At 28.9% G+C, this 230,344-nt stretch overlaps 55 protein-coding genes and 1 long non-coding RNA gene across 71 annotated transcripts; 28 read left to right on the top strand and 28 right to left on the bottom strand.

Annotated features, from left to right (window-relative positions):
• Positions 1–55,755: 55,755 nt before the first annotated feature.
• Positions 55,756–63,748, top strand: POLDIP2 (DNA polymerase delta interacting protein 2). Of its 2 annotated transcripts, XM_075821849.1 has the most exons (9): positions 55,765–56,100; positions 58,119–58,348; positions 59,740–59,859; positions 59,934–61,167; positions 62,173–62,327; positions 62,386–62,485; positions 62,564–62,905; positions 62,969–63,174; positions 63,246–63,748. In XM_075821849.1, exons 1-9 carry the CDS (start codon positions 55,897–55,899, stop codon positions 63,496–63,498), a joined length of 2,844 nt encoding a protein of 947 aa, XP_075677964.1. In that variant the 5' UTR covers positions 55,765–55,896; the 3' UTR covers positions 63,499–63,748. The 2 variants fall into 2 exon arrangements, with proteins under 2 accessions (XP_027196311.2, XP_075677964.1); XM_027340510.2 differs by lacking the exons at positions 62,173–62,327; positions 62,386–62,485; positions 62,564–62,905; positions 62,969–63,174; positions 63,246–63,748 and adding exons at positions 61,228–61,628; positions 61,695–61,824 and having other exon boundaries at positions 55,756–56,100; positions 59,934–61,173.
• Positions 63,749–64,003: 255 nt separating this feature from the next.
• Positions 64,004–66,722, top strand: LOC113790810 (carboxypeptidase E-like). The gene is made up of 3 exons (XM_027340515.2): positions 64,004–64,408; positions 64,474–65,376; positions 65,442–66,722. Exons 1-3 carry the CDS (start codon positions 64,171–64,173, stop codon positions 65,606–65,608), a joined length of 1,308 nt encoding a protein of 435 aa, XP_027196316.2. The 5' UTR covers positions 64,004–64,170; the 3' UTR covers positions 65,609–66,722.
• Cdk1 (Cyclin-dependent kinase 1) lies at positions 65,884–67,184 on the bottom strand. Its single transcript, XM_075821852.1, has 4 exons — positions 66,785–67,184; positions 66,598–66,721; positions 66,201–66,535; positions 65,884–66,140 (listed from the first exon to the last, which is right to left on the bottom strand). The coding sequence occupies exons 1-4, from the start codon at positions 66,976–66,978 to the stop codon at positions 65,921–65,923; spliced, it is 873 nt and encodes a 290-aa protein (XP_075677967.1). The 5' UTR covers positions 66,979–67,184; the 3' UTR covers positions 65,884–65,920.
• A 137-nt stretch (positions 67,185–67,321) lies between these two features.
• LOC113790809 (UDP-GalNAc:beta-1,3-N-acetylgalactosaminyltransferase 2-like) lies at positions 67,322–70,512 on the top strand. Its single transcript, XM_027340514.2, has 4 exons — positions 67,322–68,103; positions 68,167–68,555; positions 68,611–68,827; positions 68,919–70,512. The coding sequence occupies exons 1-4, from the start codon at positions 67,396–67,398 to the stop codon at positions 69,039–69,041; spliced, it is 1,437 nt and encodes a 478-aa protein (XP_027196315.2). The 5' UTR covers positions 67,322–67,395; the 3' UTR covers positions 69,042–70,512.
• On the bottom strand, positions 68,859–70,137 carry BckdhB (Branched chain keto acid dehydrogenase E1 subunit beta). The gene has a single exon (XM_027340517.2). It carries the CDS (start codon positions 70,135–70,137, stop codon positions 69,031–69,033), a length of 1,107 nt encoding a protein of 368 aa, XP_027196318.2. The 3' UTR covers positions 68,859–69,030.
• Positions 70,510–72,024, bottom strand: Hcs (holocarboxylase synthetase-like protein). Its single transcript, XM_027340513.2, has one exon. It carries the CDS (start codon positions 72,022–72,024, stop codon positions 70,510–70,512), a length of 1,515 nt encoding a protein of 504 aa, XP_027196314.2.
• Positions 72,025–72,169: 145 nt separating this feature from the next.
• LOC113790811 (mitochondrial ribonuclease P protein 1 homolog) lies at positions 72,170–73,592 on the bottom strand. Its single transcript, XM_075821851.1, has one exon. The coding sequence runs from the start codon at positions 73,517–73,519 to the stop codon at positions 72,392–72,394; it is 1,128 nt and encodes a 375-aa protein (XP_075677966.1). The 5' UTR covers positions 73,520–73,592; the 3' UTR covers positions 72,170–72,391.
• A 72-nt stretch (positions 73,593–73,664) lies between these two features.
• Positions 73,665–74,965, top strand: LOC113790815 (RCC1 and BTB domain-containing protein 2-like). Its single transcript, XM_027340519.2, has 2 exons — positions 73,665–74,041; positions 74,093–74,965. The coding sequence occupies exons 1-2, from the start codon at positions 73,804–73,806 to the stop codon at positions 74,854–74,856; spliced, it is 1,002 nt and encodes a 333-aa protein (XP_027196320.2). The 5' UTR covers positions 73,665–73,803; the 3' UTR covers positions 74,857–74,965.
• Positions 74,833–75,812, bottom strand: LOC113790817 (uncharacterized). Its single transcript, XM_027340522.2, has 2 exons — positions 75,687–75,812; positions 74,833–75,617 (listed from the first exon to the last, which is right to left on the bottom strand). Exons 1-2 carry the CDS (start codon positions 75,714–75,716, stop codon positions 74,952–74,954), a joined length of 696 nt encoding a protein of 231 aa, XP_027196323.2. The 5' UTR covers positions 75,717–75,812; the 3' UTR covers positions 74,833–74,951.
• Positions 75,793–78,777, top strand: oxt (Xylosyltransferase oxt). The gene is made up of 6 exons (XM_027340511.2): positions 75,793–76,523; positions 76,583–76,755; positions 76,825–77,027; positions 77,102–77,408; positions 77,471–78,103; positions 78,180–78,777. Exons 1-6 carry the CDS (start codon positions 75,905–75,907, stop codon positions 78,774–78,776), a joined length of 2,532 nt encoding a protein of 843 aa, XP_027196312.2. The 5' UTR covers positions 75,793–75,904; the 3' UTR covers position 78,777.
• A 1,367-nt stretch (positions 78,778–80,144) lies between these two features.
• FASN1 (Fatty acid synthase 1) lies at positions 80,145–88,991 on the top strand. The gene is made up of 4 exons (XM_027340507.2): positions 80,145–80,300; positions 81,129–81,316; positions 81,402–88,696; positions 88,774–88,991. Exons 2-4 carry the CDS (start codon positions 81,169–81,171, stop codon positions 88,879–88,881), a joined length of 7,551 nt encoding a protein of 2,516 aa, XP_027196308.2. The 5' UTR covers positions 80,145–80,300; positions 81,129–81,168; the 3' UTR covers positions 88,882–88,991.
• Positions 88,947–91,463, bottom strand: Hrs (Hepatocyte growth factor regulated tyrosine kinase substrate). Its single transcript, XM_027340512.2, has 3 exons — positions 91,273–91,463; positions 91,122–91,206; positions 88,947–91,056 (listed from the first exon to the last, which is right to left on the bottom strand). The coding sequence occupies exons 1-3, from the start codon at positions 91,310–91,312 to the stop codon at positions 89,052–89,054; spliced, it is 2,130 nt and encodes a 709-aa protein (XP_027196313.1). The 5' UTR covers positions 91,313–91,463; the 3' UTR covers positions 88,947–89,051.
• Positions 91,464–91,523: 60 nt separating this feature from the next.
• On the top strand, positions 91,524–93,521 carry LOC113790814 (rhomboid-related protein 2-like). The gene is made up of 3 exons (XM_027340518.2): positions 91,524–92,211; positions 92,290–92,478; positions 92,539–93,521. The coding sequence occupies exons 1-3, from the start codon at positions 92,158–92,160 to the stop codon at positions 93,400–93,402; spliced, it is 1,107 nt and encodes a 368-aa protein (XP_027196319.1). The 5' UTR covers positions 91,524–92,157; the 3' UTR covers positions 93,403–93,521.
• A 22-nt stretch (positions 93,522–93,543) lies between these two features.
• Positions 93,544–95,605, top strand: pkaap (A-kinase anchoring protein pkaap). The gene is made up of 2 exons (XM_027340523.2): positions 93,544–93,735; positions 93,799–95,605. Exons 1-2 carry the CDS (start codon positions 93,702–93,704, stop codon positions 95,412–95,414), a joined length of 1,650 nt encoding a protein of 549 aa, XP_027196324.2. The 5' UTR covers positions 93,544–93,701; the 3' UTR covers positions 95,415–95,605.
• Positions 95,606–96,181: 576 nt separating this feature from the next.
• On the top strand, positions 96,182–106,368 carry LOC113790820 (uncharacterized). Of its 3 annotated transcripts, XM_075821846.1 has the most exons (14): positions 96,182–96,327; positions 96,410–97,168; positions 98,253–98,909; positions 98,979–99,071; positions 99,145–99,267; positions 99,338–99,601; positions 99,669–99,850; positions 99,927–100,036; positions 100,136–100,260; positions 100,346–100,523; positions 101,901–102,194; positions 103,666–103,839; positions 103,909–104,451; positions 104,531–106,368. In XM_075821846.1, the coding sequence occupies exons 3-14, from the start codon at positions 98,337–98,339 to the stop codon at positions 104,776–104,778; spliced, it is 2,907 nt and encodes a 968-aa protein (XP_075677961.1). In that variant the 5' UTR covers positions 96,182–96,327; positions 96,410–97,168; positions 98,253–98,336; the 3' UTR covers positions 104,779–106,368. The 3 variants fall into 3 exon arrangements, with proteins under 3 accessions (XP_075677961.1, XP_075677963.1, XP_075677962.1); XM_075821847.1 differs by lacking the exons at positions 96,182–96,327; positions 96,410–97,168 and adding an exon at positions 97,922–98,139; XM_075821848.1 differs by lacking the exons at positions 96,182–96,327; positions 101,901–102,194 and having other exon boundaries at positions 96,909–97,168.
• LOC113790819 (dual 3',5'-cyclic-AMP and -GMP phosphodiesterase 11-like) lies at positions 105,122–115,416 on the bottom strand. Of its 4 annotated transcripts, none has more exons than XM_075821843.1 (11): positions 115,272–115,416; positions 109,847–110,253; positions 109,659–109,764; positions 108,583–109,097; positions 108,470–108,501; positions 106,788–108,018; positions 106,457–106,711; positions 106,171–106,368; positions 105,853–106,091; positions 105,690–105,780; positions 105,122–105,611 (listed from the first exon to the last, which is right to left on the bottom strand). In XM_075821843.1, exons 1-11 carry the CDS (start codon positions 115,276–115,278, stop codon positions 105,264–105,266), a joined length of 3,429 nt encoding a protein of 1,142 aa, XP_075677958.1. In that variant the 5' UTR covers positions 115,279–115,416; the 3' UTR covers positions 105,122–105,263. The 4 variants fall into 4 exon arrangements, with proteins under 4 accessions (XP_075677958.1, XP_075677959.1, XP_075677957.1 ...); XM_075821844.1 differs by lacking the exon at positions 115,272–115,416 and adding an exon at positions 112,961–113,203; XM_075821842.1 differs by lacking the exon at positions 115,272–115,416 and adding an exon at positions 112,608–112,638.
• A 41-nt stretch (positions 115,417–115,457) lies between these two features.
• On the top strand, positions 115,458–128,831 carry LOC113790715 (protein FAM13B-like). Of its 2 annotated transcripts, none has more exons than XM_075821845.1 (7): positions 115,458–115,583; positions 124,366–124,616; positions 124,720–125,671; positions 125,729–125,884; positions 125,950–127,795; positions 127,865–128,315; positions 128,373–128,831. In XM_075821845.1, exons 2-7 carry the CDS (start codon positions 124,437–124,439, stop codon positions 128,433–128,435), a joined length of 3,648 nt encoding a protein of 1,215 aa, XP_075677960.1. In that variant the 5' UTR covers positions 115,458–115,583; positions 124,366–124,436; the 3' UTR covers positions 128,436–128,831. The 2 variants fall into 2 exon arrangements, with proteins under 2 accessions (XP_075677960.1, XP_027196212.2); XM_027340411.2 differs by lacking the exon at positions 115,458–115,583 and adding an exon at positions 124,031–124,279 and having other exon boundaries at positions 124,353–124,616.
• On the bottom strand, positions 117,596–118,967 carry LOC113790686 (leucine-rich melanocyte differentiation-associated protein-like). Its single transcript, XM_027340379.2, has 4 exons — positions 118,560–118,967; positions 118,221–118,451; positions 117,778–118,165; positions 117,596–117,713 (listed from the first exon to the last, which is right to left on the bottom strand). Exons 1-4 carry the CDS (start codon positions 118,902–118,904, stop codon positions 117,634–117,636), a joined length of 1,044 nt encoding a protein of 347 aa, XP_027196180.2. The 5' UTR covers positions 118,905–118,967; the 3' UTR covers positions 117,596–117,633.
• On the bottom strand, positions 119,118–121,633 carry LOC113790793 (uncharacterized). The gene is made up of 5 exons (XM_027340495.2): positions 120,780–121,633; positions 120,400–120,714; positions 120,017–120,336; positions 119,724–119,951; positions 119,118–119,639 (listed from the first exon to the last, which is right to left on the bottom strand). The coding sequence occupies exons 1-5, from the start codon at positions 120,780–120,782 to the stop codon at positions 119,183–119,185; spliced, it is 1,323 nt and encodes a 440-aa protein (XP_027196296.1). The 5' UTR covers positions 120,783–121,633; the 3' UTR covers positions 119,118–119,182.
• LOC113790731 (uncharacterized) lies at positions 121,862–123,482 on the bottom strand. The gene is made up of 4 exons (XM_027340428.2): positions 122,941–123,482; positions 122,726–122,883; positions 122,311–122,660; positions 121,862–122,248 (listed from the first exon to the last, which is right to left on the bottom strand). Exons 1-4 carry the CDS (start codon positions 123,091–123,093, stop codon positions 121,959–121,961), a joined length of 951 nt encoding a protein of 316 aa, XP_027196229.1. The 5' UTR covers positions 123,094–123,482; the 3' UTR covers positions 121,862–121,958.
• Positions 128,832–128,910: 79 nt separating the features above from the next.
• On the bottom strand, positions 128,911–135,244 carry LOC113790717 (uncharacterized). The gene is made up of 6 exons (XM_027340412.2): positions 133,364–135,244; positions 133,108–133,253; positions 132,795–132,952; positions 132,399–132,715; positions 131,626–132,324; positions 128,911–129,695 (listed from the first exon to the last, which is right to left on the bottom strand). Exons 1-6 carry the CDS (start codon positions 133,773–133,775, stop codon positions 129,172–129,174), a joined length of 2,256 nt encoding a protein of 751 aa, XP_027196213.2. The 5' UTR covers positions 133,776–135,244; the 3' UTR covers positions 128,911–129,171.
• A 275-nt stretch (positions 135,245–135,519) lies between these two features.
• LOC113790823 (juvenile hormone esterase-like) lies at positions 135,520–138,541 on the top strand. Its single transcript, XM_027340528.2, has 5 exons — positions 135,520–136,136; positions 136,195–137,041; positions 137,107–137,372; positions 137,432–137,841; positions 137,950–138,541. The coding sequence occupies exons 1-5, from the start codon at positions 135,837–135,839 to the stop codon at positions 138,446–138,448; spliced, it is 2,322 nt and encodes a 773-aa protein (XP_027196329.2). The 5' UTR covers positions 135,520–135,836; the 3' UTR covers positions 138,449–138,541.
• A 35-nt stretch (positions 138,542–138,576) lies between these two features.
• On the top strand, positions 138,577–139,993 carry wus (TM2 and DnaJ domain-containing protein wurst). The gene has a single exon (XM_027340529.2). The coding sequence runs from the start codon at positions 138,819–138,821 to the stop codon at positions 139,884–139,886; it is 1,068 nt and encodes a 355-aa protein (XP_027196330.1). The 5' UTR covers positions 138,577–138,818; the 3' UTR covers positions 139,887–139,993.
• Positions 139,907–141,364, bottom strand: qm (geranylgeranyl pyrophosphate synthase quemao). The gene is made up of 6 exons (XM_027340531.2): positions 141,199–141,364; positions 141,035–141,100; positions 140,890–140,975; positions 140,401–140,818; positions 140,243–140,345; positions 139,907–140,179 (listed from the first exon to the last, which is right to left on the bottom strand). The coding sequence occupies exons 1-6, from the start codon at positions 141,235–141,237 to the stop codon at positions 139,989–139,991; spliced, it is 903 nt and encodes a 300-aa protein (XP_027196332.1). The 5' UTR covers positions 141,238–141,364; the 3' UTR covers positions 139,907–139,988.
• A 65-nt stretch (positions 141,365–141,429) lies between these two features.
• On the top strand, positions 141,430–145,568 carry p115 (General vesicular transport factor p115). Its single transcript, XM_027340527.2, has 6 exons — positions 141,430–141,747; positions 141,807–142,733; positions 142,793–143,036; positions 143,091–143,535; positions 143,598–144,768; positions 144,835–145,568. The coding sequence occupies exons 1-6, from the start codon at positions 141,661–141,663 to the stop codon at positions 145,393–145,395; spliced, it is 3,435 nt and encodes a 1,144-aa protein (XP_027196328.2). The 5' UTR covers positions 141,430–141,660; the 3' UTR covers positions 145,396–145,568.
• A 1,604-nt stretch (positions 145,569–147,172) lies between these two features.
• Positions 147,173–150,940, top strand: ChT (choline transporter). The gene is made up of 6 exons (XM_027340427.2): positions 147,173–147,740; positions 147,803–148,215; positions 148,289–148,568; positions 148,642–148,859; positions 148,929–149,046; positions 149,112–150,940. The coding sequence occupies exons 1-6, from the start codon at positions 147,560–147,562 to the stop codon at positions 149,852–149,854; spliced, it is 1,953 nt and encodes a 650-aa protein (XP_027196228.1). The 5' UTR covers positions 147,173–147,559; the 3' UTR covers positions 149,855–150,940.
• A 59-nt stretch (positions 150,941–150,999) lies between these two features.
• DIP2 (disco-interacting protein 2) lies at positions 151,000–158,825 on the bottom strand. The gene is made up of 11 exons (XM_027340377.2): positions 158,452–158,825; positions 157,248–157,367; positions 157,086–157,163; positions 155,922–156,977; positions 154,565–155,837; positions 154,355–154,494; positions 152,660–154,284; positions 152,227–152,592; positions 151,992–152,166; positions 151,813–151,936; positions 151,000–151,742 (listed from the first exon to the last, which is right to left on the bottom strand). Exons 1-11 carry the CDS (start codon positions 158,534–158,536, stop codon positions 151,490–151,492), a joined length of 5,295 nt encoding a protein of 1,764 aa, XP_027196178.2. The 5' UTR covers positions 158,537–158,825; the 3' UTR covers positions 151,000–151,489.
• Positions 158,826–160,630: 1,805 nt separating this feature from the next.
• LOC113790721 (uncharacterized) lies at positions 160,631–162,146 on the top strand. The gene is made up of 3 exons (XM_027340417.2): positions 160,631–160,866; positions 161,305–161,647; positions 161,703–162,146. The coding sequence occupies exons 1-3, from the start codon at positions 160,635–160,637 to the stop codon at positions 161,965–161,967; spliced, it is 840 nt and encodes a 279-aa protein (XP_027196218.2). The 5' UTR covers positions 160,631–160,634; the 3' UTR covers positions 161,968–162,146.
• A 709-nt stretch (positions 162,147–162,855) lies between these two features.
• On the top strand, positions 162,856–164,423 carry LOC113790740 (protein phosphatase Mn(2+)-dependent 1K-like). The gene is made up of 4 exons (XM_027340439.2): positions 162,856–163,317; positions 163,469–163,850; positions 163,928–164,077; positions 164,139–164,423. The coding sequence occupies exons 1-4, from the start codon at positions 162,995–162,997 to the stop codon at positions 164,412–164,414; spliced, it is 1,131 nt and encodes a 376-aa protein (XP_027196240.2). The 5' UTR covers positions 162,856–162,994; the 3' UTR covers positions 164,415–164,423.
• A 690-nt stretch (positions 164,424–165,113) lies between these two features.
• On the top strand, positions 165,114–174,381 carry LOC113790794 (uncharacterized). Of its 2 annotated transcripts, none has more exons than XM_075821796.1 (3): positions 165,114–167,320; positions 171,565–172,332; positions 172,435–174,381. In XM_075821796.1, the coding sequence occupies exons 1-3, from the start codon at positions 166,705–166,707 to the stop codon at positions 174,306–174,308; spliced, it is 3,258 nt and encodes a 1,085-aa protein (XP_075677911.1). In that variant the 5' UTR covers positions 165,114–166,704; the 3' UTR covers positions 174,309–174,381. The 2 variants fall into 2 exon arrangements, with proteins under 2 accessions (XP_075677911.1, XP_075677912.1); XM_075821797.1 differs by lacking the exon at positions 165,114–167,320 and adding an exon at positions 171,037–171,238 and having other exon boundaries at positions 172,435–174,380.
• Positions 167,651–170,999, bottom strand: LOC113790779 (uncharacterized). Of its 2 annotated transcripts, none has more exons than XR_012846626.1 (3): positions 168,628–170,999; positions 168,098–168,571; positions 167,651–168,022 (listed from the first exon to the last, which is right to left on the bottom strand). It is a non-coding gene; the product is annotated as an uncharacterized LOC113790779 (long non-coding RNA). The 2 variants fall into 2 exon arrangements; XR_012846627.1 differs by having other exon boundaries at positions 168,098–168,434.
• Positions 174,382–174,386: 5 nt separating the features above from the next.
• LOC113790768 (uncharacterized) lies at positions 174,387–175,495 on the bottom strand. Its single transcript, XM_027340471.2, has one exon. It carries the CDS (start codon positions 175,161–175,163, stop codon positions 174,507–174,509), a length of 657 nt encoding a protein of 218 aa, XP_027196272.2. The 5' UTR covers positions 175,164–175,495; the 3' UTR covers positions 174,387–174,506.
• A 99-nt stretch (positions 175,496–175,594) lies between these two features.
• On the top strand, positions 175,595–176,316 carry LOC113790776 (uncharacterized). Its single transcript, XM_027340478.2, has 2 exons — positions 175,595–175,877; positions 175,941–176,316. Exons 1-2 carry the CDS (start codon positions 175,726–175,728, stop codon positions 176,233–176,235), a joined length of 447 nt encoding a protein of 148 aa, XP_027196279.1. The 5' UTR covers positions 175,595–175,725; the 3' UTR covers positions 176,236–176,316.
• LOC113790761 (palmitoyltransferase ZDHHC6-like) lies at positions 176,260–177,773 on the bottom strand. The gene is made up of 3 exons (XM_027340464.2): positions 177,033–177,773; positions 176,766–176,963; positions 176,260–176,688 (listed from the first exon to the last, which is right to left on the bottom strand). Exons 1-3 carry the CDS (start codon positions 177,624–177,626, stop codon positions 176,308–176,310), a joined length of 1,173 nt encoding a protein of 390 aa, XP_027196265.2. The 5' UTR covers positions 177,627–177,773; the 3' UTR covers positions 176,260–176,307.
• A 498-nt stretch (positions 177,774–178,271) lies between these two features.
• On the top strand, positions 178,272–181,298 carry LOC142645497 (sentrin-specific protease 8-like). Its single transcript, XM_075821807.1, has 2 exons — positions 178,272–180,611; positions 180,689–181,298. Exon 1 carries the CDS (start codon positions 178,272–178,274, stop codon positions 178,956–178,958), a length of 687 nt encoding a protein of 228 aa, XP_075677922.1. The 3' UTR covers positions 178,959–180,611; positions 180,689–181,298.
• A 247-nt stretch (positions 181,299–181,545) lies between these two features.
• LOC113790759 (non-selective voltage-gated ion channel VDAC2-like) lies at positions 181,546–183,325 on the top strand. Its single transcript, XM_027340460.2, has 5 exons — positions 181,546–181,938; positions 182,017–182,389; positions 182,456–182,572; positions 182,647–182,797; positions 182,867–183,325. The coding sequence occupies exons 1-5, from the start codon at positions 181,875–181,877 to the stop codon at positions 183,014–183,016; spliced, it is 855 nt and encodes a 284-aa protein (XP_027196261.2). The 5' UTR covers positions 181,546–181,874; the 3' UTR covers positions 183,017–183,325.
• LOC113790755 (5-phosphohydroxy-L-lysine phospho-lyase) lies at positions 183,279–186,029 on the bottom strand. The gene is made up of 8 exons (XM_075821798.1): positions 185,592–186,029; positions 185,175–185,525; positions 184,835–185,113; positions 184,677–184,751; positions 184,518–184,611; positions 184,237–184,448; positions 183,964–184,180; positions 183,279–183,902 (listed from the first exon to the last, which is right to left on the bottom strand). The coding sequence occupies exons 2-8, from the start codon at positions 185,345–185,347 to the stop codon at positions 183,351–183,353; spliced, it is 1,602 nt and encodes a 533-aa protein (XP_075677913.1). The 5' UTR covers positions 185,348–185,525; positions 185,592–186,029; the 3' UTR covers positions 183,279–183,350.
• Positions 186,030–186,694: 665 nt separating this feature from the next.
• Positions 186,695–189,130, top strand: LOC113790795 (protein Wnt-8-like). Its single transcript, XM_075821805.1, has 6 exons — positions 186,695–186,986; positions 187,088–187,160; positions 187,307–187,524; positions 187,728–187,897; positions 187,975–188,300; positions 188,370–189,130. The coding sequence occupies exons 3-6, from the start codon at positions 187,349–187,351 to the stop codon at positions 188,901–188,903; spliced, it is 1,206 nt and encodes a 401-aa protein (XP_075677920.1). The 5' UTR covers positions 186,695–186,986; positions 187,088–187,160; positions 187,307–187,348; the 3' UTR covers positions 188,904–189,130.
• Positions 189,131–189,959: 829 nt separating this feature from the next.
• LOC113790763 (uncharacterized) lies at positions 189,960–191,513 on the top strand. Its single transcript, XM_027340466.2, has 2 exons — positions 189,960–190,838; positions 190,906–191,513. Exons 1-2 carry the CDS (start codon positions 190,155–190,157, stop codon positions 191,287–191,289), a joined length of 1,068 nt encoding a protein of 355 aa, XP_027196267.2. The 5' UTR covers positions 189,960–190,154; the 3' UTR covers positions 191,290–191,513.
• A 140-nt stretch (positions 191,514–191,653) lies between these two features.
• LOC113790772 (malignant T-cell-amplified sequence 1-B-like) lies at positions 191,654–192,973 on the bottom strand. The gene is made up of 5 exons (XM_027340475.2): positions 192,838–192,973; positions 192,621–192,770; positions 192,427–192,527; positions 192,153–192,357; positions 191,654–192,044 (listed from the first exon to the last, which is right to left on the bottom strand). The coding sequence occupies exons 1-5, from the start codon at positions 192,846–192,848 to the stop codon at positions 191,963–191,965; spliced, it is 549 nt and encodes a 182-aa protein (XP_027196276.1). The 5' UTR covers positions 192,849–192,973; the 3' UTR covers positions 191,654–191,962.
• Positions 192,974–193,091: 118 nt separating this feature from the next.
• On the top strand, positions 193,092–194,255 carry LOC113790771 (rab effector Noc2-like). 2 transcript variants are annotated; one of them, XM_075821808.1, is made up of 5 exons: positions 193,092–193,416; positions 193,486–193,633; positions 193,709–193,838; positions 193,896–193,982; positions 194,042–194,255. In XM_075821808.1, exons 1-5 carry the CDS (start codon positions 193,317–193,319, stop codon positions 194,114–194,116), a joined length of 540 nt encoding a protein of 179 aa, XP_075677923.1. In that variant the 5' UTR covers positions 193,092–193,316; the 3' UTR covers positions 194,117–194,255. The 2 variants fall into 2 exon arrangements, with proteins under 2 accessions (XP_075677923.1, XP_027196275.1); XM_027340474.2 differs by having other exon boundaries at positions 193,255–193,416; positions 193,481–193,633.
• LOC113790773 (ATP synthase peripheral stalk subunit d, mitochondrial-like) lies at positions 194,168–195,120 on the bottom strand. Its single transcript, XM_027340476.2, has 3 exons — positions 194,876–195,120; positions 194,575–194,806; positions 194,168–194,519 (listed from the first exon to the last, which is right to left on the bottom strand). The coding sequence occupies exons 1-3, from the start codon at positions 194,995–194,997 to the stop codon at positions 194,328–194,330; spliced, it is 546 nt and encodes a 181-aa protein (XP_027196277.1). The 5' UTR covers positions 194,998–195,120; the 3' UTR covers positions 194,168–194,327.
• An 80-nt stretch (positions 195,121–195,200) lies between these two features.
• Positions 195,201–195,891, top strand: Nxt1 (NTF2-related export protein 1). The gene has a single exon (XM_027340479.2). It carries the CDS (start codon positions 195,311–195,313, stop codon positions 195,704–195,706), a length of 396 nt encoding a protein of 131 aa, XP_027196280.1. The 5' UTR covers positions 195,201–195,310; the 3' UTR covers positions 195,707–195,891.
• Positions 195,768–198,212, bottom strand: LOC113790758 (guanine nucleotide exchange factor for Rab-3A-like). Of its 5 annotated transcripts, XM_075821802.1 has the most exons (3): positions 198,090–198,212; positions 197,836–198,005; positions 195,768–197,579 (listed from the first exon to the last, which is right to left on the bottom strand). In XM_075821802.1, exon 3 carries the CDS (start codon positions 197,521–197,523, stop codon positions 196,057–196,059), a length of 1,467 nt encoding a protein of 488 aa, XP_075677917.1. In that variant the 5' UTR covers positions 197,524–197,579; positions 197,836–198,005; positions 198,090–198,212; the 3' UTR covers positions 195,768–196,056. The 5 variants fall into 5 exon arrangements, with proteins under 5 accessions (XP_075677917.1, XP_075677915.1, XP_075677916.1 ...); XM_075821800.1 differs by having other exon boundaries at positions 197,836–198,212; XM_075821801.1 differs by lacking the exon at positions 197,836–198,005 and having other exon boundaries at positions 195,768–197,683.
• A 289-nt stretch (positions 198,213–198,501) lies between these two features.
• Positions 198,502–201,322, top strand: polo (Serine/threonine-protein kinase polo). Its single transcript, XM_027340456.2, has 5 exons — positions 198,502–198,642; positions 198,853–199,052; positions 199,185–199,292; positions 199,365–200,735; positions 200,799–201,322. Exons 2-5 carry the CDS (start codon positions 198,960–198,962, stop codon positions 200,997–200,999), a joined length of 1,773 nt encoding a protein of 590 aa, XP_027196257.2. The 5' UTR covers positions 198,502–198,642; positions 198,853–198,959; the 3' UTR covers positions 201,000–201,322.
• Positions 201,323–201,502: 180 nt separating this feature from the next.
• On the bottom strand, positions 201,503–202,925 carry KdelR (ER lumen protein-retaining receptor). Its single transcript, XM_027340473.2, has 5 exons — positions 202,581–202,925; positions 202,419–202,519; positions 202,186–202,344; positions 201,870–202,122; positions 201,503–201,803 (listed from the first exon to the last, which is right to left on the bottom strand). Exons 1-5 carry the CDS (start codon positions 202,669–202,671, stop codon positions 201,769–201,771), a joined length of 639 nt encoding a protein of 212 aa, XP_027196274.1. The 5' UTR covers positions 202,672–202,925; the 3' UTR covers positions 201,503–201,768.
• A 206-nt stretch (positions 202,926–203,131) lies between these two features.
• Positions 203,132–204,203, bottom strand: LOC113790764 (uncharacterized). The gene has a single exon (XM_027340467.2). It carries the CDS (start codon positions 204,187–204,189, stop codon positions 203,179–203,181), a length of 1,011 nt encoding a protein of 336 aa, XP_027196268.2. The 5' UTR covers positions 204,190–204,203; the 3' UTR covers positions 203,132–203,178.
• Positions 204,204–204,300: 97 nt separating this feature from the next.
• On the bottom strand, positions 204,301–205,961 carry LOC113790765 (uncharacterized). The gene is made up of 3 exons (XM_027340468.2): positions 205,194–205,961; positions 204,599–205,125; positions 204,301–204,535 (listed from the first exon to the last, which is right to left on the bottom strand). Exons 1-3 carry the CDS (start codon positions 205,308–205,310, stop codon positions 204,364–204,366), a joined length of 816 nt encoding a protein of 271 aa, XP_027196269.2. The 5' UTR covers positions 205,311–205,961; the 3' UTR covers positions 204,301–204,363.
• A 1,131-nt stretch (positions 205,962–207,092) lies between these two features.
• Mondo (MLX interacting protein mondo) lies at positions 207,093–212,221 on the top strand. Its single transcript, XM_027340455.2, is given in 9 exon segments — positions 207,093–208,619; positions 208,692–208,915; positions 208,976–209,276; positions 209,349–209,515; positions 209,572–211,247; positions 211,309–211,403; positions 211,406–211,434; positions 211,504–211,633; positions 211,694–212,221. Coding segments are annotated over 9 exon segments (3,438 nt in total). The 5' UTR covers positions 207,093–207,994; the 3' UTR covers positions 211,885–212,221.
• Positions 212,222–212,295: 74 nt separating this feature from the next.
• Positions 212,296–217,691, bottom strand: spoon (A-kinase anchor protein spoonbill). 2 transcript variants are annotated; one of them, XM_075821838.1, is made up of 8 exons: positions 216,089–216,192; positions 215,451–215,963; positions 214,077–215,386; positions 213,660–214,011; positions 213,471–213,598; positions 213,009–213,402; positions 212,809–212,948; positions 212,296–212,745 (listed from the first exon to the last, which is right to left on the bottom strand). In XM_075821838.1, exons 2-8 carry the CDS (start codon positions 215,896–215,898, stop codon positions 212,581–212,583), a joined length of 2,937 nt encoding a protein of 978 aa, XP_075677953.1. In that variant the 5' UTR covers positions 215,899–215,963; positions 216,089–216,192; the 3' UTR covers positions 212,296–212,580. The 2 variants fall into 2 exon arrangements, with proteins under 2 accessions (XP_075677953.1, XP_075677952.1); XM_075821837.1 differs by lacking the exon at positions 216,089–216,192 and adding an exon at positions 216,952–217,691 and having other exon boundaries at positions 212,297–212,745.
• A 498-nt stretch (positions 217,692–218,189) lies between these two features.
• On the bottom strand, positions 218,190–218,817 carry LOC113790778 (NADH dehydrogenase [ubiquinone] 1 alpha subcomplex subunit 7-like). The gene is made up of 3 exons (XM_027340481.2): positions 218,646–218,817; positions 218,536–218,582; positions 218,190–218,462 (listed from the first exon to the last, which is right to left on the bottom strand). Exons 1-3 carry the CDS (start codon positions 218,700–218,702, stop codon positions 218,279–218,281), a joined length of 288 nt encoding a protein of 95 aa, XP_027196282.2. The 5' UTR covers positions 218,703–218,817; the 3' UTR covers positions 218,190–218,278.
• A 181-nt stretch (positions 218,818–218,998) lies between these two features.
• LOC113790760 (UNC93-like protein MFSD11) lies at positions 218,999–221,191 on the bottom strand. The gene is made up of 6 exons (XM_075821839.1): positions 221,001–221,191; positions 220,515–220,691; positions 220,259–220,434; positions 219,806–220,194; positions 219,381–219,753; positions 218,999–219,316 (listed from the first exon to the last, which is right to left on the bottom strand). Exons 2-6 carry the CDS (start codon positions 220,599–220,601, stop codon positions 219,025–219,027), a joined length of 1,317 nt encoding a protein of 438 aa, XP_075677954.1. The 5' UTR covers positions 220,602–220,691; positions 221,001–221,191; the 3' UTR covers positions 218,999–219,024.
• A 137-nt stretch (positions 221,192–221,328) lies between these two features.
• Positions 221,329–222,543, bottom strand: LOC113790767 (macro domain-containing protein PG1779-like). The gene is made up of 4 exons (XM_027340470.2): positions 222,372–222,543; positions 221,987–222,250; positions 221,765–221,884; positions 221,329–221,659 (listed from the first exon to the last, which is right to left on the bottom strand). The coding sequence occupies exons 1-4, from the start codon at positions 222,487–222,489 to the stop codon at positions 221,352–221,354; spliced, it is 810 nt and encodes a 269-aa protein (XP_027196271.2). The 5' UTR covers positions 222,490–222,543; the 3' UTR covers positions 221,329–221,351.
• Positions 222,544–223,223: 680 nt separating this feature from the next.
• Nmdar2 (glutamate ionotropic receptor NMDA type subunit 2) lies at positions 223,224–227,178 on the top strand. The gene is made up of 13 exons (XM_027340454.2): positions 223,224–223,422; positions 223,506–223,841; positions 223,919–224,354; positions 224,451–224,637; positions 224,715–225,068; positions 225,130–225,247; positions 225,322–225,505; positions 225,581–225,706; positions 225,766–225,862; positions 225,927–226,211; positions 226,279–226,460; positions 226,522–226,757; positions 226,819–227,178. The coding sequence occupies exons 1-13, from the start codon at positions 223,243–223,245 to the stop codon at positions 227,089–227,091; spliced, it is 2,994 nt and encodes a 997-aa protein (XP_027196255.2). The 5' UTR covers positions 223,224–223,242; the 3' UTR covers positions 227,092–227,178.
• A 107-nt stretch (positions 227,179–227,285) lies between these two features.
• LOC113790775 (peptidyl-prolyl cis-trans isomerase FKBP2) lies at positions 227,286–228,103 on the top strand. The gene is made up of 2 exons (XM_027340477.2): positions 227,286–227,595; positions 227,663–228,103. The coding sequence occupies exons 1-2, from the start codon at positions 227,398–227,400 to the stop codon at positions 227,924–227,926; spliced, it is 462 nt and encodes a 153-aa protein (XP_027196278.1). The 5' UTR covers positions 227,286–227,397; the 3' UTR covers positions 227,927–228,103.
• Positions 228,104–228,482: 379 nt separating this feature from the next.
• On the bottom strand, positions 228,483–229,797 carry drk (growth factor receptor-bound protein 2 drk). Its single transcript, XM_027340472.2, has 4 exons — positions 229,285–229,797; positions 229,085–229,204; positions 228,863–229,025; positions 228,483–228,799 (listed from the first exon to the last, which is right to left on the bottom strand). The coding sequence occupies exons 1-4, from the start codon at positions 229,458–229,460 to the stop codon at positions 228,611–228,613; spliced, it is 648 nt and encodes a 215-aa protein (XP_027196273.1). The 5' UTR covers positions 229,461–229,797; the 3' UTR covers positions 228,483–228,610.
• Positions 229,798–230,344: the final 547 nt, after the last annotated feature.

The following is a 230,344-nucleotide window of genomic DNA, read 5'->3' as shown; positions in this document are numbered from 1 at the left end:
TAGGATGTTAGTGTATGGAGAGGGGATAAACATAAAACAACATCGATGATATGGTTCCCCCCACAAATTGATGATAATCGTGATTAACAACAGCTATAAAGTTATCGCTATTTTTTTTACTTTCTCCTGGATATAATATCACATAAATTAAGTAAAAAAATCCATTTTCAATGGAAAAGATTGAAACCTAAACCTGTGTGGTGTTTGGATTGTGATTGTAATGTGTACAACTTCTCTCTCTCTCTCTCTCCTCGTTATATAAATCAGTTAATCTTTTTTTTCTTCAATATCTTCGATCCGATTTGTGTGTTTATTTGATTAACACAAATAACATACAAGTGTGTGTGTGTTGCTTTAACCAAAAAAAAACCAAACGATTGAAAATCTTATCAAATATATTTCTTTCATCATTTCTGATGTCGGTAAATTATACCTGTGATAAACACATTGACACATTTTGTAATCGGGGTTCTCACATCAAACATATACCACCAGTAGTAACATCAAATGGTTATGACATTTCATTTCAAATCATCATTCTCATCAACATCATAAACATCAATGAAAAGTCGAATTTTCAATGACAAACGAAAAATTTTAATATAAATTAAAATTAAACTAACATTACCACGAAAAATTGGCCAAAAAAAAATCATTTTCAATGAATAAAATCTCAACTCTTTTCTAATGCAAATTAGATTGGAAAATTTAAAGAAACGAAAACCAGAAAAAAACAAAATGGTTTCGATCAAGGAACAATCAAAATTTCTTTACGAAAAAAAAGGACAATAGAAATATATGAGTGGTAATTACTAGAAATCATTCTTTTTTTTCCTGAAAACCAAACCGAAATATAAATTTCCGATTGATATAAATTTCAATGGATTTCTTTCCGAAAAATTCAAAATAAATATAGCTTTGTGAACAATGTGAACAATGTGTTTCATTTTTTTTCAAATTCACATACACACACAATATGCAAATGTAAACAGTTGTCAGTGATGTTTACATTTGAAAAGTTTAAAAATTTAATTTAATTGATATTCTGGTATACTAAACAAAACAAAACAAAAAGAGCTGTTTGGTTCATTCTAACTCTTTCGTCACCTTCATCTACCCTACCACCACCACCAATACCCTTAGATATCATCATGATTAGGTAAAAACAAAGAAGACAACAATTCTTGAATCGATTTGCCAAATATGGTTTCAAAATAGATAAACAATACATCCTATTTTAACGAGATTTGCCATTATATAATAAAGATTTGAATTCAAATGAATTAAGATAATTCGTTCCCACAGGTTTTTATCTCTTTTTTTTTCTTAAAATGACAGATCGAAAAAAATGAACAATAGTTTCGGATTTATGACCAGAAAAAAAATCAGTTTTTATGAATGAACAAACAAGGACGAAAAAAAATCTGACCAAACCAATTTCAAAATTTTACTGAAAATAAAAATGACTATCAAATGCTATATATTCGAAGTATATAAACAAAAATAAGCATCATCATAAGCATCACTAATTAAGTATAAATCCCGACTATGTTTGTCCAGGTTAAAATTGCTGTTGTTGTTGCTGTTAATAGCCAGATTGACTTTTATCTTTAGCTACTTATTTTTTTTTTCGGCCTGAATTTAGTCGAACAACAACTAAAACTTTAAAGTCTATTAATCTTTTTATAATTATAATTATTTTTGTGGATGCCAAATGGCTACTATTATTATTATTTACCTGAGAAATACTTAAATGCTTTTTTTTTTGTTTCACATTCAGAATTTACATTTTCTACTTATTATCATCATCATCATTGTTTTTTGATGACAATTTTCCATCATTCAAAAAAAAATAGTGTGGGAACTGTGTGTATGTTTTAGATTTGTTCATGATTTAAAGATCATCGTCATCATCATCATAACCAATTGAATTTTTTCAAAATAAAAGCAATGGGATTATGGGTGGGGGATGAGATGTGAAAATATTTTTCAAAAAATAAATGTTTATAATAGAAATTGATTGATGTACACTGGAATCTATGGCAAAGCAACAAAACAAAACAAGAAATTTAAATAGCTAACCAAACGAGAATATTGGAGAGAATATTGAAGAAACAAATGACATGACAAACGACAAATAAATGATTGAATTTTTTTTTTTGTGAAAAAAGGCGTATTTTTGTCCCCTTTGGATTTGTTCAATTCGTTCATTATTTTGTTGATAAGAACAAAAAAAAAACCTTTCAATATTAAAATGATCGACATGCCCACTAATGTTTTTGTTTTTTGTTTTTGGATTATTCTTATCGTTAATGCCCTGCCTTCATTTCTTTTTGGAGCCATCAGAAAAAACATTACTATCACCAATCAATAATCGAATAGGAAATATCCTGTTTTCTTCAATAATAATAATAAAACGATCGAATCATTTTGATTGGTTTAAAAGAAAAAAATATATAAGAAAATCAATCATAAAGAAATAGGGAGGACCTTATACAAATAATAACAACAACAACAAACAAACAAATATTAACAACAACAACAACAACAATTCAAAAAGTAGTGAATTTGGTTATATTGATATTGAATGCCAGAGAAGGAACAAGAAAAAAAAATCAAAGAAAAAACAAGTTTATTCTTGGCCAATGGGCGCCAACCAATCGATCTATTAAATGTATGCTACTCTCTTTTCCTCTAACATACAGCCAAAAAAAAAAGAGAGATGCATTGATCGTTTAATTTTTTTTTCTTTACTTCGATACGATCATCATTTTATATATAAACAAAAATATTGGGCGCTCAATACAAGTAGCCAAATTCAATAGTGAATGATAGTGTGATTTGTTGGCGTTGTTTGTGTTGATGTTGAATGGGGAGAAAAAAGGCTGTCGTTTGTGTTTTGTCGCCTGAATATTTATTCAATACTATTTTTTGTCTTGTTCGTTTTGTTTCTTTGGTGGAGCTTCTCATCAATTTTTTGTTGTTGTTGTTGTTCGGTTAGCATACAAAAAAAACATTGATTCAGGGGTGGCTCCTTTTTTTCTTTACTTTTGCTATTTCAATTCATTACTCTCTTTTGTTTTTTTTTACTGAATTTGATTCATTTTGAATGATGGTCATCACACACACTATTGATGCATGAATGGTTTTTTTCTTTGGTTATTGTCCAATCGAATACAGTCGCCATTGCCCACACATTTGTAATTTTTTTTTTGTCGTTGATTAATGAACCGAATGTTTTTTTTTTGTTTGTAAAATTAAAATCTATAAATATTATGATACATATAGTCATGGATGGTTAAATTGATTTGACCGGACAAAATAATATCGACCTCATATTCAACAACAATAATAATTTGTTCTCAATGTCCGATAATAATATCAACAGGAGTAGTGGAAAAATGATCATTGACAGGTTAATATAACCCAGAGTAATTAACATTTATAAATAAAATCAAAGAAATTTGCACTCAGCAAACTGACCAAAGCAAATTACATAATCCAAATTTATGAAAATTAATTTTTTGTTTTGCTTTTGCCTATAGGAGAAATGAAAAATTCAGGTCAATCAATATGGTGATCAATAATAGATTTTTGGATATCGATAACGATTAATGGAAATCATTTTTTTTTGTAATATTTATTCTGGAAAGATTCTTGGGAAAATTTCCCATATACTCTGCGAATAAATCTTTTAATGAACGATTTTTTTGATTTTTTTTCTTTGTCCATCGATGCAATGTAATTTACTGATGATGATGATGATCAAGATCAGTGAAGCAAATCAACGAAAGAAAAAAAAAATAATACTTGGACACACAAAAAGAACACATACCCGAACACATCTAAGATATGAGATTTGTTTTTCATTTCAAATAATACACACACACACACACACACACACACACACAAACAATCTGTATATTGCCTTTAATTATGGTCTATCAATTATTGAGAATGACAACCAATGACAACTTACGAACAAACGAACTAAATAGAAACGAAACAAAACAAAAGGACATTATTATTATTATTATTCACTTTTTCTCCTAACTATATATATAAGAAAATAATAATATAAATTATCATCATCGTCGTCAATGACCATAGGTCATTTGCTTGATAGTTTTCATCATCATTACGAAAACAAAAGCAAAGCGACAAAAAAAAAATGACATTTAACAACGAAAAAAAAACTACAGTTGAATGATTTGAAATTAAAATAATTATCTTTTTTGCTGCTGCTGGATTTGCTTTTCATTCTTAGATTCATACACACCAAACCGATTCATAAATATATCAAGTCTTTTAAGTTTTTTTTAAGTTTTTTGATTCATTGAAAATCAACGATGAGCAATCAACGATGAACGATGACTTTTAAACAAAACAAATCCTTGATGACAATCGAAATGGACATCATAATAATAATCATAATCATAATGATAATCATAATATCCTAACTTTATAACTGTCCTTTTTTGGGGATTCTTTGTTGTTGTTTAAGATTTTTTTTCAAAAAACAATCTATCTATCTAACTATCTATGAAATGTTTTATAATGATGATGATTATTCGAATTAATCTTTGCTGTTGTTGTTTAATCTGACTATTGTTTTTTCTCTCAATTTCTTTCATCACCCCCACTATCCCTCCTCAAATGTGGATTTTTTTTTAATATCATTGGTGTGTGGGGGGAGTACTGGGGCTGGAGAAATTATTGTCATGTATTATTTTTTTCGGAAGAAAATGATAATGATGATGATCGGTAGTAGAACTGGATATAAGATTTGGCTATATATCTTTTTCATTTATTATTATCTACGATGACTATATCTAATAAGGATAATTGACAGGAAAAAAATAAAACTATCATCTAATGATGTGAATATAGTCGAACGGAAAAAAACAAAAAACAAAGAAAATGAACATTTAAATGAATGAAATAGATTGAATTAATGAATAATGATTTTTTTCACTGATTGTCGTCGAGATATTGACCAGGTAACAAAAACAAAAACCAAAATTATCTTTTCAACAAAATTTAAGGATGAGTGGAAATAGTAGTAGTTGTAACCATTATCATCATCATGATCATCATTTTGGTTTGTTTTTTTTCAAAGAAATTACCTGAATTTGTCCAAACCCTGTTGTGTATTGAAAATCTAACAACAATCATTGTTATCATCATCATCATCATTATTTGTCACATGAAATAATGGAATTTTCATCATCATCAACCTGATGATGATTATGAGGATGACCAGAAAATTATATTTTTATGATAATCAATTTTAAAAAAACTTATGAAGAAACTATTTCGACTACTACTAGGATGATAAACGTTGGAAATCATCATCATCATCCTTATAATCATGGATGATTGTCCATTATTTTTCATGTGAAACTAATAATCATTTTGTGATATATTTTTTTTATCATTCATTGTATGCAATGGAAAAAAATATGTGAATGAAAAAATCTAAAAATATTATAATCTGATATACCATGATGATAGATGACAAATAATGTTGAAAGTTTGAACTTTAGTATCAAATGATGAATGTACTATGTTATTTTTGCTATAAATACTGAGGTTATTTATTTTAATAAAATTGATGTGAGTTATACTTATCAATTGGTAGCAGAGCGTGGTTGTCTTTTTCACCTCTCTGTCTATTTTAATTGTTTTGTGTTTTTCTCTTTTGCAAACATTTGCTTTGTTTTTGAAAAAATCATATTATGGCTTCGTCATCAACACCCGATAATCAATCAAGTACGGATGTTCTTCAACAATTTATGCAAGCTTTGATGAACAAATCAAGCTCCAATCATGTGATTGAAACATTTGCGTTCAATCAAGTCTCGAAATATGATGGTACGAATGTAAAGGATTGGCTTACATCAGTCAGATCTGCGTTTCAAATGTGCGGAAAGGAACATTTCATCCGATCTGAAATAAATATCGCTAGTCCAGATTATGCTGATTATCAACGTTTTCTTGGTCATTTGAAATTTACATTTATCCCGAAAATCCGTGATCATATACAACATCTCAAGACTGTTTATCAAGTTTGGGATTATATGGCACGTTTCGAAAAAGATAGTCCATCAACAGCTGTCCGAAAATTCATTAAGATTTTGTCGGCTAAGTACAACGGTGGTGAATTACGATTATGGTTTCAAGCTCTTACTGCTTGTTTTGAAGATGCAGAATCAGACTGGGTGAAGTTGTCCGAGAAAACCCGATGCATCATCGCAATTAGCATGTTGCCACGTCCACAGTTTGATCGTTTAGCAGATCGATTAACATCCCGAGAATCATTATCGATGAAGGATTTAATGAACGCTTTTATTGAGGAAGATGAAAAAATGAAAGCTGGTCAAACTAAACAATCGAATTTCAACAAAGATGCAATTAATTTTGTGTCCAAGAAGAAAGACAACAAAAAGCCGTTATCAAAACGCAATGATTCGACCTGTGAATATTGTAACAGTAAGGGTCATAATGCTGAAGATTGTCGAAAGAAGTTCTGGGATGACAACCATAAATCATCTGATTCATCAGTCACCAAATCAAAATCGTCTACTGGTACTGCATCATCATCATCATCTTCATCGAAACCAGCCACCGCATCATCATCAAACAGCAAACACTCAATCAGGACTGTTATGCTCAAAAACGTTTGTGATCGAAGTAGCGATCAATGGATCATTGATTCTGGCTCAACATCTCATGCGACCAACAATGAATCTATGCTTGTCGATGCTAAGCCAACACAACTTCAGTTTGAGGCCGCAGATGGGCATCCAATCATCACATCGAAAATCGGTAGTTCAACAATTCATCCTAATCCAAATCATCAAATTGTGCTGAAAAATGTTGTTTGTGGTGATTTCAAGTCAAATCTAATCTCGGTATCACAGCTTTTGCGTGATGGTTATTCATTATTTTTTGATGGCCAGTCACCTGATAAAACAATGTCAATTATCAACAATCACAACATTGAAATCATTGATCCCATTGCAGTTGCCAATGAATCATCTGGCGTTTGGACAATTCAAAATCAAAATCAACGTCATCAAATTTGTTTAAATTTATGGCATCAACGTCTTGGCCATTGTGGCAAGAATGTTTTACATCGAATTGCTGAACAGGTTTCGCATGTTAAAGTTGATAGTGGTACATGTGATTCATGTCTTGAAAATAAGTCGGTATCAACTCCGCATAAACATCAAATGGTATATGATGATATGGATACATTTGAATTTCTACACGTCGATCTTTGGGAAAGTCCCGTTGAATCATTTGGTGGTAATAAATATGCCATGATCATCGTGGATCATCGTTCCCGATTTTGTTTTGGTATTCCGCTCAGAGCTAAATCAGATGCTGCTGATGCTTTAATTGACTTCATCACCAGTCATGAAGTTAAATATAAAAAATATCAAAGGAAGGTAAGTAGAATCCGAACCGATTGCGGTAAGGAATTTGTCAATAATCAAATGAGTGATTTTTGTCATCAACATGGTATTGAGCATCAAACTACGGTTGGCTATTCGCCACAACAGAATGGAATAGTCGAACGCATGAATCGTACCGTATTTAGTACTGTGCGAACATTGCTAAACACCGCAAACATGGATCATCAATACTGGGTGGAAGCAATGTCCACTGCCATCTACCTTATCAATATCTGGGTCAGAGATTCTGGCGTATCCCCATTCGAATTATTCTTTGGTCATAAACCATCGTATGATCATTTGCATACATTTGGGTGCGTAGTTTACTGCCATTTACCGAATCAAAAACGAACGTCAAAATTAGATCCAACATCCAACAAGTTTGTATTTCTTGGGTATACAAATTCCAAAGTCAATTATAGACTTCTGGACCCAATTAATTTCAAAATCGTATTAAGCAATGATGTTAAATTTCGTGATGACATTATGTATTTCAATCAGCAATCATCATCATCATCACCATCATCATCGATTCCGGATTTTAGTCCAACATCATCATCTACGTCATCATCTTTCATTAATCCACGTTTTATTAATGATAATTCAACTGATGTGAACAGTGATGAAGAAGAAAGTGAAACAATTATTGATCATAATCAAAATTCATCCTCGTATTCACCATCATCTGAATCAATATCTGCTGATGATGATAATTCAACTAACAGTTCTGATGATGAGTTTTTATCAATTGTCGATCTTCCTAACAACAATGGTGGTCATGATACTTCAGAATCAACTATCGTCAACGAACCGGTGCAACCTCGTAGATCGAATAGAGAGAACAGGGGAGTACCTCCACCTCGATTCGGTTATACATGTACGAATTCTCAGGTTACGCCATTATCATACAAAGAAGCATTAAACATGCCTGATTCACGTGAATGGAAATCAGCCATTAATGCTGAAATCGATCAATTACAAAAATATGGTGTCTTCAAGAAGATCCCATTCGATCCATCAAAGAAAACTATCCCGACTAAGTGGATATTCACCAGGAAAAGATCAGGTGCATATAAAGCCCGACTGGTTGCTTGTGGGTATCGGCAGTCGTATGGTATTGATTATTATGATACTGCATCCCCAACACCAGATCGATCATTAACCAATATTGTGCTTGCTTGGGCAAAGACATTCAATCACAAAGTCAAACAATTGGATGTTCGAACAGCATTTTTAAATGCTAGTTTGTCTGAACCCGTTTATGTCCAACCACCACCTGGTTTCAGCAACGATGGATTATTAAAATCGGAGAAGGCCCTGTATGGTTTGAAGCAGAGTCCATTACAGTGGTACAAAACCATTTCATCTTATCTTATTTCTATTGGTTTTGTCAAATCTATTACTGATCGATGTTTATTCAAAAATGATGATATTGTCTTACTTTTATATGATGATGATATTATCCTCACTGGTCCTGATGATAAAAAGCTAAGTATTATATTAGATAAACTTGAGCAAAAATTCGAAATCACTGATCTAGGTAAGATTAATGATTATTTAGGCATTAATATTATCGAAAAACCAGATCATTACGAATTGTCACAATCATCATATGTTCGCAACGTTCTTAATGAATTCAATATGAGTGATTGTCAACCGGCTAAATTACCAATGTCTGAATTGTATCTGCCATCAGATGATGAAGATGAAGATCAATCATTACCCGTACAAAAATTAATTGGTTCTCTTTCGTACGTAGCAAATCGAACACGACCTGATAATCGTTTTTCTGTCAATTGGTTGTCGCATTACGTGTCACGGCCAACAACATCTTTATGGAAAGCATGCAAGCAGAGCATCAGATATCTGGCACATAGCTGATACATTGACAAAGATATTGTCAAAATTATTGTTTAACAATATTTTTATTTAATTTTTAATTATTCGCATTCATCATTTCAGGGGAGAATGTTGAAAGTTTGAACTTTAGTATCAAATGATGAATGTACTATGTTATTTTTGCTATAAATACTGAGGTTATTTATTTTAATAAAATTGATGTGAGTTATACTTATCAAATAATGATGATAATTTGAAATTAGAATGGAAAAAAAATATCCATATTTAGTAAAAAACCAATGTGACATTTATCTATTTGGTTAAAATCATTGATTTAGATCATTAAATGTGGATGTTATTTCTGATTTAAGATCCCAAAGGTTTTTCAATACTATTTCGACAGAGATTGAACTAAATTTTTCCAATATGGCTATAAATAATGATTGTCGTTGTTGTTTTGGGCGCGAGCTTTTCTTGAAAATCCCAGAAAAGAAAAAGAAAATCGACAAAGACAAACGAGCATCGCATTAAGTGAATTATGCACAGCACGAGAAACATAGAAATTTGTTTTTGAATATTTTTTTCAATTTAAATTTGTAAATGTCGAATGTTGTGATTGGGTGCCACATGATTCTCTCTCCCTCTCTCGATTTATCCATATTCATATCGAAACAAAAATCGGATGCAAAATAAAAACCTAAAAACAAACAAACAAACAAACAAAAACAGAAACGCCTAAATGGATAATTAATCATTGGTTAATAAGTAAATATTTTTAAATTTTTCACATTTCCACACACTAACACATACAGAATGAATCCAAAAATGATTGATACATTTTCCAATGAATTTTTGTTCTCTCTCACTGTCTCTTCATTTTAACCAAAATTGATGATTATAAAATCAACTTGGAAAAACAAATTTTTTTGCCTTCAATTTTTTTTTGCACATTTGAATTCAATAATTTAGAGAAAAAAAAATTTGCAATCCAACCCCACCACTAATGTTATTGAATGATTTCTAAATACAGAAACAGATACATATAGCCAGACAAACAAACAAACCAAAAAAAAAAAAAAGATTGACAGCTCTAATTGCCACCCAAAATGTTAAAACTTTTTTGTTTTTCGATTCTCTGTCTTTTTTGAATTTTGTGTTGGTGATGTTTTTTTTTACTTTCCTATTTGGAAACCATATCATTTTTCTATAACAGTGTTTGTGTGTGTGTGAAAAACAAATCAAAATCATCATCAAAAAAAACTTCTTATAATTGACTTACTTACTTACTTATTTGACTGACTGACTGACTTATTGAGTGACTGACTGACTGAAATAAACATTGATTATTGATTGCTTTTGGTAGGAAATTTTTTGCTTTTTTGCTGTATGTGTGTGGGTGGATGATTTGTTATCATTTTTTTTTTTGTTTTGATTCCTTGAGAGCTTTTTTTTATCGATTGATTGATTGTTCATTGATTCGTATGATTGAAATCAATAAATCAAAATTTTTGTTTAAGAAAAAAACTTTCACTTTAAGATGTTAGCAAGTTTAAGTATAACAACGAACGAACGAAAAAAATTCAAGAATCAAAAAAAAAAATCTTGAATAGGCAAATTAAGTGTTAAAACTTGAATGAAATGAAATGATTTTTTTCACCCAAAGCAAGAATATCTTTTAGCTGCTGTTTTAGTTTTTTCTTCTATCTTTGTTTAGTTACTGTGGGAACGGAAACTGGCGTTTAAAATCTAATTAAATCTTATTCGGATTCCTTTTCTCGCTCTATATTTTTTGTTTTCTCATTTTGAAAGAAAATAATAAAAAGAATACGATGATGAGGATGACAACAAAATCTGGATTGGATAAAGAAAAATCTAAGCTAAACTAGATGTGTTCAGATCATCATCAGTGTTTTAGTTCAGAGTAAAATATATTATGTGACAATGAATTTAACGAGCAATCAGTTTAAATAGATGAATAGAATTTTGTTGCAGCAGTTGTTGTTGTTGGTCATCATCATCATCATCATTCGAACTAATCAACAATCAGGGGTGAATGAATTGCTAAAGGCAATGATCTAATCACTTACAAACACACACATTTGGCGGCCAATGAATGACACCCGAAAATTCAGAAAATCATGGCTTGTTAATGGCCATAATCACCAATAGACAGCAGAAGAAAGAAGAAGAAAGACGAAAGAAAATGAATAGCCAAACATTATTCATAGAATTCAAGAAAAAATTGACCTTAACAATCGAACCGTTTTTTCCTGATTTTAATTCTTTATCATCATCGTCGTTTTTTTTTTTTGATGAGTGTGAGAACGAAAAATTATTGAACGAAATTGATCGATCATCACCATCATGATGATTATAATGATGATTGTCTGACATTTGACTAAATCGATTTGTTCGTGTTTTTTTTTCTTTTTTCTTGTGGCTCTCAATCGATCGATCGATCGATGTATCTTCATTATCAATGTTTTTCGTTTCTTTTTTTCTTCATTTGATCGGTTTAGTTCAATGGATAAAAAAACTTGTTAAGGATGAACTCAATTCGATCATTAGATTCGATCCAAATTTTCTTTCCTATTTTTTTCGTTATATTTTCCCAAAGATCAATTCAACAACTACCTACCAATATCAATATCAGCTGTATGCAAATTGTGTCGAGGACTAGCAAAAAAAAGACCAGAAATAAGTTTTTTAATAATCAGCTTCAAAACATGATCAATAGAGAATGTTGAAAAAATATTCAATCGAATTTGGAATCGATTTTTTTCTAGGTCATCATCATTAGCTGATGAGAAAGTTTTACAAAAAAAATGACTAGGTTCGTTGCTTGAAGCCATTTTTTTGAAAAAAATAATCATTATCTATCTTCAAGTATATAAATAATACGGATAAAACAACATATACATGGTATAGTGGTGTAACAAACAAAAAACAAGGTAACCAAAATTGTCATCCGTTTTTCATTATCATCATTTTTTTTCTGGTTATCGACAGGAAACGATGATGATAATGATGATGATAAATCGAATCGGAATTTAGATAGATAATCCATCATGTTTTTAGAGGAAAATTTTAAAATTCAATAAATTTGTCAGCTTGAGAATTTTTTTTCTTTTCTGAATTTGAAATTGAAAACCATCAACAAGGAAAAAAATCGATACAAATTCAATTTTGTATGACTAAACCATCAGAATAAAAAGAAGCAAAACAAAGCAAAAAATCACTTTTGACATTGATTCTTATTATTGGATCAAAGCGGTTTTTTTTGTGAAAAAAGCTTCCACTGACAACAAAAAATGATGGAAAAAATTAATAATCATCATTGACTCGGTTGGTGATAATCTATCTCTTTTCTTTTTTTCCTCTTAACACAACTGATTTTTCATCGACCAATCATCATGACAACATTATATAATAGCATTAAATAATAAAGAAAAAAAACAAACTTAAAGATTTTGAATAAGAAAAATGATTTGGGAAAAACTAAAGAGAGAAAGAAAAAAAATTGTAATCGATTTTGACACACACACACACACACACAAACACACAACTATAGTGAAAAGATTTAATTTAAAAACATTATCATCATCGAAGACTTTGTCTCAGTAAAAAAAATGATGTTTATGAATGACAAGTGAATCAAACAACAAAAAGAATCGAATATCAAGACAAAAAAAAAAAAGACAAGAAAATGTATTGTAACACAAAAAACCAAACATCTCTATTGTCGATCGACGGGTGTTCAAATTGTTTTTTTTCTTTCTACGAAGTAACGAATAAGTGTGTAGAGAGGAAAAAAAGGTTAAATATTACCAAAAAATGGATACATAATAATAACCCTTTTTCCTCTGGATCATCATCAAAACCATTATTATGGATCAGTCATCAATTTTAAACAATAGTAATCAGTATGATAATAATAAGCTTCTTATGAACGTTGATTTTTATTTATCGTTGATACTTTGATGATAATAATATTTCGAAGAGAATTAAAGATAATAAATAAATATAAGATCCCAAAGATGATTCTGATTCTTCTTTATTCTTTATTTTTTTCATATTTGAATTCATGAATATTGAGATTAACAAACACACACACAGTGGATTGAATCATTATAATCTTAATAGTAAATTTTCGGAATTTGACAAGTCAAATAAATAGCTTTAATTTTTTTTTGTTGCTTTTGCTTTTCCTGTTTTTTGTTGTTGTTGTTGTTGCCATTGATTCTTAATGATAATAGAATCTGTTGTGTGGTTACATTGTATTCGATTTGGTTTTCGTTCACTTACTCAAACAGGAAAACGATTTTCATATTTTTTTTCTCTCTTATAATTCAGTTTTTTGCCGCAATTTCGAAAGATTTTTGTTAATTTTTTTTTCTCTCTCTCTCTCTGAGTTTGGGTAACCAAACTAAAGAATTATAAATCGATTATTAAGTAGATTCAAACTGTATATGCTTTGCTTTATTTTTAATCTCAACCATGATGATGATGATTAGAATGAAAGAAAAGCCGGCCATAAATCAAATGTGTTTGAAGAAAAAAAAATATTTATGGAGAATGAGAAAAAAAGCTAACCTCGAACGTGATTTTTTGCATGCCGAATCTTGATATTTTTCATTTCTGAGTGTATGTGTAAGAATTAAAGAATTTTTTTTGAAATCCAAAGTGGAAAATGGATTTTTTTCGAAACGTTTTAATTTGCTTCATTTTTTCGGAAATTCATCAAATTCATTGATTTCAAATGATTGTAAATACTTATTTCAAGTCATATTCTATGGATTTTTTTCTTTTGTCAAGTATTTCTTTTCAAATTTGATCTTTGTTTTTTCATAATTTATCTATTTTTATCTCTCATCATCATTTTCCATTGTGAATGTGAATTTATTCACTATAAGCACTATTGATCTAATACCAAACACAAAACAAAAAACAAAAATATGGTTGTGTGATCAGCACAACTGAAATTAGAGCAAAAACAAAACAAAACAAAAATCATCAAATGTTGTTGAATAAACGAGAATGAATTCTGTTTCTTCTTATACAGCCATATATTTTATTTGCATCATTTAACATCGAAGAGAGAATCAAAACTTCTTCTTTTGATTCTTTGTCGTTGTTGTTGTTGTTGTTGTTATTTTTGTTTGTAAAACAACAACAACAACAACAACAACAAGAATTGTAATTCCAAAATGATGATCAAAAAAAGCTTGATCCGTAACCAATATATATAAATGAATGAATGAATGAATGAATGAATATAGAAAAACAATTCAACAGTGATAATCGTTGTTGTTGTTGTTGTTGTTGTTTAAGTCAAAGTCATCATCATTATCGCTTTGCTTGGTCAGCCGAAACATTCAAAAAAACAAAAACAAAAAAAAACGAAAAATGAATCAAGTGATATCACTAAACTATTTTCGCTGTTGTCGTTTTTTGAACAAAAGGACATTTTGAAATGCATTTTTTCGCTCTTCTTTTGCTTTCTGGTGAATATAGCCTCATTGATACTATCCTAATATAATGGTTGTTGTCATTTGGTTTGATGAGGGAATAGATTTAAGAGAATGTTGTTGTTGTTGTTGTTGTTAAGAGAATTTTGTTCCATAAATAAGTTTAATTTGAATTGAAAATGTATTTATTTGTTCAAATGAAAATCCATAGATTTAAAATGAACAAAAGAAATGACCGCAAGAATTTTATCTGGTCAAAAAGAATTTTCACCCCTCGGTTGCCGTTGTTTGTTTGTTTTTGCCAATGTGTTCAGAATGAAAACAAATCTGCAGAATCATTTTTAGTTGATCAATGTTTTTAGTGATTGGTGAAAGAAAATTCCATTCATTCAAAATTCAAACAATGGAAAAGCTCAATATGAATAATTATCTTTTCGAAAGTCAAAACAATTTGCTAGCAAACAAACAAAAACATTTCCATCCATTGAATATTCAATTTGATCCATAAATTCTAATAGATTTTTTTCTTCAGATAAATAAATCGACAAAAACGACATTCATGGATCGTTTGAACAACAACAAACTAAACATGATTACTTTTGGAAATATTAGGATAGTGAAGAGAAACAACAATCATTCATCATACAAGATTCTGAATCAATTTGAATGTTTGAATTCATTTGTTGTTGTTGTTGTTTTTTTCAATTTTCCATTCTGTTTATCATCATTGTGTGAATGAAATGAATAAAATAATTTTAAAATTTAAATATGGCCGGCACGTTTTCTTCTTTGTGTTGTTTATCATTTTTTTTTCTTCACTAAAAGAGTTAATCTCTTCGACAGAATCCATTTATTCATCCAGGCTATATCAGTGATATATGAAGAAATGATTGAAATATTCGTTATTATGTAACAAAACAAACAAGCTGAATTCCTGGTTATTAATATTATAGAAATAACCAGGAGAAAAAATCATTCAGTCAAAATTGAAAAAAATACACAATGAAATATGGGTTTATGTTTTTGCAGTTTCATTTCAAAGAATCACCTTAAAAAATGTTTAGGATTGAAAAAAAATGTGATGATGTTTGAATGTTAAAAAATTTAAATTTCCCAGCTGATTTATATTTATTTTATTTTATTTTTTCTGATTCCCCCCACACAATCCTTTTTTTTTTTCTTAGCTAAACTTTTCTTCGTTTCACTGGATTTTGTTTTGAAAAAAAAATATATAAATTTTTTTCACACTTTTTTTTCACATTGTGTGTGTGTGTGTGTGTGTATGTGTTAATGTGGATTGAAAATTGAAAGAATTAAAATTTGAAATTAAACTTTTCTGTTTTTTCTGTTGAATCCCGATGATGTGATGGTTGTTGGTGATGTTTTAAATGCAATACATTATAACAATCCCGTAAATTTGACTGGGTGATTTTTTTTTGTTTCGTTTCTGAAACAAAATGGATGCTGTGCTGTACACAAAAACCAATTCATAACGAGCCATCATCCAGGAGAGAGAAAGAGAAAAACGAAAGAGTTAAGCGAGTTGAATTTGGCAATTTTTCTTTTTTTGGTTCCCAAAAGTAATATATTTCTTTCACTCGATTTGTATATGGTTGAAACGAATGAAACGTGTTTTTTTTCTGTTGCACGTTCTAATTTTGTTTTTTCTCTGTTTATCCATCTTCATCATCCATGATGATTTTGAAATAATGCAAAGGGATTCTGGAATCACAAACACACACACACACAGTATGTGTTTGTGATGAAATGAAAAATATGTCTACCCTGTTTTTTCATATAATATTTAATTCTTTTGGATGAGGGTTTGAAATGAAATAAACAAAAAAAAAATTTCAAATGAATCATTTTGTTTTGTATATAAAAATTTTCGGGTGATTAATACAGATGAAATACTAGATGAAAGTAATGTTTGTTGTTTGTTTGTTTGATCTGTTGTTTACCTCGTCAGATATCCTATAGTAGAAATCTTCAATTTGGAAATTGTGAAATGAAAAACATATATAAACCCGCATCTTGATTTGGATCTTCAATGCAACAGCAACAGAAAAAACAATCATTTTAAGTGATAACATTATTTTTCTTTGATCTTTTCTGGCTTTTGTTGTTGTTATGATCAGTTCTGTTGCGAACCAGAAAAAAAAATCAAATTCAAAAATGAATCACTTTATCATCGAATCGCCATATGAATCATATTTTTTCTTTCGGAAATACAGTTTTAATATGTGTTTTATGGATAGAAATATGGTGACATAAATAAATGAGATTGAGTTTGAACAAACAGAAAACAAAAATGTTTCATCTGGTCATGGTTCCTTGGTTAATCTCAAAGTGATAATATCTCATTTTTTTTTTATTTTCACAAGTTCCAGAGACACTTTGAGAATAAACCGGTTGGATTTGGTTGAACACAGATAGGAAAAAATTCAAACAAATAAACGATCCATTCCATAAAAAAAATATATAGATGAACAAACTCATAATGGTTGGGCAACATATAATAATTATCAAACATACACACACAAGCACACATTTAGTTAGATATGATGGACTTTTAATGGACTCTATGTTTCGATGAACAATATCACATCTTCGATGATGATGATGATGATATGGGCAAATGGCCATCATATAATGGATTGAAAATATTTGTGAAAAAATATGGAATTTCGCTGGCCACCACCAACATCACAAAAAAAAGACTTTCTGAAGTAAACTTGTCAACTTGGTTTGGTTCAGGGTCAATCCGATGTTTCCAAAATTTCATAAATTTTGAAATTTAATTCCCTTTTTTTTCATCGAAAAATAAACTATATTTGCCGCTATATCGAATTGTTTGGTTAAAATAGTAGTAATGATGATGACAAAACCGCAATAATAATGAAAATTTTTGAAAGCGAGATAAATTGTTTCAAGTTTTTGTCTCTTTCTCTCTTTTTTTTCTGTGAAATGTTTTTTTTAAATCAATAATAATGATTTGATCTTCTTGATTTTTTTAATGTTGTCCGATTTATCATTATAAATTTCGATTATTACAACTAAATTTAATTAAAATCTAGCCAAATGTAAAATAATTTTCAAGCGACGACACCTAATTCACAATAGTCAATTCTTTTATTTCATTCATTTCATTTTTTTAAAAAATAAAGTTATCGTTGATCTTTTTTTCAAGTTTCAAATCCATTCTTTTCGAAACAAAATGAACGAAAAGAATGATGTGAGTATGAGAAGAAAAAAAAATGAATTCTTTAAATATGAAATTCATTATAAAAAAAATCATGAATATCAAGCCGAAAAAAACAAGATTAATTGTTTATGATATTGAAACTCTCAACTCTTTCTGCTAAATACACACATACACACATTAAAATCATTACAAATGCTGCTTGAAGATGAAGAGGACCGAGAATTCATTCGAAATGTGAATGAAATTGTGTTCATTATTTATCGAATCGATTTTTATTCGTAGATATTTTTTTTTCATACATTAAAAATGAGAATAGAACAAGAAAGAGAGAGAGGGAAAAAGCAAATGAATTAAAGTCAAGTCGTTGTTTGATTATTATCATCATCATGATTTGTTGGATGTTTTTGTATTTGCTCTCTCTATATGGATCAAACAAAACACTAACTATATCGACTACGTCGTTGTTCAACAAACTAATCGACTATAAATTGTCACCATTTAAACATTCATTTCATCATCATCATCATCATCATCAGTTTTTCCTATCAGTATCATCAGTGTTTGTTAATGGCCATTTCAAATTCGTTCATTTAATCATTATATTTTGGTTGCTATTCGTTTAGTTTGGTTCGGTTTTTAATCACTTTTTCTTCACCATTCATTTTTTGTTTCTATACACATTGATGTGAAAACATCATTTGTTATTCAACATCAATACCAAAATTGCTAAAATCATTTTTTTCCAAATAGAAAAAGAATTGTCTCCATCAACATCATTATTGTCGAATCAAAGAATTTGAGTTTTTTTTTCTGTCCTCGGTTGAAACAAAACAAAACTGAAAAAAATTGGAAATGTTTTCAGAAATTTTTCGAAAAGCCGAGAAAATTTCTTGCAAAACAAAAATGACCTATTTACAATTCCGAAAAAAATGGAAAATTATTTAAGACAAAAATCAAAGATTAATAAACGAATCATAACACAAGCAAAACATAAAAATCAATCGTTTTTTTTTGAAATTTCAAATAAACTTTTTTTAAAGAAAAATTCAATATTTTTTTCTTTTGAATCCAACAGAAAAAAAACTATTAAACTAGACAGGAAATGTTTACTATTTGACAAACATACAAACATAGAGAGAGTTAAAAGGGATGATGATGAGAGTTTTTTCTGTGTCTCTCTTTTCTTCTGAAAAGAAAAAAAATTTCATTAGAAAATCACATCATCATCATTATATGGTGTGTGTTTGGTGAATGGAATCGGAAATGGATCTATTTATAAATTTTACGATTTTCTTATTTTCCAAATTGTGCATATTCTCTTTGCTTTTTTTTACTTGTGTGTGTGTGAACAAGGCAATCAAACGAAATAAATAAATGAAAATTGTATTCGATTTTTTTTATTATTATTTTCGATTTTATTTTAGTTTTCTGTATGCCATTTTAAACAAATAAAATAATTTGATGACACTAGTCAGTCAGATTCATTCATTCATTGAATTGAATGTGTGAATGCAATGATGTATGATTGTATAATGATGATTGTGAAATCTAGAATAATCATAAAAACAAAATCATAATAATTTTCAAATTTGGGAAAAAAAATTCAAAGATAGATAGAGACAATGTGTGTGTGTGTTTTATAGATTAACTATCGGCCATTATCCTCCTCATCAATAAAGGACAAAAAGTAATTAAAACAGAAAAATCGTTTGTTGTTTGTGTTTCTAAATTTCTTAATTTCAATCAGTTCTTTTTGTCACTGGATTCGTTGAATCATCTTTTCTTCTTGCCTATTTTAATGGGGAAAAAATTGCTTGTCTCCGATTCTTCAAATTGATGATGAATGTGTTGTTGTTGTTGTTGTCGTCTTCGTTTGATGATGATATTGCAATTCAATAAGAAAAAAATATATGACTATTCTATTTTCCAATGAATGGATAGTTATTCTGTTTTGGCACATTATCATCATCATCATTTATATCGATTTTTTTAACACTTGTGAAACATCTCTCTTTAAGCTTTTGAACGTAAAATAAATTTTCAGCCGTTGTCAATCTCTATGATTTTGTTGTTGTTGTTGACTATCATCATCATAAATTGTTAGCCGACGATTGGCAAACGATAAACTCATCGGTTATTCGTGTGTGTGTGTGACTTTGGTTTTATTTTTCACAAAAATTCTAAAAATAAATATCGAAAATAATATTCTGGAAATTTTTCCATGCAATCAATGAATGAATGAATGATTTGTCATTCATTTTTGCTTTGACAATTTAAAATGAAAGCAATGAAAGCAAAAAAAAACTTTGAAAAAAATGGAATTTTCAGTTTTCTTTACTCAGCATTTATAATTAATAAAATGAAAAAAAAATTTTGGAAAAATGAATATCATTTTCAATCATTCTCTATATGTGTCATTTCATTTTAGATCAACCATAATGATGATGATAATAATAAAAACTTTTTTGCAGAAAAAAGACAAATGGATTTATTGAAGCCAGAAATAGAGAAAGAGAATATCTCTAAAAGCAACAAATGTCATTCCCCAATATATTGGTTGCTGTTGTGAATGTGAATGGGTGTTGGCGTTTTTGTTTTGAAATCATTATATGTATCGATTTCCTAAACATTTATTATCCATTTATCAAAGCCGTGTGTCATTCGCATGGCTTTTTTTTGTTGATTTTCTATATATTGGCTGTTTACTTTGCCATTCTATTCCTGTTTAATTGATTGATTGATTGATATGTTTTCATCATAACTATATATATAAAAAAAATCGATATTTCATTTGATCATTGAAATCATTTTATTTGTTGTTGTTTTATGCCAAAATCATTGAAATCATTCCCAGTTTTTTTTATTTGGATAAAATAATGAATTTGAAACTCGATACGCCATCTATTGACTATTTCGGGCAAATTTCCAAAAATTGATTTTGTTGAACAATTTTTTTGAAAAAAATCAATTAAATCAATTAATTAAATTTTCTTTTTTTCTGATCTTCGAACAAAAGAGAATCTATGGAAGAGGAAGAAAAAGACAAGTTCAGTTTTGTTGCTGTTGTTGTCCAACAACAATATTTCTCATTCATTCTCGCCATACTGACTTTTATGAAATGAAAAAGGTGCGTCCAATTAAACATTATCCATTCGATTAGTGTAATGATTTGGATTTCGAAAAAAACAATGAAAACTATCGAACTCAAATGTTCATCATCATCATCATCAATTAGATACAACAAAATCCATATAACAACAACAACAACAAAAATAAAAAATAATTAATCGACTGAACGAATGTGGATACCCAAGAAAAAACAAACGGATGGATATAATGGAAAAAATTCCGTTGAAACAAGAAAAAATCTATTGATTAAATTAAGCATTCGAAGGCCAACCTAATTTGTTGTTGTTGTTGTTTGGCTGATAATCCACATTTGTTGATCATTATCGAAAAATTAGTAAAGAAAGAAAAATCAAATCAAATCTCATATTGTCTTGATCAGTTGAAAAGTTCAGATTAATATTAGAAGTTGATTGCATTCATCATTCGATTTTGGATGGATTTTTTCTTTTCTTTTTTTTTTTTTTTATTATCATTATGTAATCTTATGGAAAACAACAACAACAACGAAAAAAATCTATGGTGTGGCCTATCCGGCCACATCTTTTTTTACACCACACAAAGATTTTTGATTATCATCATCATCAAAATAATGATAATCGTGCTTACACACACACACACACACACATTTATTTATAGTGAGATTTTAATTAATTGCTCAATTTAAACCTGTGTGTGTGTGTTCAATCAGGTAATTAACAATTACCGGTTTTATTAACAAAAATGATTTCAGGTTCAATCAGTTTGTTGTTGTTCATCAAAATCTTTCCTGAAAAAAAATCTTTTGCAATTTTCAAGAATTTTCAGGAAAAAAATTCGTTGAATTTTTAACTGTCAAAAAAATGACATACTAAATATTGACATTCGAGTAAGGGAAAAAAATTCCTGTATTTAGTATTTCAATTGTTTCAAACAATGTTGTCAAATTCAAAAAAAAAAAATTGATTAGATAATAATGATAGATAGATGTTTATAATGGATCTATATATTTATTTCAATTCAGTCTGTCAACAGCATTGTCATTGTCAATAGTAAAATGGTAATAAATTTTGAGAATTCCAGAATCACAACGAAAAAACGCAACTTAAAAATCAAAAATTTGTCACATTGAATAAACGAAATGATTTTTTTTTCTTTTCTCGGTCTCATTCTCATTCTCATTTCATCATTATAATCATCATCATTTCATTGAATTATTGAATGTGAAAAAAAAGGAATATGATTGTTGAGTTGAGTTTTTGGCCAATCGATAATGGCAGAAACAAACCCATAAATGAACTGAAATTGAACAACAACAGAAGAAAAAAAACTGGAACTGGAACTGGAAACTTGTAAATCATCATCATCATCATCATCAGACAAGCTATTGAATTTTGTTAAGTTTTTTTTTCACATCGAACGAATTTGAAGAAAGAAAAAGTTTTCTGTACGACTGTATAGTGATTCTAAGGCCATTCTTATTTGTCACGCTATTAGTTGTTGATATTTGATGTGATGTTTTCGGAATGACATTTTCATTCCTGAACATTTTTTTCCTGATGTGTGTTGGCAACAACAAATCAAAAATGAAATAATGTTTTTTTATTTTTTGGCTGGCAAATAATGGTCGATTCATATCAAGCAAGCAAGCAATGTTGATGACACAATATAATCGAATTGAACGAATTGAAAATACAAGTAGCCAACATCATCATCATCATCATCAATAAATTATATTTGAAATTGAAGAATTGAAAATGAAATTCTTTCTTCTTTTTCATTTTTTTTATTGCAGAATTTGTTACAGATAAACCATTATCATCATCATCATTGTGATGACGATGGAATGACAATGATAACATTTTGAAGATTGATTTTTTTTCATTCGAAAAAATAGATAGCCGAGAAAAGAAATCATTGAATAATGGAGAATTTCTTTGAAGAAATCATGATCATCATTATGTTCTATCGCTGGAGCACAATAAAATCGAAATCTATGATTTTTTTCAATGAAAATTCTCCATAGAATTTCAACGACAATAATGACAATAACAAATCATTTTGAAATTAACAACTACGACATTTGAAGAATGATAGTATTATCATTGTCGACAATATGAAAGAAGAAAGAAAAAAAATACCGATATTGCTTTCAATTTATATGATCACTCTCTGTGTTTGAGTGTTAAATAAATAATTTCCCACCACTTGACACCAACATCATCATCATTATCATTACTATCATGATGATCCATTGGACCATAAGTTCATTTTTAAAGCCTCTTTATTATGATTTGAAAGAATTTTTTTTCGTTTTGTTTTGTTTTGGTCAGCCTTCTATTTTTTTCTGTGGAACATGGTGTCGAATGCTGAAATTTTATCCAATTTTTTTTCTTCTATCACTTTCACTCTCTCTCGGTCTTATTCACTTTACATTGACCGTCCGGCTATCATCAACAACAAATCATTTTATTGAATTATATCTGTTGTCGGGCTGTTTTTTGTTTTCTCTTCCTATTCTTACAACGACAACAAGGGTGATGATGATGAAAACATTCAATTTTAATGATAAATTATGTAATTTTAAACTTTTGAATGGAAAGTGAGAGAGAGAAAAAAAAACAACGGGAAAACAAAAAACCGTTAAAAAAACTTTTTTTTTCTTTTTTTTTTTTAAAAAAAAAGTTAAACCGAATCGAATCAAAGTGCGAAGAAAGAAAGAAAAAGATGAAAAAATGAAAAATTCTAAACATGAAAAAAAATTGACCCATCTGGATAGGAATCATCATCATCATCATAAATAATAATATCGAATGTCATCATCAACAACAACATCGTTATGATGAAAATAAAAACATATTGTTTTGGTTATCATTGATCGGTGAGACGGTATCGTTTTGTTGTCCATTTTAAAATGATACTTCGATGATAATATAGCCGGGTATTTGACATTGATTCTTTATCATCATCATCATCATTGCTCATTATCGTTTTTATTTGTTTGAAAAAAATATCGATTGTTTTTTTTTGTTACGTTCATCACTTATCTATGACCATTATTATTCTGATGATGATCATCATCATTTTCATAGAATCAAATTCAGGATTCTTGAATAAAAAAAATTCAATAAAAATGATTTAAATGTCTGAATTTTCTTCTTTTTTGATATCTAGTCAGTTTTCGAATAAACATAATATTATCATCGTTTTTCTTTTCACCAACAACAACAACAACAAATCACTATCAAAGCCCATTATATTCAATCATCATCATAAGTTTTTCTCTATATGTGATCATTTGGTTTACTAAAAAAATGAATGAATGAATGAATGAATGAAAAGAATCATAACATCTTGACAATTTGAATATCTATCCAATTCTATGTTGTTGTTGTTGTTATGGCCATAATTCTTTTTGGTGATTTTAAATTCAGAAAAAAAGATTGGATCTCAGTTGAAAATATCGCCCTCATGATTATTGTTCAAAAGATAACAACAACGAAAACGAAAAAAAAATTCAAAGAGAAAATATTTCGGTTCACTAGCTGCTAGATGGTCCATTATTGATTATTATCCAATATACATATCTATCGACTGTATCAAACAAACAGACTTTACTTGAAATCTTTTTTCGAAAAGCAAATAGCCATTACTGAAAATATATTCAGAGAATCGGAAAAAACAAAAACAGTAGGAATTTTTTCCCGATTCTGAACCATATTGTTGTTGTTGTTGTTTATGTTCGATAATCATAATGTTTTGATCCCTGTTATTGTTGTTGTTGTTGTTATTAGTAATACACTTGTACACTCTTCCAAGTAATCTCCATATGTAAGTGGTGATAATGATGACAACAAACAACAAAAATAACAATCATTATTGGATCATCATCAGATTTTGTGTTTGATATACTTAACATTGTTGGTCGTTGGTTGTTAGTTGTTGTCGTTTGTTTTTGCATCATTTGACATAATTATGTTTGATCAATGTTTGGATTTTTGTTTGTTGTTGTTGTTTGATTCTTTGAAATAGATTATTTTTGCCTTCCCTCTCTATGTGTATCTTTGTAAATTTAATAACAATGATTGTAGTTTGCTTATCCATCACTGAATCAAAGATCAACAATTTTTTGGAATCAATGAAAAAAAATCCTTATGGATCATCATGAAAAAGCACATAGAATTCAATTATCTCGATATTTTTTTTTGTCGAATTTGAATCGAATGAATCAAGCGTAAATTACTTGAATGGAATAACGTATAGATTTGACTTCAACAACAACAACAACAGACACACATGGCTTTTTTTGCTGTTGGTGTGCTTGACTTGATCAAGATTTGATTTTCATTTTCATCAGCAAAAGATAGATCATCAGTTGACCAGTTTCAGAATCCGAATAACAGAATCAGAATAACAAAATTATTGTTCCAATCCAATGTTTTTTTCTGGTTGCTCTATTTATGATTATTCACATTCATTCTTGTCATCATCATTTTGGATTCTTATTTTGATTTCTGGGAAAAATTCTTTTATACATCGATTCTTTTTACCCACTTGAAAATTGAAAAGAATCTCATAATAGGATTATTTTCTGATTTTGAATCAAAGAGAGAAAACAAACAGACAGACAGAAAAATATTATCATCGATGTCAATTATTATTGTCATCATTAACATCATTAACATCATCATCATCATATGAATGACCATTGAATAAAGATCACAAAAAAATGAAATTAATTCCTTCAAATTTGTGTGGATGATGATGATGATTTTGTTAAATACACAATTTCGATATGATATTCAATTGAATCGGGTTAGTAATATTAGCCTAAATAAACATTCATTGAATTCATACTGATGATGTTTGATTGAATTTGAATTATCATTATTTCAACTGAATATTATTCACAATTGATATTGACAATGATTACAATCGAAATGATGATGATGCTGCTGACAGTCAACAACAATCATAACCAATAATTTTCATCAAATCAACAATCAAAATATGATGGAAGAAAAAAATGGATAGATTTCCTGAACTGAACACATAATCTGATCATTGAGCAAATTTGTTTGCCCATGCTAATCATATGATGATCATGATGATGACATACACGCATCGAATGATCGAATAATGTTACAATCAACCCGAAAATGTTGCATAATGTTTGCCAGAAAAAAAATACAATTTCAATAATAACAACAACAACAACAACAACAAAAATCAAGAAAAAAGAAAGCAAGATAAGCAAACAAGGCAAATATTTAGGAAAAAAAACGACAAGTGTGTGTATTGTCATACAAATCAAATCGAAATGAAATTAGACCAAAAAAAAATATTTGATGTTTTTTTTTGTTGAGTGTGTCTGTAAACGGGAAAGTAAAAGAGTTTGAAAATCCATTATTCAATGTGGATAAATAATAACATTATTCACATAAAAAGTTGTAGAAGAAAGGATTTTTCCACCAACCATCTTCCCCCCTCCTAACAAATGTTGTTGTTCACTTGTCATGTCATTGTGGTGGTTGTGGTGTATGTGATTGTGTGATCCATATACGAATCTTATTTGCTTATTTATCCAAACAACAAATAAATAAGATTTTTCTTTGATATCTTTGATGAATGATTTTTTTTTCCAAAATAAAAAATAAAAAATTTCATTCTTTCGGTTCGGTTATCATGATTAGTTTGTTTTTTTTTCTCTCTGCTTTTTTTTTGCGGTGGATTCAATTGGTTTCAATTTTCTGATCTGATTTTTGTTGTTGAGATTGTTTGTTTCTTTAACACTTGGAATCGATTCTTGTCATAACAACATTGTCATTTATGATTGACTTCAAAAAAATAGATTCTATTTTATTGTTGTTTTCCAAAAACACTAAACTGCAAAAAAGTTACAAAATCATATTATCATGTTATTGAAAATCATTAGAAAAATATTCTATTCGATTCGTATATTGTTTGCTTTGATGATTTTTATCTTTTATCGTTGTTGTTGTCACATTTTTTTGTTTGTTTGGTTGTTATGATGATTTGATCAATGATTCGATGAATATTAATATTGTTCAAACATGTCATTCTATGCATAATCAATTTTTTTTTCTCTTTTGATAAAAACAACTTACATGTGTCGTGTTGTGTTTTTTGCAAACAACATTATCAAATTTTGACAATGTTGTTTGCAAGATATTTTGGAATCATTTTTTTTTTTTGGTTATTGAATCAAAATGAAATCAATATTTACCTTCGTTATTCTGGATTTTCCCATTTTACCGTTATATTATTGTGTAATTTCAGATTTGAGCAAATTTGAAACCAAAAAATTTCCAATAATAACGATAAGAATTTTCAAGAATCCAAAAAAAAAAATCCTAAATAGAACAACGTATGCCACCTGGTGAAAAAGTTTTCTACTATGATGATTTTTTTTTGGAATAGATTTTTTTTTGCCGCCAATTGTTTGTGATTATTGATGATTACGAGGATTTTGTTTTCTATTCTTTTCTTCTGAAATACGCACACAAACACCGAATCAAACACATTTAAAAAATGGAAAACACCGTTTAATCGTTGTCAATGAAAAATAATAAGAATAATGTATCAAAATATACAACAACCCATCAAAGAATATTTACTGAACAAAACAAAACAGGAAAAAAAACAGCAAAAAATACACTATGTAAAACATTGAAAATAATGGTCATCAGGCCCAAACACTATACATATAGACAGTTTTGAATAATAAATCATCATTTTTTTCAGGGGAAGAGAGAGAGAACAAGGAACCAACATGAATTTCCTTTGCTGTTTATTTAATACAAACCAAATATATCTGTTACTGTATAGTGTTCGATATAATCACAATAATATTCACCGCACACAACAACAACCAAACACACACCAACCAAATGCACTGCTGTGAATGAAAAATGTATTACATTTTTTTTTGGTTCAATAAAATGATACAATCAATTTAAGCAATGAAGAAAAAAAGCAGGAGAGAGAGAGAATGAAACGCAGATTGATGATGACCATAGGACGGAATCCGATGACATTAATTTAGATGTCAAAACATGTTCAACATAAATATATCATTGATGATGATGATGATGACATTATTTATTGATATGAAGTATTCGGTAAAAAGAGAGAGATGAACGAGAAGAAGAAAGGTCGATTAAATTAATTATTTCATCATCATAATCATTCTGATGTTGGAAGTATATTTGTATGCTAGTATATCGTTTTGTTTTCAATTCTTTATTCTCCATAATGCAAGACAAACACACACACACAGCATTATTCAAACGAAAATCAATACAAATGCCGGTATTGAATATGTATTTTGAAAATGCGATTCAAAACAAAAAAACGTCCCCAAACAAAACACACACACACAAACACGCATATGGATAGAATCGAAAGAGAATAATTTTCGAAAACAAGATTTCTATTCACATCATTCTATGTCTGTGTGTTTGTGTTTGATTATATATTCTCCTCTTTATTCACTAATTTCTATTGCTTATTTGGTGTTTTTTTTGTTTGCACCAATCATCATCATCATCATCGTTGTCGTCCATTTCAAACAAAAAAAAAAAATTCATTTACAGTTCGATTTATTTCGTTTTTTTTATCATTCTTATTATTTCACTGTTTTTTCGTTTTGTTTTCATTTTGGTTGTCTGTTTGGAATTCGATTTCGCGCACTTTGAAATATAAACTGTCTGTGTGTATGTATATGATATGTACAGTTGATTTGAATATTTTGAATTTATTTTCATCATATATAGATAGATAGATAGATAGCGAGATAGATAAATAGATTCTATTTTTTTGAAAATTTTCATCTGATTTCGTTGATTTCGTTGTTAATGAATCAAACACATACGGTCATATATAATCAATAAGCGTTTCGTTTGGTAATCATCATCATCACTACATTATTTGTTTAGAATTTCAAAGAATTCCAGCATAAAAAACACACATTTAAATTTCACACAATAATAATTGATGATGATGATGATTTGGACTGAAAAACATTACAAATTTGGATGCAAAAATTCAATCGATATGTATGGTTTGGCTTGGATATCACACCAATATCGCTGGTTTTTCATTTCGTTTTTTAAAAGTATGAATGCGCGTTTTTGATAATTTTCTCACACGTTTTATAATTACTGGGCCCTAGAATAAAATTTTTTCTTTTCTTTTCATTTCATTTCATTTATATCTCGTTTTTTGTCTCCACTGTATCTGTATCTCTGTGTGTATTTTTCTGCATATATGTGTATCGCTATGTTTGTATATCTCTATAGAAAAAGAGATATGGAGAACATCAAATAGCAGTAGCATCATTTAAAACGAGTAAAATATTGTCAATTGCCTATATTATTTCATTTTCATCATTCGGTATCTTTTAATTTTTTTTTTCACTTCTTTGGGCCCAAATGAATTATTTTTTTTTCTTCTGTGGATTTCATTTGAATATAATAATATTAATTTGTTTCTTACACTTTATCTGTGCTGCTGCTTTGTTTCTTGTTCTCATCATCTTGTTCTTCTTCTTCATTTTTCTTGGATTCAAAAAAAAGCGCGTCCAAAGTTTTTTTCATTCATTCTAGTTTAAAACACCAATTTCAAAGATCATCTATTAACATTTGTAACTAACTAACTAACTAACCCAAAAATAACCAAATTTTTCATTGAAATGGACAATGAATCATTCAGTTTATGCATGTTGAACATCATAATGATTATCTTTGTTTGTTACAAATCCATTTCTCCATCATAATTCTGTTCACAGTTCTGTCAATATATCCATTTCATTTCATTCATTTGTGAACAACAGAATACATTCACACTTTGTGTGAATCCTTTTCACATTGATTTCAATATGGTTTTTTTTCTTCTTTTCATTACTCTATATATCTATCGCACACACACGCACTTTATTCATTCAAATTAATTTATTCAGAACAATAATGACCGAATCTTTTTCTTTTTTTGGTGATCGAATCGATGCTTGTTTGTTTCTACATCTGTATGTGTGTGTCATTCAATCGTTTATTGATATTCAGTTTTTCCCCTTTTTCGGAAATTCATTTTTGCTGCTACCACTATTCTGCCAGCATCCATTTACAAACATTGTTAGTAATTTTCTGGATCGATACGAATCAATTTTTTCTCCCCACAACTCTTTCTTTTTTTCTCCTACACTTATCGTTGATTTCGATTGGATTTTTTGTGTTTGATTTGATCACACTGAACACATCATGAAGGGAAACAAAAAAAGAAAAACTAAATTCATTGATTCAGTTACATTTTCAACCCTTTTTTTGTACTCTGTGTTTTTTTTCTAGTTCAAGTATATGTTATCTATCATCATACCCCATAAATGTATTAATTGTTAAAATAAAAGTAATGATTATTTTATCAATATGCTTCTTCTACTGATTGTATTGTATTGTATGGTTGTCGATGTCGATCCATTTTTAACCCTTTTTTTCGTTCGTTCGTTCGTTATTTTTTTCTGGTTACCTTTATCTAATACATTTGACAATCTCCACATCAACTACGATATATATAGAGAGAGAGTTCGATTAAAAATATTGGTATCTTTCAATTGATCTCAGTTATTATTGCTGTTGTCGTTTTTTTTTCATTTTCATTTTCACTTATTATCATTTGCATATCGATCCATTTTGATCGATTATTTTTTTCCAGTTTGATTTAACTTTTTTCGTTGTTGTTGTTGTTGTTGTAGTTTTTCTCTCTACGAACAACCTACCATAGTTTATGATGATGATTTGACAAGGACACTAAAAAGTTGAATTGATTTTTGGTGAAAAAAAAGGAATAAAGGGTGGAAATCGGGTGAGAGCGAGTGAAAGCAGATTTTAATTTTCATTCACATTGAATCCTTTACTTTTCTTTCCTTTTTTCGCTTTCAATTGTGTCAGTGTTAATGATTAAAACATCAATTCGATGACAATCATCATCATCATCATAACGGTGTGTTGTCGGTTTTGACAAACAAAAAAAGGGGGCTGACAATTTTTGATGATTAAAAAAAATTGGGGGAGATTTGTTTCATTTGTACCACTACCATAGTCAGTTTAGTTGATGGATGGATTTGGAACCTTGTTTCATTTGATAGCAAAGAGAGAGAGAGAGAGAGAGAATTTGAAAATATGAAAAAACTTTTACCAATCGAATTCAATACTTTTTTTTCTGTTTTCAATAATGAACAAAGCGGAGAAAAAATCAGATCCATCATCTATCGGTGAAAAAGAAAATTCAGCCCTTTCGTTTTGTTTTATTTTGTTTGACAGGATCTTTCCAATGCTGATGATGATGATGATGACGACGACGACCTCGTGTCAATGTCATCATCAGTGTTCATTTTTTTTTCGGTATATTTTGCATATTTTGGATCGGTTCATTTATCGAATTCATTTCGGTTTAACCCAGAGTGAAACGAAAGGATTATTATTAATGACTTTTCAATGCCGAAAGAAAAACTCTTTCTCCCTATTGATTCTCTATGATGCTAAAAATACTGAATACCAAGCCTAAAAATGTCGATTGAATGATGGAAAACTTTTTATTAATAATAATTTTCATTTTGTTCGTTCGATAACTATTCGTGCGCACGTACTTTTAACCCCTACGCGTATTACGCATACACGTGTTGTATTTTTTTCCAAAACAAAAAAAAACTTTTCAAAATCAATGTGGAAAAAAGAAAAGAAAATTCATTTTGGATCAAATCAAAATCATTATAAACACTTATAAGTGAAGATTTTTTTTTTCGTTCGTTTTCGATCAGTTTTTTTTCAGTGCCAACCAACCAACCATCGATTACAATTATTTTGTTCGCTAAGAGATCGATCGATTCGTTATCCATCTCATTCCCCTTCACCCACCACCAATTCTCCCCCACCACACACACACACACAAATAATTCAAACGAATGACGTATTAACCCTATGAACAGCAAAAAATCTATGTGGTTCGTTTTTTTTTGCCAATACACTGATGATGCTGAGTTATGGGTGAGAAAGAAAAATTGATTGTGGGGAAAACCGATTAAAATCATATCAATCTCGAACCAGAACCAGAAAAAAACCGAAAATAAAAAAAAATAAAAAAAACCACGCACCGATCAATTGTGACAATAGCTGTTTGTATTGTGTGTGTTTATCAAATTGATGAATTGGATGGCAGAAAAAATTATTATTTAGAACCAGAGAAATAGTTTCATCATTATAATCAATTTTGATAACAAGAGTTGATGATGATGATGACAACCGATTCGGGTTCGATTTTTTTTTCATAATTTCTCAAATTTCTTTTTAATTTTTGTTTGGCTTTTTCAAATTGTTTCAACCCTATGAATCTTTGAATATTTGAACGATATTTGAGATCATTCAATATGGGAACCAGCCGAAAAGACCAAAATAATGAAAATGAGAGCAAAAAAAGAATGCATTATTTTGGCAAACAGAAAAAAAACAAAACAAATTTTTTGTTTTCCTTTTGCAATATTCAATCGTTGATTATTTGAAATTATCAATTTCCAATGTCTATTGCAGGCGGACCATCATCATCATCATCATTTGGACTACCATATTTTTTTTGTTTCATTCAACCAAGCTTTGAAATTGCAGAATTTTAACGATGACGATGATGATGATGACAGGAAAATTATCGAAAGAATTGAATTGAAAAAGAGAGAGAGAGAAAAAAAGGGTTATTTCCAGTTATTATTGATGAAAGGCAATTTGCATTAATATTCGATTTCAATTTTCATCATCATCATCATATTATCAACAAAAACAAAAAAAAACAAAAATGATTTTTTTCTCTCCACTATTTTTACCCCTTTCAATTGTCTTCTTCTTCTTCTTCTTTTGCCACTATTTCTACATCCCTTTCGTATATTTCCAATGAAATTTTTCAAAATTGATCTTCTTTTTGGTGTTTGATTTTTTTCGGAAGCAAGAAAATTTTTTTATTTTTCGCACTCTGTTGGCAAAATAAAATCAGATTACTATTTATTTTGATCAAATTTAATTGAAATTGACAAACAACAACAACAACGACGACCCAACAAATTTCTGTCCAAAAATCATTTACCATTTTTGTGTGTTTCTAGGCTTCGATTATTGAAATTACATTTTCATTTATTGCATTGTTTTTTCTTCTTTTTTTTTGAAAAAAAATTCTCTTTACTGAAATGATTTTTGACAGTAGACTCCCTAATTTTTTTTCAAATTTTATTTTGCATTCTCTGTATCTCGGTTTCTTGAATTTATAAATCGATTCTATTTTTCTCTATTTCAATTTGTTTTTTTTTCAAGTTAAAATACAAAGTTTCAAAGAAACAAATCAAAAGTATGAACACCCGATATTTGGTTTCGTAGAAACTCATTGAAATTTATCATTTCATAATCAATTGATCAATGACATTCTGTTTAGTTTCTAGGAAGAAGAATTTTTCATTCAATATTATGCACGTGCATTATACAAATAATAAGTTATTCCACTTAGACACTATAGGAAAAATAATGTGCATCGATAATCAAGATTTTCTTCTTCTTCTTCTTCTTAATGTTGATTATTTGCATTTATGCATATACAAAAAGTGTATTAATTGCAAATTAGTGTTAATTATTTTTCCAATTTACCATCAACATAGACATAGACAGTTTTTATTTATGAGTTTTAAGGATAAAATGATGATGATGAAGATTCCTCATCACCATCTACATTGAATGAATGAATAAAAATGACTTTGGTAAACGAGATTGCGATGATGAAAATGATTTTGTTCGTTAAAGCACATCCATCATTGGTTGATTTGTAGTTTTTTTTCCTGGTCGGATAATAGGCATTTTTTTTGTAATAATTTTTTTTCCCGGTTAATGAAATCGAATAAATTTAAATCGAAAAGAATCATTCCAGATAATTCTTGAAACGATTATTATCATTATCATCATCGTTTATCGCCTGACGGGCTTGAAAAAAAGTCGAAGAAAAGGAAAATGAGAAATATGAAAATTCATTCAACTAACGAATAGTCAATCAATTTTTTCCTTCAAGTGATATTCATTCATTCATTATGTAACTTGCAAACTATGATTTTTTTTCAATCAAACAATGAATAATAATAATCATCAACAACAACAACGAAGAATGCGATGGCAAAAAAGAAAAATTAGACAATGAATTTTGGTTACCAAGAAATATTTTTTTCGTTCACTGTCAACAACATTTAAATAAGATGCAATAACGTGGGGGAGGGAAATTTGTAAAAACGAAAACGAAAAATGTAAATTGAAAATAAATTAAGATTAGTTTTTCATGGTTGATAATTGAACTGAACTGAATGACATCATCAAACCAATTTTATTTATCAACAGAAAAAAAAATTTGTTTTTTACTTTCGATTATTTTGCCAAATAATATTTAATTGGCAATAAGTGTTTCAGGATTCAGTTTCTTTTCCTTTTTTTTCGATAAAGGTGTTTGGTTATTGCCCTGAAGCAAATGTATGTCATGCGCATCCAATCAAAGATGACATAAACATTTTTTTTTGAAAAGAAGATTTTCTTTTTTCCACAAACAAACAACATTCAATAACTCTTTCGTTATTGTTGTTGTTGTTTAATATTCGTATTCAAACATTTTGATTAGTTCAAACTTTGGTTATTCTTTTTTTTCTTATTATTTTCGTTCTAAATATTAAACAAATTCTGGTGATTTTCTCATTCTATTTGTTGTTGTCAATGAGAAAAATAATAATAACGATGATGATTTACATTTGACAAATCGTATGATCTAAGCCAAACAAAACATTAAATCCACCATTATGGAATGAAATGTTTCAATGTTTTTGTCCCCCCCACACACACACACAAATAAAAACAATGTATTTATCTCTATTTCGTTTCATTTCATTCCTTTCTGTTTTTTCTTTATTACCTAATTAATTGATAACTTAATGGTCATTTTTTGCCAATATTTTTCTAGTCATAATTCTGATTATCGAATGTAGAATTCATAAAATTCAAACAAAGCAAAACAAAAACATTATCATTACGAATGGAAAAAAAATTTTCAATTTGAAAAAAATGATAACAGAATCGTAACAAAAAAAAACATTATATCTTTTTTGGGAATTTTTTTGCATATTTGTTTCCAAAAAAATGCATACAAAAAACACAAGAATAGCAGAAGCATAAAGAATAATTAGGTTTAAAAAAAAATTTATTAATTCAACTAAACAAGTTAGTTAGTTTGTTTCAATATCCAATTGATATAATAACAACAAAAAAAATTTACAAAATATTCAATGAGAAATAGCCATCATCAATAATTTGTGTGTTTGTCTGACCAATTTTTTTTTCCATTCGATTCTGTGTTTTGTCGTTTTTTCATTCGTTCATTACAATATGCTTCCAATCCATAATATATTTGAAACTGAAATAAATATAAAATGGATCTGCCAGTTTTGGGCAAACTATTTTATAAGTTTGTTTTTGTTTTTTTTTGTTGATTATTTACATTAATTCATTTAAATTTATTTCAATCAGGCTAGATAGATAGATAGATAGATAGATAACACCCGGCTATATAACTATCCCATATTCATATCTAACCCTTTCATTTCTCTTTTCCTCTCTCTTTCATATACTCGATCCATGATTCGATTTTATTCAGAAAAAAAATTTATTTCTTCCCCCCTTAAATGTTATTGATGTTGTTGTTGCATAAAAATATTATTATTATTCGCCCATCAAGATCGAAGGGTCCACCATTATTCAGATAATTTGGGTAAAAATTAGATTCTCAAAAAAAAATCCATCGTTGTTGTTGTTGTTGTTGTTTATTTCGGGTTATTGTCAATTTTGAATTCAAAAAAAATTTTTTTTTCCATCATACCACTGCCACTATTAGCCATAGAAATAAAAATTACCAAATGCATCATCAACATATGAATTAGCAATAATGATTGGTAAATTTTTCATTGAAACAATGAAAAAAAAACAACCAAACCAAACGAAATGAAACAATGAACAAATGGCATTTCACCACCACTATCTCGCTTCCTTCATCTCGATTCACAACATTACCAACCAACCAACCAACCAGCCAGCGATCTCATCGAAATATCCAAAATCAAATTTGTTAAAATAGAAAAAAAAATCTAAAATAAAAAATTTCATTTCCAAATTCATTTATATCTGGTATAGTCAATACTGTATGCATATAAGCGGGGGTGTATGTTTTCGAGATTCCCATTCCCATTCACCCACCATTCATTTCATTTCATTTGTCAGAAAATGAAAATTCGCATTAATTACTCTCCGTTGGCGTTAGCAAATGGTTATATTACACACACACATACACAGTGCATATATGGCAATTCCTTCATATAATTCATCGAACCAAAAAACAAAAACAAAAAAAAGGAAAAAAAAGAAATATCAAATCGAACACTCCGAATCATCGAATTTTTCATTTATTCAAATTATATTCTATAGAATGGAAAAATTTACATTCAACCAATAAGTTTTTTTGTTTTCGTTTTGACGTCGCCATTTTGAATTCGATTCATTTAATTTTCTACTATTTCTCTCTCTCTCTCTCTTCTGTTTCTCCAATGCCATTATTCCAATCAAATCGATCAATAAATTTAAAATGAATTAGTGCAAAAGAAAAATTTTCAATTCATTAAAAATGCTTCTACCACCAAAACATCGAACCAAAAAAAAAAACGAAATGAATGAATGAATGGATGTTCCACATTGCTTTTGTCTTTTGTTTTCGTTTGGATGTTTCTCTTTGCTAGAATCCAATAGAACCAAGAACCAATGTGTTTTCTTTTTGCAAGAAATTTTTTTCACAGTTTTTCTACCTTATTCATTTCAACAAAAAAAAAGAATTGAAAAATTTACAAAGTGACAAATAGAGATTATAAGTTTTTCGTAGAATTGACCAGTGAAGAAAAAAAAATTGTCCAAATATGTCCAATGGACAAAAAAAAACAAATAACTGATATGAAAAGGGAGAAATGAATCTAATAGTTGAAAATGGAAAATGGAAAATGAAAAAAAAAGAAAATTCCTAATCGAATTCGAAATAAACATGGACATTGTTGCAATACACATACAAATACAAATGATGAAAATGAAAAATTTTATTCTTGCATGAATGATTTGCTATAGAAATTCTTTTTATTTGGAATTTTTTTTTCACTGGTTAACCCTTTATCCCCAGTTCAATTCAGTTGTTTGTTGTCAATGTTATATTTTCATAGTATAGGAATCAGAGAAAGAATCTATACATAACATTGATTATTGTTTTTTGTTTTTTTTTTGGAAATTTGAAATTTGGAACAATCCTTGTTCATTATTCTTCTTCTTTGTTGTTGTTGTTGTTGTTTTCATGTTTTAAAAGTATAAATTACGAAAATAAACAATGTTTTTCAATTTCATTTCATTTGAATTTTTCGATTTTTCTCGCCAAATTTTCATTGAATTTGGAAAACAAAAAATGATCAGAATCGGAATCATGTTGGATGTCTGAATCATTCATCCGCATTGCCATTCATTTAGCCAATGAATATCTGTTTCATCAATGTTTTGATAATCGATTGGATCGATTTTCAACTGAAACAAAAAACAAAAACAAAAACAAATTACCAACACTGTAAACATAATCAGTAAAGTAATAAGTAAAATCAAAGTATGGTGACATTGGGAGATATTTTATTCTTTTTCTTTTTGCTTTAAAATTATTACTGTGGATGCTATATTCAATAATAATAATGATTATATCGAACTGATCGTATCTATACGTTCATTTCGTATAAGGGAAATGGCAAAATCGAAAAAAAAGGGAGAATTGCAAACATACACACACACAGACGGTGACTTGAATGCATTAATTCTTTTCATTTACCCCTTTTCCCCCTCTATCTTTCTCTCTTGGATAGTATTTTTAACCCTTTATTTTCCATTTTGAACAATTTTAATTGTTAATGCTAACTAAAATTCAAAAAAAAGAGGAAAAAACTATTGGAAAAATTCGGCCTGCACACCAACACACACACACACGTTTCATTCATTTGCTAAAATTCTAAAAAAAAATATTCTTCTTGTGTTTTACATTTGAATATCACAAGCTATATGTGTGTGTGTATTTTGAATTATTTTTCACTGAATCGGTTCGGTTTGGTTCGGTTCGAGAATCGGAATCGAATTCGAACTGAATAAATGAATTGAATGGATGGATGAATAAAAGAATCATACTTTATCAATACAATTTTTTTTTCAGTGAACAAATTAATGAATATGATGCTGATGATGTATTTGGAATTGAAAGGGGGGTGAGATTGGGGAAACGATTGCAAAAGAGCTGGATGGTTAATGGTAACACATCACATACTGAATGATGAAAAAATATTCTTAACTGATGCGGCAGCGGCTGTTGCTGCTGCTACAACAATTATATAATCAATGGAATGGGGGGTGAAAAAATAGTGCAAAAAAATGGTTCGATTTCGATCACTCATCATCATCATCATCAACATCGTCGATTGGATCATTCCAAAAATAATTTTTTTTTCTTCGTTATCGAAAAAATTAAAAAAATAAAAGGGTAATATTGATTCAATTTTTATTATCTGTGGAAGAGGTAGTTGTCGTCGAAGTAGCGGTAATTCGATGATCATGATGATTTCCCGATATATTTGCATTTTTTTTTCTTTTCATCATATTTTTTCGGGATGGGGGGGATGACGAATATTAATTTATCATTCATCACCAATATATTATCTCCCTCCCCCCCAATAGATTTGAAATACATTTTCAAATGAATTTTTTTTAAGTTAGTTTTCAAATATTTCAAATTCAAAATATTCTATGGTTTTTACATTTTGTTTCGGTAAAAAAAAATATGATGCGTGATGATTAACACTGTGTGTTGCTGTTGCTTTCCTCCCTTCCATTTTTTTCCCAATCATCATATTCATTATCCTTTTTCATTTTGAATGTCATTTTTTTTCTTCATTATCTATATCGGGGATGAAAAAAAGAAGGGATGAAAAAGTGAAAATGAAGCAAAAGGGGTTAAAATATGCAAAAACAATTGGAAAAATATCGAGTGAGAGGGAATGATGTGTGTGTGTGTGTTTCATTGATGAAAGGATGGTTCGATGATGATGATGATGATGAACAAACGAACTGAACTGGAATGAAATGAAATATGATTTGTGTAGATGAGGAGAAAGAGAAAATGTAATCATTGAAGTGGGTAGAGGGAAAAAAATTAGGATACTGTAACCAACGATATAACATTTCAGGGGACAACAGAAATGAATTTGATCAATTCAGTTCGGTAATTTTTTTTGTTTCGCAAACGTATCGAAATCATGCAAAACCAATATATATCGAATATTTGGAACATTTGGAATCATTATCACAATTTTATTTGCCGTTCACTTTTATTCGATTCAGTTTTTGTTTTCTTCATATTCAATTGATTTTCCAAAAATCAAATTTGAAATTCCAATCGAAATATATTTTTTTTTGTGTTTGGAATTCAAAATTAGTGGTTCATTATTAGATGATAGTAGTAGTAGTGGTAGCATGGTAGTGGTGATGAACGGGTTAAATAAGTGTGAGAATAAAAAAAAAGGAAGTGATAGGAGAAAGTGAAGGGGGTAATAACCGATACAATCGATTCGAATCGAATTGAATTGAATCGAATCGAATCGAATCGAAATAAAACCTGGGTTTTCAACAACAATAATTTTTTTTTCTTCTCTGTTCTTTGTTTCGGATAATTTTTCTCATCATCATCATCGAAATCAAATGCATCGACGTCAAGAACAAAAAAAAATTTACGCGCGTGATCATAATCAATATCATCAGTTTGATCAGACGACCGATTTTAACTATCATCATCATCATGGACCAAAATGCAAATATTCAAATGTGCGTGCACCGAGAATGAAAAAAGATTCGGGTGTGTGTGTGTGTGTGTTTGTGTTTGCACATCATTCATTCATTCATTCATTCAAAAAAATTATTATTATTTGAAACTTTTTATACATTTTTCCATTTTTTCTTCCCCCCCCCCGAAAAATCATATATTTCTTTCCAATTTTTTTTCCATTGAAACACACATACACACACACACTTGAAACAATTGAACTTTCCCAGCACATATCATCATCATCATTTGTATATAATCGCTATTTTCTCATCCTCCTCATTGTTTCAGATTTTGATCCAATTTTCTATCATTTCTTTTATTCCATTTCTATTACTGTCATTTGCCCCTTGATTATTCTAATGTCCATCAAATGATTTTGAGAGGGAAAATATTTTTCACAGAATCAGAAACAAAACAAACAAAAATATTAATTCCATATTTCCAAAGCGATAAACAAAGCGAAAAAACCCCTTCGACATGATGACGATAATGATGATTTTCTGAAATCGAAATCAATTTCTTTTCTTTTCGTTTCGTTTTGTTTAAAATCATTAAAAACAACAACAAATATTCTCTCCATAATTTCATCACAATTCGATTCGATCGAAAAAATGTTTTATTTTTTTTACTGTGCCAAATGATCAACCGATCATTAGCATAACTTCTTTAGTGAATTTCATTCATTCACTTTTTTTTCCGCTGAAAGAATAAATAATTTTCAAATAATGAACAAACAAACAAAAACATTTGAATAATAACCGAGATTTACACTTGACATTAATCACACACACACAAATACGCACACACATTCTTTTAAGTAAATCTAATTGAATAAAAATACCGAGAAAATTTCAAAGGGAAAAAAATTTCAAAGAATTTCTTTTTTTTTGTTGGTTTTTTCCATAAAGAATATGAAACAATTTTCTTTGAATTTCTCATTATTTTTAGGTGGTCGAATAAAGCGAGAAAATGAATTTTTTCGTTTGTTTTGTTTTGTTTTGTCAAAATTTCTAAATCGATCGATTTAGCTTGAATAAGAAAATGAAATGAAATTTTATTACAATTGTGTTTCAATTATGACAAATTTCTTTTTTTTCAAACATAAAAATATTCAAACAACAACAACAAAAAACCATCACAATCTCTAAATCTGAATTGAATGAATTGATCGATGATAAAATCAATGATTTTCATTCTTTCTTTCGCCAATATTCTCGCCAATATAGATGATGTAAAATGTGAATTTTTCTTCTTTTGAAAAAAATCTGTCAATTATCAATGTTTAATCGATTGTAAACAGGAAAATCCAAAAATGAACAACAACAACAACAACCAAAAAAGTGAAAAAGTTGAATGTTTATTCATTTGTAAATAAAAGTGGATACTTTGTATATTACCAGAGAATTATCGAAAGAGAGAGAGAGAGAGAATAGGCAACCTATTAATACTAATCAATCTTATTTCGTTGTTGTTGTTATTGTGGATTTTATTATTAGCAGGGAGGGTATTGTGTTAATGTAATTGATATCGATTTTATTCGGTCGGTCAAATGATTGAAACCAATATTTGAACAAATTTTATGGCAAAAAAACTTTTCATTCATTCATTTAGCTTTTTTCTAATTTCTCCCTGATCGATTTTCAATTCAATATTTGATGGAGAAAAATAATAAAAATATCAGGTGAGTGTGTGTTGGTGTTGGTGGTGGTTGACAAATTAATTGGTCAATTAATCGTGTTCACCAATTGATTGAGTTTTTTCGTTTTTTTTTTTGTTTTTGTCGATTTTTTTCAGATCAAAAATGTCAAACCAGAAGGAAAAAAATTTGGTGCAATTTTCCCATTTCTCCAATGGCCAATCATTGATCGCTGAAATAGTTTTCATTTTCAACAAAGTTTACTTATTGATCAAAATTTATTTCATTCGTCTAGTTTCGTTTTTTTTTGGATCAAAGTTTGACTTTTTCTTTCTCTCATTCACTCTTGGTTTTTTCTGTTTTGTTTGGTTGACTACGTTTGTATACGTGATTTGGCTTGCTGATCAATTTTTTTTTCGTTATTCTGGCTCAATTCTTTTTTCAACCAATGTTGAATTCATTCAAGCCCAAAGCTGTGTGTCCACACACACACCCCCTTGATCCACTGATGATGATGATTCGATGGAGAGGGGGTGTTCGAACTAATTAACCAATTTTCGATCCAGTAGTAGCGACTAACAATTTGATGGTCAAACAAAAACAAAAACAGAGAAAATTTCTGGTCAGTTGCGAAAAAACTGGGAGAGAAAAAAAAAATTCAATTGAACTTAATTGAATTCATTAATAGTTGGTCGACTGGTGGGTTGATGATGATGATTATTACCAACCAACCAACCAACCAAAAAAACACACACACAGAAAGTCAGAATTATGTCTTAATCTATCAAATTTCATTGATTAATTATCATTAATCGATTAATTGTAGTTGATTAAAACTGAAAAAAAACCTGAACAAAATTCATTGGTCATTATCATTATCTCTATCCATTTTCATTTTCGGTTTCGGTTTTTTTTAATTGATCACCATTTACAGGACAGGACAACCTTTAGAACTTGGCTGTCACAAAGGTATTATTATTATTATTAGGCAAATATCGATTTTGGTAGTTTGGCCACGTATATAATTTTCCAATGACTGACTGGCTGTTAATTTCTAATTATCTTTGTTTTTCAAATTGACAAATTTTTTTTTGTTTCTCTCAATTTCTCTCAAATTGCTTGCAAATAATGAATGAAATTTATCATTGAAAAGTTCTGGCTGATTGTCAATTGCAATTTCTGAACTCTGTTTATGAACACGAAAAAGAAAACAGATATATCGATCATCGAACGAAAAAAATTCCAATTCATTTACCATCCCCCTCAATGAATTCTCATCATGATTATGATGAATGTTTTGGAATAATTAAGAAAAATGAAAACAGTGAATGAGAAAAAAAATGGAAATTAAATTGCAAAAATTCCCGAAACAATCGATATTTCGATTCTATATATTTGTGAAACCATTGACCAATATCTTCGATAGAAAACTTTTTTCTATTTCGACTCAATGTGTGTGCTGTTTAATTTATTTGTGGAACACTAATTATATAATTTTTTTGATTTGAAAAAAATTTAAATTTATTTTTCGTTGTCATTTTCAATTTCAATTTTTTTGTTTTGTTTTGTTTTGATTTCATCAGCAACAACTGATGATAACAACAACTGATTCATATTTTTTTTTGACATTTCACATTTCATTTGACATTTCAAAATTCATTTCGATTTTCATTTCGATTCTAGAAACAAAAAAAATAAAATAAAACACACACACACAACGACAATGACAACAGTTTCGTTTGACAGTTATTCAATATTAATCATTATGACGTAAAGTAAAGAACAAAAAAAAAAATGAAAATGAAAAAATTCATATTGAAACACACGTTGATAATGGCTATAGGATGATGTTCGAATCAATTGAATGCCCATCATCATCATCATCATCAAGTTAGCAGTTACCGAAATTTTAAATGAAAAAAAGTGTTAAATTAAATTTTTTTTATTCGTTGATTTCAAATTCTGTTTTTTTTCTTCTTCAGGAGACAGCAAAAGCAACAACAAAAAAAAGAAAAAATTAATTTATGTCGCCTCGGTCTGTGTCGTTTGATTTTTATTCTGATTCTGATTCGGATGATTGGTGTAGAATTGGAAAAAAATTCTTTGCTTTTTTTTCCCATTACCAATTAATTCAATAATAATGTTATTTACGATGAAATTTTTCTTTTAACAAAAAAAAAAATTTAAAAATCGAAATTTTTTTTTCCTGTTTCTTCGGTATATTTATGTGCTGGATGGAACACTGGAAATGACTCGATCAAATACATTCGTTCGATTTTTCTGTTCATATAGTAGATGACATGATGCTCGAAGAATATTATTGAATTTTGGAACATCATCAGAAACAAATGTTTCCAAAACCGTTGACAATCGATAATAATTTTATGACAGAATCATTCAAAATGGCATTTTTGTTTTGTTTTGTTTAAAAACTCAATAAATAAATACAAATTAAAAATTCATAATTCAAAAACAAAACGAAAACAAAAAACAAAAAATATGAAATGAAATGAAACAGAGAAAAAGCTTAAGGTATTTAGTATTCAACAAGTGTGTGTTGCTGGCCTTTGGCCAGCAGCACGCACACTTGCTTCAGCCCGTAGATTCTGGCAGATGAGCGGCTACGCCGCCCATCTCCCAAATCTTTGGCTGAAGTTTTGTTCTTTTGCGATCGATCCAACTATTTATTTGTTTTCTATCCATTTGTTTCGGGTCTAACCGAAAATCGGTCCAAAAAATACCGCTAGTGGAGAAAATCGCCAAAAATAGCCACAAATATTGGCGCTTTAGTTAGTTCCTCCTGGAAAACCTAATTGCACAAACCTAACCTAACCTGCTTAAACCAAATTAAAATTATATTTGAATATTTCCATTTTTTGGCTATTTTTTCCTATAGAGATTTTTTGCAAACCACAATTTTTTCTAAGGCCGCGGTCCCATTACAATGAGACCGGGGCCTAAGCGTTAACAATTGTTTCTATCCCGAGGCAATTCATGTTGCGCACGATATTGCGCACATTGACTTTTTCTGCAGACCCTTTCTAACACATTTGTGTATTAAAAATTTCCTAACACATTTCTCTACAGACCATACTCTCGAGAAGCTTCGCTTCTCGTGTTTATTATATAGATTGGTTTGCTTGCTTGCTTGTGTGTGTGTGAATTCTTCATTTTGAATGTGTCATTTTTGACATTTGTTGTTTTTTTGTTTGTTGTTGTTCATTCATCGTTTTCAAAAAATATTATGACACCTTTTCACACCCCTACCATCATCATCAGCATTTCCTCATTCAAACACACACACACACACACGATAGCATCATTTTATCAGCCAATAATCATTATGAAATGAATGAAAAATTTCAAATTTTTAAAATGTATTTAAATTCTATTTCTACCCTCGTGTTTTGTTTTTGTTTTTTTTTTCTTTTCTGTTGTCATCATCATTGCCTGATTTCTAATTTGATTTTTACTGATGATTCTGGCCACCCCTCGTCATCATTTTTGTTTGCCATAAATCGAATGCCAAAAGTGAAAGGGGTAAAAAAAGAATGATGATTTTTCTCTCATTTCATCGGATTCATTTCATTTCATTTGATTTTGATGAAAAAAAATTGAAGATTTTTTTTTTTTTTGAAATGAAAATGAAAGGATGGGGGCAGACAAAAATCGAAAGTATTAACGTAAAAAAATGAATTGAATGAAATTTTTTAATTTAAATTTAAATTTTCTTTCTTTTACTTACATTTGATACATACATTTCCTGTCATACTAATCATCATGAACGACCAAAAAACAATCATTTTCTTTGTTTCTTTTTGATTTCTTACATGTTTCAGTTTCATTTATTTTGGAGAAAAAAAATTTCCAAAATCATAAATCGAAATCAAAACAAATTTGATTTTTTTTCTAATCAGATTTTTTTTTGGATGGAACAGTTTTTTTAACAGCAAAAAAGAAATTAAACCCTTCGGTATACCAAAGATTATTATCGATTTGAGAAGATTCCAGAGGGCATATTTTTCATCTTTCATTATAAAGGAATTGAACTAAATCAAATGAAATTCTGTTGATTTTTTTAAATAAATGATTCAAGGAATCGAAAGAATAATGTTTGAAAAAATCTTTAAAAGAATAAAGAATTTGACCAGAAAGAAAAGAATAACCAAGATGAATATTCACCAAAACAGACAGTCAAACAAACAAAACACCAAACATGAGGAATAAATAGGAAATGATAAACCATTACTTATATTTTGCCATCATGATCATCATCATCATCAATGATATCCGGAATCAGAATCGGTAACGTCATTTATTATTATTTCATTTCATATTTTCTCAAAAACATTTATAGAAATCATTTTTGTTGTTGTTGTTGATTTTCCATTATTCTCTTCATTCATTCATTCATTCCATAAATTTTCGATCCCGAATCCCATATATTTATCGGAATCATATTGGAATATCTGGAAAAAAATCTGTAAGAAATAGTGAAAAACGACGAAGCGGGAACGAATAAGAATGATGATGATCGGAAAAATTGATGATGATGATGATGATGAAATCTAGAAAATTATCATTTCCATTATTATGTGAAGCGCGCGAAACAAGCGAAAATATTTCCATCCGTTACAAAATATTCACAAAAAATTGTGTTCGATGTTTGTTTGTGTGTGGTGTGTGTTTGGTGTGTGATGTGTGATGATTGTATATTTGTCAAAATATTTAATTTTTAAATAATTTATTGCCATTTTCGCTCTCTCTTTTTTTTTCAAAATTATTATCATTATTGTTATGCATGATTTCTATTATCAACAACAACAACAACCGAACAACGAGAAAAGAAATCGGAAAAAATGTTTCTATTTTTTTTCTTCCCATTCCGATTCTTTAAATATTATTGCCTCGATACATTCGAACAAATAAACGAAAGAAAAATTTACATTTTACATAAAGCAAGCAAAACAACCAAACAAACAATAACGACATGGCCTATTACATCATCAAGATGAGATTGGAAAAATATGAAAAAAAAATTCTGGTTTTCTTATTTTTTTGGTGGGTTTTCGTTTCTGTAAATGCAAATATTTATGGATTGATTCCGGTTATTGGTTGATTGTGTCTGTCTTGATAAATTCTTTTCATATTTTTAATCCGTTAGTTTCTTTTTCGGTATAAATAACAGGAAATTATTTTATTATCCGGTTTTTTCTTCTTTTGTTCAATTCGATCTTTAATCAAAGAATTTGTATTTTGGCTGTGAAATTTTGTTTCGTTTTGGTTTTTTAGAAAAAAAACTTGGAGAAAAATGTTCATTTCATAATGAAAATTGAATATTTTTTTTCAATAATAAATAAAATTCAGAACTTTTAGAAATTGAAAACTATTCCAATTCTGTTGTGTGTTTCGAAGATAGATAGAAATATAGAATCGATAGAATTATTATCGAGAAAACAAAATGAAAAAAACAGAAACAAAAAACAGAAAAAATCGATATATTAATGTGTATCATGTGACAATATCAATTCTTGCTCGATTCTTGTTCAATGAAATTCAATGATGATTATTTTACCTGAACAAACAAGACCAAAAAAAAACAAACTTAAAAAATTGATTAAATTTCAAAAATTTTTGATCAAAAAGAAAGAAAAAAACATTCATGTTTGACAGATTGATCGGAATCGATCTTTTTCAATTTTTTTTAATGTTCTCATTTTTTTTGGGAAGGGGGAGTTTTTTAATGATTTTTCATCATAACATTCATCAATGATCGATTGTTTCCAAAAACTAAGAGGAAAAAATTCAAAGGGAGAAAAAATTTTTCATGAAAATTCAGCTCATTTACCTTCCACAACAACTATTTAAAAAAAATCGAATCGGATTGAATCAACTACTGACTACTACCTATAGGAAAAAGCATACTAATAATAATCACCTTTAATTATTGATGATAATTACCATCCGAAAAAAACAAAGGGAAAATGGAACAAAAAAAAACTTTAAAGTGATTCATAATTTGGTTATTAAAAAAAAATACATAAATGCGAGGGAGGCACAATTTTGACATTATCATTGTATCATCAACGACAACAGTAATCGAACACGTCAAACGTTTTCATTTTTCTTCATTGAGTTTAGTTTTTTTTGTTGTTGGTGACAATCAATGAATGAAATTATTAATTATTACCATAGGTTTCCCAAGCAATAAATTGACTTATGATGATGATGATGATCACTTGAATATGACATTTTCAACAATAAAAAAAAAAAGAAACAATAAGTCAGTTTGTTCATAAGAATCGATTTTTGACATTTTTTTTATCATTTTACTTTACGAAGAATTTTGAGGAAAAAAAATTTTTCCAAGTAGAATTGATCAATGAATTTCTTACCCAACCATCAAACACACACACACACATTTTAATTATCGAAATTCACTAAAATATTATTACATAATTTAGCTGAATGATATGAATTGGATAGATTTATGTGTGTGTGTGTGTTTGCGTATGGATACTTGGTTAATATGATAAATTGATTAAAACAATTTTTGTGAAACAAAACCACAAGTCATATTCTGTATCGATCAACAGAATGGATTTTCTTCATTTTTTTTTTTTGGTTATAGATTCGAAAATAGAAACAAAGAAATTAAAATCATCATCATCATAAATCGACCCAAAACCACAGAAGAATATTCTGTATTCGAGTAAAGTAAGAGAGAGACAGAAAAGTAATTTTAAATCAATTTTCATCATCATCATCATCATCAGCTAATAATCGTTGTGTTTGGACTATAATTTATGAGAAAGTTCTTAATTTTATTTAACTTTAAAAATGATAATAATAAAAACTTTTGTTTCGTTCGTTTGTTTGGTTCGTTCGTTGCGAGAATCGTTGCATGATCAATGATTTGTGTACCTGTCAAAAGTGAATATTATTATTATTATTGAACGAAATAATAATAATTTTTCAATTTTCACTCGAAAAGAAAAAACTTTTAAAAAATTCATTTTACAATTAAAATTGATTTTTGTTTTCACTTATTTCGTTCATCATCATCATCAACGATAACGTGAGAAAAATAAAGAAAATTGTCATCAGGTTGAATTGGTAATTATATGCTCAATAAATTATAACTTGGTTTGATTGATTTTTTTTCGGTTGTTGTTGCTGGTTTTCTATTTTCTTTTTCTTTTATTATTTAGAATTATACCGTTATATCATTATCATCATCATTCGAAAATCGATTTAATGGTCGCCGTCATATGAATCGTTACTTTTGCTTGATTTTATTTTTTCAAAGAAAAATTCATAAAAAGTTAATTCACTTTTTTTTGAAAATGATGATATTTTTTTCACTTACTTTTTCATATACATAATTATTAATTATTCACAATAAAAGATTTCAATTATTTCAATGAAAAATTTCAAACAATTAATTACCATAATCGTTATTTTCCAATGTTTTTTATTATCATTTTAAGAATCAGAAATCATCAAGAATCAGAAATTTTTTTCAAAACAACAATGATTTTTGATACAACAGTTGCCATCTATCGGTTGGAATTTTCTCTAATTCTTTCTTGTCAAACGGAAATTCCGATTCCATAGACATTTGCCGATGGCATAAATTCATCATTGAATTTTGATTGAGAATAACAACAACAACAACGAGAAAAATTGATTAAAATTCAATCAAAACATGTCCAGCTATGAATTTTAAATTCTGTGTTATTATTTATTTTCCAGGAATAGAATAAATTCAATATTCCATAAACGTTCACCTTTCATGTTTTTCATTATTTTGTTGTTGTTATTGATGTTTTCTCTCGCTTTCTATAGCAAATCTTGATCATTAGAATTCAATTATTGAATTTTTTTGTCAACATCAACATCATTATTTTGATTGAATCATTCTCAATTCTTGTTGTTGGTCACGAATTTCAAAAAATTAAATCGAAAATTAAAATTTTTCAAAATATTGAAAAAGAAAGATAGAAAATCAATTCAGTTTAGTAAATGATTTCTGGCTAAAGCATTCCGTGTCATATCGTTTCAGTGATGATGAATAAAAAACGAACAGAATTATCATCAAGAATCGATAGATTTTTCTTTTTTTTCCACGGAAAATAACATCCAGTCCTGAATGTTTTGATTTAGAATTTAAATCGACAACAACAACAACAATGTAATGTGATGAAAAAAAGAAAAATTGGTGATGGTGATGAAAAAGTTTGTTTGTTTGCTCTGATTTCAAACATCATCAAACAAGCAAGAGAGAGAGAGAGAGAGAGAGAGAGAAGAAAAATAACAATCATCATCATCATCATAATCATAATATTCGTGGTAAATGAAATGGATTTGAATAGAAAGTTTGTCGGGTTTTTTCGTTCTCCCTCAATGATATACAATATTCAATGTTTTTATTTCATCAATATTTTTTTTTCTTTGGTAGTTATTTTCTTTGGTTGTTGTTGTTGTCTGATTGAAATATTGAAAATATGGAATTTATTCCAGAAATAAAATACAATGTTGTTTACTGTGCGTTCAGAGATTGATTGCATCAAATTTAAACTTTTCTCTCTCTCTCTCTCCCCTCTCGTTCAATCTGAAAGTTTTCTGTTTTTCTTGATTCCTTTTTTTTTGTTGTTTTTTTCACATTATTAGATTTATATTCATTGAAATATTATGTATATTCGATGAGAAAACAAAAACAGAAAAAACAAATCATCAAACAACAACCAAAAAATATGAATAAATGAGAATAACATTTATGTGGAATATAAATAAATAAATATGAATGGACTATTATGATGATAATGGCCATATATGGGTGGTTATAGCCGCTATAGTGGTGAGTTCCTTTTTGATTTTTCTATTTTGTTTTGCTTCTTCCTGCTCTCTTTTGGATAAAGAAAAAAAAACAAAAACAAAAAATAAAAGTTGGCTGGGTTCAAACAAAAAAAAAAAAAAAAAAAGTTTCATTTTTTTTTGTCGATTATCGATTCGGTAAATCATTCGCAAAAATTTTTTTTTTCAAATGACATTCATTTTCTCATTATAATTCAACAGAAACAAAAAAAATCTGCATGAATTTGCTTTCAATTGTTTTTGTTTTTTTCATCTCTCTCTCGAATAATGATGGCCATCAAAATCATTCGAATCATTCAACCAAAATATATTCTGTAACAATGAAAAAAATACTGACTGATTCTGATCATCTCGGAATGATATTTGTTCCATTCTTTCTTGTGTGTTCGATCACCAACAAAAAAAAATCACCATAACTGATGACGATTAATCCAATTATCAATTAATCAAATGAAATTATCAATTAATCAAATGAAAACAAAAGAAGAAGAAACAAAAAAAAAATCATTATCAATTTAAAGTATCGTCTATTATCATCATCGAAATCGGATGTATCTAAAAAATGAATAATCAAGCAAAATTGATTAAAATTATCAGATAATTAGTCTCAATAATTATGGACAAAAAATAATGATGTTTAATGTTGCAGAATTTCCTCATTATCTTTGTTGTTTCTTCCCCACATTATTCTGGATTCGAAATTGAATAATTTCAATATTAAAAAAAAATACAAAATAATCAATGAGTCATTCACATATGATTTTTTTTTCAATTTAATTGTCAAAGAACAATTTTCATTCTCAAAAAAAAATTATTTTTTCTGGTCATCAAAGCTATATATCGATAATGATAATGATAATAGAACACATTATCATTATAATGATTTTCGACATAATAATCTTTGAAAACGATAATGTCTAAACTTTTTTTTTTGTTCAAAATATGAAAATGAGCAAAATGTTCAGGTCACTTTCGAACCGAAGAATGGAAGAGTGGGGGTAATTCAAATAATTTGTATTCGGTCAGGTATAATTAGTTAGTGTTTTGCATTTTTGCTTGCTTGCTTGTTTGTTGTGTTTTGCATTTGACTTTTATGGTTTATCGTTAATTGTGTATTCAATATGTTGATGATCATCATCATTTTGTAAACTAATTTCTTTTCTATTGACAAAATTGTTACATTATAATATTTTCATATTCTCATTATTATCATCGTTTCATCATTATTTTTTTTCTGTTATGAATTCATTACCGATTCTGATTCCGTATCACCAGACCAAATAGTTATGGAAATATGGTGAAGAGAAAAGTAAAGTGAAAAGACTTTTGATCCATTTTGAATATTACCAATGATTTTGTTTTGTTTTTTTTGTTTTTGATGACATTATTATGCATGATTGTCATGATTATCGACTAAAACAACAACAAAATATCCAAGTAAAAAAATAATTTTATTCATCAAAATTGAAAACAGGAAAAAACAATCGACCCTTTCATCAAAGATATTTCTTCTTTCATATTATATCTCCCGAACAAACGAACGAACTAATGGTCCGTCAATTTTAGCATTTTTCCTATTTCCACTTCTTTCATGATGATGATAATAATGATTTCTAGATATTCTTTCTGTTGTTGTTACAGGCTAGAAAATCAAATTGATGAACAATCATGATGATGATGATCATTATAATGATCAATGTAAATTGTTTGATAAAACAATCAACAAAAAAAAAAAAAATTTAGAAAATCGACTGATTTTGTTTATTGTTTTTAGCTGAAAATAATGATAATTTCTCAATCAACCAACCAAACAAAATTGAAAGAATCTTTAGAATTCTGAATTAAATGATCAAACTAAGAAAGTGAACAAACAAAAAAACACAACCAATAAACAAGAATGAATCAATTCCTGTTTCACATTTGTTGTTGTTGTTTAAAACAATTATCATTAACACTTACTTATTACAAACAACCGAAGAAAGAAAAAACAAACCAAACAAAACATGGACATTATGGATAATCAATGAGCGATGAAACAATTTTCTGTCTGAGAGAGAAAAAGAGAAACATGTAATGTACTTATACATCGATTATCGCTACAAATTCGCCCATCACTACCGAATGAGAAAGAATAAAAAAAATTCGTTCGATTCCATAAAACACTCAATGTTTTTTGTTTTTCGTAAAATAACAACATTCAATCAATTGAAACAAAACCAAAACAACAACAAAAAAAACTGATACATTTTGAATCAAAAATAAAGTATATTAGACTAGAAATAATAATGAACAATTGGTTTCGCGCAATCTAAATAATCGACAACGATATTTTTCATCAAAAAAAAGAAACGATATGGAACAACAAACAAATATGTTTCAGAATGTTGTTGTTTTTTTCGCCAATAATAACTGTAAATGTTTTTTTGAAGAAGTGAAAAATAAGTGTGATAAAATCAAAGAAATGATCTTTTCAATTATCATTGTTGTTGTTGTTGTTGTTGTTGTTGTTATTTTCCTGCTCACCACCACCCCCACCAATATGATCTTTTTTCTTCATTTCGTTCAATAGATTTATTTATCAATAACGTACATTGCGTGGAGATATTAAGCAGACATTACCATTATCATCATCATCATCATGATCCGGATGATGATTGTTTAGACAAAATTCACATTATCGATACAATTTACTTTTACTTTTTTTCTGTTTTTTGGTTATAATATCGAAGAAAATTTTCTTTTTTTCAATTTGTTTTTCAACATCATCATCGTTATTATTTTCTGTTTGTGTTTCGGTCGATCATCATCATCATCATCAAGTTGAAGTTCTTCTTCCCTTTTTCCTTGTTATTTGTTATTATCCAACAGAAAACAATCAAAAATCCTAATAATAATAATAATCGAATCAAACATTAGATTTCGAATTTAGCACTGTTTTTTTTATTATTATTTGGAAATCAATTTTTTCTGAACAAAAATAAAAATCTCCTGCTGCTGACGGTGATGATAATGATAATGATCATATCGATATTTTTGATATTTTCGCTGTGCAAGAAGAATCAAATAAATCAATATCAATATTGATTTGAACAATACCTATAATCATTTTGATGATTTTGTTGTTATTGTTGTTGTTGAATCGATCTGGTTCACAAATTTTTAATGATATTTTTTTCGGGATCAATAAAAAAATTTTGATTCGAAAAAACAACGAAAAACAAATTTCCTAATCAAATGTGTGCAGTTGTCGTTTTTTTTTCTGACACAGCCTGTGAGAAAGAAAATTATCGTGAAAACGAAAAACTAATTTTTTGCAATTTAAATCTGAATCTTACATCATCATCATTCGTTTTTCTTTTCTTCTTGTTAGATTTTCAGAATTTGATCCAAAAAAAAAGAAATATTAAAATATTGTCATTCGAAATGCCGACGATGACACCAACAACAACAACAGAATAAATTCTATTATCATTTGGTTCGGTTGAAATGATTTTTTTTTTTTTTTGTTCTTTTTTTTCCACCAATTCAAACAACTGAAATTCTTTTTCCCATTTTTCTATTTTGTTTATTATTCAATTTACACACACACACTGAAACTTATTAGATATATCAATTCAATTCAAGTGTAACACAAGATTTGTTGGACAAACATTATCTTTGAAATTTGGCCTTTTTTTTTCTCACTCTGTGTATATATACAAAACAAAACTGGTCACTTGTGATTATTTGTGATCAATTCTGGCTGCTTACGGGCTTGATATTAACATTTTGTTTTTTGTTTTTTTTTCTATTTTGATTTAGTCAACCATATTTTTTTTCTCACATAAGATTGATTTGAATTAAACTAAAAAATAATATTCAGTCAAACAAAATTGGAAATTTATTCTTCTTGGTGTGAATCACAATTTGACCGTTAAATATTCGCCGTTGTGTAGATGTAAATAATATTCGGAAAGCGACAAACGAAAAAATTGAATGTCAAAAACAATTGTTTTAATTCAATTTTCCAACAACAACAACAACAACAGAAGAATATTCTTTCATTCAATTTAATTTGAATTTAGACAAAACTGGAAAAATCTTTCACATTTAACAATCGATTTTTTTTTGAAAAAAAAATTTATCGACATGTTTGGTTTTTTTTCCCGACAAAATTATTTTTTCATTCGGATATTTATTCAGGGCGTTGGTTGATACCCGATTGAATGAATATCCGAATGATGAATGATGTGTGTGTGTGTGTGTGTGTGTGTGTGTGTGTGAATAACCGTCATTGACTTGTCATTTTTTCTTTCTGTTGGTTGTTGGTTAGTTGTCAGTAGCGGTTTTGTTCAATCTATATTCCAAAATATAATAATAATAATGATAATAAATGTTTTTGATACACAGTGTCAAAACACACACACACACACACAGACAGTTACAAAATGTCATATTTTGTTTTGTTTATTTGGATGGAATTTTTCAAAAATGGAAAATTCAAAGGGAAAAACCTTTCCTTCTCTTTCTTCAGATTCAATATTCTTGTTGAATATTTCATGATGATCATTTATGGCCGATTAAACAGATTTTTTTCCCACATTCACTGAACAAAATTTCGCTACCTTTTCACCAGAAAAAAACACTGAATCATCAGGAATGAACAGGAATTTCAATTTTTTTTCTCTCCGAACCAAAAAAATTTTACCAATTGAAAACAAAAAAATTGAAATTGAATTTTCGTTCGCTCTAATTTCAAAAATTCAAATTAATTAATCTATCCATTCAAGTAATAATATCGTATTGGGTAGAATTTTTTTTAAATTTCAACAAATTTAATCTATATGGATTTTTTTTCTGTTCGTTTGGTTGAAAATTGATAGATTCAGATGATAGCTTTTATCCTAATTGAATCCTGCACCAGCAGTATGAAGATCATCATATCAAATGACACAACAGAGTAGAATAGTTAAAAACAGAACGGGAAAAAAGATTAAACGAAAATTAATTTTTCATTATAATGATGATGATGATGATGTCATAAATTTGTAATTTGTATTTTCATTCAATTATTGATTTCTTTGATTTTTTTTTTTGGTTCGGCTGGAATTACAAAAAAAAATTACATTCGAAATGGACAGCTTACGCCATCTGTATGACGAATGATTGAAATAAACATGTGAGCTCACATGGTGTTGTTTATCGAAAGAATTTGCGGCTTTTTTTTTCGTTAATTTTTTTTTCTCTTTAAATTCGTTAATATTGTTCATCCTAAACAACGAACATCAACATCTAAGTTGATTTGAAGCAAAAATAATGGCATCATCAAATGATTCTAATAATAATCAATCAGAATTATTGAATAAACTTGTCGAATCGATTAAAAAATGTAAATTTGATCGTAATATTGTAACAAATTTATCTTGTTACTATATAGATCGTCTTTTAGTTTGGAATGATGATGATCAATGTATTTATGGTTGTTTATTTGATGATCGTTATAATATTACAGCTATACAGGTAAGTTTTTTTTGTTGTAACTTTTTTTTCTCTTTCATTTGATTTCGATGATCAATCTTAGATCGAATTTCGAATATTTATAATTTTTTTTTCTTCTAAACATTCGATTAATCATAATAATGAACCGATTAATAATTATAATCATTAATAATTTATAATTTTTCTCGATAATTATGAATAATAATAATGGTGATAATTATGAAAATCGAAAATGATGTAATTATCTTGAATACATTATTATCAATTTCTATACAAAATCGAATCTATTCTTTTTTCTGGCAAGCAATTTTATTAATCGATTTATATATTTTGAATGAAAAATAAACCAAGAAAAAAAAATATTCCACTTTCAATATTGATCAATCATTGCAAACAAGAATTGATGAACGTCATTGTCATTTTCAACGACAAAAAAATTGATTTTGAAAAAAAATCGAAACTGTATAAAGAAACCAAAAACAAACTAATCAAACACAGTGATATGGAAGAGAAAGATAGATGAAGGGGAAAACAATCGACATAGATTATTCTTTTCGAAACAAACAAAACAAAAAAAAAGTCGATATAATCGCCCAACTCGATACAACAGATATCGGGTGTATTATTATAGAGAATTTTTTTTCAGAATTTAATTTCAATTATCAAATATTGTTTGAGCAAAACCAAACAAACAAACGACTCGAGAAAAAAAAACAATGAACATGCAAATAATAATAAGCAGAGTAATAATTCTTGTTTTAAGAAAAGAAAAACTTAATTCATTTCCAGATCAGATCAACATTGATCTGCTTGTTTGAAATTTTTTTTTCTATCATTTCATTTCGTTTCATCAACATTTCCATTTTTTTTATTGGTTTCTAAAATCGAATATTGCGTGTACCGAGATTGTTGTTGTATGTTTGACCGATTTTTTTTCTGTTTGTTTGTCATTTTCTCCAATAAAAAAACCAAAACAAATTCTTATTTTTTTTCAATTGTTTTAGTTTTTTTTTCGAGGTTTCGAAAATCGATCGATTTATTTTTTTTTTTTTGTGTTCAATATTTGCATTCGTCTGATTTATTGGAAATGAAAAATTTCTGAAATTAAATTCGAAAAATAATGGTGGAAAACAACATTAGTTCGTTGATATTATCATTTATAGTTTTTTTTATTTGCATAGCAAACTCTGTTGTTGTTGTTTTTTTATTCGATTTCAAATCATAATCACTTCGGGCTGGGAAACTGATGTTTGATTCTGATGGTTGGTGGGGAAAAAAATCTTTGAATCGAACGAAAAAAGTTTCGATTTCGCCATTAAGCAGCCAAGTGAAATTAATGGGCAGCTTATTAATGATTTTAATTGCATTCAAATCATAAATCGATCCGCAAAAAGAAAACAGTGAAAATGAATGAATGAATGAATTTCCCAGAATAATATATGGCATTTCATCGACCATTTGAATTCTTTTTCTCATTCACTAACCATCATTGTGTTTTTTTCCCAGAATAAATGAATGAATGTGTCATATGTGTGTGTGTGTATTGATTCTGAAACAGGGAATGAAAAAAAAATACATTGTGAATTTTGACTTGACTTTTATTCGATATTTCTCACACACCAATCTTTTTTTTGCCCGATTCTCGATTGAATTGTTTTTTTATTCTATTTTGATAGTGCTAATGAGTGGTTAACTATTATCACCAAACAGCCATAATGTAATAGTCAAGTGATATCCCCTTATATATTTATAGTCAATTAATTTCGTTTGTTCGTTTGTTCGTTCGTTCGTTTTGATCTTAATCGATCCGAATTCATCTCTCTCTATATATTGTTCTATCACGAATCCGGAAAAAAAGTCGACGAAAAAAAGAAAAAGAAAAAGAATTATATAATCGATATCATCGTTTTCCTATTGTGTATTGCCACTGACTATTGCGTAATCTATAAACAAATATTTTGCATTCATTTTTTTTTTTTGAATAATTTTCTTTTCCATTTAAAACAAAAATTTTTGGTACTTTTCAATTTTCATATTAGATTATAACATTATCATCATTGCCAACATTTCAAATCAATGAAATATGTTTAAATCCACAAGAAAATTATCTAGCCATATATGGTAAAAATGGCTGTATGATTGTTGAATTACCAAGAAATTGGTCTTATTGTCGAACTGCCACCACCACCACCACAACCAGTGAAACATTGATTGATAAGGTCGATCCAAAACAGAAGCAGCAACAAACAACTTCCAAATTATTGATCAGGTAAGCCCGATTTATTATAAATGTTTTCAAATATTGAGTGTTCAATACAAACAAAACAAAAAAAGAAAATAATGCGAGAAAAAGTCACGTTTTTTTTCCTTTGGTCGATTATGATTCTGGAATTTTAATTTCAATATACGTTTCCTTCGGAAACATTTGGAAACAATTTGTTTGTTATGTTCGATTTATGATTATTTTTTGTAGTTGTTGTTGTTTGAATCAAATAAAATATTTAAAAAAAATGGATAGATAACATTTTCCAAAATATAGATTAGATGGATATTCCTCCCGGATACCGCCATATTAATCGAGGAATGAAAAAAGAGAAATGATGATGATGAAAATACATTCGATTTTAATAATTGATTATCATGGATCGTCATTTAGAAATTTCTATGGATCATCAATATATATCTCACGGTATTTTGTTTTTTTTTAGTTAAAACAATAGGAAAAAACACCGAGAAAAAAGCTATTGTTTTGATTAATTTTTTGTTCGCTTTTGTTGTTTTTTTTACAACAGGATAGTTATTCAGATATAAACACATGTGAATGGCCAATAGATAATATTTAGTGTAACTAGTGATTCAAAAAAAAAAAAAAACAAAACAAAACAAAAATCGGTATTCGATTCTTGGGTTTTTATTGTAATAATTCATATACCTGTGTTATTTTGTTTCGATTCGATTTCATTGTTTGTTTGTGTGTGTGTGTGTGTGTGTGTTTTTTGATGATGATATTTTTTTTTCTCCATAATTTATTAGATGGGCATAAATATGTCCGATATGGTCCATAGAATTTTTGTTGTTGTTGTTGTCTATCTATTTCATTGCAATTTAGTTGTTCGAAACCAATTTTTAAATGAAACTAATTTATCCCATTGGTTTTCATTATAAATGTGTGTGTGTGTATGTTTTTCTTGTGGTTTATCAATGGTGATTATGAATTGGTTGACTGGATTTTATTTTTCTTTTTCTTTCTCTATCTCACTCACTTTCAAACTATTTTTTCTGAATGGTCGTTAATAATAATGATATGAATAGAGATAGATAGATAGATAGAATCATTGAAATTCATTCATCCCCAATTCGATGATCGTGATCAACACAATGAAATCTATAGGCGAAATGAGAGAAAAATGGTTTGTTTGTTATTATGATGATGATGATGATGATGATGGAAACCAATTTACCGATTCGAGGTGGTCGATAATGTCCATATGCTTTTATCATAATTATAGCCATTAACAGTTGATCATTATGATGGTTTTTTTTTGTGAATCTTCAATTTCAATGATTATTATCACCCTGTTTTTTGTTTTGTTTTGTTTAGTATGTTTGTTTATGTTTTATGGCTAATTGATGCCATTGTATAATTTTTTTTTCTCATAGATCATTTTCATTGGCCGAACGAATGTTTCTAACAAATCGTAATCTAAAATTAGAATGTTTACGATGGCATCCAATATCCAAACGACATTTAATTATACTAACTAATGATAATCGTCTTAGGTAATTTTAAAAAATAATTTTAATATAATTCTTTTGAAAAAATAAATCATTTTTAATCTTTCTTTTCTACATAGATTATTTGATATTTTCAATGAATATGAACCGATTAAAACTGTTCATCTTGGTAATGATTATAATTCAGGTCTTTATTCTGGTGCATTAGGTGAAAATGCTGTTTCATTTGATTTTGGTCCATCACTTTCACAATATCATAATAATAACAATAATTTATCAATGACAATGAAAGAATTGATTGATATTTATTCGATATTTGTTCTGAAAGAAAATGGTGATGTTTTATTACTTTATTTAAATCTAAAAGATTTAACTACATTTTATTGTCAACATCAACCATTAAAAATGCTTCCAGCTGCTGAAGATAATTATGGTTCGGAAGCATGTTCTATTCTTTGTTTGGATTGTGTACCACCTATTATAATTATTGGTACTTGTTCTGGCCTATTATATCATTGTTTAGCAATTGAAAATGATCTAAACAATAATGATGATAACTGTGATAATTCTTCATATCAAATATCAACATCTAAATCGACGATCATCATACCGGAAACAGTATTGAATGTATTTGAAACAATTGAATTATCATTTCCATTGGCAACCTATCAAATAATGGACAATGGTCAATATAATGATGATATGGATACAATTAGTACGGCTTTGAATTTGATAGCCGATCCTAAAGATGGTCAACGTTATTATTGTCAACATTCATATGGTGTTCATTGTGTGATGGTACCATTTTTCAAACAAATAGTTAATCCAATTATAAACAATGAATTTTATGATGATAAAGCCATTGTTGAATATTTAATTTGCACCCGACCAACTATTGATAACGAACAACAACAACAATCACAATCAAATGATTGTCCAACTTTTCCGGTCGGCATTGGACTAACTATTAAATATGGATTCACATCCATCACCGTCATATTGAATACGGGTGAATTAATCAGTAAACGCTTATCAAATATTGTATTATCCGATGTTGACGATGATGAACAAAATGAAATTAGTCGTTTGATTAATTTGACAGAATCTCCATCATTTGGACTTCAGCAACAGGCCAAAAAGCCAAATTTTTCCGAACATATACAACGATTATTAACTAAAACAACAAGTTTACCATTGATAAAATCATCAAAAACAGATTCAAAATGTGGTATGGCCGAATTGGAAATGTTATTGAACTCAATTGATGTATTACGTAATGAATATCTGGATAAATATTTTCTGGCAGCAAAAGCTATTGATAAACGTAAAACAGTTCTGAATATTGAGATAGATGTACAGGTTGGTTGCTTTTCTAAGTATGAATTTTTTTTTATTGAAATTTTCTTTTTCCAGCTTAATCAATTGGATCAGCATTCAAAGGAAAAAGATGAGATGCTAAACAAATATGTAGAATTGATCGAAAAATATGAACAAATAAGAGAAACGACAAATTTTTTAACCGAACGATTGGAAAATATAATGACAACTATACAAAAACAGCGGCCAGAAATGTCAAATGCTGAATTACATTTACGTGAACAATTAATGAAAGAATTACAACGTTTGGATGAATATCGCGAACAGTTTGAACTTGTACAACAAAAACGTCGTTATCAGGATATGCAAATGCAAAAATATTCATTACAACAACAACAACAATCATCGTTGATCGCTAATGATGATGATTCATTAGATGAATCACATCTACAATCACCTACACAATTAAAGAATATCAAACAGATTCTAGCTAATCAGTAAGTTTATTTGTTTTATTTTCACTTATATAAGTCTAATCTAAATATTTTTTTTTCGAATTTCAGGAGTAAAGAGATAACCGGATTGATCGCTATAATCAATACATTAAAGAAAAAAACAATAAATATTTCTTAATTTAATTTTGTTTTTTTTTTTGAAATTTTCTCAATAAAAATCATATAATTTTTTTTATCATTTTGAAAAAATTTTATTTCGGGATTCACAATGTTCGGTAACATATTCTGCGAATGATCATTTCGAAAGTCACATGAAATTAATTTATGTTGCGAAAAAAATACATGTTTTGTTTTGGTTGATCAGAATTTTGTTATTGTTTTGTTTACGGTTTCTTTTTTCTTTCAAAACACTATCTATCGATCATGTCATTTTGTCGATGGTCACCATGGATTCTTCATTTAACTTGTCGTCCATTATTATCCGTTTCGATTCGAAATTGTCAAAACTATAGGTTTGTATTTGAATTTTGATTTTTCAATTTTTTTTCATATTCACCGGTAAACACAAAATTTTAGATTGACCGAGATAGGTCGAATCGTTTCGCCTAAAATTGCCAATGAAAAATATGATACTGGTCAATTCTTTTTACATCGTGTTTTTGGTTATCGTGGTGTTACATTGTTCCCATGGACAGCTAAAGTTTATGACCGTGATCAAAGAAAAAAACAACCTAGTCAAACGTAGGTTTGCATTATACATGTGAAAGGATTTTCAAGCATTTTTTTCTTTTTATTCAAGGATTCACGAAGAACGAAATGAATTTAAAATGAATGGTGTTACACCTAAACCACATACCTATTATCAGGTATTAATAGATCAACGTGATTGTCCCTATGTGGTAGGTTTTCGATATTACGATTTCTATTTTTAGATTTCAGTTGTATTTGATTTTTTTTATCGATTATTATCAATACAGAAAGCACAAACAGAAGCTGTTACATTTCTTGGTAATCATGATAATACACGAGCTTTGTATGCAATACCAGGACTAGATTATGTCGCCCACGAAGATGTTATTCCTTATATGAGTACAGAATCAACATTAATTCAGCATCAATTGTTTGAAAAATTTCTCACTTTTGAACCCGATAAAGATCCACCTTTTGTTCCGAAAGAAACTCTATTAGCATGGCAAGAGAAAAATCATCCATGGCTTGAATTATCCGATGTTTATCGTGAAACGACCGAAAATATTCGCATTACAGTCATACCATTCTTTATGGGTTGTCGATTATCACAGAATAATAATGTCTATTGGGTATAATCTGATTGTTTTATAGTTTTTTTTTCGTAACTAATGAATATTTGGCATTTATATTAGTGGCGTTATTGTGTTCGAATTGAAAATCTTGGTGATATAACCGTTCAATTGCGTGAAAGACATTGGCAAATCTATAGTATACCAGGAATATTGGAATCGATTCGTGGCCGTGGCGTTGTAGGTGAAGAACCGGTCCTATCTAAAAAATTTCCAGCATTTCAATATAGTAGCCATGTTAGCCTACAGGATCCAAGTGGCCATATGTGGTATGTTGAAAATTTAGATTTGAATTAAATTAAAAAATATTTGATGTTTTCATTTTCTATTTACGAAAAAGGGGAATCTTTAAAATGGAACGTGAAGATGGTACAATGTTTGATTGTAAAATACCAGCATTTGCATTGGAAAGTAAACATCATCATACGATACATCCAAATCAACATCAAGGAGGCCCCGTTAATTTAAATCAACAAAAAAAGAATCCATCAAATACTTCAGGCCATGATAATAACAATAATCTAACAAATAATGATCCTAAACATACGAATTTATCAACGAATCATCATCAAGATGATGATAAACAAAATTAATTTTTACAACGAAATAACAAATACACGCTCGGGCCTACACACGATGCGTATATGTTAATGGATAGAATATTTCGCAATCAATTTTCGCCAGAATTTTGTTTGTTTGTTCATTCTGATCTAAGCGATGATATTTTTTTTTCTTATGTACATATAGATTATGATGATTGTAATTTGTTTTGAGAAAGTTAAATTTCAGCAACAACAAAAAAAAAAAATCAAAGGTACGAATAAAATGATTGTTCCGTTCTTATTCTATATTTTTTTTTAATGGAGCCAAAAGAGGAAACAGCTATGACATACAACTACCACCATCGAATGACGTCATTCATAGATATAGATAGTTAGTTCGTTTTTATCTTCCAAACAGTCATTTTATTCATATCGTTTGTCTTTTTTGCTTCGATTCTCTTTTTTTTCGGACATCATCTATATAATAATAATAATAATGTTCCAACAAAGGCCAGATTCTTATATTGTAAATTGAGTTTGGATTATGTGGAATGTATTTTGATGGCATTTGTTTTTTTTTAATCAAAATCGAAAAACTTTGGCCTTCATTATCATTGTAGTTGACGTTTAGTTGAGTGTTTAGTTCTTTGTTCGATTTGGAAATTTGTCATTTTTTCAAAAAGCTAATTTTTGCCATTTGATTTTTTAAAAAAAGAATACAATATGTATTCAAAAACAAAATTTATACACATCTTTACATTAGTGTTTGCATTGACAATACAAACCATATGTTCATTTGAATATAAACATCATAATAATGAAGAATTGAATCAATTATTACAAGATATTCATCATAAATGTCCATCGATCACTCGATTATATGAATTGAGTGAAAAAAGTGTTAATGGTTGGCCATTAACTGTAATTGAAATATCAACCAATCCTGGTGAACATGAGTTATGTAAGTTGATTATTTGAAATTAATATGCTTCATTGTCTGTTTTTTTTCTGATCTTCATCGAACAGTAAAACCTGAATTCAAATATGTGGCCAATATGCATGGCAATGAAGTTTTAGGTCGTGAACTATTACTTCGTCTTGCTGATTATCTATGCGATAAATATCGAAATAATAATGTTTATGTACAGAATCTAGTCAACAATACACGAATCCATTTATTACCATCATTGAATCCGGATGGTTGGGAATTAGCTACAGCTAATCTTGATCAGAATCATGGAAGTGATTGGCTTTTAGGTCGTTCAAATCTAAATGGTATCGATATTAACCGGGATTTTCCCGATCTGGATATGGTTGCATTTCGTCATGGTACCAAAGATGATTTCTTAAATACATTGATTTATCATAAAATGCAACCAGAAACACGTGCTGCCGTTGTATGGCTATTATCTAATCCGTTTGTATTGTCGGCAAATCTTCATGGTGGCGCTCTTGTTGCTAATTATCCATTTGATGAAACACCGGATGGTAGTATGAATACATATACAGCATCGGCCGATGATACAACATTTCGACATTTAGCACGAACATATGCTACAAATCATAAACGAATGTCACAAATAGGTACAGCATGTGAACAGGATGAAGATTTTGGTAAACAAGGTGGTATTACAAATGGTGCTTCATGGTATTCAGTTGCTGGTGGTATGCAAGATTTTAATTATCTTGCTACAAATACATTCGAAATTACATTAGAACTTGGTTGCGATAAATATCCACCAGAATCAAAACTAGCAAAAGAATGGGAAGATAATAAACAAGCATTATTAGAATTTATTAATCAAGCACATATTGGTGCTAAAGGTTTAGTACGAGATGAGAATGGAATGCCAGTTGATAATGCAATTATTCGTGTGCAGAATATTACCGATGGTGTTAATCAGATTATTAATCATGATATTAGTACAAGTAAGTAATTATTATGATTTATTTGATTTTAATTTTATTTTTCCTCATTAAAAAAAAAAATTTAGCCAAAAATGGTGAATATTGGCGTCTTCTAACACCGGGACTATATAAAATAATGGCAGCAAAATTTGGTTATGTACCAGAAGTTAAAACGGTCATGATTGAACCGCGAAATACGACAGCAACACAGGCAACAAATGTTCATTTTGTACTCAGAACTCTTTTTGAATGATGATAGAATTTTATCATCAATTTAATTTTAATTTTGCTTAAGGCATCACTCATTACAAAAACAAAAAAACAAACTGCAAGATATTCACAAGCAGCTGACGATCAACACATCAACAACACCTACACACAATTAATTAAAGCCCAAACGAAACAAGTAATTTTTTTAAAAACAGAAAATTTTATTACAATTTTAAAAACATATTTTCCGTTATAATTAATTTTTCGTTATTGTTTTTGTTTTTGGAATGGATGGCACATCCAGTGAACACAAGGATATGAATGATAATAAATTATAAATGATTTTATTTGGTGTTTAATTTTTCAGAAAATATGGATGTTTTAAAGCAGCTTTAGCAGGCATTCGTTTCTGTGGATCATAGATTAACATTGCATTGAGTAAATCCAATGCATCTTCATCGATATCGGGCATAACTGTATGTAGAATATTATCTTTCCAGCTTGGAAAATTACACTTATATGCCGGTAATGAAGTGATACCTGGCCATGTTTCTTCCACCGGTGTTCCAAGTGTTCTAAATATGTAAAAACAAATGTTATCAAAATTGCTTGATTAAATGAAAAGAATTACTAACCGAAAAATCCTAAATAGTTGATCAATTTCTGAATCACCATGAAACAATGGTACTTTGGTAAGCATTTCGGCAAAAATACAAGCAACACTCCAAATGTCGACCGGTGTAGAATATTTTTGACTGCCAAGTAAAACTTCAGGAGCACGATACCATAAGGTGACCACTTCATGAGTATATTGTCTAACTGGAATACCAAATGCACGTGCAAGACCAAAATCGGCAATTTTTATACGACCATTATTGTCCAACAAGAGATTCTGTGGTTTAAGGTCGCGATGAATGATACGACGAGAATGGCAAAATATCAAACCTTCAATGATTTGTTCCAAATAGCTCTAAATTCGTACAAATCAAAATGATTTTTAATAAAAACCTGACCAGACTTAGTCAAACTTACTTTGACCAATTTTTTATCCATCATTTGTTTGGTAGGTAATGAATCTAAATATTTTTTCAAATCCATCGATAAGAATTCAAATACCAAATGTAGACGATTTTCTTGGAGTAGAACATTTTTTAAACTGCAAATTTAAAAAAAATTTAAATTACAATTTTCCGAAACAAATTGCAAATATAAAACTTACCAAACAATATTTGGATGATTGAGCTCTTTGAGTATGGTCACTTCACGTATGGCTGTTGATGGTACACCATCATCTTCATTTTCTAAACGAATTTTTTTTAATGCAACCAATTCTGATGTCAGCTTATGTTTGGCCTTATAAACAACACCATAGGTACCTTCACCAATTTTTTCAATTCTTTGATAATCTTCCATGGCAAAAATACAGAGATATAAATTTCGATGAAAATATTAATGATTTATTTAAAAAATAAAATTTATAAAAAAACAAACGATTTTTAAAAGAAAAAACTCAGAAATGTCTAATGAGACAATGTGCGAGAAACTACATCAACCGTATTTTTTTTATTGCCAACCCTCTGTGTGTGAGGTAAACGGATTCACAGTAACAATGAAAAAAAAACGAACGTTTTAAATCGAACTTTTCAATTCGATTTAAATACTGGTCATTTGATTGGTTAATTTTAGAACGCATGCGTCATTTTTGAAATACCCAATTCATATGTAGCAGGTTTTTTTCACAATAATTTTTGTTTATTTATTTTTGTGGATCCCGGGTTTATTTTTTGTTTGGATTCTTTTTCCAATAATATCTTTGATAAATTTTTGATAATGAAATTCTTATTCAAATTAAATCTTCTTATCATTGTAATTTTGGAAAAATTCTTTTTGTATTACTTCGCTATTCCAAATGATCTGCTGTCAATAAAAACTGAACGTTCAATACATTTGGAAATAGCCATTTTATCTGCGCGCGAAAATTTCAAAAAACGTAATGCTATTCGACAAACTTGGTTTCAGAATGTAAAATTTTTAAATCAACAATTTCAATCAAATCAAATTCCAATACGAATTGATACACATTTCATTCTTGGTTCACAATCATGTCAAATTCATCCATTAAATCGTAAAACATTGTATGAATGTTCCGAATTGACCGAATGTGATTCATTATCAAATAAATCTTGGTTATTTGAATTAACAACTCTAAAATCTCAAGATAATTATCGGCCATTTAAAGGTTTTAAAATCAAAATATATCGCCGAATATTGATACATAGAATTGTAATTCGATCATCATTGATTCGAATTTTGAAAACTGTCAATGTACAGATATTGAATGCATTGAACAAGAAAAAATTGTTTGAATTTGAAATCAAACAAAATGAAAATCTAGAAGATCAAAATTTTCATTATGTAAACGTTAACATTTCTTTCGAAGTAGGATCCATATTATTATTTATGATCGATCATAATGTTCCTGAAGCAATATTCGATTCATTATCCACCAACAACGAATGTGCAATGGAAATCTTAAGGGTTTGTAATCAAAATAGAAAAATTCTTTCACAAGTTATAATTCAACATTTTTATCCGATACAGTCATATGATAATCATATTAATGATTATGAATCCGAACCATTCAATCCAAATCAACATCGATTTTTATTAAATTTTGAATGGCAACTTGATTCGAACATTGAATCCAACAACAATAGCTATCATCATCTATGGCAACAAAAAATGAACCAACTTAACGTTCAATTATCGAATGAATTCAATACATTCGGTGATATTATATTTGTTGATTTAATCGATGTTTATCGAAATTTAGCACAAAAATTATTGAAATTTTTTCATCATCTATTTCAATTTCAAAAATCAAACATAACACATGTTCTCAAAACTGATGATGATTGTTATTTGAATTTGGTTCAAATTGTTCGATTGATTATGGAAAATTCTGATTGCACATTTACATGGTTTGGAAGGTAAATTTTCGAATTTGTACCAGTTGTAATAATAATAATCTAAAAAAAATTATAGTTTTCGAAAACAATGGCCAATTAATTATTATGGTAAATGGATGGAAAATGTTTGGACCTTACCTTGGTATCCATCGTTTGCATGTGGATCAGGTTATATCCTCACTAATGATTTAATAAAATGGTTAGCTATAAATCATGATAAACTTTATGCCTATCAAGGTGAAGATGTATCAATGGGTATATGGATGACAGCAATTAATCCGAAAAAAATAGAAGTAAATATCTTTTTATTCTGGAATGTCTGTATAAACAATAATTTTGATTTTAATTTTAATTTTTTTTTCTTAAAAATATATTTTTAAATAGGATAACAGATGGATATGTGGAACAGAAATTGAAACTAATGTCGATTTGAAACAAGCATTAACCGTACCGCAATTAGATCCTGAAATGATGTTTCAGATTCATCAAATGTTTATCAATAGTTGATACTTTTCTTAATGGCTTCAAAACATTTCCATTTATCGGGTAAATAAAATGGTTCAAATACATGTGGAAACGGTGTATCATAGCCAGCAACACGTAAAATTGGTGCTTCAAGATGAAGAAAACATTCTTTCTGTAATGTGGCAGCAATTTCGGCACCAAATCCGGCCGTCAATGGTGCTTCATGTGCTACAATAGCACGACCCGTTTTCTTTACCGAATTGATTACCGTTTCACGATCCCATGGCATTATTGTGGCTAAATCAATCAATTCACATGAAGTATTTAGTTGATCACGTGCCATTTCACAAACTTCATGCAACACATGAACTTGTGTTCCCCAACCAATCAATGTAACATCATCACCTTCAACAAGAACTTCAGCTTTAGATAATGGCAACATATAATCTTTGACAGGAACTTGTTCGACGGCTAATCGATAAAGAATTTTCGGTTCAAAAAATATACACGGATTTTGATCACGAATACAACTGAGTAATAAACCTTTTGCTTGTATCGGTCCACGAGGAATGACAATTTTTATACCGGGGCAATGTGCAAAATAAGATTCAACAGATTGAGAATGATACAATGCTCCGTGTCCAACAGCTCCACAAGGTGCACGAATTGTCAGACCACCACAATCAAATTGATTACCCGATCGATAACGAAATTTTGCTGCTTCATTTACGATTTGATCAAAGGCCGGAAATATATAATCAGCAAATTGAATTTCTGCGATAGCCGTAGCACCAGCTGCAGCCAAACCAATACCAAAACCAACGATACCTTGTTCACATAATGGCGTATTGAATATTCGATCTTTACCGAATTTATCTTGTAGATTCACTGTACAACGAAAAACACCACCAAACGATACATCTTCACCGAATATAACTGCTTTTGGATCGGAAACTAATGCAATTTCAAGAGCATTATTGATCGCCTGAAATAGATTCATACGTGTTGTATCGCCATCTGAAACGGCTGCTGTATCTGGTTTGAAAGCAAAATGTGATAATGTTCTTGATGTCTTTGTAATAGCTGTGGAATTATTGATAGATGTGATCAGAATTCGACCTAAAATTGATTTGATCATTTTTTCTTCGATGGATTCTAGAATAATTTTCTCATAAATTTGTCTATTTCTTCTTCTTTTTTTTAATCACCGATGATTGCGATGTGAAACATAAATAAAGAAAAATATCTTGATGACCTTCACACAAATACAAACACAGACGAAAAAACACCACACATCGAATGATAATATTGGATCATCGTCATACGATCAATGAAATCTGAACACTGAATAACTTGTTTTTCTGTCGTCGTCGTCTTTATTTCTATTTTATCAAATTTTTTCTTCATTTAGAAATTATTAGTTAATCAAATTGTTTGCTATCAGCATAGATATTATTATCAATATTGTATAGCTTAGCTCTAAAAATGATAAGACATTAAACTTTTATAATTATCTTTTCTGTTTTAAAAGACGATTCATTAGATCAAAACGATTACCATCCGGTTGTAAACAATGTATCATATCATTATTTAAATCTTGCGCCAACAAATAACCATTATCATCGATACCTATTATACGTGCTTTATATTGAGGCTGTTGTTGTTGTTGTTGACCATCATCATTATTATTATTATTATCATAAATATCAACAATATCATCCGAATGTATCCAATTCGAACAATAAAGTTGTTGAATTTCAGCAACTTGACCATTGGTTAACATATGATATAGCCGTTCAAAACAATTCAAAATACGGGCAATCATAGATTCTCGTGAGATTGGTTTCAATTTTTTATTCGAATCCATTTGTTGATCATTGTAATGTTCAATTACTTCATCCAAACATACACTAGGCAATCGGTTCGAAACATTCATACCGATTCCAATCTGTACATTAAGATGATATTCAAAGGAAAATGATCGAACCAAAATACCGCACAATTTTGATCCAGATGGCATGAATAATATATCGTTTGGCCATTTAATTTTTACGTTCAATTCATCACTTGGTAATGCCATAATAACCGATAATGATGCAATATGCTGAATCAACGTTATTTTTGACAGTAATCCACTTGTATATGGTACATGTAGATTTATTGTAAACATTGCACAACCAAATGGTGATAGCCATTGATTATCACTACGACCAAGACCAGTAGTTTGATAATTTGCAATTGCAACAATCCCATCAATTTTTGAAACATTATTTGCCATTTTCATTGTAGATTCGGTTACATTTTGAAACAATAATGATCGTCCAATAGATTCGGTGCGAAGATTATCAAAATAATTTTGAATATTGAAATTTACAATTTCAGTTGATTGTTGTCGACAAAGTTGATCTATTCGATTATTATCCAAATAATAGACTATATCATCATTTGTTGATGGTGAATCGGAACGAAATTGTTCACAACCGGGAAATTCTTTAAGCTTTAATGAACAAACACGTGGCCAAATATGAAAAATATTATTTCGTGAATCAAGCAAAAACATTTCATTGCTATTATCCATAATAATTGTAGGGGATTTTATTTCTGTTTCCGCAATCGGTGACGGTGGAATAAGGGTGAGTATTTTTTCAACAAAATAATCATGATTAAAATTTTTCATTGAATTCGATGATTGCAACAAATCTTCATAATTGAGTATTAATTTGTCTAAATTAATTGTCTTTATCCATGTTGATAAATCGCTTTCATTGCCCAAATTATTATTTGTTATGATCAATAAAGCTTTTGCCGAAAGTAAACGAGTATTCGTTCGAAGATCAGATTCATTTACACCATAAACAACAAAACGATTCAATCCATACAGATTATTAATAGATTTTTGAATAGAATCAATAATAAATGATATGTAATCGGATGTTTTTGAATTTGATTTTCGAAAATGTACTAGAATATTTATCAATGCTTTTTTCTTGATGAAAGACATATTTTTTTCGAATAAAATTATCATAAATAGTTGACGTTTGCTGTTGGGTTATGAGCCAAAAAAAATTTAGTTCATCAAATGAAATCGATGCTCATTCAATCATAACATCCGTGGATAGCGCGACAAATCATTTATATTAATTTAGAGGTGAAAAGAGTCAGTGAATATAAAAAAAAGTAAACAAATAACCTATTTGGTTGATTAGGATTTTTTTTCATTTCTTTTCCAATTCAAATAAATATTTTTTTTCCTCTTATCATTGATATTATCGATGTATAATTTTTTTAGAGTATAATGTTGCGAGAGAAAAATAAGAGTCCACGATTGTGACATGTGATGACACTTGATGCTAATCACTAATGCCATCTGTTGATTTGAACAGTTTGAATTTTCAAGATTTGTCCATTCTTTTTGTCTGTACATGTTCAACAATCGAACGTTTCCAATCGAAATTTTTCGAACGTATATCTTGAAGAATTCGAATCTTTTGCTTTAATGAAAGACGTTTTGATCCGTATTGCCAAATAACAAAACGATCGATTGGTACACCCATACGGCGAATTTTCATTTTTTTCAATGATGGTGTAAGAAAATCCTGATTCATTAAACGTTCTGGTATGGCAGGCAATACATATGACCAATTTGGATTATATTCTAATGCTGTTTTTGTTTCGAATGATGTAAAACAGACAATTTGTTGAGGATCAGAAACTAATGACATTAATTTTTGTTCAGTATGTTCAACTGATTCACTTATATCTGGAAATGATTGTTGTAATGATTTCCATAAATAATGATCATAATCGATACCACAGAGAATAATTTTAAATGGATCATTCATTTGTTTAAGATTAAAGTGAATTAAATGTGACAGATCATTAGCTACTTGTACACATAAGTGTCTTGATAAATAGGATGAATAACTAAAATCAATGAATAGATTTTGTCCAAACCAATGAGCATGGCGAAATTTTTCTAATGATAAACGTCGAAATTTAGGATTGATTCTTGTGAACAATGAATTATGCCATAGTCCATAGATTAAATTTCCATTTGAATCAAACAAACCAGATCGATCTAGAATTTTAACATCTTCAATGGATTGTTTTTGTTCGATTTCTGTAATCGATTGTTGTTTCAATTCTTTTTTCAATAGCCGTTGTAATTCTTTGCGATGTAATTTGCGTATCTGTCGACGAATATCACTTAATGCCGTTAATGGAAGTAGATTTTCAACATCGTCAACAGTCAATGTACTTGGTACTGGTTGTAGATCATATTTCATTTCATCATAAATGTTGATTATTTTTTCAATTTTCATTCGATTTATTTCATTATGATCATTTTGCTGAAATAATTGAACAAAATCTTCCAGACAAACATTAACGAATGGTTTTTCATTATCAATTTTTTCACTTAATTTTTGTAAAAATTTTGGATCATATTTATGTTTTTTAGTGGCGAAAAATCTTCGAACAACAACTGTTCCATGACGCCAAAACATTGTTCTTTGGAACATGTTTATTACGCTGTTTTATGAAACGGTGTACACAAAGAATTATTCTAAAAGTATCGATTTTATCGATACTCGCGTATCATTTTGATTCTTCAAATAATTCAAAGTTTTTTTTTGCTCATTTTCCATGGAGATTAATTTATTGATTATCTTTTTTCTGATAAGATTTTTTTCTTTTTCGTTAATAATTGTACAAAAATGAGGATTATAATATTGAAATTTCCAACCAAAATTTCATCAAATTTTGATTTCAATTTCAACAAAACATTGCAACATTAACCTTCAAGATGGAACAATATAATTCTTCCAGTTTACAACTTTGGAAAAAAGATCTTTATCGAATTAATGATTCGGATCTAGTAAAATCTATTGGTTATCTTACAAAAACTACAAATCATTATATAATGGTTACTCATGATCGTTGTACAACATATATGCTTTGTCATATCCGTTATCGTAGTCTAACACCAGACGGTAGGCCAAAATATGTTCAGGAACAACCGATAAAAGTCGATGAATTGAATGGTAAACATATACAACAAATCGATCATGGTTATGATTTTATCTTGATTTTAGTTGATGATGGTATCGTATATCAATTTGGTGATGAATATTCTGAATGGACACCTTTAAAACAATTCAAATGTATTTCGAATGTTGATCGATTTAAAACTATTAAATGTGGCCGTGATCATTGCCTATTTTTACGTAATGATGGTAAATTATTTGCAATGGGTACCAATCGTTCCGGACAAATTACAGGTAGTGAAGAATCATACAAACGTATGATTGATACAGGATTGGAGAATGTTTCCGATTGTTTTTGCGGTGGTAATCATTCATTCGCTGTTACCAAAGATGGCAACATATTTGCATGGGGCGATAACGAAAGTGGACAACTTGGCCTTGGTGATACAAGAAATAGACATCAGCCAACATTGGTAAAGTTTCCGGATTCAATTCAAAATGTTTGGCTAAAAGATATCGCTTGTGGTCAAGATCATACATTGTTTCTATTTGAAAATGGTCATCTATATGGTTGTGGTTCAAACAAAGACGGTGAACTTGGTCTAAAACGAATCAAACATGAATCTCAAATTCATACATTTCCAACATTGATTCCAATTCCAACTCACGTGTCCGCTATTGCTTGCCTTAATTCTGAACGATTTTCATTAGCAGTAAATAATGATAATCATTATTATGCATGGGGTGAATTGGATAGAGAACGAATATTTCGACCAAGAAAATTGAATAAATCTATACAATCATTTGCCGATGTAACTGCATTATACTTTAAAGATTATCCATTTACATTTGGCATGACAAAGATTCTATAATTTATTTTAGGATACAATATATTCTTGAATAACAAAACAATTTTTAGAAAAAAAAAGTTGTTCGAATGAATTGTTTTCAAATAAAGTATTTTGTCTTAAAAAATTTTTTGATCGATTGTTTCTCGTTCTTCCCACAATGTTTTTCCGCTACAAGCACAAACTTTTTTAGTATTATTCAATATTTTTGAAGCACGTGCAATAACACTTGCAGCAATAATATCACCATTATCATTTTTTCTTACAGCTAAACTTTGACCAATTTTTGATGATATATCTAAATTGTCTATTTTTTTCTTCACCGACAATTTACCATCGATCGATTGAACATTTGTAGCAATGTTGAAAATTTCGGAACCGATTGATTTTAGATCAGAATCACTTAAATCACCATATTCATGTATACCAACATTGTATGATGATGAATCAGTGAATCCATCGATAACCGCATCAAAAAGACATTGTTTTTGTTCATTTTGAATAAAACGAGCAACACCAAAAACACCGGGATAATGATCAGATCCTCGTAATTCACCAACTGCAGCTATAAAATTACCAGTACCACGAATAATTGTATTCAATTGTAATTTATTTTCCAATAGATTTTGTATTTCAAATGCACTTGGACTCGATTCATTCAAACGTAACACTAAACGTTGATTAGCTACATTAATTTCATCGATATGAACCGAAGGTAAATTCTTTAATTCTTCAATAATTTTAATTCGACATGCATCACATTTCATTAGAACAGCAAATTCAACCTTCATGAAATTGTAAAAATTTCAATTAATAAACAATAAAATTAATTGATCAACAATTATTCTAATTACTTGAAAACTAAAATCATTTGTAGCTGTCATTGTAAATTGTTTGTCAGAATTTTCTGAGAATAAAAATTTAAAAAAAAAAATTCGTGATAAATAAAAATGCGCATTCGAAAACAGCCGATTCTGCAGAATAAACCGTTCATCGGATACGTATCACAATGATATTATTCTTTTGATTTTGATTCGAAAAAATGTTGTTTCGAATGAAACATTGAAAAATTATGTTTCGTCGATTGACATTTCGTCTGATATTCATTATAATTATCTGTATAGTTTTTTTACAATCATTATTAATTTTATTATCCACATTTTTATTTAATTATAATCCATCTGTTTTGGATCATCATTCGATTATCAACAAGGATCATAATGAATGTGTAATTGATGATAAACAAGCAATTAGTGCATTAAATCGTATACAAACCTTAAATTGTCGCCGAAAATTAATCGATACTTTTTGTAATATAAAATTTCAATCATTATGGCCATCAAGATTACAAAATGAATGTCCGGAAAATTATGATGGAAACAAATTACTTACCTGTTTGGAATTTCGATCCGAATTTCTTGATCATTTTGTCGATAAAAAATCTAATAAAATTTTACGTATAGATCCTGAACAACAATTCAATCATAATGATTGTACGGATCTTTGTATGCAAATTGATTTTACATTTGCATTATTCATATCGAATCAATATTGTATTTGCACTCATAATTATGATTCAATTATTGATCGAACAAATTCTTTAACTAATCATACAGAATGTGATTTACAACGTGCCATACATTCCAAATATTCATCCAATTTTTTATTTATCATTTCAACTGGTGTAAAAAGTATGTTTTTTTCGGAAAAAAATCCATATTGTATTTCATAAAATTTTTTACAAAATTAGAAATCATTCGCAAATTACCACCCTTAATCACAACGGATAATTATGGACAAAATTTTACTCGACCAAAAATAGTCTTTCTTTTATTGCTTAGTGGTCGTTCAACACTTCAAGTAAATAGATTGATGTTAAACATTTTTAATTATCATCATTACTACCTCATTCATGTTGATGCTGTATGTCAATTTTGTTTTGTTTTTTTTTAAATTGATTCGATTGTTTATGATTTAATTTTTTTTTAATAGCATGATAACTACCTCTTTGCTGAACTTGAATATTTACAACGAAAATATCCTGCCAATATACGATTAACGCAACAAAGATTTAATACAATTTGGGGTGGTTCCAGTCTTTTGACAGCGATTTTATTCTGTATTCATGAAGCATTAAACAAATGGAATGATTGGAATTTCATATTGAATCTAAGTGAATCTAGTTTTCCAATCAAGTATGAATGCAAAACAAAAAGATGATTTCTTCATTATATTAACAATGATGTTTATAATATTTCTATTTCATTAGGAAAATCGAACAATTAGAGCATTATCTGGCCAAAAATAATGAACGAAATTTTATCAAATCACATGGAAAAAATACATTCGATTTCATTCAGACACAAGCATTAAACAAAGTATTTATACAATGTGAACGACGTATGTGGCGTCTAACCGATCGATCATTGATCAAAGGTATTGTTTGGGATGGTGGTAGTGATTGGATGATATTGAGCCGATCTTTCTCTAATTATGTAACCGAAAAATTAAATGATGAATCTAGTCTTGTATATGGTTTACGTAATTATTTTGAATATTCTCTACTACCAGCCGAGGTATGGAATTAGTTTGTTCTTTATAAAAATATGTCGATTTCAAATCTTTTTATTTTTTCAAGAGTTTTTTCCATATAGTTTTACGAAATACAGCCTATTGTACGACGATAATTGCCAATAATTTATTGGCAACTAATTGGAATCGTAAACGTGGTTGTAAATGTCAACAGAAAAAAATTGTCGATTGGTGTGGATGTTCACCAAATGTTTTTCGTCTTTATGGTTCAACAAATAGTCGTGGTGATATTTCACGATTAATGGCAACCGAAACACGACCATTATTTTTTGGTCGAAAATTTTCTCCATTAATCGATAAACAGATAATTGATTTTGTTGAGCTAAGATTTTTGGGTCAAAATAATAATTTGGGTAAAAATCATGGTTTTTATCTTGAAAATATTTATCATTCTAGATTTGATTCGTTGAATCAATTGCCTTTGTTTCGGCGAAATTTTTTCATATATTTTGCTCTTCAACTTCTAACATCTTTATGTTCGGATACTTACAGTAATCAAACTGAAATCGAAATAATCGAAACAGATCTTTTGTTTCATAATTCCAATGATTTCTATGGTACAGTCATTCGATTTCAAGAATCTATTCACCGATTCCAAATCGATATTTTATTGCGAACGTTTTCCAATCAAACCATTCTTTTTGATTCATCATCTGGACCGAAATTAAAATCCATAAAGGTATTTTGATTGAATTTTTTTTTCTCTAAGCCAATAATCATGAAAATTTCCTCATTTTTTTCTCTTTAAAATAAAGATTTGCAATTCATTCGATGAAAAAGATGAATATTTTCATAATTTTGATTGTCTACTGGATCAAACAAATCGATTAGAAATTTGGCATGAATGGCAAACATTTTTTGGTGTTTATCATATTTGTTTTGTTTTTATTGATCCATTCAATCGTATTGCAAATAAAAATCAAATCATATTGAACAATACAAAAATTATTGATAATGAACGAATCGGTTTATTATATAGACATGATTATCCTCTTATGAATGGATTATGGAAATTGATTATTTTGGATGAATCTACCGATGCGATCCTGGGTATTACACAATTTTTTATTCTTTCGGATGATGATCATCATATAAACGATATGATAATACAATCAAATTATTCATATGATCAATCGATTACATCCATAATGATTAAATATCCAGAATTTTTTCCCAACAATAGTTATCATCTATCAACAATCAACAAAATTTGGTACATTAATCAACATTGTTTTCATCTATCTAATAATGATAATCAACATTTATGTAAAAATTTTCAAATCTATCATCATAATTACTGTGATCAAATTGATTGGAATATTGACAAACTAAAAGCCCTTTATTCATTTTAAAGTTATGAAATATTTTTTTTCCTATTCAAAAAAAAATTATTGGGAAAATTTCGCATGCAATCAAAAATACGTAATGATCATTGAAATCGTAATCACAGAAAAAAATGCACCGACAAAAATTTAAAATTCAGTGAAATAATATTGTTTTTGATGTTTTATTCGAAAGAAATTGTAAAAGGTCAAACTATATAGCAAATTTTTTGTTTGATTTTATGGCAATAGATTCTTGTATTTCGGTATTTGAAATCCTGATTTTTTTCCCGTGCCCCCATACATTTCATTTCCGTGATGTGAAAATAAAACAAAAAAAAAATTGAAAAAAACCATCTGGGATTTAATTCAATTTGTTTTCCAATCATTTCTACTCTTTCGATGAATTAATTCGGGATTTGAATTTTATTGTCCAGATTTTTTTTTCTTTTCTTTTGTTTTCATTCCGAATAAATTTTTGCTTTTCAAAAAAAAAAATTTATTTCAATAGAAGCACCAGTATGATGACCATTGACCAAAAACAAATTTCCAATTTTTTTTTTTTTGATAAAATTTGCCGATCAGGTGATTTTATTCAAATTTGTCGTCTGCGTACGAAATTATTATTTTTTTCAAAAAAAAATCGACGTCAATTATCAATAAAATGTACGACAACAAAAAAAAATAAAACATTCGACAGTAGCCATCGTATGACAAAATAGAATCATTTTTTTTTTTGCCTGGCGCGCGAAAAAAATAACAGAAATATATACAAAAAAAAGTAAAATTTCCTAATTCACGTGCAATGTTGATCGATCATTCGATCTATATTTATAATTTTTTTATCTTTTAATATTAATCGAATCCAAAATCAATCATTTCAGATAATCAATCAAATCAAATCAATAAAATATTTGATGAAAACATCAAAGGGAAAAAAATTTCATTTTTCGAATGATTTATAAATCATCATACGAATCTCGGACTATAAGTCCACAGTAAAAAAGAAAAACATTCGAATTAGAAAGGATCATCGAATTGTCATGTCGATGATGATGTTTGATGATGATGATGACGATGATCAATAAATGTGAATTGAATGAGAATCGTATGATTTTTTTTCATCCTTTTCATTATTATTAACATGTCAGTTACGTTGAGGATAATGATGATGATGATGAAAATGATGCCAGGAAGCATCATGCGTCGATTAAATGTAATGAATACCGTTGTTTTATATATAATCAATTGATTTTGATCGTATTCTGATTCTAATCACACACATTATTTGTTATTTTTTTTCAAAACAAAATCTCTTTACATATATAAATCGATGATGTTCAAACAAATTAGATTATTTGAATTATGTCAGTTACCGTGATCAATTTAATTGTTTGAAATTTTTCGTTTTGTTTTGTTTTTCATTTCTATTAATTTTATTGATTTCATCAGTAAATTTTTTTCATCTGTCAATTTCAAAGTGATTCATCTCAATTCAATCAAATCAAATCAAATTCAATAAAATAATTCTTTCATTCTCATTTTGTTTTCCAGGTATTTAATCCGTTAATTGTTTTTTCTTGTTTTATTTTTTTCAAGTTGAAAATCAATAAATCATTTTTTTGTCAGGTCTAATGATTTTGAATGAAATATGATTTTTTTTCTTCTTCTAAAAGTATAATTTCAGTCACATTTTTTTCCTTTTGTTTTTTTTATCGTTGAAAAAAAAATTACGTAATACAAAAAGAAAAAATAATTAACTTCAAAGTAATCATAATATAATCAATAAAATGACACCCGATATACACCGATAGTGTTCAATAATAATAATAATCGGTAGCAGTAGAAAATTATTGTTGTTGTCGTAATAATTATCCGACCAAAAAGAAAAACGTTGACACAAATTCTTTCAAAATTTTTCATTTTTTTTTGCTTGCTGATATTTGATGTCAAGATGATTGAAATTGACAAAAAAAAAAAAAAAAAAAAATTCACGCATCAATGCGATATGATCTTAATTATGTTTTTACTTATAATCAATGATAATGATAAGGTGATAATAATAATGACACTGCATCAGTTTTGACAATAATTATAATCATTCGGGTAAATAGAAAAGAGCCATAAGCCATAAGATCCAATTCTCTTCTCTTTACACGATCCAATGATACTAGTTTTTTCTTGGCTTTCCTTGTTTCATTGACACTGTGTGTTTTTTTCAGAGATTCAGCAAAAACGAAAAAAAATCTTATTTTCATTCTCCCCATTTTTTTTCTTCTATTCGAACCGTTGTCGAAATCATATCGATTGTTTTGATAATAAAAAATTTTTTTTTCTGTCTAATCTTTCATTCATTTGTTTTTTTTTGCTGGTGGTTTTTAGATTTGATTGATTCACAATACACACACACACAAACTGACTTATGATGGGTAAAAATTATATTGATGATGATATTGTTATATCCGGTATATCCGGTCGTTTTCCTGAATCGGATAATATTGATGAACTTAAAGAAAATCTTTATAATCATGTCGATATGGTTACCGAAGATGATCGTCGTTGGCCTGTTGGTGAGTTATATTTTTAAAAAAATGAAATTAAATGAATTTTACCATTTATCAAATTAATTCATTCAATCTAATCTCAATTCGTTAGGATTTTATGGTCTACCTGGTCGAAATGGAAAACTTAAAGATTTAAGTAAATTAGATGCTCAATTTTTTGGTATTCATGGTAAACAGGCACGTAATATGGATCCACAAGCAAGAATATTATTGGAATTAACATATGAAGCAATTGTTGATGCTGGTGTTAATCCACAAACATTACGTGGAACACGTACAGGTGTTTTTATTGGTTCATCAACATCCGAAGTTGAAGAAGCACTTGTTGAAGATATTGAACGTGCAAACGGTTATGCACTTACCGGTTGTTCACGATCAATGTTTTCGAATCGTATTTCATTTACATTCGATTTTCAAGGACCTAGCTATACTATGGATACGGCTTGTTCATCCAGTTTTATGGCATTACAACAGGCTATATTGGCTTTAAAAACAAATGAATGTGATCAAGCAATTGTTGGTGGTACTAATCTTTGTATTCGACCAGTAACATCGGTACAATTTCATAAATTAAATATGCTTTCACCTGAAGGTAAATGTCAACATCTTGATAATTCGGCCAATGGTTATGTACGATCAGAAAGTTGTTCGGCAATATTTTTACAACGAAAAATGGTCGCAAAACGTGTTTATGCTACGGTTGTACATGTTCGAACAAATACCGATGGTAATAAACCTGAAGGTATTACTTATCCATCATGGCATTCACAAATGACATTGATGCGTGAAACAGTCGAAGAATCAGGCATTGATCCAGCTGAAGTTCGATATGTTGAAGCACATGGAACCGGTACACCTGTTGGTGATCCAGTCGAAACCAAAGCTATTGCTCAAGTATTCTGTCCTGAACATCGCAAAGAACCATTATTGATTGGATCAGTTAAAACAAATCTTGGACATGCTGAACCAGCATCAGGACTTAATTCGTTGGCTAAAGTTTTGCTTACATTTCAGAATAAAATGATACCAGCAAATTTACATTTCAAATCACCTAATACGAACATTCCCGAATTGATCGAAGGTCGAATTAAACCGGTTACAGAAAATACTCCATTCGAAGATGGTATTGTTGCAGTTAATTCATTTGGTTTTGGTGGTGTAAATATTCATGTTCTATTGAAACCAAATGTTAAAGAATTGGATCCGATAAATTCTTCTATTGTAACCGAAATTCCAAGATTAATTCTCGCATCAGGCCGTACTGAAGATAGTGTTAATCATATTTTTGATTTTATTGAAAAAAATCCGGACAAAGTAAATGCAGAATTTTTAGCCCTACTTAACGATGTAGCAATGACAGAAGAAAATTCTGGTATGAATTCTCGTGGTTTTATGATTGCCGATAAACATCCGGATGGTGAAACAACATTTCCAAAAGAAATTAACCGAGTTCCGGAAAAACGACCCATTTGGTTTGTATATTCCGGTATGGGTAGTCAATGGACATCGATGGCACAAGGTCTTATGGCAATCGATATTTTTCGACAATCAATTGAAAAATCGGCTAATATTTTGAAAAAATTCGATATTGATCTGATGAATATATTAATGAGCAAAGATGAAAAAGTTCTTGACACAATTGTAGCACCATTCATTTCAATTGCAGCCGTACAAATTGCATTGACCGATTTGCTTCGTGCATTGAAAATCGAACCAGACGGTATTGTTGGTCATTCAGTTGGTGAACTTGGATGTGGATATGCTGATGGAACTTTTACTCATGAACAGATGCTTCTATCTGCTTATTGGCGTGGCCGTTGTGTAGAGATGGTCAATTTACCAAAAGGTCTGATGGCAGCCGTTGGTCTTACCTGGAATGAGGCAAAAGCTCGATGTCCATCAGGAGTAGTGCCTGCATGTCACAATTCACAAGATTCAGTGACCATTTCCGGTGACTATGATACTACCAAAAAATTTGTTGAACAATTGAAAAGTGAAAATATTTTTGCCCGTGAAGTGAAAAGTTGTAATATTGCATTCCATTGTCATTTTATGGAAAAAATTGCACCATCATTATTGAAAAAACTTGAAGAAATTATACCGGATCCTAAACTTCGATCATCACGTTGGCTTAGTTCATCTTTTTCGGAAGATCTTTGGAATGAAGAAAAAGCCAAATATTCATCGGCATCATATTTTGTACATAATCTTCAATCACCGGTTTTGTTTCATGAAGTTGTGCAGAAAATACCAAACAATGCTATTGTTATTGAAATTGCTCCACATTCATTGTTGCAACCAATTATCAAACGAACATTAGGTCCTGAAATTGCTTATCTTGGACTAATGAAACGTAACAATAATGATCAACAACAATCACTATTTCTAAATGCATTGGGTAAACTATATAATCTAGGATTTAATCCAAATATTTCCGTATTGTATCCAAAAATTGAATATCCAGTATCAAGAAATATTCAATCAATAAGTTCTTTAATCAAATGGGATCATTCACAATCATGGCTTGTATTATTGTATCCGGATTATTTTAATCCAAGTAATAAATCTGATCATTCGGTTAAAATAGATTTGAAAGAAAATTCTGAAAAATTCTATGCTGATCATTGTATTGATGGACGAATATTGTTTCCAGCAACTGGTTATCTTTATATTGCCTGGCAAATGTTAGCCAAACTTAAGGGACAAGTTTGTGAACAAACACCAGTTGTATTCGAAAATGTATCATTACATCGTGCAACTATTTTGCATGAAGAAACACCAGTTAAATTTGAAATACATCTTATGGAAAGTAATGGTGAATTTACAATCTGTGAAAATAATATGATTGTTGTTTCGGGTAAAATTCAACTTCCCGAAGGAAGCCCTGTAAAATTACAGGAAATATTAGATGAAAAACCAAAAGTTCAAACAATTCGATTAACTGGCAAAGAAGTTTATAAAGAACTTCGATTACGAGGCTATGATTATGGACATAATTTTCAAGGAATTATTGATGCTGATTCGAATGAAGGTCGACTTAAATTTTCCAATTGGGTTGTATTGGCTGACAATATGTTACAGTTAGGAATATTGGGCAAAAATAATCGTGGCTTATATCTACCGGTACGATTTCAATCTGTACGTTGTGATCCAAAAATACTTTATGATGCCGTTGAAAAATCTGATGGTGTATTATCGGTAATTCATGATCATCGAATCAATTCGATCATTGCTCCTGGTCTTGAAATTCAAGGATTAAAAGTAAATTTAGCACCTCGACGAATAAACAGTCAGATTCCAACGTTGGAAAAATGTCATTTTACTGCCTACAATCAATCAGGTGTTCTTGATCAACAAATTCATACGAAATTGAATGAATACAATAATGTATTGGCTTATGTAACGAATCAATTAATTGATAAATTGAAAATATCATCGATTACAAAATCATCAGTAAAAATTGATGAATCATTGCTTAAAAATTATTTGGAAGCTTCGAATAAATATCCAATTTTATCCACACTTCAACAATTATCAATGGGTCAGAAACTTGAAGATATCATTGATCAGATTGATTTTACATCTGATCCATTATGGATGGCTCATGAATCCTATATCAATGTACCGATTCATGTGATTATTGAAAATCGTATGACAGCTCGATTAAATATAGCCGAAGTAAATCCAACAAAACGACCTTTAATTTCACTTGTTAAAAAATCGATCGAATCATCTGGTTATCCAATCAATGTTGATTATACTATTCTAACAACTGATCATCAAGATTTGGCTGAAGAAATCGAACAAGTTACATGGAATCCAAAAGAACGTTTATCAATCGCATCAGATTCGACTGATTTGATTATCTACAAAGATAGTCATTTACAATCATTATTCAATAATCAATCAATCGATTATTCAACAATGATCGAATCAATGTATCAATCAATCAAAGATGGTGGTTTTCTTATGGCCATTTTCCGTTCTAAACCAACACCGGCTGAAAATTTACTATTAACAATGAAAAAACTCAACACCTTAAATACCGATCATATTGATCAATTCAAATTGAAAGCCGAAAAATTTGGTTTTGAATTGATTTCTGAACGATCAGATGAAATGACAAGCAATGTATTGTTATGGCGAAAAATCGATCATCCAATTCCGGTAAATGGACAGGCTATAATCAATGTATCTGCATTTGATTATGACAAATGGGTTGAAGAATTGAAAACTAAAATGGTTGAATATCAAAAACGAAATATCGGTGAAAATATCTGGCTAATTGCTAATGATAATCCATCGAATGGTGTAGTCGGTCTTGTTAAATGTCTTCGACAAGAACCTGGCGGTGATCGTATTCGTTGCATTTTAGGTACTGATATTAAAGGCTCTGAACTTCCTTCATTTTCATCATTCGATCAAGCATTCTATTCGAAAATATTGAAAAAAGATTTAGTTATGAATGTATATCGTCAAAAACAATTTGGATCATTTCGACATTATGAATTGGATGATGTCACTACAAAAATGACTACCGAACATGCCTATCTAAATGTTGCTGTTCGCGGTGATCTATCCAGCCTTAATTGGTATGAATCTCAACATAAATTTTGGCGACAATTGCCCGAAACATTACAAAAATCAAAGGGCGATCTATACACCGTATATTATGCACCATTAAATTTCCGTGATGTAATGTTGGCAACAGGAAAACTACCACCAGATGCTTTACCTGGTGATCTTGCCCTACAAGATTGTATACTTGGTCTAGAATTTGCTGGTCGTGATCAACAAGGTAAACGTGTTATGGGTATGGTACCAGCAAAAGGTTTAGCTACATCAGTGTTAATACAAGATCAAGATTTTGTTTGGCCAATTCCGGATAATTGGACTATGGAACAAGCATCAACTGTACCGGTCGTTTATAGTACTGCTTTTTATGCATTGATTGTACGGGGTGAATTGGAACCTGGAGAAATTGTTCTGATTCATTCGGGTAGTGGTGGTGTTGGTCAAGCTGCAATAGCTATTTGTCTTAGTATGGGTTGTACAGTTTTTACAACTGTTGGTTCGAACGAAAAACGTGAATATTTGAAACAAAGATTTCCACAATTAACTGATCGAAATATAGCCAATTCGAGAGATACATCATTCGAACAGCACATTCTTCGTCAAACAAATGGTTACGGTGTAGATTTGGTTTTGAATTCATTGGCCGAAGAAAAACTTGAAGCAAGTGTTCGATGTGTTGCACAACATGGCCGTTTCTTGGAGATTGGTAAATATGATCTTTCACAAAATAATCCATTGGGTATGGCTGCATTTTTGAAAAATATTGCTTTTCATGGAATTCTATTGGATGCTTTAATGGATCGTGATAGTCCATCACCATTGGTTGAAGCACATAGAAAAATGGTATCGAAATTAGTTCATGATGGAATAGCTACCGGTGTTGTTCAACCACTGAAATCAAATTCATTTGAAATGGATAAAACAGAACAGGCATTCCGTTTTATGGCTACTGGTAAACATATTGGAAAAGTTGTCATCAAAATTCGACAGGAAGAAAATTCGAAAACAATTCGTCCGACTGTACAACCAGTAATGGCTATTGCTCGTACAGTACTTCATGAAACAAAAAGTTATATCATTACTGGTGGTCTTGGTGGTTTTGGTTTGGAATTAGCTCGTTGGCTAATTGAACGTGGTGCACGAAAGTTAGTACTTGTTTCAAGAAATGGTGTTCAACAACAATATCAACATTATTGTCTTGAACAATTTGAATTATCTGGCGTTCGTGTTCATATTTCACAAGCAAACATTCTAACCGTTGATGGTGTAAATCAATTGTTTAAGGAAGCATCATCAATGGCTCCTGTTGGTGGTGTTTTTCATTTGGCAATGGTTCTCAGTGATGGTTTCATCGAAAATCAAACTGCCGAATCATTTGAAAAAGTTTGTGCGGCTAAAGTTCGTGGTACACAAAATTTGGATGTTATCAGTCGAAAAGTATGTCCAGATTTGGATTATTTTGTTACCTTTTCATCGATCAGTTGTGGTCGTGGTAATGCTGGTCAATCTAATTATGGTTTTGCTAATTCATCAATGGAACGTGTTTGTGAACTTCGTCGTGCTGCTGGACTTCATGGTCTTGCTATTCAATGGGGTGCAATCGGTGATGTAGGTGTTGTTTCCGAACAAATGGGTGGTAATAATGTTGTAATTGGTGGTACGATGCCACAACGTATACCATCATGTTTGGCAGTTTTGGATCGTTTCTTACAAATGAACGATGCTGTCTATTGTTCACATGTTCGTGCAAAACGTAACAATGAAAAATCTGCTTCATCATCTGCTGGAAGTGGACAAGATTTGTTGAAAACGATTTCAAATATTCTTGGCATTAAACAGATGGATAATCTTGCACCGAATACATCGTTAGCCGAATTAGGTATGGATTCATTAATGGCTGTTGAAGTGAAACAATTTCTCGAAAGAAATTATGAAGTAATACTTTCGGTTCAAGAATTACGATCATTAACTGTAAAAAATCTAATGGAAATTGGTGGTCTAAATCAAGCAACCGATTCGCAAGCCAAAAATTCCAAAAATACAACATCCTCAACAGCTATGACATTATCGATACCTGTTTTGAAATTACCCACGGAAAAATATATAAAATTAAACAATAATGGTAAAGGTCTACCGATTTTCTTTTTACCACCTATTGAAGGAAATTTCGAATTGCTCAAACAATTGGCTCAAAAATGTTCGAATCCAGTATTTGGCCTAAATTGGACTGCTGAACTTCGTAATTTTCATTCAATTGAACAAGCAAGTAATTATTTTGTTCGATTGACAACGGAAATAGTTGATGATGGATCGACCATCAATATTGTTGGTTATTCATTCGGAACAATCATTGCATTCGATATGGCGCTCCAATTGCAATCAAATCAAACAAATGTATCGTTGATCTTGTTGGATGGATCACCAATTAATATGGGTTCATTTATACATTTATATCGTGAACGAATTTATAATGTTAATAATGATGAACATTCGAAAGAAACAGAATCATTGATTTTCTTTCTTAGTCAACTAACTCGTATTGATTTGGATCAACTACGACAACAGCTAATAGCTATGAAAGATAAACAACAACAATTACGTAAAGTTGCAGAAATTCTTGTTGAAAAAGGTTTGATTCAATCGGCGGATATATCCGATACAATGGTAGCAATTGAAACTTTTACCTTAAAATTAATGATGTTGGCAGAATATAAACCGGAACAAAAATTCGTTGGCAACATTACGTTGATACGCGCTGAAGAATCACTAGTTAAAAGTGGTGAACAAGATGAAGATTATGGTTGTTCAAAGGTAAATTTTTAATCAAATTTTATTAATTTTTTGTTTATTTTTAAAACGTTTTTTATTTTTATATAAATTTTATATAGATTGTAACGGGTAAATGTGAATGTCATAAATTACCTGGTAATCATCAGACATTCATCACCGATAATGTGGATCAAATTTCCGAATTAATTCAACAAAAATTAATTTAAATTTTTTTTTACTTGATTATGCATAAATTTTATTATTTCAAAATTCAATAATTATTAGACAAATATAAATCTACTTTTTTTTGTTATTAAAAAAATGTTATTATCGTTAATCAATCATCAATAATGAAAAACAAAATCGATTCAAATTGTAAATGAGTTTGCATGTCAATTTAATCAAAATTGATTAATAACTCTTCTTTTATTGGTTCTTTAACAGGCTCCGGTTGTTGTTGTTGTTGTTGCAACTGTTCGGGATGTTGTTGTGATTGATGTGGTGGTGCTTGCATTCCACCATACGTTGCTGGAGCATATCCATTGTTTGTTGTAACAGTTTGTGGTTGTTGTGAATGTGGTGCCATATATGCAACAGGTTGATGTTGATGCTGTGGCATATAATATGATTGTTGAGGTATCATAGAATTCGGACCACCAGCGACTGTATGATCAGGCATCGATGCAGGTGGATATTGTTGGGGTGGCTGAGCCATCATTTGTGATGGTGGTTGGGCAGCCATTCCATGTGGATTTGATGTAGGCTGATAATAAGTTCCTGGATGTGGATGATATGGACCCATTGCTGCTGATGAATTCCATGGCATTTGCGGCTGCGGTTGTTGTGGCTGAGGAATCGACGCCGGATTTGTACCAAATTTCAATAATTCTGTTCGCATCATTAATTCGCGTTCTTGTTCTTGCATTCGTTGAATGGCCAATTCACGTTGATATTGCAGATATTGTTGTTTTTGTTTACGCATTATATCTAATTTTTGAGCCATTTGTTGCTGCCGCAAACGTTCAGCTTCGGCTGCAGCACGTTTCAGTTGATCACGATGTTCATCTCGCAATGCATCCAATGCAGCACGTGCATCACGAATCTGTTGTATTTTGTCCTGCAATCGTTCACAATTAGAACGAGATTCACTTGTCTGTTGCATGTACATCATCAAATGAGAATGCATATTAGTTAGATTCATAAACAAAGCTTGAACACCGCTATCATTTGTAATTGGACGGCCACGAAGTTTATTTGATTGTAGCCGATTGACAAAAATCTCAATTGTTGATTGAAGATTTTTCATGAAATTTTCCAATTCAGCATCATTCTGTTGACCAAATTTATTTTGAGAAGTCATTTTTGATTCATTATCTACTTTAGCAACAGATGATGAATTACTGGTTGATATAGGTGTTGGTGCACTTGGCGACGGTGACGGTTCATAATCACCAAAACTTTGAGATCTTTGTTCCCAATATTCTCGATTCAAATAGCGAGCTAATTCTGGATCATCATTTTCAATATCCAGATCAGTTTTTGCCACCGCCGATGATGATGACGATTTTTTACCACTTTTCGATTTTGAGGACGATTTCGAACCCGAACTTTTCTTATGAGATTTATTTGATTGTCCAGTGCTGCCAGAAGATTTGCGAAATTGTCGCATTTTTTCATATTCCAGGTTTTCGGCTTCACTTTTTGATAATGCCAATGCGAGCTGTAATTCTTCTTCTTCCTGAATTTCTTGTTCAGTTTTAGTTTTAGTCGGTGTTGTTGGATTCGATGAATTTGCTGATCCCTTAGCCTTAGCAGAATTTTCGGCCAAATCATTCATTGGCATAGTTTTTATTTCGATTTTTTTGTTAATTTTATCATAACAAAGATCACAAACACGAACTTCTTTTTCAATGCCGAATTTCGGAATGGTCGAAGTTTTCGCCGAACATTTCGCACAGAACACTTGTCCGCAATGACGACAATGATGTTTACGATTCATAACCGTAAATGATGTACGACAACGATGACAACATTCACCATCCGACCATTCTGGTGCTAAATCAGCAGAAAACATAGCATCACTTTCTTTCAACGTTGGAAATTGGAAGCCTTCAGCCTTCATTAATCTCATTTGATCACTGACTGCTTTGAATGATGGTTCCTTACGGAATGCATGTGCCCATGCTTGTATAAGACGTAAAATTTCATTTTTAACTTTGATATCCGAACTGTTTCGCAACATAGTATGCATTTCTTCCATAAATTCTTTTGTGGCTAATTCGAAATGCAATATAGGTCCACAATTTTTCACACATGATTCCAATACTTTTAGGGCCATCAATTGAACATTTGGATTAGTTGCATTTAACTTTCTCTTGATTGCAGACAACGCATATCTGGGTCTAAAATAAAGAAAGAAAATATAATTTCGAAAAATTTCCAAAAACAAACAAGAATGAAAACATACTGGACATCATTTTGACGGATTGCATCACAAATTTGCATTATACTTCCCCAATCTGGTTCCAAATTCGTTAGACTAGTTGCTTTTTCTAAAGAAGAAAAATTGATTTTGAAAACTTTTCATTCTAAAATTTTATTATTATTATTATTATTACCAAGCAATTTATCAAACGGAGATGTTGAGCTTTTAAACATTTTCTTTGATCAATGAATCTTTCTTGAAAAGAATTTTAAACAAACAAATTTATTTAGGATTAAAATCTTTGATAAACAATACGATGACAATGATTAAAAACCAACAAAAAAAATTAATAAACTTCGCAGTTAGATTGGTTCAACAATAATAATAAGAACAATAAAGAATTGTTAATCAATGGATTTAATCATAAACAACGTTACCACTATAAATAGGATACCGCCTGATTTTTTTGTTTGTTTGTTTGTTTTACCTGATTTTTTTTTATTTTTGATCGGGTATGATTTACTATTCAAACACCAAAATCGAGGTCAAATCATGGTGGCATTTATTTATTTTATTTTGTAATATACCAACATTAACTTAATTCTATTGTAATCAAATTATTAGTTAATAATTTTGTTTAGAATCGAATCATCAAATACCATAAGGGTGTTGACAAGAATTTTTTTTTTAATAACCCAAAATAAAATTGAATTTCAATATCAAATTATCGTTCCTAAACTATTGATAATATTCTATCTATATAATTCAAAATCTGATCCATATAAATTTTGCTCAGGATTGTTATGACAATTTTATCTCTTCGATTTTATACTCATTGCAGTATACAGATGAAAACATGCGTGCCTTTGGAATTAAATTTTGATGTAAATAGCCAGCACCCATTTTTTTTAAAAAAAAACCTGTATAAATTCTACCTGTTCGACTCGCATGAACGATTGATTGAATGAGTCATTTGGGTTCAATTCTAAAGTAATCAAAAATCAGTGTCTTATCTATTGTTTTCTTTAAAAGTTCTATTGAAAAATCTTATATAAAATTTATCTTTTCGAAATCAACAATGAGCACATCGAAATCGAATTCTCATCAACAAATGGCCATCCAAATGGATCGGGTTCGTTTCATGATGAATTATTTTTTTGGCATTTTTAAATTTAATTGATTAAAATTTATTCTTTTAAACAATTGATAGGCATGGAAACCAGTATTCGATCGATTTGATCGTCATCGTACTGGCCAAATACGTTTAGGTGATTTCAAACGTATTCTACATGAAAGTAATAATCATTTTAGTGAAGATGTATCGATCGATGTTTTGGAATCATTATTACAGAATGAAAATGATGATCGATTGATTGATTATCAACAATTTCTCAATTTGGTTGGTATTCATTTGAAAATGGAAAAATTTTAATTTCTTTCGAATTCATTTATTTTACAGATTTACAATTCACGATTAGATACACAGATTCAATCACGGCTACATCGACTAGTTCGATATGCTGCTATGGCTGTTGTACCAAAATCACAACGTCAATCTGTCATACGTAAATATCTGGATGAATATAATTGTATGCCACCACCGATATTCATATTGACCATCAGTATCATTGAAATAGCCATTTTTATATATTATTGTGTCATCTTGGGTGAAGTTTCTACTTCTGGTCCTGTACCATGGAAAAGTATTTTAATCTATAATCCTTGTCGGCGTTATGAAGTTTGGCGTTTTTTCACCTATATGTTCATTCATGCTGGATTCTATCACTTATTCAGTAATTTGTTAATTCAATTGGTTTTGGGTATCCCGCTTGAAATGGTACATAAATGGTGGCGTATAGGTATCGTTTACATAACCGGTGTGATTGCCGGATCACTTGCCAGTTCTCTTTCGGATCCTCATACATTTTTAGCTGGCGCTAGTGGTGGTGTTTATGCTTTATTAGCTGCACACTTAGCCAATGTTGTAATGAATTGGGAAGAAATGGATTTCAATTGGGCTCGTTTATTGACAATTATTATTTTCGTTTCGACTGACATAAGTGTTGCTGTATATGATCGTTATAAAACAAGTCAACGTAATCGTGTTAGTTATTCTGCTCATCTAGCTGGTTCATTAGTCGGTTTATTTGTTGGATTTAACGTTCTACGGAATTTAAAAGCAAAACGTTGGGAATTAATTTTGGCTTGGTTTTCATTATTGGTTTATATCATATTCATGACTGTTGCAATTTTATTTAATATTTTCTATGATGATTATTACTACAATCCAAACGATCCAGAAGTTTGTAAACAGGCTTACTAAATTATACTGCCCTTTCAAATTGCCTTTAATCTTTTGACATTTCATTTATTCATTAATTTCATTCTGTTTTTTCGATCATCTTTTTGATAAAATAAAAATTCAAATTTAAATTTAAAAAATTGCGCTATTGTGTCCTTTCGTAGAGAACGTACCCTAACGAATAATCGATTGATCAATTCGAATGTTTATATTTATTTGCTCGAAATTTTTTACGAATTAGAAAAAAAAATTGATGCGGCTCGATTGTTTAGTGAATTTTAATTTATTTTATTGTAAAAATGAAATTTATTACTTAAAAAATGCCTCTACCAAATTCAATTAAAAATTTTATCGGTAAATATATTTTTTTGGTGATTGTTTTCAATTATTTTGATTGGACAATTTTTCTCATTTTAGCCAACAGTCGTGATAAGTTGAATCAATTAGATTCGAATGGTTCGAAAAAATCAAATAATTCACCATCTACATCATCTAAAGGTCGATATTCATCCAATCGAAATGATAATTTTATCGCCAGCAATAATAATGATCTTTCATCAAGCCATAAAACGAGTGCCAAACAGACATTATCACAGATTAGTGGCCTACATTCACATCGAAATCTTAAACCATCATATCAGATGTTATTAGCTGAATCCATGTATGATCCAAGCGTTTCCGTTCGGCTTGATTCTTGTTTAACATGTACATTTGATGAATGTTTTACTGTCGAACAAAATGCCGATGTTCTTCTGTGTTTCGTCCAATTTATGGAATCATTAGGATCACACGCTAATATAGTGATAAAATGTTTTCTTCAGACAAATTGTCTGATGTTTTTTATTCAAGAAAAATTTCCCGGTGATAACAAAGATCCATCACTTGAAGATCAAGAAGAACTTAAGAAAAATTATCAAAATTTTCTTAATGATTTTCGACGAATATTTAATCAATTAGTAAATGAAAATAACGATGCCACTAATATAACCGATGCTGGCCAATCAACCAAAAATTCCGTGATAATCGATTTAAACGTCCACTCAAAAGTGATTGAATTATTTGATCATGATGATGATGACCAAATCATTCCAAATTATCAACAACTCCAATTATCATTTAAAATATTCGAATCATTTCGACAATCTTTATCCCAAAAAATTGAATGTGAATATTACGAAAAATTTCTTCGTTCAAATTTTTTTCTTAAATATGAATCCGAAGTATTGAGAGAGAAAAAATTTCAACTTTCTGATATATTATTTTCCCATACATTAATCTCGTCAGCTTTTATGGATTTTATGGCCACTGAACGTATGAAATGTTTTGTCGATTTTTTAGTACAATATCGAAATTATCGAAAATTCTCTGGACAACATTCCGATGCCTGTGCTTTATATAATCGATTTTTTAATTGTCGTGCAGCTTCAATCGAAAGCTTTCTTCAGGTTTCCGAACCAATCATTGAACAATTACGATCATCAATTATAGATCTAAAAGATCCGATAACAGAATTCCAGCCCGATTGTTTTGATCGAATCGCAAATATTCTGTTGCAATATTTTTCCAAAACATATTTTCCACAATTTCTTGACAGTAGTCATTTTCGTGAATATATACAGAATTGTGATCAAAAATTACAAAATCAATCGAAAGCAAAACGATCATCAATGAAAATATCATCTGTGAATGATATTGAAAATCATAAATCAAATTCTCTAAATATTGATATGACCAATCAATCAGATCTTTTATGGAATCGTGATCTAAAAGATCGATTACAATTTACCTATATCGATAAATATGGTCGTATAAATAGTACATTAGAACCGGAGCCACCACGATCATCACCGGGTGTTGATCGTTCAAAATTGACACAATTTTTTCGTCGACTTTCATTTGGTAATTCTGCTAATCGAATCCAATCAGAAGATGATGCATGGCGTATAGCTGAAAGTATTATTAATGATGTTTGTTCTGTTACAAATCGACAACAACCAGAACATCCGATTGAATTTGATGATTCTAATCAATAAATGAATTATCTATATCAACTCTTTTATTTATATTTGTATGATTTGACAATCTAATTATTTCTGTTTGCTATTTGCAAATTTTTTTTTTTGCTTGTCTGTTTTATTTATTACAAATGAAAATTATAATTTTTTAAAACAAATGCTTTAATAAACGAACGATTACAATGAGGGGAAAACCCTGTTTCTAATAATTGGTGATTTTTTTTCGATGTTGCTTATTCTTTGAATTTTCTGTATTCGAAATTAAGGCCAATGACAGTCGAAAAGTTGTTTGTTTGTTTTTTTAAGGGAAAAAAATTCATCAATTTTCTGACAAAAAAAAAGAAGATTTAACGATATTAATCTATCGAATGATGGCTAACAACCAAACCTGTATATATTCAATAATAATGATGATCATCATCATCATCAAAATTATCATTCGGATACATCTGGAAATTTCATTTTCTGCAATAAAATAGTGATTGAGAGAGAGAAAGAGAGAGAGAAAACATGTAAATAATTTTTTTTTACTGATTGTCACTAATAGATAGATGATCGACAATCGACATTGAAAGATAAAAATATACAAAAAATAAATTGAAAATTATAAGCATGCAACCTATACACACAAAAATCAAAGGGGAAAAAAATAATAATATAGACATACACCAATACACCAATATCGATGTCAATATCATTACTAAATTGATGTTCAAAAAAAAAATCGATTGATTGATTGATTATTTTTGTTCTGTTTTGTTTGTTTGTAAAAATTCTTCAGACTTCACCGGTCGGTGAATACAGATACATTCATTTCGGTGTGTGTGTATTTGTGAGAGAGAGAGAGAGAGAGAGAGAGAGAGTGATGATCATCGATGAAGACATTCAGTGAAAAAGAGAGAGAGAGAAAAAAAAAGATTGGTAGCAACAAGTATGATGAATAATTTATCATTTTTCCTTTTGATTGAATTTTAATTTCTGCTAAACAATCTTTCCTTTCGATGATTGACTAGATCAATTTCTTTTTGGAATTTTTCTCCGATTTGTTTGCCATACCGGAACCGTGTTGTGAAACAAAATTACCTGAATTAATATTTTTCGGTGACATTTGCAATTATTATTGGTGTGTTTGTGTGTGTATATGAGTGACATCAGTACTCGCCATTGCCATCATTTACGTCATCATCATCATTGTTTTTCTTCAAAAAAAAACAAAATTTTGTTGTAATGGTTAAATGTCCACCAAACTTCCTCGTTTAATTGGTTTTTTTCGCTTGTTTGTTTGTTTGGTTTCTGTTTGTTTTAATAAAACGAAAAAAAATCGTTTCAATTTATTCATATCTAATGTTCCGGTTTCGGATTGATTCAGCAGAAAAAAAAGTTTCTGAATGTCCTTGATCCATGAAATTGATAATATTCATCTATGAGTGTGAATCAAGAATAAACGAAAACAACGATATTCATTATCAACAAACAAACAAACAAGACAACAAGAAAAAAAATGATAAATTTTTTCAAAAAAAAAAAATTTGAAAATAAATAAAAATCATTCATTCATTCAACTAATCAATTGATCTATTTCTTGTTTTTCTTTCGGTTTTCTTCCCACTTCCCACTCATACACAAAATTTTTCTCGTGTACATTCTCATCATTCACATGTGATTTGAATCTGTTCACGAATATTATATCAATAATGACAATCAAAACAACAAATTGAATAAAGAAATCATTATGTTTGATATATAACACATCTGATATATAAAATATAATTGTAAGTATGATGAATTTTTTCTTTTTTCTTTTTTCTTTTTTCTTTTTCTTATCAATCAATCAATCAATCAATCAGAAAAATAAATATAACCTTATCACTGAATTGAATGTCGTCAAGTAAATCTAATGAGGAGAGAGAGAAAGAAAAAATCTATGCTTTTTAATTTGATTAATCGAATGATTGATTTAAAATTCTGATTTTTAAAAGAAATCAAATTTTTCTTGGCAAGGGAAGGAAGATGCAAAGTTTGTTTTATTTATAAAGAAAAAAAAATCAAAATTCAAACTTCCTAACATGTATTGCCATCTATGAAAGATTTGGTTAATTTTTTTTTCAAAAAAAAAATTTTTAAACCAAAAAAAAAAAATTCCTAAATAATCAGAAATGATATCATTTGTTAATCAATTGATAGATGTTACCAATGGTGATGATGATGATGATCATAGAGTGGATTAACTATCGGAATGTATTGTATTTATCATTTGATTCTAGTCAAAAGTTGTTGATTAATAGAAAACAAAAAACAAAACTTTGTATATTTATGTCTGACATATAGACACAAGACACAACTTAGGTTTTTTTTCAAAAATTCTAACTAAATCAAATGCCAAAATGATTGTAAATGAAAGTATGAATGGTTGTTGATGGCGTTTATTTGTTTGTTTGTTTGTTGGCGCCCTAAATTTACTTATATGATAAAAATGTAAGAATAAAAACATTTTGTTTATAAAAAGTTGTTCTTTCTTTCGTTCTTTCTTTCTTAATTTTTCTTGTCTTTGAGTTGATTCTTTGGAGTTCAACAACAACAAAGTATTGGCAAGAATCATATCATCATCATCATTTATCCACACACACACTGTCATTGTTTCATTTGCGTTTGTGTTTTCTATTCATTTATGAAAAAAAAGATTTCTTAATTCTTGAGCAATCTAATTTTGTTTTTCTGAAAAAAGAAGATTTTTTTAGTAAAAGTAAGTTTTCATTTGTTTGTTAAAAAAATCATACCATGTAGATGAAAATATTGCATATATGCTAAATCTAAATACATACATGTCACTTTTATTTATTTATTTGAAAAAAATAGATAGGAATCCATTTTTTGCGAATTATTCCTCTTTACGATTCTTATTCTTATGCTGTTGATCTTTGTTGGATAACAAATTGAAATATGGATGATATAAGCAACAGCGGTGGTAGTGGCAGTGGTGGTGGTGGTGGTGGCCAACAATCTCAATCGACGACAACAACAATATCCGATTCATATATTCAATCTTTATTAGCTTTAATTATGGATTTTTGTTGCATAAATTCAAATGATCATCAATCAATATTATCATCATCATTATCACCATCGACAATGTTGTTTATATTCTGGACAATTGTTGCTTTAATTGTAGCCGTTGCTGCAAATATTTATTTGAAAATTAGAAAACAACAGAATGATTCGTTAAAATTGAATAAAAATGAAGAATCAATAACAATCGATGATGATGATGGAGAACAATCAGATTGGCTACAGAAATCAGTATCTGATCATGATAAATTCAAAGCAAATCATCACAGCAAACAATTTGATCAATCACCAAAATCAAATGAACCGTTTGTTAATCGTCAAGAATGGATGAATGAAATAATCAAATGGTTTTATCATCAATCACATCAGGATAATCAATTTATTTTGACAATAACAAATGAATGGCTTACATCATTGAACAATAAAAGTCAACAATTAATAATCGAGGTTTGTTGGGTTTTTTCAATAGTTTTTTTTTCGTTACAAATTTCATTGATAATTTTTTTCGTTGATCAGAATGGAATATTTGTCGAATTTGTACAAATCGAACAATTGACCGGTGCTCAACTAAATCAGGTTAAAATGGCCGAAGAACTTAATGAAAATTTGGTATTAAAAAAATTCGACTATATTAACCCAAGAAAAAATACCTTATTCATTTTTTCTTCCCCTCATTAATTAGATAACAACAATGAAAGCAACATGTGATCGTTTAATTATTCAGGTACGTGTTGCACCTGATTGTTATGGTGATCCAAATCGTTCAGCTATTTATCATGTAATTATGGAACGATTTAGTTCATTGGTAAGTTTTTTGTTGGTTTAGTTAACTTGATTGATTGATTGATTGATTTTATTTTGTTTTCAATCCAAAGTTAAAAGTAGTCAGCATAACTGATGAATTATTATTCGTTATAAGGCCATTAGAACGTCCCGAAACAAGAGCACAAATTGAAGGTCCATTACTTGGATCGAAAAATAAATTTCAATCAGATGTTATTATTAATGCTGTTTTGAATGTTTTTACATCGACAATATTTGATCTAAATTTTAGTGAATCAAATGATAAATATCCGGATTTTCCACGTTTAGCAACTAATGAATCGAAAAAAACAACAACATTATTGAACACTGATAAGGTTTGTATAGATTTGATCAATTAATTTTTTATGAATTTTTTTCTCTTTTGTATAAACAAACATGTAGCCAAATGTCGAACGAAAATTATTGGTAAAAATAGCCAAAGCAAATGATTTACAGTTGGAAAAACAGGATACCACCGGTGCCATTTATTGTACAATCGAATTGGATGAACCATTTCAATCGGAACGTACATCAATTATTCGTGAACAAATTGATTCACCGGAATGGGATCAACATTTTATTTTGTAAGTATTATTTCACTCATCATCATTTTCGAAAATTTCGATTAATTTTTGTTTCTTGAATCCAAAAAAAAATCAGTAATCTTAATGAAAAATCACGGGAATTATTATTCGAATTATATGAAGAACAACAACAACAGCAAAAATCATCAACAAATAAACAAACAATGAAAAATGAACCGATCGGTGGTATTATTTTATTTTTTCATTTCATAATTCTCATCATTAAAAATTTAATTGAAAAAAAAATTTCTTTTCCCAATTTCCCACTCTCTCTGACACACACAGATCATATACTGGGCAATGCTATTGTAAACATTAAAGAATTAATATCAAATCCATCACAATCACAAACATTACGATTACAATCTGGTATGAATAATAAACAAGATATGGGAAATTTGATTGTTGAGGTATTTATTTGATTTTTTTTTGTTTTCGGATTGATTATCTTTGAGAGATGTTTAAACTTTATTTTTTCTCACACAAACAATCTAGTTTTTACTCATGGAACATAGCCGAAATGGATCGATCAGACGGCATGATCCTCAACAACAACAACAGAATCAGGTTACAAGATCACAATCAATGACAAAGCCAAATAATATTGACAATCATCATGATGAATCAGTATCATCATCATCACATCATCATAATCGGTCATCATCAACATCAGGTAATATCATCATCATCATCATCATTTTTATGTAATATAAAAAAAATATAGGCTATACAATGACAACAACAACAAAAAAAAATTGTTTTCCTATTTCCCTTTATTTCTCCTTCCATATTTCCTAATTCGATTGCTTCGATTTTTTCCAAAAAAACGAAAAATTTCTTCTTTTCCTTCCCCCTTCCCCCAAAAATAATGATGAAATATTAATTATATAATGCTTATTGTCAAATTTTTTTTCTTTTTTTTCTTCTTTTTTTAAAAAATCTCTATATACTGCATGTGCATGTGTCTTCGACTACTGTTCTTGTAAACCAATTTTTTTTCATTGCCCATTGGATCAACAATATATCTATCTCGATCACCAAAAATGACCATTGCATGCATATTTCAAACAAAAATAATAATATTATCTTGTTGCTTTCATCTTGCTTATTCAATGCTTTGGTTTGTGCATGTGTGTTTATTGTTTGCTTTGAATTTTATATCGATTGGATTAATGAATCTCTACGGTAACGGATTATTGATAAAATTTTTTTTGAAAAAAAATCTGATTATCATCATCATAATCATTGATCAACAACAACAACAACAAAACATTCGAATGAAAATGTTAAATGTTGACGTTGGTTGTTGTAAAAAAAAATTTCTGTCGAATGGCGATAAACATTCGAATGAAAATGTTTTTTACCTGATTATTGTGGTTTTTTGTTCATACAATTCAATATGAATTGATTCGCAAACGGTGATTTCTTCTTTTTCTCTCAATGTTTCAATTTTTATCCATTCATTTGATTTGATTGACAAACCGAAACCGAAACGTGATTCATCTAATTTTTTCAACGAAAAAAAAATTTATTTCTCTTCAACAACGACAACAACAACGAAAATCTACTGATGCCATCATGATGGTATCATCATGATAAATAATCATTTTTAATGACCACAAACAACAACAACAATCATCATCATGGTGAACGGTTTTTTCCCGTTCATAATCCTGCCACATCTTCTGAATTCAAAAAACACTGATTTCAATCATCGTTTCAAACTATATTATCCATCTTTTTTAACCATCTTTTTGTGTGATATAATTGAATCGCGCGCGCGAAATTTCAACAACAAAATTTCCTTGAAAAAAATTATAACGGGATATCCTCTTTCATCTTATTATTATTATTATTGTCATTTGTGGATTTTCATCGATTTTTTCTTAAAAATCTCATCTTATCATTTTTTTTCTCTTTCTCTCGGTTATCTAATCGATTGATTTGATTGAAAAAAAATCTATAAATTTTTTCCTTATCGATTATATTGTTGGATGCATCTATCTCAAATTTCCAACAACAACAACAACAACAAAAAATCAAATATCAGTTGATCATCATCATCATCATCGACAACGATGGTCAATCGGATCGGCATTAACTACAGCAACATTAACCGATTATTGTGAAGATAATCATTATGGATTAGCTACGATTACAGATGATGGTGAAAAATTTTATCGTAATCATCATCATAGTTGTCAAAATCAAATTAATTTTGATGATCATCAATCCAAATCATCATCATCATTTATGACAACAGTTGAAATCGATACAATACCTAATATTGAAACAATCATATCGAATTGCAACAACATCAAATTACAGCAACCTAATTTTAAATGTAAATTTTTTTTTCTACTTCTTCTTTTCTTATCAACAATTTTTTTTCCCATTGTGTTTGTGTTGCGTGTTCATTTTTGTTTCTTTTCACTAAGTGTTTGTCCTGTTTGAAAATTCTGTGTGTGTTTTTTGTTGTTGTTTAAATATTTGGAAAAAAATGACTAAAAATTCCAATAAAAACAATATGATCCGTGATATTCAACATCCGGATACATTGATTAATTCAAATGGCAAAGAAGAATCAAAATCAACTGAAATTGATAATGAAAATGAAAATGAAGATGAATGGAATAATCCACAAAAACGATCATCACTTTATTCACAATTATCAATCGAAAGTATTGATAGTCAATTGGATGTTGTTGATAATTGTACATTCAATGGTCAACAACAACAAACAGAATTATCCGAATTATCATCGTTGATGATGAAACGAGCTCAAATATCAACCATTGAATTACCGGTTGATTCACAACCAATACAATCATTACAAATGATTAATGATAATCAAGAAAAACGTAAAGATTCGAAACCATTAAAACGACGAACATCTTATCTACAATCATTGTTACCTATATTAACACAACAGTCAACTGTTACATCAACATTAAAATCATCACCACAATTATCGATTCGATCAAATATCGGTTATGTTAATAATAATAACCAAATTAATGATAATATATCAAAAGCCAAATCCGATACACAATTATTTTTCTGTCTTTATGATGATGATTATAGCCAATATTATGATGATCAATTTGGAATTGGTAATGAATCTGATCGTCAACAAATTGGTTGTAGACGTCATTGTTCAACTATTATAAATAAATCATCAAATGGATTAAAAATACCACAAACATTGAATAGTAGCAAACGAAATAGTCAAATTCGTGCAAGTTTTTATGAAAAATGGCTTGGCAATAATAATAAACGACAACAATCAACACCTCCACCATGTTCATCAATATCGACAACATCATCATCATCATCATCGGCTGCCGATTCGATAAAAAGAAAATTTAAATTTCGTTATAGTAGTAAAGTATCGAGAAAAATTGCCGAACGTTTACGTACGAATCACAATAATAATGAAAATGAAAATGAAAATAAAAGAAAAATTGATAATTGGCATCGTACAAAACGAGAAAAATCATCATCAACACCATTTCGATCATGTTCATTAAGATATCGTGCTTCCGAACCAGCAATCAATAATTATCAATCATCAAGTTCATCATTAAGTCGTAAATGTCGACGAAATGGATTCAATAATGAATATGATGATTATGATTATGATTATGATATCGGTTGGAAAAGAGATTCATTCACATTATCTAATCACTGATCTAATAATCCTATTTTAACATTTTTTGTTTTTTGTTTTTTCAAACATTTCCTATCGAAATCGTCATATGATCAGGTTCATATTATAATGAATTTATTATTTTCTTTTTTTTCCTTTGAACTAGCTAATCAACAATTCGTACAGGAAGATCCAAACTATAATTCGGGTGAAAATGGTCATTCAATATCACAATTATCAAATGAGCCGAAACAGATAACAACAACAACAACAACCGGTACCAATGAACAACGTCAACAATCGGCACGAATATCAGCTACTTTGGATAAACGTAATTCAGGTAGAAATTATTTTTGGATATTTTTCAAGAGATTCTTTTGAATTCAAATCTTTTAATTTATTTAATTAGATTCTCGTCCACGAGATAAATCATTATTACGAAACATAAAGAAACGTTTTAGTTTTAATCGACGTTCAAAATCAGTGGATAGAAATCTGGGTAAACGAGCTATCGTTAACGGTAATGATGATGATGATGATAATTTTGATAATGATTATAATAATGAACGTATTGGTCATGGAATGGAAAGAGCAAGATCTGTACCCGGTTCACGTGAACCATCTATGCCCAAAGATAATAATATTCATCAACAAGAGCCAAAAATTAAAGAAAGTTTTGGCAATTTAAGTCAAGCATCTACACGAACATTTATGCATGAAGATTCATTATTGATAATGGAATGTAATGAAAAAGGAACGATTAAACATATTATTGTACCTACGGATGATATGGAAAAAGCACGACACGATTTGAAACGTCGTAAAAGCACAAAACTTCATCTATATAAAGATCATTTGTTTATTGCAAGACATATACCATCATCAAGATTATGTCAAATTTGTGGGAAAAAATTTGCATTTCGTCTGGGTAAACAAGCCTATCAATGTCGTGGTAAGTGGTGTTTCATTTTTTTTTAAATGAATATATTTCCGAAGAAAATTATCAAATAAAAATATTTTTACAAATATAGATTGTGGCCTAATTTGTCATAAACCATGTCATGTTCAGGTTGAAACTCGATGTTTTTCATCAAGTATTGCATCATTAAATCTTGAATTAATTGATGGTGGTTATCAACAACAATTAACATTACAACATAATAATGATAATAATAATACTAATATAATGGCTGTACCGGAATTAAAAATTACCGATACTGAACCGGATGATTATTTCATCATTAATAATAATAATAATAATAGTTCAATTTATCGTTGAATATTCATTTTCGGGTCATAACTTTTACGTTGGTTTAATCAATATTATTCTTTGAAATTCATATCGACAAAACAAACAAAAATGTTTTTTATTATTATTATTATTTATATTTCATCTTTTTCAATCATTATAATCAAACATGAAACAAAATTTTTTTTTTCAAAAATGCCATTTATTATAATTATTATTATTGATTGATTGATTCATTATATAAAATGAAGAAAAAAAAAATAAACAAACAAGAAACGAAAACGAATGGAAACACATACAAAAATGTGGTGAACAAACCGGGATATTTAAAATTAAAAAATAAACAAAATAATAATCGACAAGATAGAGACTGTTCAAAATTGTATGTTGTTTTTTTCATTATTTTTACGTTGACTAATATCACAAAGTTAACAAGTAACAGATTGCAATGATTGAAATTTATCGTGCATATAGTGTGTTATAGAAAAAAATGTGGTTTAAATAATGTGTTAATGTCAGTTATCATCATTATCTTTCGGTTTATCATCCACAATATCAATTGATGATGATGATGGTGGTGTTTCGATAAGTGATGGTGGTGGTGGTGATGATGATTTTAACATTGTCGCTGTTGTTGTTAAGGTCGAGGTTGAGGTCGAATTGGTTTGTCGAATGTTTAATTGATATGGTTGACTTGATAATAGATGCCATGCTTCACGATTATCAATAACACCATTCAATAATATTTTCATTGGTGATGGTCCTAATTTGGCAAATGCCTGATATATTGGCAAACAAATTGTATCAATAAATGATATTTGCATTTTTGGTAATTCATCTTTTTTCTCACGATTCATCATATCCTAAATGATTGATTGAATATAGACATTTTTTAAAAGATTAAAATTGAAATAATTTTTTGTGATTGTTTTTTCACTTACAATCGGTTCAATATTAAGTTGTTCTTTTTCAATATCACCTTGTTGATAGAATTCACTGGCCACTAAATCGGCAACTACTTTTTGTGTTTGCCTACCATAAATGAAGAAAATTAATGGAAAAAAAATTTGTCATGTATTGATTGGAAAGAAAAAAAAAACTAACCATGGTTTTGTAATAGCAGCTATATCACAACAAGTCATCAACATTGATCGTAATAATGAACGATTATTTTCATCCGACCAATCACGTTGACCATTCGTATTCATTTGTTCGACTAGTTGAAAAAATTTATCACGATTACGAAAATATATGGCCAAATCAGTGGCTAATATTGCCTCTTCCATTACATGTACAACACGACGATATTCTTCCGGCGATAGATTGCTCAATATTTGATTGCCCTATTTCGTATTTCGTTAGAATATTTACCAGATATTCAAACAAACAAAAAAAAACACATAGACAGACAATTATTCTTACTTGACTATTCAATATCATTAATGATTGATCAAAATGATGATGTTCCAATGTACTTGTTGAATATAATTGTGCAAGTGGTGAACTAGTTTTAATTTGAAATGAATTATTCGTACCACGATGATCAAGATCATGACAAAGACAAGCAACAATCAATGCCATTGTTTCGAGTTCACCCAATACATAACATAATTCCGTATTCTAAATCGTTTTTTTTTTGTTTCAACAACAAAAAAACATTTAAAAATAAATAAAAAATTATACTTGAAGATTCAAGAAAAAAACTTACAACAAATATTGCAAACATCATCTGTGCAACATTAAATGCATGTCGCCAATTATGATATAAAACTGGACGATAATTTTTTCGTACACTAAGTATCCATCTACAAAGAACTTTATAATCAATATGAAAACGTTCAATTAAATCTAAATCGATAAACATTCTTATACAAGCTTTTATCATTTGATCTTCATTCAAACTAAAATCATCAAATCGTAGACTAGATAATGAAAGACTGCTTGTAGATGGTATTAACATTCGCTAAATTATAAACAAAAAGTGAAAAAAAATGAAATCAATGAAAAAAATTTCAATTCTAAAAGATAAAACAACTTACGGCAAATTTCGATGCTTCCTGTTCACTTGCCGATGCATGATATGATAACAATTCTAATGTAACTTTTTGTTTAGCCATTGATTTGACTGCTTTTTCAAATTTATTCGTATTTTCTATGCCCATTCCGGAAAATATGGCAAATGCTTCAAACAGATTTTCATCATTTTTATTGAATGGACGGCCATTCAATTTATTCACCAATTGTGCAATACCAATAATCTTTCGTGTTGCATTACGAATCGGCATACAAAGAATATTTCTATGTCGAAATCTATTACCATCATTATCATCATTATCATCTTGTTCATCGACAATCGGATCAAAACGACAATCATTATATGCATCGGCAATGTTTAATGTTTCACCAGTAGTAACTACATAACCTGTAATACCAATATTGATTGGAAATCGACCTTCAAATGGTGCTGTTTGATTTTTTTCAAAATCCGGTTGTTCTAAATCTTTTGTTTGCAGATCGAATACACGATAAAAACTACGTGTAGCCATTGTAGCATGATTTGCTTGTAGATCATAAATTGATTCCGAACAACTTGATCCATTACTACTTGGACAATCAGATATTGGACTTCTATCGGATGAATGATTATTTATGGTTTGTTGTGAATGTTTCATTGGTGAATCATCTTGGTGACGATTTTTAAAATCCATAGGACCAAAAAAATCATCATCCTCATCATCATCATCACATTCAAGTAACATAATCTGACAACGTTCACATTGTAATAATGATAAAACATGTATCAAAATACGGTAGATAATATTTTCAATAGATGATTGTTTTTCAAATACCATTCTTGCCAGATCCAATAATACCTGATTACGTTTATTTTCTAACTGTGATCGTTCATAAATTTGTGCATTTCTTAAACCAATTCCACAGAATTGTAAATATTTTGCAAAAACATTTTCATCATTTTTATCAAAACATTTGGAATCTTTTTTATTTATCACTTGTGCTACTCCCATCACTTCACCATCAATATCAAATATAGGATAACATAACATATTACAGGTTTTATAACCAGTTTTTTGATCAATTGTATCGGTAAAACGTGAATCCTGATAACAATCAGGTATATTTACCGGTTCACCAGTTTCAGCTACATGACCAACAATACCTGTACCCCATGGTATAATAATTTCTTCATTTTTTGAAACTTGTTCAATAGTTGATTGTCCACAAACATCAAACAATTGACTGACCAGATATCTGTATTAAGTGTTAAAAAAATAGTAAAAACGAAAAACGAATATGAAAAAACAATCATCCAAAAGTCTGTTAAAATATTCAATATGCCTTCAAGACATTAATTATTGACAATATTGAATGAATTATTCTATTGAATTCTATCAAGAAGAAAATCTAATCATTCGATCTTTTTTTCTGGTGAATATCATTCTAAAATTGAATATGGAATATATACGTTTTTTTTCATTTCATTTCAAGTAACCTGAATATTCTTATTTTTCCTGTTCAACTTTTTATTATTATTATTATTATTATATTTTGTATTTATAAACGAAATTCGTAATTGGATTTCACATATGCCTTATGGTCATTTATGTGTAATGATTGTTTTCGGTTGAAACTTTTGTGTGTGAAAAAACTAATGAAAATTTTTTATCTGATTAAATGGAAGAACGAACAATCAGATTCTTACCTATTATCAATACCATCTTTTTCACCTTTTACCTATATTGATAAAACAAAAATAATTGAGAAATGAGGCAAAATTTCACTTTAAAATCTATTTTTTTAAAAAAAATAACGAACCAAAAATAATGAACAACGATCAGCCTGTGTTAAAATGCTAACATTTTTCAATATTTTATGACATAATGATTTTACATCTAAATCATTACAAATATCTTTAACTAATTCAAATATTAATTCACGTTCATCCGTACTATTTGATTCAAATTGTTCACGTGTACGTAACGATATAATTGATGAACGTTGCCGTGATGATCTATGTTGTCCAAACGAACCAGATAAACCTGATGTATTATTAAGCAAATCAATCGAATCATTTGTTGTTGTTGTTGTTAAAGAATTTTCTCTACTCGATAAATTATGTGAAGAATCTTGTATCGATAAAAATGTTAATGCTCCATCACATGTTGTCGATATCATTGGTCGTAAATAACCACCACCACTAGCTTCAAATTCATGTGCCGATATTTTTCGTACAGGTGTATTGGCACCTGAATCAGCTACTTTTGATACCGTTGTTTGCTGTATTGTTGCAGTATTATTATTATTATTATTGTTATTTGAAAAAAATGTTCCTATTAGAAAAAAAAACAGAAAGTTTCAAGAGAATTAAACTCAATTGAATTAATGATTGAACCAATGCAGTTGACTTTTTCTATTTTATCAAAATGAAAATATAAAAAGAAAATCTTCTAAATAATAATTCTTCATAAAAATTTCATCATTTTTTTTGGCACTTGTTTCCTATAATTCTTTATATAAAAAAAATTATTTTCAAACTCCCAAAATACAGAACTTATTATATTCGAAATAGCTAAAACTAACAAGCGAATAAAAAATTTACACACTTGAAAAAAAATGAAAAATTGTTAATGATGATGATGTTCAATATAGCCCCAATGGGCAATTAAATTTTAGTTGCAAAAAAAAAACTTTTTTCCCGTTTGAATGATGAAAATTTTAGTTTTTTCCCTCTGCAATATTATATCACTATAAAGGTAGTTATAGTTTATTCCATTCCATTTCATTTATTTTTTTATTTTTTATTTTCATTTCATTCCATTACACATCAATCAATTATTATTATGATAGAGAAATTGGGACAAAAAAAAACAACCCAAACAACAAACACTTACCCATTGATGATGCTGAATGTGTTACAAGCCATTTATCAATAATTGTACGTGATACTTTACGTATAACATAATTATTTACAAAATCAGGATGTTCATCCAACCAATCCTAACAATTTATTATTATTATCATCAGTTTGGAACATTAAGTAAATAAAAAATCATCATTATAAATTATAAAAAAGTCTTACTTCAATAGTATTTGTTTCATTATTATCACCGATATCCGAATTATCGATATCACCATTCAATTGTTGTTGTTGTTGTTCAAATGATAATTTTCTATTATTATGATGATGTTGATGATTTAATAATTTTGAATCAATATGATTCATTGATTTTATTGTTTTTGTCATTGTTATTGATTGTTTTGAATCATCATCATTATCCATTATCATCATAGGTGATTTTTGTTGTTGTTGTTGTTGTTGTTGTTTGGGATTTTTACCATTGTTAACATTAATTGATCGATTTGTCGATGATGATGATGATGATTTATTAATGCCACAATTTGATAAAGATTGAGGCACTTCTATTTTAGACTTTGTTTTTGTTCCGGTTGCTGTCGAAGATATAGTATTACTACGTGGATGCCAACCTAAATTTTTCAACAACAACAACAAAAAATTATTATTATTATTATCAACTTAAAATTCTAACGAAAAAACATCAAATTTTAATTTTTTTTTCAATAATTTAAATAATTCATATTTGCACAGAATGTTTTTCAAAAAAAAAATGGAAACTTTTTTTTTGACTCATGTTTTCTCTCTCACCCCCCTTCTTAATTCCAATGAAATTGTAAATTATTTTTTTTTCTGAATTTGAAAAAAATATATCCAGAAATCCATATCATCAGTAAATAAATAATTTTTTTTTTCATTTTGCTCACCCGGTGGCCATAATGGACGCCATAATGCTGATGCTATTGTTGGACAAATTGTTTCATCATTATCATTATCATTATTATTTCGAAAATTAATTTTTGGATAATGATGATATTGATGATGTTGGTGATTGATTGAAATATTTGAACAATATGTTTTCGGATCATTATTTATTGTTGTTTGATTATTATTATTATTATTATTATTATTTAATTTTTCTAAATTATAATTAGAATTATTTAAACGTTGTTGTCGATTATAATTAATTGTTGATGATGATGATGATGGTAACGGTAATAAATGATGTCTTCGTTTAAATAAACTTTTACGTTTTGGTGTTTGAACATTATTACATTTTGTCGTTGTTGATGATGATGATAATTTCGTTGAATCATCAATAGACATTGCAACTATTTCCACATCATCATCATTATCAATATTATTTTGATTATGATTATTTTTCATATTCGCTGTGGAAATAGCATTCGAATCAATATCGTTATCAATTCGTACTGAATTACAATCATTAACTAATGTCATAATAATCATTGAATGTTGTTGTTGTTGTTGTTGATTATTGTTTAAATTTTGATTCTGGTTCAATGGTGATTGATTACATTGTTTTTTTTGTTGTTGTTGTTGTTGTAGCTGACTGCTACCATTATTATTATGTAAGGATGATGATGTTGTTGTTGTTGATTGTTTTTGACGAAATTGATCAATTTTTGTTACTTTACGAATATAACCAAGCATCGTTGTCGTCTGGTTTCTCTTTCTATGAAATTATTTTCTATTAACACACAACCCAGGTAGTATGATATACAGACCAATTTTTCCAGACAATCAAAAAAAAAGCTTATTGAATCAATTTTTTTTCTATTCCTATTATTAGGATATATATTGAAATTGAAATTTTGCGAGTTTGTTGTTGTTGCTCACGAAACAACAACAACAACAACAAAAAATTATGAAATTAAAACAACCATATATACACTGGAGATCAGAAGAGAAACTTTGTTAATATTCTTCTTCAAATTAATTTTCAATCTTTAAAATGTCATCATCATGGAAAAATATTAATAATTTTTTGCTGGAATTATTGTTGCCTTAGTTTTGTTTGAAACTACTATCATCAAACAATAACGAAATAAATGAATGAAATGAATGAATGAATGGCGTGTCCAAACAATAGCAACGAAAACAAACAAACAAAATTTTATGATGAACTGAACTTTATTATTGAACGAACGAATGGAAAGAATGGAAAATAAAGGTGAAATGGAACAACAAAAAAAAACCCCCGTAGTTTGATTAAAATTACGTATATCGTCACCGTCGTCGTTGAATTGGTTGGTTGTTATTCAAACAGAAAACAAAATTGAAAAAAATATTGAATTTTTATTAAACACAAAAGAAGATGACTGCCAGAAAAATATGAAACACACACACGTCAATCGTTAAATGTCGAATATAACTTGGAAATGATAATCAATGATGATGATGATGATGTATCTATTTCAATAAGTATCGGTTGGGGTTTTTTTTTGTCTGTTGAAACTCAAACCGAACCAAGAAGAAAAAAAATGAGAAAAGAAAAAGAAAAAAAATTTTCATATAACCAACAAACAAACCAAAAAAAAAAAAACCACGAATGTAGAATGATGCATCCTATTGAATACCTTCTTCCTTTTTGGAACTACTGTTCAATATGTTTGTTTTTTCTTCTTCTTCTCATTCGATTAAATTATGGAGCAACTCGAATAATTTCAAATACAAAAAAACCAAGAATGAATGAATGAAATGGTGATGATAAAAAAATAAAAATATATTATGAAACTATTTTCAAAGCGCCCACTCTGTTTTGTCAATCAGTCAGTCAGTCAGTCAGTTATTCAGTTATTCAGTCAGTCAGTAAAGTTGTCTATGCCACCGGTATTTTGTTGATGTTGATCGATTGTTTGTTTGTTTTGTTTTGTTTTGTTTATTTGTTTCATTCAATATTCAGAATCATCAATACAAACATACCCGAAAAAGAGAGAGAGAGAGATACATATTAATCACATACCGGTAATGGGTAACATCATCATATGGACACCAGAAACAAACAAACAAACAAACATTCGAGAAAAAAAAACAAATATTTAGGAATGAGGGAACTGAAAACTGATCAATTTGAATGATGGCAAAAAAATGAAAAAAAGCTGATGCTGCTGCTGCAAAATATTTCTGGATAATTTTCCTGTCTCTCTTTTTTCCAAAAAGATTGATTATTCTATAATGTTGTTCCCTTGGTCCATATATTCTGATGAATGAAACATGAAATATCGAAACCATATAAAAATATTACGGCTAAACAGATTCGATCATCATCATCATCATCATTGAAAAATTTAATGGGAAAATTTCTGTTAACATTACCTTTATCGGTTGTTGTTGTTTGTTGTTTTTTATTTGGATGTTTGAAAGTTTTCTTTTTCCTGAGTAGAAATTTTAAAATTATTCAAAAATTTAAATTATGATTGGGTGCAGGATGACGGTGAAATTATTCAGTTTTTTACAACAGCAAATAAAAAAAATGGATGCAAAAAAAAACAATAAGGATGCGGCTTCAGATTTCATCACAAACAAACAAACAAAAAAAAATCAGAAGAAAGTGAAAGATTTCATCATCATCATCAGACTTTGATGACAAGTGAAATAAAAAATTGGAGAAGAAAGTAGAAAACACCGATTTTTTTAAATGGTAAACATCATCGAATCTAAAAACAATAACAATAACAACAACAACGATGATTATGAACAGAAGAAATATGAACATCTAGCAGCAGCAGCAGCAGCAATCAAAATATATGTTTGTTGGATGTTTGGAATCTTTAATATTTATGATAGAAGGATACCAATGGCATCTTATGGGGCAATCCTCATCATCATCATCATTGCCATCATTGCCTATCATGATGATGATGATGATTATCATGGCGATGAAGCCAATGTTTTGAATGACATACATGTTTTGGTGTATGTGTGTGTGTTGAAGAAGAAGAAGAAGAGAATTGTTGATGGCCACCAAAAACAAAAAGGAAAAATCCACGCCAACAACCACGCAACGACGACAATGATTATGACGAGTCTTTTTTTTTTTACTCATTTCAATGACATACACGATATCGATGATGATGATAATCATCATTACATCTACCATGATTATTTAAAACTTTTCGCATAACATCACCTAATGATTTAATAAAATAATCTTTTCAAATTATTGAAAATTTAAAAATGATGACTAATAGCAGCAACAACAACAGAAGTAAAAATCAATCATTAAATTACATTGATTGATTGAAATTAAATTCTTTGGTGGAAAATCTTTTATGCAAACATCGGATGATTATATGCAAACAAGGAAATTCCATTCTTTTCATTATTTAATGTCGAAAGTGGTAGATTTTTTTTTCTTCTTCACCCGAACATGACATCATTGGGTTAGAAGAAAAAAGATACAAATTTGCACAAAAAGTACAGGGAATTCGCCTTCTTTTTTTTTGGTCTTGTAAATCTCGATGACGACAATCAATGATTTTTTTTTCCTTGATGATGATTTTGTGATGATTAAATTTTTTTTTTAATCAATAATCTTGATTGACAAATATTTGGATTTCAATTTTTAATACTCTTATTGTTATCTCTGTTTTTTTTCAATTATTAAATCTAATTACAAAAAAAAGAATCGAGATTAAAAAATTGATAAAAAATTTATTTGATTTTTAAAAGAAAGAAAAAGAAAAATTCAAACAAAATCAAGATTACAAACAAGGATTTTTTATACGTCATATCCGAACAGATAATGGATAAGATTCGAATGTTTTGAATTTTAATTTCGAATGATTACGTCATTCATTCGATTCGAATATTCGATTCATTCTTAACATTTTAACTAAATGACAATATTTTTTTTTATAAATTTTATTTGCTATTGATATGATCCAAATCGTAAATGGTTCTCGAAATGATTAATTCATTTATAATTTATATTCATTATATTTATTTACATATGTTTAAAGATGATAAATGAATGTTACTTTTATTCATTCAATCAATCAATCAATCAAGAAAAAGACATCCGAAACGTCATCACAATTATCGTATTGATCAAGAACAAAAAATGGAAAATTTTCTTTTCGCCTTGAACTGTAGTGAAAGTTTTTCATGATCATTATCAAGATAAAGGCCAGGTTTTTTTTGACTGTTTTGTTTGCATTTGTATACTTTATATTTATTCATATGATTGATGGCATAAGATAATCATAATTATTACCGGTATGATCTGGAAAAAAATGATAATGATAATGAATATCAGAATTTTGTTTTTTCCACTGTTTCATTTGTGAATCAATGAAATTCATCATTATCAATTAAAATTGAAGAAAGAAAAAAACATAATCTAAATAATGATGCGCCGTCTAGTATTCAGATTGTTAAATATGTTTGAAAAAAATATCAGCTGAATACATTTGAGAAGAAAAAAAAATGAAACATCTTCCTCGTGGTATTTGTCATAAATCGATCAAATGATGATGGAAAACATGTGTCATACGAATTAATCATCTGATGATGATGGATATTAATCTTTTCCTATTTTTTTTTCATTTCATCATGAAAAACAATACAACCACACAAACACAAACAAACAAACATCACTATAGTAAAAGTAAAATGTGATACTTACGTTTCATTTTTTTTTCTCTCTCGTTTGTTTTGTTACAAACCAAGAATTTCAATCAATCAATCAATGATTGAATGATTGATTTTTTTGCTTGTTGTTTTGTAAAAATAGATGCACGATTTAAATTACGAATTAAGAGAAACAAAAACAAAACAAAAATCATTTATAAATCACAATCCTCATCAACAGATGATCAATGCACACAAACAATTTCCAAAAATATCAATTTCTCATTTCGTTAACAAAATTTTCTCTTCTTTTTTTTTCTCAAAACAAAAACCAATGATGATGAAGAATTTGAATTCGTTAATTCGGGTAAGTCTGTTTTCAAATATTGTTTGTTGTTGTTGTTGTTCTGTTTCAATCAATCAATATAAAATAATGTTTATTTTTATTTATTTATTTTTTTTCGTCTACAGTTTGATATATAGCCATGGCAAGAGAGAGAGAGAGAGAGAGAGAGAGAGAGAGAGAGAGAGAGAGAGAGAGAGAGAGAGAGAGAAAGTAATCAACACACACACACACGCATCGGAAAAAAACAAAAATTTTTGTGTGATGACAATCACTTTCACTTGGTTTTTTATTTGGAAATTTATATATCAAATGTCGATGCTTTTTTTTTCTCTCATTTCTCATTGGATTGTAAAGCCAGAAAAAAAATTGTTTTTGATTTCATTTCCAAAAAAACGGTTATTATTTTTTTTGTATGTGCCAAAAAGTTATATAAGCCAAATGATAATGATGATGATGTTTATAAGAAAAATTTTTTCTCATTAGATTTTTATAAATTGTAATGTTGTTATAATGATGATGATGATGATGAAAATCTTATATGTAACAACGATAACGACAACAACAAATATGTAACAATAATTAAACCTTTAGATGTATTGGAGGGATGAAATTTTTGTTTGGTTGGTTTGGTTGGATTGATTGGTGATTATTATTATTTTTTTCTGGTTAAAAATGATAAATAGAAAAAAAGAGGCATAATGATGGGTATCCAAAATATATTTTGTTTTCTTTTTTCTTTTTTTTGATTTGATTATGTATTTTGGCTTTCAACAACAATACTGATATTGAAAATTATTGTAGGTGTTAATAGGATGGATGGATGGATGGATAGTTGGATGGGTGTGTTTGATGTAATAAAAATAATAAAAATTTTTACAGCTTTTTTTTTTATTTTGGTTAACCCAAAAAAAAAAATATCATTAAAAAAATAGGAGAATGGAAAAAGGAAAAAGCCTTTTTTTTTGGTTATTTCAATAAAATATCAAATCATATGATGATGATGATGATTACGTAGTGTTGTTGAATGATGAAATGAAATGAAATTGTCAAAATGAAATCCTTCCTTCCCCCCCAAAAAAACAAACATGTTAGTGCAGTATATATTTTTTTTAATTTTCCTGTTTGAAAAAAAAATTGTAACATTACCTTTGAACTTTCGGGAAAATTGTTGTTGTTGTTGAAATTGTTCGATCGAATGTTTTTTTTTGTTCCAGAATAATTATTAAAAGTAGTTAAACATGGGTGGCAATTCTTTTCGTTTGTTTAGTTTATTTTTATCTATTTTTTTTTTTTTTTTTGCTTTTGTTTTATATGATGATGATGATCCCGATTCTATGATGATATTTATAGCTTAAATTATAAAAATAGCATTTTATTTTCTGTTTTTACGGATCAAACAACAAGTAAATATTTGATCCATAATGAAACAAACAAAAACAACACAGGAAAAGAAGAATTGGTGGAACAACAACAGAAACAACAAAAATTGTTATTGACATCATCATTTTTATGTCCTCATCACATTCGGTTATTATTATTTTTTTTGTTTTTTATTTATTAAATTAAATTTTCCAATCCACTAAATTAATATCATATTGACAATTACCATGACAATGTTTATGATGATTATGATGATCGAATTTCTCATTTTTTTTTGTTGTTCGGGCTGTTTCTACCAAAATAAACCGAATTAATAAAAATAGGATTAAAATAGAATCTGTTCTCGTTTTTTTTGTTTCGGTTACTCGGCAAATTCAGTTCTTGATCTTCATTGTTGTTGTTGTTATTGTTGCTGGTCATTTTTATTTAGAATTTTGATTATGATAATCGATAATTGACCAAATAATAATAATAATAAAAGGTTGCTATGTCGTCATTCGTTTGTTGTTGTTGTTTTTTCGTTGATTAATATTTGATTGTTTTGGATTAAGGTTTTTGTTTTGTTTTGTTTCCTATATCAATTTATATTGTTTTCAATTTCGTTTTGTTTTTTTCGAAAAAAAATTATTATTTTCTTCAATTGTCGTTATCAATTTAATTATGATTGGATTTTTATTTGTTATTTTAAAATTCAAAGTTCATGATTACGAATAAAACGATTTCCTTCCGAATGTTTACCAGTATAACGATGTTTAAGTTTTCCAAATCCACCTAAATTTTCAATTAAATGTTAAAATAGATTCGAATGTTTGTTTTTTTTTGTTTTGTAAATTACCTTTTGGTTGTCCATTATCCTGTGTGAATGGTAGTGGATTATTTTGTCTATCATCATCATTATTATCATTTTGTTCACGAAATTGAAACAAATGGCTACGTAATTTATTTGTTTCAACAAATGAATCCGAATTTAAACGTATTAAACGATAATATTGTCCACGTTTTTGTGCATCATTTCTTTCTGTACGGCGAATTTGTGTTGAATCAAGAAATTTTAACTGTGGCATTCGATGTATAACATAACTACGATAACGGCTATAATCTTTATCATCATGTTCCGAGCTAGATAGCTGATCAGGACATGCTGAATTACCTAACATACTTAGATATGTTAAATTTGGTAATTTTAATGTTATTTCATTTAAAAATCTTTCCAAATCTGTCAACTAAAATTATAATGATTAAATTAGATTTTATTCATTCAACAATAGCAACAATTACCTTATTCTTATTAATTGATAAACATTTCATAAATGGATTGTAAAAAAAACGTATCGAATCATTAAGAAGATTATTATCAAGAACTAATTCTTCAAGACAATTAAAATATTCAATACCAGCCAATGTTTGTAAACAATTATAACTTAGATCTAATTTTCTTACACGACTTGCATATTGTATGGTTAATGGTGATGGTATTTGCCATAAATTTTGATTAACTAATTTTATTGACTTTAATATTTTTTTTATATAAATAGGAAAACAATTAACATTGGAAAATTTCAATTATTTAAAAACAATAATTTTAAAAATCATCTAATCAATATTGTTAATACTTACCGCATCATACTCATCCCAAATAAGACCATTGATCTCTACATCATCATCATTATTATTATCGATTTGATTTGAAGAAGAATTATCCATACGACGAAATTTGGCTGCTTTCATTCCGGTTAATTCTTTCATTTCGGCTATTTTAGATCGATCAACAATTAATCGATTATCTTGAATTGATGATCCTTTTATGATCAATTTTGATGGTTCCATCATTTTCGCAATCGATTTTTTCTCTTTTCTTTTTGTCAAATTTTTTAAAAAGAAAAAAGAAACAAAAAGGCGTAGAAATGTAATCCACTCAGCTGTATATCTTTGTTTTTTTTCAAAAATCCACTTGTTTATCATCGAGCATTGTGGTTTTTTTAAAGTCGCTCGTTTGCTCGCTTTATCAGTCAACCAATTTAGGGATGATAAAAAATGATTTTTGTCCTTAATGAAAAAGTTGATAATCAAATCGTCCATAAGATAAGATTAGGTTTAGTTTAAGATGATGATTACCCGGAAATTTTTTTTTTTGAACTAAGTAAAACAAAGTGCTAAAATTGAAAAGAAATTTGATTTTTTTCAAAAAAAAAAAAAATATTTTATTTTATCAAAATCAAACAAAACAAAAAAATCATTGCTTAATTGATCATGAATGTTTGATTTTGTACGGGTGTCATTATGGTTGTTGTTGGTAGAGGTGATGATGTCATTATTATTGTTTCAAATTTATGTAAATCTAAATCGGAAATATTTATATTATCCATTGTTATATTTAGAATTGATTGTTCATTATTATTATCATCCATAATAATAATCGATGATGATGATGATTCTGGTGATGATGATAATTTCGGTTCGATTGTATCGACAACAGTAATTGGTTTATCAATTTTACGAAAATTACTTCTTGCCATAAAATCATCAATAGTTTTTATATAACATGAACAACATGATGGAAAACGAAATGCATCCGGATATGTACGTTTTTCTGTTGGATGTAATGCTAATAAACGTTTATATGAATATTTTTGTTTACACATTGATGACATTCCCATTGGTAAACTATCCATATATGCACATGGTTTTCCCGGTCGTCTTTTTTTTTTTTGAAAAAATTGTAAACGGAAACAAAGAAATTATTTGATATTTTTTTTTCTTTGAAAGTTGAAATAAACTTACTGACAAATTTCGGCTACAACTGCCTGTGTATATTCGACTTCATTAACCACATAAATCCATTGATTTGCTTGATTTTTAGCCATTTTTGGATAAATAACTCTTGGTGTTTTTCCACAAACACTTTCATCATTTTCAACATCCATTATTGTACGGCCATCGATTTCTTTATTGCCAAAAATTTCGGCAAATTGATCAACAGAAAAATCCACTTCTTGTTTGATGATGCTTCTAGTTTTTTTTTTTGAGAAAAATTCCCATTTTAGAAAAAATAATTCAATGAAAATTCACTTTACTTGGGATAATTATCAACATTTTCACAAAATGTATCATCAGGTGTTGTAAGACATGATGGCCGTCCGGTTTGTTCTAATTTTGGTAACAAAATATTTGGCCGTTGTGGTTTTAATTGAAAATTCAATTCAATTGGTATCGGTGTTGTTGTTGTTGTTGTAGTAGTTGTCGTCGTAGATTGATTATTCATTATTTCAATTGTCGATGCAGTTGAAATAGATAATTCAGCAAGCGGTAATTGTGTTATTTTTTTCTTATTTGATTTATATTTATTAATATTGATTAAACCGCCACCATTACCATTAATGGTATTGTTTGCAATCTGACCAAATAGAAAAAAATTATCAACAAAATTGATTTCTTAAATGAAAAATAAAATAAATACCGTATCGACAACTTGAATCTGTTTAATACTATAATCTTCGAAAAACATATCACGTCTTCGATCATTAAATTGTGCTATTGGATTTAATTGTTGTTGTTGTTGTTTATCATCGTTTGATGATGAATCACCTGACGATATAATCACATCAACATTTTGTTGTTGTTGTTGTTCATCATTAATTGTTGTTGATAAATTATGATTATCATCATTAATTAATGGATTTAATCTCACTGGTATAATAATTGTATAACAACATAATAACCAAATTATTATTTGATGAAATGATGATGATGATGATGATTGATATCGATTCGTCTGTTGAAATTCAAAATAAAATTAATTAAAATAAATCAAAATCATTGAAATAATTGATTGATTACCATTATTCGATTAAAATTTGCACAAGTTTTTTCTCGAAACAAACAAACAAAAAATATATTGGAAAAAAAGAAACTAATAATTTTTTTATGATAATAATAACATAATGAATGAATCAAAGTTGACTAAATGATTTTGTAAATGAATTTTTTTGTTACTTGATCAATTAATATTCAAATTTTCGATTTTGATTGATTGATCGATCGATCGATCGTATGACCAACGATTTGGAAGCTAATAAACGGAAGCGGAACAATGTAACACCAAGCAACAATTGATTGATTGATTGATTGAATGATCGATCGATCAAATGTGATTATTAATGATTTGATATTAACAATTGAAAATAAAACAATGTTTAGGATTCTATTAGGTTTGATGACCGTCATTCATCCGGCATTGCTTTTATTATTATTGTTGTTGTTGTTGTTGTTTGATGAATGTTTGATTAAACATTTCATTTTATTCAGCAACGATAATCATATATTCATTTCGGTGTATTTCCCTGGACAAGTGTGTGTGTGTATACAAATGAATAATTGAGTCCAGTATAATCCAGATTTTTTTTTTTTTTTTTGTTTCTTCAAGATAATTCAAGAATCTAGTCCACACCATCAACATTAATATAAACATACAAACACACACTCTCAAACACCTGAACACATTGAACTGGTCGTTATCATTCGGTAGTCGATGATGGTTTGTCCTCATTAGGAGAAAAAAAAAACAAGAAGCAGAAGATTTTCTTATCATAAGATGTTGTGACAGCCAACTAAGCCAGCCAGTCAGCTATTCATTCATTCATTCATCATATCATCCGTAGTCGTTGATGTTTTTTTCATTACATTCAAATATGTTCATCGATTTGAAGGTCATTTTCATTCATATGAAAATTCTGGCCAACAAAAAAAAATTATCATTATTGTTGAATGAATGTTGCATCCAATTTCTTTTATCCCGCTGGCTGAAAAAAAACAACTAGCGGCAAACGGTAGCCAAATGGTTGGTTTTGGTTGATGCAATTATTTGACCAATTAATGAATGACGTCAATTGATTAATGATTGCAATATTTTTGTTTTTCGATTAAATGAAAAAAATATTAATGTTTTTTCCATTGCTGTTTTTGTTCATTATTTAACTCTTTAACTGAAAAACTGGAATAATTTTTGGGCTCTTTCAGTTATCCGTTGTTATAGAATGGTGAAACAAGATTATTATTCAATAATGGTAATCGTAATCGTAAATGATCATTATTATTATTATTATTTTGATTTAATAAATCAATTCTTGATTGTCGTAATGAAGAATTTCTACGATGATGAAATAATGGTGATATCATTGGTGAATGTTTTTGAATCGATGATGATGTTGATGATGATGATGATGAAACAGGAGAATCAAAATATAAGGATGTTGTTTTTGTTATGTTCGATGTTGTCAAACCATCAAAACCATTTGTAGCCAAACTTGCTAATTTACAAAAATTTTTGATTCAAATGATCAAAATTGAATAATTGAAATCAAAAATTTACCTTTACGACCAAATTCAGGTCGAATATAATCTGGATTTTCATTCATTATAACATATCCGGTTGGACATCTTGTATGTTTCGATATACTTAATGGTGGTAATGTAATCTGTTTACCCGGTGAACCAATATCACGACGTTGTGTTTCATTATTCAGAAATGATATTCTTTCAATACGTTTTGTATTGTTTTTGATCGATAATTTTGGCAAAGTTTTTTCTTTCATTTCACGATTACCATTACCATTATTATTATCTGATGAACGGATAGCAGCAGCAGTATTTTGTGTGGATCGTTGTGATGTTGATGGTGATTTTTCATATGTTCGACTAACACGATTTAAATTGGCATCACTGTAATTAAAAATGAAAAAATGATTCAATTTAGGGGTTTATTTTGTTTGGAACAAAGAACATACCGTTTTGTACGAAATTTCCATTGCCATAATTGTATTTCGGATAATAGATTTACAGGTATATCAGTAAAATCTTGACATTCTTCTTGATCGAATACAATTTTATCAATTTTATCCAATAATTTTTCCAAATATTTTTCATTTTGTTTATCTTCATTATTCTAGTTTTTTTGTCAATAAAATGATAATTTGAATTTTTTTTTTGAAACAAAACTTACCTCATCATCATCATCATCGTCGTCGTCGTCATCATCATCATCTTCATTGGAAAGATCATATGAATGATTCGAGCCAACATCAACATCAACAACATCATCCAATGTACAGGCACTTGAATTCATTGAATTTCTTTTCATAATAATTTGAGCCATCCAAAAATATAACAAAACAAAACAAAACAAATAGATTCGAATCAAATTAATTAATAAAACAACATATTCAATCGCTAAATATGCATTCTTGTAACAATTGAAAAGAAAAAATTATCATAATAATAAAAAAAAACGAAAATAATCAATATAACGGTCACTATGGTAATTTCTTTTTGTTGTTTTGTTTTGTTGTTTTTTTCGGTTATTTCAATATGTTCGTAAAAATAAATGACAAATTCGATCAATAGATGGCAGCAATTTGAGTGTTTACCAAAATAACTTCCTGCCGTTTTTATTCTTAAAAAATTTTTTAAATTAATAAGATTCTAATGGAAAAAATCCTATCTTAGTGACAAATAATGATTGTTGGTAGATCATCATCATCATGATATTGAAAAAACAAAATAGATAGTGGTCAACATCATATATTTATATAAGTTGTGACAAACAACAACAACAAAAAAAGAAAGAAAGAAATCTCGAAAAATTATCGATATAGAATGGGCTATATTGCGCCTGTCAACTCGCTCTGTGTATGTCAAAATAGAATCGAATGTTTGAGGACAAATTCTATTTGGATCTTCCTTTTTTCACAACATTCGATTCTATATATTCCGCTAATATATATTCAAAGTGTTGAACTTGAATTTTTTTTTTGATTCTATCAACTTTAATTCTCTCTATCATTGTTATACCCTTCACATTTCCGTAATAGAATTTGTTTGTTTGTTTTTTTCATTCATTCATTCATCAATTTATCATGCTCAAATTCGTTTATATGAATTATATACTTTTATAGAATACGGTTTCTATATAATATTAAATTTCTAACGTAAACATGGCAAAAGAGAGCAAATAAAAAACAAAAAACGGAACAGATTCGGGACATATACAATAATACTAGTGTTTTTCAGCTAGTGTTTGTTTGTTTGTTTGTTTCATTCGTTGTTCTTATTTCTATTTAATTCACTACATCAATCGTCATCGATTTTTTTTATTTTTATATAATGATGATCGATTGCACTCAATTCTGATTCTGACTTCAGTCTGATACATCATCATCATCATCATTGATTCGAGTACAATCTAGACAAACACCAACAATAAAATAATTTTCTCTATCTCTCTCAAAATAAATCAAATATGAATAATTATAAACCAATAAAATCTAAATATGGCAATGATTGTAAGTGAAATTTTTTTTGAAAAAGTTGTTTTAATCGATTAATTGTTTGACAATAATTTTGATAATATTATAGTGTTTATCGATAGTTTTTTCTGGTAATAAATGAAGACAACTATCAATCAATTAGTTAAAGATCCCAATAAATATTATCGACGATATGAAGGCCAGGATACGACGAATATCGGCTTCGGTGGATACGGCATTAAGTCCAACATCTGATCAATCAGCCATACATCCAACAACAACAGCCGTTTCTATCCACACTGATTCAAATTTAACACCAGAATTCTCCTCCAATACATCTTCGTATGGATATAATACTAATCCTACTTCAAAGGTTTGTTTGAATGAGATTAAATTCAAAATTTATAAGAATTTTATATTTAAATGGAATTTTTTTTTCTTTTTGAATTCCATACATTCTATTTTTATGCATATAGAGCCTCGACATATGTGTACCGGAAAGCCGTATTGAACGGATGCGAAAATTATTAAGCTCACCATTATTGAAGCGTAAAAATGCTTCATCATCACAACATCAACACCCACATCATCATCATCATCACCACCATGTTTGTTCGAATCATCAACATTCGCCCACCACCAATACAGCAGTCACCAGCATTTCTAACAATCGACAACAACTGCCACAACCATCATCCTCTGCATCATCGTCACCATCTTCATCACCCGCATTAGGACAGAATATATCGATGAAAACATTTGGAGTATCATTGGAATCTTTATCTCATCATCAACATCCACATCATCAACAACAACAAAATTCACAACAACATTCAAATCATCATCATTGTATGGAAGAATATTATGTTCGAGATCCAGAACAAATTATTGTGCCACATCAAAAAGCGGCACATATTTTAGGGCAAGCTTGCCCCGGTTGTTTGACAAGTGCTCCAAGTAATAGTAGTAGCACAGGAAGTATAAATGATACAACAACAACAACAAGTAGTGGTCATTTTTCACCTCACGGTAATCCGGATGATATTCATTCATCATTATCATCGATTGCAGCTGCATCACCATCATCAGGTAATTCATCATCATCAACAACATCATCCACAGCTTCATCCACCGGTGGTGTTGGTGGTGGGAGCAGCGGAAATATACCTTGTCTCATACCGTTCATAGTAACAAGACTGTGTACTTACATTGAAAATTCTGGCGGTTTGGTACAGGAAGGCCTGTTCCGAATTAGCGGTAATGCTAAACTTGTGGATAAATTAAAACAATCATTCGATAATAATGGTGATGCACCGTTAGAAACGGATGGTGATCTAGCCGCTGCAGCTGCCCTTCTTAAACAATTCCTAAGAGAATTACCACAACCATTAATACCGAATGGATCACAATTTTTGGACGTTATACGTTGTATGTATTATTTTTTATAAATCGCATTGTTAATTAATTTAATCTTCAAACAAATAGCATTGAAGAATGATCATGAAACTTGTGTGCTTAGTCTTAAGGCACTTGTTTCGCAATTACCTGATGAAAATTATTATACTCTAAGATATTTAATACGATTCTTACATCGTATTGCTCAACGTAATGAAGAGAATCGGATGACGTCAATTAATTTAGGTAAGATTTAGCAATTTCGATTTTATTCCAATTAAATTTGTTAACAACAATTCTAATCCGTATAGGAATTGTATTCGCACCTAACATATTTCGTGTCTGTGTAGACACATATCAAGGTCTCAAAGATCAATCATCAGCTAATGAAGTAGTAAATTTATTAATTAGTGATTATTCTGAAATTTTCAATGAATCAAGTGATGTTGGTTGCCATAGCATTGAAGGGGCGGGTAGTTCGGGCGACCTTTCATATGGATCTGAATCGCAATGTCCATGTTCACAATGTCCAGACAATAGTGATCAACAACAAAGAGATGATTTTGAAAAAGAAGAACACCAACAAATGGAAGCAAATTCACAATCATCAGCCAATTTAGATGTCCCATATGGAGATCCAAATATCCAGGAAATACGTTTACAATTGGATAAGAAAAGAAAATCGTATCAAAGTAAAAATCATCACCATACAATTGATGATCGTTTTCATGATGATCAATCGTCTCAATCATTGGATTATGAAAATAATGATGATAACAACAATGATAATAATAATCAATCAATGAACACTGGTGATTATTATCATCCACGTCATCAACCACAGCGTTGTAATAGTGAAGAAATGTATGCAAAAAATGTTGACCAATCTATGGTCATTCGGTTAGGATTGAAAAAAGAAGATTTATATCGGAAAAGTTCTCATTCACATGATATAATTATAACGAATAGCAGTGACAGCGTATCCACAGATGATAATACAACCACAGCAACAAGTACTGGTCCAACGGTTCGTTCTATTATTATTGGCGTTGAACAAGTTGATATCTGCAATCAATCCGGTGGTGATATGACAGATATATCGGAAGATAATTTTGCCGGTGGGATTATCACTGGACAAACAATGCCTGATTATTCAAAATTATTGACCGTAGGTGAAGCCGGTGATGGTGCTAAAGGTGCTCGTAGTAGTAGCTGTGGTAGTGATTGTACGGAAAATGTCAATATACCCACAAGTCTTAGTTTTGCATCAGATGAGGATGAAGATTCATTACTGAAATCGATCGCAAGTGAATGCAGCGATGGTAATGATGATGAAGACAACACCAGTTCATCTAGTTCAAATGACAAAAATAATAATAATAATGGCAATGATAATGTTGCTGATGACCCACAAAAACTTGATTCTGATCAATTAGTTGATGAACAAAAAAATCAACAGGAATCAACCATTGATGAACAAAAACCATCCGTTGAAAATCAAAAACCAAAATCCGATGATCCAACAGAGACACAACCTCAAGAAAATGAGTCGAAATTATCAAATGATGAACAAGATAATCGCACAAATAAATCCCGAATTAGGCGATTACAATCGATACGAAAAAAATTAAAAAAATTTGAAATTGATTTCGAACAAGAAAATGGATATCAAGCTTCTTTAGAGCATAAAATGAGTTCATCTTTTGCACTACCATTGATGGTCGAATTAAATGCATTACTTCAAGCTGAAGACAACAAAGACAATCCGAAGCCTACTGAATCTATTGATAAAAAGGCAATCGATACTGACGATTTTCGTAATACTTGTGTTCCGCCATCTGCATGGAAAAGTTCAGCAGCGACTTCATCTAATAGTAATTCGTATGTGTTCACCACTGAAGATATATTCAATACAATATTCGGTAGCCGTAAGGAAAAAAGCTTAGCACGTATTAGTGAAATGATGGCCGATATTGAACGTACTTTGAATGAAAAACGTATAATTGCTCAAAGGCCAGAATCATTAGATGTAATGAATGGTGAACAGATTTTGGATGAAAAACTTGCCCTACAAAAAGCATTACTTCGTTTTGAAGCCCTGTGTGGTCGACCAAGCTCAAAAGCTGAACGAGATATTGTTCGACCCGTTTATGATAGGTATTCTCACTTATTCATTTATTTTTATTCACATCTTATGTTAATTTTTTGCTAATTTTTCTTGTTTAGATATCGATTAGTAAAAAGATATGCTAGTAAATTAAATCAAAAACAAACACCAAAATTAGATCAAAACACTGATCTACAACCAATTCTTGAGCATGTACAAATGAATTTCACATCGCCAACACATCAGAAAACTATAGATGCACTAGCAACAGCCATTGAATTCATAAAAAAGGATCATTACAGACAGGAATTACAATCTGATCTGGATCAATCATCTGCTATAGTTACTACCTGTGATACGACAAATAATTTATCTACATCATCAAAAGAGAAAAACTATCATATTATGTCATATTATGAGCTAATGACACATCTCAATGAATATCGACAACAAAAACGTAATCTTCGATCAGTTCTACGAACGTTTGAAAATGATTTCTATAAAAAAACTGGTCGTCCCGTTGAAAAAGAAGATCGGTCAAATATGAGTTCCGTTTATTCATCATACAAGGTATTTTTTGTAATTTATAAGTTAATTTTCATTAATTTTTTTTATAATTTCTTTTAGATGATCAAAGGAAAAATTAAATTAATTGAAGCATTGATATCGAAAAAAATGCCTAAACAGTGAGACAAACAAACAATTTTAATTTTAAAAGATTATTTTACTCAATACATACACCAATACTAACTGATAAATCGAATTTCTAATCGATTCATTACATATAAATTTTTTGCTCTTGTTATTTTTGTTGATCATTATTGACCACTATGTCCAATTATTGATTTTTTTTGACTTTTCATTCCAAATGAAATCCATTCAATACACACACACACAGACACACACAAAAATTGCTTGATTGAAAACAAACTCAATATATTTAGGAACTGTGACCGTTCTCTGTCTTTCTTCACAGTATTTATTTTTTTACAAATACCAATTCAACTAAATCAACCGATTAATTGTGTGAACAAACAAACAAACAACAAAAAATTTTATTTCCTCGTTATCTTATACAGTGTTTTATGATTGATTGTTACATGTTAAAATTCTTTATTTATTTATTATTGAACAATTTTTTTTGAAATTCCAAAGAATAACGAATTATCCACTTCTGTAACACTGACATTACCAAATAGAGATACTCATCATCAACAATAAAAAAAATAACATGATCTCAATCTGATTTGAAATTGCTTTGATTGATACATTCAATACACAAACACACACAAAAAAAAAAATCAAATAAGAATATTTTAAAAAAATTGAAATTATAAATTTTTAAGAAAAAAACCAAAAATAATTGATTATAACAAAAAAAAAAATAATTAGTTAATTGTTCTTTGGAATCTCTAACATTCGGCTGCTATATTAACGCCGATGTCGATAAAGATGACGATGATGATGATGACGAAGATGATGACGATAATGATGATGATGTATAATGGGAATAATAGGTCGAACATTCGAATCTATTCGACATTCGATTTGAATGTTCATTAATTGAGGTATTTGTATTCATATGGCAATTATGATTAGGATAATTTGTTAAGATAATCGATTCCATTGTTTGATTTGAATTTTGATGTCCATTGATTGTATCTGTGGTATAATCTGATGATGATATAGATGATGATGGTTGAGCTGTCCAATGAATAGATGCCATAGGATGATGATCAGTTTGTTGATGATAATGTTGTTGTTGATGATTATGATGATCAAAATCAATTATTTGTGGCTGTAATACGTCAATCGGATGTAATGTTAATGGTGGTGGTGGTGGTTGTTGTTGCAATTGTGATTGTGGTATCGATTGACAATAATCATTTATTAAATGATTATGATGACAATTCATATCGGATACAATATGATGTTCATTACAATTTGTTTCTATTCAAACAAACAAAACAACAAAAATAAATAAATAAATAAAAGATAAGTAAACTTTTCTTTTCCTTACTCATTAATAATTGATCATTATTGATTAATTGATTGATTGATGGTAATAATTTTTCAACAACAAAATAAAATCATAAAAGAATGTTAGGTACCCATCAGATATGAATAGGAATTTACAACAACAACAAAAAATGTAAATTTATATTCATAGTAACTATACCATTACAAAGAAGATTATTCAATCAATTTTTTTTTTCATTAAAAAAAATGTCAACATCATTAGCATAATGGATAAAATTATTATTATTATCCAGATAATGATAACGACGAATTCTATTCATAAATGAATAATGGCTACAAATCGATTGTTCATCATGATGATCATCATGAAATTTTATCGAAAAAAAAACCAATTTTAGAAAATCTCATGTCGAGAAAAAAAATTTCAATTTTTCAACAAAAATAAATCTAGGCAAACATTGTGTGTGGCCCGATATACGTGATATTTTCTTGTCGGTCAAATATATAAACTAAATAAACATAATAATCATCGATCGAAATATCGATATCAAATTATTAATGTAATCATTATCTATCCATGTGAATTTTATATTTTTATGAAAAATATTTATCCAAAACACACAGATCAAATTTTGTATGGTTTATTAATCTCTCACGATTATTTTCGCTACATTATTCTTTTTTTAGAGCCATTCAATTTTATTTGATCATCTAATTTCTGTTTCATTCAAATAGATTTTTTTTTCGTTCATTTGTCACAACCAAGGATTTGTAAATCTTTCTAATTTTGTCTTGTGATTTCAGAATTTTTTTTGCAAACTACCATCTCTCTACGTTTCTGTTTCTGACTAATTGTGAGCCATTTATCATTGCCATTGATGATTATTGTCCTATGATTTATCATTCATTCATTCATTCATTTTAATCAAGAAAAAAAATCCTTATACCAAAAAAATAAGGATATAATACGTTAACACATTAAGAAAAGAAAAAAAAACATGAAGAGAGAGAAAGAGAAAAAAAAAATATACACAATCAAATAAAGATTTTGAAAAAAAGAAAGAAAAAAAAAAAAAATAAAAAAATAATAATAATAATAATAGTAATTAAAAGAAAAAAAAGAATAACAACTGAAAAAAAAAAAAAACACAAAAGAAAAAAAATCACTTAAATAAAAATAAAAGATACAAAAAATTTATAAAATTTATTTTCTATGATTTATCTATATATCATTAATTTCAAAATGTATAATCATTTGGTAATGGCACGCGTTTAATAATTTAACAACAACAACAACAACAAAAAAAAGCAATGACAAAAACAGTGAAAAACAACAACGACGATTTATAATTGCTTCATTAGTCGAATCTATAGTGCAATCATTAATTCATTGGATAATTAGAACAGATTTGCTTTTTTTTATTTAAAAAAAATACATGAAAAAACAAACAAACAAACCAATCAATCAATTGAATGATTATCAATCGCCTAAATATAGTAACAAGATAAATGACTAATTTTATCAAATTCAATGTTGACCACTAAATGTTTATCACTGAATAACAACAACCAATTATACAAACATTATACAAACTTGATTCTTCTAATCGAAATAATTATCACTTTGAATTACAAACCTAAACAAAACAAAAAAAAGAGCTTTGATTTTTCAATCAAACAAACAGAATTAACGTAAATGATGCTAATTGGCTTGCATCTAATTTGTTCGCTCTCTAAATCGAATGTTAATGATTAATGCACACATTCGAATTATAATCATTTCTTGCTAATAATGACATCATCATCATTATCATCATTTAATGATAATGATAATGTTCACAATAGCAAAAAAAACTTTGTAAATAAATTAACAACAATAATTTTCTTTTGGAATACTAACCACATTGATGATTGATTGTTGTATAATGATCGATATTGTGATTGATTATTGGTGGAAGCTGTTGTTGTTGTTGTTGCTGTAATGGTAATTGATGATGATGAATGGTATAATTATCTGTAGACATTGTCATGTTTTGATTATCATTAAAATTTTCTTGATCATTACTATCCAATTCTTCTTTTTTCACCTTGATCACTTGTTGTTTATCATTAAGATTTTTATTTTGTTGTTTTCGATTCTTATTTGGTTGTTGTTGATTAATATTTAGACTATATTTACGACGTTTGCCCGATTGATTTTCCATTTTAATTTGTTTAATTAGATCATGATCAAGAAAATCAATCGAATTATTTACTATTGATTCATTTTGTGGTTTATAGATAAATGTTCGTGGTTCACTTGATTCACCATCACGTTGTCGAAATAATTGTAGATAAACATGTACTGGTTTTTTTATTTCCGAATTTCGATATGGTGGTGTACGAAAAACAATGGCCACTTGATGATGAACATCCGTTTCATTGAATTGTCCAAATGCTTCCCATTGTTGATTACCATCATTATCAATTTCAAAAAATCTTATACGAATTTCTTTTTTATTTACTTTTTCACAAAGTAAATAGATTTCATCACCACCGATTACAGATCCATAGAATTGATTTATACGTACAATTCTTAATTCACCTGAATCAGGTGATTCTAAACGTGAAAAAGTATTTAATTTACAAATAAAAGAAGTGAAAATAAAATGAAATGAGAAAGATTTTTCTTACTTTGATTTGCTATTGGTTTTGAATAGACTGGTGGACATAATGATCGTAAAACAAATTGTTTTGTTTCACCATCCGGTTGTTGTTGTTGTTCGCATAACATAAAAGCTTCAAAACAAATTCGAACCGAATTTAGATTCATATCTTTTGATTCTTTTTCTGCTTCTAATTGAAAATGTTGTCGTAATTGTTGATCAACTTGATAAAATTGTTTCGATTCACCACCTGCACGACAATTCGATATTTGTAATGATTTACGTTTATAAAGAATTTCTTGTACTTCTTTTTTACCAATAAATAAAATGCCTAAATTTTGAAATCTGTTTATCAATAACAACAAAAAAAATTGTATTCTTTTTGTTCTTTATCAAAAAACAAATATATTCATAAAATAATTACATTGCTGTCATAGTATCCAAATTAACCGGTAATGTACAAAAACCATCAACACTACAATGTCGTCCCATTAATTTATGAACATGTAATTTTGGTTGTATTTCATTGGTAGCTAAACTTGCACGAATATAAACGGGATTTGAATGATGATAATTTTCAATCTGCCCAAGATAATCGTTGTTAGTTGAATTTTTTTTTTTAAAGAAGGAAAAAGAATTTCAACAATTCGATGATGATAATATGTTTTTTTGGCAACTATTATGACCATTTTTGCTGATGTGTGTGTGCAAATGGTCAAATAAAATAAAATAATTACCTTTACGGTGGGATAAGTTTTACGTATTGGACAACTATTCACACCGTTTAGTCCACCGTGTGAACCTTTTTCACTACGATAACGATAACGTATACGATTGATTGGTTCTTCGATTATTTTCAGATGGACACCTTCTTCTTGTAGATCTGGGAATGTTGATAAAATCAAAATCAAAAATCGATTACAAATAATCATGGCCATTATCGATAGATGATCATGTGAACCATAAAATGGAAAACAAAACTTGAAAACTTACGTTTATTATCATCATGAATAACCGGTAATGTTTGTGGATGTAATGTATTAGCACCGATAATTACCATCATATTTGTTGGATATGTTTGATTTTGTAAATCATTTTTATTGGATAAAAATGTCCCATTATCCATTGTTTTTATTGTTTGTTCATCATCAATATTATGGCCATGATGCAAATGTTGTTGTCGATGTTGCTGTTGATGATATAATAGATCTGTTGTTGATGATGTTGATGATGAATTAGATGGTCGATTAAAATCAATATTTTCATTAACAATATTATTATAATCATTTGAAAAATCTGTAGAATAATCATTCAACGTTTTATTCGTTATAAATTGATTATCTAAATCCATTATTAACGGTATCATATCAATATCGGTATTCACTGTTGTTGTTGTTGTTTTCATCGTTTTTTTGATTTATTTTTTTCGAAAATCAATACCGAAATACAAAATCCATCGAAATAATATCTTAATTGATCAGCCTTTATCTCAATCAATCAACAAACAAAAAAAAAAAAATCTTGATATTTTTCATCAATCGAATCTTTTTTTTTCATGGACAAGACAAGACAAGCCCACACAACCTATATGTTTGGAAGAGCCAGTTTTTTTTTCTTTTCTCCTTCGAATGGCGCCCTTCACATCGGTTTCTTTTTTTTTCTTCATCAAATTTCTTATTCATCATTCAACGAAAAAAAAGGACAGGCTCCATCTTTTCATTTTTTTCCACCACCACCACCACCATTATCATCATCATCATTGACAGTTGTAAGAGATGAAATTTTTCTTCTGATGGCTCACGAAAACCTCCCATCAAATATATTTATGAAAAAAAGGGGCCGAACATCATGATTATCATTTATTGATTCGATGATAATGATGATCAATGATCAATGACATAAACAAATAACAACTGCAACGACATCAACAAAAACATTTCGCAGTTTGCTGAAATATGTATCGATAAAATTTTTTGTTGTTTTTTGATTTTGATTTTGCTATTTCAAAATATTTATAGGTCTGTTGGAAATGCAAATAAAAATGAAAGAAATGATTCGATTTTTTTAACCCTAAATTCAATCTGTTGACGAAGAATCTTCATATTCTTCATTGTAATAATTATTGATCATCAATTTGACCATCAGTTTGGTTATTGTTTGTAATCATCGATTGAAAACTATCTGGTTCCCATCAGACAGATTCACCATACATCGGAAAAAGCCGATGAAACATCTCAATTGAAAATGATGGAATTCAATTTGATAATTTGTTCGAATGAAAAAAAAAGAATAATGATGATGATCAATGATCGTTCATTCATTTATTCACACGATTTTTATCGTTGATGATGATGATCAGAATGACATACGATAATCAATCGTCAAAACCAACAAAAACAAACCAATTTTGATTTCTTCTTTCCATTGATTAACCATTGATGATGAGAATTGTTTGTTTTTCTTCGTTGTTTGTTTTACTGACCACGATTTTATCTGGAAAAAAATAAAAATGAATTTGATGATTTTTTTCTTAAAAAATCAATAAATGATTCCGATTGATTTGAAATAAATTTTGTTGAGATAATAATGATGGTCATTTACAATATTTCATTAGCAAATTCGATTCGAACGTTTCTGTTTTGACATTCTCATTTTTGAAAATTCATTGAACAAGGTTAGCCATTTTGATCATAATAATTTTTTTTTGTTGGTCATCATTCATACACGTTTTTCATTCATTTTACAAGCGTCGTTTTTTTTTGTCATTGTTTTGTTATCGTTTATGGTCAACAACAACAGTCACATAAACGCCAAAATATTTTTCAATGAATTCGAATTAAACCAACCATGTCCATCCTTTTCTTCATATCTTCCTTTTTTTTGCTGTTAGCCATTGTCATTTTGGATAATTATAAATTCAATTCCCGTATGTTTATTTTTTGTTTCTTCTTGCCATTATCATCAGGAAAAAAAAACAAGGTATTCAATTCTCTACCTGTTGCATTTTTGTTTTTGCATACAGAACTGAGTCATATAGTGAGAAAAATCTCTGCAATAAATTATTATTGAATCAATCCAAAACAACAACAAATTGTTTTCGACTGAAAAAAAATCACAAATCGATTGATAATCAAATATTGACATACATTATTAAACAACAACAAAAAATGAAAATTTTCAACGTAAAATTATTTTTGTTATGACCAATTTTGGATGCAAAAATAACGAAAAAGAAGAGAAAGCAAAAGAAAAACAAAACAAAACAAGCCAGCCAGCCACAAACATCGATTGTTCATTCAGGAAGTCCATCGATTGTTTTAGCATTCGATTCTCATTTTGTCTCCGTTCTTTTTTTCTCGTACGAATCGTTGATTTTCTCCATTTTGTGACAGTTTTTTTTCGCCAAAAAAAAACCCGCAAACGAAAAAAAATGTTCCAACAACATTTATCATGAAATAGCAGTGAAATGATTGATATTTTCAAATTTTTTCAAATGAAAATGTTTACATTTTTTGATTCTTCATTTCTTCTTCTATTATTATCAAGATTTTTATTATTAATGTTAATTATATTTTTGACCAATAATGATCAATTGATCAATTGTCAATCATCATCATCATCGTCGTCGTCGTCGTCGATGATTGAAATACAAACCGAATTAGGTTCGATATCTGGAATTCGAATTCGAACATATCTTAATAATCGAGCCATCGGTTTTATGGGCATTCCATATGCATTACCTCCAATCAGTAATCTACGTTTCAAGGTAAATTTTAATTAGCTTGTGAAATTTGAAAATTTTTCATAATTCATTACAAATTTAGAAACCTATACCATATCCAAAATGGTATCCAAAAACAATTATAGCTAATGGTTATAAACCATGTTGTCCACAATTAGATATCAATGGTCTACCACATGGTCAAGAAGACTGTCTCTATCTGAATGTATTTGTACCGTTGGCTAATATTCAACAGAATTCCATTGGTAGACGTTTTCCAGTTATGGTTTATATTCAAGGAGAATCATTTGAAAATGGTGATGCAGCTCTTTATGGTCCAGAACATTTACTGGATTGGGATGTTATTGTCGTTACTTTTAATTATCGTCTTGGTGTACTTGGATTTTTAAGCACTGGTGATGAACATGGTATTGGTAATTGGGGCCTTTATGATCAATTATTAGTATTACGATGGATTCATGATCATATTGAATCATTCGGTGGTGATCCAAATCAGGTTACATTATTTGGTCAAGGAGCTGGTGCATCATCGGCTATATTGCATCTGATTTCTCCATTGAGTACTGGACTATTTAATCGTGTAATTGCACAAAGTGGATCACCACTTTGTAGTTGGTCAATGGAATATAATCCGGCTAATGTTGCCATTGAATTGGGTCGTAAAATTGGCTGTCCAATTCGACGTGGCAATGCCGAATTAATCGAATGTTTACGACGTGTAAAATTGACCGTATTACTCAAAGAACAACAACAAGGAAAAATATTCGGCGAATATCCTCATCAATTCGTACCTGTTGTTGAAGAAGTAGGCATCGCTCATGAACGTCTTGTACCGAATGAACCACGACGATTAATAAGTCAAGGTCATTATCGACGTATCCCATTAATGATGGGATATAATAAAGATGAAACGTCATTTCTTTATCCACGTATGTATTCATTCTTATATGTTGGATACGATTTGTTAATTTTGTTTTTGAAAAAATTTTCATAGTCATACTAAACAAACAGATGATTGGTGATCAAGTTGGAAATCTACGAACATATTTAGAGGAAAAACTTTTGCCACGATTTATACGTGCTACCATTTTGTTGGGCGGTGGAAAAAATCCTGCCTATGAAATGATTGGAAATAATGCCTATAGGCTTAAAACAACAATCAAAAATTATGAACACGATATACAACAGAATATTTTGTTCAAATATTTCAATTTTCTTAATAGTAAAAATTATCCAGAAATGGCTTTGAGATTCGTAAATGTAAGTATAAACCGAAATGATGGATGATTGAAATTTTTCAATTGTTTCAATCTTTAAAGATGAGTACCGATGCTTTATATGGATCTTGTATTGATGAAACATTGCGATTATATTCGGCTGCTGCAACATCGTCTAATCAAAATCTTAATGCTATGAATCATTTCCTTTCATTACCATTCACAAATATCACTTATAAATATGTATTCGGTTATCGAGGACGTAATTCGATGTTAAATCTAATTTTACAGGATAATCATCGTCAGCAAATCGGCTATAATGATAAAGGATTAATGTGGTGGCCATCGAATAATAATCAAGAATTTGATCCAACATCCGTTGCCGTCTGTCATGGAGATGAATTATTTTATTTATTCAATTTAAAATTTTCAACACGTAAACCACAAGATAATCGTGATGCATTAGTTCAACGACGATTATTACTTCTGTGGACTGATTTTGCCAAACATGGGTATGTTCAATTTGAATGTTTTTTTGTTTGTTCCTGTTGTTTATTTTCGTCTATTTTGCTCTATCGTTCACACATTCATCTGCTAATTACCGGGTATTTTCCTTGTAGATTTGCCCCATTTATACCAAGTTTGGATACACCATTTTGGCCACCATATACGATACAAAGGCCAACTACCTATTTGATAGACGAAAAATTATCGCCTGTTGATTCATATCATGATTCGGCAACACATTTTTGGATACGTTATTTACCATCAATTAGTTCATCATCGATTTCATCGGCATCAATCATTGATCGTTCAAAAACAAATTCAAAATGGCATCCATCTGATAAAAATAATAATAATGGTCGTAGTCTACAATCGGATAGCAATAGTATTAGTACAATGACAAAACTACGAACATTTGCATGGTCGATGCTTGCTTTATCATTAATATTATTCATTTTAATTATCATTCTAATGTTATTGTTATTTCATCAACGACGACGGCAATCATTTTCGGCTGAAACATCTCATGTGTATAATTGTGGACAAACATCGGCTAAAACATTAGCACATGTTCTTGCATCACGTCGTGCATCATTATCATCGGGAATGTATTGAAATTTTTTTTTATAATTGTTCAAATAAATTCATTTCTGTACAAAATAAATTCATGATAATTTTCTCTAAAATAAAACTTGACCATAATGATAATAGATGACGACACCTATCTAAATATCATTCAGCCAGGTGGAATCGATTCGAACACATTACAATTATCAATGTCCATGAACCGGTCGACCGTGGATTGATTGGATGAATGGGTCGCATCGCAACCAAATAAACACAGACTATATTCCTCATTCATTTTGAACATTCAAAACAAAACAAAAACAAAGCTTTTATTTAAAGTTGATGTCATCAATATAAATTTATTCGGATTTTTATTTAATCATTATTCATTATAAAGTATTGAAAATTCTGTGATAAAATGGCATCGAACAAAGGTAAACGTTTATGGCTGGCATATTTATTTCTATTATTCGGTGGTTTTTTTGGTCTACATCAATTCTATCTTGGTCGTTATCGACATGCATTTGCATTATGTGCATCATTTGGTGGTTATTTTGGCATTGGTCTCATACGAGAATTATGGCGTTTACCGGAATATATTGCCGAAGTTAATCGTGATCCTGATTATCTAGCTAAATTAATTGAAAAAATGCGACATAAATCAAAACCATCGTTTGGAATTGTTAGATATTTTGCCAGTATTGTTGTTGCTGATATACTTGGTTATTTGGTCATGGGTGCCATACCACATGAATGGTTTAGTGTGGACGGTTCAAACGATAATATAATATCTCGATTATTGAATTCAATTCTAGTACCAGCAGCTGTTGCTATTGGCGTACATACTGTCGGTAATGTTGGCCATTATTGTGGAAGTATTCGATTTCCATTAATGGCTGCCTACATAACTGCACCACTATATTTGTTCAATTTAAATCCAGTATTTATCACTTCATTATTTGCTACGTTAACATTTACACGATATTCATTGCAATGGCGTCGTACACCTCAAAAATCGACAAGTAAATGGCTAGTTGCTTTAGCTATGTTTGCATATCTACTATTATGGATATCATGGTTTTATTTTAATTGTACGGTTACGGATAAAAATGATGAAATCATTAAATGTCGTGTGGCTGTTCGTAATTTTTTCAATAGTCCAGCATGGTTAGAATTTCGTATGGTTGTTCGAAATTTATGGGATTTTATTCTAACTAAAGGTATAAGTGGATTATGGAATGAAATTGTTGAAGCACTTGATCCACAAGGTGAAAAAAATGCCTTACGAATACTTGGCCTAAATGAAACATCAACACAGGATGATATTACAGCTATGTATAGAAAATTAGCACGTCAATGGCATCCGGATAAAAATCGTATTGATGGTGATGAACGAATAGCACAAGAAAAATTTATGGCCATACAAGAAGCATATAATCTTCTATCAAGTATGCGACAGAAAAGATTTAGAAAACAATCTACCTGAAACACAAAATCAACTATATATTGATAAATAATTTTAATTTATTGAATTTTAATATATTTAATTAAAAAAAATCATTGTAAAAAAAATAAAGAAAATTTATTTTCAAATTGTTTCCAGATAATCCAATAATTGATGTAAATATTCATTACTACCTAAACGATTAACTTCTTCACGTGCTTTTTCACTTAAATTTTTCATTGTAGCCATTGTATATTCAAACGAACCGAAAGTTTCCAATTTTGCAACAGCAAATTTTTTCAATTCAACATTTGTCGTACGTTTTCGTAGAATGTCTATAAAATGAAAAATAGTTAGAAATATCCTTCACCAATAATGAATGGACACTGAATACTCACTGATTAATGTTTTATCATTTGGATTGGAAAGTATGCCGTGTATAATGGGAAATGAAAATTTTCCTTCAGTCAAATCTTCACAGTAACTTTTGTTTTCTTCATACTAAAAATATAATTTTTTGAAATAAGAAAAAAATTAAGAAATTCTCAATACTTACAGTGGCTGATTTAAGATTAGCATAATCATCACGAATTTGAAAATATTTTCCTAATAATGTAATCAAGTAGCCAAAATCACGTTGATCGGCACTAAATAATTGCATCAATTTAACACCAAGACTAAATAAGGCACCGGTTTTTCGTTCAATCATGGCAATATATTGTTCTTCAGTTGGACAAGTAAATGAATCACGCCAATAAATGTCCATTCCCTGTCCACGATGTAACTCAAGTAATTGTTCAGTAAAAATAGTAATAGCTTGTGGCATTTTATCTTGTGGAAATTCTTTAATCAATTTATCGGCACTAAGAAAATAAACATAATTGGCTGAATTAATTGTTGATGCAACACCGAATATATTGTGCGCTACAGGTATTCCACGTCGTAATGTTGCATTATCTTCAATATCATCGATCCTGTTGAAAAAAGAAAAGAAAAAAAGGGTTATAATAATTGTAATCGAGTTCAATCTGAAAGAAAAACTTACAATAAACTTGAATTGTGAAGCATTTCGATAATACTGTTGATAATTTTTAATTTATCATCAGGAATCTGTAACCAATGATTAAAAGCCTAAAAAAAAGATGATGATAAAAAAGAATATCATTCAAATAACACTCACTCTCAAATACCTGAATAAGTTTGGTTCGAATTTTTTTGCCACTACATTGCATAATATAATGATATGGTTCAAGAAGCTGGACAAAGAAAAAAATTTGTTAATTTTGAAAAAAAATTATCATTATTATTATAAAGTCTGTTTAGTTTTCAAAAAAAAGAATAAATTTCGACCAACCTTGTTCTCATCATCGATAGAATTTTTGGGTTTATTCATTTTATCGAATCTTGAGATCAGTTTCTGAAAAATCAATCAAATTTTAAAATTTAATTTTTAATTTTTAAAAAATATAAATTCTGTCAAAAAAAAACTCCTGTGAATAAATTGGACCGGCTATAACAAATTTAGTTGAAATAGTCATGAAAAAATGGATCAAAATAGTTGATGTTTGTGTTGTTGACGTGTTGGTCATATACACACATTATATTTACCGTAATTACATAATTAAAAACTTTCTGATTCAAGTTATAATTGATCGAATGGATTAACCGTATTTTAAGTTTGATTGAAATTAACTTTTTTTTTACTTCCAACTAATACTTTTATTGAAAATTATTTGATTTTTTTTGAAAAAGTTAAATAAAAACTCTGTTTCTTTCTGAGAATTTGTGGTTGTGATTATTATCTTCATCAATAATAATGGAATATATTAAAAGTGGATGGAAAACCGTGGTAGGCGTACCATCTAATTCTGTTCTTGATGATCAGCCCAATGTTGCTGAAACGGTATAATCATGATATTTTTTTTAATTTGAATTTTAATTGACTATTGAATCCAAATTCAGGTGGAACGATTGGTCGAACGTGTTGAAACATCTACGCTTCTTGAAGATCGTCGTGATGCATGTCGTGCACTGAAATCATTGTCCAAAACTTATCGTTTAGAAGTTGGAGCCAAAGCTATGGATGCTTTATTGTTTGTTCTACAAAATGATTCAAATGATATTGATATCGTTGCATTTTCATTGGAAACATTAATCAATATAATTGGCAATGAAGAAGATAATATTCATTCATCTGATTCACCTACAAATAGTCAAGATTTAAGCACTCAATTTACTGAAATATTTATCAAACGAAAAGAAAATGTTCAATTAGTATTGGATTTATTAGGTGAATTTGATTTTAAAATTCGTTGGCCAACAATCAAATTATTATATAGTTTATTAAGAAATAAACTTCGTGAATGTCAAGATTGTATTCTTACACATCCTATGGGTATATCACGTATGATGGATCTTTTATCCGATCCACGTGAAGTAATACGTAATGATGCACTATTATTATTGGTTGATTTGACTAAAAATAACACGAATATACAGAAAATTGTTGCATTTGAAAATGCATTCGATCGGATATTAGATATCATTACATCTGAAGGTTATAGTGATGGTGGCATAATTGTCGAAGATTGTCTTTCAATTTTGTTGAATCTATTGAAAACGAATACTTCTAATCAAAATTTTTTCAAAGAAGGAAGCTACATTAATCGTTTATTACCATTTTTTGATTTTTCATTCGACACTAATTGGAATACACAAAAAATTAATAATCTATTGCTCATGTTCAAAGTGATTCGTTCATTAGTGTCGCCTAAAAATCCTCAACAAGTTACTAGTTCCTGTCAAAAAGTAATGAATCAAAATGAAGTATTGCAGAAATTATGCGCCATACTTATGTCCAATGGTATTCCAGCCGAAATTCTTACCGAGGTATTACCTTTATTTTATAATTTGAAATCAAAAAATTTATTTTGATTTTTACACGATAGACAATCAATTGTGTTGCTGAAGTAATCCGTGGCAATCAACAGAATCAGGATTATTTTAGCCGTGTAAATGCACCGATTGAACCACCTAAACCGGTGATTGTTATTTTATTGATGTCGATGATCAATGAAAAACAACCATTCGAATTACGATGTGCTGTTCTTTATTGTTTTCAATGTTTTCTGTATAAAAATGATCTTGGCCAGGCACAGATTGTCGAAACATTATTGCCCACTACATCGGAAAGTATGTTGAAATGTTTGTCGATCTGATAGAATTTAAAAATTTTTTTTTGTGTAGTAACGAATTTTGATGTTTCTGCTGGACAATTATTATGCAGTGGATTTTTTAGCTATGATCATTTATCTAATTGGTTTGTTGCCATTTCTCTTTCATATGCATTATTGGATAATGTAACACAAAAAGAACAACTGCTTCGTGTTCAATTAGCTACCGATCAGAATAGTCCACCAACATCATTATTAGCATATTGTTCAAGCTTATTACAACAAGGTGGTCATTATCAACGACGTGTTAGCCTTTTGATGTTGTTATCCACTTGGCTTGCCAATTCATCCGTTGCTGTTGCGAATTTTGTCTCAATATCTACCAATGTGCCATATCTAACATCACAAGTTGGCCTAATCGAATCCGATGATGTTGAACTTATTGTTCAAGGTTTATGTGCCTTTCTATTGGGTATTTGTTTATGCTATAATGATAATTCTGTGCCCAGTTTCACCAAGTAAGTCAGAGCAACTTATTTTATTGATATGAGAAAAAAAATTTAATGTAAATTTAATTTAGGGATAACCTTTGTCAATTAATAACTAATCGAATCGGACGAGAAATATTTATTGATAAATTATCATTAATATCGAAAAATGAAAAATTCAGTCAAGCCATTCAGAAACCACAGATAGCCTATCAAAAAGCATCAGACGTATTGTTTGATTATGAATTTTGTAATCTATTTCGGAAGCAAGAACCTGTTATATTAAATATTATACAACCAAACACAAATGATTCGAATCAAAATCCTGAATCAACATTATCAAATGATGATCATAAATTATCGATTAAATATAAAGAATTAATTCGACAACAAGATGAACAATTAACATCGTTAAAGAAACAGTCGTTGGAATTAAAAGCAGAAAATGAATTTCTTAAACAACAATTGAATGAACAACATTCCATTATACAACAATTACGTGATCAATTAGCATTGCTCAAAGCACAAAGAACAATGTATGATCCAATGGCTGCAGTAACATCATCAACATCTTTACAATATCCTAGTCCAATTGTTAGTAGCGCCGAAATTTCATCAACATCATTTGCATCGAATGTTGCTATTAGTGGTAGTAATGCAACGAACAGTAGTAATCAACAAAATAATGATAGCTATAGCAATCAGGCCACTATCGGCATCACTGAATCTGGTTATCTTTCCGGTCAAACAAATTATTCACAATTCAATAATAATGATGATAATAATTATCAATCTAGTAATGATAATGTTCATCATCAAATGGCAAATTTACATATTGAATCGGGCTCGAATGAAAATGCAGGTACATCAATCAATCCTGTTGATAATCAACAGATTGATTATTTGATGAATGAAAATAGACGATTATTATCAATAATTGATCAATATAAATGCTGGGAACAAAATTATTATGCTTATTATAATCAACAACAACAACAACAGGCTGTTTCATCCGAATCATTATCCACACAGGTAAATGTGTCGGACAGTGATATATCACGTCATGTATCTGAAGCGGATCGTCCACCAACAACAACTAATGAATTGTCAGATAATAATGTACATATAGTTGAATTAGATAAATTACGTACAGAATTGGAATCAATAAGAAAAGAACAAGAAGCTCTAATATCATTACTCGGTGATCAGAATTTGAAATTGCAATATTATGAAAAAGAATTCCAAAATAGAGGCTTAGAATCGGTATGTAAAATTAATCGATATTAATATATTCAAATGATTGACGAAAATTTTTTTTCTCATATAAAGGTTTTAAATGACAAAGCTACCAACGATAATAAATCTTTGGAATCGAATCAAATTCAAAAACAACCATCGTCTAATACATTAGAGTCAACGAATCTAAATTATCAACAATCTATTATGCAACCAGTATATGAAAATATGATGAATGAATTGAAAATACCATCATCATCATCATCGTTACCAACAACAAATTCATCAAATATGATTAATGAAAAACCTGTATCAACAACAACAACATCGATCGCAGTTGTAACCGCTACATCATCATCATCATCATCAATGAATGATAATCCAATTCAACAGAATTTACAAACATCGAATGCTGCTCCTGCGCCTACCATAAGTCTGTTACCGATGCAGGAAAATCATTATTCGTTGTATAGTCATCCACCACAATATCATCATTATATGCATCATCAACAACAACAACAACAACAACAAATGAATCAATATCCACTAATTAATTCTACACCGGCAATAACAACTGCTACGGTAACAGTATCCACTCAACAACAACAACAACCGCAATTATATCAACATTCAAATCCGGAAATGCATTCCTAATCTATTATTTCTTTGCAATTTTTCTTTTATTTATTATGGTGAATCGAAGAAAAAAATTGGATTTTTTTTTAAATATTCAAATTTTATAGCAGATTCTGATTTTTTTTTCTTTCTCTTTAAATTTATTTGAAAAATTATTTTTAAAAAATAAAAAAAAATTGTTTTCTATCTAATGTTTTTATTTTTTTGGTTTAAAAATTGAATTTTTATGTTCAAAAAAAAAATTACACGTGCGCACGCACGCAATCATTTCATATTTGAAAGATAATGATGATAATGATCCGATGATGATGATAATGGTAAATGTCAGAAACAAAAGTAAAACCCAACCTAGCAAACACACACAATATGTATTAGATTTGTTTTTGTCTTTCCAAATAGAATTTATTTAATTCATTTTTTTTTCTCAGTATCGACTTGGATGGCAAACCATTTTTTTCTTGATTGATGTTATTATAAATAAGGTACTTAAGAGAGGAAGAAGAAAAAAAAATATGAGAGGGAACGAAAAAGTGAAAACAAAACACAAAAAAATCATTACAGCCTTGAATTCTTTCTTCTATAGAATCTATATAATATAAATGGTTTTTTTGGAAACTTTTTACTATCTCCATCTTCTTTTTTTTTTTTTGTTGATCATTCATATCCATATAATATGAATGTATTTTGAATTTCAGAAAGAAACAATGATGGAAAAAAATACAAACGACTAACTGGATGAAAACGCGCGGATGTGATCGCGCATATGTCAAATAATTTATTGAATTTTGAGGTTGGAACATGAAACAAGAATTTTCTTCAAATGAACGATCAATTTTTTTTCTGTTGAGTGTAGAATATAAGTCTGTAAGTGAATCTTTCTAAGTCTTGATGGTATATATAGAACAATTTTAGCTTGATGAGCCATATATAGATAGATGGTAGTTTAGGTACGAACTTGAAATAAAAAATTTTCTATAGAAAAAACGAATGGTAATCTCCTCATTGAGTTCCAAAAAAAATGAAAATGATAATAAAATAGATGGATGAAATGAATGCCATCAGATCGATTGGTGATTTGTTTGTGTCACTGTCGAATCATAATTTCTGTGTTGTTGTTGTTGTTATTGTATTCTCTTTTTAGTTTTTTCTTCATTTTTTTTTGTTATTCGGAATATTTTTTATTTGGTTTCGATTCAATTGAAAATTGTTTTTCTTTTTCAAAATTTCCAATTTAGTTTGGTTGTTTGAAACATTTTTCAATTGTTTGCCTTGTTGATTTGGTTGTTCCAACAAATATTCAAATCTGGTTGTGTATTTCCGAAAAAAAATTTCTTTCTTTCTTTCTTCATTTTCTCATTGTTACTTCAAGTTTATTCAAGTTTTTTTCTTCATTTCCGATTTTTTTAAATTGAAAAATCAATTTGTTGTGAATTTGGTGTGTGTGGATATAGAAATTTTTAGCTAGAATCACAACAAATAACATGGCCTATTACAATCATAAGGATCATCATCAACAACGACAACAAAATCATAATCGGCTTTGGTCGATTATCAATCTATATGATATTTGCCAATCGTCAACTTGATAACCGATGTTATTATGATGAAATAATCAATTAATCAACATTAGTAATTAAAAAATCAGAATTTTGTCAACATTTAAAAATTTCATGAAAATCAAGGTTGTGATTACAATTCAATCCAGAGAAAAAATTCCATTCATCATTGAATTTCAAGATAAGCTTATTCATTATTCATTATTATCTTTCATTCATTCGAATATTATTATTGTATCATTATTCAATTTTGGAAACAAATTAAATTAATCATAATGATAATTTTACATTGAAACAACTAAAGTCAGACATCATAAAATTCTGATTAAATTTACAACAACGATAATAATAACATTACATGATCAAATTAATTAAAAGTCGTACGCGCAATTTCCCATCGAAAAGAACCAGTCTTCGTTGGGGTGATTGTTGTCGTTATTATTATTGTCATCATTAATATTTTTTTCGATTATTAATCATATTCCACAAGACAATCTGTCAATCAATCAATATTCGGAATTTTAATTTATTTATTTATTTTTTCATTCGCACTCGTTATAAAGTCAACAATTCAATCCTTCAATTTATTATTATCGAAAACAATCAACCAACAAATCCAATCAAACATGACTGTCAATATTGCGGGCATTTTTTCGGTAGTCATATTCTATATTATTATTTTGATTGTCGGTATTTGGGCTGGACGTAAGAAAAAAACTGATGGTGAAGGTGATGAATTTGAAACCGAAGAGGTTATGCTGGCAGGCCGTAATATAGGAGTATTTGTTGGTATTTTTACCATGACAGGTACATTGATTAAACTTTTTTAAAACATTGATGATTGGAATTTCTAATTTTCTAATTTTTAGCAACCTGGGTTGGCGGTGGCTATATCAATGGAACGGCCGAAGCATTGTATAGTTCCGGTATCATTTGGTGTCAGGCACCAGTTGGTTATGCAATGAGTTTAGTTGTTGGTGGTTTCTTTTTTGCAACAAAAATGCGTGAACAAGGCTATGTAACAATGTTGGATCCATTTCAAGAGGTTCTTGGTTCACGTATGGGTGGTCTATTATTCTTGCCTGCATTATGTGGTGAGATTTTCTGGTCAGCAGCCATATTGGCTGCATTGGGTGCTACAGTCAGCGTTATTATCGATATTGATAATAATACATCGATCATATTATCGGCAGCCATTGCTTTGATCTATACATTGTTCGGAGGATTATATTCGGTTGCCTATACCGATGTCATACAATTATTTTGCATATTCATTGGCCTGGTATTTATCATATTTTGTTTGCAATTTATATTCATTATTTATTCAAATTTTTTTTCCATTTTAATCAATATAGTGGCTTTGTATACCATTCAGTATTGCACATCCAGCTGTCAAAAGTATGTCAACAGAACATAATGATTGGTTTGGTATCCTGCATGGTTATCAATTTGCCCAATATATGGATCTATTCTTGTTGTTAATATTGGGTGGTGTACCATGGCAAGTTTATTTTCAAAGAGTTTTATCATCAAAATCCGGTGCAAAAGCACAACTTCTATCTTATGTAGCTGCATTCGGCTGCGTTATAATGGCTATACCGCCAATTATTATTGGAGCTGTTGCTCGTGTTACAGGTTCGTTCATTTTCTGATCTTCAAAAATTCTTTATGACGATTCCTCGTTGATTTTTTTTCCATTACCAAACAGCATGGAATGAAACTGATTTCAAAGGGCCAGTTCCATTAGATAAAGATCATCAATCACTGGTTTTACCATTAGTATTACAGTATTTAACACCGCCATTTATATCATTTTTTGGTTTGGGAGCAGTTAGTGCCGCTGTTATGTCATCATCTGATTCATCATTATTGAGTGCCAGTTCAATGTTTGCTCGTAATATTTATAAATTAATGATTCGACAAAATGTATGAAATGAATTTTCATTTAAATTATATTCAATAATTATCAATCATTTTTTTATTAAAAATTCATAGGCATCCGAACATGAAGTAATATTCGTAATGAAAATATCAATTATTGTGGTTGGTTGTGTAGCCACCACAATGGCCATTACAGTTAAATCAATCTATGGACTGTGGTATCTTTCATCCGGTATGTTGCAAAAAAATATAAAGATTTTAACTGATTGTTTTCAAAAAATTTTTTTTTCATATCAGATTTAGTCTATGTAATTCTGTTTCCACAATTAGTCTGTGTAGTTCATTATAAAGAATATTGTAATACTTATGGTTCATTAGCTGCTTATATAGTTGGATTTTTGCTTAGGGCACTTGGCGGTGAGGATATCCTAAATCTACCACCATTTATTAAATATCCATGGTATGATGAAATTGATGGTCAGTTATTTCCATTTCGAACATTTGCAATGTTATCAAGTTTAATCACATTGCTCTCTGTTTCGTCATTATCCAAACGTATATTCGAATCCGGTTGGTTACCACCGGAATTTGATATTTTTCATTGTGTCATCAATATACCGGATGATGTACATGTTGTCCATGAGCCACATGAAGAAATGACCGTATTGAGTGCATCACAAGTATTTTATTATCAAACATCTGAAATGAATGGTCGTGTTAATCAAGCTTTGGATACTGGTGAAGATGATCCGACTGGTAATAATAATAATAATAATAATATCAGTGGTGGTAATAGTAGTGAAAAATTATTGAATAAAACAACAATCAATCAATCAACAAAACCATTGGCCGAAGAACGATTGATACGTGAACGTAAATCGATTACATCATCTATTGATTATGATAAGCCTCCAAAATTATCGAATCAAGTGATGGAATCATTTCGTAGACAACATTCAATTAGCTGTTCAAATGAAGCAAAACAAATGCCCAATATGGAATCGATTAATTCGGGTCAGGTTGTTATTACTAAACTTTAAAAAAAAAAAATTTAATCATTCATCATCAATTGTCCACACACAACAAATTAATCAATCACACAATCAACAATCAAATCAGAGTTTAAAGTTTTATTTTCAGCCAGAATAATTAATCGAAATCGTCAATGCAAAACAAAAACAAACAAAAAAACTGTTTTAAGTTTTATTTTTTTATATGATTCACATTTCAAAAACCATACATCTACATATCTATCGATATTATTTACAAGAGAATTTTTTTTTCCATTGCTTTCCCCAGTGATATTTATCGAGGTTGTGAACAAAAATGAAATCGAATCATTATATAATTTTCATATAGATTTATATAGCCATTCATACACGAAAACCATACACCTATCATCACTTTTCGGGTCTACTTTGTTATTAGCCATATATTAATAATGTCCACAATATGGCCCGGAAAGTTTGTTTCGACGACGACGACGATCATCTTTAGTACCATCGAATACTTAATTTCCCACCACACACACACACACACACTATCATATCATAACATTCATTCTTGATTTAAATCAAATAGAATTTAGACGTAAAAAAATTTATTTTTCAATTTTTATTAATTCGACGATAACAATGGTTGTGATTGAGAATTGATCTTCATTCATTCATTTAAATTTGTTGCTTATTCTTTTTTCAAAAGTGAAAAAACAAAAACAAAACATTAATTATATCAATCAATCATCTAATTATATTACTTTTGATCATATATTATGTTGGAAACAAAGGTTGTGAAATTTTCTCCTGTTTTTTTTTCCTTTTTCTCATTTTGGGCTAAATTACCTGATTTATTCTAAAAACAATCATTCCGCCCCTGTACTTTTGTTTTTTTTTTTGGTGAATTTGAATTGATTTGTCACTTTTTTTGGATGTCAAAATCAACAAATCAATATGGTTATTATCATTAAAAATTTTAGTCACGTTTTTTTTTCTTTGCCATTATTGTTTTCAATACATTAATAATCTAATAATGTTTTCAAAAAGAAGAAATTGTATCGGAATTGACAACAACAACAATCGATTATTAATTATATTACAAAAAAAAATTTGAAGCTTTAAAATCTTAAATAAAATCTTAAATAAAATTTAATAATCTTTTCCGAAAGTAAAAACTAAATCAAAGACGATTCTATTTTTTGATTCTTTAATTCTCTTCAAAATGATATTTTTAATCATTTTCAATATTAAATATATGATACATTTCAGAACTCATTTATATAAAAAAAAACTATATTAAAAACGTAATTGTAAAACTTGTACAGTAAAGTGTATATATGTTTGTGTGTGATGTTTTCATCATTGTTATTTGGTTGCACAATTTTTTTTATTATTTTGGTTTCGTTCAAGTTTCATTATGATGAAAAAAAAATGTTAGTGTGAATCAATCAATTGTATATTGTATGTGTTCACTATTGGCTCATTTCGAAAAAAAAGTACGAAGAAAAAAATTTTCAAAAAAAAATTCAACTAAATTATTGTGTTTGTAGTGGAAAAAAATAATAATAATAAAATTTGATTGAGAATTCATTTGCTATTGATAGATCGATCGATCGACTTTGTTGAGAACAAAATCGATCATCAATTTCGAGCGTTTCAAGAGGAATGTCAATCATGTCATCACATATTATATGCAACATAGATTGGATCTAATTGATCGGCTAAAAATCCATCTCTTAGATGCATTCGTTGTTTTTCACCACGTGAATTGATTGGTACAACACCTGGATCGACGACCACAACAACACCAACAATTAAATGATGTTCTTCCAATATAACATTCGTAACCATTGGTACCAAATCTAATGCTTCATTTTCGTTACCATCCAATTCGACTACAACGACTAGTAAATTTGACCATGTAAATACGGCGCTAATAATTGATTCGATTTGAATGATTAATTGTGAAATAATTTTCTATGATAATAAAATGAATAGCTTACCATTCAGAAATTTTTTTATGTGATCGCATTACACTATTTTCAATATCGATCGGATGATAACGTAATCCACGCAAAGTAATAGTCTCATCCAATGATCCAACAACAAAGACAGCATCATGTAATTCTACAACAAATATTTGCTTTGATTAATCTTGTTGAAAGATGAGCAAATCACTTACCTCCATCTGCTTGAACCGATTCGGTTCGTCGTAAAAATCCCAAATAACCAGTACGTGCATATGTTTGTGCTGTATCACCTGTACTCAATTTTGCATTGAAATGTTCATTGTGCATATTTTCATCACCGAAAACGGCAAAAAATCCACTTGAATTATGTGGTGATTGAACCCAAATCTGAAAAGATTTTTTTGTCAAATTAAATTCCACACTTCTTAAAATCTAAATTCAACTTACCTCTCCCAGATTTGAATCTCCACAATGTCCTTTAGTATCCGGATTGGCAATAATCACTTTAACACCGGGTAATAATTTACCCGATTCCATCAGACAAACACTGTGCGGTGCACCACGTTCAACTAATGTAACACGATCATTACGTAAAGCTCGAGTATCAACATAAACAGTTGTTGGATCTGGTGATGATGCACCTTGTAAACAAAGAGCAATATTTGCACGACATCCAAATGATGTCGATACAGATCGACCTGAAAGTCCAAGACTATGAAATAATTTTGTAAATGATGAAGTGAGACTAACACGAGGTCGTTCTTCGGCAACGATAACACATGTTCGTACACAGCTTAAATTAATTCCTCGTTGCTAATAATGGAAATAGAAAAATAAAACCATTATTGATCGATTAATATATGAAGACATTATAACTTACTTTAAGTTGTTGTATCGAAGATCCAAGACCTTTAGTACATAATTCCATAACACCATATGAACAGAATGTATCACGAACTTTAAACTGGCTAACAGCCGTTAACCAAACGGCTGGATTCAATTCCACTTCGGATGGTGGTATTAGGATTGTATGATGACCTGAGTAAACACTGCTAATACACCAAAGGACAAAACCAAGACCACAATATGGATCCAAACATAAAGCAATATGACGTGATGCATATAATTCGCAAGCAATTTTCATACTTCGACACAAAGATGTAAGACCAGCATGTGAAATTTTTATACCGGCCAACATACCGGTAGTGCTGACACTGAAATCCAGATAAGCAATCATTTCAGGTGTTGGTGCTTTATAAGGTTGATTCAATTTTCGTTTAGGTAGATCATCTGTATCCAATGTTGGTGGCCAGGATTTAATCTCAACAACATTATTTGCTTCTTTTGATTTTAATAATTTTATAACCGGCCCAGTTGATAATATCAATGATGATTTGGATACATTTGCTATCATTCGAACTGTTGGCAATGTAGTTTGAAGATTTTGTGGATGTGGTGGCCTTATGGTCACTGGAACAACACCGACTAATAAACATCCATAGAATGCACATATCAGATCGATTCCCGGTGAATATATGAGAGCAACATGATCACCTGTATTTGGTTTCCCACGTTCCAACAATAAACAAGCAATACGTTCAGCTCGTTTATATAATTGTGAACAGGATAAAGTTGCTACTTCCATATTTTTAGAATTTAATAATGTAAATAGTATATGATCTGGTGTAGTAATTGAACGTGATTTCAAAACATCGGTTATAAAATTCTGTTTTCGTAGATCATGATTACTATCACCATCATCCATGATATCACGACCTTGTGCTACGGCTAATCTTACACCTTGAACAATATTGCCAACCATAACTGATGCTGGTCCAATTTCTCCATGTACTTCTCGTGGTTTTGGAAGATTCGTTACACATGTATGCGGACACATTAATACATTGACCGGATGTAGGCTACCTTCGGTAAATTTTCTTTTTACTTCAGCCAAATGTATGCCACCTAAAGGAGTTTTTGGAAGACAATTTGGTGGTACTAATGCGAGACAATAAATTCCAACTTGATGTATACTATCCACAGCTTGTATTACACGACTCATCCATTGAAAACTTTCATCTTCCGTACAATCAGGCCGTTGTTCGGCAACGACACAAATACGTTCATCACGAAGAACTTTGATTGAAAATATTGCAATACGACCACGATAGACAAATTTCATTGGTTCAACAGCCAATACGGTTGCAATGAGATCATCAGTGTTATGTTTTCGTCCACTAACTTGCATTACACCATCACGTGTACCACAAACAAATACTAATGCTCCTGGACCCATAAATCCAAGCAGACCAGTACGAACAAATGTTTGTTCACTAAATGGACGACCATCCGAATTGAATGGTTGCATTTTGAATACACTATTCGTTAAGCCCTGTAATCCTAGATAACAACTGCCGGCCGATGTTGTACTAAGACATATTTCACCCACTTCATCGGTCTTACATAAATGTGGCAGACCATTCATTTTAACAACGGCTGCAATAGCTGTAATTATAATATATTGATATAGGAAATGATTAAATTGCAACAAACAAGAAATAAATAAAATACATACTTCCAGGTAATACATGGCCACAATCCTGTAATGTTAATGATGTCAATGAATTTTCATTATCAACACGAATGACACCATAGCTTAAAGCAGACATTGATAATACACCACGTCCGGTAGCACCAACACCAGTACGGCCAGGTCTAATTATTTTTCAATAACAAGGTAATAAATTTTAAAAGATTTATATCAATTTTTTTAAAAAAAACCTACCTTCGAATCGAGATTGTCATTGCTTCTGGTGATGTAGCACATGGGCATAAAGCTTCAACACGTAATCCACGGCTATGAAATACGGAAAAAAATTGATCACATGATGATAAAGACCAAGGATTAGCTCCATCGGCAACCAATAACATTCGTAATGAGCTAAGATTAATATCTTTATGATCTTTACTAGCCAATAGACCCCAATGTAGATCACGTGATTTGCAAAGAGCAATTGATGCTTTAAATTTAGTAATCATCAACATCCACATAGCTGGATTGATCTTCATCAATGCATATGGAATGAATATAACATGCATTCCATTTAATATACTAGCCTGTACAGCATGCCATAGACCAACTTCACGTTTGAAATCTAAAACGCAAACCATAACTTCGCTTTCGGAATATCCACATGCACCAGTCAATGCACGACAATGTGAAATCATTGCATTACGTGATATACAGACACCTTTGACGGCACCATCTTTATCGGATGTATATTCAATATAGGCAGATGAATCTTCAGATATTCTTGCTGGTGGTTGCCATTCTTTTGGTGGCTTCGTAAGATTATCCGTTATTAGCCATGAAATTCTTGGCCATCCTTTAAAAGTATGTATTTCCCCAGTCGCTGTTTTCGGCAGTCCTTTGAAACAAGCTTCCGATGTCAATGCATACGTTACATTACAGCTACCCAAAAGAAAACCAATTTGTTGTGATCCTGCATCACGACGACTTAATGGTACTTCAATAGCAACCGGTATAACACCGGCAGTTAAACAGCCATAAAAGGCACAAATAAATCCGATTGGATCACTATTTGGAAACACTAAAGCCACGCGATCACCCGTTCGTATATTCAATTCACCTTTTTGGCCAATTTTGTTAAGCAGATTATAAGCAATTTTACGAGATCGATTATATAATTTTCCATATGTCAAAGAAGGTGATATTTTTCCATTCGTATCCAATACAGTGATGGCCGGTGCTTTCATTGTTGAAGTGCCATAACGATTTAATGCTGCTTCAAGTGTACGAGGAAGACCAGGTGGTACCATTAATTGCTCTCCAATCGATGGTAACATTGTATTCCCTTCGGGTTTAGGTGCAGATGGATCAACTTGATTGGCAGCTATTTCCAAATCAGTTTCATCATCAACATAAAATTCAGGTAATGGACGTCGTTTTGGTCTTTTTAATGTATTTAATAATTGTTGAATTTTTGTCGATACTTTCCATTTTGTTGTACAAGTACCGGAATCAATTTCATAATCCTCTGTATTAATTTCAAAAAATAAAATGGAAAAATTTGATTTAGAATAAGCGGGTAAGTTTTTTAGAAAAAAAAATATCATCATACCGAAGCTTTGATTATCATCAATTTGGTTATTATTATTTAACATCATCATCAATGATGATGATGAATTTGTATTCGTTACATCGGGTAATAACCCAGGAAGCTGATTTATTGATGATGTTCCACTTGGTGATAAATTCTGTAGAATATCAGCTAAATGATTTACATCAGATATTTTTGAGCTAACTCTTTCTGGTCTAACGGGTGGTATTTCTACTTTATTATTACTACTATCATCATTATCATTAGCATATTCGGCAGGTGCCGGTGGTATTGAATGTAAATGTGTTTGTTGTGATTGTGATCCATTCATACGATATCCACCAGCTGATGATGATGATCCTATTGGATGATGTTGTGATTGTGGTCTATATGCCTGATTTAATGATGAGGATTGTTGTTGTTGTTTTGGCTGCTGTTCCATAATATTAGTTGGACTTGGATTCTTAAACATTGTTGGCGGTGGTGGTAATGGCTGTGATTGTATATGTGATTTTCGGTTATGTTTTGATGATGAATCTGGTGTACCAATACCGATTCTTGTCGATGGTGATGATGAATGTTCGTGCATACCAATTACACGCGGCAGTAAAGCAGGTTGCTGTTGTTGTTGTTGATGTTGTGAATATCGATGTTGATGATGATGATTATGATGATGATTATTAGATCGTTCATGAGCAGGTGAGGAATGTGTTGATGTATCCGATGAATTTGGTAATGATTGATCAATAGCCATAAATGATGGTCCACGATATTTTGATCCATGACGGCCAATACCTATGCCACGTTTTTCTCTTTCAGATGCTGTACTACTACTTTCATTCAGAATACTATCATCATCATCATCATCGGTTGATGAATCTGTCATTGGTGGTGGTGGCTGTCTTCTTGAATCAATTGGACGACGACGATTTGGTGAATGTTGCATTTGTGGATAATTACGATGATGATGACCGGTAGCCATTACGGCCGATGTACGTTTTGATGGCATTGGCATCGATGGTTTTGGTTTGTTTTGCATTGCAGCTAAAGCTTGTTGTACAGCTTCTTGTCGAATTTCTATGGAAAAAAATTTTTTCCCGAATAAATTAAACAAAAACAATGTCAATGAAATAGATTATTAGTTTTGAAAAAAAATGAAAAGGAATTTTTTTTGTCTTGTTATACCCGAATGATAACGGCTTTCATGGCGAGTGACACGACGATGTGCACGTCGTTTGGCACGTGTTGATGGACTAGCAGCTCCTTCATTCATTCACCACATTATAATCAAAATTAAAATATTGAAAATAATTTTCTTTCAAAAAGAAAACAAAAAATTGAACTTACCGGATTGTTGTTGTTGTTTTAGCTGTTGTTGTTGAGATTGTTGTTGTTGTTGTTGTTGATTAAAAAATGGTGCCAACAATCGAAAACGTTTCTTTTCATATCCTTTTTGAGTAATGTCACCTAATTTTTCAGCAAAAAAAAATTATCAAAATCAAATTTAAATGGAAAAAAACAGAAAAGAATTTCATTTTTTCTCTCATTAACAAACCATTATCATCATTCAAATAATTAAAATTTTCTAATAAATATTTTGATCTGAACATTCGAACATTATTATCATCATCTTCATTGTAATCTGGAAGTTTACAATGATGATGATAATGAAAATTCATTTCCATTTTCAATATTTCACAACAAATAAACGACAAACACAACAAAAAAAAATATCTACACTCTAAATGACAAATAAAACAAACGGGAAAAAATATTTTTTCGACTTTATGATTTGAAAGATTGATTCTATGTCGTTTCAATTCATTTACAGATGTGATGATTATTATAAATAAAATACTGTTGTAAATAAATCTCATCCATCTGGGTACCATATGTGTGTGTGTGTACCATTTAGCAGTAAATTATTTTGGAATTATTTTTTGCTTCTTCTTCTTTGTTTGCTTACAAATTGAAATCAAATACTGGGTGGTCACATACATATGGTACATTTTATTAAGCAAAAACAAAAAAGTAATCATTATCGGATCACTACATCATCAATATGTGTAAACAAAAAAAAAAATCTAAATATGAAACATTCCTATTAGGAAAACGTAAACACACACAAACACCCGTTAGTTGTTGAAACAAAAAAAACCAAAAATAAATATTTGGAAAATAAAAACCAAATGATATTTTCGGTTTGGAAAGTATTTTTTTCTGCACATTTGAAAAGGAAAATATTTAAATGAAAAATTCTTTTTGAAAAAAAATGAAATAAAATTTCAATTATGCAGGAAATTCTTTCTCTTTCTACTCATAATTGGTTAGAAAATATGATAATCGATTACACTATCAGGATGAAAGATGTTGTTGTCCATCACTTTAAAGATTCGAAATTTTTTTTCAATTGTGAATTCGAATTAATCAATCAATCAATCGAAGGAAATTTCGTAATCAAGAAAAAAAATCCCTTTCTTTTTGTTTTGTTGTTTTCAAGTTTTATGAGAGAAAAAATGATTATAAAGAATGGAATGTAAAAAACGCTTACCTTCAGATAATTCCAACTCTAATTCAGCCAATTTTGTTCGTGTTTCGGTTGGTAATTTATTGATATCGATACCTAAATCAGCCATTTTTTTTTGTAATTGATCACTTTATTTGATTGATTTTGATTTGATACGAAAAAAAAATTTTTGTAATTTGAGAATAGCCAACACAATTTGTTTGTTGATAAAATGTGTGGCTTTTAATTTGTGGTAAGAATCAACCAAAGCAAAAAACATTCAATGATTCTTCATGACTGGTTTTGTTGTTGTCGTGGTTTTTTTATTGATTCAATTCGGATTTAAAGATGAAAAGATTGAGTTTTCAAACATATTTTGTTGTTGTATAACGACACCAATTGATGATGTAAAAAAAATTTTTGATTAATCAATTTCAATGAAAGACTATTAATGATGAAAGGATGTTTTCAATTTCCAAAATCAATGCTGTTGTTGTTAGATGGAATGTATATTACGATTTAATTTGGAACAAATTTTGATTGGGCGTTTATTTCTGGCTAATCGATGACGATTCTGGCTAAAAAAATGAGGGGAACTTTATCAAAAAAAAAGATAATTCATTAGACAAAAATACAATGAAAAATTATAAATTTTTTAACACTGGTTGACATAAATCATCAATCGAATAATTGATTTTAAAATTGATAAGATAATCGAGTGAAAAAAATGGGAGTGAAAAAAAATCTGTAAAGTTATTTACGAATTTGTGATAAAATGATTCAACCAAACATTTAAAAAAAACTGAAAACTGATTAAAAGCAAATAGGTTTCTGCACCAGAAAAACAACCATAAATGAATGCAAAAAAAAGAACATTGGAAAAAATAAATCTTTCCAAAACATACCCCGGAAAACAGTGAACGAAAAAAAAACAAAACAAAACAATCAAATTGGTCAATGATCGCAAACGATGGTGGTGATGATATCCACCCACCCGATACTTTTCTGTTTCTGATTACAAAATCAATCAAAAAAATTTAACATTGAGCAATGTGGATGTTATGAAACTTTAAAATTTTGTTTTTGACCGATGATGAAACAATCTTTTTTTCGTTATTCAATCAACAAAACAGTGGACACCAGAAACGAAGAAGAAAAAGAAGAAGAGAGAGGGTACCAAACCAAGACCATAACTGTGTCTTCACACTGCAGTTGTTGTTGATGATGATGATGATGATTATATGACTCAGAGATGAAATAATAAAAAGTGCAAAATACTGGATACTCAAGGTGCCATCTAGGTGTAAATAGATGAAATTTTTTTCAATTATTCGAATGTTTTTTTTTCTTTTTTTGACAAAAAAATCGTTCTTTTTGGTTCGATGATTTTTGGTTTGTCTGGATTTTCACCGAGAAAAATTGTTTTTTTTCTTTCAAATTTCAATTTCAAAACACACCTTGTTTTGAAAAGAAAAATTCAATTCAAAATAATAATGATAATCACCTACGCTTTATAATATAATGACCTTTTTTTTAAAAAAAATAATTTATCTCGTTCATTTTGGTGAATTTCATTCAATCATAAAATCATTCAATTTTATTGTTCTTTTTTTTTCGAGTGTATTTGGGTTTTTGCCTGGTTGATTTATTTTCTATGAAATCCACCCTCATCTTTTCTTCTTATCCCCCCTTGCAACAGCCAGGTCTGGATAATCACTATCTTGAGGATCATAAATTTAAAGAAAAGAAGAAAAAAAAATGATCATCATGTATTATGAATTATGATGATGATGATAATAATCATTGGTTACCATGATATTTTTTTTTTTTTTTGATTCTCACTAAATCTTTTCCAAAATTTTATTGTTTAATTTAGTGTTTTTTGTTCTCTCTGTTTCTCTTCTACCACTTACATCATTATCAACATCATCATTATCAATTAGATTATTTCCTATAATAATCAATTAATTGGATCAATTAGTTAGGGGAAAAAAACGATGAGAAACTATTAACACAACTAAATACACAAAAACAAAACGTAACAGAAGCAGACAACAAAAAAAAATGATTCTGTTTTAATCGGTAATTTTCCTTATTTTTACCTATTTTCTTTTTATCTAAAACAATCCAATCCTGATCCGATACGATGTGAATGATCCACGACAAATGTTTTAAAAATTGGTAAGTCTTTAGATTACTATTGTTATTTTTTGCTATTATAATTAATCATGACATTGCAACAACAACCATTATTATTAATATTTTTAATTAATATTATTCATTCAATTTTTCCATCCAAAATGGTTATTATCGCTAATAATAATGATGACCCTTGGTCAAATATTCAATCAACAACAAATAAATCGATGAATTTAACAAAAAAATTTTTGCTAAATTCTAAACATCATCATTATTATCTAATCAACATTTCAAATTTAGATTGGAAATCTCAATTAAATGGTAAATAAATCAAATTGGTATATTTTTGTCATTTTGTTTTTTTTGCCAAAAATAAATTCATCCATCAACATTGACCCGAAGTATTGAGCTTTGATCAATTGAGAAAAAAAACTGTTTTTCTTTAGCTTCACTTCTTCAAACAAACCAAACAAACATCATCAATTAGCAACAGTGATGATTGAAAAGAAAAGAAAAGAAAACAAGTGTTACCATTCTCATCACAATATTATCAATCGATTGATTGATAATCATTTTTGTTGTTTATCATTGTTGATTATTTTTATTTGATCATCATTTCAATAATCATCAAATCGATCGATCATCATTGATTGATAAAATTTTCATTAAGACAGCTAAATTTTCTACACTTTCTATAAAAATATTAATTTAGCCTGAATTTTTTTTCTCTCTTTCTCTTTCTTTCTATTTCCGTTCTAGAAACGATTCAATCTTTGATCAATGAAATTCAAAATATTAATCAAAATTTAACATTATCGGTGAAGATAGAGAATTTTTCCATTTCAAATAAAACAAAAAATGATTGGCCATTAGATTCGAATGATAATTCTAAAAATTGGTCAGATAATAGTAATAATGGATGCGGTCTATCAAATGAATGTACAATTATTATAACAATAATGGCCAGTGTTTGTCTTTTATTATTATCAGCATTAACATTAACATTGATTTTATGGAAAAAGAATAAATCCTATGGTTTGCAGAATAAATTTCAACAAAATCGTTTACAATGTCGATCATTATCGGTACCAAATTTTCATAGGTAAAACATAATTAATTAAATTATAATTAAAAATCTAATCAATTAAATGAAACAGATATGTTCCATCAAATTTACGTTGTCCATCATGTTCATCATCACTTAAACCACGTAAATCATCATTAAAACCACCGACCGATTCATTTCGAATACAAAATATTGGAAAACCCTTAGCAACAATAAGTCGATCTAATACTGATCCAAATATTAGTGATAAAAGAAGACATCAGCCATCATTCATAGAAACCGATAGAAATATTGATATCAATAAATTCCGAAGAAAATCAATGGTAACATTCAATGAAGCTACATTAATACAATGATGATGATACCATGATACCATTTTGATCATTCAATCAATAATAATATCAATTGATCATCAAATATTGATAAAATTTGATTAAATAAAAGATTAAATTAATTCAAACAAAACAAATATGAATTATGATTGTCAACAACAACAACTAATCATACGATCAAATGATTTTTTGGCATCGATCTATGATCGAAAAAATAAATTAAATTAAAAAAAAGAAAAAGAAAAAACATATTGATGTTAACGTAAAACAAAAACAACAACAACAAAAAGTGGACATCCTTGATCAGTGATGGTGATGGTTCGATGATCATATTTTTTTCCATAAGTTGTTGTTGTTGTTTATCCGAAAAAAAACAAATTTTTAATTCAAAGATCAAACTTGTTGACAATCAAAAAAAGAAAAATGTTCTGCCTTTTTTCACGCACATACATATGACGTGAATTTCTTTTTCTTTGGAAATCTTTTAAAGATTCGATAATAGTATGGTGTAAGAAAAAAGTTAAGAAGAAAAAGAAGGCGTAATTTTTCATTTGAATTGATTATTTGAAGAACAAAAGTCCAAAAAAATGAGAAAAATTAAGAAAAACAAAAACAAGAATGAATGATAATCATTAAACGCACTTCTAAACAAGTGTTTTCCCGATTTCTTCATTCTTTATTTTTCTTCATTTTTGCTTGTTTTCGTTATTAGCAATCGATAATAGTGATTTCATCAGACATTTTTTTTGCAGTTCATTTTTTGGCAGTCTTAAGCGATGATGGCATGATCATCAAGTTTATCTGGCATATTGAATGATGTGATCAACATCCTTATATCTTGATCTTTTTTAACAAATAAATAAAAAAAACGAAAAAAAAGATTGCCAGCTTGTCATTTTCATTTCATTTCATTCATTTGTGATTCATTCATCGTCGATACTTGGAGCAATCCTCAATTCAGAAATTTTTTTTCAAAAATTTAATTTCTGCTGTTTTTTTTCAATTTTTATTCGTAATTCGGAATCGAAAAATTCCAACAGAAATTCTAATCATGCAAACATTACATAATACTGGTCGTACAATATTGACGACAATTTTATCGAGTGAAAAATCTTCATCAACCATCAATTCATCAATAATACGGTTATTATCTAAACGTTTTTTAGCTCGTATGTTATCTGATCCAGAAAATAAAGGTTCACAACAACGTCATGTTAATTTTGATACACTTGGTACATGGGATAATCGTATTGATTTTTCATTATTATTACAACAAAGTATCAAACATGGTAAACCAATACCAAAAATTAGTGTTAATAATATTGGTCATGCAAATGTTATTGGACGACGATTACAAAATGAAGATTATTGCAAGTAAGTATTGACCTAAATTTTTCATTGATTTTGTGTGTGTGTGTGTGTGTGTGTTCGATTTCGATTTGATTTGTCATGATGATTGAATGAAATTAATATCAATATCATTGATTTATTGATTGATTTTTTCATTTTTTACATTGAAAATTAGTGCCATGGAAATCAAACCAAATATGATTTATTTTGCTATATTTGATGGTCATGGTGGTGATATTTGTGCCAGATTCTGTAATGAACATTTACCTGAACATATTAAATTCTGGATTGAACGTGGTGAAACAAATCTAGAAATTGTTTTACAAAATGCTTTTACTGAAGTAAATAATTCATTTGCACGTTATATAACTTATACAAAAAATGATGGTTATAATAATGAACGTAGTACATCCGGTACAACAGCTACTGTTTGCCTATTACATAATAGTACAAAATTAGTTGTTGCATATGTTGGTGATAGTCGTATGTTTCTTTGTCGTGATGGTCAATGTATTAAATTAACTAATGATCATACGGCTAATGTTAAAGCAGAAAAAGTAAGTAAATTGAAAAACAAAAAATCCGAATGGATTTCATTGATTTTTTTTATTAAACTATAAAATCATTCAAACAGGATAGAATTATAAATTCCAATGGATTTATTAAATATGATAGTCTTGGTCGTGGATTAATTAATGGACGATTAGCAATGACACGTAGTATTGGTGATTTAGATCTTAAACCATTTGGTGTAATTGCATTACCCGATACCAGAACATATGAGGTAAGGCAAATTAATTAATTGATTTAATTAATTTAATTATGATAAATGATGATTATAATAGATAAAACATGGTCGTGATTCATTTGTGGTATTGACAACAGATGGTATTACCGATGTAATGAATGATCGTGAAATTGTAAATGCAGTAAAAAGTTGTCAACAACCAAATGAAGCAGCAAAATTTTTAACTGATCAAGCATTACATTGTTCATGTGATGATAATGCAACAGCATTAGTTGTACCATTTGGTGCATGGGGTAAATATCGTAATCATCGACAAACATATAATCAATTCTTTAGTTTTGGACGTCAATTACAGAATAGTGCTAGATTCTAGTAAACAAAAGTACTATCATACTTTATAATACAAACACAATAAAACGTTTACCCAACCCCTTCAATAAACAAACAAAAACAACATTGGACATTCGACCATAATTTTGTTTATTTTGCTTGTTGCTTCAAAATCAAATCAAATGTACATATTATCATTATCATCGTGGAAACAATCACACAGTAAAAAATAAACATTATTATCATCATCCTCATGACAACCATATTTAACCATTCACCGATTCATCAACAATATCATTCATTATCGAACAAATTGAACAAAATCAATCAAATGATTCAATCAAAAACCGAAACGACAACAACAACAAATGAACCGGAAAAAAGTACATCTAATCAGTGAGAAAAAAAATGTTTTTTTTCGGAAAAACAAAAAAACACTAATCAATCAAATGAAAATAAAAAATGAAAAATGAAATTAAAAAAAATGATAAACAAACAAATATTCGAATCTTTCTTTTTTTGACATTATCATTATCTATAGGGATTGTTCAAAAATGTTGTATCGAAATACCGGAATTCGAATGATAATAATGAAAATTGTTGTTGATCGACATCAAAAAACAAAACAACAACAACAAAAAACATCGACAAATAATGCCAAGTTCAAAAATTTTGTTGATTTTTTTTTGTTCTATAGCACCTGTTTTTGATTTTGTTCAACAACAATCACATCACATCATTATGAATCTCAATGATGATCATCGAAAGAAAAGCGAAAAAAACTGTATTTCGAATCATTTTGTTTGAGCAAAACAACAATAATAATTTTCGAAACATCTGCTTTGAAAAAATCAAATTGTTGTTGTTGTTGATGATAATGATATGATCAAAAATCTCGAACTTGAACGAATATGAATGAATGAATGAATGAATATCATCATAATACAAAGGTCATCATCATCATCCATTTCATCGTCGAAAAGAATTCAAAAATCTTCACATCTTTTAACCAATTTTTTTTGGTTTTGTTCGGTTCATTCAAATCCTTGATGATGATGATGATGATTGACTAAACCAAATCATCAAATGATCAGGAAAAAAAAAGAAATTTTCAGGTTGATTATATAATCAAGAGAAAGTTTATCGAGCAAAAAACCACCACCACCACCACCACATTCATGATTAATTGTATAAAGAAGATTTTCAATTCGCCAAAACAAAAAAAATGTATTTCTTCCAACTATATTCATTACTGAATGTTTGATGATTCCCGCTTTTTTTCCGCTGTTTGTTATTAATACCGCCCTAACAAAATCAATGAAAATACCATTTCTCTCTCTCACTCTTTATCTCACTATTCAAATCTATCCATCTAACAGATTGAAAATAATCATTTCACCGGTTTCATATTCATTACACAATCCAGTCATCCCAGGTATACCAATCTAACCAATCTTCAAATAGCCAAAAGTTAACATCCTTTTAAAATGAATGATTATGAATATCATCGAAAGATTTATTTTTTTTTCAGTGTGTTTTCTTGCAAATATTTTATTATTATTATTATTATTTTATTTTGATGAGGGCAAAATTCGATGATGGATGCAATAATAATAATCATAACAACAACAACAACAAAATGAAAAAGAAAAGAGTCACATATTAAAAAGGAAGAGATAGATTGAGAGATTTAAGAGAGAGAGAGAGAGAGAGAAGAAAAAAAAGAGCAACCCGATTGGATTCGATGAATGGGCTTGGTTGGTTGGTTGATGGTGGTGGTGGTGGTGGTGATGGTTGATTGTTGCTTGATGATGATGATGATGGTAATGGCCATAAATGAAAATGACTTTCATCGTCCATCACATTCGAAACATCGAATGTTGTTGTTTTTTTCAATTTTCTCAGTCAGGTCATCAACAACATCGTCTAAATAAACAAAGTTCCATTATTATTAATGATAATGATCGTTTGGCGATCGATTAAAATCAATTTTTTTTAATTGAATTCAATTTTTTGAAAAAATCGGCCATCAACATTATCAACAAGTTTTCTTCGTTTGTTTACCTCGTGAATGTTTGTTTGTTTTTGTTTGTGTTTATTTCATTTGTGCTGTATCATCATCACCATCAATTACCATATTTCATTGATCAGAATATCTGGTTATCGAAAAAAAAGAAATCTAGATCTCATGTGATCTGATTAAATGTTCATCATTTTAATAATATCTGCACAATGATACAGCGATAATTTCGATATGTTCGATTGATTTTGATCGAATAAAATTCAATGATCATTGAATTCATTTCTTCAATCATTATTATTGATCCATCAAAATGATGCAAAACAACAACAACAACAACAACGGTGGTGGCGGTGACATGAATTCTTTGATTATTAAACAAAGAAATTTAAAATTAATTTCACAAAATTGTTTAGCAATTGGTTTGATTAGAAAATTTAATCAAAATCAAAATCAAAATTCATCGACGACTATATCAACATCATCACCAACATCATTATCAAGTAATAGCCATCATCATCATTATCCGATTGTTGAAAATGGTCATTTCAATAATAATAATAATAATCGATCAAATCATAATAATAGAAGATATCAGAATAACAATAGTCCATCATCAATAACATCGATGACAACATCATCATCGATTGCGGCTAACAATGATCAACAACAACAACAAGAGTGCCAAAAACCAATGGAATTATTTAATGAATTTATTCGAATCAATTTAAATAATCATCATAATCATTTATCAACAACAACAACAACAAATATAATAAATTGTTTTCAACGTTTAACAATGGCTGGTTTTATTTATCCATCAACATTATTAATAATGGGTCAAACATCCGATACATTAGAAACATTGTGTTCATTATGGTCAAAACGTATACTTAAATCACCGGTTAATTATACGATAAATTTTGTCGGTAAGTTTATCATATAATAATAATAATCATAGAAAATTTTAACTGTAAATTGAAAACAAACAAATATAAATATAGTTTGTTGAGATCCCAGAGTTTGTTTTATATTTGAGATTTTTGTTTTCAGCTAAAAATAATTTATAAAATAATATCATTTATAAATTAACATCCTTAATTTTTGTTTTTTTTTTGCAAACAAAGCAAAAGAGAAAATAAGTTGAACTTAGAACAGAAAAAAAATCCAGCAGCCAAAATGGATTTCTTCAAATAATATATTTTTCCCATTCGTTTTTTACAATTAACAACAAACAAAAAAAATTTCTTTATTCAACATTAAGACATAAAAATTTTCCTTTATTTTATTTTGATGCAAAATAAAAACAAAAACTAAAATAAAATAACAAAATCAAGTCTCGGTCTTCATGCATGTTGATCGCAAACTCACACACACACACACACACGACAGAAAGATTGTGGGCTTGTAATTAAATCGGTTAATCACATCAAGCGATGATGATGATGATGATGATGATGACGGCGAGAAATAAAAACTGAAGGGAAAAAAATCAAGTGTGAATATTATTATTATTATAAAAAAGAGTGAAAATTCATAAAGCGGTTATGATCTACATTTTTGTTTTCAACATCGTCGAAAATCATAAAACGATGATGGTCAACTTTGCCCAGATTCACGAAGAAGAAAATCTTTTGCATAAATGAAAAGAAAAAAATCATTTTTTGAAACAATTTTTTTAAACAACAAATTAACATTTTACTTACTTTGATTAGATTTTTTGTTTTTTTTAAATAACTTAAAAATGATCTTTTCCCACTTTTTTTATGATAATACTTCCTTCGGAAGAAAATTTTTCTTTCAAATCTTACATGTTCGTGCGTGTGGTAAATATATTTGTTGTTGTTGTTGTCTATTTTAAACATTGTAGAATTTGTTCTGGATAATTTGAAGATTTTTTTTGCTTGTTGAATTAATCTAATTCGATACAATTTTTGTTGTTGTTACAAGTCGATTGTTTCCAATAATATTTTTTTTTGGACAACACAATTTGCTTCCGATAAAGGGAAATTTTTTTTTTTCACTAATTTCTTTGATGCCAAACTTTGATCATATCAAGGATGATATGTCGGATGAAATTTAAGTATTTCATTCGATATACCATATCAAAATCGACAGGATAAGCAAGAGAACAACGAGAAGAAAAAAAAATGAAATGAAATGAAATAAGCTGCCTTAGGCTAGCCGCAATTTGATATTATAAATATCTATTTTTTTTTTATTTAAAAAAACTTACTAATGAAATTGTATGGTCGACGAACTAATCAAATCTTGTAACTTTTTTTTTCTAATAATCTTGTCCCCAATATTCGACGGATGTATGTCGCTATAATAATGTTGACATAGTCCAGTAACAAGACACTAATAATAATAATAATAATGAAAATAACCAACATTTCGGTTATTTGGGATTTAATGTCATGGCATCGATTGCCCCTCAAATTATCATCATCATCAAGATTAATGTATAGACAAAAGATAAAAGTAAAGCAATCAACAACAACAAAAACTTGGTCAAATGTCAAATAATATTTGTGATAGATTGTGGTGATGATGATGATGATGATAATATGATATGAAATCGAACAAGTCAAAAATAGAATATATATCGAAATTCGAATCTATTTTCACTTGAATGATAAATAATTCACTATGTATGTTAAAATGGCCAAAGGCTATATATCTTATAAGATGGTGATGTGATAACAGCAACAACCTGAATGGATTCAACCTTTTTTTTTATATTTCCTCTGAATATATTCAATGTTATCCAAACTGTTATGGATAATTGCCCAATTTGATGTTTGATAATGATGATGTTGATGATATAAGACACCTTCGATCAAAAGTGTGGCAAAATTTTATACATACATACATACAAATATTGGACAAATTATCGATGAATCGATTTTTGATTTGTCTGAAAAAAACCATTATCGATCAATTGGAAACAAAATGATCTATAGATCGATTGAGAGAGAGAGAGAGAGAGGGCGAGAAGAAAATGATTTGACACGATCAGTTTTTTTTTCTTTCGGATAAATCTTACGATTTATGGTTGTGACCCGACAAACGAAAAAAAAAAGAAAAAAAAAAACAATCTGCGTATGAAGGTGGATAATGAAAACAGTATTTTTTTTTCTTCTTTTTCTTGTTGTTCAACAAAATACCGAAATAAATAAATATCATCCGTATTGATGTGTTATATAAAAAGGATAAAGGTAAAAGAAAAAAAAATTCAATGCTGAATAACGAATCGAAACCTGATGAATAGTCATAAATATTTCTGTTCTGTTCTGTTCGACTACCTTGTTGTTCTAAAAAAGGATTAACGGGAAAAAAATGATTGAAAAAAAATTAGATCTGTCACATTCTGTCCGCCAAAATCTATGCCAATCCTTTTTCTCTTCATCATGGTTTTTTTCAGGTAATGAAAATTTACAGCAAAAAAAATCCAATGCAAAATTTTTTTTTCACAAAAAACAAAAATTGTAACCCACATTTGTTTGTTTGAAAACCCAAATCTTTGTTCAGTAAAAACAACAAAAAAAAATTCACTTTGTTTTTTCCATTTACTGATTTACTGGCCTTGTTACTTGTTGCTCATCTTTAATCTTTATTTTTGTCTTTCTGTTGTCGGATTACCATTGATGTTTTAAAGGTGTTTGGCTTTGTTTTTTCTTTTTTTCATCATCACCATTATCATCCATTCCGGTCAAATTAAAACAACAACAACAACCTCGAATTTGGCCAAGTTTTTTTAATCACTATCCAGTTGTTGTTGAAATTTTCTTCTTCTTTACACAATAAAAATTTTTATAATTAGAGTTTAATAAATTTTCTTTTTTAAGTTGTTAAAAACTGTTTTTTCTTTTTTCGCTTCTCTAAAATTGAAAAAATTCATAATGTTTTTCTTCTTCGTTCGGTTCTCTTTAACTTTGTTTTCTTTTTTATCATCGTTGTTGTTGTCGGTCACTATTTGAATCATTTATCATCATCATCATAGTCGTCGTCGCTATGTGTGTAATGTGGTCATATAAATAAATAGGAGGAGGGGGAAGAAGGAGAAAAAATAACCATCCTGTTGTTGTTGTTTTATATCGATAGAAACATCTTTTTTTTCAAAGTGAAAAATTGAAAAACTGAACTCAACTGAACAACGGCAAAGATTCAAATGAACAATTTTTTCATATATATTTGAATTCAGGTGAATAAAGAAAAGCAGAACAGAAAAAAAAATTATTATGAAAATAAAAAACATAAATTTAGCATCATCGGTCAACGACGACGACGATGACGACGACGACGATGATGGTTAAAAATTCATAAAAATGAATGGCATCGAATGATTGTTGTCATTTACATTTGATTATTTTTTCTTGTTCAAAAAAATATAAACAAGGCACCAATATTCATATGATTTTTGATGTTGATGATGATGATGATGAATGATCAGAATGGTCATGGAGAAATAAACAAACCAAAATGGAATCCAGATCTGATGGATAAACATTGAAATTATATGATAAAATCAGTTAGTTGTTCAACAACAACAACAACAATAATAATTTTAATTTATGTAAATCTTTAATTTATGCAGACATTCAAACACACACTTAACTTGTTCTTTTTTTTTGTCGGTCGGTTTACTTTTGTCTTTGATGATTGTTGTTGTTGTTGTTGGTCAACATCGAGAAAAAACAATGATTGAATTTTGAATTTTCGCTTGTTTTTCATCTGTGAAAAAAAAATCCAAAAATCGATGTCGAACATTTTCGGCATGCTGACAGGTCATTCGAAATATCCACATTGGAATAAACCTGTCATAAATGACGTATCGGAAATGGGTAAAATTTTTTTGTTTCAAAAATATAAACATTGCAATATTTTTCTTTGTTTTTAATGGATGCTTCAAACAACTGTGGAAAAAAATAAAAGTTTCCAATCAATCTTCATTGTATATTATTTTCGTAAAAATCAAATTGTTTTTAATTATCCTTTATTTATATAATTATTTTTTTGTTTTATAGAAAATATCTTTCACCTGTCTTCCTTTTTTTTATTTTGAAATTTTATTTTTGTTTTTTTTCTTACGTTTTCTAATCAAGTTATTTATGATTTCTTTTCTTTTTTCGTTTTCTGTCCGGTTTTTTTTCCTGAATGTTCAAATAAGGATATACAAACGTATTGGAAGCGGCTACCATTAGTCAATCACATTTCACACCATTAGCTGAAGCATTATACAGATGTATCGATGAACTAGGAACTAGACAAATAACAGCTACTTATGAACAAATATTAAAACGTTTATGTACAGAATTTCCAAGTGTTGAATTACCAGCCGATGATATTATTCGTAGTACATTGTTAGCAATGACAGCAGAAAATAAATTAAATTATGATAGTTATTATCAAACATATACTGTTGCATCAAATTTTATATTACCATGGGGTATAATGGATGAATTTGAAAGTCTTTCGTTATCGGATCGAACACCACCAAGTAAACAATATCATACTGAAGATGGTGATTATGATGAAGATATTGTTGCTGTTGCTGATGATGATGATGATGATATGACAATCGATTCGAATAATAGACAAAATTTCAATAATTTTGAAAAAAATCAACAACAATCACAATCAACAACAACTGATGATGATTTTTCTGATTGTATTGCAACAAATAAAAAATTACAACTACTTCAACGACGAAATTCATTATCCAATGATAATAATAGTAATCGTAACGGTAATCATCATTCAAAAATGAAACAACAACCATTTCGACGAAGTAAATCATTTAAATTGAATTATAAAACAACGACAATAGCGACCACCAATCAAGATAATAATAATGATGGTGGTGATGGTGATGATGATATGATCGATAAAGAACAAACAAAATTTGTATGCTCACCGACCGATATGATGCTTAAACGTATGTATCTCATCATTATCCTAAAATAGTATTTTTATTTTCTATTAGAAAAAAACCAAACAAACAAATTTTCAAATAAAATTAAATTTTATTTATATACAGGACAATCACTTTTAGGTAAATTATTTAAATTAAATTCAAAAGGACGACCACCACCACAACGAGATCAATCGAGATCACAATCATCTTCAACATCTCCTTCATCTCTAACGACCATTCCGTTTCATTCAATAAAAAAATTTAAATGTAACGATTTTGGATCACAATTTCCGGAAGAAAATCTTCTTAATAATCATAATATGATTACTACTATTGATGATAATGACATTATTGCTTATGATAATAATAATGATAATCATTATCGTCAACAAAATAATCATTTTGATCATCATCATCATCATCATCATATACAGTCAGCTAAATGTCGACGACAATTCTTAACAAAATCTACACAAACAGTTAAATCAGGCCCGGAAGAAATAATAACAGTTGTTATGCGTCAATCAGGAAGGCATGCACTTTCACGATCAAAACGTTTGTCAAAAGATGGCCATAATCAACTATTACAACAACAACAACAAACAACACAACAGTTGGATGTTCAAGGGGTGTGTTGTATAAAAAATCAATGTTTATCATCATCATCATCATTACCTCCCACACGTCGTAACCATAATCATCATGGTAAATGTTCTTCGTGTGTTTGTTGTTGTTGTTGTTCAAATCCGATTGAATTAAAATCGACAAGAGATAAAAAATCTCGACATATAAAACATCATCATCAACAACAACATTCATCAATCAATGAATGCCATCGATGTTGCCATACGAAAATTAATGGCTGTGAATCCAAAGCCTGTCATCATAATCATCATAATAATCACAATAATAATCATAATCATCATAACCACCGGAAACAATCACAACGTAGTACCTCATCCATTCGACAACATCATAATAGAAATAATCATCGAAAAAGTTTGATCGATTATTATATCGATGATGATGATGGTCAAAATATTGGTGACGGTAATTTTTACCGTACACCATCATCATCCGAACATATACAAACAGTTTACCCTATTATCATGTCAAACAATAAATCAGGTCAAAATGGTATTATCGATCATCGATTAAATAATAATAATAATAATAACAATGGTAACCTGATTTCGACAAACAGAATAACAAATCTATATTTGAATGATAAACAAACCGATGACAAATGTTTGGATTTATTTAATTTAGACAATGATGATGATAACCATAACAACGATGATGATGACCATTGGACAAGGAAACATCTAATCCAAATTAATGATGATTATAATAATAAAGTTCATTTGGAAGATGTTGATGATAAATCAACAACTGGTATTAATACTAGTAATACGGTAACAAGTTCACAGGATATTGCATCCAATTTAATAATGGCGGTCAATTCGAATGATAATAATCATTTATCAAAATATGACAACCATCATTATCAAAATCAACATATAAATCATCATCATCCAGTATCAACAAATGGAAACATTTTTGTTAATAACTCTGTTAGTGTAAAGATTGAAATTGAAACATCATCATCGATGACAGCAACAGAAAATAATAATAATAGATCAACAACAACAGTTCATCGGCCAATTAATTGCAAACAGATTGTTGTTGATGATGATGATGATTATAGACAATCATCAACAATAGGTCATCGACAACAACAACAACAATTGATTGCCGGTGCAATATTTACCAATGGTACCTATAGTCAATTTGATTTTGATCAACCACCAAAACATTATTCAAATTCAAATATAAATCCAAATCCAGTTAATGTTAAAATTATAAAAAATAATAATAATAACATTGACAATAATCGTTTCATATATCCACCTGAATTAAATTATGCAAATTCGGTGACAGCCTTAAAAGAACAAATTGCTCGTGCAAAAGCAAATTTTTTTAAAGAATCATTATGAACATCTTTGTAGTGCCAATAGATTATTTTTTTTTGTTTGTTATTTGTTTGCAAAAAAAAACAGTTTTTTTTATTTAAATAAAAAAATTAAACAATCGATTAAAAAATAATACGAATAAATCGATCAATTGATTTATTCGTATTTGGTTTTTTATAATATTTACATGGTGTTTAATGAATTTGAATTTGTGTTTAGCCATTAGGTAATTGGGTATCGTGGATTTTCTTTGATACGAGCATTACGTTTACTCAAACGATTCTTTTCTAATCGTCGTCGACGTTCTTCATCACTTTCCAATGCACGACGTTGTTGTATTCGTATACGATCTTTTTCCAATCGTCGTTGACGTTGTTCATAGGTTTCATTTTGACGTGAACGTTTTTTACGTTCACGATCTTTTTGTAGTCGTTGTAAACGTTGATTTTCAGTTTCACGTAAACGTGCTCTTTTTTTTCGTTCAATATCTTTTTGTAAACGTTCATAACGTTTAAGATCAATATCCGGATCAACGGTAATCACTGATGTTGGTGATGTTTGGCTATTATTATCAATGTTATTGTTTATGGCTAGAATTTCATTTTCTGTTTTTATATCGATTGTTTCAAAGGTAATCGAATGATGATTTTGATCATTATGTACAATATTATTATTATTTGATGATAAACGATGATTGTTAATAACTAATCCATTATTATGGATATTATCTGAATTTTGATTCGAATGATTTTTACCATTACCATTATCATCATCAACATTTAATATTGGTGTTAATATGTTGATCATTTCAAGATTTGAACCTGATATCGGTGCCGGTAATGTTACATAAAGATAATTGAAACCTTCTTCTACATTCATTTTCACTCTCTCTTTCTTTTTCACACTCACTCACACACACACGTACAAAGTTTTCGAATCAATTCGTTGTTTCAAAATCTGATGATGATTCTCTTTTCGATTTGATGGGAGAAAAATCCCAGAAATATTTATGCCAATTCATTCCAATTCCATTCGCTCTAATTTCTTGCTTTCAATTATCATTAATATAGCGATCACAAAAAAAAAACAAACAAACAAAATTCAGGAAAAATTTATTCAAAATCAATCATATACAAATCTGATCCTAGAATTATCAAGTTGTATAGTTTCAGGTATGAGAAAATACAAAAACAAAACAGAAAAAAAGTTTGAAACAATTCACGAATGAAAATTTCATGGAGAAAAATATCAACATCAGGCACAGCTGTGTTTGGTGAAAAGAAAAAAAAAGTCCATCGGCACTCATCACGAATGCATGCATGATATTCATTTTTTTTCATCAATCGCCATCTATTGATTATTTGAAAAAACGAATGAAATTCTTGTTTTGATCTTTTTTTTTTGAAGAATTTCTAAAATTGAATTTTCATTTTATAAAATAATGGATTTCAATATTGATTCATATTTATCATCATTTCGATGGGAAAATTTTAAATCAATTTATCAAGATAAAAAAAATCATCTACCATTAATTGGTAAAATTTGTTATTGTTCATATAATCTACATATGTCATTGGATGGTGGTTTACCAAGGTAATTTCTAATTTCAAAAAATAATCATCTAATTTCTGATTGAATTTTTCAAAATCCTATTAGCATAATGCCAATGATTGGTAGCCGATCATTGAATCTTATATTGTTAACATCACATATTGGAATCGGTTATCATATAAATCAACAGAAATGTATCCAACAACAATGTGATGATCATATTATTCTTTCCAGTTATGCATCCATTCTATTTAATTTGGGTTCATTTTTATTTACAGCAATAATGAAAAATTTTCTACCACAATCACAATTAATTAGAGGTATTTTCTCTTTGTTCATATCACTAATGAACATTCATTTGGGTGGTAAATTTTTAAAAAAATCAATTGATCATCATTGATTTTAACCAAAATACAACAAAAAATAAACAAGCAAATATATTATATTAGAAAAATAAAATAAAAAAACAAATTCAATTTTCTTTTTTACTATTTAAATCATTATCAGTTGATATATCACCACTGGAAGAATGTTGCTTTTGATTATTAGTTTTTTGATAATGTAATTTTGGTTGTACTAACAATACAGCACATCGACATGGAAACCATCCTTTTGGACGAATTTTTTCATTTGTTGACAATTTTTGTCCATAAAACCAATGTTTATGCGAATGTGTTACAAGAATTTCATCACCCGTTTCAACTGAAAGACGATTATCATCATTAATTGGAAATGTAATGCATACTTTAAATCCTTGTGAAAATAATGGAAAAAATCGTCCATTATATGGCCGAATTATACGATAAATTGCTGCATTATCTATTTTATCTTTTTTCTGTAAAATTTGTTCATACTATGATTTTTTTTTAAAAATAAGCAAATAAATAAATTGAATTCGATTGAAACAATAATATAGAAAAAGAAACTTACAGTCAATGTATATTGATGACAATCACTTCGTACGGGCCATTGAATACCATCGGATAATGGTTCCCATAATACTTGACGAATATTTTGCCAAACACCTAAATCATATGGAAATATGAATGGTTCACTTCGTTCACGATTTTTGGCTTTTTTAATAATCCAATCTTCAATACTGGTACGATTTTTAATGATTATCCGCGTCTAATTAATATTATTGAATTGAAAATGAAAAAAAAATTGATTGATAATCAAAATTAAAATTCATCATACTTGAATTATCAGTAAAATTCCAACTGCAATTACAACACCGATAGCCATACCGGTGGCCATCAATATTAAAAATGCATTCCAAATTGTTAAACGAAGAGAATTTGGAGTAGAATACGGTATGTATGTTAAAGCTCGATATAATGTAATCGATAATAATACCGATGAATGTATTGAACCAATAACAGCGAAAAAAAGAAAATTGAAGAAAAATTTTTGATTACGATAACCACAACAATTATTGATCCATGGACAATGATGATCCATTTTTAATACACAACGTTGACATTTGGAACAATGATGACTACGTGGTGCTTTGAAACCATCACATTGTTGACAATATTGTAAATATTGTTCATCATCAATATATTCGGGTCGCCATCCTTTTGGCACATAATCCGGTCCAATAAACATTGCACAAAGAAAATTATATAATGTTGTGGCTAGAAGACAATAATAGCAAATATAATTGATTAAAGCTAACCAACCATAATGACCAATAGTTAACCATAAACCAGTAAAATATAATGTTGTTAATGATATTAATTTGATAATTATCAATGCTATTATTGGTCCCCAATGAAATAAACGTTTCATTTTGTTTTGAGAAAAAAAGATTAAATAAAAAAATTCTTATCGTCGAATTATAAATGAAAAACAAAATTTCAAATTGAATCGAATTAATTGAAAAAAAAGGCGAAAAAATATTCGATCTATCGATGTTTGCATTAAGCAATTATTTAGAGAGCGCAAGCGCAAATAATGAGCACCATGGTTCGAAAATCATTTGCCGACATCGATGATAATCATCTGATCGATTGATTTAAATTTCCTAACAAAATTTCTACAACACTCGTTTCTAAATCTTGTTTCGATGGATGATTCATCATCAACTATTATTCATTCTAATAATACGCATAATAGTGGTAAAAAAGAAGGTAAAAATATTCATAATGATCAAAAATGATGTAAACAATTTTGTTTTTTTTTCAACTTATTTTGTATAGAATTTAATTTTCCAAAAGCATTAAAGGAAAATCAATCTTTTCCAGAATTTGATTCGAATAAAAAATCCAAAGGTTTGAATATTTCTGATTGTATAGAGATAATTTTTTCACCATTTATTCTATAGATATAGCCAAACAATTAGAATCATTACGAAAAGTTGCCGAAAATCTTAAGGAAGATGATTGGTGTTATCCATCATTGAATAAATATCTTGGTCTACAATAGTTTACATATATGATGATAATGGCGAAAAATACGGATAAGGATTGGGAAATTGTTCTTAGTTATCATGATGCTATTATACGACAATCAGATTATCGAATCTTACAATCTCGACAATGGATTAATGATAGTTTAATTGAATTCTGGTATGAATATCTTACACATAATCTTTACAAAGAATATTCCAATCAATTATTATGTCTCAGTCCATCATTAACACAATTGATCAAAATGACTGATTCAATGGATGAAATTCGTATGATTCTTCAACCATTAAACATTGAACAACGAAAATTGATTCTAATGCCATTGAATGATAATATGTCATATGATTATGGTGGTTCACATTGGTCATTACTTGTATTCATAAATGATGGTGATAAATCTCGTTTAGAATATTATGATTCATCTATTCAACCACAACTATCGATGATGAAAATAATTGGTCAAAAGTTTTCAAAATTATTATCCTGTGATTCGGATGTTCATATTGAACAATGTCATTTACAAGAAGATGGCTATAATTGTGGTATACATTTAATATGTAATTCTAATGCTATCTGCCAAAAATATCTACTTAATGATCAACGTTCAATCAAAGATATAATATCATTGGAACAGATAAGAAAATTTCGTTTACAATTAATCGATATAATCGATAGATTAAAATCCGAATCTATTAGTTTGTCGCCGGCATAATTCGTTGTTCATTGCCACATATTTTTGTTTCTTGCTTTCTGTATATCCCAATCAACAACAACAACAACAAAATTTTATTGTTTTATTAATAAATTTATGATTATTATCATCATCATTGTCATCGTGACATGTAATAATTTTTTTAATGAGAACTTTTTAAAAAAATCTTTTTGTTTAATAAAAAAAACAAATTACCAACAACAAGTAGTACGATACCAGAGGGCAGTAAATGTTATATCGGGCGATGATGGTGTGATTTTCCTCTGTGTTTATACACTCAGAAAAATTGTACGTCTGTCCGATGTACAGTATAAGTTAGGGAATAGTAAACATCGGCCAAAAAAGGCGGAGCCTAAATAAGAAAAATTTTCCCCTAACTTTCTATGCACAGTAACCTATTATTTGAACGGCATTATTTGAATGAATTTAAATTTCGCTCCAATTTTCAACTTGGTTTTCAACTTGTTCCCGGCAACTTTTTTCTTATGAGTATTTTTTTGTTGTTAGAAAATTTCTTTTAAAATATCAATTCAAAAATTTACCAGTAATGCATCAGTAATTAAAATAAAAGAAAAATAGTTTTATTAAAGCAAAAAATAAGAAATTGGTTTAAGCAAAAAAATAAATAGATTTCAATTTAATTTTTTTCGTTTTTTCCAATTTATCAAAGGGTTAAGTCCATTTCAAGGAAACTGCCAAGTCTTTAAAACGGCGTGAATTTCAATCTTTAGGTCTTTATCAAAATGAGAAAAAAGTAATTCAAAATTATTGAATTTGGTCCATTTAAATATCTCAATAAACGTTTCCACAATTTCACCTGAAGTTCTGTTGGTGAACCCACATATCTTGTTAACAATGACACGCGACTTTGAATTCCATACCAATATCCTCAGAATAATGATCGATTATGACTTAGAAAATTCAGAAATTTCAAATACATTCTGTGGTTTACCAATCGAAAAAGACGCCACTTATATTTGATTCTTGATTCGGTGACAATTTTAAGTTTTGTTTGAAAAATTTGAAACAAACTGTTTCATAAACAGACATTCATTCAGGAACATTTAGCTCAATGATGTTCAATGTTTTTTTCATTACATTACATTCAGAATGTTTCAATCATTGAGTATCTCGGTTGTCTCTAAGATATCCGGATCAAAATTCGTTCATTTTTGCATCAATAAATCAACTTTGAATCACCAAATTCGTTAATTATTTCCATTAAAAACTTAGTCGAATAACCAAACTTCGCGCAAAGTTGTGAAATGACGACGAAAAAATTAATGTGACGAAAAACACAAATGCACGTGGCGGTTGACTTAGTTCCATACAGTCGTTCCTCTTGGAATACGGTTAATTCGTTCCACTGTTGTACAAATACCGTGTTATGCGAAGAACGACTGTAATCTTTTCGAAAAAGAAAATCGAACTTTGCAAAAAAACGAAACATGTTTCGATATTGCCGAAAAATTTCAATCTCGAATCGAGAATCAGAAATAGACATCTTTTTTTACTTTATCATTACGAATTAAACAAGAATGTTTATCATTACATAAGGACAAAATTTGAATCAAAGTTTCGCCATATAACGGTCACAAGTCGAGCAAATTGATGAGCAAATCAACTTCTGAATTGGTTTCGAAATTTTCCAAGGTGCATTTGTACTGGAAAGTTCAATTTTCCTAAGTCTTAATTTTTCTTACCGATTCTTTTTGTAATTTTAATTTTAGATTGTATTATCTTATATTCTTGAATCTGTCATTTTGATACAAATGCCATTGGCGAAATGTCTTCAGTACTATTATTATTATCTATCCATATTCGCCCATGTATGACGAAGAAGAACTTGTGAAATAAGAGAAAGTGGAACCTCAAACATCTATTTTATGATTTTATATTTCATAAATATTACCCGTTATATCATCAAGAAGGATTCAACATTCGAATTCATGAAAGCAGCCAACTTTTTGAAAATCGGTGACAAGCTTATGGTAATTGGCGAGAAAATTGTAGCAGAAAACACAAATCTAACTTATATTAATTTGTGAAATAAGAGAATGTGGAACCTCAAACATCTATTGGATGATCCATTGTAAATATATGATTGTACGGACTGAATTGAAAATCGTGAATTTCAAATTAACAAGAATCAGAATCAAATACATTGGGTGCAATAATCAAACATTAGCTATGCAAGATCTACATACGAATATATGGAGAAATCTACCCCAAAATCTTTTTTTAATCAAAATTGATTAATTCAAAATGCTTGATTGTTTGTACTTAATCCATAACGAAAAATTTATTTTTTATAACAATAAATAAACATCTTTTTTCTTATTCTCATTAGTTTGTTATTAATTTTATTGAATGTGGTTTATGGTTATGGAAAGAAAATATTCCCGAAATATACAATTTCAAGAATAAAGAAAGTTTACGGGAATATATGTGAACATGCGCTCAAAGAAGTAAACGTCGGCCAAAAAAGGCGGAGCTTAATTTTTGCCCCAAAAAAGGGGGTCGATTTTTCTGAGTGTACAACACATCCATGTTATATTATTTTATTTTGGCTTAACATTGAAAAGGACACTTTGATTGTGTATGAGGAGAATAGAGGAGGAGAAGAACAACGATAAGAAAAAAACCTGGTGGTATTCTGAATCCGAACACATCACTAACACAAATAAACCGAAAACTGCGCAAGAACCTAATCAACCTTTCTCTCACTTGAAACATATCTAATATGTTCATTTTTTTTTTGTGTTGGCCAAAATAATTTTTTGTTGTTGTTGTTTCGTTTGATCCAAGATTATTAAAAAACGTGTGAATTTTTTTTTTAAATTTATCAATCAGAAATTTCTATCAACTTTCACAAATTAATTACATTTTTCATTGAATTTGAATAATATTGTAATAATGGCTCCACCATGTTATGCTGATCTTGGCAAACAAGCAAGAGATATTTTCTCGAAAAATTATCGTTAGTATTTAATGAAATTGGATAATTTGCTTAAGAATAAACAAAAATCATTTCAATCATTTCCTCCTTTCGGTACAGATTTTGGCCTAGTAAAATTGGATGTTAAAACCAAAACACAGAATAATGTTGAATTTGCCGTTAATGGTGTATCGGTTAATGATACTGGTCGTGTAAATGCAACATTTGAAACAAAATATTTTTTTAAGGATTGGAATTGTACCCTTAAAGAAAAATGGACAACTGATAATACCATATTAACTGAATTACAATTTGATGATCAATTTATTAAAGGATCAAAAATATTATTCAATGGTAATATTGCTCCACAATCGGGTAAAAAATCTGGTGCTCTCAAAACAGCATTAAAAGGTGATTGTTTTCATGCTAATGCTGATTTTGATTTTGATTCACTTAACAATGGTACCATTGTACATGGTTCATTGGTAATTGGGTTAGTATTTTTTTTTCTTATAATTTGAGTAAAAAAAATTGATCGTTTTTTTAAAATTATAATTAGCCAAGCTGGATGGCTTGCTGGTGCACAATTATCATTCAATCCACATCTAGGCAAATTGAAGAAAACCAATTTAGCCATTGGTTATTTGGACAAGGACTTTCAAGTTCATACTAATGTGTATGTAATCAAATCAAATTGATTTCAGATTAATTTATCTAATATTTTTTCAAAAAAAAAAAAAAAAAAAATAGCCTTGATGGTAAAGAATTTTCCGGTTCATTGTATCAAAAAGTTACTCCTAATTTGGAAAGTGCCATCAGCGTTTCATGTGCATCTGCTGATAATGTACCCAATTTTAATATTGGCTGTCTGTATCGTATGGATGAAGATACCCAGATCAAGGTTAGCTCTTCTTTTTTTTCAAGTAAATCAATTCAAAATTAAAAAACAATTAATTTTGTCACACTATAGGCACGTGTCAACAACAAAAACAATATCGGTTTGGCATTGATTCGTCGTTTACGACCTGGAATTACATTTACATTGAATGCTTTGATTGATGGTAAAAATTTCAATCAAGGTGGCCATAAAATGGGTATGGGTATCGATTTAAGCGCTTAAATTGATATTGATGCAAAATATAACGGTGAATGGATGGGGAAGCAAACAAACAAAAAACAACAGAAAGAAGCCATCGCACATACCAACAGATAAAATAATTCAATTATACGCCAACATAGCTCCTTTGTTTTTTTTTCTAGAAGTTCATTAGCTTTTTTTTTCTTCTTTTCTCTTTAAAAATCATATCTTCGTAATTAGCGAAACAATTCTAATTATTTACTTGAGTCAATTTTCTAAAACAACAACACAAACACAGATAAAATTTTGAAAAAAAAAATAAAAAAATGAATTTTATTTCAAAATGATAAATTTATTTTAAAAAAATATAGATTGATTATTCGGATATGATAGATGAATCTTCATCAGATAATGAATCTGAACTCATATTTTCAACATTAATCTGGCCATTGCCATTATTACTATTACCAACGGATATGGATATTGAATCTGAACTATATGCTGAACTTAATGATGAACTACGTGTACGATTTTGATGAATATAATTAATATCTTGTAATATTTCTTCAAATATGAATATAAATTGTTTAACATTTGTTTCATTGAATATCATTGGTGGTTTGATTTTCAATACATTTCCAAATTTTCCTTCCGTACTCATTAATATACAATTTTCTTTAAAACGTGCAACAATATATTCAGCAATTAATGTGGCCGGTTCTTTTGTACGACGATTATTAACTAATTCGATACCGATAAATAGGCCGCTACCACGAATATCTCCGATTAATGAATACTTTTTCTTCAATTTTTGTAGCTCTTCTAAAAATAATTCGCCCACCTGAATGCCATGATCGATTAATTTTTCCTGTTCAATTACATCAAGTACGGCATTTGCTACGGCCAATGAAACAGGATTACCACCATACTGTAGACAAAAAAAACAAAGTCACTTTATCAAATTCTTATAGGTTTTTCATGACACTTACAGTGTTGAAATATTCTGTACCGATACGTGCAAAACTTTCGGCAATTTCGGGTGTTGTAATAACACAAGCAATTGGATGTCCATTACCCATCGGTTTACCCATAGTTACAATATCCGGTATAACATTTTGATATTCAAATGCCCACATTTTTCCTGTACGTCCAAATCCAACTTGAACTTCATCGGCAATACAAACACCTCCAGCATCACGAACATGTCTATTTAAAAAAAAGTTAATTAACTAATTGCAAAAAAATATCAGTATCAGACTTACTTGTAAACATTTTTAAGATAATTTTCGGGTAATAAAACTTGTCCACCACAACTGATCATTGATTCATGTATGAATGCAGCAATTTGTCGTCCTTGATCATGAGCATCCTGAATGATTTGTTTAACTTCTTCACCATAACGTTGACCAATTTCATTGGATGATTCACAATTATCCAAATTGTATTTACCACGATATGAACAAGGTAATGATGTCTATGTATGGGTAATTGGATTGTTTTCAACAAAAAGGGTAATTTTTTATAATAGTTATTATATTAATACCACATGAACCCATTTCTTTTTTTTGGCTCCTTTGATTTTCATAAATTTCATTGGTGATATATCGATTAATGTTGTTAGATGGCCATGATATGCACTAATAATAGCAAAAATATAGATGAAATTAATCGATTATCATTGATGATAAATAATAATTCATACCCATCGATTGCAATGATATCTTTGTTTTTTGTATGGCTACGTGCCAGACGTATTGCTAAATCATTTGCTTCAGATCTGATTAATTAGAGAAAAAAAATCATTAATTAAATCTTATCCGTGAAAAAAAAATAAATCAAAAAAATAAAAATAAAAATTACCCCGAATTAACAAAATAACAAACCGATAATGGTTTTGGCATTGTATCTGTAATACGTTTAGCATAAACAACAAGATTATCATGTAAAAATCTACTATTTGTATAGATTAATTTCATTTGTTCTGTTGCTGCATCAATAATAGCCGGATGACAATGGCCAACATGTGCAACATTATTAATACAATCAAGATATGCATTATCTTTTTCATCATACATATATTGTCCTTGACCACGTATAATTTTTAATGGATTTTTCTTAAAAAATAATGTTACCGATGGACTATAATGGAAAAAATAATGAAAATTTATAAATCAAATAATTAAAATCGTTAATAACTTACCCAACATGTTTATTACGTAATTCGATTGTTTCTGATTTTGATAATTTTTCCAACATTTGATGGGATGATGATGATGATGACGAAGATGATGATGAGGATGATGATGATAATTGCTTAATGTCCATAATGTTTTGTCGATGATAATCGATTGTTGATGATTTTTGTTGTTCCATTTCAATCAATTAATGTGGCTGTTAAAATGGTTTAAAAATGATGATTGAATCAAATCTAAAAATGGACTATTTATAACAAACATATGATGATGACCATGTTTAGGTTTTGCCTCCAAAAACAAAAAAAAAAATTGACAAACTGGTAAAAGGGGATGAAAAAAGAAAAAAAGAGGGACGACTATGAAAATAAAAAATATTATTTAGAAGAAAAAAAAATATATAAATTTGACAAAGTTAAACATACAGTGAATGTTTATTTATTTATTTGTTTTGAATTGTGTAGGTGGTGGTACATTTTTTTTAGGAAATATGATGATGATGATGATAGAGAGAAATAGGATAGATTAGATAAATTGGGGAAATGGAGTCCATATTATTGGTAATTGATGCATTTGATAAACCGAATACGGAATCTATCTACAGTTGTCAATTAAATCCAATAAAGTAATAAGTGATAAGAAAAGAAAAAAATGATTTCAACTCGACGACAACGATTTGAAAGGATAAACGATGATAACGTCGATGATGACGATGTTGACGATGCTCTAATCCGGTTTTGTTTTGTTCATTTTTTTATCATGATAATTATTATGGAAAAATTTTGAATCTTTTTTTTTGGAGAATCTGATACATTAGTTCATTTTTGATAGTCTCAATTTATAAATTGATAAATCTTTAAAAGAAAGAGATCAAATTTCGTTTTTGAAGAAAACGAAAAATTTCTCTGATCAATTTTATCGATATGACGACGACGACAACGATGATGATATTCAGAGAAGAAAAAAATCATTTGGCCTGATAAACGTTTTTTTTTGTTCGATCATCACGTGTATTGACCATGATGATGAAAACAGAAAACAAAAAACACAAAAATGTTGAAATAGTTACCATGGTAGGAAATGGAAAATTAATTTAAAAATCCAGTTTGAACCGATTTTATCAATTTTTCGTTCGTTTTTTTTTGAGGGAAGTTTTTTGAATTAATTTTAACTACAAAAAATGTTTCTTCAAATCAAAGATTATCCAGGTAAACATAATTGTTCAACAGAGTAAAAAACAAAATTCAATTTTTACCTGTTTTGTCGGGTTAAAACGGCTGGTGTTAATTGTCAATCAAATTCAACCTAGGTTTCTTTGTCAAAGTAACCCTTTTGTTCTCATTCTCTCCATTGGTGTTATATAATAACTTGATTATAATCACTTTTTTTCATTCACAAAAAAACAAACTAAAGGAAAAGATCGAAAAAAGGGTTAAAATGTTTTGGGTGTTTGTAACAAATTATTTTCCAGTTAAATTGATAATTTTTCAATTATTTTTTTGTTTTTCTTAATATCAGATTTTAGTTGAGGGAAAAAAATCATGGTAATCTTTTGGTGTAGTGAGAAAAAAACTTTGACCAACAACAAATTAAATCAAGATGTATGGAATATTCAACCAAGAATTTGTTTTTTTAATAAATACTTTTGACCAACGTGACAACCAAATTGACGACAGTAGTTTGTTGTTGTTGTTGTTATTATTACTGTCACCAAATCATGTATCAATAAAAAGTTTGTCGTCTTAGTTGTTGACTGTCGTCGTCGTCGTCGTTGATGATGATATTATACCCCCGACTATGAATCCTTTATTCAATTTTAAGTAAGTAAATGTGTTTGTGTGTGTGTTCTTAATAACTTTAAAGTCTTTTTTTTCTTCTTCTTGTTGTTAATTTTGACTAAATGATATTTTCCCATGGATAGAATCCTAAGAAAATACAAAAACTTCGTTTCTGACAGTCAGGCAGGCCGGAGAATAAAGATCATTCGATAAAAGGTAATCATTCGAATCATACGAACATTCGATTTGATTCGATTCAATTCGATTTGAAGAATATTTGATCATTTTTACTGTTTTTCTATTTGTACTTGCCAATTTGATTCGTCACATCAATCAATCAATCAATTTGAATTTTGATAAAGATTTTTCCACTAATTTGATCAACAACCAAATCAAAATAAGATATGTCATCGATCGATAAAAAACATTTTGTAAATTATCAAAATAATGTTTGGTCATTATTATCAATGTTTCGATTATTTCATGTGACATTCATATTATCATCAAAATCAACAACATCGATATGGATATTATTATTATTATTATTATTGCCTGTCAATCATCATCATGTCTATTCTTGGTAAGTTTTTTTTATCATTGTATCAATTTGGAAAAAAAACGATTGAGAAACTGTCATGAAATGATCAGGGATGCACCAATGGAATTTGATTTAATTTTTAAAAAGAGAAAAATTTTCAAATAAAAGGATTAAATAATGATTTTTTTTTGGCTAAAAATTTCAAAAATTCAATTATCATTATCTTGATCATTCATCATATTTAGGTCATTAGGAAATATACTACGTACAAGTAGTCAGGCAACATTATCAAGTTTTGAAACAGTTTGGATTGGTGCACAAAAAGGACTGGATGAATGTTCAAAACAATTTAAATATGAAAGATGGCCATGTCCAGAATCAATATTATCCGAAGTTTATCAAAATCATTTACCAAGTATGTTTCTTTTTGTATTCAACATTGATCATTTTTCGGTTATTTCGGTTATTAAATGTTTCGATTTTTTCCACCAGTAAATCGAGAAGTAGCATTTGTACAGGCAATTATTAGTGCCGGTATTGTGCATACAGTAACAAAAAATTGTAGTGATGGTTCATTAGATAATTGTAAATGTTCACGATCATCATCATCATCATCATCATTGATGAATTCTGTGATTGGAAACAATAATGGTAATGATAATGATAAACAATCAATACGTAATGAATTTCGTTGGGGTGGTTGTAGTGATAATGTTGAACTTGGTTATCGAGTGGCTATTGCACATCTTGATGATCGTGAAACTGGACAAGATTCAAAAGCAAAAATTCGTCTACATAATCATCGTGTTGGTAGAATTGTAAGTTGAATGTTTATTTTTCTTCTTTTGAAAAACAAATCCTTTAAATTCTTTCATTTCTTTCAAAAGTCAGTAAAAGAAACAATGATAAAAAAATGTAAATGTCATGGTGTAAGTGGATCATGTTCAATGCAAACCTGTTGGATGAAAGTAAATGAATTTCATGAAATTGGTAATTATCTAAAAAAAGCATATCGTAAAGCAGTAAAAATTGAAAATAATTCACCATATGAACAAAATAATCAACAAGAAGTACCAACATGGAAATTGATGTATTTACATGATTCACCGGATTATTGTAAATCGGATATAAATTCAACATTTGGTTCATTGACTGGTACATTAGGACGACATTGTTCAATGCGTAAAGATGATGATGTTACCATTGAAGAAAGAAAAAGTTGTCGTCGTCTTTGTAAACAATGTGGTTATCGTATTAAACGTGAACGTCGTATAATAACAACCACTTGTAATTGTCGATTTGAATTCTGTTGTCAGGTACATTGTCAACAATGTCAACGTGAAGAATTTACCTATGTTTGTGCACCATCATTATTATCATCATCACCAACAACAACAACAACAACGATGACATCATTTTAGGAAAAATTTCAAAAACCAAATCAAACCACCCACGCACAAAGAAAGAAAGTCGGTGTGTTTTATGTAAATTTCACTTTTACTTTTTACAGCGAAAAAAAAGTGAAATTTATTGCTTAATTATGACACCTGTTTTGAATTTTGGTCCGCATATTTTTCTAATTTATTTACAAGTGTTCCTGTTGTACATATTTTTTTTATTTATTTATCAATTAAAATTTACTGTAAAATACTTTTGCTTTTTACAATTTTTTTTCGGCATGTAAAACTTTTTCCATTCGAAACAACCCAGACTTTCATATGAGAAAATTCTCTGATGATCAAGAATCTATAGTCTTTAAGTCTAGCCGAAATATATTTGAATTTTCCTTGAGGGTTCTTAGCTGTTGTTGTCATCGTCTTTTTTTTTGATGAAAAGAGTCGTCGTGTTTGTTGTTTTATCATCTTCGTCGTCGTCGTCTTCGTTGTCTAAATAATGGATTATAGAGAAAAAAAATGGTGGGAAAAAACCAAACCAAAATATATAGTGAATATTGGGGGGTGATTTTATTTTGGTTACAAAGTCAATGACCCATTTGATTTTTGTTTTTCTGGTTTTTTTTTCCTAAAGACGACGGTCCAACCGGATAAAAACAAAAACAAATTCGAATATTTGGGCCATTTGGGGGTGTGTGTGTGGCAAGTGCGTAAAGAAAGATTCTTTTACAATTTTGATCATCATCAACAGCAAAGAAAGCGAGGAAAAAAACATTGAATTTTTGGCCTAGAATCATTGAATTTACCCCATCATTGGTAATGATAATAATAATGTTCTATATTGAAATGTTTTATAAATAATGAAATATGATTGTTATGTGGGTGTGTTTGCCATACACAGAATTCATAAAGGCAAGAATTTTTCGTTTGATTCTTGAATCATTTCTCTCTGTAGGCTATGACGCATGCGTTTAAAAAACTTTTTTTTTGTATTGATTATGGTGGTAGTGGTAGAAGTGGTGTTGGTGGTGGTATAGTGGTGATAGCTCGAGCCAGTCTGTTCGATTTTTTTCTTTTTTTTTGGCTGATTTTTCTTAAAACAAATAATTCATTTTCATTCGTCATCGGAAAATTCTTTAAAGAATTTCTGTTTTCTTCTATTTTGATAGAATTAAATTCTTAAGATTAATTTAATGATGATGATGATGATGATGATTGTTATTAACATTTAGATTTATTGTTTGTTTGTTTTGTTTTTTCTCAAGTAAATAATTTTGAATGTCTAAAAATAATAATCAACAAAAACAATTTGATGATACTAGTCAAAAAAATAATGATGATAATGTTGATCAACAAACATTGAATGATTTTTCGAAACAAAAATCATCGAAAATTATTTTCAGTAAAAGTGGTAAAAGTAGATCTGAAGACGACCAATCAATATCATCACCAACATCAACGACAATGATGACGGCTACAACCGATTTAACAATGAAAAATGATATGAATTGTAAATCGGATGATCAATTATCATCATCCGGTTCCTCATCATCTTCATCGTCTTCATCATCATCATCAGCAATTATAGCTGATGTTTGTAGTACATCATCATCATCACCATCAACATCATCCGGTTGTTTATTAGTGGAGAATTGTCAAATCGAAACAAATAGCTATCATGATTGTCAATCACCAACAATGATGATGATGAACCATCATAATAATTATAACAATAATAATAATAATTGTCAACGAACAATGAATACGAATGAACTCAATAATAATAATAACAATAATAATAATGAACCGATTCAAATGAAAAATTCATCAAATGAATGGATCAAATTAAATGTTGGTGGTACTTATTTTCAAACAACCCGTACTACATTATGTAGTGATCGTAATTCATTTTTTTATCGTCTTTGTCAACCGAATAGTACGAATAGTTTAGCATCGGAAAAGGTATTTTTTTTCTATCTGAGATGAAATTTAAAATTAATTTTTTAAAATTGAAATAATTATAACTAAGGATGAAAATGGAGCTTACTTAATCGATCGTGATCCATCATATTTTGCACCGATATTAAATTTTCTACGTCATGGTAAACTTATCCTGAATAAAGACCTCAATGAAGAAGGTGTATTAGAAGAAGCTGAATTTTATAATATAACATCATTGATAAAATTATTACAACAACGTAATCTTGATCGTATGATGAATCGTAATCCTAGTCCTGATTCATCAAAAAATCAAAATGTTTATCGTTTATTACATTGTCGTGAAAGTGAATTATCATTGGCTATCTCTACATTATCGGATGGTTGGAAATTTGAACAATTATTACCAAATTTTCCAAATTGGACAACCGATTATTTTGTTGTTGTATCACGTGAATATCCAATCAAAAGATAGATTCGATTCGAATCTGTTTTGTTTTTTTGTTAGTCAAACAAAATTGGATCATATTGTCGTTATGATGTTATGTAACTAACCTAATCTATTTATGATTATTAATCAATGATGAAATTTATCTCTTTCTCTATATATACGATATTCTTACACTATTCTTATGTGTAATATGGATTTGATATTAGAATTTTAAGATTTTTCTTTTGATATTTAGCAATTCATCACACACACAAAACCGATTACACATTCTATTATTATAAACAAAAATTATAATACCATCATCATCATCACCATAAAATACACACACCATCACCCTGTTCATTCATATCGATATTCTGCCTCTATCGACAAAAAAAAAGAATCATCATTTCACAACTGCCATCATTTTTATTCACAAAAAAAATGTGAATTCTATAAATTCATTAATTAAACACATACATCAGAGAGCGAAACAAATTCATATAAATATATACAAAAAGATGAACATTTTTGAAGAGAAAAAAATCATCCAAAGTTTTCTGTTGATATTGGATCCAGTATTTATTATCATTTGCTCCAGTATAAATATGCTATTTGTTATGTAATGTTGATATTGTGAAAAAATTTTCTCATAAATCTTGTTGGTTGAAAAATGTGAAATTAAACAGTAAAATTTAAATTTGAAAAAAAAAATATTTCATTTGTTTGGTTTAAGACGCCATAGGCCATCGTTAAGAAAATGTATATTTTCAATAGCAACACCACGATTAATTTTGGCACTGAATTTCAATGAATGAATGTGAAAAGAAAGAAAGAAAAATAAAAATAATGGATTTTTTTTTTTGATTGTTTGCAAAATATTGAAGAAAAAAGAAAAAAATACTTACATATCATCGACGGACATTTTCAATTTACCAACAGCTAATGCATTTTGTTTATGTTCAGCCATAACAGTAACAATTGTTTCAGCCGGTAATCCATCAGTCATTATGGCACCTTTTGATGTTAATCCTGGACACATAATATTTGCACCAGATAATACAAATGTAATAGCACCTTCATCTACTTGCATCAATGGACAAATAAATGGATCTAAAATGGTTCATACAAAAAGATTTTCATTGATTGATTTAAAAACAAAGACAGAAACAAAAAACATACATTTATGAATTAAACGAAGTGTAGGATAATAACAATCATCACGTTGTCGAAAGAATAGATAATCACCAGCTGAATTGACAATTACTTCGATATGATCTTGGCTAAATTTAAGATGCAAAAGATGAGTGGGTAGAAATCAATATTTATTGAATTGGGATTTTTCAACAGAAACAGAAATATGAAAAACAATTTACCATTTAACTATACGAAGATTTTCTTTTTTCGGTATAATTTCATCGATATAATTTTCGATATATGGAAATTGTTCGACCAATCGATTTTTAATACCTTTTTGTACGCTTGATTTAAGCTGCGTGACACCCGATACATTTGTATCTTCAAATCTGTTTAAGAAAAGAGAATAAAGAATTTTATCAAAAAAAAAAATTAATTAACATGGAAATTGATTACTTTTTGAACATGATTGATTGATTGATTTTCAAATGAAAACTAAAAACATGAAATTGTTTTTTTTAATTTGACTATTGTCGATGATGTGTTTAGCAGCCACATGTAAGAATAGTTTCCGAATATATCAAAAATCGAATAGTATTTTTTTGGGAAATTTTTCTTGTAATTCAAATTTCGAATATTTTTGAATTTTTTTTTTGTTTCGTAAAACAAAAATTAGTTTCGGTTATCAAATGAATGGCCAAAAAACATTCGTTAACAATGAAGATATGAGATGATATTAGCGACAAAAATTCATTAATTCAGAAAATACCTAATTTTTTCATTGAACAATTTCAATCTGGAATTACTTTTCCCTATAATTCAACTATATAGTTTGTCGCTGACGTCATTTATTGGTATTTTTTGTTGTTGTTATGAAATTGCATCAATTGAATCCTACCATATGGATATGGATTCACGAATAATAGTCAATAATAATGATACTAATATTGTTGTTGGTACATCAAATTCTTCAAATGATCGTACCGAAAGTAATTGGACATGTCCAAATGATCGTGAGCTTATGTTACGTGCCAAGTAAGTTATTATCATGAATAGGTTGTTGGATTTAATTTAATTTCCTGTTGTTGTTGTTGTTTAGATTAGAATCAGGATGGTCATGTAAAACGAAACAATTTCAAACATTACATTCATCGAATCGTAATGATAAAATTACCGAACAGGAACGAAAAACTATTATAGATGTTATAAGTCGTGCACAACAATCGGATGAAATTGAAAAAAAACGAATTGGGTAATTGGATTTTTTTCCGGTTATATCTCAAATCAACTCATATTATGTTTCAATTTTTTTCCCATAAAAATCAAGCAAAATGATTGAACGATTGAAAAATATGAAAAGAAATGCACGTGGTGATGGCCATTACACCTGTATATTATGTAATGAATCTTTTGGTTTTTTCAATCATAATGCACATGAATGTCAAGGATGTTCTAAGGTAAGAAACAAATTTCATTCGAACAAAATTTTTTATTTAACAATAATTCTATTACAGTTAGTATGTAATAAATGTGGTGTCGATACGATCAATCATCAAAATGAAACTATTTGGTTTTGTAAAATATGTTCAGAAATTACAGAAGTAAGTTTTGTTCTTAATAAGTTGCTAACTTTCCATCTAAATCTTTTAAATTTTGATAGATATTGAAAAAATCTGGTTCATTTTTTCATGAAGTAAAACAACAACTTGAATCTGAAAATCTTTCAATGAAATAGATTCGAAACAGAACATACGATTCGAATATCCAAAAAAAACCATTGCTTACATTGTTTTGTTTTAAGAAAAAAATGATAATTTTTTATTTTTATTCAAATTAATTCTATTCATCAGACAAATAAAAATCTTATCACCAAAGTGATTATTGCCTGAAACTTTTTAAATGATTAATTAGCTAAAACAATCATAGGATTTTGCTTCCATTTTTTTTTATACAGTCGAATATGGTTTACCATCCGGTGCAGCCAAACGTTCACGTTCTTCTTTAGAAAGGCCGGGTGTTTTCTCGAAATGTGGATAAATGGATGGACTTTCCAATGTACATACCCAATCCGGAAAGGTCAATGTAAAATCTTCATTGTTCATGTCACGTACCGGAAGCATCATTTCGAATTTTTTACGCTGAAAGAAGAAAAAATTTATAGGGATATCAATTTTGATTAGAAATTATTCATACCAATTTTTCAGCTTCAGCAATTTTTGAATTAGCAATCGATACATATGCATCACATGTTTTTTTATATTCCAATTCTTGTTGATCAATTTCAGCAGCGACCGTATTTTTTGGATAAGGAATCTTCAATGATTTATATGCTTGTTCAAGTTTTTGTACCAAATCTTTGTTCGATAAACGTGCCTTGTATTCATTGAAATTGATTTCTGGTGGATTTTCAGGATAGGCCATTGCTCTAAAAAAAAACAAATGTGAATATGAATAATTTTAACTTGATCAATTCTTTAACCAAAAAAAAACTCACCTGACCAAATAAGCATCGGAACGAGCTTTGAATGCATTGAAATTTTTCATTTCATTTTTCGGTACAGCCGAAGCAAATTTGGCCCAATCAATCGATGATTTACTAATTCGGTTGGCAGCCATCGTGATTTTTTTTTCAATTTTTACCGGATATTTATCCCGTTCAAAACAACATAAACCTTAAATTCGGAATCGAGTTGGCCAAACAATGAACTTGATATCAAACAACACAAACACACATTGATGTCATTGAGGACTTAAGGAATTAAATTTTCCGAAAAAACTTTTTTCACTAAAGTCTTCCAGAGAAACTTTTTTTAATGGTGCCATCTAACGTTAATGAGTCATTCATGCCGCATAAATGTGATTTTGGATAAATTGAATCTTTTTTTTTCGTTTTTTAGTTCCAAATAATCATCTTTTTTGAAAAAAAACAATGGCATTACAATCATCAACATTGAAAATAAATCATGCATGTGAAAGTGGTAAAAAATTTGCCGAATTATTTTATGAACAATTGGATAAAAATCGTCATCTAATTGGTCAACTATATCATGATACGGCAACATTAATTTGGAATGGTAATCATATTGTTGGTAAAGCAAATATTGTACAATTTTATACAAATCTACCTGGTATTGATACAAATTTAAATGGTATCGATTCACAACCAGTATCACCGATTATATCAAAAGATCATACCAGTATATTGGTTACATGTAATGGTCGTATGGCAATTAATCGTCGACAACAACATTTTAATGAATCATTTATGTTGATTGCTGAAAATAATGTTTGGAAAATTGTAACCGATACATTTCGAAATTATTAATTTCAAAAAAACAGAATAACAAAGAAAAAATTGTTGTCATCATCGCATCATTTGTATAGAATTTCATTTTAATTATCTATTTAATTAATCTTCATTCAACACACACATGGCATTCTAAATAAAAACAACGAAAAGAAATTTTTCTTTAAAGCAAATAAATATTCGACATCACTATATTATTATTATTAATATTAGTCTCATTTTTTTTCACTGGAATCGATAAATCATTGAGATCTTTTTCCTGTTGAGCTAAAGTTTGTTTTCTTTGGTTGAAATTGGTCGTCGGATTTACAAAAAAGGAATCATAAGTTTTTGTTGTTTGTTTGTTTGTTCTTTTTTTTGTTTCATTATCAATTTTGTCCACTAATAACATTAGTATTAGTCGGTGTAAAACCTAATTTTGATAAAGCAATATTACGTCGGCGTTTCATTATTTGTAAATAAATATCTTTTAAATTACTTTTGACTAGTCCTTGTTGTACATAACGTAGATAACAGAATAAATCACAGACTGTAATAATTCTATTACGACATAATTGTGATATAAAATACCATTGATTATGGCCATTATTAATATTTTGATTAGAATTTGAATCAATTTGCATACGATATCGACATATACGAGACATTTGTAATAATGCACATTTTTTTGGAAATGGTAATTTTTTTTGTTCATTATTATTATTATTGCCAATCATTTCAACTGTTAATGTATTTGATTCAATTGAACGAAGAACTAATGATGTAAGATGTTTATTTTTAAAATTAAATACCGGATATATTTCTTCATCATATATACGTTTCATAAAATTTGAACATATTGGTTCAAGTGTTGGACATTTACGCCATTCTTGAAATTCTTCATAAAAAACTGGATCAATTTCATTGATATCATCAAATTGTTCATCAATATCATCATTATTATTATCATCATCGATTGTTGATAATTTTGTTTGTTCAAATGATTTAGAATTACTTATTAATTCATAATTACTCGGGGATTTTTTCGGCATCGATTGATGATGTTTAGATTGTTTTTGTTTTGGTGATGGAGTATTATTATTATTGTTGTTAGATTTTTGGTGATGATGATGATGACTACCCGAAGTTGGTAAAGTTGATGATGAATTCGAACAATTTAATTGTGGATGAAGATGAGCATTTGGTTTAGATGGTGTCGATGTTATTACCAATAATTTTAATGCCTGAACTTCAGCTGTAAGCATATCAATCTTTAAATTTGCTTCATGTAATTCTTTTTCGGCACGATCTCTTAGAACATTAGCCGAATAGACCATTTTATTAGCTTCTTCAAACAGCGATGCTGTAAGATCTTCTAGCTCACTATCAACCTGAACACGTATCTGATACATTTTATCAATAATTTCATTTTTTAATCGAAGTTCTTCTTTTAAACGATTACATTCATTCGATTGTTCAATCAATTGATTATTATCATTAATAACATCATTTTCATTATTATTCTTGATGGTGTTAATATTCGATTTTTTTACTGAACAATCTTGAGTGGATAATGTTAATCCTGTTTCTTTTTCCAAACATTCAAATTTCATTGACATTCGTTGTTTTGTTTGTCGAATTAATTCTTCATAATCAGAATTAATCATTTGATCACCTCGTGGGTGTTGTTGTTGCTGAGATTGTGGTCGATTCGGTGAATTTACCGGTGATGAATATATTGATAATGATGAAGATGATGTCGATGATGATGATAAAGGTTCGTCATTTGATATAATTTGTTTATGAGAATGATTTTCATTTTCATTATGGTTATGGCTATTATCACTATTATTCATTTCGAATAATTCCAAATTATTGCTTTTGGATCCAAAAATCGATCATTACATAAAATCTAAAGGGGTTAAAAAAGTTTTGGGCAACAATGAACAATTTGCGAATTTTTGTTTCAATTTAAATAGGGGAACCAAAAAAAAAAAAAAAATTCATATCCAAAATCTAAATAAATAAATATCAAATGATGATGTCAATTATTGTGTTTTGGTTGTCATTGTCGTAACCATTGCGCAAATCGAATCATTCAACAACAACAAAATAGCTGACGTTTAATAAAATAAAAAAAAGGAAACGTAAATACGAAAAATACGGACAAATTTTGGTCAGAATTTTTCCCAATTTTTTCATTCATTCATTCATTTTGATTTGATAGTAGTAGATGGCGCAATGGATCCCGAATGATAATGATTTTGTTTGGCGCTTTATAAACCATTTCTCAATTGAAAAATTTCATCATCATCAATGTGACAAAAAAAAAGAATCGCTTTATTTCCATTGAATAACGAAAAGGGTTAATGTTCGGATATTATTAAAAAATTGAATATTTAACTCAAATAATGATAATAACCTCTTGTCAATTACCGATCCCACACACACATCACGCAAACATCATTCAATTCAATGGTCAATAGCCGACGACGACGACGACGACAACAACAACGAATAAAAAGTCGTTAACATTCGAAAAATTAAAATCAAACAACAAAAATCGCATGCGCAATTCGAAAAATTCGATTTTCGATTTTTGAATTTCATTTTCTTTCCTTTTCGCGTTTAAAAACTAATTGAGTGTGGAAACCTGTTCATATTAAAACCCTGCGTTTTCATTGGTTCAACAATCATCGGTTTTTTTTTCAAATGAATCGTGAATGATGATCAGTGTGGTTGGTTTGGTTTGGTTTGATGATAATATCAGTTGAAAGTGCGTGTCGTCTTGATATATCGTGTTTTTGATAACTCCACCCATCGAAACATTTGACCGTTAACAAACAAACGAAAAAATCGTTGTATGTTCGATGTGTGTGTGTGCTGTTTGTTTGTTTGTTCAAACTTCGGTAAAATTCATTTTTATTTTCTTTTCTTTTTTCTCTAACTTTTGGCCTTAACATCATCACGAAATTGTAAGTTTCTTTGTGTGTTTTATCATTTGGTGTGTTTCAAATACATTAAATATTGAAAAAATATTTTTCCAAATTTCTTTTAAATTGTGATTTTTAAAATGATCATTTGATTAAATTGTTTTTATTTCATCATTATTAATTTAGTTTCATCTCATTGAATAATTAAGTTTTATGTTTGATTTGTTTGTTTGTTTGTTTTTAATTCATTAGAAATTTTTGCCTCGTTGCCCAATAATTGTTCAAAATTTATTTCCATCAACCGTTTATTGGTGTTGAAATTTTTTGGAAAAATAGAATTTCCCGACGAAAAAATAAAAATGACTGACAAAACAGCAAAGATTGATATACCAGATATTATTATAAATCCACAGACGAAAAAACAATATCAACGAGGCAAATTTCTTGGCCGTGTATGTAGCAATTTTTATTATTATTTTTCGATGTCCACCTACACACTTTTTATATAACAAATTTTGATTGTTTAATGTCATTAATCGGGTTGCTTTTTTTCCAATTTAATAATAATATTAATACATATACAGGGTGGTTTTGCCAAATGCTATGAATATACTGATTTATCAACAAAAAAAATGTATGCCTGTAAAGTTATTTCCAAAACTCAATTGGTCAAAGATAAACATAAGACAAAGGTGAATAAACTTTTTTTTTCATTTTTCATTGATTACAATTATTTTCTATCTTTTGTTTCATTAATTCTAAAGATGAGTTTAGAAATATCCATACATCGTAGTGTGGATCATAAACATATTGTCAAATTTTATTCATTTTTTGAAGATTCAAATTTTGTATACATCATATTGGAATTATGTGGTAAACGTTCATTGATGGAAATGCAAAAACGACGTAAACGTATTAGTGAAGCAGAATTACGTTATTATGTTCGTCAAATAACATTGGCTTGTGTTTATCTACATAATTCACGTATCGTACATCGTGATCTTAAATTAGGAAATCTATTTCTTAATGATGATATGCAAGTAAAATTAGGCGATTTTGGTCTTGCAACCAAATTAAATCCAGGTGAACAAAGAAAAACATTATGCGGTACACCAAATTATATTGCACCGGAAATATTATTAGAAGCTGGACATGGATTCGAAGTAGATGTATGGTCATTAGGTTGTATTGTGTTTACAATGGCTGTTGGCAGACCACCATTCGAAACGGAAGAATTAAAAAACACTTATCGAAAAATTAAAAAAAATGATTATACTATACCGAATGATATAAATCCAGAATTGGCTACATTTATTCATAAAATGCTTCAAGCTGATCCAAGTAAACGTCCAACAATGCAACAAATTCTTAATGATCCATATTTGAACAATAATTATATTCCATCATGTTTGCCAACATCATGTCTTAGTGTTGCACCACGTATCAATGAAAATCGTCTTTCAATACTTGCTCACGGTGAAGGTTTCCGACGACCATTCTCCGAGATGGCTAATCAAGCTAAAGATGGGCAAAGTGCCAAAGAAACTAATGGTCAGACTCCGATGGCCGGTGATAATCAACCAGCCAACAACAGAGAACTTGTTCCATTACAACCACTGAATGAAAATGAACCATCTGATTATTATCTATCAGAATTACGTGAACAATTGTCAAAATTATTAAGCTCCAACCGATTGCGTTCAAAACCACCATCAAACGATGATGAAGCTGAACATCCAGCATCAATTCCATGCTATTGGGTTAGTAAATGGGTTGATTATACTGATCGTTATGGTATTGGCTATCAATTATGCGATAACAGTATTGGTGTATTATTCAATGATTTGACTAAATTCATATTGATGCCCGACGAAACGAATTTTCATTACATCGACAAGAATGGTGTTGAAGAATATTACAAATATAATTCTGCCTATGCTCCTAATCATCTTGTTAAAAAGACAACATTATTCCGTTATTTTAGAAATTATATGAATTGTCATCTAATGAAAATGGGTGAACGACAAAGACAACAATTGGGAGAAAAAGAAGACATGGTTAGAGTACCATATATTAACATTTGGTTCCGTACAAATAGTGCCATTGTTTTTCATCTGACCAACGGTACTGTTCAGGTAAGTTGAATCTGAAAAAAAATTATCATTATTATCAAAATGACTAATCAAATTTGTTTCTAGATAAATTACTTCAAAGATCATATTAAATTAATATTATGTCCACATATGGCTGCCGTTACTTATGTAAATGAAACGGGTGATTTTCGAGCATATAAATTTTCACTTCTTGAAGAACATGGTGTCAATTCCGAACTATTAAATCGTTTAAAATATGCTAAAGAAGTATTGGTACATTTACAAAAAAAGGCATTGAAAAAATGAAGTATCGACTATATTTATAAGTATCTACACATTTGGCTATAAATTCTTCATCTATAACTTATTATAATCACTGATCAATAATTTATCACATTTGATTTGACTTTAATACATACTGAAAAAAATAACTATCTAAATCATCTTAATTCTTATCTTAAAAGAATACAAGACTTATTTTCTATTAACTTTTTTACACACTTTTTTATACATTTTAATTCTTAATTTACAATTCAACAAAATATATTCACTATTTATACAAGATCACTAAGATTTCCATGTGATCCAATTAATGTAAATAATAATAAAACATACTTAAGGCATGGTCATTTAACGAAATTTCCCCCATTCAATGTTTTTTTCATTTAAAATTTTACAACTTTTTTTTTATTCAATTCCAATGCCATTTTGGTTTTAATAATCAAATTAAAAATTATCAGAAAAAAAAATTTGTTTTGTTTCAAATTTGAATAAAATTTATATAGTAATATTTTTTTTAAATATAAAAATTGAAAAATCATTTAAATTTTATGATGGTAATAATGTTGTTGTTGGTTTAAATGATGATGATGATGACGATGAGCAGAAAACCGAATCTTTTTTTTGTTTTGTTTTGTTTTAAATATTCACAACACTCACACAATTAATATTATTCGCACATTTATTATGTATATTATAACACCTTTAGTATATTATCATTCATCTTGGTTTTGGCTGAATTTTTCAATCAGTTTTGAATCTTGGTGCGGTTATTATTGATTTTGTTCGTATTTATTTATGCTGGAAGCCTTAGTTTACGACCATGTAAAACTGTGAGGAATAAAATACCGTCAGAATGGATTCGACTAATTGTGATCATTCCAAAAAAATACTTACCACGTGTGACATATAAATAGAAAAAGTCACAATACAATACAGTTTGAACAAAACCGGCAACAATCGATATCCAATCAAGAAAATTTTCAAAATAATAACGCCAAATCCAATTCAATAGATAAAGACCACGATATGAGCCTAATGCAAACAGATAATGTGATGTAATTGTTTCGGCTTCACCAGTTTTTGATACCAAAAATAATTGCGGTAATATGGCAACAGCTTCCAAATAGATTGAAAATGTCCATAACACCTAATGTTCAAAGAATAATACCATAATGATATAATCAAGCGGAAAAAAACAAATCATAATTACCTCCATAACAGTGAATTCATGTCGTATCAATAATGCTAATATAATGGATGGAATAATTAGAAATTCAATACGAAACGTATCATGATTTCGATCATATGTTGCTTTAAATTTATAATATATCAAATAAACTGTTGCCAACGATGAAACAATAAAGATAATCTGTATGATTTTTAAAACAAAATTATAGAAATTAAAATTTCTTTTTTTTCATTAAGAAAAATAAATTTTTTTACCTTCATTAACGTATTATAAGCAGAAATAAAACTGGTAAACAGATCAAGATAACGTGTAATGTAAACAACAGTGAATAAAATCTGACTTTTACCCGAGATTCCTGTAGATTAAATTTTTCATTTTTTTAGTCAATTCTAACTGATTGCTAACGATAAACATACCCGAACAGGAACGTGTTTTCCATATTTTTAATAATAATATTATGATGGCGGCCAAATGTGCTAGATCGCCGGTTAATCGAAAAATATTCATTATGAATGGATGATGATGATGCTATTTTATTCTAAACACAAAATTCATTCAAAAAATTTCGAATGGAATAGGCACTAGTTTTTTTTTGATTTTTTGTAAAAACAAATTCTGAAAAATCAATTATTTGTTATTGAACTTCGACCGGATCGAAATATTGAAAACAAAAAAAAAACCAAATTGAAAACTTTTTCTTTTCTTTTTTTTGGCTGTCAGAATGACGTGTAGGTTATAATTGGATGAATTCTATTCATAAACAATCAGCCCTGTGGCATACAACAAAAAAAGAAAAACACACAAACACACACAGTCATCGCCAACAGAAAAGCGTGTATTTTTTTTTTTTGTTTCACTTGGCAAACCATTATTTTTTTCCGCTATTTTTACCCGATTTATTCGTTAGAATCAAAATGGATTATTTTTTCGGGTTAAAAAAAAAAGAATTTTATTTCAAACATATTTTCTTTATCACAAATTAAAAAAAAAGAATTTAATTAAGAAAACTAATTATTAATTATTCGATGAATTTAATTGTATTGCTGACGTTTCATTAGTTTTTCTTTTCTTTTTTCGTCTTTCTTTACGTTTAGCTTTCGAATTGATTATTGATTCCCATTCTTTTTTAAATAATGTATATAATCTCATTGTTGCCTGTGCATCGATTATCGAATCATGTTCACCATCCTGTATTTTTACATTTAAATAAACATTAGCTAATCGTTTTAATGATGGTGTACATCCTTTGAAAAAACGTTTAAAATATACACTTGTATCACGAATCATTTGTTTCGGATGTGATAGATATAATACACTAAGATCATGATGAATAGCATGGCCAACTAAAATTCTACCATCAATCATTTCACATACTTCACGTTGTACGGTTTTAAAATCGATAGCATTTTCAAGATGTTCAGGTCGTATGCCAGAAACTTGTGTACGATAATCGGTAACCTTTTCGATCGGTTTAACATATTTATCATAAACACAATGTCCGTATAGATTAACAATTGAAATTCGAGCCAATGCTGAATTACTACCACCATATCCAGTACCGACCATTTCACAATCGATGGCTATAGCATTCGTCAATTCTTTTGATGATTTTTCCTGACAAAGACTTGAATTTGATGGTAATTGTGTTGTTCGAATCAAATGTGGATCAACTCCATCAAACCATATTTTTTCCTGATTTTGTTGTAAACCAAAATTGGTTAAAATCTTTTGAACATTATCATTACCATTGGTGATTTTATCAATTTTAGTATCGATAATACCGTTTGTTTTCCCAGCATTAGTCGTTGTATTGGATTTCGTTTTCATTATTTTTCGCTTACCAAGAACATTATCATTACATTCTTTATTCAACTTTTGTGATGAAATTTTCTGAGCACATAATTTTTTCCAATTCGGTGATATTTCTTTTTTGAGATTGCTGTTTTTCATTTTTTGGAATTTCAAAATTTTTAAACCATAGATGCAATAGCACACTCTTGTATCAACACCATAAAAAAAAATCATGACATTTTCGACACGCTGGCTGATCACGTGACTTTTGTCAATGATGGTGATCATAATCGATTGTATCGAGCAAATTCAATTTTTTTGAAAGCAAAAATTTTTTTTTAATGATTTTACAAATATTCTTTTAATTCTTAAACCAAAAAAATGAAATACAATGTTTATCAAAAATAATTAATTTCCATCCCTATTTGTCGTTGCCGATGATGTAGGTTCAGGTTGATTGTCGCCATTTTGATTACTCGTTGCTTTATAAAGTAATTCTCTTAAATGCGAATTCTGTAGCTTTAGATTATAAATCAAATCAGCTTGATTTTCTAATAAATCTTCCAGAAAAGATGACGATCTAATTTATAGGATAGAAATTTCCAAGTCAGAAATGTTTTTTAGAAACAACTTTAACACATACCTAATAGCCACTTGATTAAGACCATCCGAAGTCAAACGTCGTGATGGATCATCAACACAAAAAACATCCGGTGGATTACGGCTACGACGAAATTTAATCTCATGATAAATGTGTACATGAATGTTGATCAATATCGGAATGGATGCGGCCGAAATAATTATTTCGATTGCATTAATAGGTTTTAAATGCATGCCAAATATTTCAAGATGATCGGAATGATTGAATATGACCGTACTGATCAAAAGAAGGCCATTTGCTACATGTAGAAAAAAACTTGATAATGATACATGTTTTCTAACTTTATCATGATGATTATTATAGCCAAGAATACGTAATCTTCGATAATAAAGATTTTTTAAATAATGTTTTATCAATAAACTAAGTAGCCAAAGAATAAGTTGTGAATATATAGCTAGATTATAGGAATTTAATAAGTTGATTTTTGTTTCTTCTTCTTCATGCCATACTAAATTAACAAGATTATGTTGTTCCAAAGGAAATACAAAGCTTAATAACCAATTTATGATCTATGAAAAAGAATAGGACAATAATTACAAATTCAATAATAAATAATACAATTTCATGTTCAACTTACAACTAGAATAGCATGCAAAACAAGTAGAATTATCACTTTAATATTATTCGTTTTACGATGTATAGCATATAGATCATTATTATATGGTAAAGTTAGAATTTGTAGATCATCGTCCATTTTGTCGTCAATTTTGATTTAATGTCTTTAAAACGGAATATTTATGTGTAGCGATTCAAACGCTAAATATGCTTATTTTATAAGATAAAATTTAAAAATAATAAATCTACGTCTTAAAGATCATTTAATTGGACATTTAAGATCTAAATGACGATGCTAATGCAGTTGTTAAAAACAAAACAAAAAACGATTCATAAAAAAAAACAAACAACAACATCTTGTGAGTGACAAGAGATGGTGTACTGTATCGCGATACAATCGATAATATTTTTTTGCATTGAGAAACAAAACAAAAAAATCAATTTTCATCAAAATTTTTGTTTACAGATAGGATTATAATCACATTCGAATCATTAAAACATTCAAAAAAAAAATTATCGCGATTTGTTGATATAATCATGATGATGCTAGATTTATAACAACAACATTCGACAAAGTCACGAGAATCAACATTATTTTTTCTAATCAATTGAAAAAAAAAATCTTTGGCAAAATTTGGGCAACAATGTGCCTGCAAAAATTGCATTCAATATCAAAAGTAGGATATTAAATGCGGATGTTTTTCGTTTATTCAACAGGATGTTAGCATAACTAGACTCACTTTTGATACGATCATTGTTTAGTTATGTCTCCTGGATGAGGACAAATTTTTTCAAAGAATTTTAACAAACTAAATGATTTCCATTATAAACATTTTCGATTACAGTTTTTTAAATGAATTAATCAATTTATTATTTCCGTTATTGTTCATAGATGTCGTTATTGATTTATAAATTTTAATAATAATTAATTTTAATTAAAAATTTTGTATATATCATCAAATGATAAATATCTCTTTTTATAATCCACATATAATCGAATCATAATAATAAAAAAGTAAAATGATAATAAAATACCGTTATGTATGGAACTAAAAACATCTTAAAAGAGATAAATAAAAAAAATAATTGTACTTTGACCATTCCGTTTTCAATCAATCACCAATTTTTTTGTTTTGTTTTGATCATTCGGTTCCAATTGAAATCATCATCATCATCATTGGCTATTTACGACTGATTTCGAATGGGGAAAAAATGAAAAGAAGATATCGATAATTTTTCTGTTTCATTTTTCTTATTAGTTAATCGATATATTTTGTTGATAATTTGTAATTCTTTTTTTTTTGTTCAAAAAAAGGAAAAAGAAGAAGAAGAAAATGTCGTCGTTAATATTATTATTTTTGCGCTGCTATAGTTGTTATCGGCTGTTGCTGATGCTGCTATATCGTTAATTATTATCATCGTTGTTGTTGTTGTCGTAGTATATGATAAAGAAAAAATTTATATGATAATGATAATGGTGATGATGGTAAAAAATAATCACATTATCAACATCAGCAACAATCATCATTCTTTTATCCCTTTCTCACATTATAATAATTGATAAAAAAAATAAGTTTGATTGAGTTTCTTTTGCTCTTTATGTTTCGATATTTTTAAATATTTTTTGTTTTGTTTTGTTTTGCTGGGTATCATTATACCAAAACAAATAAACAAAACATCATCTTCGATTATTGTTGTCGTCGTATTAATTTTCAAAACACAGAAGAAAAAATTAATTAATTAATTTAAATTCAAATAAAATGACATAAAGGTATGAGTGATTTCTGATGTCTGGTGATTACCTGTTTTTTTTGCTGAAGTTACCTTGCGAAATATCACCATTATCAAAAAAAAAAAAAAATAAATCTTAATCTTTGATCGATGATTATCAACAACAATTTTTCATCATCGAATGTTTGCTGTGATGTGCTTCTGTAAAACAAAAACTATCGATTAAATCGATATGATTTTTTTTTGTTGGAACATCCCCTCAAAAGAATTTTTTTATTTTGATATTTTTGATAATGTGAGAATGGTAATGTGATTTTCCAATGTCAAATTTTTGTTTTTTTTTAATAAAAACAAAAAATACAAAACAAATACAAGTATACGTGTGTCTGTCAAGGAGAGAGAAAAAAAAGAGTGATTTGGAAAAGCCTTTTTGCAAACAACCTGAAACACCGATTGATATTTTAAAGAGAAGAGCAAAAAAAAAACTTGAATTCTTTCAAAAAAGAATCATTTTCCTTCAATCATTCAATTCATAATTCAAATGATACACGTGTCGATTTTTTTCCTGATGATTGGCTGTTTATAATCGATGATTTTATCACATTTAATTAATCAATTTGATCACTTAATGTTGATGATGATAACCTGTTGAATGATTTCAAGTTTTGATTGTGTGTTTGTGTTGATTGATTTGATTTAAAAAAAAATTTATTTTCATTTTTGTTTTCAACTAAATTCAATTCATCAATTCCTGTCATTTTTTTTCTTCTCAACCGATTATTCGAATAATTGCGACGTTTGTGTATCCGGCTAAACATTTTCGTTTTTCATTCACTTTTTGCTATATGTAAACATTTTCGTTGTTTCTCTTCATTTTTATTTTGGTGTCGACTGAAGACAGAAAAAATAAAAATAGCAAAATGATATCATCAATGATGCTATGACTTTTTTTTTCATACATTTCTTCTTGATATATTCGGATTTCGAATAACGTTTGTTTTTTTTCGCACATTTTTCATCCATCCATCCATCCATCCATATATAACATAGAACTACGACAACAACATTATTTATTCCTAAAAATCATCCATCATGTATCCATCATCATCATCATCATCAACATCATCGTCATCGACGACGACATTATATTCACCATTATCGATATTTAATGATTTAAAAATGAATAATCAATTTAATACAACAACGATGATGATGTCCAATATTAATAATAATAATAATAATGATTTTATGGTTAATCCTGTTCGAATAATTAAATCCACATCATCATTAATATCATCAAAAACAATAAAAGAAAATAATCGTATTCATAGTGGTCATTTTATGGTATCTGAAATTGATGAAAATGATGATAATGAAACCAAAATTGAGAATGATAATAATAATAATAATAATGATGATGGATCGATTATCAATAATAATAATAATAATAATAATATTGTTAATGTACGACCAAACATGGAAACATTGGAACAAAAAACAACAACAGAAAAAACACAAACATATCGAATAAGAAAATCAACAACAACAAAAATTGTTTCTATTGATCAAACATTATGGAAATTATTTCAATGTATGACATTAGCATATAATGATGATATTACATCACCAAAATGGAAAACATTTAAAGGTTTAAAAATGAATATTAAAGATAAGATACGATTAAATAATATTATTTGGCGTGCTTGGCATATTCAATGTAATTAATTTTATTATTTTAATGTTGTTCTTTTTTTTCAACAAAAGAAATCTAAATATTTTCTATTTAAAGATATATCCGGTCGTAAACCAGTTGTATGTCAATTTTCATCCAATATCGATAATGAACGACATAAGAAAACGGAAGCTATATTATTGGAAGGAAAATATTGGAAACGACGTGCTGATGTTGTTAAAGCTGAATATAATAAATGGAGACTTTATTATCAACATCTTTCACGTTCAGTTGCTGCAGTATTTTCCAAATATAATCATGGTTCGAATAGTTCACCAATGGTTAATATTTCCTTGTTTTTCTTTTTAAAAAAATTATTAATTGTTTTTTTTTATTTATAGTCACCATATGATTGGGAAAATAATCTACCAAGATGGAGTAATAATTTAAGCTTTGATTCACTTTTTACATCATCATCATTATCATCATCATCAGCAGCATTTAATTCATCATCATCATCATCTTCGATAATGGGATGTTCATCAACAATAAATACAGGTGTTAATAATAATTTGACAAACAATAATAATAATCAGGCAATGATTAGTCAAAATGATCCAAATGGTTCAATGCAAATTTTTAACGATAATATTCAATTACCTTATGCAAATTATTTTGATTATGCTAATTCTCGTGAAATTGGTAATGTGTTTTTTTCTGTTTTAAATGATTTTCAATCAACCGAATTAACTTTATATCTTTAATGAATTTTAGCTCGTTCTGGTATGGGTGCCGATTTTATGCAACCTGGTTTAGAACAATTACAACCAAACATTGATTTTATCGATACATTTGAACCATTATTACAAGATATTTTTTCATTACGTGGTCAATCAACACTATCGACTGTTCCCGAAGAAACCGAAACAGGATACAAAGAGGTGAAAAAAACAGAATCATTTATCAAAGTTTTTTAAACAATTTTTTCAAAAAATAGGAACAAGATCTTCTTAATTCAATATTCAATTCCTGTACAAATACTTCAACGAATAACAACAACAACAATGATATGTCAATGAAATCTATGCAAAATAATAGCTATTGTCAATTTGCAAACAGTTCATCAAATCAACAAATGAATCAACAGCCAATGATTAATGTGTATAATAATAATAATCATAATAATAATTATGGACAACCAATTTTCAATTTAAATCAACAACAACAAGCTCCACAACAAATATTGCAATCTTCGTATAAAATGGAATTTCAATCGACAATGAATCAACAATCGAATGCTGGAACAACATCATCATTTCCAATTCATACAAACAAACTATTACAACAGCCACAACAAGAATCTAATCGTCAATCAATTCAAATGGCAACAAATGATTCGATTAATTATAATTCAATGAATTTTACATTTAATCCATCGAATACGAATGACAATACGACGACCGCCATTATGGGTGACAATCAACAAATGAATCAAATAACAATGCCTATTAAAAAATTAATACCAAATTCAACACAACAACAATCGTCATCAACATCACCAATTATAAATCTTGAGCTAAAAAAAGTGAAAAATCAAACTCTTTCATTATCATGTAAGGATATATCACAGCTTCAAAATTCTATTACAACTGGTTGCGATGCTAATGAAACTTTACCATTATCTTCATCATCATCATCATATCAAATGGATAATCAATCGAATACAATGGCTAATATTGGTCGTTCGTTATCATTACCATTGAATAGTGGCCTACAGCTTCCTTCACAACTATCACCGAATCATAATAAAAAATTCAACAAATCACTACAACAACAACAAGAAACTGGACCTGTAATATCATCAATGTTAAATACTTCAGTACTGGCTGCTACCTCATCATCATTTACCGATGTTCAAATGATACCTGCGACAAATCTCGCCATTCAAAAACATCATCAACAACAACAACAACAACATACATTCATTCAGAATCATCTATCTCCCTCTTCATCATCATCATCACCTCCACAATCATCCTTAGCATTTGATCTTTCAAATTCAACACATTTACAACCTAATAAAAAATTTCCATTGCTAAATAATGGCAAAAAACCATATAGTATAAATCCAAATAGAAATGTAGATAATAATCATAATTTCAAGATAAAAAATCCAATGCTTAAGAATCATACAACAGCAAGTTCATCATCATCAACTCTTTGTCCATTAGATTATAGTGGTTTCAAAGATCGAATTCTATATGGTTCAATGAATAAGTTTTTTCATATGGATAATAATAATTTAAGTCCAACTCATGATGATGAAATGATAATGAGTCCAATGTCAACATACGGTTCATATTCATTATCGGCAAATCCTGTAAATTTTATTGGTCGAAATGAACACCAACATCAAAATATACATAGAGAACGACGAAGAGTTTGTCATATAAATGCTGAACAAAAACGTCGTTGTAATATTAAAAATGGTTTCGATACATTAAAAAGCCTATTACCATCATTGGCACAGAATTCAAATACAAAAATAAGCAAAGCAGCTATGCTTTATAAAGGAGCCGATTATATTCGATTGTTGAAAAATGAAAAATTTGAACAACAAAAAGAATATGAATTACTCAAACAAAAGATTGATAATCTCAATAATGTAATCAGGTATATTAAGATTAAGATTTTAATCAATCATTCAATCGATTATTATCTTTGGATTATTCAGTGTATTACAGAATCAGCTTCCAACTACTGGTCTAACTATTGCTGATGGTTCTAGAATAGATCATCTTAAAAAGCAATATGTTCAATATGTTAAACAAAAACGAATCAAAATTGGAAATTTTGGATAGTAAGTATTGTAAGTTTATGTATGTACATCTTGTTAAAATTGTTTTTGTTTCTTCTTCTTTTTTTACAGTTCAGCATAATAATGGAATCATTATTAGATTCATATTGTACACAAGTAGCAACAAATAATTTTGATGAATTATGTAAAACATTATTTCGTTGGCTTGATCAACGCTGTAGTTTAGTTATTCTACGAAAAGGTTTTTATCTAATGAATTTATTTATTATTTGTTCTAATATCATAACTACCAAAAAAATAGATGTTCTTAATTCATTACGATTTGTATCAAAATCTACAAATATTTTGACCAATCCAGAATTATTACATGATGAAATTATACAAGCAATATCAATGCCATCAACAACAACAATGATGATGATGATGGATGAAAATAAGCAACAAGTACGCCGAATAAATTACGAACAACAATCATCATCACCTAATAGTTGATTATTATCGGATATTGAATCTTTCTTTTTTTGTTATATTTTTTTATTATTATAATCTTCAAATATACTTTATTCATATTTTTATATATAGATTGATCAGGAAAAAAAATTAATAATCATCAAAATTTTTTTTTTTGTGTAATGAGAAAAAAGAAAATGAATCAGGAAAAAAAATTCAGATATGAAATGTATGGGTGTTTGTGTTTGGTGATGAAAAACAATAATCTTATAGTTTTTTCTTTAAAAAATGTCTGTGTGCGTGTGTGTGTGTCTTAAGGTGAAAAGAAAACGAAATAAAACTACAAAAATCACAAATAATTATTGTGAATACAACTAAATTTGCTATAATAATGTTTGGAAAGAAAAGTTAATTGAATTTTTTTTTACATATTTATTATTTTTGTTTATACATCAACTTGATGAAGATGATGATGATGATGATGATGATAAGTATGAATGAATTGGATGGAATTTCAATGACTTCTCATGTGTGTATTGGTGGATGGATTTTTCGATGAATCAAATTGAAATTTGAGAATTCATTCAGAGAAGAAAAAAAAAAGAATTTCAGCATGGACGTTTTTTGTTCTTGAGAATAAAAAATAAACAAATCATAAGGGGCTTCTCGATGAGAAAATAAATTGTTGAGCAATTATTTTAAATAACAAATATATGCGGTGCGTTTGAGACCAGAATTTTAACGACCAGATGACCAATATGGTTGTGATTCCATTGATGTTGTTGATAGTGATGATGATGATATATCATTTGTTGTCACCGTTGCCGTTGTTGTTGTCAATGGTGTATTGATAATATATTGAGCATGGCCATGATTGACCAATTCATCGGCAATATTAATCCACTATTGATAATTATGTATAGATCAATATATTTGAAAAGTCATATAGAAAAACACACAACTTACCGTTTTATTTTCGCCATTTTTAAAAAGATTAATGCATGGTATACCATTTTCATCGAAATTTTCGATAAATGCATGAATCACCTGTCCTTGAGCCAATTCTTCAAAAAATGCATTTGCTTGTGCTGTCCAACCTATTTCAGCTGTTTAAATATTTGATGGTGAACAATTTTTTAAAAATTCTTTTTTTTTCAAATGCTTACCATCTATTGGCATCACATGTGCTAAATGACATTCCGAAGCTTGAAATGGTAAACGCAAAAAATGATAATGTATAGCACGCAATGTATCAACTGGTACATTCAAGGCTTCACCACCATAATCAACAAAAGTTAAATCACATTCTTGTCGTGATTCATGAACAAATTTAACTGATGCACGATACCATCCTTCGGCTGTAGGTGCAGCACAGACAAGACCTTCTTTCACTTGTGGAATGGGTGGTGTATCAACATTTGAATAATTTTCTTTCATCTCTTGATCCATAATACTCAACATCGGATATGATGGATGTGTTGGTTGTTGTAGAAAAAAATGGCTAGCATTAATTGTACATGATAATATTACTTCAGTCATTACGCCAACAGGAAGTGATAGCTAGAATTTATCATATAAAGTTTATTCAAATTATTCAAAATACTAAAATATTATTTTTAATCATTTACCTGGCAAGCAGCTGATAATGCAACTGTGGGTGTGATTGGAAAATGATTAAAATCAACATTCGGATAAGTATCTTCGGGAAGACGATTTCTAATCAAATTTAATGCTTGAAAAACATTATGTCTAAGGCCTAATTTAAAAAATGATGATTATTAATTAGATAAATGATCATAGTTTAACTGGATTCTTACCATAAATGGTACAAAGATTTGTCGTTTCATTATAAGGCTCGATAACAATTTGGGTATTTGTTGACATTTTAATCGGATTTATAACCCGTCCTTTACGACCGATTAGAAATCCACAAAGATTTGATGGTATACGAAAATTATATTGTATACAATGTTGATTATCCATTGGTATTGTATCAAATATCGATGGCATTGGAGAATTATTTGCAATATTATTATTATTGATGGCTGTCGATGGATACCAAGAATTTTCTGCGGCAGCCATAGCTTCTGTTATTTTATCATTAATGGGTGCCGTAGATGTTGGTATTGTTTCAAGCAAACAGCTTCCTTTACCACTATCGTTTGATTCCTTTAGGAAAACAGTAAAATTGAAATCTATTTCAAAAAAAGACAATTCTCATTATTTAACTTTACCTGACTTTGATCGTCATAGCTATTACTACTACTATTAGGATCAGTAACTTGTTGCTGTTGTTGTTGATCACTGTTCGGTGTTAAAGTAAGATCCGGATAATTTTGGTAAATATCGGTGTCATCATTTTCATCTTTATTCGATTGCTGTTGTGTATCAGCATTTTCATCATCAATTTTTGCTGAATTTGAATTTGTATCAACATTATTCTTGACGTTTGCACTTTCATCAATTATTTTTGATTCACAATTTTTTTCCAAATCACTTTGTTGATCATTTTTATTGGCTACCATTGTTGTTGAATCACAATTTTTTGTTGCTGCTGCTGATGATGATACGACTTGAGCAAATGTTTGTCGTTGCTGCGATGGACCTAAAGAATTTGCATCTTTTTTCTGAACACTAATTGATTTTGGAGGCTCTTCAACAGCAGTCATTGTTTCTATCGAATTCGATGATGTGTTCACAGTTGTTGTTGTCGTCGTCATCATCATCGTTGGTTTATCATCATTTTTGTCGTCTTTGGATTGGTGATTTGTAGCAGAATCATCATTATGGTTATCAGAAAGATTGCACACATCACCATCACCATCACCATCATCATCGGCAATGACTTTATCCAAATCATTATCACTATTTTCACTACTTGAGACATTTATCTTATCATTTGATTCAATATTTTGATCATTGTTATTTGTAGTAAAATTGTCAATCTCATCCTCGTTATTGTTATCATCATTATTTTCATTTGATTTTCGCTCGCTAACTGTATCAACTATTGTTGATGATTGTTGATTTATTTTATCATCAATATCATTTTTGCTGTAGCTATTATTAACATTCTCATCGTCGTCATCATTATCATGAGCAAAAGAATCAATTTTTGGACTCGGTTCGATTGTTTCATCACCATTTTTTGATTCAATTTTTTCCTTGTCATCATCTTTATTATCATTATTATTTTGGTTACCATCAATTTCATCGATTATTTCCGATACACCGGTATCATCATCAATCACAATAATTTCTTTATCTTTATCGGGTGATGAAGATGATGATGATGACAATTTGGGTGAACAATTTTTGAATGATAAATTCGATGAATTTGGATGATCGATTTTAATATCAATATCATGATCATTCGTATGATTATTAGTGTTGAATGAATAATTTTTTAGATGCATTTTCTTTTCTATATATTCGTCTTCGTCGATACTAGTAAAGGAAAAACTTATACTACTATCATTATTATTGTTGATATTCAAATTTGAATCTTCTTCTTCGTCGTCGTCGTTGATTTCGAATGATTCAACTGTTTGTTGATGAACAAAATTAATGTTTAAAAAACTTAAATTTTTGATAAATCAAATACAAACCTCTTATCGAAATTTTATCGTTTGCTTCTGGTTGTTGTTGTTGTTGTTGAATTTGATCTTCACAATCACTATCAAGCAAATGGCCTATATCAACCGATTTTGTTGATGAACATGGAATCTTATCATCCAAATGATTAATATCTAATTGATTTAATGAAACAAATGGAAAATTTTGTTTCAATTCAACAATCTTTTCCGATTGATTATGTTGGTCTTGTTTTGTTGTTTGGTAATTATTATCAGATATGATACAATTTGATTGTTCGTTTTCTTCATCAACAACAACAACAACAGATTGATTTGATTTTTTTCTTAATGATGATTTTGAATTTTTTCGATTCTTTTTTGTTGATAATGATGAAGATTGCCAATAATAAATTGTTGCTAATGTTATGGCCAATAATGAAACACTACAGGCTAACACTACGGCACGATCATTTAAGGCCATCAAAGTAGAAGCAATCGATTGTCTATCTCAGAAATCAATCAATCAATCAGAATTCGTTTTTTCACCTGAGATTTTGTTTATAAATGCAAAAAGAAAATTTCAATAAATTTAATGATTAAAAACAAAAATTAAAACAACAAGAATAAAAAAACACACAACAAAAAAAAATCGACAACAAAAAAATCCAAACATTTTTTTCCCCATTTCATATATGATTCGAACTTTTTTTGTTTGTTTTCGACCAAGAATTCTTAAACAATTTGGAAACGAGAAAAAAAGAAAAATTTAAATTCAATTTTCTCGCTCATCACATTTTTTTTACAGAAAAAAAACAGCAACAAACACACGCCGGATTAGCCAAAAACAAGAAAAAAAAATTCGGTTTTTTTTTCTCAAGCAAACAAATCGAAAACGAAAAGAACGTTTTCCCCTTCGGCTTCTCTCTCAATCTAAAATGTGTGTGTGCTATTGGCACATATTACCACCACCACCACCATCATCATCATCATGACGATGATCATCATTTTAACCGGAGAATGTATTCAATGATGATGATGATGAAGATGATGGAGGCAATTGAATTGAATGCATTTCATATATTCTTCTATTCGATGAGAATGTAAAAAAACAAAGAGACAAAAAAACTGGTTTTTTGTTTCATTTGTTGCCAGAAATTTTTTTTCTTCTTTTTTTTTACCGACTAATTTCTAAATGATCATGATTATGATTAGAGAAACAAAAAAGAGTATATTACACAAACAACGAATCTATGTAAGTATGTTTAGGTGACAATTTTGTAATGAATAACCGAATAGAATAACCATAAGTTTTGTCGGCAATTTTTTTTCGAATGATTTCGTAATGATTACATCATTCATTTTCATATCATCATTATATTGATGTTTGGACAAAATTCTGAAATTCCTAATCACAACAAAACAGAAGCGAAGATAGGGTAAAAATGCAGAGAGAGAGAGAGTAAAACATTCGAAATTTGAATGTTAAATTCTAAATATGACATTTAAGAAAGAATTTTGAAAACATCAAACTTACCACTTTTTTTTGTTGTTGAAAAATTTATCGCCCTTTAGATTTGAATGATTTTCGGTTTGTTTGTTTGTTTGTTTTTCTTCAATGAATGAAAAACCAGAGCGTGAAAAAAAATATTTGAATAAAGGTGTTTTTGATTTGGATTCCGGTTTAATAATGAATGTTTTATATTCTCATTATACATCAACAACAACAACAACAACAATAAAAGAACAATACTTTTTATTATACTTTTTTTTATAATTATAATCTTTGGATAATCTTGAAAATCAACACACACAATCAATTTAAATTTGTTGTATAGTGTTGAGATATAGTGATAATAATAATAATAATAATCCGTCGGTTTTTTCTAACCGTATCCAAAACAACGTGATTGCCTGTTTTTTTTTCGTATAAATATACCACCAATATAACCAAACACAGCAAACACACACAGCACAAAATAAATATGAGGACAACACCAACCACCACCACCACCACCACACAACAACAAAAAAAAAGCAAAAACAACGTGTAATTATATTATATGTGCGTATATATGATGTCGTGTATTTTTTTGTTTTTTAGATATAATCATCAACATCAAGAATATCAATGAACAAACAAACAAACAAAAAAGTAGTTGGCTTAGAATTTGGTTAATATATTATTCGGTTGTTGTTTTTTTTTCGAAATGATAACAACAACGGAAAAAAATCTTTTCGCATTTTTTATCAATTCATTCGATTCATATTCATCAAACATTCACCAAAACAAAAAAAAATGTGAGAAAAGCGCAACAGTTTAGTAGACTATAGTGATACATGTATGTCATATAGATTTGTGTTCAACATCGAATATGGATGTGTGTATATAGCCACTGTATGTAATTTTTAATGATGATTATGATACACATTGTTGCGCATGTCAGAATAATACCGGCTAAATTGAAAAGGAAAATTGAATGATGAAAAAAATAACAAAATTTTGTTTTTTTTCCAAAATTGTGATTGCGTATGTTATTCAACGCATGTCTATTTCGAATGATTTGGATTTAGATTTTTTTTTCAATACAGAATAATGCACGTGTACGTGGTGTGTGTGTTCAAAGAGAGATGGAAAGCATGAATTCTCGTCTGTAATTTAATTCCAAGAAAAAAAAACAATAACACTATTGCCATCTTGTTTTAAACAAATTAGATTTTTTGTTTAGTTTATTCGACAAAAGATGGCATATTGAAACTGAAAAATAATTGAAATTAATTTTTTTTTGTTTTGTTTAATTTTATTTAATTAATAATCATGACATTCAAATAATAACTACAAGTACAATTACAATACGATATGATTAATCCCAACGATAAACATGACCAGGTGCTGGTGGTAGACTAGGTTTTGATGAATCACCAATCAATTTTGGTGATGGTATTGTTTTAGGTGGTAAAACAGAACGTCTTGCATCTCGATTTACATAATAATTTTCAAAAGCTTTATGTGCTACACCTTGATTCAAGTTTGGTTTTGGATATGGCCTATTATTATTATTATCAATGAAGTAATGAATCAACAATTGTAAAAATTAGTAATTCAAATAACGAAACATACCTAGGTGACAATTGATCTTGAAATCGATTCTGACTGTTCCATGTACGCTAAAACAATTGATTTTTTTTTGTCAATCAAAAACATATTTGGAATTATTGAAAAATACTTACACCCAATAATAATGCCCGAAAAAACTGTAAAGGTTTACTAATATCTCTGTGATACATGATTATTTTTTTTTCTCCAAATCCAACTTTTATTTTATCCAAAAAATCAATAAAAAAATTTTTTTGAGCTTGTGGATGCCCTTTTCCATCAACAATAATAACAATGACTACAAGAACGCCATCTAGTTTAATAAATTTTTTTTTGATTTTAAAATGGAAATAATTTTTATTTAATCAAAATCGAAAATGAAAGCCAAAAAAAAAAAAAATTCATCAAATCAATTGATTGTAATTAGAAAAAAAATATGGAATGAATTTTTATGTATATGATATATGAATGACAATAATGATTAGCATTGATAGGTAAGATTATTATTTTATTTTAATTGATATGTTGTTGATCATTTTGTTTACGAAGTTTCCATTCAACAATGACAAATGATAATGTTCCCATCGATGCAAATATAGCCAATATAGCTAATTGTATATAAAGATTAAAATAAGGTGTATAGAAGAATGCACAGGCACATGCGATTGATTGAAAAAATTTAAATAATGCAAATGCTGGTGCACTATTATCGGCATATAATGTTCCTAATATTGACATACATTGTGTACAGAAACATGAATCAGCAAAACCTAATAAAAATCCGGATATCAAGGCAATCACAAGGCTAAAGAAATAATAATTTAAAATATGAAAATCAATGAAAACATAAAATTACAACTCAAACATACTTTGGATCAATATAAGCAGATTGTTTCACAGTTTCAGATATAGTTGAATCCGGTGGAAAATTAATCATAATCAAAAGGAAAGAGATCATATGTACAAAATAACCCAATATAATGATTGGATCACGTCCCCAACGAACAGTTTTTGAACCAAGAATACCGAATATAAGACCACCAACAATTTCACCAATACCGATAATCATACCAGCAAGACCGACAAATTTTTTCGCATTACCACCATCTTTATCCAGTGTATTGATACGTCCTAATGCAGTAGTAAATACACCACTGAAAAAACTAAGTTCAATACCAGTGTACCAAAATGTAACACATAACAAAAGCATTCGTCGTGTACTTAACAATGCAAATGATTCTCCTATTTAAAAAAATTGTTAGATTAGGAATTAATCCGTGATTATTAAACTAACTTATTGATTGAAGAACATCAAATGAACCTTGTTGATCATCTTGTTCTTCGGATCGTAATGATTTTGGTGAACCAAGAAAAAACATTGTTACAATACCGATCGTACCAACAATCGTTAATACAATATATGTAATTGTTCTTGTTGAATGTGGTATATCTTCACCGGTCATATCTTTAAAATAAACATAAACAAATATATTTCCAAATAGAAGACTACATTGAAATAATGTCCAAAATAGGCCACTATTACGACCCATTGTTTTTTCATTAGAACATATTGTTAGATAATATCCTTGTGCTGTCCATATGATTGCAGCACCAAAACCAACAATCATTGAAACAATATAAAGAAGCCATGCTTGTGGCCATAAAAAATTGGCTATAAATAATCTGAAAATAATCATTAAATATTATCCATTTAAAAAAAATTCAAGCAAATCAATTAATAACTTACATATAGGTAACTCCTGAAACAATCATCGATAAACGAGCACCCATCAATCTAACGAATGCTGGTGCAATCCAATTGACAAGACTAAAAATAAGATAAATAAGACACATACTGACAAATGTATTTGCACCATAATGATCTTTGCCATATTCATGATTGATACTATCGATCATTGGTCCCTTTTAAAACAAAACAAAAAATAAAAATAAAAAAAATTAACAACAAACGCCTTGAATAGAAATCCAAAAAAAAAAATTACCTGAATAAAACCATTCGTTTGAAATGATGTGAATAAAAACATAAACGAAACACCCAATACTAATACGTTGATTAGATCACGATCCATTTTTGACACCAAAAAAAAGAATTTTTCTCCGTTGAGCTATGTATTAGTTGAATTCAATCAATAGTCGTTTTTGTATCAATCAAATAATATCTGAAAATGAATCAGGAAAAAACAAAACAAAACATTGATAAAAATTTTTCTTAATTTTTTTAAAAAATTTAATCAATCGATAAGTGGAAAATTGAAAGAAATCCCTATCAAATTTATATAAAGTATCAATCAGAAGATGATGATGATGATGTCATAAAGTGCGACATCATTCAATCAAATTAATTGATCAAGTATTGTCATTTTGGAATGTACAAAAAATAAAACAAAATGATCATCATTATCATCTAAAAAAAAATTGATGACAAGGATTCGAATCCTTGGAAACAAATATACCAAATGAAATCTTACTTTTAGATTTTTTTTAATTAAAAAAAATCATATACATTTTATTGATCATTTGATCGAGTTGAATTGAAAATTATTATTAAACATAAACATTGAAAATAGAAAATATATCAAAAAAAAATATTGATGATGTTTGCAGAAACGAAAAGATGCGGCTAAACAGCAACAAGCTGCTTAACATCATCATAATCCGTAAAAAAAAAGATTCGATTTTCCTGTTGTTGTTGTTGATCAACAACCTCAAAAATGGTTACGACGCATGACCGATTCGAATGAAAAATTTTTAATAAAATCAAAACGAGCAAAAAAAAATCATTTAAAATCATTTAAAATCAATGATAATTATCAAAATATTCATTGATTTGGTGGAAAATATTCTCGTATTAAACGATTATAAATTTCAATATCTTTATCAAGAAATAAACAGAAAATTATTCGATCAATTGATTGAATATTTGTTGTTGAATTTTCAAACCAATGTCGTATGGTATTCAATGCAATATGAGCTGCATTTTCATTTGGATAACCAAATATTCCAGTCGATATGCACGGGAATGCAATCGAACGTAGTTGATTATCTCGTAATGAATCTAATGCTCGTTGATAACAACTAGCCAACAGGTCGGGCTTTTCTCCAATTGGGCCAACACAATGTATTATATCTAATCAAAAAAGATGTAACAAAAAACAAAAAAAAATGTTGCTTGACTTAATTATCCGGAAAAAAGAAAAGAAATACGAAGGATTATCGAAAAAAAAGAACGTACATTTTGCTGGTAAACGATATCCACCTGTCATTTTACAATCACCAGTACGACAACCATTCAATGTACGACATTCAGCCTGTAAATCCTCATATCCGGCAGCACGATGTATGAAACCATCAACTTATTATTATCATAATCATAATCATCATATGAAATATTAAATTATTATTAACGATATAATCCTAAAGATGCAAACAAACTAAAACTAAAACTAAAACTAACCTCCACCACCACCAGCTAATTGTTCATTGGCTGCATTAACAATGGCATCAATTTCCAATGTTGTTATATCACCATTAAACAATGATAAACGATCATTCATTTCGGCATTTGGTTTATATTTACTACATACATTTATTGTATGTTCTTTTGTTTGACATTGTTTTGATTGTTCAGACCATTGTGGTATCTGATCTAATCGTACATAATTATCACCACATTTATAATGTTTACGTTTTTCATTTATATCCATGGAAAGAAATTTATCTATAAATAACCATATATCAATTCATGATTCAATTGATTATTACATTGATTTTTCTCATCATACAAACAGTTCAACAAAACAAACTCAAGATTTATTTATAAAAGAAAAAGATTCATTTACCTTTAGTTGATTGAAAATTAGCCATTGTTCGATGTGATTGTTGTTGTGTGATTAATGCTAAATTTAAACCAATTTTTAATGATAATGGAATGACGAATAAACGATTTATAATTTGCATAATAATAATTCAATAATGGATCAGCTGTTGGAACAAAGAATGGATATCTAATTGAATCGATATCATTATTCGATAGATGGCACAAGCTACACCATAAAGCAACAAAAAAAAAATGAAAAAAATTTTCCATTTAAAAGCGCGCAAAATTATGTCATTTTGGGTTCGAAAATGATTGAAAATGCTCGGGTATTCTTTCAACAAAACAACAAAAAAAACATTTTATTTTCCCAAATTTGGATTCGACTCGACAGAAGAAGAATATATTCATCAATTTGAAAACGGTCAAAATCAAATATCACATCCCTATATTATTTTCCAAAAGAAAAAAAAAGATGTTCGGGAAAGAAAAAAAATATTCGCGCATGTGATTATCATTTATCAGTTCGAGGTGGGCATTATCCAGTTCCATAAACATACATACATCCAAAATGATAACAACAACAATAATAAAAATGCGAATTTCATTCCCCCCCTTTCCCAAAGATTCACTCATTTTTATGGTAGCTATAACGGCCATAGAAGAATATACAAGAATAATTTACAGTTAAGTAAATGTTTTTGGTGTTGATGTTTGTGAGATGTGAATGCAGGACATTTTATATAATGTTTGTTTTTTTTGTATAAAAGAAAACATCAATGTCACTGATGTTTGATGTTTTTTGTAACAATGAAAAAGCAATAATCAGCATCATGATTGAAAAGAGAATTTGAATTTTTTTTGTCAACATTTTTTGACCAAACTAAGCAATAACCATGATCATGATCACCATGATAATGATCAATTTTTCTATAATATTCATCATTTTTATAACAAAAATTGATGGATCAATAAATCAAAATCTTTATCATCGTTCATCGAATGCACAGAAAATAACATTTGGTGCTATACTACCGAAAACATCATTGATTACATTACAACGACAATATTATAAGGTAAAACAGAATTTATAATTTACAAAAAAAAACCAAAATTTAAATTTAAAATATTCTGTGTTTTATATTCTGTTTTTTTCCAGCGCCTTCAAGATTCAGTAGAATCATTAATGAAAAGTCGTAATCGTCATGAGAAAAAAATTGAACATCATCAAATAAATGAAAAATATAATTTTACAAATTATTATCAAATAACACAGGCTCAAGTTGTACCATTATCATTGGATCCAAATCCAACTGAAATTTTAAATAGTATTTGTAATCAATTATTAGTTAAAAATGTATCAACAATATTATATATGACAAATTCAGAAATATGGGGTAGTAATGCTGGTTCAGCACAATATCTATTACAATTAACAAGTTATCTTGGTATACCGGTTATTGCATGGAATGCAGATAATATTGGCCTTGATCAGGTAGTTACATCAATTTTTTTTAAATTATTCATTAATCAACATTTTTCTTCATTAATTAATTAATTAATTAAAAAAAGCAACAAAGTGTACATTCAAGAATATTACAATTAGCACCATCAATGGAACATCAAGCATCAGCTATGTTAAGTATATTACGTCGTTATTCATGGCATACATTTTCAATTATAACAAGTAAAATTGGTGGTTATGATCATTTTATTCGTGCATTACGTGATCAAATATTATCAATAAATGATTTTAGTTTTACAATATTGGATATAATTACTGTACAAAAAACAAATCGTGAAGAAATTATTGAAGAATTACGTCCACTTTCATTTAGTGAAGCAAGAGTTATATTATTATATTCAACTAAACGTGAAGCACAGGATATATTTGCTTCGGCTGATCATTTAAATATGACAACAAAAAATTATATGTGGATTGTAACACAAAGTGTTCTTGGACCAAGAGCCGGTTATGCACCCGGTGAATTTCCGACCGGTATTCTAGGTTTGTTCAAATTTTGTTAATCGAAATTGTTGTTGTTGTTGTTGTTTTTTCCTGTTTTTTTCCAATTTTTTTTATAATTCTCTCATCCTTTTTTAGGTGTACATTTTAATACAACACATGAAAAATTATTGGAAGAAATTGAATCAGCCGTTACTATTTTTGGACATGGACTAGAACTGTTGGTCAATACTAATAATGAAAGTAATGTATTGAATCTAAATAGTGCCATTAATTGTAATTCAACCAATAATATTAAATGGAAAACTGGTGAACATTTATTTTAGTAAGTTTTAGTTTTTTATAACTTTTTTCATTGAATAATTGATTTTAATTAACAAAAAACAAAAACACCAACATTAGTTCTTTACGTAATGTTACAATCAAAAGTAAATCGGGTAAACCATCCGTAGAATTTAATTTGGATGGAACACTTAAATATGTTGAATTAGATATAATGAATTTAAATAATATGGCTATATGGGATAAAATTGGTACATGGACTGAAGATGGTATTGAAATTAAAGATATTACATGGCCAGAAAATTCACCAGTACCACCGATGGGTATACCGGAAAAATTTAGCCTAAAAGTAAGCTGGTTAGAGGAACCACCATTTGTTAATTTTGTGCCTCCCGATAATGAAACCGGAGAATGTCGTATGAGTCGTGCAGTACCATGTAAATATTCAATTATTAATACTGCCGATATGAATGGGTAAGTTTTTTTGTTTTGTTTCAAACGATTTTTTTAAAAAACTTAAAAAAATCAAAAATAGAACATCGAATGGTTGTTGTGCTGGTTTCTGTATTGATTTATTACAAAAATTTGCCAATGATTTAAAATTTACCTATGAATTAGTTCGTGTTGAAGATGGTGCATGGGGTATTTTGAATGTAAGTGATTATGATCCATATGATTAGTTGATGATGATCATCTTAATTGCTTATTGATTTAAACAAAAAAAAAGAATGGAACATGGAATGGTTTAATAGCCGAATTACTAAATCATAAAGCCGATATGGTTGTTACATCTATAAAAATAAATTCTGATCGACAAGCATTTGTTGATTTTACTGTACCATTTTTAGAAACTGGTATTGCTATTGCTGTTGCAAAACGTACCGGTATTATTTCACCAAAAGCATTTTTAGGTAAGAAAATAAAAATTTTGAATTTTCTCTTTTTTTTCAAATGAATTAAACCTTTTCGATCGATCAATATAATAGAACCATTCGATGTAATATCATGGATAATGATATTATTGGTTAGCATACAAATAGCTGCATTTGCTATTTTCCTGTTCGAATGGTTAAGTCCATCCGGTTATGATATGGCAATGAGACCACCAAAAGGTAAGTATTTAATTAGGATTTTTTTGCTGATTATTATCGTTGTTTTTTTTAAAAAATAGATCATAAATTTTCATTATTCCGTACCTATTGGTTGGTTTGGGCCATTTTATTTGGAGCTGCCGTACCTGTAGATTGTCCAAAAGGTTATACGGCTAGGTAATAATATCTGTGATTGTATTTCATCAATTTGATTGTAATCGGATTTTCGTTTTCAATTTAGATTTATGGCCAATACATGGGCTACATTTGCCGTTGTATTTCTTGCCATTTATACTGCTAATTTAGCTGCATTTATGATCACTCGTGAAGAATATCATGATTTTACCGGCATTGAAGATAAAAAATTAGCTAATCCACATTTAAGTGAACCACCATTAAAATTTGGTACCATACCATTTGGTAATACTGAAGCTGTATTGAAATTAAATAAACCAAAAATGTATCATTATATGGCACCATTTAATCGTTCATCAAGTAAAAATGGTGTTACTGCTGTTAAAAAAGGGTTAGTATTTTGTGTTTTTTATTTCATTTTGTTTAAATTTTGAAACATTTTTTTGGTACAAAATTAGCGAATTAGATGCATTCATTTATGATGCTGTCGTATTGGATTATCTGGTCGGTGAGGATAATGATTGTGGCCTATTAACTGTTGGTAGCTGGTATGCAATGACTGGATATGGTTTTGCTATGCCAAAAAATTCAAAATATTTGGAAAAATTTAATAAAAAAATGATTGAATATCGTGAAAATGGTATGTTTCACGTTGCTATATGATTGTTTTTTGATTAACTTTTTTTTGGTTCATATTAAAGGTGATTTAGAACGACTTCGTCGTTATTGGTTTCAAGGTGCATGTAAATCACAGAAAAATAAACGTAATATGAGTAAACCATTGGATATTAATCAATTTATGAGTGCATTTCTTTTGCTTGGTTGTGGTATCTTATTGACCGTTATATTATTGGCACTTGAACATTTTTATTTCCGATATTGTCGCCGTTATTTAGCTAAAACTGAAAAAGCTGATTGTTTTGCATTAGTTAGCCTTGTAAGTAATTTATGATTATTATATTTTTCATAATTTCATTATTAATTGATTGATTTTATAGAGTTTAGCCAGATCATTAAAATTAAATCAAAAAGATCAGGATATTTGTGATCGTGAATGGTATGTATGTGATAATGTTGAATGTGAACATAGGCGAAGAAAAACATTGAAAGAATTGAATATTGCCCGTTATCGTATTCGAGAATTGGAACGATCATTCAATCGACCATTTAATGATCAAAAACTTTTGAAGACAATCGATCAACACCACCATCATGATGATAATGATGATGATGATGATGACGAAGATGTTGATAATCATAAACAACATTAAGCCCATTAATAATACCCCATTGTTGTATAGATAATAATCATCATTGTTTAAAAATGATTTTAATATAAATAAATATAATCAATCCAATTATACAAAACAAAAAAAATTATCATGTTTTATTTCAATTTATAAATGAAAATAAAAAGGAACTATCGTTCCACCAACCAAAAAAAACGAAACAATCGATTGTTTCGCCATTCGCCTTATTACGATTGTGTTTGTGGTTGAGCTGACGTATTCGATTTGAATTTTTTCCATTAAATTTTTTAAAAAAAATTTTCAATTAAGCAACCAACAAAAAAAATAATGTCTACAAAACTAAAATCGATTGAGAGTTCTCAAATTCTTTTCATTCTTTTTATATCCATCATGTTTATAGCTGTCTATTGTAATGATAATAATTCGAATAAAAAAATAACCAAATTACAGATCGGTATCAAAAAACGTGTTGATGATTGTCAACGTCGTGCATCAAAAGGTGATATATTACACATTCATTATCGGGTGAGTAAAATGATCAATTGAAAAATCAATTAATTATAAATTTTTTATTACTCATACCACACTATAGGGAACATTACATTCAACTGGTGCAGAATTTGATAGTTCATATAAACGTGGAACACCATTGAAATTTACATTAGGTGTAGGTCAAGTAATTGCCGGTTGGGATCAAGGAATGTTAGGTATTTGTGTGGGTGAAAAACGAAAATTAGTAATACCATCAGATCTTGCATATGGATCTACTGGTTCACCACCAACAATACCTCCTGATTCATCATTAGTATTCGAAGTTGAATGTGTTCAAATAGAAAATCGTAAATCTGATTTATAATCATATATCAATTTCATTTTATAGCCATAATCATCACCATAATCATATTGTATATGTGATATTCAATTGGAGAAAAATAAACAACATTAAAAAAAAGCATCTGTAAATGTTTTTGATTGTTTGTGTGCTTTTTTATATATATCGGATTCATAAATAAAAATAAAATTAAAATTACAATGTTTTTGACAGTCATCGATTCTTGTTGTTGAAAAAAATGCAATTAAAATGGGTTAAAAATTGGAAGAATATATTCTTTGAAATTTCAAATTAAAAAAAATCATTGTGTTAATATTTGTGTAAAGAATGACGAGATTGATTTAGTAGGATAAATGCTAATTATGGCAAAAAAACACAAACCATTCTTGATCAGTTTGAAAAGAAAAAACATTGAATAGTTTTTTGTATAAGAGAAAAAAAAGAAAACAAATGCCAAAATACGTTCAAATTTCACGAACGTATCAACTATCAATTCTTATTCACAATCCATTAATAATTATCAGGAGATAAGAGAGAGAGAGAAAGTAAAAGAGAAAAAAGTGTTAAAATAATCATCATATAAATTAAGATAAATTAATGTATTCAGAATCAGAATTAAATTGGTTGTAATGTTTTTTTTATAATAATAATAATAGTATTGAGAATCGTTAATTTTTTCACATTTGATTTGATTTGATTGATTTTGTTTTATTGTCCATCAACTTGACCAAAATAAGGTGCAACATATGTAGCCGGAAAGAAACCTTTTCGATCACCAATTTCACCTTCCCACCAATTTTGATCACTACGATCGATTACATTGATTATGTCACCACGACGAAATTCTAGTTCACCAGATTCTTGTGAGAAAAAATCATACATCGCTTGTACTTTTAGCTATAGAAGAAAAAAACAAAAGAAAATTATGAGAAAATTTAAAACGAAAAAAAAATTGTTTACCTCTGGACGCATATCCTTAAGTTTAACATCTTGATTACGGCTAACAGATGATGTACGATGATAATCAACTAATTCATTCAATGAATTAAATTTAACAACCCAAAGAAAAAATTTTCCATTTTGATCTCGTAAAACCTTAAAATGTTGTACACCATCCGGACATCTATTTTTTTCAAAATGACAAATTAATTAACATAATAATTAACAAAATTAATTACATACTTGACTGATAAGGAAAAATCGCCTGGTGATGATTCACTGATACGTATGAGAAAGGCGCCTTCATGTTTATCATGTAATAATTTTTCCGCTTCAGCTCTTGTTATACGTCCATAATACCAGCTAATAATAATTTGTATTCAAGTTTGAAAAATTAATTAAATCAATCGAATTAAAGAAAAACAAACAAAAAACAAACTTACTCATGATTTTTCATTTCAATATAATTACTTGGAATAAGACCTTCACGTGAATCTAATTCAGCTTTATACCAATTAATATCTTCTTCTTTATTAAGAACTTTTAATACATCACCACGATGAAAACTAAGTTCATCATTGGCTGTTGCATTGAAATCATGTTTAGCTATGGCTTCCATATTTATTTAAATCAAAAAAAAAATGATAGATTAAGATTGTTCAGCGTAGACAGCAAATGAATATTCCTAAAGATAATTGAGCAATCAATAATAATGATTCCTGTTTTGGCACCAGACACACACACACACAATTATAATATCAATAATCAATAATGATTCGAACAATCATCCAACACACACCAATAATTATGATGGAAAAAAAATGTTTTGAAAACAATTCATTTATTCAATGTTTTGTTTTTGTTCTTTTTTTTCTAAATTTGATAAAAATCAATGAATTAAATTCTGATCGATAAAAATGATGATGATTATGGCGATCGAATTGATTCGAAGAGCAAAGAAATCAGAAAAAAAAATTAGATACCAACATGGAAACAACAGGAGAGGGAGAGAGAGAGAAAGCTCATGCCAGTAGAAATGGCCAATATTGGTGAATTGTTGTTGTTGTTGTTGATTATTATGTTGATGAAGGTAGTGGTGATAGTCATAATACATACGTATTTAGTTTACGTTTTCTTTTTTTCATTAATAATTATGAATAGCATCATTATGATCATATTGTTGTTGTTGTTGCGTCAGAATACTATTGAATAGTTAGTAGTAGTGGTATGAAAATGAATTGAATGAAATGAAAAATGAAAATATTTACGGTTGTGTTGCGTTGTGTCTACGTGCTTTTTTTTTGGTGTGTGTGTGTGATGTGATCGAATTCTACGGAATCGAATCAGGATCTGTTTCGACCAAAAAAAAAGTTCAGAGGGAGGATTTTCGAGGAAAAAAAATTGGGAGGTTTTTACTTCGATTCGTTCAACAAAACAACAGCAAAAAAACTTGTCCAACAAGTTGAATTTTGTTTTTGTGTAGGGGGTTAATTATATAGAGCT

The sequence above is a fragment of the Dermatophagoides pteronyssinus genome, unplaced genomic scaffold, assembly GCF_027571235.1.
Source record: "Dermatophagoides pteronyssinus isolate colony J.1.1.1.1 unplaced genomic scaffold, Derpt_VIB-CSIC_2022.12 sq0013, whole genome shotgun sequence".
NCBI lineage: Eukaryota > Metazoa > Arthropoda > Arachnida > Sarcoptiformes > Pyroglyphidae > Dermatophagoides > Dermatophagoides pteronyssinus.
The sequence above is the reverse complement of the archived record's forward strand: the minus strand, read 5'-3'. Positions and strand labels throughout refer to the sequence as shown.

Excerpts from the sequence above, each read along its gene's own strand:
- POLDIP2 (XM_075821849.1), top strand. The coding sequence starts at position 55,897 with ATGGCATCATCAAATGATTCTAATAATAATCAATCAGAATTATTGAAT. Across the intron at positions 59,860-59,933 it reads ACTAATGATAATCGTCTTAG|ATTATTTGATATTTTCAATG; the intron begins GTAATTTTAAAA and ends TTTTCTACATAG. Across the intron at positions 62,486-62,563 it reads AACGTGATTGTCCCTATGTG|AAAGCACAAACAGAAGCTGT; the intron begins GTAGGTTTTCGA and ends TTATCAATACAG.
- Nmdar2 (XM_027340454.2), top strand. The coding sequence starts at position 223,243 with ATGATCATGATCACCATGATAATGATCAATTTTTCTATAATATTCATC. Across the intron at positions 224,355-224,450 it reads ATTTCCGACCGGTATTCTAG|GTGTACATTTTAATACAACA; the intron begins GTTTGTTCAAAT and ends ATCCTTTTTTAG. Across the intron at positions 226,758-226,818 it reads GTTTTGCATTAGTTAGCCTT|AGTTTAGCCAGATCATTAAA; the intron begins GTAAGTAATTTA and ends TTGATTTTATAG.
- oxt (XM_027340511.2), top strand. The coding sequence starts at position 75,905 with ATGTTTCGTCGATTGACATTTCGTCTGATATTCATTATAATTATCTGT. Across the intron at positions 76,756-76,824 it reads ACCTCATTCATGTTGATGCT|CATGATAACTACCTCTTTGC; the intron begins GTATGTCAATTT and ends TTTTTTTAATAG. Across the intron at positions 77,409-77,470 it reads ATTCTCTACTACCAGCCGAG|AGTTTTTTCCATATAGTTTT; the intron begins GTATGGAATTAG and ends TATTTTTTCAAG.
- LOC113790758 (XM_075821800.1), bottom strand. The coding sequence starts at position 197,523 with ATGAATAATAGTGATAATAGCCATAACCATAATGAAAATGAAAATCAT.
- LOC113790775 (XM_027340477.2), top strand. The coding sequence starts at position 227,398 with ATGTCTACAAAACTAAAATCGATTGAGAGTTCTCAAATTCTTTTCATT. Across the intron at positions 227,596-227,662 it reads TATTACACATTCATTATCGG|GGAACATTACATTCAACTGG; the intron begins GTGAGTAAAATG and ends ACCACACTATAG.
- ChT (XM_027340427.2), top strand. The coding sequence starts at position 147,560 with ATGACTGTCAATATTGCGGGCATTTTTTCGGTAGTCATATTCTATATT. Across the intron at positions 147,741-147,802 it reads TGGTATTTTTACCATGACAG|CAACCTGGGTTGGCGGTGGC; the intron begins GTACATTGATTA and ends TCTAATTTTTAG. Across the intron at positions 148,569-148,641 it reads AGCTGTTGCTCGTGTTACAG|CATGGAATGAAACTGATTTC; the intron begins GTTCGTTCATTT and ends ATTACCAAACAG.
- LOC113790763 (XM_027340466.2), top strand. The coding sequence starts at position 190,155 with ATGTCTAAAAATAATAATCAACAAAAACAATTTGATGATACTAGTCAA. Across the intron at positions 190,839-190,905 it reads ATAGTTTAGCATCGGAAAAG|GATGAAAATGGAGCTTACTT; the intron begins GTATTTTTTTTC and ends ATTATAACTAAG.
- LOC113790776 (XM_027340478.2), top strand. The coding sequence starts at position 175,726 with ATGGATTTCAATATTGATTCATATTTATCATCATTTCGATGGGAAAAT. Across the intron at positions 175,878-175,940 it reads TTGGATGGTGGTTTACCAAG|CATAATGCCAATGATTGGTA; the intron begins GTAATTTCTAAT and ends AAATCCTATTAG.
- LOC113790731 (XM_027340428.2), bottom strand. The coding sequence starts at position 123,093 with ATGGCTCAAATTATTATGAAAAGAAATTCAATGAATTCAAGTGCCTGT. Across the intron at positions 122,884-122,940 it reads ACGATGATGATGATGATGAG|AATAATGAAGATAAACAAAA; the intron begins GTAAGTTTTGTT and ends CAAAAAAACTAG. Across the intron at positions 122,661-122,725 it reads TGGAAATTTCGTACAAAACG|TGATGCCAATTTAAATCGTG; the intron begins GTATGTTCTTTG and ends TTTTAATTACAG.
- LOC113790715 (XM_075821845.1), top strand. The coding sequence starts at position 124,437 with ATGAAGGCCAGGATACGACGAATATCGGCTTCGGTGGATACGGCATTA. Across the intron at positions 125,885-125,949 it reads GATGACGTCAATTAATTTAG|GAATTGTATTCGCACCTAAC; the intron begins GTAAGATTTAGC and ends TAATCCGTATAG. Across the intron at positions 128,316-128,372 it reads CCGTTTATTCATCATACAAG|ATGATCAAAGGAAAAATTAA; the intron begins GTATTTTTTGTA and ends AATTTCTTTTAG.
- LOC113790755 (XM_075821798.1), bottom strand. The coding sequence starts at position 185,347 with ATGGAACAACAAAAATCATCAACAATCGATTATCATCGACAAAACATT. Across the intron at positions 184,752-184,834 it reads TGTTATTTTGTTAATTCGGG|ATCTGAAGCAAATGATTTAG; the intron begins GTAATTTTTATT and ends CTAATTAATCAG. Across the intron at positions 184,612-184,676 it reads GATATCATTGCAATCGATGG|TGCATATCATGGCCATCTAA; the intron begins GTATGAATTATT and ends TGCTATTATTAG.
- LOC113790820 (XM_075821846.1), top strand. The coding sequence starts at position 98,337 with ATGGATGATATAAGCAACAGCGGTGGTAGTGGCAGTGGTGGTGGTGGT. Across the intron at positions 99,268-99,337 it reads TGGAACGATTTAGTTCATTG|TTAAAAGTAGTCAGCATAAC; the intron begins GTAAGTTTTTTG and ends TTCAATCCAAAG. Across the intron at positions 103,840-103,908 it reads TTTGGATAAACGTAATTCAG|ATTCTCGTCCACGAGATAAA; the intron begins GTAGAAATTATT and ends TTATTTAATTAG.
- FASN1 (XM_027340507.2), top strand. The coding sequence starts at position 81,169 with ATGATGGGTAAAAATTATATTGATGATGATATTGTTATATCCGGTATA. Across the intron at positions 81,317-81,401 it reads TGATCGTCGTTGGCCTGTTG|GATTTTATGGTCTACCTGGT; the intron begins GTGAGTTATATT and ends TCAATTCGTTAG. Across the intron at positions 88,697-88,773 it reads AAGATTATGGTTGTTCAAAG|ATTGTAACGGGTAAATGTGA; the intron begins GTAAATTTTTAA and ends AATTTTATATAG.
- LOC113790810 (XM_027340515.2), top strand. The coding sequence starts at position 64,171 with ATGTATTCAAAAACAAAATTTATACACATCTTTACATTAGTGTTTGCA. Across the intron at positions 64,409-64,473 it reads TCCTGGTGAACATGAGTTAT|TAAAACCTGAATTCAAATAT; the intron begins GTAAGTTGATTA and ends TTCATCGAACAG. Across the intron at positions 65,377-65,441 it reads TAATCATGATATTAGTACAA|CCAAAAATGGTGAATATTGG; the intron begins GTAAGTAATTAT and ends AAAAAAATTTAG.
- LOC113790759 (XM_027340460.2), top strand. The coding sequence starts at position 181,875 with ATGGCTCCACCATGTTATGCTGATCTTGGCAAACAAGCAAGAGATATT. Across the intron at positions 181,939-182,016 it reads TATTTTCTCGAAAAATTATC|ATTTTGGCCTAGTAAAATTG; the intron begins GTTAGTATTTAA and ends CTTTCGGTACAG. Across the intron at positions 182,390-182,455 it reads CATGGTTCATTGGTAATTGG|CCAAGCTGGATGGCTTGCTG; the intron begins GTTAGTATTTTT and ends AATTATAATTAG.
- Cdk1 (XM_075821852.1), bottom strand. The coding sequence starts at position 66,978 with ATGGAAGATTATCAAAGAATTGAAAAAATTGGTGAAGGTACCTATGGT. Across the intron at positions 66,722-66,784 it reads AATCATCCAAATATTGTTTG|TTTAAAAAATGTTCTACTCC; the intron begins GTAAGTTTTATA and ends TTAAATTTGCAG. Across the intron at positions 66,536-66,597 it reads TGGATAAAAAATTGGTCAAA|AGCTATTTGGAACAAATCAT; the intron begins GTAAGTTTGACT and ends GTACGAATTTAG.
- Hrs (XM_027340512.2), bottom strand. The coding sequence starts at position 91,312 with ATGTTTAAAAGCTCAACATCTCCGTTTGATAAATTGCTTG. Across the intron at positions 91,207-91,272 it reads TCCGTTTGATAAATTGCTTG|AAAAAGCAACTAGTCTAACG; the intron begins GTAATAATAATA and ends TTTCTTCTTTAG. Across the intron at positions 91,057-91,121 it reads ATCCGTCAAAATGATGTCCA|ACCCAGATATGCGTTGTCTG; the intron begins GTATGTTTTCAT and ends TCTTTATTTTAG.
- LOC113790764 (XM_027340467.2), bottom strand. The coding sequence starts at position 204,189 with ATGATTTTTTTTTATGGTGTTGATACAAGAGTGTGCTATTGCATCTAT.
- LOC113790760 (XM_075821839.1), bottom strand. The coding sequence starts at position 220,601 with ATGGATCGTGATCTAATCAACGTATTAGTATTGGGTGTTTCGTTTATG. Across the intron at positions 220,195-220,258 it reads GTTTCAGGAGTTACCTATAT|ATTATTTATAGCCAATTTTT; the intron begins GTAAGTTATTAA and ends GATTATTTTCAG. Across the intron at positions 219,317-219,380 it reads TCTGCTTATATTGATCCAAA|CCTTGTGATTGCCTTGATAT; the intron begins GTATGTTTGAGT and ends TTATTTCTTTAG.
- LOC113790793 (XM_027340495.2), bottom strand. Across the intron at positions 120,337-120,399 it reads AGATTCAAGTTGTCGATACG|ATTGCAAACAATACCATTAA; the intron begins GTATTTATTTTA and ends CTATTTGGTCAG. Across the intron at positions 119,640-119,723 it reads GTTGTAGCCGAAATTTGTCA|ACGACCGGGAAAACCATGTG; the intron begins GTAAGTTTATTT and ends AAAAAAAAAAAG.
- LOC113790795 (XM_075821805.1), top strand. The coding sequence starts at position 187,349 with ATGTCATCGATCGATAAAAAACATTTTGTAAATTATCAAAATAATGTT. Across the intron at positions 187,525-187,727 it reads CATCATCATGTCTATTCTTG|GTCATTAGGAAATATACTAC; the intron begins GTAAGTTTTTTT and ends CATCATATTTAG. Across the intron at positions 188,301-188,369 it reads ATCATCGTGTTGGTAGAATT|TCAGTAAAAGAAACAATGAT; the intron begins GTAAGTTGAATG and ends TTCTTTCAAAAG.
- qm (XM_027340531.2), bottom strand. The coding sequence starts at position 141,237 with ATGAATAAACCCAAAAATTCTATCGATGATGAGAACAAG. Across the intron at positions 140,346-140,400 it reads CTAATCTTAAATCAGCCACT|TATGAAGAAAACAAAAGTTA; the intron begins GTAAGTATTGAG and ends TTATATTTTTAG. Across the intron at positions 140,180-140,242 it reads AAATGATAAAACATTAATCA|ACATTCTACGAAAACGTACG; the intron begins GTGAGTATTCAG and ends TTCATTTTATAG.
- BckdhB (XM_027340517.2), bottom strand. The coding sequence starts at position 70,137 with ATGATCAAATCAATTTTAGGTCGAATTCTGATCACATCTATCAATAAT.
- LOC113790717 (XM_027340412.2), bottom strand. The coding sequence starts at position 133,775 with ATGAAAACAACAACAACAACAGTGAATACCGATATTGATATGATACCG. Across the intron at positions 133,254-133,363 it reads TATTCATGATGATAATAAAC|ATCTACAAGAAGAAGGTGTC; the intron begins GTAAGTTTTCAA and ends CAACATTCCCAG. Across the intron at positions 132,716-132,794 it reads TTGGATACTATGACAGCAAT|ATTTCAAAATTTAGGCATTT; the intron begins GTAATTATTTTA and ends ATTGATAAACAG.
- KdelR (XM_027340473.2), bottom strand. The coding sequence starts at position 202,671 with ATGAATATTTTTCGATTAACCGGCGATCTAGCACATTTGGCCGCCATC. Across the intron at positions 202,520-202,580 it reads GAAAACACGTTCCTGTTCGG|GAATCTCGGGTAAAAGTCAG; the intron begins GTATGTTTATCG and ends TTTAATCTACAG. Across the intron at positions 202,345-202,418 it reads CTTATAATACGTTAATGAAG|ATTATCTTTATTGTTTCATC; the intron begins GTAAAAAAATTT and ends AAAATCATACAG.
- LOC113790817 (XM_027340522.2), bottom strand. The coding sequence starts at position 75,716 with ATGACAGCTACAAATGATTTTAGTTTTCAA. Across the intron at positions 75,618-75,686 it reads CAAATGATTTTAGTTTTCAA|GTTGAATTTGCTGTTCTAAT; the intron begins GTAATTAGAATA and ends AATTTCATGAAG.
- LOC113790740 (XM_027340439.2), top strand. The coding sequence starts at position 162,995 with ATGCAAACATTACATAATACTGGTCGTACAATATTGACGACAATTTTA. Across the intron at positions 163,851-163,927 it reads CTAATGTTAAAGCAGAAAAA|GATAGAATTATAAATTCCAA; the intron begins GTAAGTAAATTG and ends TCATTCAAACAG. Across the intron at positions 164,078-164,138 it reads CCGATACCAGAACATATGAG|ATAAAACATGGTCGTGATTC; the intron begins GTAAGGCAAATT and ends TGATTATAATAG.
- LOC113790761 (XM_027340464.2), bottom strand. The coding sequence starts at position 177,626 with ATGAAACGTTTATTTCATTGGGGACCAATAATAGCATTGATAATTATC. Across the intron at positions 176,964-177,032 it reads GAATTTTACTGATAATTCAA|ACGCGGATAATCATTAAAAA; the intron begins GTATGATGAATT and ends AATATTAATTAG. Across the intron at positions 176,689-176,765 it reads GTCATCAATATACATTGACT|TATGAACAAATTTTACAGAA; the intron begins GTAAGTTTCTTT and ends AAAAAATCATAG.
- LOC113790819 (XM_075821841.1), bottom strand. The coding sequence starts at position 111,295 with ATGCTTGGTTATATTCGTAAAGTAACAAAAATTGATCAATTTCGTCAA. Across the intron at positions 106,712-106,787 it reads AGGAAGCATCGAAATTTGCC|CGAATGTTAATACCATCTAC; the intron begins GTAAGTTGTTTT and ends TTTATAATTTAG. Across the intron at positions 106,092-106,170 it reads TAATGATATTGAATAGTCAA|GGCAATCAAATATTGAGCAA; the intron begins GTAAGAATAATT and ends AATACGAAATAG.
- LOC113790772 (XM_027340475.2), bottom strand. Across the intron at positions 192,528-192,620 it reads AATCTTCGTATAGTTAAATG|CCAAGATCATATCGAAGTAA; the intron begins GTAAATTGTTTT and ends TCTTAAATTTAG. Across the intron at positions 192,358-192,426 it reads ACTTCGTTTAATTCATAAAT|ATCCATTTATTTGTCCATTG; the intron begins GTATGTTTTTTG and ends GAACCATTTTAG.
- LOC113790721 (XM_027340417.2), top strand. The coding sequence starts at position 160,635 with ATGACATTGCAACAACAACCATTATTATTAATATTTTTAATTAATATT. Across the intron at positions 160,867-161,304 it reads TTGGAAATCTCAATTAAATG|AAACGATTCAATCTTTGATC; the intron begins GTAAATAAATCA and ends TTTCCGTTCTAG. Across the intron at positions 161,648-161,702 it reads TCGGTACCAAATTTTCATAG|ATATGTTCCATCAAATTTAC; the intron begins GTAAAACATAAT and ends TAAATGAAACAG.
- LOC113790811 (XM_075821851.1), bottom strand. The coding sequence starts at position 73,519 with ATGTTCCAAAGAACAATGTTTTGGCGTCATGGAACAGTTGTTGTTCGA.
- LOC113790765 (XM_027340468.2), bottom strand. The coding sequence starts at position 205,310 with ATGGACGATGATCTACAAATTCTAACTTTACCATATAATAATGATCTA. Across the intron at positions 205,126-205,193 it reads TTTTGCATGCTATTCTAGTT|ATCATAAATTGGTTATTAAG; the intron begins GTAAGTTGAACA and ends TCTTTTTCATAG. Across the intron at positions 204,536-204,598 it reads CTTAATCAAGTGGCTATTAG|ATCGTCATCTTTTCTGGAAG; the intron begins GTATGTGTTAAA and ends CCTATAAATTAG.
- LOC113790815 (XM_027340519.2), top strand. The coding sequence starts at position 73,804 with ATGGAACAATATAATTCTTCCAGTTTACAACTTTGGAAAAAAGATCTT. Across the intron at positions 74,042-74,092 it reads AAAAGTCGATGAATTGAATG|TTGATGATGGTATCGTATAT; the intron begins GTAAACATATAC and ends TCTTGATTTTAG.
- LOC113790767 (XM_027340470.2), bottom strand. The coding sequence starts at position 222,489 with ATGCAAATTATAAATCGTTTATTCGTCATTCCATTATCATTAAAAATT. Across the intron at positions 221,885-221,986 it reads ATTAGCTGGTGGTGGTGGAG|TTGATGGTTTCATACATCGT; the intron begins GTTAGTTTTAGT and ends GATAATAATAAG. Across the intron at positions 221,660-221,764 it reads ATATCGTTTACCAGCAAAAT|ATATAATACATTGTGTTGGC; the intron begins GTACGTTCTTTT and ends TTTTTTGATTAG.
- pkaap (XM_027340523.2), top strand. The coding sequence starts at position 93,702 with ATGCCTCTACCAAATTCAATTAAAAATTTTATCG. Across the intron at positions 93,736-93,798 it reads TTCAATTAAAAATTTTATCG|CCAACAGTCGTGATAAGTTG; the intron begins GTAAATATATTT and ends TTCTCATTTTAG.
- LOC113790778 (XM_027340481.2), bottom strand. The coding sequence starts at position 218,702 with ATGTATCACAGAGATATTAGTAAACCTTTACAGTTTTTTCGGGCATTA. Across the intron at positions 218,583-218,645 it reads TTCGGGCATTATTATTGGGT|CGTACATGGAACAGTCAGAA; the intron begins GTAAGTATTTTT and ends CAATTGTTTTAG. Across the intron at positions 218,463-218,535 it reads CAAGATCAATTGTCACCTAG|GCCATATCCAAAACCAAACT; the intron begins GTATGTTTCGTT and ends TAATAATAATAG.
- LOC113790823 (XM_027340528.2), top strand. The coding sequence starts at position 135,837 with ATGATTGATATTTTCAAATTTTTTCAAATGAAAATGTTTACATTTTTT. Across the intron at positions 136,137-136,194 it reads TCAGTAATCTACGTTTCAAG|AAACCTATACCATATCCAAA; the intron begins GTAAATTTTAAT and ends TTACAAATTTAG. Across the intron at positions 137,373-137,431 it reads TGGCTTTGAGATTCGTAAAT|ATGAGTACCGATGCTTTATA; the intron begins GTAAGTATAAAC and ends CAATCTTTAAAG.
- DIP2 (XM_027340377.2), bottom strand. The coding sequence starts at position 158,536 with ATGGCTGATTTAGGTATCGATATCAATAAATTACCAACCGAAACACGA. Across the intron at positions 154,495-154,564 it reads ATGACAATCTCGATTCGAAG|ACCTGGCCGTACTGGTGTTG; the intron begins GTAGGTTTTTTT and ends AAAAATAATTAG. Across the intron at positions 154,285-154,354 it reads TGGCCATGTATTACCTGGAA|CTATTGCAGCCGTTGTTAAA; the intron begins GTATGTATTTTA and ends TTATAATTACAG.
- LOC113790794 (XM_075821796.1), top strand. The coding sequence starts at position 166,705 with ATGATGCAAAACAACAACAACAACAACAACGGTGGTGGCGGTGACATG. Across the intron at positions 167,321-171,564 it reads TTATACGATAAATTTTGTCG|GATATACAAACGTATTGGAA; the intron begins GTAAGTTTATCA and ends TGTTCAAATAAG. Across the intron at positions 172,333-172,434 it reads GACCGATATGATGCTTAAAC|GACAATCACTTTTAGGTAAA; the intron begins GTATGTATCTCA and ends ATTTATATACAG.
- p115 (XM_027340527.2), top strand. The coding sequence starts at position 141,661 with ATGGAATATATTAAAAGTGGATGGAAAACCGTGGTAGGCGTACCATCT. Across the intron at positions 141,748-141,806 it reads AGCCCAATGTTGCTGAAACG|GTGGAACGATTGGTCGAACG; the intron begins GTATAATCATGA and ends ATCCAAATTCAG. Across the intron at positions 144,769-144,834 it reads AAAATAGAGGCTTAGAATCG|GTTTTAAATGACAAAGCTAC; the intron begins GTATGTAAAATT and ends TCTCATATAAAG.
- Hcs (XM_027340513.2), bottom strand. The coding sequence starts at position 72,024 with ATGATAATTTTATTCGAAAAAAATATGTCTTTCATCAAGAAAAAAGCA.
- LOC113790768 (XM_027340471.2), bottom strand. The coding sequence starts at position 175,163 with ATGAATGTAGAAGAAGGTTTCAATTATCTTTATGTAACATTACCGGCA.
- Nxt1 (XM_027340479.2), top strand. The coding sequence starts at position 195,311 with ATGGCATTACAATCATCAACATTGAAAATAAATCATGCATGTGAAAGT.
- LOC113790814 (XM_027340518.2), top strand. The coding sequence starts at position 92,158 with ATGAGCACATCGAAATCGAATTCTCATCAACAAATGGCCATCCAAATG. Across the intron at positions 92,212-92,289 it reads TGGCCATCCAAATGGATCGG|GCATGGAAACCAGTATTCGA; the intron begins GTTCGTTTCATG and ends AACAATTGATAG. Across the intron at positions 92,479-92,538 it reads ATCAACAATTTCTCAATTTG|ATTTACAATTCACGATTAGA; the intron begins GTTGGTATTCAT and ends TTTATTTTACAG.
- spoon (XM_075821837.1), bottom strand. The coding sequence starts at position 215,898 with ATGGCCTTAAATGATCGTGCCGTAGTGTTAGCCTGTAGTGTTTCATTA. Across the intron at positions 213,599-213,659 it reads AAATCTTTGTACCATTTATG|GCCTTAGACATAATGTTTTT; the intron begins GTAAGAATCCAG and ends TTTTTAAATTAG. Across the intron at positions 213,403-213,470 it reads CATTATCAGCTGCTTGCCAG|CTATCACTTCCTGTTGGCGT; the intron begins GTAAATGATTAA and ends GATAAATTCTAG.
- LOC113790686 (XM_027340379.2), bottom strand. The coding sequence starts at position 118,904 with ATGATAAACAAGTGGATTTTTGAAAAAAAACAAAGATATACAGCTGAG. Across the intron at positions 118,452-118,559 it reads TTTGGGATGAGTATGATGCG|TCAATAAAATTAGTTAATCA; the intron begins GTAAGTATTAAC and ends AAAATATTAAAG. Across the intron at positions 118,166-118,220 it reads TATCAATTAATAAGAATAAG|TTGACAGATTTGGAAAGATT; the intron begins GTAATTGTTGCT and ends TTATAATTTTAG.
- LOC113790809 (XM_027340514.2), top strand. The coding sequence starts at position 67,396 with ATGAAATTCTTATTCAAATTAAATCTTCTTATCATTGTAATTTTGGAA. Across the intron at positions 68,104-68,166 it reads GTGCAATGGAAATCTTAAGG|TCATATGATAATCATATTAA; the intron begins GTTTGTAATCAA and ends TATCCGATACAG. Across the intron at positions 68,556-68,610 it reads ACATTTACATGGTTTGGAAG|TTTTCGAAAACAATGGCCAA; the intron begins GTAAATTTTCGA and ends AAAAAATTATAG.
- drk (XM_027340472.2), bottom strand. The coding sequence starts at position 229,460 with ATGGAAGCCATAGCTAAACATGATTTCAATGCAACAGCCAATGATGAA. Across the intron at positions 229,026-229,084 it reads GATTTTTCCTTATCAGTCAA|ATGTCCGGATGGTGTACAAC; the intron begins GTATGTAATTAA and ends TGAAAAAAATAG. Across the intron at positions 228,800-228,862 it reads TTAAGGATATGCGTCCAGAG|CTAAAAGTACAAGCGATGTA; the intron begins GTAAACAATTTT and ends TTTCTTCTATAG.
- wus (XM_027340529.2), top strand. The coding sequence starts at position 138,819 with ATGGCATCGAACAAAGGTAAACGTTTATGGCTGGCATATTTATTTCTA.
- LOC142645497 (XM_075821807.1), top strand. The coding sequence starts at position 178,272 with ATGATGATAATGGCGAAAAATACGGATAAGGATTGGGAAATTGTTCTT.
- LOC113790773 (XM_027340476.2), bottom strand. The coding sequence starts at position 194,997 with ATGGCTGCCAACCGAATTAGTAAATCATCGATTGATTGGGCCAAATTT. Across the intron at positions 194,807-194,875 it reads TCCGATGCTTATTTGGTCAG|AGCAATGGCCTATCCTGAAA; the intron begins GTGAGTTTTTTT and ends GTTTTTTTTTAG. Across the intron at positions 194,520-194,574 it reads TTGCTGAAGCTGAAAAATTG|CGTAAAAAATTCGAAATGAT; the intron begins GTATGAATAATT and ends TTCTTCTTTCAG.
- LOC113790771 (XM_027340474.2), top strand. The coding sequence starts at position 193,283 with ATGGATATGGATTCACGAATAATAGTCAATAATAATGATACTAATATT. Across the intron at positions 193,634-193,708 it reads ATTGAAAAAAAACGAATTGG|CAAAATGATTGAACGATTGA; the intron begins GTAATTGGATTT and ends ATAAAAATCAAG. Across the intron at positions 193,983-194,041 it reads TATGTTCAGAAATTACAGAA|ATATTGAAAAAATCTGGTTC; the intron begins GTAAGTTTTGTT and ends AAATTTTGATAG.
- polo (XM_027340456.2), top strand. The coding sequence starts at position 198,960 with ATGACTGACAAAACAGCAAAGATTGATATACCAGATATTATTATAAAT. Across the intron at positions 199,293-199,364 it reads AAGATAAACATAAGACAAAG|ATGAGTTTAGAAATATCCAT; the intron begins GTGAATAAACTT and ends TTAATTCTAAAG. Across the intron at positions 200,736-200,798 it reads TGACCAACGGTACTGTTCAG|ATAAATTACTTCAAAGATCA; the intron begins GTAAGTTGAATC and ends ATTTGTTTCTAG.